Genomic DNA, 288,358 nt, shown 5'->3' with positions numbered 1-288,358 from the left:
TAGCTTCTGCACTCAGGGGTACATCTGAGTGCACAGTCTTTAAGGGGACTGGAACCTAACTGTTCCTTTTATGGGATGATGATGATTTAAAGATCTTAGATCTCCTAAATAGATTCCCATTTAAGTATTTAGAATTCATGTAACCAAGAAATAATTATGTTTCTCCAAAAGATCATAATATCAAAGATAACTATAATTATAATATAATAATTATAAAATATAATATATAAATAAACCTCCAAATTTAAATTAGATTTCATTAGAGCAAATCTGTGAAAATTGTCCAAATCAAAATGAGGTCCACTGTGTCAAGACCTAACAAAAGAAATAGGGTCAGGAGGTTAGCAAGGGCGGGTCCTTCTGCCTGTGGTAAAAATGATTACAAAGACTCCCTGAAGGGCTCTTCAGAACGTGTGTCTGTAACAGGAACTTTCCCCAAGCACATTCCAAACTGTAGCTTGCCCAAGAGTCCCAACGGCAGTGAGCCTGTGTACCATACACATACCTGAGACTCTGTTCTCACTAGGAAACTGACCTGAACTCCGACAAAAAACCCAGGAACCACATTGTTGTAGAACAAATTATCACGCTTCTCTCTTTTGCCTCTAAAAGTTTCCCCTTGCCTCAACCTCCCCAGATGCCCCAGATACCACTTCAGCTCACATATTGCAGTCCTTTTGCTATTTGTGAATAGATTCATTACCCTTGAAGAATTTCTCTTTGTTGTTATTTAGGTTCACAAGTCAGAGGGAAAACCCCTAATTTGAATGGATGCTAACCAAGTTGGAGAAAGAACTTTGACACAGACAACTGAGAACACTCAGAAATAGTTCGACCCCAAACTGAGTTTAGCTGACTCTGTAATTTTACAGAGAGGTCAGAACCACCTTGGAACATGGGCTTAATCCAACTTAAAAACAAACAACTCTTCCCACAAGACCAATAGGTGATACCAAATATAGAAATGTTTGATCATTGATAGGTTTGGGGACACCTAAAACATACTCATTCAAAAGAAGGAGGTGTAGAAGGACATGAGCCACCATCCCAGCTGATATGCAGTTGTTTTCCTTAACCTGTAACATACACAGCAGGTGCACATATCCTGATTGTCCAGCTTGTGTAACTTTGAAACTGAAGATACCCTTGCAGCCAGACCCAAGGTCAAGAAGCATCACCTTGACAGCTCCTCTTAATCCTTTCTCATCCCTCTTTAAAATCTCTCACCTCCCCTAAGGAATCTCTTGCCTGTTTTATTCAGATGAAAATGGAATCATACACAGACACTATTTTCTTTCTGGCTTCTTTTGTTCAACATATGTTTGTGAGGCTCCTCCATATTGCGTGTAGCTGGCGTTTATTTGTTCTCATTGTTGGTGTAGTACTCCATCTCCTGTTTATAGGCGTTTGGGTCGTTTCCAGTTTGGAGCCATCGTAACTAAACGGTGAACAGTTTTGCACTAGGCATTTTGTGGGCAAATGTTTTCTATTCTCTTGGACAAACACCTATGAGTTGAATTGCTGAGGCATAAGGTATGCAGATGCTGTCAAACTGTTTGTGAAAATGGTGATACCAATTTACATTCCCAGGGCAATGTGGACGAGTTCGCCACTCCTCTAGGGATATGCAACTTTAAGCAACAGCAAATAACGTAATCAAACGTAAAGTACTTATGCTGCACTTAGATTGCACTTAGACCCTAACTGTTCAGAAAGGAGAGATGGGAGTGAGGAGGAAGCATCAGTGAAGTTCTCCCTGGAGAGGGTGGTGATGGATGGCTCAAGTGTACCTGCGAGACAGCCTTTGGTTCAAGTCCAGGGTCTACAAGTGACCAGCTGTATGGCCCTGGCAAAGTTCATCAATCTCTTTGAGCTTTATCATCTGAAACAGGGGAAATAACGTTGTTGGGATTAAATGACATGATGCACGGGGGATAGTTAGTACAATGGCTGGCTCATGGAAAGCCCTTATTATTTTATTACTATTATAGATAATAAAGTGGTCGAGCAATTGGGCTTTGAAAGATGGGTGGGGTCGGTTAAGTGGATGGGTGGTGGAGCTCTCTAGAAAGGAGAAAACAGGATGAGGGGGTCAGCTTGGTGTTTTCACAGAACAATGACCAGAGCCCAGTTAGATATGGGCTGAAAGGCCAGGTTATCAAGGAAGAGATGGGCCAGGCTGAGGTTAACCCCAAAGAACGGACTTGGCACGGTGGGAAACGGGGAGCTACTGAGGACTTTGGGGAGGTATTTCAGGACAGTATTGGGCCACAGTCAGAAGGACGGCAGCTCTGTGAGGAAGCCCAGCCCGCCTGCAGGGGCTCTTGCAGTGACTGTGGGATCAGAGAGGAAGCCGACCCACAGCTAGTGACGCACAGGAAACCAGGCATGTCGGGACGGTGATGTGGTTTTCATTTGAATGTCCCCCCAAAGGCTGTGTGTTGAGGGCTTGGTCCCCAGCGAGCAGTGTTCAGAGGTGAGGCCTTGGGAGGTGACGGGACCATGAGGGCTCTGACCTCATGGACGGATGGATTCATCCGTGAATTCACAGCTGAGTGGGCTGTTGGGAGATGGAGGAAGCTCAAGGGGGTGGGGCCTGGTGGGAGGAATTAGGTCCCCGGGAGCTTGCCTTTGAAGAGTGTGTTTTGTTCGCTGACTCTTTACTCTTACTGCCTCTCTTGGCTTCCTGGCCTGTCTTTCTTTGCTTTCTGGCCACCATGTGCTTCTTCCATGACGGTCTGTTCTCACCACAGGCCTAAAATTAACCCAGCCAGGCAACTATGGACTGAAACTTCTGAAACCATAGGCAGAAATAAACCTTTTCTCCTTTAAGGTGATTTCTCTCAGGGATTTTGTCACAGCAATGGAAAGCTGACCAACACAGAAGGGGCGAGTTAGAGTGTGGTCAAGGTTTGGATCATGGGGTATCATTGCCAAGTGCAGGAGGTTAGTCTGAGGGCCCAGCCCAGAGAGGTAGAGCATGAACCAGAGACCCTCAGACTCTGAGCTAGCGAGTGGGGGAAACACAAGGCTTTTGTTCTGAGGACATGGTCTTTTTTATGTTAAAAGATTGAATTCTAAAACAATCAGGATGGTTTTATAAAATAGAAAACAGATAAGTAGAAAGGATTTAAAAATCTAAAATTCACAACCTAGAGGAGCAACTCTTAACATGGCAGGACATTTGTCTCCTGAAGTTTACTCTTATATGTAAATAGCTTTACAAAACGGGACTGTGTGGTGTCTGATCACTTGGCCTCCTACGTTAACAAGACAGCATGGGCACCTGCCTAGGCCAGTAAGAGATCACTACTCATCCCTTTGTATGCATGAAACTTATCTCCTACTTCCTTCCCCCAGGATCCACCTGGCCTCCTTTTTGTCCCTCAGAGATGCCAAGCACCCTCCTACCCCGGGGCCTTTGCACTCTGTTTCCTCACCTGGAGGTGCCTTGCCAGAGCGAAGTGTCGTGTTCTCATTGTTTATCCAGGAGTCTGCGTATTTTGCATGCACAAAAAGGCCTTCTCTGACCACCCCAGCTAAAATGGAAGTCCCTGTCCTCTGTTTCACTCTGATTTATTTTTCTTCATCCCACTGATGATCCCACCATAAACCACTTTAGTCCTCTGCCACAGGGTGGACTCCCTGCAGGCAGCAACTTCTGTTTTGTTCAACATTATACCTTTTTTTCAATTAGAACAGTGGTAGGTGATCAGTAAATGTGTTGGAAAAATGACTAGGTATATTAATTCATGTACCAACCATTATTATTATTATTATTTAAAAAACAGTTCCCTATCAAAGGCCATCTGGGTTGTCCCAAGATTTCGCAATGATGCTGCTGCTGTGAACCACTTCCTGCACGTATTTCCCTGAGAACTGCTTGCTCTCCAGCTCATTACCCAGGTTAATGAGGAAGAGCGAGGAGCAAAGTCATTTGTGTAGCCCCAAATGGCCTCATGACGCTTACTAGAGGCCACGGAGTCAGCAGACAGTCCCTTCCGCCTGTCATTTGTGGTTAGCACCCGGAGGCCCACTCCTGGAGCCCCTCTGAAGTCCCCGACCCTGCTGTAAGCCCTGAGCACCCCACGTCATTTCTCTGATTGTACTCTGTACCTTAAAGGGAACTGTCGCAATATTGGCTTCTCTTTGTCCAGCAAATGACCGACTTCCACAATGATGAAGACTTGCTGAAAACCACGGGCTTAGTGAGCCCTGGAAGAGGGCTGTAGATTAATTCCCACAAACCATTATGAAGACGTTTGCTCTACGCTGGTCACTATGCTAAGTGACCTATGGTGTGGGTGAAGACAACTGTCATGGTTGCTAGAAGTCAACCAGTAGAAGATGGGTGTAGGCGGCCAGTCGGTGGTCGGGAACAGACTTATTTCTTCTATGAAATCATGAGAAGCTATATTAAAAGAACACGGAGAGCTGGCCTGAGAAGTTTTAATGGTACAAATGACAGATGTAAAAAGTGGAAGCTATACTGTTATACCGCCAAGTCCAGGTGGAAGGCCATCAAGATAAGAATTTCTTTTTTTTTTTTTTTAAAGATAAGAAACTCTAAGTAAAATGGAAGGTGACAGGCTTGGGTTGGATTAGAGACTGTGGCATTGTAGTACAATTTGTGCTTCTGTTTAACCAACTTAGGGCAGAACAAATGGGATCCGCCCACCACCACCACTCAGAGGCGGCCATCAGCTTTCCCTTTTCCTTCCCTGACCGTGCCCTGAACATTGCCTGGCTTGAAGGTAGGAGAAAGGTGGGATTTGGCAGGAGACGTGGGGAAAAGGAGCAGACTCATGTGCTGACCACAGTGGAAAATGAAACTTACAGTTACTTGACAAAGTACCGGACACTCAGCTTCCCCAGGGAACCCCCACCTCCCCAAGGAATCTAGCAAGCTCCTGAGATCCTATGGCCACTCGGGAATTAGGACATTTTCCTTTTGAACTTAAAAACAAACCGGGAGTAGGCAAAGTTCAAAAGAAGTCCAGAGAAGGGGAACGTTGCCCAGGCCGGGGTGCACAGCTGCAGTCAGCACAGAGGGCCGGCCGCAGTGGAACCTGGAGCCATCCTCAGCCCGCGGTGGTTCCTGGGAAGACAGGCTGGGGGAGTGGCGTTGGCTGGGGAGAGCTTCTCTTTGATGAGGGCATTGGCCTCTTAACTGATAAAGCATGACATCAAAACTCTCCTTGGCAGAGCTGAGCACCCTCCCTCCGTGTATCTTACTCCGTGTCCCTCTTTGCAGTTGATAATTATGGCAGCCATGACAATGTCCCTCTCAGATCTCCCACTGCCAGGGACAGGCCAGTGGTGGCCTCAGCTGAGGATCAGCCCCCGTTTGCCTCATGCTTCCCCCAAACTCTGCTCCTGGCCAGTGATGGAGCTTGGGACAAATTCTAAGGGAAACCCGTTCCTGGCAAACCCAAGAAGCCTCTGACGGGAGACATTTGGGGACTTCCAGGGGCTTTGCCAGGGCCTCCTCCCTCCCCTGTCTCCTGCTGCCAATCCTGACCCGTGCCTTGGTCTGTAGGCTCTGCCAGCTCCCGCTGCTCCCTCCGCTCCCCACCACACCTCACGCATATGGAGTCCCATCCTCCTGCCTCCGGAGGACCCCAGTGAACCCAAGAGAGGACTTTCTGAAGGCGTTTGACCGTGCATCAGGTTGATATATGGGAGGAGAGTGAGGTGAGGTAGGAAATGTTAATCAGGAGCTTGGCCCCGGGGCTCTGAAGGTGAGCATTCACAGGACCTCCACGCCTCCTCCCAGCTACGCAGTCTTGGTAAGACTCTTGAGCCTTGCTCCCTAGCAAAGCACCAGTGTTTGTATCAGGAAAATGGGGAGAATAACTTACTTACGTCATAGAGTTACTGTCACCATTAAACAGTTAGTGAATGCACCATCTCAGGGCCCAGACCAGGAGCTGCTATTTGCCAGTGGCTTTCTGTGATTTGTATGACTCACCTAGTCATTGAAATTTCCATAGGGGGCCTGTACTTATAATTTCCACTTTACTGATAAGAACACCAAGGCATGAGAGAGCTGAGATGCTGTGGAGATCAGACCCTGCCTCCTCGGAGTTGCTCCATGACGTACAGAAGAGTAGTTTTCTGCTGTGCCTAACCTTGAGTTACTCCACTTTGTAAAACAGTAGTTGGCCATAGTTGCCCCATTTTGATTACGAGGGCCAAGGTAGAACGACTCTCCATTTTGTACAAGTGAACAACCACAAGGCACAAACTGATTAAAAAAAATTGATTTGTACAGCTTGTCAAATTAAACCAGCCACTTGAGCATATCAAATTATATCAGAAACACCATACACAGGACATATGCCCCAATCATAGGACCTATGTCACCAGACATACGTCCCTCACCTAAGCTCCATAAAAGGACTGGCCCAGGACTGACAAGGGGGCACACTGGCCCTGTCACCTGTTCCCTCATTACAAGCCTTGCCCAGGCAAATTGCCCTAATGATAAACCTCTGACTCTCTGTCCCTGGGCTTTAGCTCCGCACGGTTTCTCCTGCCTATGATGACAACACGTGACCCACTTCAAGCTGAACCCTCAAGTGACCCTCTGAAAATGCAGCCAGTCCATCAAGCCGTCTGTCCAGACCCTTGCCTGGTCAACTCCATGGAACCGGTTCTTTGGAACCCGTATCTGACCACCTACGGTGATCCTTTGCCTTTGTATCTGCTCCGTGGCATTCTGAAATTCTCTGGCTGCCGTAACCCTTTTCGCGGCCTTTCTGATGTGTACACACACACACATACACACACACACAAATATGTATGTGTGAAGTGTGACATACGACTTGAGTATTGCTGCTCTTAGTAATGAAGAGTGGGATAAAAGAGCCTCTGATCTCTTGGCTCGTGGCTACCAGGTGACCCATGAGCACTTGGTAAATGACACTGGATGAAAGTGGTGTAGGTCGGGAAGATATCGTTATTCAACAAACTCTGACACCGTGGAAAGACACAAGCGAGTCTGGCCTCTGTTAATGGCCTAGCCCACTCACAAAAGAGGCAGAACCAGGATTTGAACCAAGCTCCAGAGCCCAACCTCTTCACTGCCCTATCTTCTTCCCAATAGTATATGCTCAAAAAATGATTGCTATGACCATCGTTAGATCCAGGGGACATTTTACACTTTCTACTCAATGACCTTGGCAAGGGTTCTCCACTGAAGACAATTTTGTGATTGTGTGAAAATGAAATGAAAAACTGTATGTAAAACTGGTGCTTAGTAGACGCTCACTGAATCTTAGTTATTATTATATTTATCACTATTATTAGCTCTGAATTGTTGATTCCTCTTTCTGTGCCGAACCACGCATTCTATCTGGTAGTGGAGGAGCTGAGTTGTGTGTTTCCAGCTCTCTGTTGCAGTTCTGCTAAGTGGAAACTAAAACGGGAGTAACCAGTACAGTATTTCATTATAGCCACTGTGAGTCTGCATCGCTTTTTAGGAACCTTGTCCTCTCTGGTTCACTCTGCTGCCTGCCCAGGGCAATCAATAATGAGTATCCCTGCAGACAGCTGAAGGACTTTAAAAACAGGTGGCACTACATCAGTGCTCACTGCATCTCGGTGTGGACTGCATTCAAGGCTGGGTCCTGAGGCCACTCTGATCCACCTACGATCTGGCAAGAAATGGGGTCAGCTCCACAGATAGCAGTTGTTGGGGAGCTCAGGGGAGTGCTGGGCTGTCTTGCCTTTATTCACCTGTTAGAGCACAGATGAGTTCACTTCTTCTTAAGATAGCAGGGAGGAAATGGAACATGTGAGTTGAATAAGTCTGTTCTCTCCGAACGTGTCTTACGTTATTAACAAGGTCAAGCCACAGTTATTCAGGGTTCTGGAACATCCCGGGTGAAATTTACAAGCTGTTTGTTCTTGACACCACCATGTGCCTCTCCTCTTCTCAGTGGTTTTCATGAGGGACATTCAGATGCTGTGACAAACAGAGGGACTTGGGGTAGGCAGCCATTTTACCATCCTGACAACAGCCTGTTGACTGTCCCCATGAACTTGGCTGTTTCTTACCAGGACCCAGGGCAGGAAGGAGTGGGGCGTTCATACCAGAAAACACTTAACCCTGTCACATTATGGAAAAAGCCATTTCTTTTCTTTAAGTGAGTGTTTCCGAAACATTCAAGCTGCTGGACAGCCCTCTCAGTAAGCAATGACAAATGCCCAGGTGAAGACACCCATGCCCATTCAACCAGGGCATAGTGATCTGCGCCCAGAGGAGGCGTGGGATCTCAGAGGAGCACAGCCTGGTCCTGCTCTCCCGGGCTCTCAACAGCGTGGAGGACGGCCTCCAGGGAGCCCCAGGATCAGCAGCCCAGGGCGAAACCGAGGCGGGCCACATGCTGTGCCTTGGGTATGTGTCCCTCCAAAGCTCATGTTAAAACTTAACCCCCAAAGGCATGGGTTAGTGGTATTTGGAGACGGGGTCTTTTAGGATTAGAAGAGGTCATGAGGGTCCCTGTGGTGATATTAATGACTTCATAAGAAGAGGAGGAAAGATCCAGGTTAGCTAACTTGTTCTGTTTTTCTGTGTGTTATCTTGGAATTCTGAGGAAAGACCTCACCAACAAGAAGGTTTTCACCAGCTGTGGCCCTTCGACCTTGGATCTCCTGTCCTAGAGAATTGTGAGCTGAGTAAACTTTTATTCTTTGTAAATCACCCCATCTCTGGCATTCAGCAACAGAAAACAGAGTAGATGCACATTTATTCACTTGCACCATAAGCAAATATGCTACTGTTATTTTTCTAAGATCATTATTGGGCACCTATAAAACAGGCTAGGGACATTAAAAAGATATATCTTTCCAATTAATACCCTAATTCAAACTAAACTTCTGGGTAAATCTGGTGGATTTTTAGCATTATCTATTTCCATTCCCTTTTGAAACCACACTAAAATGATAGAAAAAGGATTTTTTTTTTAAAGCATAAACCTCCAGGGACAGGGAGAACAGGGAAGGTAATAATAGCAATAACAACTTAGAATCTTGGAAACACACTGTTAGGAATAAGAAACCCGTCTGAATTGTAAACCTGCAGTGGAAGAATAAAGTCAATTTCCTTTACAGAATCCCCAAAGGTTCTCCAAGTGCTGTACCAGGCATCCCTGTAAATGGAGGTCCAGGGAAAGGACTAAAATAAGGATGGACACAGTGGACCCTGTGTCCCTCCTCCCCCATCTGGAGAGGACAAAACAGAACCCACACTTGGCTGGACATAGGAGGACCATACACCAAATACAGGCATTGGGTCTTAGCCCTGAACACGGAATGCCAAAGCCTCCAGCTGTCTTCCCCCAATTTGGGCCTCACGGTGGTGACATCTAGGGACCCACCTCCTCCCACACACAGCAGAGGATGAAGGGCCTATGTACCCTTTCACCAGAGGTTCTCCCAGCAAAGCCTCCCACACTCCTGATGTCAATGACATTCACAGCCAACCAGCTGTGAGCCTCCGGTCCCTCCCTTCTCCACAGGAGCTGACGACGGGGGCTCACCAGGCGTCCGAGGATGGAGTCAGAACCAACAAAGCAAGACAAAAATCAAACTCGGCAGAATGAGCACTGCAGGGAAAATGGGATTTCAGAAATCTCCATGTCCTTAGAGACACGGAAGGAGACCTGGGAACAAGAAACAAGAATAAGATGCCGGTAGATGACAAGAACTCCGCCGACCATCAAACTTGGTACTAAAAATGAAAGAGAAGCCAAAATGCCCTATAACTTCTGGAAGATAAAGACCCCGGAAGGTAGAATATAAAAAGTCAAGCAAAAACAAGAAAGAAGAGATAGAGTTACAGGTCTAGAGGTGCAACCTCTAAATAACTGGAGGTCTGGAAAGAGACCAGGAAGAAAACAGGCAGAAGCATAGTTTTTATCAAATTATTCAAGAGACTTAGCAGAACTCAAAAGGCCTCGCTGAGTGCTCACGTTTGGTTTCCTGGTTGGCCTCGCCAGGGAGACCCAGAGACGCAGGGACCATGTTAATTCAGCTCTATGTGCCAGCCTCCGAGGTCCCAGGGCCTGGCACACTGTGGTTCTCCACTGGTGCTTATTAAATGCATGAAGGAAGAAGGATTGTCTGACCAGACAGGGACACCAGGGCTGTGAGGCCGTGGAGCAAGAGCTGGGGAGCCCCTAAGGTGACTCACAGGCTTGCCAAGGAGTCTCTGAGGTGGACAGGGGGACAGGGGAGGAGGGGAGGGCCATACCCAGGCAGGCGGACAGCTGCACAAGGCAGAGGGATGCGAGAAGGCACAGTACACTCACAAACGCGTGTGTGCACACCTGTGCTCAGAGACGAGTGGTCCAACACCACTGTCCTGGTGGGCAGAGGTCAGCAGAGGCTCCGGCTCTTTCATGGATATAGGACCACTAGCTTCTTCCCGCACGAAGGTTGGGGGTTCCCAGACTGATTCCGTGTCAGAATCACCAGGTGAGCGTCGTCAACACCCACGTTCCTGGGCCTCACCCAGACAGAGCATAAACCACAGAGATGGGATGAACCCCAGATGCCCCAAGGCTCAGGGCACGAGCCAGACCTGGGGAGAGGGAGAGGGCATTGGGGAGGGCCAGCCCTGGGCTTCAGAGTCACAGTTCACATTGACCTTTCCTTCAAATCCAAAGGGGATGGATTTTAACCTAGTTGAATCAGGAAAAATGAACCCTACCTTAGTGTTGATTTAAGACACAAACACTGCAGAGGAGTTACTCTGTGAGCCCCTCATCATTACGAAACTGGTTGAGTTATTGCTGAAACGAGGTGATTTAAATATGGAAAGTGAAGATTGATTTCCTACTTTCATTACTGAAATTTAATAGGTTCTCTCATTTTCTTTCTTCTGTATGTTAGGAACAGTGAGATAATTCCTAATGTGAGCTAACGCATTTCACATCCAATAAGTGACACTGGTGCCATTCAAAATGTCCAATTTAACGGAGAGAAAATGCTTTAAAATGCCCTAATGAAATGTCATTCCTGAAATCTGCATTGTTTTTGAGTTCTATTGTGCTGTACACTGCAGTCTTATCTTATTTAAAATCAACCAACATCCACTGAGTTCCTATTCTGTGCAAGGCCTGGATTGGGGGAGCAGGGAGCTGACTTACTGTAGGGAATATGAGAAACCTTGAGCCCTGTTCAAACCTGAAGTACCACTCATGTCCCGTGGCGCTGGAGGAATCGGGAAGACTCTGCATGGTGTGGGCTGGTGGTGTGAAGACCACAGGGACAAAGCAGGTGTGTGTGTGCAGGGGGGGCGGCTCTGCGATTCACACTGGAAGGCTAGAGAGCAAGTGCACCTGTAATCGCTTTATTTATAGGGAAAAGAAAGCAAAGCATTTTCTATAGAATATTCCACCCCGATAAGGCAGGGGATAAGGTTTCAAGGGGGGTTGCCCAATCCCTTTGGGTAACGCTCAAGTCCAGAGCTGAAGCAAATTTCTTTGCTGGGCGAAGGTCAGCACCTGGCGTGCAATGCCAGACCGACACCCCCATTCCTCAAGGCTGAGAGGGGGTGCCTAGCGCATGGGCAGGCGGCCTCCCACACTGAAGAGCTGTCTGGGGAGATGAGACTGTCGGGAGCCGCTCTGGACAGGAGCAATGCACACACCTCTGAGTCCTGAGTAAAGAGGTGCTGGCCTGGGCTTGCACCCACCGCGATGCAATTGGACCTCACCTCCACTGGGAAGGTGCGGCTCCAGGAGTGGGCGTCGCCCGATGGGGTTGAATTACACCCACCTGTTTGTTGTAACCCTACCCTTTGCCCTTTTTTGGATAGAATGTTCCATGGGTTAGCTCCCCTCATTAGTAAAACCCCGGTTTGAGGCGTGCTCCTCCTCTCTCGTGCCTGCCTTTCCACCCTAGTGGGAGCCATGGCTGAGGAGCGGTCACTGAACCCCCAGAAAAGGGTATTTCTCTGTGTGTCATTATTCTGCATCAGCTCAAATTCACTTGGAGTGACCTTGATTGATGTAGTCGAGTGTCCCTGCATGAGACTAACATGCACAACATGTTCCTAACGACCCAAGGCTTCCCATGCAAGGTCCACTGGCAAGGTCCAGTAGCGTGGACACCACCACCACAGCGGTCAGGCAAGGGGAGCAAGCCATGGACTGGTGGGTCGGGGAGACTTCCTGGAGGAGGTTACCATCTGGGCTTGTCTTTGTCCTCATTGGACAGAACTGAGGACAAAGACTCCTGGGGCTGGAGGGGGGAGAGTTCATGAGCCCAGATGGGGGGGGGAGATGTAGCCCTGTTCAGGAGACAGTGCAGGTCAAAGGAAGGTCCTGACTTGAGAATCACTGAAGGTGAGGATGGGCAGGATGCTCAGAGCGTGACCACGGAGGACCCTGGATGCCGAAGTTCGGAATGGTGGACAGCAGTGGAGATTCTTGATTAGAGAAGTGGAAGGTGACATAGAACTCTGGAATACTAACTGGAGGAGTGTACAAAGGGTTAGGGAAGCAATGAGACTAGTTAGGAAGCTCTTGTAATAGGGCAGGAGATTCTGAGTTAGGCCTTGGAATCAACTCGACAGGAGTGAGAACTAGTAACACAGAAGGGCCACGGAGTGGGGGTTCACATTGAGGACACTAAAGGTCAGCAGAACAGACAGCACTGGGAGTGACCTAGCCCCCAGCACAGCTCCAGCGGTCTGGTGCAAACTCAGGGATCACCTCTTGAGGGTCTTGTCCTCAGGATGACTGGCCCCAGCTGGCCTCCTACTTGTTGGGTTTTCTCCAGAGTCAGGGCAGAGTTGAAGGCGCGGCTCGCTTCCCTGGGGCCCAGGAAGAAGCCACTGTGGAGGGCAGGGTCCCCAGTCCATGGGAGAGGCTGTCCCGTCAATGGAGAGCTGGGAAGAGGAGGGGTGAGGAGGAGGCTGGGGTCCAGGAACCTGGATACGGAACCCAGATCTGCACAGATTCTTGGGGTTGGAGATGGATGTGTAGCTTTGGGCAAAACGCACTCAGGATCGTAAGTAAAGCAGTTCCAGATTCTTCTCAGAGAAAATGCTTCAGCTGCTGAGAAGATAAATTGTCCCCCAGGATCAGGATGTGACTTGCCCACAAGGAGCCTGGTGTGATGGCTGGCCACTCTCCAGAGGCCCAGCTTCCAGATGTGGCTCTGTACTTCTGCTGAAGACTCCAGACCTGTCACTCCCTGCCCTGGATGACCCCAAATAATGGCTAACATCTCTGTCTCTAAACTGCTTCTCAGGATGCAAGGTTCTTTAAAATCCGCTACGACACCTTGTTCTTCAAGCATAACCCTCAGTCACAATAGAACCTTGATTGAAGTCTCTGCAACCCACCATTTGCCAATGAGAACAGCTGGTGGCTTGCTGTTCCAATGGTCCACGGGCATATGGGTTAGTGTCTTTCTTCTCCACAGACCTGCAGATATCAGAGCTTTATCTCAATCTCTTAGAAAAACAACTGGCAAAAAATAAACCACACACAGAACAGCCCTGGAGAAATGGGTCTGAACTAATTAGCTCTTCATGCACACCTGCATCAGGAAATGAGGCGTGGAGCAAGGCCCTTAACCAACCCCCTGCCCCAAAGCACCAGACTCATTTGTGACAGGGTCGTCTTCTTTCTCCAGGGTGGAGGGTTTGTGGCGCCTAACTTCAAAATTGAACTTACAGAGTAGCTTTGCACCCTCTTAAATCGATTAATTGTACTGCTCGTGAAGGGTTGTGCCAACGTGCCTCAAAGACCATTAATATATAATCCACACAGCTCATGGGATGCCTCACTGGGCAAATCAATCCTTCTTCATGATCCTTGATGCCCGAGTGCTTCATTTGATTCTTTTATACTCACAGATTTTCAGTTTTTCCAATTATTATTGTTTGAAGACATTGCTTACTCTTCCACTTGGGGTCAAAGATTTGGAGTTTGCAAAGGATCTGAGAGACAACCCACTTCCTTATTATTACAAGGACATGGAATTCCTGAGAAGTTCAGGGTATTGCTCTGGGACACAGGGCTGAGGATTCGGGTTCCTGGTACCCACCTAGAGCCCTTCCCACTTCACAGTCTGCTCAGAAGGAAGGCTGCAGGGCCATCTTGTAAAAGAATGGGGAGGGAAGGGTGGGTGCAGGAGGGAGGAGGGCGTTATAAAGTGAGGCCAGGTTATAAACTACCCAAGGGAAGTCAACACCAGGATTCAGGAGGCTGAATTCAGTTCCCCTAGTGATTCCTTAAAAAAGTAAATGTGGTGAACATACGACCTTTGACTTTCTGAGTTTGGCCTATTTCACTTACATAATGTTCTCACGTTCCATGCATTTTCCTGCAAATAACATAATTTAATTCTTCTTGGTGGCTAAATAAAACTCTATTGTGTCTATATACCACATTTTCTTTATCCATTCATCCATTGATGGTCATCTAACCTGGTTTCATAGTTTGGCTGTTGTGAATTGTGCTGCTATGAACATAGGTACGCAGGTGTCACTGGAGTGTGGTGACTCTAGTTCTTCAGGGTAAATACCAGGAGAGGTGCAGCTGGGACCTATGGTGGTCCCATGCCCGGTCTGTTGAGGAGCCTCCGTACTCATACAGTCCCACCCACAGTGTCAAAGTGCTCTTTTTCTCCACGTCCTCTCCAGCATTTATTATTGTTTGTACTCTAGACGTCAGACCCTGCTTTCTGAAATTTCAGCAGTGTATTTTCTATCTGCTCCTAAATCACAGCAAGATGTTTTTAGGCCCATGTGGTGTTTAAAATTAATTAGCAGGCGCAGGGCTGAGCGTTCCTCTCGTAAGCTGCTTTCCTGAGTGTCCTCACGGAGAAATGTGACGTCTCCCCTGGGCCAGCGTGCAGGTGTCACACACCCCATGCAGGGGCAGCTCCCTCAGTCTCTGTTCTTAAAGGAGGGACAAACAGGAGAGGGCAGGAATGTCTCAGGCCTGACTAGGCACCTAGCTCCATGGGAACTCACCTGGGGGAGCAGGGGCAAAGGAGGAGAACCAGGACAAAGCTTCCTTGTTGTGCCCTAGAACCGTGGGGCTTGGCACGGGGAAGGGTCTTGTCTGGAGCGCCCACACCTTTTCTCTGGGAGCAACCTTGCCACATGGGCAAGGTCTGAGCCCATTCTTCCCCCAGAGGTCCAACTCCCTGAAGAGTCGCCTGACCCTGGGCCCTGGAGTCAATCTTGGCAGCTCTGTGCATTCCGTTAGTGCCACCTCTCTCCTGCTCTCTCTCTGGTTTGTCACACAGCAGAGAAAATGGACACAGTGCGGGCTCCAAAGGTTCTGTGCTAAAGCTCATGCCACCAACAGAGACCAGACAGGTTCATCTGGACCACAGAGATGTCATCTGTCAGGTGCCAACCAACCCCTGCACCACTCAGATGCTCTCCAAACACCCGCTCCCCACCTCCCCACTGCAAAACACCCTAAAAAATCAAACTGAAACTACCTCTCATCCCCCATGCCTGAGAGAAGGCCTTCTGAGCCCACCTTAGGTTGAGAGAGGGGGGCTCAGGGAAAACCTATGGTAGTAGGATCTGGGGTCTGTCTCCATGCCCCTGACCTATGTTTGCGGTTCCCCTAATGAGTCCTTATACAAATCTATGTGGTGAGGCCAAGGGAAGGCTGGTGATGAAGAGTGGCCACTCCCCTACAGTGGCCTTCAGTCACCTGGATCTCTCGACTGCCACAGAAGGCTGGAGGAAGGAGAAAGGCGGGACTATGGCAGCCCTGGGTGGTGGGCCCCCTGAGGTGGTGACGGTGTTGGGGAACGGGGGGCGTCATTACCTCTGAGGGCATGGGGCAGCAGGGCCTTCCTGGGACAGGCCCTGGGAGCTGTCCTTTGAGCTCTGTGGCTCTCTGTTTTGGTCCCCTCCAACGTGGTTTCTTTCTATGGTTTCCTTTTACAACTGCAGAGGAGGCCAGGCTTACTTCTATCGGTTGGTTGACTGACTGATTGTGAAATACAAACTTCTACATCCAACACCAATGCGTAAAATCATTCAAGAAATGCAATTAGATTCTTTACTGGATTCCTGCCTGGACCCAGTTGGAGACCTCCCTGTAGATAAAGCAATTTGTTCACGATGACGAAGCCTGCGGACAGGGCGGTGAGCGGCTCACCCCAGAGAGGCCAAACCCTCACCGCGAAGACCTTCCCATTACTGCCAGCCACGAGGCTGCAGGACAGGCAGCATCTACACAGAAGTCACCACTGAAACTGGGAGACTTTTCTTTCCTCCTGACCATGGTCACGGGCTCTGCATGGCCCAACCCAGTGGCAGTTTATGGATTCTACAACCCCCAGATCACGGGTGTGTAGAATCTATTTACTGCCTGTATAAACTTGGGCAAGTCACTGACCCACCCTGAACCTCAGCATCCTCCTCTACAATTTGAGAGCCATTTACATCCCTTGTTGGATTGGAGGGTTAAATTAGATGATGTATGTTATGTCATCCTCGATGATCAGTACCTCTTCTTGAAATTTAATGAGCATGGGTCGGCAAACTTTTGCACAGGGCCAGATAATAACTATTGTAGATTTTGTAGAACATACTGTCTCTGTCGTGACTGCTCCACTCTGCCCTTGCAGGGAAAGCAGAACCACAGACAGCATGTAAGCCAGCCGGTGTGACCATGTACCGACAAAATGTCATTTAGGAAGGCAAGCAACTGCTGGGTTTGGCTGTCCTGGAGGGGGAGATACTATGAGGGGAAGAGGGTCTAGGCTGACCATCCCCACCCCATGCCTGCTCACCTGTAGAACCACAAGCAACCGTGCGGGCATCCGGGCAGCCCTTGTGCACTGTTCCGTTCTGTGTGCTTGTTTTATGCAGCAATAGATACCTGATGCCACTTATCAACGAGGAGATTTTACCAGAAGCCCAGAATTCCAGGTTCTATTGAAAATCAGGTTCTCTGACCAAATGGACCTCTGTTTCCACAGGGCTACAACTTCCTGGACTGTCACAGATCCTCTTTAGATGAGGCATCCCATCTTTGGGCGGCCCAGCCACACCGCTTCTGCAGTCTCCTCAGGGTCCGCTGACAGCTGTTCTCCTGTTTGCAGTTACGCCCTCTCCCTGGGCTGCCTTGCTCATCTGTGACACCTGATGTGTCCCTTCAGGCATTTCTGTTTGCTGCCCCACTTCAGAGGGGTGGCCTTTTGCGGACCCTCTCAGCGTTTTGGTTGCTCAGCTCCTACTGTGTGCTGGGTCCTGGGCCACACACTGCGGCTGAGATGAACTGCCTGTCAGAGCACACACTGTGCCTCCTTTCTGGATGCAGCGTGTTCTCGAGTCGATTCACATCAATGCAGAGTGTGGTGCAAGGTGCCGCTTCAGGACCGGGGTCTGAGCTGGGTGTCCCTTTCCCACTATTTCTTTCTCCTTAGCTCCAGACACACTCCCCTGAGCCCCCTGAGCCCCTAAGGAACGGTGAGGTCATAGCACTGGAGCCTTGGGTGCCAGGTAGAGCAAAGCCACCTGTGGACCACGCACGGCCGCACTGGGCTGGTGTGTAACAGAACTCTTCCGTTGCGTCAAGACATTGAAACACTGGGGCTCACTTGTTGCGGAAGCTCGAGTTAAGTGATTCAGCCCTTCCTGGGTGCCGTGGCACTCCATCCTCATGGTGAGCCCATTATTTCCAGTAGATGTTCCTTCCCATTTTATAGACGAGGTGACCAGGTCCAAAAAGGAACGCCACCCCAGGCCCTAGGAAGAGTCAAGGTGGAAGAGACTTCACCGCGGAGCTAGTGAAGCTCACGCCTCGTGGGCCTGTTCCTGAATCCGCTACTTCAGAATTCTGGAAGATGTTCAGTGGTTAGATATTTTTGCAAAATTTGCAGAAGGAAGGAATTTTGTCTTTAATTGGTTGGGACCACTGTCTCTTTCCACTCCAGCCTCCCATCCCCATGCCTGGTTGGATACTGGAGTGGCTGTGGGCACAGCTGGCCTCTGGCTAAAGCAATGTCGAATTAGGAAACATTTGGTTTTATTTGTCAGATTTTGTGTGTGTGGTTTGCATTCACTGCTGCATAGAATTAAATTATTGTTTTCCTCTGGGTAAAGGAATGAGTGCTGGGAACGCTCTGACCATCAACTGTGACTCACCTCCAATCATGACAGGCTGCGTCTGGTATCTTATGCTAGAAACACAGAAAAAGAGAAGAAATGAGTCTTGAACTTTCTGCGGCTGGTCTGTGGGAAATTCTTCCAAATGCTGCATCACAATTACACAAAGAATGTGATAGAGTCTGCCCGCATTTAACAATCTGAAGATCATCGCATGCTGTCACCGAGAACAAATTGTGACGGTTAACTAAATGTTCCTAGATCAACAAGCGAAAAACAAATTTTGATCAATCAGGCTAGAGCAAAGACGGAATTAGCTTTCTATTTTATTTTATCAAACAAGTTATAAAACCATTGTTATGTGAAGAGATCAGAATATAAACAGCAACATTTTTAAAAAGTAGGAAAAATGGAAGTCAGGCAGTAATTTAATAAAATGTTCGTGCTATCTTTCCAAATATCAGACAGTGGAATTTGTCAATTTTTTTTGTCAGATTTGAAATTTGATGTAATTCCTTTTTGTATTCCAAATAAACTTTATAATTATATTTTTTGTTCTCTCATAAAGAAAGTTTAAAAAAACTTTTATGAGCTATAGGCCTTACAATTCTTACATCTACCCAGACTTGGGGCTGTATTTAGAGAATAGGAGGGCTCAACCCTCCCCAGAAGGTGTGTTCCACCCCCCACCCCAACCCCTGTCACCCCACCCCTATGGCAACAGTTTCTTCTACTTGCTGCCTGTGCTTCAGGACCACCAGGCCCTGGCTTGCCCAGGGGTTTCCCCACAGCCTCCTGGGGTCAGTAGTGGGCACCTTCACATCCCTTGTGAGCCCAATGCAGATGTGACTGTAGAGATTCTGCATCTGGTGCAGCAGCTGAGAGAGCACCTGTGCAAGTCTGCTTTCTGGGAGCCAAACCCCGGGTCCCCCTCCACACACTGTCTCTTGTGCTTGAGCACAAGCCCCACGAAAGCCTTGTGTGGGTGGAATTGCTGCCTGCCTCCTTGGGATGTCTATCTTGTATTGAGCAAAGATGCCCAAGGTTGAGCTGGTAGCACTGAGAGCTGGGAGCTCATAACACCGAAAGAACTACATTTTGCCATTTCATAATTTCTATCCACATTGAGCAAAGCAACCCTCAGCTGATTGCTAACAGGACCATGCCAGAGTGGATCGCCGCTGTGGTGCTGCCCCCGGAAGACACCCTTGCTCACAGTCACCTACCATTGGATTTCTGCTCCTAGGTGAGAGCCTCTGCATCTGAGGCTCATTTAAAATTTCTGGCTGAGGTGTCTGCAAGCTCTGTGCCTGCTTTTCCATCTGCTCCTGCAATCTCATCATGAGATTATTGTTTGGCTTTTATAAGAACATAATTTACTATCTCCATAATGTCTGGGGTGCTAGAGAGAATCCAGTCTTCCTGGAAGAACTTTCTCTGCATTGTGTGGACTTCTTGGGTGATCTCAGGCAGGGACACTAGCTGCAGGGGGCACTGCAGGGGGCCACTGGGAACTTCCTGCCTTCTCTGTTTCCCTGTGTCTCCAGCCCACCCTGGACCCGCCAAGTTTTACCATCTTGGATAACGGCAATGTCATCTGGGAGGCAAGGAGAGGCAGGGGAGGTGTTGGGCATGGGTGCCAACTTCCTTTCCCATAGTTCTCAATGTTGTTTTTTAGTTTACGATTGTTGAAGTAATTTTTGTACCTTTGGTGTTCATTCCGTCATTTCTCATTCTCTGCTCTTGGGATGTTTTAGGACCAGGGAGAGGCTTGGCTGGATGTTCTTTCTTGCGATTGCCTTGGTTTTCTCTACTTTAGCAAAAATGCCCCATGGTTTGTTTACCTTTATTTCCTAGTGTGAATGAAAGTGATACATCCTCTTTTAACTCTCTTGAAGAATATTTACACTACAAGTTCTGTCATTATTAAAGACAGGGGCAAAATCATACTTTCTGACTTAGTCAAACATAAAAAGAAATATTAAATATGCTTTTATGCACTCTGTTCAGCTTTTTGGAATAGAGCTTAGGGATGAGAACTCTTATTCAAAAACAATTTGTGTTTGAATTCCTCACATTCATTCTCTGAGAAAGGTTGTTTTCACAATTACTTGGGCCACTGGGATGTATTTCTCAGTGTTCATCTTTGCTCCTAAATTCCCTGAAATAAAGCCTTCTTTTAATGTGGGTCCCTAGAAATCTAGTCCTCAGTCCCAACAACTCGGTGGCATAATGTCAAGAAGGTTGTTTTCTTTGTCCATCCTATAGCTGTTGTGATCTACCCAAGGGAGACACGCACTCTACTGCTTTTTAAAAAAAAACTTTTAAAAGCGTTGTCCCAACAAATGTGACACTGGAGATTATGAGGTCCAACTTTACAAGGTCTGAAAAGCACAGAGGCAGAGGTGGATGGGACCTCTGGGGAGAGAGCTGTTGTTAGTGGGCTCAGAGTTTCAATTGTGCAAGATGAAAAGAGTTCTGAGGTTGGATGGTGGCCACGGCTACACAGTAATGTACTTAATGCCATGGAGCTGGGTACTTAAAGTGGATGGAGACGGCCAATGCTATATTATTCACATTTTACTGCAATTGAAATTCGTTTTTTTAAAATTATGGGGTAAAATATCTAGGAATAATACTTGTAAAATTTGTGACAGACCTATTTACCCCATTTTTTAAAACTGATTTTATCAGTGACTTTTATCAAAGATTCAGATCCAGGAAGTCTTGATGGAGCCTCGATATCTCTGTATTCTTAAAAGGGATTTGGGTAATTTCGAAAATGCATGGCTGAGAATCTGCCTTTGATTAGATTTGAAGAGGTGAGGAAGTGGGGATTGGGTGCTGCTATTGTCTTTTCCTCCTCTGTTCCCCTCTCAGTGAGCTCCTGGGGATGGGAAGTGTTCTGCTGGCCTCCTGTGTTCCCTGCAGCATCTAAAGAAGGGCCTTGAGAATAAGAGGTGTTCAATAAATGGCATTGGGTTGAGATGGGAGGAAAAGCTAAAGCACAAATATCCTGCTCCCACTGACCTGTAGAAGTTCACCGTCCTCCAAGCTCTGTGAGGGCCAACAGCTTTCCGTTTCCCGTGAGACCTGCCAGCTGTGCTCTGCGGCCAAGATTCCCTGGCCTCGAAGCATGAAGTATGTCCTGGGGGGACGGGGACTCACGAGTTGTTACTGACACCCCCATCACAGAGACTTCCTGGGTGTACAGCCTTTCACGACGGAAGCATTTTTGTTCTGTGAAAGTTTAGAAGCTATAAGACAAAATAAAGCAGTTTCTCTCACCAGATTCTCGAGCACCTTGGTTCTTTCTAGTCTAAACATGACAAAGGTAGGTGCCCCAAATGATGAGGGCAACGAGCAAACGCAGCTCATGCGGAGGAGGCTGCCTGCCACAGAGAAGGGCCAAGGGCCCTGGGTCCCTGGGTGTGGTGATGAATCGGCAGCACAGAGCCCAGGAGTCTCTCTGCAAGAGGATGGACCCTTGTTCATTAGAGAGGAAATATTTTCAACAAAATAGGCCAAGACATATCAGTTCAAAAAACTGCTTTACTATAATTCTGTACTCCCCAATTTTCTGTTAATCGTGATATAATTAGAAACAGAAGTAAGAATTATTTAAAATCAGGATCCCTGATTTCAAATCTTTTTGAATTTTTTTCTTATGAGCTATAAGATTGCTCATCTTTAAATGCCCCAGAGTAACCAACTGGTTCTTTCAAAAGTGTTAGGATTGTAAGTGACTTGGTGGTAGAAGTAGTAACATCAGATATCTGCCTGGGCAGGGACTAGTTTATCTATTAATCCATTCAGCTAGTAGTTGTTGCCTGCCTGCTGTGTGTCAAGAATTAAGTGAGATGCTGTAGCCCAAATGGTGACCAAGAACTTGTCTCTATCACCTACAGAGAGTGCCTGTCTCTGTGATAGACAGGCCCTGAATGTATGCACAGAGTACTCTCTTCAATGAATAGATGTACTGAGATATAATTGACATGCAATGTCCCGCACATTGAAAGTGTTCAATTTGATAACATTTGACATATGTTTACCCTTGTGACACCACCCTCATGCTACAGTCAGTGATGTATCCATCACCTCCAAAGGATTCCTCCTGTCCTCCATAATCCCCTACCTCTCTTCACTTCCCTGTCCCCAAGGAACAGTGAACCTGCTTTGTCACTATAGCTGCATTTTTTAGGATTTTGTATACATAGAATCAGACAAATGTATGTCCTCTTTGTCTTCTTTCGCTCATAGTTATTTTGAGCTTCATTAATGTTGAGTGCTGTGGAGGTCATTCTTCTTTATTCCTAAGTAGCACTCCATTGTATGGATATACCACAAGTTGCTTATTCTTTCACTTTTGATGGACAGTGTGGTTGTTTCCAGTGTCTGGCTCTTCCAAATAAAGTTTCTTTGGACATTCACGTGTAAGTCTTTGGATAGCTGTAAGCTCTCATTTCTCTTGGGCCAGCACCTAGGAGGACAGCGGCTAGATTACACAATATGTGGATGCTCAACTTTTAACATGCAAAGTGGTTGTTCTTTTTATACCCTCAAAAGCAGTGTAGAAGCCAGCCCACTGCACACACCTGTAGCCCCAGCAACTCGGGAGGAAGGAAGATTGCAAGTTTGAGGCCAGCCTCAGCAACTTATCAAGACTTTGTCTCAAAATTTAAAAAAGAGGAGGTGGGGGCTGGGGATGTGGCTCAGTGTTTAAGCACCCATGGGTGGGATCCCCAGTACTCCTCACCGCCCCCACCCCCCGCCAAAAAAATAAAAATATAGGAGAATTCCAGTCTCTTCTTCCAGTCCCTTCACCACTTTGCCAACAGTCAGCATGATCAGTCTATCAATTTTTGCTGTTCTAATAGGTGTGCATTATGACTGCCTCATATGGTTCACTTTGCATTTCCTTAACGCTTAATAAACAACATGATTATTATTTAATCATGGTGGCGAGAGCCTTGACAGAAGCTGATCTAGGCTGTGTAAGCGGGGAATGAACGAGGCTCAGCTCTTGGAGTGCCTTTTCTCCTAAGACTCATTATCACACAGTTTCTGAGCCCCACACTTATCTTTGCAGTGGATTTGGCCTTTGGATGAAGTTGACAGCCAGTCGGGAATGATGTGATATTTGGCTACGCTCAGCTATTTTAATGTGATCTTCGCTGGATGGAGAACCGCCTGAATAGATCTCTGAACTGGGCCATTTCCACTCAGGGAGTTTCTGGGTGTTTAATGGATGAGGAAGCTTTTCCTCTCCGCTGTCCCTGGCCCTTCACATTCCACTCTTGTCCATCTTTCCTAAAGAGTGAGCTTCCTGGACAGGAGGGTCCCTCAGAGTCTTTGTCTTCAGCACTGGACCAGGGCCACATCTTGCCTTTGCGTCCTACTGTGGTTCGAATAACAAGGTCACTGGCCCAGAGTGAGCCATGGGAGTGAGGAAGATTCAAGCTGAGTCACCAGTCAGGGAAAGAAAGGAAGGGCTCAGAGGTGGCTCAAGCTGGCAGGTGCCTTAAGGCCTCTATTGCAGCATTGCAAAGTGGTTTGGCGCTGTGTGTGTGGAACCTGGCCTGGCCTGGTTATTAGGGGACAGAATACAATGAGCTGCTCTGCTTTTGAGCCAGAGAGATGAGGAGCCAGATGCTGCCTCCAGGGCCTTCCTTGCTCTCCAGGGGAGTTTTTGTAGCTCCAGAGAGGAAGGAATGAGGGGAGAGAGGCACCACACAGAGGCTGCCCCAGGCTGCTTTGCACGGCTCCCATTTAATCTCTTCACTTGTTATTCCTCTGCCAAAATTAAAATTCCACTTCTTAGATTTTCAAATATTTAAAAGAATGATCTGCTGTGGCCCAACAGGAAGGAGGGAAAGGGAGAGAAGGAAAGGGGATGGGAGGGAAAAGAAGAAGAGACAGAAGGAAAACCAAGAACAAAAATAAGTCAATGTCCCTCGGGGCTGTTGGAGGAGAAGCAAAGACCCGGGCGTTTCCGAAATCCCTTTCCAGTCCCCTCGTGAAGATAAGCCAAAGGCCCTGGCACCAGGAGATTAAAACACTTCTCTGTGGAGTGTCCGCCCCTCCCCTCACGTTTTCTCTGAACTGGCCGTGGAGCCTGAGGGTGTGACTTTGTACCTTCTCTGCTCCCTCCAGCCAGGCTGTCTTAGTGCTTGTACCTTGAAGGCCCATGACGTCACTGAGTGTGTCTGGATCCAGGACCCTTTCTCACTGTCTTAAAGTTGCAATGTGTTTCTCATCTACCACAAGTTCTTCGTTTTAAAGTTGTGTCTAAATTCATTTTACTTAGTGATTGCTGATGAAGCTTGTGAAAGGTCCTGAGACAGTGTGACCTCCAGGCCTGGGACAAGTTCTCCTGGCAAGAGGATTAGCCTGGCTCAGTTTGAGCTGGGGAATCCATCTTTGGTCTTTCTGAGTGTCCTCTGAGGAGCTTGGGGATGTGGCTCACACAGGGACCACAGGAATCACCTCTGTGTGCAGTTGAAGAAAGGGGAGGGAGAAATAGTGGCCACCCCAAGCCTGTCTTAGCACTTGTACCTTGAATGCCCATGATGTCACTGAGTGCGTCTGCTTTTGAGTCACAGAGATGAGGAGCCGTGAGAGTAGTACTCAGAGACTATGCGGTGGCACCTCTCAGAGTTTTCTGGGAAAGTCACATGCATCCCAGATTTTTAAGGAGACTAATAAAATAGCCTTTCTACTCTCTCCAGAGAGAGAAATTTTCCTTCTGAAAATAATCTTTTTATACACCAGACAATTTCTTTCCCAAATTCATTCCTTCATTTGCAATATTTTAAGGATTTGAAATATTTCTAAAAAAGACTAGGTCACCCACCAAATTACATCCAAGATTTTTTCCCTGATGGCAATTTGTACCGTTGGCATCATCTTGGTTTCATAAATGTTTATTGAGTGACAGGGCAGGTGCCAAGCACCTGTGAAAATTGTTTTTATTTATTTTTTATTCTTATGTAACTGCAAAAGGTGGATGCTTTCACTCTCCCAATAGGGGGGATAAAGTTATGTCACTTGCCCATGGTGACACAACTGGCAAGAAACCAGGCAAAACTTACTCCCCATCCATCTTGTTCCAAGGCTCAGGCTTCAAAGCAATATGCGGTGGCACCTCTCAGAGTTTTCTGGTGGTTCCATTATGGATCTGTCACCTCCTAACAAGCAAATGTGTCTCTCCATCTGGCTGAGACAGCCACTTGCAGCAAACTGATCACATGCGGTGGCTTCGGGTCTTAGCTCTGGCTCCCCTGCTCTACGCACATTTTGTCTCTGGACCATCCTTGTGTTCTTTGAAAGACTTTGCAAATCATGGCTAGATAGTGCTTTCCTAAGGTCCAAAGGGGAAAAAGCAAAAGAGAACCACAGCTGCTTTCCAACAGCCCAACAATACCCTGTGTCTGGCAGGAAGTGTGGATTCAAAGTGAACCCCTTCTCAAGCAATTTCTGGTGTGCTTTCTGGCTACAAAACAACTTGGAATATTAGATTTTCATGTCCTCATTAAGCCCTAGTCTTATTTTTTTTAAATATCAAATACCAAAGCTTTCATTTCCATCTTGATTTGAGTTGTAAATGACTCTATTTAATTATTTGCCATCATCTTTACTGACACAGCTGTAAAAATTTTAGTGTCATTTTAGGGACCCAGCTCCATAATTCCTATAATACGACTTGTTCTCCCTTTAAAGAGAGGACTGCAATTATTTGGGACATGTAAATGTATTGCCCCTCATTTCATATGATGAGGAATATTCATGAGGAGGCTATCAATATCCAAACAGGATACATTAAATTTTGTTCCTGGGGAAAAGCTGTGCAAGGGTCAAGCATGCAATTAAGAGCTTGTCTGCTTTTAAAAGGGATGATGTTTACGTTCCTCCTGCAAGGAAGATTCCAGATGGAAAGCAAGATTTACAAAAGATGAAACTGCTCCCGATTCCTCTCTTTAGGGCTGATGTTCAGCTTTTATTAAGCCCTAAAATGTTCCAAAGATGCTTGTTCTGAAAAATATTGTGAAGATTTATGACAGTACTAATGTCCGCCTTCCTCTCTCCCAAATCTGAGAGGAATAAGTGAATATTTTGTGGCATTTAGAATTGGTAATTGCTTTCATGGTAGACATTTTTTTGTAAAATCAGATAATAAACAGGGTCTTAAATTCTTTGTTTCCCTCAAGTTGCATGAGCTTAAAAGAATTTCTATGGAGAATTTTATTTCTTATGCTACAACTTTAATAACTTCATTAAGGTTCTCTCTTTCTTACCCTGATCCCCAGCTGTGTATATTTGGGTGTAAAATGTAATTTTCCCTGGCCACAGCTAGGAGGAAGCTGCTTAAAATGTTCAATCTCTTCTAAAATGTGAAACACAATCAAGTTTCTCCTGGGAAGATAATGGCATTTATCGACTAGCTCAGGGGTCTGCAAACTTTTTCAGTAAAGGGCTAGTTACTAAATATTTTAGGCTTTGCAAGCCACAAAGTCTCTGCTAGAACTCTCAGCTCCACCCACATAGTGTGAAGCAACATAAACAATACTAGGTGAGGAGGCTGTGTTGCAATAAAACTTTATTTATGCACATTGATGTTTGAATTTCATACATATTTACTTCTCATGAAATATTACTGCTGTTTTCCTCCCCCCACCCAACCATTTAAAAATATAACCACTATTCTTTGCTCAGGGTCCATACTGAAAATAAGCAGCAGGCCACATTTGGCCCACAGATCAAAATTTGTTGACTCATGTACTAATCATTGAGTCAATGAATATTTTTGAGCATCTATTATGTACAGGGAAAAAACAGACATAATACCTATCATCATATTGCTTATTGAGGAGAAAACAATTTGAAAAAATTGAAAGGTAGGAAACATTAAAATTTGGAAGAAAGGATGGCTTATATCTAATTGTGTCCCAAGCAATGCTTCCAAAACTCTTGACATAAGAAGTTCTGTCTTTCACTAACAACTGAGGAGCACAGGGGTGTGGTTAGCCCCATACTTCAGAAATATGAGCTGGTTCTCAGTCTGTGAAATAGAGGGATTTAACATCTCTCCAGATTCCGGCTAAAGAAGGCAAGCTATTTAAAAGCAGGGCATTGGACTTGACCTTATTCCTCTTGTAGGCAGAGGTCATCACAAAAAAAAGTCCATCTTAGTAAAAGCACTAAGAGTTCACTAGAATTGCGCTATTCAATATGATTGCCGTTAGTCACTGATCCTAGTTAAAGTCAAATTTAAATTACCTAAATGCAACTACAAGCTCATTTTCTCTTTTGCACTAGCCACATTCAAGCTCTCAACGGACAGTGTGGACATAGATTCCCATCACCATAGAAAGTTCTCTTGGACAGAGCTGTTTCAGAACACTGGAGTATTTTTCTTCCCTACACTGCCACTTTCATGTAGATTCATCATGAAAGGTGAGTTCTGGGATCTCACTCTTCCTTGGCAAATACTGCAGAGGCCTGTTAGAATGTGAGAAGGAAGGTGGTGGGACTAAAGGGTGATGGCAGCGCGGCGGGATGGACATTGGTCTCCCTGAAATAGAGAAAAGAAACTAGACACAAAACTCATGGTCAATATAATACAAACAGCACACCAGGGGAAAAGGCACGAAGCCCACAGCACAAGACCTGTCTGTGCAGAGAAAAGCAATGGGGCATTTGAAGGTCCAGAACAAGGACACCCCCAAACACCCAACAGATACTCCCTGGAGTTCGAATCTCGCCAATTTGTGAGCAATGGAGAGATGAAAACATGGCGGTGGACAAAGGGACCAGTTCACTGCAGGTTCTGAAAGGCATGAAGCATGTGGTCTTGGGACGAACTGACCAGGGCTCCTTTCCAGGAGCGGAACTCAGACTGCAGAGGAACAGATAGGAGTGGAATAAAAATTGAGCAGGATATTGACAGGAGGGAACACGGAAAGCAAAAGCCTAGGGCAGGAAACAATTCTAGGGCATGTCAGAAAGTAAGCTACCACACTTTTACAAAATACAAAAACCACAAGAAGAAACTCTGAGAAGTCTGAAAAGTTATTTTGCTTCTGGGCTTCTACTAAAGGGTCAGGGTAAAATAAGTTCTCAGAAAAACGAGGGACAGTTTTAGGGAAAGTCCATTTAGAGTTATGGTGAGAAAAAAGAAAAATGAAAAGGAAAAGAATAATACCCTTAAAGACAAAATGAGCCAGAAAGCAAGCGCAGGCAATGAACTTGCTATTTCAAAGTGAGCAGAAATAAATTTGGAAAATGATTACGTGACATGAAGAACCATATAAATTAGAATCAGAAAAACCCACAAAACAACCAACTTAGGGGAAAATAGGAAATCAACATTTTTTGAATGAAGATCATTTAAAATTATTTTAAAAATGAAGATTAAACTACATGAAACGAGACTAAATATTATAAAAAGCTAAAAAGAAACAAGGAAAGAGATAAAAAGGACAAATATCAAAGAAAGCCAAAGTATATCCAATGCAGAGTTTCTTGGAAACATATTTCTTTTTTTGGAAAAGAAAAGAAAGCAAGGAGTGGAACAAACATCAGGTAGAATTCAAGAAAATTTTGCTGAATTAAAAAAAGACAACTTAAAGCTATATATCAAAAGGTCATAGGACACACTTGAGAATATTAACCCAGGATGCCCTGCATTGAGGGGTTTCTAATAAAATAATCAGACTCTACAGGGGAAAAGAAATCCTTTGAGCATCTAGAAAAAGTTATTTAGAAGAGAAAAATTAAATTATCATCAGATTTTTGACAGCCATCATTATGCCCAAAACAAATGGAGTGACAATGTTAATGTTCTCAGGGAAAAGAAAGTGAGCCCAAGTTTTCACATCTGGCAAAACTGACTTCACAGTTCAAGGTGCAGTGTACTGTCAACAGGTAAGGGCTCCGTGGGGATTGTGTCCGTGGTCCTTCCTGGAAAACACCACAGTGTGGGCTTCAGACCACCAGAGAACTAGGTGAGCATGCACGGGCGACACGGGGTGAGCTGTCCTGGCTGTGTGTGCAGCCAGAGCTCAGTGAGGGTGGGAAGGAGAGAGCTGGCATGGCTATGGGTGTGCCACCAGTCACTGAAAGGGAGGGAGTGGAGGGAGCACCTGTGAGAAGTCAGCTGCTTTAGCAGCCACAGTTGGTTGCAGTATTTGTATTGTTATTCTGAGGCCGTTGGGTGTATATGGTAAAATTAAGCAAATAGGTTACCCCTGATCCCGAGGATTTCATCAGGGTTCTTCAATTGGAAGAAAGGAGATACTGACTCCACAGTCTTGCATTTAAGTAAAAAATATCAACTCCTGAGGTATTTTATGTTCTAGGTGCAAGCATCTAAAAAGGAATGTATATGTGTGTGTGTGTATATACATCTAATTATATATGTTTATATACCAAAGTATCTCTATATAATACATTATGCATATATAAGTATAAAGAACTGGAAATACATATGGCAAATATATATTTAAATATATTTAAATATGTAAAAATATATAAATATATAAATATAATATAGATAGATATTTTCCCAGCTTTTTATACTTAAGAGCTGAGAAAAATGACCTACCTACATGTGGGTTTAAAATACTATTTCCTGTTTAAATAAATAACTATTTCCTATTAAAATAAATCAGGGCTGATCCCAGGTGTAGGGCAGAAAAAGGGCAAAATATAAACCTGGACCATATCATTATATCAAATGGTACGAAAAGTTATCAAAGACTACCAGGTGTGTGTCCAAAGGGTTCAACAGCCAACTTGAATTGGCTCCCGCTTGCTGGAGAGAGCACAGTTTTTGCCTCAATAAAGATAATCATTGCAATGAAACCCCATCAAATATGTGCACGTAGGCATATGCGAGCGCACACGCACGCACGCACACACACACACACACACACACACACCTCACTATAAACAAAGGGAAATAATGATGCAATTTATCCTTTTTCCCCACAAGAACTGGACCACTGGGTAACCAAACCATAGAGGAGGGAAAGCGTCTCTGAATAAAAGCATTCCAACTAAAAGAAAAAAAGTAAATTATGGGATTAGAATATCAACACTTTGAAGTTCCCACTCAACAGATCTAGGCATCGTGAACTAATTACCACCAATATCACACACCACAAAAAGACAACTGGGCATTGATTGCCTCTTGATGAAAGGACACAGCGCACCTCTAGTCTTGCCAGTGGGATCAGATTGAGGTGTGATCAAGCCTTTGGATTTACCTGCAATTTGCGGAATTATCTAGGAAAGAGAGACATTCTGAACTGCACAACCGGGATGCAATCGGCAATATCCAGACTATTCAAATCTACAAGATGAATGGCCTGGGTTGTTCTACATGCAAGCCTAAGAGAAAGACAGAAGTAATCCTGGATATTAAAGGAGATTTTTCAGATTGATCAAATAATTTTTTAAAATGGCAAGATGAAGTTACTTCTAAGAATAGACACTAGGGTGAAAGAAAGCCAAGGAGCGACTTCGACCAAAACCAGGAAGAGAGGGAGGGGCTTTGATTGGGAAGGGGCCCAGGGAGGAATTCTGGGGTGGTTTCTTGACCTGGCTGGTGGTTTTTAAAATAATCACCTTGTTAATAATTCATTATGTTATACATTTGCTTCCTATGTTTCTTTAAATATGTCTGTATTTTTTTTTAAAAAAAATGGTCTTGATAGAATTGACTTTGCTGATGTGAGGACAGGGCACTGTCTCCTTAAACCCCTATCAAATCAGACCCTGGGGGGAGCCTAGGTTTGCTGAATGCTACAGCCTCCCCAGGAGCTCCTCATGCACAGCATGGTTGAGAAGCACTAGCCACGTGGTAGTTCTCTAGTATTGAACCAGCAACTTCAGAATCACCTGGTATGATTATAAAAAATGCATGGCCCTCTCCCGAGAACTCGCTAGAAATGCAAAAAATTCTCATACCCACTCCACCTACTGAATCAGAAACCCTGGGAGTGGCACCCAACACTCTGTATTTGAGTAAACCCTCCGTGTAATTTTGAGGCATGCTCCAGTTTGAAAACTCTGAGCTGTACAAAACACAGCCTTTGCCTCCAATTTGTCCCAGAAACAAGCCTGTGCAGGATAAAGGAAGTCTGAAGGAGGTAACTCGTTGTGCTTTGGGGTTGCATTTATCTGCACAGAGACCCCTGAACTGTCTTCTCAGGATAGTAAGTACCAGACAGAATGCAAATACATGTTGGGCTATTTTTCAAATTATGACAATCTAGTAAGGCCTCTCTGCCCTGATAATGTAATATATGGAGATGATGATTATTGCTTTAGAGTAGGCATATTTTCAACTCTAAGCTGGTTCCATTACTGAACCTTAATGAATCTTAATGGCCACATGGCTGAAATCTATATGTAAATTTAATATGCCGAAATCATCCATTCTGAACAACTCAACAATAACAGCAACAAGAAAACACATGAATCTGTTCGTATTTGAGTTCTGAGAGCAAAGCCAGGTCTGAGCCAGTCTGGAGGGAATCATAGTGGAAGCGCATCCTCTCTCCACCCCCCAGGATTAGGGTCTGGGCCAAGAGAGCCATTGCTTTATTTGTAATTGCTGGGGCAGGTTTTTTGCAACCTTCATCTAGTCAGTGTGTTAGTGGAAAAATCTGAAAATTGCTGTTTCTCTCTGAAAGTACCTTCTGGAAGATACGGCTCTAAAACTGGGAAGCTTCAATCCGTTTGATTATTTGCAAAGGGAGATATTTTAAAAGTGATGTCAGGGAAAGAACATAATTAATTGCTCCCTCTGGGTTGCCTTGGCTCACTGTAGTGATTCACTGGCAAGGATTGGCTTTGCTCTGTTGACTGTACACCAGGAAGGCACAGGCTTTGTGCTGCTTCTCCAGGTCAGAGGGATTTGCATTCATCCCATCGGATGGCAAGAACTCTTCTGGGTTACAGCTCTCCTGCTCCAGCTGTGGCCCTACTCAGAGCACCCTTGTGCTGCAGGCTTCTAAGCTCCATTGGTTCCGGCGTTGACATCTAATGGTCCTGGGATGTCCATTCCAGAAAGAATCATAAATCTAGGGAGGGGGATAATTTTTCTCTAGAACCATTCATACCTTTGTTTTCTGATCCCTGACACAGGGCACAAGTGTGCAGAATGCTAAGGCTACACCAGTCTCTATGGAAACAAAGAGCTACTCCCTGGCTACAGGTATCTGACAGCCCATTCTAGACAGAGGCTGAACAAAGACAGTGCAGCATGATCATTTTGCAGAAAATTTGCGGGAATGCAGATGGGTAGCGGGAGGGTGTCTGGTTGGAGGATCAGCTGTGGCAAAGGTTGGGCCGCGTAGGCCACATTCACCTCTGTGGTTCTGCATGTTTCAGTGAAAGGTGGGAGCAATACAGACCATGGGGATCGGGCCCTGCACCGAGTGAGTTTCCATCCAGCACGCAAGGGAGGAGGCTGTGGAGAGTTTTAAGCAGTAATTATAAGAATTATTCTCAGCATTCTTACTATTTGGTCTACAGCTATTATATGCTAAGCACTGCACAAAACAATTCAGATGAATTTTATAGTAACTCTAGGAAATAAATATTAATCTCCTATTCTACATATGAGCAAAATAATCTTAGAAAAAGCAAGCAGCTGACCTCAGAGCACACAGCTAAAAAGCAGCCATGTCCTGACTGAAACCAGGCTGTTCTGACTCCAGTCTGCACTCACAAATGCTTTGGCATTTGGGGATGGACAGAGGTGAGGGGGTGCAGATTACTGAGAGAACTCTCCCACAGATGTAGCTCTCTTCAATAATGAGTATGCCGTATTAAACCATGAAAAAATCACACCTGCAGCACTTGTTCATTCCTCCAACCATGCAATCGGCTGTATGCCAAGCACTGTGGCAGGTGTTGGAAACAAAACAGACATGGTTCCCTCATCCCTCCCAGGGGCTTAGACTTGAGTGGGAGAGGCCATCATTGATCAAGTAATTAGAGAGAGAGAGAGAGAGAGAGAGAGAGAGTATTCATAGCCAGGACCTGTGCTCGATGGCAGGCTTTTCTGAGTTTTAGGGGAAGGTTCGGGTGGAGAGTCAATCTAGGGGAAGAGGACCCAATGCAATAGGATCAGAAGCATGGATATAGACATGGCTGAAAGGTGGCCTGGCTAGGGGGAGAGGGAAGAGTGCCCCCCACAGGCAGCACAAGGTACTGGTGTGATCTGACAAAAGTAACAGAAATGAAAAGCAAGCCAGTTGGCTGGAAGGGAGAGGTGAAGTTGGGGAGGAGGGGTGTGTGTGCAGGTGGAGCCTGCTCCATGAGGTCCTCGTAGTCCTGGTGGGACTGGGGTCGTGGAGTAAAGCATCAGTCTTGGGCTAGCTGCACATGGGTGGCGCCTGGCTAGCTTTACACATACTGAGTGCTGGGCCTTGCCCCCAGAAGTCTGATTTTCATTGGTCTGCGATGCTGCCTGGGTGTAGGGTCTGAAAGGTGTTCTGGGGGTTCCCACGTGAAGACCCCGAAGAGATGCTGGGTTAAAATGGCTTAAGTGCCTATGTGTCATCGGATTCCCATCTTGTAAGACCTGGCCATCATGTGGAGAGCAGAGGGGCCGGTGGGGAGCAGGTGGGGAACAGGTGGGGAGCTGACCAATGAGCAGCCGTGGGGCATCCTTGGCTCTGGCGGACCAGGTTCTGCAGGGACATTTTGCTCTCTATCCTGGCAGCTGGCAATTTGTCTGCAACTGTTAGAAAGTTGGGAAGGGTAATTGTGCTCTTGTTTTTCTTCTTTTTCCCCGTTTATTTTTAAGATACTCAGTTCAATTTGCTTTTTTAAAATTTAAAGACATTAGTCTAATTTCTGCTCCTTACACCAAGGCAGAGGAGGCCTTCTCCCTCACCCACATGATGATTTTTCTGTTAATGGAGCAGGTTTGTCATACCCTGGGGCCTCCTTTTGGCTTTGGATTTCTAAACAATTTCTCATAGCATGGATTCTAGATCCTTCTGCTGAGTATATCTAATTTGTCAATAACCTATCCTCTGAAAATTTACTACTTTCTTTCCCCCAATGGTTTCTCTTTAAATACTTTAGTAATAAGCATTTCAGTTACTAAGGGAAAAAATGCTAAGAGAAAAATACTGTGCCAAGAACACAGCTTTGACTTTAAAAAAAAAAGTCACCCACTTGTTTTCTATAACAAATGATATTTAAATGATATATATAAAAAGGCACTTAAAGGTTTACTCTTGGCCATGGGAAAAGTTGAAGTCAGCGTTTGAAAGTCTCACTCTGCTCTTTGTTCTGAAGGCTTAACTAATGACTTCTTGTTAGCAGTGAACTGTAAGCCTCACGGGACTCTCCCTTTTTCTTCTTCTTCTTCACAAATTTTGAATTCTTCCACTGGGGAACTTAACTCAGCACACAGGCCATCTTCCTGTCTCAGTGTGGAAGAGCACCGTGAATCAGCATCACCACCAGCTAATGAGCGGCCGCCGCGTCTGCCACAGAGCTCTGCAGTGGTCACCTCACTCAGCTCCCATCACAAACCCAGGGGGAAGCATGGCTGCCGCCTCCAGGCCCCAGAGGAGGAAGGGAGAGGAGTGGGTAGCCTGGGCAAGGCCACGGCTCCAGCAACCGCCATGTCTGTCCCCACCACGGCACGGCACCCCCTGACTCCTGTCTTCACCTTGGTTAAGGGGCCAGGGCCAGCGTGGGTCCACATTCCTTCCTGAGCTTTCCTGGATGACCCAGCCTGTGTGTCCACACCCTGCTCTGGATGCCGTGGCGTCTGTCTATACCCGAGGAGGCAGTTAGGAGGGGCCTGTGGTCTTCACCTTCACACTTTCGTGTTGACCATTGGAAGATCCAACTCCTTGTCTCTGTGTGGCTTCTTCTTTGACCTAGGCTGAGCATTTTTTGGAGAATAACTTTTTTTGTGTGTGTGTCTTGCTTTTTCATGTGCTCTCTCCTTTTGTAAGGCAATCAATTGTCTTGAATTAAAGAATGAAGAATAGCTAGTTTTTTCTGGAAAATGTGATACATCAACCTTGAACATCTCCTAAAAAAGTGAAGAGCAGGGAGGAAGAGGGGCCTAGGGCACAAGCAGAGGGGCTGCGCCCTGTGGCCTCGAGGGCCGGCTCTGCACTTGACAGCTCTGTGATCTGGGGCAACATCAGTCCCTCATTTGTGAAATATGGGTAATAACATAGTACCCAGCCCTGAGGATTGTTGTGTCCAACGAGATCGTGTGTACACATCCTTGAGCCTAATTCCCAACCTCTATCACCTTCACATAAAGAGTGAAGGTTGTTATTGGACCAAATATCTAAGTCATGCTTTATCATTCTTTAAGAGCTTTAGGTATATTAGCTCATGTGATTATTGACAGGTGCCTACAGCACACTATGATGTGCCAGACACAGGGTGGTGACACAGGCATGGCCCCGGGCACCGCAGAGCCTTCCCCATGCCACTGCAGGTCTGCGGGAAGGCTTAGTCTCCTCATGACACTGACAAGGACAGAGGGTCAAGGGGCACACCTGAGGCTGGTCCCTGGTGGACAGCACATTGAGCTGTGCTGTCCCTGCCTCTCAGATGCCCTCCCTGTGGCTGCCAGGTGGGCTCTGAGGGGGTGATCCTGAGAGCAGCGGTGTTCATTTCAAGTCTGCTCATGTGCTCGGATGTTAACTTAGCTACGGCCATTAGCTCTGATTTGTTTGATGTTAAATAAACCTGAACAAACATACACGGTATAAAATTAAGTCCTGCCTGGTTCCTCCATGTATTTGCTATTAATGCCAGCTCCCAAGGACTGCAAAGGTATTGTTTGTATTTCCACGTAGATGTCCGGACTAGTAGGAAACGTGAAAGACTGTTAAACTGTTTAGCATGTTCTATTATAAGAAATTTATTTTTAAAATATTTCTAAGATTTAATTAAAACAAATTTAAAAAAGAAAAGAAATACTATTAAAAAATATTTCTAAGATGAATTCCACCAACATCTTCTCTCCACCATTATCTACTCGTGAGCTATGCATGGTATCCAGTTTATTCTCCTCCTTTTAAATTCTTTTTTTTTTTTTTACAAAAAAAATCATATGTGTTTTGTGTTAGACTCACAGTAGCCTCTTGTTTGTATGACTTACACAGTTTTGCAGAGGAAATCTACCCATAATTATGCTGTTAGCAAATGGTCCCCAGAAAGAACTCCAAACTTAAATTCAGTTTTTTTTCTTTTTTTCCAAATTCTGCCAGTTTGGAATTTCCTTTCTTTCTGCCAGGGTTCTGAGGAGCAGGGTTTGTAGCTTCTCCAGAGCCAACTCAGACACCAGGTTGATGTCCTTGAGGGAATGAACACTCATTCTAGGATCTGTATGACCCCTACAAATAAATTCAACCAAGAGACAGCTACAAACTGCCCAAATTATGGTCTAGTAGTGAAAAGTGGTTCAGAAACTTGGAGTCTTGGTTTCCTTATCTAGAGATAGAGATAATGATGCCTCTGGTCCCTATGGTGGTTAGTGGAATCCCGCTGTGTACCCCCAGGGGCTCTCCTGCAGCGGTGGGGAGTGGGCCAGTTCCTGGCTTTGCCTCCTTCCTCATGGGTGGGGAGGTTCCCAGGAGGCAGGACCCGCCCCCCTCCCACACGTTCCCTGAAGCAAACCTCACAGGGTCTACATCACAGACAGGGAGTCTGTCCAAGCCGCTCCTGTTAACAGGCAAAGCAAAACAGAGACTCCACCCCAGCCCAGGCAGCTAAGCCAGCTCAGCTGCAGTCAGGAAGGAGAAGCAGAAGGGAGGAGTTGGAGATTTTCACCTGGCTGTTTCCATCTGGAAAAGACCCCAAGACCTAAAATACCCTCCCCCTCCCCGTCTCTCTTGCAAATATGATGGGATTGATGGATGGATGGACTTAGAAGGCTGTGTAACAGAGCGCTCCTGGTCTGGCCGGCCTTCATGGGCAGGCAGGGGCTTATGTGATGATGGCAGTAGGGATAGCAGTGACTTTCCCTCCAAGCCCGATCATGGTACTGACAAGGGCTACCTCCACAGCACGTCCTCTCCCTGTGTTGGCCACCACAGCAGATTTTGAGGCTCCGAGTGGAATATGGCTGAGCCTGGCAGGCCGGAGTGTGGGCAGGTCCAACCACCCAGGCATCCTGAGACCTCTCTGGAGATCACCCAGAATGAGGCCAGCTCATGTGATGCTGAGCACCCCTTGTAAAGGTCTGAGGGAGAGACCACCCAAGAGACTGACTCCATGCAATTGGCAAAAGGGGATATTTATTGGGGATCCATTCCAGCGCGCCCAGAGCCCAGAGCAGAGTTCAAGCAGAGCTTAAGTACACTTTTTGGAGAGGGTGGGGGGCTTTGCATACATCAGAACAAATCATCATGAGGCGCGGGAAAATTGAACAACAACCCTAAGTCAGGATTAGTGCATACACTGGCGGGAACAATCAGGGCAGGAGTGATTGGTGCTCCTAGGTGGGGTACACATTCAAACTGTTTGGTTTAGGTCCTGCAATGCCTACGTGCCAAGCAACTTGGAACCCTTAGCTATTAAACAACCAGAAAGTCAGTGGAAATATTTACTGGGCAGTTCCAGTATTGTCCTAACAGCTGCAGGGATTACAGGTTTTGGGGGTAGCAGAGGGACTCTAACAATACTAGTCTTTTACTTTTTAACCCAATCCCTGCACTTTGGAAACTTTAGGATGCCTGGTCTTTTACACTTTAACTCAGGCTCTGCGGCTTAGAATCAGCTTGGAAATTTTACCTTTACACCCTGAGCTCTGAAGCTGGCCCTCAGGCCATGACCTCACTTGTTCCACATCTGAAAATAAGTGCCCTGGCCTTGTCCACACATGATGTTTTAATATGGAGGTTCAAAGTTGTTAATATGAATCTATAATTTCTGGAAGAAAATTTGAAAACTATAGAAAATTTAGAAAAATTGTTGGTACTATGTTGCGAACCTTTAGTGCCTTGTTCAATTTTCTTTTTTCTCTGTTTTCTATTTAGACTTTAAAATATGCAGACAGAGATTTTAAAGCAAAGCTGGACTTGGGCTGTATTTTCCCTTTTCCGTCTTGATTTTTTACTGGTGTGTTGCAAACATTCTTCCAAGCCACTGATCGTTCTTCAGGAATGAGATCTTTCCTAGGTCTCAGGGTGTTCCTGTGGCAGCCGCCAGGCCAACGCGGAGTCTGAGGACATTTCTGGGGAGCGCTATTTCCCTGCCCGGGAAGCGGTCCTCATTTCAGTACGACCATGCACAGATGCTAATTCAGCTCAGACCATTAGCTCTGATTTATTTGATGCACAGGAGTCCCTGGTATGAATGTATCTTTGTAAACCATTCCTCTATCTTTGGTCATTTAGATTCCTTCATGTTTTTTTCACCCAAAATAAGCACTGCTCTGATTTACTTAATATCATGAATAGCAATGACACAGATTAGGTCTTGTCTCATAAAAACAGTGTGGCTGTGAGGTAAAAACCCACAGAGCAACGGACTAGAAAAGAGAGTCAAAGAAAAGACCCTAATGCATATAATGTGTAGGATGTTAAAAGAAATCCACCCGAAGCCGGTAAGGGAGGAATATTATTTAACAGTAGTGCCGGAAGGTCCTAGCCTCACACTGTATCAGCAGGGTAAATTCTACAGAGTATCATGAAGAAGATCTTTAAAAACTGAAATCATAAACATACTGGAATACCGTCTTCATGACTAATTGTTCTCAGGGTTTAGAAAAACTAAACAAGAGAGGAACAGAAATCAAGGGAGAAATGATACATTTGTCTATGTAAAAATAAATAACTCAAAACAAACACACATGTATTTTTTGCTCTGTAGGAATCTTGGATGAACCATAAATAAAACAAACCCAGTCTTTTCAAGAAGCTCACATTCTCCTGGAGGAAGGTAGGCAGAAGTGAATGTACTAGAAGAATAAAGCCAAAGGTATGGCCTTGTGTTTCCTCTATTAACTGTAGTCACCCAGAAGGTGTTTTTTTCTGATTTTAATTCTTTGGATAACGGCCACCACATTTTTTTCAAAGACATTCATTAAGTTATGGTCCTTTCATGGTCAAAGACCAGACCTGAGGCTGTCTTTTCCTCCCCACTGGGTAAGATAGAGAATTTCCCTTCCTTTCCCTGTTCCTCTCACTCTCTGACTTACTTCCTGTTCTCTGAATCAGGCTGTGATGGTGTGCCTGGATGACATTATAAAATAACTGTTTCATTTCCTTTTCATAAACATATTTGAAATTTTTTTAATACCTTTATTTTATTTATTTACCTTTATGTGGTGCTGAGGATCAAACTCTGTTCCTCACATGTGCAAGGCAGGCAGGCGCTCTACCACTGAGCTACAACCAAGTTTTCTTTTGGATTTAACCTTTAATTTTAGGACTCACTACAGACGCTTTGATACCATGATGTCCCTGTATTAAGTACAGCTGTTCTCTCTCAGACTTACAATCTTTTGGCCTTGAGGTGATGTGAAAGAGATGGTCATTCAGTAGGAAGTATTTTTAGAACTTTGTATCTGGATATTTTCCTGGGCTAGTGGTATGCGATACAGTCCTCTCTAGTGATTCTGAGTAATGGCCATTGCCATGTGGTCACCAGGGTGAACAACCAGGAGTACCCAGCCTGCTGTGTTGCAGAGGTACGATGCTGGGTAGATTAGGTAATTAAATTAAATTAAATGCATTTTCCACCTAATTATATTTTCAACTTATGATGGGTTTATTGGGATGTTAGTTCATTATAAATTGAGGTGGTTAATTTTTGTTCTTACCTTGCTTAATGTTGACAAAATTGATGTACATCCTCAAGTATTCTTTTGATTGCTCAAAAAAGTAGTTTCCCCCCGCCTGAGTTCTTGCCTTTGTGATAATGCGTTTCTCTTAGTTTTACACATAAACAGCAATCTGGCCATGGAAAATTCTTGGGAACAAATCTTTGTCCTCCAATCTCTTTAGTTGCTACTTCATTCTCTTTTAGACTTTAGCAACATAGAGGAAAAAGTTCATACCAGCATAGTTTTAAATTTTTTATAAATAATCTATTTTTATTATTTTTTGTCTGTTTGCTTGTTTTAAGTGCTTGTGGAATTTTAAATTCATTCCTGCAACTCAAAAAATCACCAGGATATTTCCAGATGTGTGTCTCTTTTCATTAATTTCAATCCTGCAGCATGGTAAGTCTCCTGTATTGAGGATGTGTAGTCTTGCGCCTCTGGAAATCTCATTTCTTTATACATCTTCATTATTTTAGTTTTAGATTGTTTTTCTTCCATAGGAAAACCTACAACTCTTTGGTTCACTCTTTATCTTCTATATCTTGTGTCTTTTCTTTCATTAACTTGGTCTCTCCCTTTTTCTTTGTTTTTTAGAAAAATAACTCATTTTTCCTAAATATCCCCGATCTAGTTAGTTTCTGTGCATGTCATTCTCCTTGCCTCCACTGCAGGTTATTTGGACCCTGAGTTTCCTTCTTAGCCCATTCCGATTCCCTTCCTGTCTCAGCTTATCCTCTCCTGTGCCCGTCTATTTTTGTCTCAAAGGACCAAGTCTTTTTGTAAACTATCAAATATGCCTAATTTCTAAAAGAGTATTTCGACATCTGAAGTGAATCAAAGTGACGTTCTTCTGGGCTTTCAGAATGATTTTCCTTCTTACTCATTTTGTGGTTTAAAGTCATCCTTATGTTTGATGGTGCCTCTATTTTCTTAGAGCAAGGACAGAGATCTGCAGAGCTCTTGTTGCTGTAGACCGGCCTCTCCCTGCCAGCCCTCTCCCTTCGCTGTCCACTGGGGATTAGCAGAATCTGTGTCGGGACTTCAGACAAAGGTCAGACTCTGTGCACAGACTCCTGGCTCAGACCAGGGCTTTCATCTGAAACAGTCCTGCCAAGTTGAACGGAACCGGCAATGGAACCCTACTTCCTTTCTCCCTTTCAAACAGACGGAGTAAAAAAACTGTCCTACTATATATATCCTGCTGCCAGGCTTCTGTCTGAGCCCTGACTAGCACTTTATTCGGGAGTGACAACAGGTACAGGACAATTCCCACTTCCTATTTTTTCCTGTCTCCACAGTAATATTCTGTAGCCTGTTATTTTCCAGAAGTTTCATTGAATTTTTTGGTTCATTAGAAAGGTATCTGGTGGTGAGGGCAGGAAGGGGCCATGCTTGACCACATAAAATGCAATACCTGAGCAGCAGAGGGAGGCTGCCCATCTGACAGGTGTCAGTCTTCATTGCTCATTAACAGACACATATGATACAAATGAATGCTCATGGGTTACATTTAACTCAGATGCCATGTACAGACAGCTCTTGAAAACAAGAATCAGAACTTGGTTCTTAAGATGAATTCTCCACCATGTTCATTAGCTTAGCTCATTCTCCAAAGTGTCTTTCAGAGGTTTCTTAGGGTACATTCTGGCCCTTTTGATGCACTCGCTATCCATGGAGGCCTGGAAATCATGATTCAGAATGATTCATAAAAGACAGGTTCTCTTCAATGTTCTTTCACTGAATTGAACACTATACTACAATGGGAACCTTTGGATTCACTCATTTCCCGAAGTAGGTTGCATAGAGTTCTTAACCAGGTGCATAATGGGCCCTTTGGATGCCCTACACGTGAAAATATGAATCAGAAAATGATTCTTAACACATGCTCTAAATTCTTGAAACTTGAGTTTCTTGGGTTTGCCAAACCCATTTCCAGTGCTCAGTAAGCCACACCTGACTGGGGGTGCTGTGCTGGTCAGTACACTGTAAAACAGCCTCACCCTACAAAGTTCTGTTGGATGCACAGACACAGGGCTTGGTTCCGGTGGGGAGAGAGCTACACCGGCAGTAAAGAAGAAAGGGTCTGTTTTTTTAAAGTTGATAGTTTTCTCTGTTTAATGCGACAAAGCATGCATCGGCTTGGGTGCTGGGCAGCCATTCACCATGTAGATTTCCCAGATGGCCGGATTTCCTCCAGATCTGAACAGCGAATCGGTTGCCATTTTGTTTGTTTTTTCAATGTGTGCTGTGAGTTTTCATATTTCAGCTGTGTTTCTAATAATCTTTCAGGAAGGAGTGGAGAGAGGCTGCATCAGGGATTGCTGGCTAGACAAGGTCCTTTAGCAACCCCCAGACATGTAATACTTTTCTTGAAATTGAATGCTGGTGGTGGAAATTTTGAAAACGAAATTAATGTGAGTGGCTGAATGCTAGCCATTCCTCTACTTTGTTGGTGAATTTCCTATAATTTCTGCCCATTCCATCTCACTGGGGACAAGGTCTTTCCTTCCTGGACCCATTTCTCTCCAACAACTGTAAACTGTTGGATGGACCACATGATATGTGTCAGCAGGGCAGTGGCTCACATTTTTTAAAATCTTGTCACTTGATCCCTTCTAGTCTTCTCCCTGTTGTCACGACACAAGGCTCTCCTCCCTGGCATTGTCTCCCAGGATTCTGATGCCCTAAATCCTCCTCTCTCCCTCCCCGAGCTAATCTTGCTAATCTCTGAGGTCAGAGAAGTGGGCTCTGCAGTTTGGCCCTGCTCTTCTTTTTGTCTCTTACTTATTAAAGGACTTCATGAGGCTTTGCTCCTCTTTGGCAAGGGTTGTGGGGAGGAAAAATGGCCCTGTGGCACAGCTAAGATAAGAGAGAAGGGAAAATGCATAGAAACTGGGAAATTCGTGCTCTGAGCTATAACCATCACGAGCCATCACTCTGCTCCTGTTGCCCAGAGATTATTGTGTCAGCATTTTCATCCATTTCCTCCTATTCTACAGGATATGTATTTTGTATCCTAGATAATCACTTTTTTTCTGCATGGATTAACATCATTCCTATTTTTGGTGAAAATGAGAAAGACTGATAGTATCAAAGATGGGTAAAAATTTAGGAACTTGGCCACACGGGTTGGTGGAGTAAAAATCAACACGACCGCTTTGGAGAACAATTCTAACAAAACATAACTACAGTGGGATGGGTGCCAACTCTTTGCCTCAGCAGCTAGTCTGCAGGTTTTTACCCAGAGAAACCCTGACCCCCAGCCCCAGGAGCCACACAGGAGGCTGTGTTATGGAGCATTATTCAACAGAGTCAGTGAGCACCCACTGTGTTCCAGACACCAGGGATATGGCAATCTGTGAAAAAGACAAAGCCTCTGTCCTCATAAGGTCAAAAGTTAGAGAGATAAAGGACAAGGAAACACATAAATGGTAATGAGTGAGCTGCAGAAACATGAGGCCACAAAAGAGAAAGTGGGAGGTGGACGCTTCATATAGGGCAGTCAGGGGGCCTCCAGGGTAAGGTGACGGGGGTGGGGGGGGTGGGGGGTGGTGGTGGTGGTACCTGGGACCTGGGGTGATGGGAGAGGCTTCCCTGGCACAGAGACCAGTCTGTGAAAAGGCCCTGAGGTGAGAATGTAGCCCGTATGTTTAAGGAACAAGGAGGCGATGATATGCCTGGGGCACCAAGAGAAGGGGAGAGGACAAGATCAGAAAGACGAGGAGGATCTGACCATCGAGGGTCTTGTGGGCAACATGGACGTTGACTGAGAGGAGCAGCCACCAAGCTCTATTAGGACCTGACATAAAATTATACTGACACCAAATTACACCACCTCAAGGCGACAGTCTCCCCCACCTCCTGGCCTTATTTCTCTGCCTGTCACTTAGCCACTTCCCCTCAGGTGTGTTGCTTTGTCTCTTTCCTCTGGCCTGCATGATGTTGCCAGGGCAGGGGCTTTTGCCTCCTCGATACACTTCCATCATCCTAGCGCTCAGCCCATTCCTGTCATCTTTTCGCGGGATCACTCCTGTGCTCAGAACGCAGCATGGGAGAGTCCACAGGCAGGAGTCTCACCTCAAAGACCAATGCAGGAACCAAGATGTGTCAGCCAGCTTTCTGACACTATCACAAATACCTGAGATTGATTCACTGATAAAGAGAAAAAGGTTATTTTGGCTCAGTTTTGGAGGTTTCAGTCCATGGTCAGTTGGCCCCTGACTCTTGGACCTAGTTGGAGGAGCACGTCCCGGTGGAGAGCTCGTGGCCGAGTTCTCCTCTCGTGGCCAGAGGGCATGAATGGGAGGAAGGGGCTGGACTCCACATCCTCATCACAGGTGTGCCCCAGTAACCTGAAGCCCTCCCAGCACGCCCCCTCCTCTTCAAGGTCTTACCACCTCCCCAAACTGCCGTGGGCTGGGAACCAACCTTTACACACGGGTCTTTGGAGGGCGCTGCAGACCCCTGCACAAGGCTGGGGTCTGCAGCGTGTGTGGTGGCTCAGGGCTGCTGGCTGCCAGTGGTGGCGATGTTGGAAAAGCTGTCATTTAATCTTAAATTTGGCCATGATTCCAGCTCAGTGGAGAAGGGTTTATAAGTCCATAATCATATAAAGTAAAAGCCTGGGCTCGACGACGGCTACTCTTTGCACATTCTAAATATCCCTTCCTTTCCTGATCAGTCGAGGCTGTGCTGTGTCTCCCATGACCACGCAGTCGGAAACACAGCCACTGCCCCTGGGTTATTGGTTTGCACCCTACTTTATGCCTGGGGCTGGATTTTGAGTTCTGGCCCATACCTGCTTCTTTTTTTTTTTTAGTAAAACTAAGCCTTCGTTTTAAATTTCAGTCTTGTCTACTCACCGGAAATCCCCAGCACACAGGAAATTGCCTGGCACATAGTAAGTGCCCAATAAGTATCTGTGGAATGAATGATGGACTAGGAAAAGCAATTCCACAAGTCTTTGAGTTGCTCTAAAAACCTGAATTTAAAAAAATAAAGAAAGAAGAGAGTTTCTGAGTTTGGGTTGGAAACTTAATAGCTCTCTACTGGTGGCTCAAAGAGCACAGAAGGTCGTGGGTTTTCCCCTGATTTATTTTCCGACACTTTCCACGGTCAACTTCTGGGAGACACATTAAGGACCTCACAAAAGTCTGGGCCACATGTTTTCATGAGCTTCTGCCCTGCTCGGTCTCCTGGACCCTTGTGTGGCCATGAGAGATGACCTGAGGGAGGCTGCCTCCCACGGGCGGTGGCTATGTTTTGACCTTGTGCAACCTGTGCAAGCAGCTGTTTGATTTAGGCAGGTGCAGGCTGCAAACCAAGCATCACCCAGAGGCTCCGGGAGACAGTTTGTTGAGGAGGACGAAGGCCACTGGAACCCACTCAGGAGCTGTGTGTACCTGGAGGGGCTTGTGCGGTAGCATTGTCACAAGGAGCAGTTTCAAAGACTTGTTTAGGAAAGTAAGATTTGGCAGAATCCTGTTTGCAGCGAGGCCTGCTCTATGCTGGGGCCTGCTCCTCAGTGCCTCCAGGTATCTGAGAAGGTCCCCAGGGTCCCTGAAAAAACAAACACATTCAGCTAGTGGAAGGGCTCAGGTCTGTGGGAGAAGCTTTGAGCAGTAGAGCATCCTGCGTCCCAGCTGCACGGAATGCACACAGCTCCCCCTGCCCCAGGCCCTGGAGCCAGCCTGGCATGTGGTCTCATGAATAACACAGAGTTCTCCGAAATAGCTTTGCCCCAAGGACAGTTTCTTCACGTATCAAAATAGGAAGCCAAGAATAGCTCCCCTCCACCAAAAGGAAGGCATCTCAGGATGCGAGAGGCCCCATGATCCACAAGACCAAAAGAGAGACCCGTGGGTGCCAGCCTCTCCCATTTTTAGCTTCCAGTGTTCTGGCTTTGGTTTGGATGAGGGATCAGGTCTTCAGAGGCTCAGGCTGGCTTTTAACGGGCTCAGATGAGTGACCAACTAGATTTCCCTGCCAATGGCACATCAGGAGGGGGGGTCTCCCAGCAAGGTTTTGATTCTAAGACGTGTGACGTCCAGCAGGGGATCCAGCTCCGCTCAGGGACTGTGTACGTTCAAGTCTGGGACGGAGTAAAAGTGTGTGGGGGCCAGTCTTGCCTCTGGGGCCCTTCCCAGCATGGCCCTACACTGTGTGGCCCTAGCTCCCCACCCCCCTTCTCTCTTATATGAATGTCCATGTCCATTGTCCTTCCTCTCATATCTTATACCCCAACTGGGCAGCTGGGCACCTCCTCACCTTTCAGCTTCCATTTCTGCTTGTTTCCTTAGCCTGGAATATTCTCTGCCCCCTCCCCACTCAGCCATCAAAGCATTTCCCACCACTGTACACCTATTAGAATGACCCAAATCCAGAATTCCAGCAGCACCAAGTGCTGGCACAGAGGTGGAGCAACGGGAATTCTCATTTGAAATGCGAAATGGCACAGCCGGCTTTGGAAGGCAGTTTGGTATTTTCTTAGAACTAACTTCACATACTCTTCCTATACAATCCAGCTATCGAGCTGCGTGGTACTCACCCAAAGGGGTTGAAAATGTATGTTTACACCAAGGGCCCACATGTGGATGCGTACAGCAGCTTTATTCATAATTGCCAAAGCTTGGAAGCAATCAAGGTGTCGTCAATAGGTGAGTACATAAACTGAGATTATTCAGCATGAAAAAGAAATAAGCTATCAAGCCATGAAAGGACATCCTTAAGTGCATATTTCTAAGTGAAAGAAGCTTCACTCTAGCTACAGACTGTAGGGTCCCAATGATACCTGTGGGAAAAAGCAAAGCATAGAGCCAGGAAAATGATCAGAAGGAGGGAGGGCAGGCTGAACAGGCAGAGCACAGTGGATTTTTAGGACAATGAAACTACTCTGTGTGACATGAGAGTGACAGATGTCATCATACATTTGTCCAAAATCACAGAAGGTACAACACCAAGAGTGAACTCCAAAGTGCACTGTGGACCCTGGGGAGGCCCTGCCCTTGCCCAGGAGGTGACTGACATCTGTCTTAGGGGTGGCTTGGCCCACTCCCTCACCCCCCACCAGGTGCCCCTGGCTGCTTCGGTGCAGCTCCCTTTGACCTTTCTTCTTTCCCCTCTCCCGCCACAGACCCTCTGGGTCTGATTTACAGAGGTGGCTTCAACTGCTGGCCTGCCACCATCACACGGCTGCTAGCTCCGCCCCCCTGAGGATGACTTCCCTCTGCCCACATCTGGGTTTCCCCAGGACAGATCCAGGGGAATCAGACAGACCCAGGCTGGTTTCCCTCCCATTGAGCAGAGCGTGGGATTTTGAATTCTGTTCCTCTTGTACTTACGTGCAGGCACGCCCTGTACTGGAGGTCATTTTCTGCCCCTCAACATGAACCTTAGGTATTTAGACTTCCCAGCCAGCTGCATCAAAAAGTAGATCAGAGCTAAAGGTCATTATAGGATTTTAGGAAAGTAAAGGCCCTTTTATTGGCCTTTTGCTGATGTTTTTCCTTCTGAACACCTATCCTTTGAGTTGTGTTTCTAGGCAGGGTTTGGAGCGTGCTGGTGTCTGTCCCTGCAGGGAGTGTGTGCGTGGACCCTCTTCTAGTTGAGAGGACAGCGAGGCTGCCCCACGGCTCCCAATTGTCCTGCTGTTGCCACGCTCCTGCTCTGAGCTGCTGCTGTAAGCACTTCCCAGACCCCTGTCTCCACCCCACGGTTCTTCCAGAAGCTTCCTGAGGCCAAGCCAAGCCATGTCCCTCAGATATCCTGCAGGTTCGGTCTTGCCACCTCCTCCTCACCTCGTGCAGACAGCGTGATCTTCCAACCCAAGGACCTCCTCCTGTCCTGTGGGCATTTGGGCATCTATTCAGGTTCAGTGCCGTGCCCATTGCCGTGAAGGATGTTGGAGACGTTGGGACAGTTTTACTATCAAACACTGGGCAGTCCAGGAGGGAGACAATTAATTCCTTCACCAGAGCTCTATAATAGGAAAAAAAATCTTGAATTATCACTTATTAAATGCTTCATAGGTGCCTGGATCTGGGCAAAGTATTTGGAGGTATAATTTTATTCAACATTCAATAATCCTAGGAGGCAGATAGCTGTCTCCGTCAGTTTTACAAATGGGGAAGCTGGGGTCTTCAGGTTGAAGATCTTGTCCCTGATTTTAGAGAACTCGTTTTTAGTTTTTATCTGTTGAGTGTGATGTTGGCTTTGGGTTTGTCATATGCAGCCTTTAGAGTGTCGAGGTAGTTCCTTCTATCCCTAGTTTCTCTAGCGATTTAAACAGAAGTGGGTGCTGGCGTTAATCAAAGGCCTTTTCTGCATCTATGGAGATTTGTTGTGTGATCCTTGCCCTCGGTTCTATTTAAGTGGTGAGTTACATTTATTGATTCGTGTATTTTGAACCAGGAATGAAACCTGCTTGGTCACTTGATCATGGTGTGTTATCTTCTTGATGAGTCTTTTTGGTGGGTGGGTGGGATTGGACCCAGGGGTGCTTAGCCACTGAGCCACATCTCCAGCCCTCCCCACCCCCGCTTACCATGTATTTATTTATTTTCTTTTTTAATGGCACATTATAATTTTTTTCCCAGCATTCTTATTTTTTATTTTGAGACAGTTGCTCAAAATTAAAAGTTGTTTAAGGCCTTTTAAATTGCTGAGGCTGGCTTTGAACTTGCCTTCCTCCTGCCTTAGCCTCCCAAGCCACTAGGATTACAGGCGTGCACCACCACCCTCGGCCTGGATGAGTTTTTGAATGCAGTTTGCTAATATTTTATTAAGGATTTTTGCATCTGTGTTCATCAGGGATGTTGGTCTATAGTTTTCTTTTTTCGTGTGTCATTGTCTGGTTTTAGTAGCCAGGTTATACAGGTTTCATGGAATGTTTTTGAGCATATTCCTTCCCTTTCAATCTCATGGAATAATTTGAGAACTACTATTATTAGTTCTTCTTTAAAGTTCTAGTAGAACTCAGGAGAGAATCCATCTAGTCCTGGGCTTTTTTTTCCCCCTTGGAAGACTGTTTTAATTGATATTTCAATTGCATGGCTTGACTTTGGTTTGTTTAGCTTTTCTGTTATCTTCCTGGGTCAATTTGGGCGGGACAGATATATCTAGAAATTTGTCAGTGTTTTTCATATTTTCCAGCTTGATGATAAATTTTTAAAATAGTTCCTAATGATCCTCTGGATTTCACAAGTATGTAGTGGTATCTCCTTTTCATTTCTAATTTTGTTAATTTGGGTCTTCTTTCTTTTGGTTGCTTTTGCTAAGGGTTTATCAATCTTGTTTTCTTTTCAAAGAACCAACTCTGTGTTGTATCAATCCTTTGTATTTTTTTTGTTGTTGTTGTTCTCCATTTCATTAATTTGGCTCTGATCTCAATTATTTCCTGTCTTTTCACTGATTTTGGCATTAATTTATTCTCCCTTCTCTAAAGTGTAACATTAGATTATTTAGTTAGGACCTCTTATTTATTTATTTATTAGAGCCTTATAGTTATTCATGGTAGTTGAGTTCATCCCAACAATCTCATACATGCATGGAAACTTATTTCAGTTCACAATCACCACTTTTCCCTCCCCCTTTTCCTTCCCATCCTCTCTCCCCTCCCCCATTCTCCTTCCTCCTCTATTGTTTAAAGTAGGATCTCAGTGCTGTCAACTTTTCTCTTAGAACCGTGTTCATACTGTCCCAGAGCTTTTGATGTCGTGACTCTGGTCTCATTTGTTTCTAAGAAGTTCTTAATTTCTTCTCTATCAATTTCTCATTTTAAAAAGTACAGTTTAGTCTCCACATGTTGGTGGTTTCTCTGATTTTTCTTGCTATTTATTTCTACTTTCATTCCATTGGGATCTGATATCCGGGGGATTATACCCATTTATTTTTATTTGCCAAGATCGACATTGTGACCTATAATAAGGCCTATTTTGGAAAAGGTTCTATGGGCTGCTGAGAATAAAGTAAATTCATCTGTTTAGGAGCGAAACATTCTGTAGATGTCTGTTAGGTTCGTTTGACTTATTGTACTATTTAGGTTGGAAATATCTTCGCTGATTTCAAGACCTGTTTATTGTTGATAGATGGGCTGAGCATTTTTGAGTGGCAGAACCTGAACCAGAACCTGGCTCCACTTGTATGAGTACATGCAACACAGACCCCAGCCTCTTTCTTGGCCTCGAACCACTGAAACTTCCTGTGTCTTTGGTTCACATGCTGGGCCAGGTACCTTGCTCTGCACCATTACTAGTTTCTTCCAAGGACAGACTTCAGGTAGATGAGGGAGTGGGACTCAGTTTGGGCTCTTGTGACTGGTGAAAATTTTCGCCTTTGTATATCCAGAATCTTCACTGGAATCTGAAGGGCTTACAGGATTTTTCCAGATTCACATGAATCAAGGGGATACAAAGACTGTGATGCACACAACCTTCACCTGTACTTGATCCCCTTTTTCTTTAGGGGTTGCAATGGGATTTCAATTCCATTTTAACTTGGAAAGAATGTATGTCCACTTGCAGCCAGATTGGAAAGGAATAATGTCAGACTCAGGCATTGCTTGTCTTCCTTAGAAAACACCACACACTTTGGGGTCTCCTGGATCTGCCTATCTCTATTTGACTCCTATAAAGTGAGCACCTACTGTGTGCAATGCACTGTAAAACATTTGGTGAAAATGATTGACTTGATTTTCTCTCTCTCTCTCTCTCTCTCACACACACACACACACACACACACACACACACACACACAGAACACATGTACCTCTCATATATGTAGCAACGCAACATAATCATTGTTCCTGACTTTTGGAGGATTTTAACCTTTTATATTCTGATGAATCTATGTATCCTCTCCACAAAAAAAAATATATAAACAAAGAAAGCATACAGGAGCACAGGCCAAATTCTTCCTGAAATGCATCCATGGACCATGACCACGTTTCTCAGTCCTGGCTATAGACCAGAATCATCTGAGAAAATTTACCCAAACTTGCCCCAGATTATTGTAGGTCAATAAGCCTAAAGTGGGCTCCCAGGGTCAATGGGAGAATCTTCATAGGTGATTCTGCTAATAAGCCAGTTTTAAGAACCTAAAAACCACTCTAAGTGTTTGTAGGCTCAAGTTAAGACCCATTCCAGGAGGATTTTTTGGAGTTCAGGGGAGCTTTGAGCTGGGGACCAGAACTGAGGACCCCTTTGGGGGCAGCAGGGTAAGAGCCGAGAGACTTCAGGTATTTTTATCATATGGATAGAGGGGAAGAGAGGGAGAGCCATAAACCAAGGCACAGAAGTAGGGAAATGTGGGGCTGGGCCAAGGGATGGATGGATTCACAGGAGCACAGCACAGAATTCTCTGAAGGAGCAATGGGAGAGGTGTTGTGCATGTGGCTTGGCTTTGGGGGTAGGGGACACCTGAGGGCAGGTTAGCCAGTCCCCTCCCACCACTATGGACTTGTGTGAGAGAGCCCTGCCCAAGAACGGAAGGAAAAGGGGCCCAGGTGAGATGGGCTCCACCAGAGGCACCCCAGCAGGACCTGGCGATGGACTGGCTGTGCGGAGCTGAGCCGAGGAAATGGGAACAGCTTGTGTTCCCCGCCAGGGTGAAAGTTCCAGGAGGCCGGGGCTATTGCATTGTTAGTACCTGACGCAAGCCCACCACAGAGGGGACACTCGGTGCATATTTTTTTGTGTGTGTGAAGGAATGATTATTTAGAGATTAGGGCTGGGAGGGATCCCAGAGAGCTCTGAAATTCCCAATGTGAGTCACGGGAAGAATGGTGCTGCTGCTCACTGGGAAATGGAACTGGCTTTGGAGGAGAAATGACAAGTTGCACAGTATACAAGGAATAGATAGAGTCAGTTGATAGCACGTGATCTGGGACTTTGTCAAAGGAGGTGGAAGAATAGAGTAGAGGAATACTTGAACGAGCACCAGGAAATTCAAATATGATTTCTGTTTCAACCTCCAACTTGCTTCTCTTTCCTGGGTATTTTCTCGCCTATACATTACCAAGGCTGTTTCTGACTCCAGAATTGCTTGAGGGCCAGAATTGCACATTGCATGGGATATTCTATGCCAGGTAGCTCAGTTATTGACGCTCAAAACAGCGCTGGGGAGTCAGCAATAATTGGGTTAGACAGGTCTGTCAAAGCGACGTGCAGTGGGCTCATGGACCGCTCTCTCTCTCCTGGCTGTTTGCTTTGAGGCAGCACATAGTAGATGCCTTCAAGGCTGCAGATCATCTAGGCTAGTATTTCTCTACAAGTGTGTTCTGGTGGTGGGTTGTTAACAGATGCTTTATACACATATGCACGAGGTTCTATGTTCAAATAAGTTTGAAAAACACTATCATAAATAAATTAAAAGATTTCTTTTAGCTGGACTTTTTAATAGTCCTTAATAGGCTCATTTTTCTCTCTGGGGTGCTAATGTACTAGATATACTTCCTTAAAAAAAAAAAGAAAATTGTAATCAGGCAAATCTCAGCATGGAGGATGGGGGCAGCTGACTCCCTGCAGGCTTGTTGAGAGCCCTCCATGACGATGACGTCTTTCAGTGACATGGCCCTTGGTGGAGTCATTGAGGACAAAGATGAGTAAAGCAAGACATTGTCTTGTCCCTGCTCCTCAGTAACCTTGCCAACGCTAATGGGAGCTTCTGCCAATCTGGGGTGTGCATCTGCCCTAGGTCCTGAGAAGTGATCTGAACACACAGGTGTCCCGGCTTCCATAGGGGAAAAACTGGCTACTCACCCTGTCACCTCCAATCCTCCTCCCCCTCTCTCCCAGCCTGCCCCTTTGTTCCATTCTTCCACTTGCATTTTTGTAGCACCAAATAATGAGGACTCTGAGGACTTGTAGCTCAAAAAACCTGGGATTGACTCAAAACGTTTGTCTGCTGGCAGCACAGTTCCCTGTGATGGTTGCTGTCCACCCCGTCTAACTGAAGACGGGGTCGGGAAGTGGTCTCTTGTGCCTTTGGCACGTGGGGATGGACAATGCTAACTGTGTCGCTGGTTCCTGGTCAGCCTCACGTGGGATGGAACCCTTAGTCACACCAGACTCCTCCCTGCGAGCTCGCCCTGCGTCCACTCAGCGGGTCTTGGCCAGGCTCTCACTGAAGACAATCCCTGCGACTTTGTCCCTCTCTCATCCTTTCCTGTGGTGACACTGTCCCTCTCCTACTTCATGCAATTCCAAAAGCTACTCTTGATAATTCCTGGGGACTCTGGGAGGAGAGAAGCCCTTTCTGAGGCAGAAGGACAGACAGCATTTAGAGAGAGAGAGAGACAAGCAGCTGTGACATCTGGGTGGGACACGTGGGTGGGCAGAGGCCTGAGGACATCCCGTGGGTGCCCTGAAGTGGGGCCGACGTCGGGTCCCAGGAGAGGACTTGTATCAGACACAGGCCCCACTTGGCACGTGTGGTGTCCCCGGAGGCACAACTGGGTCCAACTCCTCTGTGTGTCCCCTGGCACCATCGCACCCTAGGGGGTCAACAAATATTTAAGACACCAACACCTCATGGCCACCACTCGTGGCATGCTGTATGTCAGGCACAGTGGTGATGATGTCACCCTGTGCACCATCTTCAACTTCATCATCACAGATCAGGAAAGCGGGGCCAAGAGAGCTGGTGTCACCTGCAGATGGCAGAGCCACGAGGGAGGTAACTAAGTCCAGCAAGTGCTCTGGACCGAAGCCCTGGGGCGGGCAGGTCACCACTGAGAACACAGTGACAAGGCAGGGAGAGCCTCCCTCCTGAGGCACATGCCTGAACCCCCGTCCCCACTGGAGATTGTCTCCTCACCCTGGAACCCCTGCACCTGTGCATCCTGGGCACAAGGCACACTGTCCCCAGCTTAGGCCTGGGCCAAGCAACCCCGGAGTATTCTGTGTTTAGGTGCCCGAGTTTGTGGGAATCTGTGGGGGGCCAGCTCCTCCCTTGTTCCCCGCCGGAGGCAGGGTCCCCCTGGAGCTCAGTGGTGAGGCCTGTCCAGAGGAAACCTACCAACGGCACGCCTGCCTGGAATCCCAAGGGATGTCTTTCTTCCCCTTGGATGTAGCACACTGAAAAGTCAACACCTTCGGCAATGACGATCAAAACAAAGTGGAGCTACATCTGGAGATGATTCTTGCAGCTTGCAAAGAGCTCTTGAATTACACAAACACACGTTCAGTAAGCCATTTTATTCAACCGAAGATGAAATAATGCCATTGTCGTGTTAACTTTCACTGAGTTTCCTACATGGGCATTCGAGTTTGGCCAGAAGCTCACTTGCTTTGTCCATGGGCCTAACCTGCCTCTCAGAAACACCCCCTCAGATGTTTTTCTCAGTTATTATTTTCATGAAACTTTTACTTTTTTTTTAGCTTTAGATAAAATAATCCTAAGTTAAATAAAAATAGCTTTATTTTGGTTGTGTTGGAATTTTGTTCAGTTATTAGAACTCCTAGTTAATGAAGTCCCTTCCCATTGGAAAGACGTAATAATAAAATGATAACCTGGAGCAATCCCTTCCCAGGTAAGTCTAAGATATAATGAGGATTTTCCTCTTCTTTTAGAAGGAGCGTCTACAGAATTTCAATGGGCACTGTCCGATTTTTCCATTAGCGCCAGCTTCTGAGGGGGAGGGGTTTCGTGGTATTTTCTGTGCAGCAACTTCCTGTTTTAGAAGGATAGAGGGGAAATGATGTGGAAACAAATATCTCATTGCATTTAATTTCAGAGTTTGCATCCTATCCTCTCCCTACTTCCAGTGCATTTTGTTCAAGAAGATGCCGTCAGAATAACTTCCATTAATCTGTCTTTCTGGATGGGGGTATTTCCAACAGAGCAATTACTTGTTGCCTGGACTAAACATTCATTTCATTTCCATCAGGAGCCTCTTTCACTTTGCTTACCAAGTGGGAGATGTGAAATTGGTTATCTCAGCTCTGAGAACAGAGGATGTGTTTAAATTACATAAAAGATCCTTCAGGCCAAGGCATCGAGACTGACAGCCACAACGGCAAACCAGCCAGGGGAAGGAGCTAGTGTCAGATCATTCACGTCTCAGAGCGAATCGTATGCTATTTCCACTTCCTGACACCACCGTTCTCATGAAAATGAGTCGCTGACGCTTAAGTATCCTCTTTTTGACTGTGTGGTGTTCTTATGACAGAAAAAAAAAATTAACAAAAGAAAAACAGGAGTCAAGTATATATTCTTGTGTTGTAACATAATAAGGGACAGAAAATAACACAGAGTGATTCAATTTTTAAGGCCTTTTAAATTATAATCTGAAGCATAAATAGGGTAAAATAAAATTGGTTTGGGGGAAAATATAAAATCTCCATTTTGTAGTTAATGCCCACTTAGAAAATTGTCCCATAATAGTAGCAAAATTAGATTTAAACACTTCCGCTCAGGAAAACAGTGGCAGTCAATATTTTCTGATCCCTACAAGTGGGGACCACACTATAGTACAATTAGAATTTTTGCAATTAGTGCTTAAAGATATTAAATTCAAACATATCAGCTGTCATTATCAGGTGAAGACACTTCTCAAGTATTTATGCTTACAGTGAATTTAGATAATCTATTATTCATCAAGAATATAACTATCAATTCATATGAAAAAAATAAAGAACATTGTGAAGAAACCAACCACATACCTTGTTTACCTGCTTTCCAAACCTGGGGCAGCATAAACCAGAATTGAGTGAGATTCTGGAATTTTGAAATTGGAAGGAGTTGAACTTTTTATTAACTGACAGTGATCAGAAAAGCTTTTGGTTCTTCCCATCCAAGAAGTGGAGAGGATCTAGTCCTATAACAGTACTCAGGACATCTTAAGAGGATAAAGAACAGTTGCTTTGGTCTTGCCCTTGACCAAGTGCAGATAATTAAATTAATCTGCTACACAGCACTTTATTTTAACAAAGGTTCAGGCATGTATTTAGTGGCTCAATAAAGTTGAGATATTATTAGGAACCCATGTAGGACATATTTCCCTAGCTCCATGAGTGTTTTTGTTTTGTTTTAGTTTGGTTTTCTATAACCAGTGGGTTCTGGGAAAGAAGGTACTACTTTATACCTCTGTTAGTCAGGATAATGCTCAGGTGTGTTGCTGTAACAAATGATGTCCATGGCTTAAGCCAGGTTTCATTTCTTGCTCATGCCTGCTACGTGGAGGTTAGTAGAAAGCTGGGAGCCTCCACTGGGTTACGAAGGAACTTAGTTTAACAGAGGTTCCCCCATCTGGTGATGTCACCAGCTCACAGTGGCTTCTAAGGTCACTGAAAAAGGGCAGTGAGGGAACAGAGACTATTGACTGTCATTGCTTTCCTGAGTTGAAGTGGTTAAATCTAATTTTGCTACTACAAAGCTCACATATAACTTCTCATCATAGCCCACTGGCCAGACCCAATCATGTGACCTGTCTCAGCATACTCTCCCCCACGTCTAGACAGGAGAGGAGAATCAGGCTAAGGTGAGTCCTGGAGAGCTCAGCAGCAGTGTGGGATGATCCCCCAGTTTAATCTTGTGAGATTGTAATACTTTCAAGAGCAAAGATTTCCTCTACTGTCCCTTCAAAGAGAGGTACCTAACCTATGTGAACATTTAGGAAAGGAAGTGTCTATTCCACTCATGCTCTTGACTCAATTATGGGGACCTGGGATGAAGCTTGGTAATTCGACTCCTCAGGAAGGTGCTTCTTGAGTTCCCCACTTAAAGTGGGTCCTCCTCATAGCACCCAACGTTCATCTCCATCTCAGCAACCAAGTTGATTCTTTCACTGCAGCATCACAAGGTGTGAATTGCTTTATTTTGCTTATTATTATTAGAATTTCAAATTTTGACTGTTTTCCTCACTAAATTGGATGTCCCAGGAGATCAAGGATGATGTCGGCCTTGTATATTCTTTTGTTCTTGGATCTGTGAAATACGCTGGCCACACAGAGGGAGTCAAGATGCCATTTGCTCAGTGAACAAATAAATGGATTGTAAAGAAAGTTTCCAGGCGATGCCAATGAGGACCGCCCACTGACCACACTTGGTGAATACGGAAGTGTTCTTGCCTCCCCTTTTTGAAATCAACAATCCCCAATTCAATAGAATTTGATCCATTCAATTCCATCCATATTCACAGCAGTGCCATAGGGCAGGGGCTGCCATTCCATTAACTTTAAAGAGTGCCCTGCCCTTCCCCCCACCCTAGCACACTCATGCATGAAACAGTTGGGGTACCAGCACACGTACCAACCCTGACACCCCAGCATAGCAAGTGTCCAACAGGTGTGAACACTGTCATTCAAAGCCACCTGGCATTGTTCTCCTTTCCTAACAGTGACCTGGAGAGAGACAGAGAGGGGGGGGCTACTTTGGTGAGACCATAAAAGCGTTGTCTGAACCAGAGCAGCTGCTTCATCCAGATGTGGCTCCTGGACTCCTCGCCCCAGACTTCCACGTGTCGACCCAAGCAGCACAAGGACAGGCAGCACCACCAGGGCCTCTACCCCAGCACTGGTGCCCCCTGAGGTGGCTGAGGAGCCCTCCTGCCTGAAACCCAGATTCCCCTGCTGGACATCCCATTGCTGAACTGTCACTCTGCGCGGTTGGCAGTCTCCATCCATCCTGCGTGTCTCCTTTCTAAGCGGGACTTCAAGCTAGCCTCTTGGGGTCCTGCCTGCTCACCTACTGCCTTGGTTTCATGGGGAGTGATGATATACTTCCCCCAGATTACATCTTCCCACTCCCTTGCTCCACTGAGATGAGATACACGCAGAAGGTGCTGGGTAGATTTTTTTTAAGTGTAGTATTTGAAAGAGACCTGCCTCTCCCGAGTATTTACATCCCAGCCATGTTAAGAATAGGTCCCTGGTATGAGCAGGTGTTTCTCCCTTGCAGCAGAGACATGTACCGTGATGAGAAAGCAGATGTGAAGGCACCAACTTATGCAACAGATAATCCAGATCATCATTTTACCCAGGTACTGCGCACTTCGTTTCTCTCAATGTCGTAGATCTATCCCTCCCACGTGTCCCTCAGTGATATCCAAGATCACATTTCAGATGCTTTTTCTTTCAGTACTCCAGAGTAGTGAAGAACTTGACTTCTAGACACAGGCAGAGATGGATTTATAGTCTAGATCTGCCGCTTTACTCAGGCCCCTCATTGGGGAAATGGGAACAAACCTGCCATCACTTCAGAGAGCCCTGGTGAAGATAAAGCTGGAAAATACTCGGAAATCCCTGGCTTTTGGAAACGGCAGGTCCTGTTTGCATGGGTGCGCGCACACACACCCCTCTCCAGGTCACGGTTACAATCCATACTGCTGATTCACAAAATATGAACCACACACTGATGCAGCCCGACACAGCCTGGGCAATCCCATCCAGTCTGCACTGACAGGGCCAGTATTCATGGTGATCCTTCAGTTTCTATGTGCATATTCAGAATCAAGAGTTGGGAAATAGAAACACTTGGTCACTCTTGCCTTCAAGCCCTGGAATTCTGACTGCTCTAAAATACTGCAAACATCTTTTGTCAGTAGAACTACCAATTAATAGCATTTGTGTTCCCGGGAGAGGGACATTAATTTGATTTTAATTTTTACTTTGAGGTCTGTACAATAAAATGTACCAACCATAAAGTATTCCATTCAGTGGGTTTTGACAGTTGTATCAATGTGTGTAGCACAAGCCAAACAAGATCCGGAACGTTTTGACCATCTGGGAAGTTCCCTTGTGCCTCCTGAAGGCAACCCGTCTCTGGTTGGCCCTGGCTGCTCTGGAGCTTCAGTCGGACGGGGTCACACGGCACATGCTCCTCCGTTGTCCAGCCACTTCCTAAAGCCTGTGTGAGACTGGCCTGTGTTGGGGCGGTGTGTGTCAGTGGAGCCCTCCTTCTGTGTTGCCGAGTTGTGTTCAGTGGCAGGGGAGGTGAAACAACCTGTTTAGTCATGTTGATGGACATGGGGGTCATTTCCAGATGGGGGTTCCTATGAGTCTTGTTTTCATTTCTTTTGGACAAACACCCAAAAGCATAATTTCTGAGTCATTTGCTAAACGTATATTTAACCATGATAAGGAAATTCCAAATCATTCTGCCATGTGCAAGACCCATTTAATATTCCCACCAGGAATGGGGGAGCCAGTTGCTCCATGGCCTTGGTGATGGCCATCTCCCACCCCCCACCCCCAAACTGTTCTCGTGGGCTGATCTAATTTTTCCTCCTCCTTTTCTTTTATCCTCTTTTGGGTTAACAAAATATTATTTCACTTTTATCCGTCCCATTGACTTATTCACTATATTGTGTGGGCTTCTTGAAGGCATGTCCAACTGGCCCCAGTCTACTTTCAAATCACGCCTGCATAGACAGTGCACGACCCTCTCAACACTAACTCTTTCGCTTATGCCTTCCTATGTCTGTGTTCTTCTCATGTATTTTATCTGCACATATTCCATCACTGCAAGCATTCATTCTTATTATTTTGCCTTAAACAACCATCCCTTTAAAATATGCTTTTTAATTAAAGTGTATCTTAAGATTAAAAAAAGCCAGGTATTTATCCCCCTCTGGGGTCTTCATCCTGGTTGCTGTCCTGTGATGGTATTTCCCATTAGCTTGAAAAAAATTCCTTGACCATGTCTTACCATTTAGGTCTGCTGGAGACATCTCAACCTTTCTTTGTGGGAAATGTCTTTATTTCATCTTCATTTTTGATGGATAAGAATTGGATAAGATAAGAATTGGATAAGAGTCCTCAGCACAGAGGGTGGCAAAGCCCTGTTCTCACATTGGATAAGAATTCTAGGTTGAAGATACCATTTTCTTTCCCATTGCTTTTTAGAACCAGAACTTCAAAGATGTTATTCAATATTCTGACCATTGTTTCTGATGAAAAGAAGAAATAATACAACTTCATTGGCATTGTTCCCTGTGTGTAAAACATCTTTTTTTTTTCCTAGCTGTTTTTACCTTTGTATCTTGCTTTTTGGCAGTTGGAATGGAATGTGTCTGCGTTGTTGGCTTCATATTTATCCTTCTTATATTTCCTGAGCTGCTTGAATTAATCGATTCATACCATCCATGAATTTTGGAAAATTATCAGTTGTACCTTTAAAAAATTATACATACATACATACATACATACACATAGTACATATGTGTGTGTGTGTGTTTTCATCCTGGCCCATTCTTTCTCCCTCTTCTTCTGATGCCACAGTGATATATCTGTTAGGCATTTAATATTGTCACAGATGGGTAGCATAGATTCCTATTGGGAAGAGGAAACACAGGTTTTACTTCTGCTTTAAAAAGGAAAGGAGTGGGAGGGAGGAAAGAAGAAAGAAAACAAAGGGAGAAGAGATATAAATTAACCTCTCCAAAAATCATCCAGCTTTGTACATTATTTACAGATGACACCAAAGAGCCGTTGAAGTTAATGTCACGGGAAGATACTCAAGATTTATAGACCTGGGCCAAATGACTATGTGCGCTGTGAGAGAATTTCTGAAATATGTAAAAGTGTTCACAGAGAAGACAGGAAGGAAAACCAGCCAAGTTTTTCACAGTTAGTAGGAGAGCAGATTCTTTTTTCCCATCTGGTGTGTGTGTGTGTGTGTGTGTGTGTGTGTGTGTGTGTGTGTGTGTGTGTGTGTATGTGTAACGTTCCCACAGCGAGTCTGCTTTAGTTGTGTAAGCAAACAGAATAAAGAATAGCCAAAGGATGTATGTTAAGGAAAAAAGAGAAAACAGTCCTAGGACAATGAGTCTGTCCTCCCTCACATGCCACCTCAGCCTAGGAGGGCACGCAGGGAGCTGGGCATGGAGTATAGAGTGGCTGTCCCCAGGGGATCCACATCCTGGGCTTTGGGGACTCTACCTGATCGTGAAGAAAGGGCTCTACTGAGGTGCAGGTCCTCAGGGCCCCTGCCTGGGGTTTCATCCCACTTTGAAAGGATTCTACCCACCCCCACCCCCACCCCCATCTGAGGGGAGGCCCCCAGCACCAGGCCAGGTGGGGTGTGGGTGAGAACAGGGCTCTGCCTCCCTCTGTGCTGAGGACTCACGCTGACTCAGCTGGATGTGGATCATTGCAATGCTTTTGGCCGCCTGCAGGTTTAGGATCAGCTTGTGGCACCCTTTGCCTCCTGGGCAGGGGGTGCCTGGGGGCTGAGAGCAAGAAGCCTCTGTGCAGCTAGCTGATCCCGACCTCAGAAAGCCATGCACAGAGGCACTGGCTCCTGCCCTGTGAGCACCCTTTGTTCAGCTAAAAACAAAACCGCTTCCAGGAGAGCGTGATAAAAGTTCTTACCCTGCTCCCAGGAGCAGGGACCACTCATGAGTCTAATCCGTCTACCCTCCAGACGCCTCAGCTGTCTGTGACTCCCCCTCAGAGACACAAAGCCCATGCAATCCCATTGCAAATGTCCATGCACTTACCTGTGGCTCCACCAAGCCAGCTCCTCCATCTACATTTCAAATGCTGGAGTGTTCCAGAATGTTCTGTGCAAACTGAACCCGGCTTTGTAGATGTGACAGGAGATTGTGGTTGGCATCCATCACTCAGAGGGCACATTCCCAAGTCATAAGTTTCTCTGTTTAGGGTGACTTTGTGCTCCTCCGAGACAGCCCGGCCTCTCACTGCAGGAGAGGGACTAGCGGGAAGTTCTGACGAGGAGCGATTTCTTGGAGCAGCACCAGGCCCCTTCCCACTCCATCTTGAACTAAAGTGCAAAGAAGGCTGCCCCTCACTTCGCACCCACTTCTAGTTTAGCATCTTATGGACTTCAGACCTGATTTTCTTCCACCTTAAACCCTGTCCCTTTCCTGGTGAGTCAATTTCAAGAGGAAATTTGTCTGGGCAGCCTGTGGTTACATTAGCATCATTATTATTAATTTTTCAAAAACCATTCTCTGGAAAGTGAATCAGTAAGTTTTAAAAATTTCTGCACTGGATTTATTTTCTGGATAGACACATCAGGGGCAGATACCTATTTTCTTTGGTTACAATCTATGCAAAACATACATAATTTCATGAAAAACTCTAGTAGATTATATTTTGATTATTTTTCATTCCTTCCCCTCTCACATGGAAAAATTAATTCAGTTGCTTCTCATTGGCATGAGAAGCAAACAGGTTGCTCCTGAATGCCTCTTGGTACTCAACATCTCCACAGCAGGGTGCCCCAGCCAGTATTGTTCCCCACACGCCCTTCTCATTCTTCTGGGTATTCTGACCTTCAAGTTCATCACCGAGGTCCCAGGTATGTGCTGATGTGCTCCTCTCCCCACTTCTTCCAGCCTCAGTCAGACCAAGTGATCTGCTGGCTTCCCGCCTACAAGGGAGGCTTACGCAGCCATCTGCGTGCCACAGTGGTCTTCTCTGGGTCTCGGTGGGCTGCTCTGCCACTTACAGCCCATGGCTTGAGAGGATGGCGGAGCCCTTCCCAGGCAGCTGTGGGCCATCGGGTTCTGATTGTAGGAGCTGTGCTTGGGGGAATGGCTTGATCTGCAACACGGGAGGATGCAGGCACAAGCAGAATCAGGGCTCTGCTAAGCTCAAAAATATACTTGAAAAAAGTGGTTTTAATTTGGCATGTGATTTAGATAGGCCTAGGCTGAACACCTGCTGTCTGGGACTTGTGAATCAAATTGGGCTGGCAGGTACAGACACAAGGACAATCAAGGGGAAATGTTAAATTAATGGAAGGGAAATATGAAGGATGTGTGAACCTGGCCCATTTTCCTGATAGGCACCTGCTTTTTTGCCTCTGTAGCCAGAGACAGTGGGACTATAACCCAGTCTGTTGACTCTTCGTTCATCCCTACAGATTTTAGGTGCTTTGGGAAATCCTGGTGACAATCAGTGAGGCCAGAAGGTCACATCCCTACCATTCCACAGAATCAGACACCATGGTCACCCAGGCTGAGCTCAAGGTAGCATGTAAGGTAGAGGTCATGATATAATATAATCCTAACCCTAACCTGTTTAGGAATGTGCAGTTTGTAACACCTAACTTGCCTGCAAGTCTACAGAAATTTCCACCTTAGACACTCCAGAAATAACTTTTAAATCTCCTACCTAACTGAAGACTCTTACTTTGTATACTTCTCTCTTTTTAACAAACTGGATTTGCTGAAGCTGTCCCACTGGGGAGTTGATTTTCATTTCCTTCATTGCATTCTCCATGAAGGGGTTGCCAGGACACTTAGCATCCCAGACAATCCAGACAGTTTCCACAGAGTGGTCCGTCAGCTGTAGACTCCCAGACTCCAAGGCCTGCTAGGGCCACCTTTCTATTTATACTCTGAGTACCAAGAGGCATTCAGGAGCAAAACCTATTTCCTTCTCATGCCAATGAGAAGCAATTGAGTTAATTTTTTCATGTGAGAAGAGAGGGAATGAAAAATAATCAAAATATAACCTGCTAGAGTTTTTTTCATAAAATGATGTATATTTTACATAGTTTATAACCAAAGAAAATATGTATCTACCAGATGTGTCTATCAAGAAAATAAATCCAGTGCAGAAATTTTTAAAACTTACTGATTCACTTTTCAGAGAATGGTTTTGAAAAATTAATAATACTGTTAATGATAATGATAAAAATAATAGCAGTAATAGTAATAATTGTTGCTTTAGTACCTTGAGGATCCAAATCAGAAGGAAAGTTTACTTTGCCACAGAGACATGCCTCCATCTTCATTGTTCTTCTGTATACTAGGAAACTCACAAAAGGTTTTTTTTATGTTTTGCAAGAAAATAAGCTGGCATTTCCACAAAGGCGACTTGTATTTGAGTGTGTTCCCTGAACACAGAGCCTCACTGTAGGTACCCCCTCTCGTGGTTAGCACCCAGTCACTCCGATTCCTGTGACAGTCACAGAGCACTGGCCTCTGCGTTTTAGCTTAATGAACACCTGACAGTGCCCTTGGAGCAGTGGTTTTCAGCGGCAGCACTTTTGTCAACAGGGTTCTTTAGCGACATCTAGAAACATTTTTCATGGTCTCAGTTTAGGGATGGAGTGCTCTTGGCATCTAGTGGGTAGAGCCCAGGGATGTTGCTCAACTTGCTCCAGTGCCCAGAGCACCCACCACTAAGGGTTATGCTGGCCCAAATGCCAAGTGTGTTAGGGAGGGGATCTTTTTCCTAAAGACATGACCCTCACTGCCCCAACAGTCACTGGTCTCACAAAGAAGCAGAGCTCAGGGGAAATCAAACACTCCTCCCCACTTAACCCTACCCCAGTTTTCTGTGGTGTGACAGCAGAAGAGCCATGAGCAGTGTTTGAGGAAAACAAACGCGAAGATCAATACAGGCAGCCTTCTGCTGGCAGCTGTGGCAACATCCAGCAGGAGCCAGGAGACAGGCTGCAGCTTCACAGGAATGGATCTGAGCTGGCAGCTCCTCGTGGCTCAGAAGGCACTTGCCCCAGGTTACATGTGGCCCCCCAAAATGGAAGGAGGTGAGGGGTCAAAAACCAATGGGGATGGAGAGTCGGCCTTCCCTTTGATTGGAATATTTGCTGAATTTAGCAGAAAGTAGAAGAGACTTTCAGGAGAAAAGTCAATGCTTAGCAAGTTCTGTATGTTGGGACTTAAAGCATTTCCAGGAGAAGCGACAATGTCAATCTCAAGGAAGGAGCTGGAGATGTGAGGTAGCAGCACCCTGTAGGATAACTCATATTTAATCACCTAATCTTAGGTGTATATTTGCGGGCTGGGGATGTATGCAGTCCAGTAGAAGAACATTTGCCTAGCATCTGTGAGGCCCTGGGTTCAATGCCCAGCACTGCAAAAAAAAAAAAAAAAAAAGAAAAGTTATGGGCTGGGGAGGTAGCTCAGTGGTAGAGTGCTTGCCTGTGTGCACAAGGCCCTGGCTTCAAATCCCTGGCACAAAAATACACATATACATGTGCAAATTGTTGACAATTCCTATGTGACCCGATAGCATATTGTTTTGGGAAATAGCCTTTCACAAAAATAACACAAATGAGCTATGAACTGCTCTAAGCTCATTCTCTTCTGAATGTGACCCATACGCTATGGAAGTAAAGAGTCAACATGGATGGACTAGTGCTCATTTCAGAAGCCAGTCTTTGGATTAACAATATGCAGAGGAGGGAAAGGGTTCCTCTGCAGTCTAGAGGCACTTAAAAAAGCAGAAAGTTCCAGGAGACAGCATTTCCCCTGCCTACCCCAAATGTGGGAAGTGAGAACCGCAGAATGCCTTCCAGGGAATTGCCCCAAATCCAGTTTTTTTTTGAGCCTAATTGACAAGACTTCTGGGATAGGTAGACTCTTTACTTTTTAGAGGAAGTGAATGAGGTCCTTTAGAACAATAGTGTCAAAACTCAGAATAGCAATGTAGACAGAATGCAGCCTGGGGGCGGATTCTAACAGACTCACAGGAAATTCTGGAAAAGAGCTCACTGCTAGAGGATAAGAGAGAGCGCACCCCAGAGCTAAGAGGAAAGTTCATAGAGTGGGAGGCATTCAAGAGAGAAAGGCTAGTGTTGGTCCCAGTCAGGCAGGGAGCACATGGCAAGTGCCTGTCCACACTCACCGGAGACCTCAACATTTGCTCCAGCTCAGGATTGGTGAGGAAAACGAAGGACTGGTATGACCCCATGGATACTGAGGCATACAGCCAAACCCAGGTATTGGTGGGTATATTGGTTTCCTGTGGCTACTCAGCAATGACCACAAACTGGCTTTCAGACAACAGAAATTCATTCTGTCCCAGCTCTAGAGGCCAGAAATGCAGTCAAGGTATTGGCAGGTTGGTTCCCTGTAGAGGGAGAATCCATTCCACACCTCTCTCCGAGCTTCTGGTGGCTATGGGGAGTCCCCAGCATTCCTTGGCTTGTAGACACATTACTCCAATCTCTGCTTTATTTCCACATAGCCATCTCCCCTAAGCCTCTGTATCCCAAGTCTGCCTCTCCTATCTAATAAGGACATCAGTCATTGGAATTAGGGCCCACCCTAAACATCAAAGATTTCATCTTGAATCTTTAACTTAATTACATCTGCAAAGACCCTTATTCCAAATAAGGTCACATTCCGAGTTTCCAGATGGACATGGATTTGGAGACCAGGAGGAAGGAGGGGAGCAGTATTCAACCTCCATACCAGGAGACTCCAGGGTGAAAGGAGCTGATCCAAACTTCCTTACACTCCACAGCAGCATTTATCGAACTCTAATGGTCATATGATCACCTTGAGGATGTTGCCAACATTCAGATTCTGACCCAGTAGCTGAGAATCTGCACCTCTGTAAGATCCCCAGGAGGCTGATGCTGCTGGTCTGAAAAATACTGAGCATCAAAGCTTTTGTGTATTCAGTATAGAGACAACGCACGTGCAATTATTGGTCTCTGTTTAACCTAACTCCCAGGAAAGCTAGGATGGCCACAGATAGTTTGGAAAATAATTTCAAGTGCTTGGGGGCAAAAGTAAAAAATAAAGAGAAATTTAGGGGTGGGCCCAGCTGTTTTCCCAGAATGGAAAAAACAAGTTTGGAGGTCATTTGCTTCATGTTGTACCCCTCAATATTAACTCAAATACTGGACCAGCACAACATACCTGCAGGTGAGTCTTGTATGGAGACCTGGAAAGCACAAAGCTTTGAATATAGTGTGGTCCAAGGAAGAATAAATGTCTATAAAAGGATTCCCTGAGAATTTGCAGAAATCAAGAGAGGAGAGGTAGCAGGGCGCCCTGATTTAAACCAAGAAAATGGAATACTGGAGAGGCAGGTGGCACCAGCTGATATCTGGGTAATGAGTACCAAGGTCCCAAAGAAATGGCCTTCTGTGGGACAGGATCTAGGAAACACCGCCTTGGGCTTTGTCATAGAACACAGCCTTTTATCCATAGGTCATAAAAAGAGCAGCCTGAAAAATTGGATTTTGAAAGAGGCAGTGGACGGTGTGGCTTAGATCTCACTACTTTGAAATCAATATCCTGTTGCAATTATTTGCAGGGATATTGCAGCCACCTGGCCAACCTTTAGACGTAGAAGGATCATGCAAAATAGATTTCTCTTATAAAGCCCTTTTCCCAGAGAGGACTGTGGGGTGGAGGAAATGAGGGGCTGGTTTTCACCATGATACCATCAAAGTCCTCCTTTGCTCTGAGGACTGCTGGCCTGAGCCTGGGGTCCTGGCATCAGTGATGGTCAATTCCTTTATGTTCTAGAACTGGCTTGCTGCAGGGCATCCCATCCCTGTGTGACTGAGGTGGGACTCCCAAGTGCCCCTTTGTTCACCTATGACAAGGCCCTGTAGAACCCCTCCAAATTTCCATTCTTTAACTTTTACATTATTACCTGAACTATTTGTGATCGATCCAAACAAACTCCTTGTTAACCCAGCTTTGGTTAGGATTCTGTCCTTGCTCACTCTCCTTGAATTTTAACGCACCCTCGGGCTAAGCCAGCAAAGGTTGGGGCAAAGCATCTCTGATCTACTGACCATCACCCCCTTATCACATCCCTTTCTCCCACATCTGGCTCTTTCCAGACTTTCTTGCTTCTCCCTGGAAAAGCCCTTTTCTGGCTGACCTTTGAGATGCTTGTAGATGTCAGAGTTTGCTCCTTGTTTCCCTCCCTCCCCCGCCCTTCCTATTGCAATAGGCCCTTGCTATGATCTTTTTGGATAGCATCTCTCTTTACCAAATCTGGATTTGATGATAATTTGGCAGCAAGAGATATAAAGGGAAACATGTGCCTGTGTCACTCTCTGCCTCATGACTTGGAGCAAGTAAGCCACACAATCCTTCTCCCTGGGTTCCTGAAATGATCCGACTCCATGGGCCTCCTTAAGGTCACACTGGCAGACCATGGAGCTGAAAGTCAGGACCGCTCGTCTCTGTTTCCACATCTGTCACTTACAACAGGAGCTTGTACCGCTGAGAGTCCGTCTCTCTTCCTGGGCCTCAACAGAAATAATACCTTCAAGGAATCTTGAATCTTTGATTTCACTTCTCACAGCTGCGACTTGGGATGGATCAGACTTTTCCAACCCGGAACACCTGGAACTCTAACAGTAGTTTGGGTCTGACCCTCTCACCAAGGCTCATGCCAGCAGGGTCCCTCGCTGTCCAGCTGCCGTGCGGGGTGTGTGCACCTGCGTGTCTGCGAGATCCTGAGGAGGCTGAGGCGTCCATGATGACCGAGACAGAGCATTTGATTTTCTTTCTTCCTGCCAAAGGCTTTGGTTACATTGATTTGCTCTCTTTAGTCTCTGTCCTCCGTGGTCATGAACAGCGTCTGCTGATAAGGCTGTGAAGTGCATACTACTAAAATGGATGATTAGGGGGCCTTCGGTGACTCCCCGGGGCCTCGGCTTGGCCAGAGGTGATTCTAATTTTCCTCTTTAGGTCCCAGAAATGTTCACAAAGTAAAATGTTCAAAACAAAAGCCTCAGAGATAACGTGACCTCGCCAATTACTTCCTAAAATGTCATTTTCCAGTTACTTCCTTTTTTAGCTAAGGAAACTTCGGACCAACATAACCGCGCCTTGAAACCCATCCAGATCATGAAACGGGAATCAGTGGGACTTCTTTGGAGGGATGGGGTTCAGAACCTGCCCTGTCCCCCTACACTCTCCCTACCCTCGATGGCTCTTGAAATGCCACCAAGTGTGCAATCCCCAATCTGGCCCAGTCACTCATTTTTGGACAGGGAAGCTGGGACTCCAACATTGTCCATGACCATGAAGTGGTTAGGACGGAGCTGGGGTGGTTGGCCGCAGGTCTGCTCATGTGGATGACCTCCCTCCCTGCAGGAAACCACCCCTCTTGCTCAGCTCATCTCCTTCTTATGTCCCAAACCCCTCACTGGAAAGCCACTGTGCTTTTTAGATGCACAATTTTATGTGGGGTTTTGATCCCTTTGGCTTTTTGATTGAATTTTTCTGGAGAGAAGGAATCAAGGGAAGGAGGACGTCTCATTGCTTTTTAAATGATACTGAAAGCACTAAAAATTCAGCTCTCTATGGCTCTCAAACATTTTAAAAATGCAATTCACAAAATTGATTGTATTTGCTATCTGCTGACTGACAGCACACATTCTTTATTTTAGGGCCAGATGTCAGTTTTAAGACTGGAATTGGTTTTTAAAAAAAATACATCCTATTTCAAAATTATCAGGATCCCTCTGGAAAATACCAGAGCACAGATATGTAAGAATATGAATAAAAATTTAAGCTCTAAATTGCATCATTAGTAATACACCCCTGCAGGCTACTATTACTTGGTGGCAAGACATACATCACTGCCAGGAGATTATGAACTGAAGAAGAGGCACAAATGTTGCAGACTAGGGGATTAAAGAAATCTATCAGGCTGATGTAGTGCTGTGCCCATGAGGGACCTGAAGACTAAATATTTAAGCATATTGTATTTGCCTTGAATATGCCAGTTTTACAAGACAGTCACACAACATTCCCTTCTTCTGCTTTCAAAATCCAAAGGAGACAGAAGCCGGACTGTTGGCCAGATTCTCCACGAATTCCTTGGAGCTTCTCACTTTCTGCGTAGTTACTTTGGAACCATGTGACCAGTTTTGATTAAAGGGCCCTGAAAGAAAATGGCAGATGTCACAACCGATCTGAGGCACTGAGGAGCGGGGATGCCTCTGCACCCTTTCCATTAGTGTTCTGGAAGTTCTGCTCAGATGAAGACCACGCTTGTTACATGGTAGCTAGGGTGCAAACTGGCAACATGACTCTCCAGCATTGGTGTTGGCTCCGATGACCTGGCCTGGGAGATGTTTGCCAGGTTCCTCCACTGCAGGACTACTCTCCCCCCTCTTTTACGTGTTCGGTGCTTTGTGAGGAAGCCCACACTTACGGATTCAGACCTTGGGTTCCTCAAAGGAAGAGTAGCCACGTACACTATTTGGAATTCTTCTGTATGAATATTCTCTTCCAATTAATCTTTTATTCAATTATTTATTTATATCAGCATGGCCCTGAGGGTATTTATTTTATACATTGGGATAATACCATTTTATTTATTTTGTTGCTAAAATTTTTCCAACTTTGGCCATTGACAGCTCTTCAGCTGGCTCCAAGGCACCCCATCACTGTGCGGTTGACTTGTTTGGGTCTTCCTCACACTTTGACATTGTACGATATTCCAGGCACATTTATTGCTGAGTCCTATAAGCAGCGTTTCTCCAAGGAACCCTCGTTCCTTTTAGTGGAGAATGGTATTGGAAACAAAGACCTGTGAGTTAAGGATGCTTGTTGATATTTAGGTATCATTGGAAACAACCAGAACAACTTAGAGGAGAGAAAGTTTATTTGGGCTCACAGTTTCAGAGGTTCAGTCCATGGTTGGTCCGTCATTGGTCCCAAGGTGAGGCAGCACATCAGGCAGAAGGGCATGGTGAAGGAGCGCTGCTCTGCCCAAGGCAGCCGGGTAGCAGGTGGAGAGTGGGGAGGGGTCAGGGGGAAGATACACCCTTCCATGGAATGCTCCCATTGACCCACCCCCTCCAGCATGCCTCGCCTGCCCCCAGCTACCACCCACTCAGTCCATTCAAACGCCAGTGAGCCAATTAGGTTGCAGCTATCAAAATCTAATCATTTTACCTCTGAATATTTCTGCATTAACACAGGAATTTGGGGGGTACACCTCATATACAACTATAACACCCTCTCAGCTTACAGAACATCAACCTAAATATTGCTATCTGTAATACTTCCTTAGTTTTAAATTTTTTTAATAACTTATTAAGATGGATGTTTAATTTGTTTATTTTTAAACCATATTATTTTTTTAATATCTCTGTTAAGGGCTATGGAAGCCCTTCCTAGAAGCATAGCATTAGCTCTTTCCTATACACTTTATATGCATGTTTAATTATTATGCAGTTCAAAGTATTTTATAACGTTTACTGTGATTCTCCTTTGACTCATGGGCTACTTGGAAGTTCATTTAAAAATGTTCAAACCTGTGCAGATTTGATAGTTATCTATCCTGTAATTGATTTATAGCTTTATAACTTAATTAATTGTCTTATAATCAGAGAACATAGACAAAGTTTGAGGTCATTTGAAATTTTGATGGATAATTGCTTAATGTTACAGCTTACTGTCAATTTTTGGAAGGTTTTACATGTACTAGGAAATAATATGCATTCTGAGGTTCTTTGATGCAGTGTTTTATATGTGCACATTAATCCTGTTTTCTCATGACGTTAGTGAAATCTTCTAAATCTTTACTGAATTTTTGTGTGCTTGTTCTACTGGTAACTGAAAGAGTTATATCCATTTCTCCTTTGTGATTGTGGATTTATTTGTTTCCCTGTGGCTCTGTCAAGTTTTGTATTTATAAAGCTCTATATTTTGGGTCTACGATAGTAGGGAGAAAGCAGGTTGTACCGGATGAAATTACACACAAGGTTACCAGACGTTTCCCTCTATCGCCTATAATGCTTTTTATCTTAAATTAGGCCTGATTTGATGAATGTAGTTTCTTTTTGTGGTTCCAGTGGTGCATCTTTTATTTTCATTCTTTCTGTAAATATGTTTTATTTGTTTCACTTCTTAGACTCTGCTCCAATCCTAAGCTGACAGTCTCTTTTAATGAGGTCGTTCATCCTCTCATATTCAATGTGCTTACCTAAGTGTTTGGGTTTAAGTCTACCATCTTATTCAGTGCTATTTATCTCATCCATTCCCTGGTCTCCTTTTTTCCCCCCTTCTTATCTTCTTTTAGATTAATTGAGAATTTTTTTTATTGTTCCATCTTGCCCCTTTTAGTTTGCAAATAATATACTTTTAAACAATCTTTTTAATGGATACCCTAGAGCAATGACCTTCAAACTGGGGGCCATGGATGAATTCATGGTCTATAAGAAGAATAATGTTCTTGGGCTGGAGTGGTGGCTCTGTGGCAGAGGGCTTACCTTGCATGTGAGGCACCAGGTTCGATCTTCATGCACCACATAAAAATGAATAAACAAAATAAAGATATTGGGTCCATGTATTACTAAAGAAGAAGAAGAAGAGGAGGAGGGAGAGGAGGAGGGGGGGAGGAGGAGGGAGAGGAGGAAGAAGAATCCATGTCAGGTGAAAAACAAATTCAAATATCATTGTTTATATGCAAAGTTGTATAGAAACTTCTGTGACCTTTTGCCACTCCTACATCTGTAGGAAGGACTTTTTAAAGCTACAAAACAAAACAGAGCAAACAAAATCAAACAGAAAGTAAATAGACTGATGAAATTCCTATAGAACTGCACAAATCCTAATTTCAGATATTGCATTAATTAAAGTGTCTTTTTGTTCTCATTGATCCTCTTTATAATGAATAATATTAGTTTAAAACATAAAATAAATATGTGCTAATAAAATTCCACTTCTGCTTTTGAGTTTCTCGAGATTAATTTTGAAAATGGGATTTCCATGCTCACAAGTTGGAAAATAAATGAATGAATGAACCTACAAACAGACTTGCACTAAATAAAAACTGTTGGTTCCTGTGTTAGAATGTCAAATCACCCATGAACACTATGCTGGGAGTCTTCCTGTGTCTTAACCCAAATCAGGCCTGCATAAGAGTGTCCGGATAACTTTCAATTGCCTTGAAGAAGAGAATTTGGGGTCTATCCAGCCATCCTTAAAGTAGGGGTTTGAGTGGTAACTTTTGAGTCACATGGATCTTGCTTTTACATTGTTAGATCTTCTGTATCTGCTGCCAGCATTTAAACATTGTGATATTTTATATGGAATAAAATCCATGTTTCTGACTTCTCTTAGTAAATTGGCAGGAGACCCCAGCATCCTCACAGGCCAATATTAGGTTGGAGCCCAATAGATGCTGTCATCCGTCATTATCTCCTAGAGCTGCCATGATAAAACACCACACAGGGAGAGGCTGGAGTAAGAGAAATTTATTCTCTCGGTTCTGGAGGCCAGAAGGCCAAGATCAGGATGTGGGCTGAGTTGGTCTTTCTGTTGGCTTCATAGGAGCATCGGTTCCAGGCCCCGCTCCTAGACTCTGGAGGATTGCTGGCCGTCTTTGGATTTCCTTGTCTTCTATACACATCACCCCGATATCTCCTCTCACGTTCATTTCATGTTGTTCCTGTATCTGTGTCTGTGTTTCTATCTAAATTCCCCCCTTTTTAAAGGACTCCAGTAACATGGGGTTGGGAGTCCACCCTACTGCAATAGGACATCACCTTCATTAGTGACATCTGTAATGATCCTATTTCCAAAGAAGTTCATAGGTTTTAGTACTGAGAGTTAGAACTTCAACATACGTATTTGGAGGAAGGGATCTAATTCAGCCCATAACACCCCTTTGAACAAGCAGCTAGGGATGCAGCTCAGCTAGGTAAAGAGGGTGTTTGGCATGCATAAGACCCTGAGTTCAATCCCAGCACCAAAATCAGAAAAAAGAAAAGAAGGAACATTCATTTCCTTATTCTGTACAGTTGCTAACTAAGCCGTATTCATTTCTGTTGTTCATCTGATCAATTAAAGCATTTATGACCATTTTCCTAAATTCTATGGGCTTAGAATTCTATACATCTGAATATACATTTAGGTGGACCTAAACATTAGAGAATCATAGCATCATGGAATGTCAGAACTGGGAAGAGCCCCAGAGATGAACTCTTGTTACCCTCTTACCCTACCGCAGGGAGACAAATCTAAGGAATGTTTCCAGCAGGTTTATTCCAAAATGGTTTCCACAGTGATGCCCCAATTTCTTACTGTTGGTCTGGAATTCTTACCATATGCTCAATATTTAAAAAAATTCCATTTCACTGAATTTATCTGAAAAGGGAGATAAGTTTGACTAGGTTCTACTTTCTGATCCACTAGGCAGGATATAATCCCTTTCCTCCCAGCTCTTCCCAAAACTGGTGTGGGGGATTTGATCTTTACTGTGGGGCCTAAATATTATTTTTTGTTTGTTTATTAGAGTATTTGCACTGGATGCTCCGTTCCTTAGAAAATGAAGAATCTTTCTGAAAAAATAGGGCCACTGTGTACAAATTAGAGATCAAGAAAGGATGCTTTTCAGTGGTTCAGCTGTTTCCTAAGCCACTTAACATACAACATGTGTAAAACTGAATTCCCATCTACAAACTTTATTTCTAAATTTATGGCTTCTAAACAGCCATTAATTTTGCTACCATCTGGGTCACGAGAGGCAAGCTGATAAATCTTTCATGTGCAGTGGAGCATGTTTTCCCATATGCCCATTAATTTTCAGAATCCATGTGTATTTCAGCCAGGGAACACTGATCTCCCACAAAAACTATGCCGGGGCACGTGAAAGAATCAATATTGTCCTGTGCCCACCTGCTCTTGGTAAATTGTGACTCCTTAAGTGTCCCGAGGAGACTTCAAGGAGCTCCTGATTCTACATGACATCCCTGATAACAAATCACTGTAAAAGTTGATGCATAATCAAGCTTGACCTTTATGCACACAATAATTTGCATCTAAGTCAGTGAATAGTGATCAGGTCTCAATCAAATGCCATTATGAAACTACTCTCCACCCCAGAACCGCAGTGGGACTGAATGGTTTTTCATGATTATCTAATAGTAGCCCAACTCATTCCCTTCAGGTACTTGCTGACAATTTAGATCTGTTACACAGTTAAAATCTAAATTGCATGCTTCCTGCTCAGCACGTTCAAACACTGGTTGTAATACACATGGCATAATGTGAATGTAATTTCAAATATTTGGGCCAATAAATACAACAAGAATCAGATCACACCTGCCCCAAGGCCAGGAGGATTCATGTTACTGTTAACACTCAGATCGCTCCAGGTGTTTGGACATTTCATATTAGATGACTCTCTTTTTAATTAAGAGTATATTAAAAGTCCTGCAATTTGAATAGAACATTGCCAGGTACTTTCATGTCCTTTGTTTCATATTTTTTAGAATAAGTAGTAGATCTGAGAAATAGTAAAGGCCATCTCCATTTCTAGAAGACACTGGGGCTCAAGAAAGCCGATGACTTGTCAGGGGACACCATCTGTCAGAGCCGAGTGGAACCAGGCTCAGGTTTTCTGCCTTCTCCAAGCCCGGTGTCCTTGTTCTCTGCTGTTGCTTACCCAGTATTGCGCTTGGGTATTTCTTCTCCCATTTGCTTTAACGAGCCCCTCCTCAGGGCACTGTGAAGACCCTGGCGAGCACTGAATGTCCCTGCTGGAGTCTCGGTTCCACTGTTTCAAGCCAACCATCATGAGCTGGGGTGCACCTTACAGTAACTCCTCATCATACAGGTGAACACCTGAGAAGTGAAAGTGCCGCTGGCCACTGTGGATTTGCACACTCTGTCCTGGGTCAAGCTGAGAGGAGGATTTGGCGTTGGGTTCATGGGGAGAAAGAAGCTGTGCTCTCTGTATCAGGGGCTCAGAACACTTTCATGTTGACCCTCTTGTCTCCATTACTTTCTTCTTCAAAAGGACAAATTAAATTATTTTACAAGGAACATCTTTAAATAAACTATACTTGGGTTGGCTTCCTTGCATTTGCATAGAAATTAAAGGAAGACGGTATTTTTGTTACAAAAATAACTTCTTAATAACAGCTTGATATGAACTAATTGCTTTCATGGCTTTGCAAGCGCTGGCAGGAATTATTACATAAATTGTGCACTTTGGCTGCTGGCGTGGATGTGCTGCCATGGGGGCTCAGCCCCTAGCGATCCCCATAGTTTTTATCTTTCCAGGTGGATGAACTTGAGGTCTGCTTTGTGTTGATAAACAGGTAAGATTTGCATTTAGTAGTAATAACAAGACTAGTTGTGTTAATTGAGCAGGGCTCTGTGAAGCCCTGAGTGGGTGCTTCCTGTGCAATTGTGCACACACTCTGAAGCAATCAGAATCTTCTGAAATCCAGTCTTTCCCTCTCCACTGACGAGATGTTTCACTGAGTTTCAGTTACTGTCACCTCGTTAAGCCTCAGTTCCTGCATCTGTGAAGTGGGAATTCTGGCTGTCCCTACTTTACATTGCTTTGGGGGTGAAGTGACAATGTCAGGTGCTGAGAGTGAAGGTGCACAGTCAGAACAGGACACCAGGTAGTCACGATTGCCATTGGGGGTGGGGGTGAACTCTGTAGCCACCTGAGAGATAAGAAGTAGATTTACCCATTACTTTTCTACTCTCAGCTTCAGGAAACTGCAGGACCAGACACAGTGTCCATGGCTTACAAAAAGCCAGGCTGCTCGTTGATGGCTGAGCTGGGAGAGGGGCTGGTTTGTTTTCCTGGAACTGTCCACTGGGACAAGCAAATTCACTGGCCAAGCTATCCAAGCAGCCAGCGAGGCAGTGACGAGGGAAAGAGTGCGGCAGGCTCTAGGAGGGACAGTGCATTGGAATCAGAAGATTGTGTCCTAAGGCACCTTCTTGAGTGCCCGCAGGTGGCTCCCGGGGGTTCTCTTCCTTGTCTAGAGAATGATCCCTGACCCAACCACTAAGGAGGTTTGTCCTGAGGAGTGAAGAAATACTGCAGGTGAGAGCATTTTGAAAATCAAAATGCCATCCGTGGTATTTATTAGTATAATGAATCACTTAAAATCTGTTCATTTTGGAGATTTTACTTAATGGTTTTTGCCTCTTTCACAGTTGATGATTAAAATGACCAAATCACGTGGCTGGTGTCACATTCATGGAATATACATGTATATCTACATACATACCTGCAGGGGCTCCGTTCACTTCTTTCATGTACAAGCACTCAGGCAGCCTTGAAAACAAGGACATGTCCCATCTCAGGCAGAGGCCTGTCCCTGCCCACAGGGAGCGCACCCCATTATGCACGCACTGGCTGATCAGTGCATCCGTCTGTTCATCTGCTTCCTTCTCTGTGCCAGCCACTCTGCCAGGAGGGAGAATGGGCCAGGCACAGTCTTAGCCTGAGGAGCATGGCCTCACCAGCCCTGGGAGCAGATTGTCATGATCCATGGTGTAAGTGCAGCAATAGGTAATTGAACTGGCCTGGGAAGAAGTCACAGAGGACTTCCTGGAAGTGACATCTGAGTCTTAAAAAAAGGAAAAAAAAATGTACATGTAGCTGAATGTACGGGTATTCTTTGTAAACCCCCAGCTCCAGGGGCAGGTGGCAAAACTTGGTTCATGGACCATCCTCACTCTACCCTCCAGGCCTAAAACAGCTGAAGAAAATATTCAATATTCAGCTGAGACAGTCCTTCAATCATCTGTCATAGGCTGGGGGCTTCTCTGTTGGCCGGGTGTGGTTTGCAAACCTAGCTTATTTAATGTGTGAAGTTCCTGCGATGGGCCGCGTTTCCCTCTAGAGGGGAGGAGACACTTGTCCCCTCTGGGGTGACCATAAAGGAGCACTCACATTTATACAGTGCAGCTCAGTGCTCAGGAAGAAGACAGGAGTGACTTCAGATGAACCTCTTCCAGGCACTAAAGCAAAAGGCAGGAAATGAACAGGATCAGACAGAGCTCAGGGAAGTGAGAAAATGTACATCTCTACTTATGTAGACATGGTCTTGCTATTGCTGTAAGTCATTTTTTAGTGGGAACCTCAAAGGAGAATTATTCCATAAATACCCTTTAATATGTGATAAAAATAATTGCGCTCATACCAGTTTGATCGTTTGTTGACTTCCCTAAAAGCAAAGACCTTGGGATGCTAATTTAGAGACGAGGCCAAGAGTGTCAAAGTCTCATCATCTGCTCCACAGCTGGGTGGAACACAGCCAGATCCCTTTCTGGCTTAGGACTGGTTGGAAAAGTGGGTTGAACTTTTTGCATCTTCAGGTTGAGAGCTAGTTGATTATAACACTAGAAAAATAGATCTCCGAGGCCCAAAGGTGATGATGGGTGGTTAGACTGGATGAAAGGACCAACTTCAGGATCAGAACGTTAAGACTGATCCTGAACTGGATCCTTGACATCCAGTTGCATAATTGAATTTGTCTCCTGAGTATTTATTGCCTTGATCAATGTTTGTGTTGTGGTAAGTGGTTGTGGACAGATCCTGTAACCATTATAAAGAACTTGCCACCATACATTTGAGTGAAGGGGGTATGATGTTTGGTGAATTTAAGTGCGCCATCTAGTGGGCAGAGGAGATATTTTTGAATTGCTGTCCCTGCTGAAATGTTGGAGGTTTGACTCCTGGAAGCCAGTGTGCACGGGTAAGCAGTGGGGTGATGGGAGGGGAGCGGAGCTGCAGAAAGATAGCCCTTAGTGTTATGTGAGGAGAGGCCAGAGGCAAGACAGCGGTGTGTGGGGTCTGGTGGTGGCTCTGCCTAGATTCGCACACAGGCCGGGATCAGTGATGCTGATGAGAAGGAGCCAGAGCTCAGCGGGGAAGACTTTTTGAGATGAAATCCAAAGCCCGAGAAGACCTGTGGAAGGTGGATTGGGGCTCCCGAGGCAGTTCCCAGGCCAGTGTTGTCACCCTGTATCCCAGCACCTTGCAAGTGGTGGCCACCTTGATTTGTTGGCCAGGGAGAGAAGCCAATGGGGGAAGCTCCTATAGAAACAGGAGAAGAGGGTCATCTGCTGAGAAGGGCAGGAGTGGTGTGTGTAGTCACGAGGCCCAGGGAGGTGGAGGGCACCTGAGAGGCAAGAGCGTCCCAAAGTGTCCTCACACCCTGCTGGGGCTGGGCAGTGGTGGGGCATGTGGTGGGCAGGGCTTCAGTACATTTCACTTATGTAGGTGGGTGCGGTACTGGGGATTGAAGCCGGGGCCCCACGCATGCAAGCTCAGCAAGCACTCTGCCGTGGAGCCACATCCTCAGCCAGGGCTCCCACACAGAGGAGGAAAAGGGTAAGGGAGGAGAAAAGAGCACGTCACTGCCACCTCCATCAGCGTCTGATAACCAGTCACTAGCTCCGCCAGCTCTTCGACAGCTGTGTGCTTGGGAAGCAGCCCACCTCAGTGTCCTCAGCCTCTCTCAGCCTCAGGGTCTTCAGGTATAAATTGGAGATAAGAATGGAACCCAGGCCACACGCGATAATGCGGCACAAAAATTCATACAAGGGGCTCTGCAGAGAACCTAGCACTTTCCCAGTGCTGATCTGATAGTAGCTGTTGACTTGTTTTCCAGAATGGGTACCCCCTCAGAACATGCCATATGAGGCTTATCAGGAACAAAGAATTTGCTGCATCTTTCCAAAATGTACCATTTCCTTTGCTGCCAGTGTCTCTGGGACTGGGACGGAGCTACTGGGTGATGATTCTGCCACCTTCCCTGTTTCTGTGTGATTTCTCAGAGGATGACTAGAACTCCCTCCTTCTGAATACGTAGGCATGCTACATTTTATCTGATCTACTCCTGTTACTCAGTAGCCAGAAATTTTTGCACTAAGGCAGCCTACAAAACCAAAAAGTAAAATCTAATCCTAGCTAATTTTGTAGTTAATTAACAAACTTCTTCAGGCTCTTTATAAAGGAGAAAAACAACTTCTCCCTTCTTTCTGCAAGTGCCTGCAGAGATGGGCGAGGGCATTACTGTAATTAATGCTGGGTTTTAAAATGCCAGCCTGGGGAGTGAGCTAGCATCTTCCAAACCAGGCATGAGTCAGCCTTGGAGATGATGTTTAGATAAATGTGATTTATTAAGTGAACAGAAGGAAAACATTAGGAAAGGCAATAATTAGGTCAATGAAGATACACACCGGCATGAAAATTGCAAGCCACGCTCCCGAGTGCTCTGCTCTGCAGCATTGAACCAAATTTATATTTCACCAAAGAAAGGACAAGGGCATGCTGTTTACCCCTCATGGCTTTGTGGGTATGGTTTTGATTTCCACTGTTTTGACTGGAGGTGGTTTTCCCGTGGGCCATGCTTTGGGAACAGCTGGTGCTTTTCTAGTCCCTGGATTTCCTCTTGCTGATCCTGCAGCATCCTGGAGAAATGAGAGTTGAAGAATCTCCTGAACCTCAAGAGCTCTGGGGAGGGCTCCCCCAATACAGGAATAAATCTTTGTTTTGCTTTGTTTTAAAGAGCAGTGAACACAAGGTTCTGGGGTGGGGGTGGGGGGACCACTGGGAAGGCGCTGCTGGAAGATTGAATCCAAGATAAAGTGAGGGAGTCGGGAGGCCTGGAAAGAAATCCTAGGAAACCTCCAATCCATCACGTTTGAAGTAAGTGCTTTTTCTACTCGTTCATGCATGGGTCATTGGTTCATGGAACAAGAAACAAAGAGAGATATGAAACCCGGAGCCCAACCCAGAGAACTCATTACCCCAGGAGCTGCCCGCAGCCTCGCCTGCAGGAGGAGCAGCCATGGGATGCAGGCTCTGAATCCAAGACACAGAAATGGAGCGACGTGTGATCCAGAAGCGCCCATCCAGCTGCTCAGCCCCTTCCCATTATGGCCCCCATCAGCCTTCTTTTAAGGCACTATTTCCCAACCTCCCCTCCTCATAATACCATAAAGCTGTCTGTCATCCATGCGCAGGGCACACACCATTGTAACTTCTAAGACTTTTGCCTCCCACCAAGAACCAATTTTACCCCTTGACCCTTGCTATGTACTTAAGTGCATCCATCACCCTGGGTACCTACTGGGCACCTGGCCCTGGCATATCTAATTTCATGTCATGCACTATTCCCACTGGCCACAGGAAGCCTCAGAGGGTTGAGTAAGTTGTTTCAGGGAGAAAGGAAGGTCTGGAACCCCGGCTTCCATCCCCACCTGCTCTGGAACTGCTTCCCTGCTGGGGTCCTGATCCGCACCTGCCTGCCTGGTGGACACCATGCCTCCCGCCCTTTTTCTGAGAGGTCAGCCCATCTCAGCAGGGATGCAGAAGTTATGCCCCTGTGGGCTTGGGACCATCTGGTGCTCAGAGGCTGTCCTGAACACCTTCTGTTGGAATGGGAGCAGGTTGTGACGACATCCAAAATCGAGTGCTTGGTCACTGAGCACTTGCCCATAGAGAAGCTGTGTTCTGCAGGAGATGAAGGCAAATGAGGCCAGACACCTGCTTCCTGGGAGACAGTAGCCTCACAGCAGGGGAACGGACCTGTGCAACCCAGGGGAAGCACCAGGGAGGTAACCACTGAGAAGGAGAGCCCCACTGGATCCCCAGACCTGGCCTGCTGAGGTCGGGGACACAGGAAACGGGCCGCAGCCTGTCGCAAGAACTGTGCCTCACTCCATTTGCACTGCACATGTACATCTGGACACAAGGGTACAGCTAAGAGACACTGGATGTAGTCAAAATGGAATCTCACCCACTGGCCCTGAATTAATTTGTCTGTGGTGGAGCCTGGGCACAGAATGATGATAATAATATTATTATTTATATTTATTATTATTATTTTGCAATGCTTAGGATCAAATCCAGGGCCTCGCACATGGTAGGCAAGTACTATGCCACTGAGCTACATCTGCAGCCTTAATGTATTTATTTTAATTTCCCAGGAGATTCTGGTTATAGCTAAGGTTAGGACTCTCCCAACTCCACCAAACTTTTCTCCTTTTCTGAGGCATAGGACACATTCCCATCTGTAATTTGGCTCACGGCACTGATTCTTCTGGTGAAGAGGTTAAGGCATAGGAGACACTTGGAGGAAATTTCATCAACCACAAATGTTTTTAAATACAAATAGCAAAACGGCTAGCCAGAGAGAAACAAGCATGAGCTTATTTACTAACTTGTCTGCAGATGGGCAGTGGCTGCCACTGATTCTAATCACATCACAGTATGAGCTCCAACATATCTAAAAGTATCTCAGCTTTGACTTCATGGTGGCAGGATGGTCACCAGAGCTCCAGCCAGAGAAAAAGGAAACAATTGCTGTGGACCGACTTCTCTTTACATCTAATTGCCTTGCAGGTTGCTTGCAGCAACGAGAAGGGGACTGAGAATGGTTGACTCATCTTGGGGTGTTTTGTATTTAAAGGCCCTCTTGGTGATTCTGGCATCTTCTCCAGTAACTAATATTCTAGATCAGTGGTTCTCAACCAAAGACTATTTTACACCCCACCCTTAAGCTGGGGTTCATTTAGCTATGTCTGTAGACATTTTGTTTGTCACTCCTGGAGGGTTGGTACTGGATCTGGTGGACAGAAGCCAGGGATATTGACAAACATCCAAAATGTCCAGACCTCCCCACACAACAGAATGTTCTGATCTTGCCGGGTTTCAGTTCTCGCAACTAAAAGGCTCAGAGGTCACTCCAGATAAACTGGGCTAACTGGGCTGTGCCAAATAACCACACAAGAGAGACAATACCTTTTTATTTGGAGTCGCTGTGACGGCTCCTCTGACCTTAAGGGTCCGCAGAAAGAGAGAGTGAGACCATGCGCTGACCCCTTTTGTTGAGGAGAAGCTATTCAAATGAGGCAAGGGGTCAGGTTTCAGGGGGCTGAGTCTATCTTCATGATGTCCACTGTCAGCAGGTTGACTGACACCTGGGTAGGCCACACCCAAGGGCACAGTAAGAGAAGGGGACACACACAAGGCAGTTCCATGGAAGATTCTATCCTAAACAGGGCAAGGGTGATATTACAAAGGAACAGGTGAGTGTAGCTCCACCCATGGGGCTGTAGGAAGCCACGCCCAGGCACGAGACCCTCGCACCCAGTGGGGAAAGCTCTGCCACATTTCTGCCACTGAGCACCTCAGCACCCAGCCGGGGAGTGTACTCAGTCATGTGTAAGGTTGGTCTCCCACATGATCCAAAAAAGCAATGTGCTAAGGTTAAGAAATCCTGTTCTCTGCCATTATTGAAACCTCCAACGCAGTGTTCCTCTCTCTGGAGTTCTGCATTGCAAACATCCATCATGATTCTGCTCTTCCTGAAGCTTTGCTCTGACCCAAATGACTTCTCTGTATGAAGTGTGAAGCCCAATGTGCATCTTTCTTTCTTCCTTCTCCTTCTCCTTTTTTTTTTTTTTTTAACCAGGAATTGAACCCAGTGGCTAAGTTTCCCTGGTCTCATCCCCAGGCCTTTTTACTTTTTATTTTGAGGCAGGGTCTCACCAAGTTGCTTAGGGCCTCACTGAGTTGCTGAGCCTGGCTTTGAACTGGCCATCCTTCTGCGTCAGCCTCCTGAGCCACTGAGGTTACAGTGCCACACCACACCTGGCCCCAGTGTGCATCTTTTAATCCTAATGTTGTAATGCAAATGAATCTTTCTACCCTTCCTGATAGTCACCTGTGTTCGCCAGTCATGTCCTCCGAGAGGATTTCCAATTTGGGGCAAATATGAGTATTTTGTGTGGGGTGGTTTTTTTTTTGTTTTTTTTTTTTTTAGTTGTTTTTAGTTTATCACCTGCATTCACTTCTCTTAGGCACATACATAAGAGTGGAATAGCTGGGTAATAACATAGGCCATATTTGGCTTTAGTACAAAACATCAATTTTCCAAAGTGGTTGGACCAAACTGCTCTCCCAACAATGTGTGTGCCCGGGTTCCAGTGGCTCCACACCCTTGTCAACACTTGGTGGTATCTTTTTCTTTGTAATCATTCTGGGGGATGTGCAGTTCTGTCCTGTTGAGATTTTCATTTCTTTTTCCTACTAATGATATTGAGTAGCTTTCTCTATGTTTACTAGCCATCTGAGAGCCTTGGCTGTGAGACACTTGAAGTCTTTGCTCATTGTTTAGTTGGGTTGCTTGTTGCATTCTGGGATTCTTATGGATTACAGATGCTTAGTTGGGATGCTTATGAATTTCTGGAAATTGTGTAGGTATTCTGTAAAAATTCCCATTTAATTGAAACTTCTTGCTCTTTTATGCCAATTTAGAAATCACAGCATGTTTACAAATGCAAACTGTCATGTGCGGAAGTCACAAGTGGCCTCTTGCTGCCAGTGCTAACTTCTTCCATGGCTTGTGAAGGAGAAGTTTGCCCTTTTGTAGGAAAACAAGAGCACAGGGTTTGTATTAAGATTTTGTTGTAGTAAAAGACACTCGGGGTACCTCATGATCACTAACTCTTTGTGATGCCATGGTCTACATTTTGACAGACAGAAAAAGAAAACCTAATGAGAAAAAAATGATCAATTTTCTAGTTAGCTCTTTTGGACCAAGAAATCGTTCAAGTCACCCATTTTAATACAGCTGATTTGAAATGGCCCATAATAGTAATAACTGCTGATCCCCCTCTCTGCACCAAAAGCTTGGCTAGGCACATGGCATTCTTTCTCCTTCTTAATTTTCCCAAAAGTTCTGCAAGGTAAAGATGAGGAAGCAGAGCCACAGGGAAGTTAGAAATGAGCCCGAGCTCACAAACTAACAAGGAGAGGGCCAGAATCTGAACCCCAGTCTAACTTCAAAGCCCATGCCCCTAGAGACAAGATTACAATTTATAAGGAAGAAGTTTACAAACTATCTGAAGCTCAGAAGAAGCTTGAGAGAATGTCCTCATCCTGCTGGACCTCGTCCTCTCAACTTCCCTTTCCAACAGAGTGACTGGGCGGTGTGCGCTGTGATTGGCAGGTAGCACTCTCCTGAATTCCAAGTGAGTTCTGAGGGTGAGAACCCCACGCAAAGGTGTGCTGACACTTATTTAGAGACTCCTGCGTGGTGGCTGCACAGAGCCTGCTCAGGCAGCATGGTGAGGCAGCCGCGAGGCCACATTCACACTGGGGAGCCGCCTCCGGGTGAATCTACATGCCGTCCCCGCTCCAGGGCCTGTGCAGACAGGCAGTTGTCTCCAGCAGACTCACGCACTTCATCCTGTCCCATCACGAGCCATTATGAGCTAGAGTCTCCTTGCCAGTTTACCATGATCAGGAAGCAAATTCTGTGATTCCGAATTCTTTCCTCCGCAGAAAGGAAATTGAAATTCAGGTCATAGACAGCACAGTTTTTAGCTTCTGGAAAGCCATGGTTCTGTGTGTCTTCTGCTGTGAAGGAGGGAACTGGTGCAGAGCATCAGCCTGCGGGGTAGGAGGCTGAAGGTCTCAGGGGTAGAGCTCAGTGGTCGAGTGCCTGCTTCGCCTGCGAGGTCCTGGGTTCATCCCAGCACAGTAAATAGAAAGAAAAGAAAGAAAGCGGAAGGTCCCAGGAACACTATTCTAATGACTGATGGGGAAACTTCAAAATAGTTCTACTTTCCCCTTAAGATTTAAACTGTTTTCTCACTATAGGGGAAATCACATGCCAACTCTCACTCAGGCCCATTAAAAGTTGCCCAGAAGTGATTGCAGCTTTACCCACAGATCACTTTAACTTGGGGGATGTGGGAATGATTCAATCCTAAACAGCACCATGGCCTGCTTATGTTGTGAAGAGATGGTGCAAAGACATACCTTGGACTTGGTTTTCATATTGAGCTCTGGGATCCATGGTAAAAACCTCCTGGACCCGGAGTCAGAAGACCCAGGTCAGAAGTCCTATGTCTTTCCCTCTAGAATAAGATCTATAAAATCTCTTGCCAAATGAATTATGCCTACATAATTCTTAGCCTATAAATTCTAATATTTTAATACAAGAACTTTTCTTCTCAACAATATTATACAGTCTTTGTTTAGTTTGCATCCCAATTGCCCACGGGAGGCCTCTGTATACAGAGTGGATCCACTGAACAAAGGGATTCTCATGTCCTGGTTAAAACCCAGTAGGATGGCTTGAGATTCTATTGTGCTTCTCAGAAGAGCATGTAATTCAAAACTTCTGGAGCTGTTTAGTTCTGGAATTTTCCATTTAATATTTCCTGACCACAGTTGACCATGGGTGACTAAAACCATAGAGGACAAAAGTATGGAAAGGTGTTGGGCAGGGTAGGAGGTACTGCCATGATGCATTTAATCAGAGATCTCCTAGAGGTCAACGTGTTAGGGACGTTTTGTGCTTTATGATTCATGGTAAGACATAAAACAAAAATACAGCATTTAGCATGGCATTGGGAGACACCCATGTCATCCTGATAAAGAGTAGGAATGGGTAAGGGATGAACACAGGAAAAAGGAAAGCAACCTGTGTGCAGGGGTCCCTGCCAGCACTGGACTTCCCAGATATCACTCCTGGTTCCCCCGATTCAGGGCCTCCTTCTAAGGTTAACAGGTACCTGGGAGACAGAAACAAATAAAGGTGAAGATGAAGCATATCAAGATCAGAGTCCGAGCACCCCATAGCTGTGGGATGCACGTTGAGGAAAAGGGTTGAAAATTGGGGGAGGGGGTTAGGTAGAGGTCAGTGGGTGGGATGGCATGGAGAGGGTGCTGCGGTTAATAAAAGGACCACCCTGACACCACACTGGGAGGGTGTCTTGGGCAGGGTCTCATCCCCTCCTATCATGTCCCATCCTGGGTAGACAACACAAACTCTCTCCAAGACACCTCGCCCCAGTCCTGCTGGCTGCCATCATTGCCTGGAAGGAGCTCTGGTGGGAATGGAAGAGCTCAGCTGGTGGCCCTGGCCGCATGCTTAGGGTTCAGGGTCAAGGTCAAGATTGCCCAGAAGGAACGTGTAAGGGAGTAAACGGAAAGGCTTTGTAAGCCATGACACAGGCACAGATGTCAGCTGTTATTTCTTTCCCATTAACTCCATTCCTTTTACTGTGATGTAATACGGATGCATTAGAGTACAGAATTTCACAACACGAATGACTCCTGGAGAAGATCTGATCGTCTGCTTGTTGGACACACATTTTCTGCACATCGGTTCTGTGTCAGACTCAGAGCTCGGTGCAGGTTAAATAAGACATGTGTTACTGCCCTCGAGGAATCCAGCCTCAGGAAAGAGAAGAGCAAGAAAAAATGGGACGTCTCCTCTGATGGGGGTATGTACAGGTGCCTTGGAAACAGGATCATGGATTCATGGACAGGTGCTGGGTGACAGCCTGTAGGACTGGCGCTGTTCTAAGGAAGTGTCACCAGGGCAGAGAAAGGAGAGGGCGGCACTCTAGGCAGAGGGACAGGGGACAAGGCACAGAGGAGCACGGTCTGAGGAACTGCCAATAATCTAGATGGGCTGGAATGAAGGGCATCTACAGGCAGGAGGGCCAAAGAATGAACCTGGGCAGGATGGCAGCATGCAGTCAGGGTAAGATGCTGTGTTTTAAGCAAGTGACACTGAGCTTGAGCGTGTAAACAGAGGTGAGCCAAGAAAGTATATTGATGTGGGAGAAATGAGTGTGCATTGGTTTTTATGAAGATATCTCAGCCTGCAACATGGGGTCTGGGAACCAACTTGTGCAGGAAGGAGCAAACTGGGGAGGTAACAGGAGAAGCACGCTCAAGGTGCCGTTATGGCCACAGGTCTGGAGAAGAGCAAAGTCATGAGCTACTCACTAATAGAGGGACTTGGCTGCTCTACAGTCTGGGCTTCCCTAACCCTCCCCTGGATGCATGTTTTTTACATCTTCCTCCTCTAGGGAGGTAGAATAGATTTAATTAGTGATTTGGAAATAATAATTGGCATGCTCACTTCAATCAGCTTAGCCCTTTTCCCTCAAGAGAGAGCGTGTTCTTGAGAACATCAGTCCTCCTCTACTTCTCCATGTCCTAGATCTTCCCTGAGCAGGAAATCCTTGAGGGACATCCTGCCCTGCTACTCTGATTGAGTGGGTGACGCTAACAAAGTCTGAGGCGCAGTATGTGCAAGTCTAGTTGGTCCATAGACATAAGGGCATGTCGTTGGCTGAGCCTCTCCCGGGGAAAAGTAACACATGATGCCATCTGCTATTCTCTGTATTCTTTCTCAATTCAGTCAGCTTAGCCCTTTTCCCTCCAGAGAGAGCCTGTTAAGACCCCTGGTCCAGAAGAGCACAATTAAATGGCAGTGAATGAAGGAGGTGGTGAGAGACAGGCCAGACCTGAATATGTGTGTTAGCTAGCTTTTCATCACTGTAACAAAACACCTGAGATACAGCAGCTTTAAAAAGGAAAAGGTTAGTCAGGCATGGTAGTGCATGCCTGTAACCCCAGCTAGTGGGTGAGAAAGAAGGATCACAAGTTTGAGGTTAGGCTGGGCAATTTAGTAAAACCATGTCTCAAATTTAGAAAAAATAGAAGACTGGGGATGTTGGGAATGCAGCTCAGTGGTACAGCGGAGGGAAATGTTTATTTCGGCTCACGGTTCTGAGGTTTCGGTCCATGGTTGGTTGGCCCTGTTGCTTACACGGCCTGTGGCGGGGCAGCACATTATGCTAGGAGCACATGGTAGAGGAGGCTGCTCAGCCATGGTGCCTGGGAAGGGAAAGGGAGAGGAAAGGACTGGGTCCCATATCCCCTTCAAGGGCACAGTCCCAGTGACCCAACTTCCGCCCACTGGGCCTCACCTCCTGAAGGCTCCACCACCTCCCAGGAGTGCCACCGGCAACCTTCGACGCACGCGCTCTGGGGGAGGCTTATCCAAACCACAGCAGTCGGACTCCCAGCTTCTGCTTGAATATTTCTCATGAGGAAAAATGGGGAGTCATCACCCTGGACGGGGAACTCAGGAGGAAGGAAGGGTCTGGGAAGGTGAGGATTTGACGATGGGCCACAGCGAGTTCAGAGTGACCATGGGCCACCAAGTAGCTTCTACTGCCTCCTCCTCCGCCTCTGTGCACCACAGCCCCCTGCTTGTGTCCCCGCAGTTATCCTGTCTACATATCCCTTTGAGCTCCCAAGGGTATGATCTGCGTGTTTCTAAGCCCCTTCACCTTGAGTCTAGGTCTGTTCTGAGCACCAGAAGTCAGTCCATCATGCCTGTTGAATGAATGAGTGGATTCAGTTAACCTAACCCCAAGGAGTTCTTTCTCGGTGTTCCTTCACCCTGGACTGTCTGGCAATGTGAGGGTCAGACAGATAATTGGAGGGGCCGAGTCTTCTACATCAGCTGCCTCCCCACCACCCCGAGGCTCTTCTCTTTCAGTCAAAGCCCATGGCACCCCATGCAGTGTCTCTGTGCTCTGAAGTCCTGAAATCAAGAGTGGACAGCTCACTGTGAAGGTTACCCCCATTTGCAACTCACGTTGACCCGGGGACGCAGCTCTGAGACTTGTCCAGCCTCGTCCGCAGCCCCCAGAACCCGTCAGTGGGCTGTAGCCGGTGCTTACAGCGTGACTGCCCAGAGAGGCCCATCATTTTAGCAGAACTGACAAGGGCTGACACCGGTAAAGCATGGGCTCTGCTGTGGCAGGCAGGTCACCATCAGCTAATTGTTTCTATTTTCTGGGGCACAGATAAACACAGGCCCAGAGCCTGAATGATGTGCAAGGAACCGACATCTGGGTTACAGAGAAGCCTGACCAGAGAGGCCCTGACAGACTTGGGTCAAAAGTACTGAAGACGTCTCAAAGAAACGGAGATTGTTTTTCTTTCTTTGAAATATAACAGACATACAGAAAAATGCATGAAAGCCTTTGAACAACCTAACAACATGTGAAATGCTTTTGCTACTAATGCCCAGGCGAGCATCGCCTGGTACGTTCCCTTTTCTAGTGATAGCCAATATGTCAGTTTTCACGGTAAGCACGTTCACGGCCTCTTTACAGCTTCAGCACCTTGCTTCACATCTCTAAATTATTTGACTCAGTTTGCTTGTCTTAAAACTTGATATGGATCCAGTCTGGCCAGGCGTGTTCTTTTTTTGATGTGTATCTTTCACTCAAAATCATATTTGTGGAACTCATTCACATAGATGCGTGTACTTGTGGACTCTTCCGGTTGCCACTATGTTACTGGGATAATTCATCCCTTCTGCCATCCATGGTTTGAAGGTTATTGAGGAGGTTTGCATTTTGCCATTAGCACCATTCTCGTTCCTGGAGGCTGCTATACTTGTGCAGAATTTCTCTAGGGGATTTGGTGATGGATTTCTGGATCATTAGGTATGTATATATCTCAAATTTAATAGAAATGCTAAACTCTTCCAAAATGGATGTCCCACCACTAATGGGACGTAAAGTCACCTCTCAGTTCTAACTGCAGGATCCAAGATAAATCCTATTGGTTGCAATCAAGAGGATTCAGCTAGTCTTTGGAGAATGCCTCACACCTAAAAATGTGGCATTTTATCTTGTTTTCATCATTTAACTTCTTTCCCCTCTGAAGATGAAAGAGCATCAGACATTGTTAGTCAAAGTATCTCTCGTCTAATTTGGACAGACAGAAGGGCAATTGAACAGCTATCACGCAGATACATTTCCTTCCAAAGTTGTATATCCAGGAGTAAATTTGTCACTAGAAAAGAAATAGAAAATAGAATGCCTGGACTAATACTATGGTTTCTTTTTGGACTCGGCCAATTCGCTCCCTCTACCTCTGCTAAGAAACAGAGGGTTCAAATTATATATTCTACTCGGGGTCTGAATTGAACACCTGTTGGTCCTCTCTTGTTGTAATAGGGCAAAATAAGCAAGAAGCACATCCTGAGAAATTTCAGCATTATGTCTGTCTAGGGACTCTTCCCAGGAGAAGGTATAGCCTTGTTTTGACCTTTTTTCCCCCTTTTCTTTTCTTTCTTTTCTTTTCTTTTTTTTTTTTTTTTAACCAAACATGATCAGAACCAAAGATCTTACATGCTCCAGGAGTTTCAGAGGATTCTGACACTATCATTTGCTCAGGTAAATAAAGCAAGTAGTACTTATCTCTAATCGTCTCTCCTTCACCCTGTATCCCCAAAACCTAACAGGTATGTATATCTCAAATTTAATAGAAATGCCAAACTTGCATATAATAAGTGCTCAATAGAAGTTGAATGGATAGATGAAAAAAAAAGCGTTTTGTTAAAAATTCTGTCCTGTAAGATTTGCCATCCAATGACTTTCCCTGAAAAAAAAAAAAAATGCCGTGGCTCTCGAGAAATGTGACCAATTCCTCTTTGTAATGAAACATTAATTCTAGCCCTAATAACGATCCTTCTAAACAGTTCATTAAATCTGGTTGAACAAAAACGTAAAGGAGATTCAAAGCCTCTGTTCCTACCCCCGGTGTATTCTGGGGAGCCCTTTCCTGTGTGATTCCCGATGTTCATGTTTGAAGGTAGTGATACCACTGAGCCCAGCTGGAGCACAGACACCTTTCCAAATGGAAGTGCAGACGGCAGGAGGCATCTGAGTGCAGCTTCAGCCAGCTGTAATGAGCCACTCATAACAATGAAGGAAGCATCCACTGAGAGGGTAATATATCCTCTCTCCTTAATAAATCTCTGACAAGAAAGGACCCCGGGATGTCTCAGTGTCCTGAGCCTGCAAACTGAACCCGAGGCAATGTCTTGTTGATTGATAGATACTGCAGGTAATCAGATAATTGACCAGGCCTGGGCTGCTAATGAGATACTTTGGGCTAATTAGAGGAGGACCCATGAATTGAATTCAGATGCAAAGCCACATATTTAAGCCATTGTGCGACAAGCGCAGGTGCTGGAGAGCCGGAAGGATCTGGTTGTGGAGGGTGGAAGTTGCAGCCCTCTAGGTCATGAATCATTTGCTTATGCTCAACTATCAAAGGCATGGATGCTTCCCTGGGGTGGTTTAGGGTCCAAAATCTAATGCCTGGGAGAGGAAAAGACCTGGGAGCCAAATCCCAAGAATGTCTTTGTATTTTGAATTCATCGACTTCTGAAGTTTGATTTGAGTATAAAATAGATTTTTTTTTTGGGGGGGGGCTATTGGCAATCAGTTTAAATTGCACATAGATTTCAGAAATTAGGGTCTACCCAGAGGTGGCTCATGGAATCCAAAAGAACATAACCTATTGTTCCATGTTATAGATGTATTTGAGAATATGGTTTTTATCTCAAACATTCATAAGGCAACCTCTCCACTTCTCCTTGCTCTTACATCCCTTCTCTGTCAAGATGCAAACTGTCCTGCTCGGTCTCCTCTCCTTGTGCATCAGTGGGACCAAAGTAGAAGAGGTCACTCTCAAGGGCATTGGGAGTGGGTGATGAAACCCACTGGCCAGATGTTTCTCTTCCTTCCACTGACCCTTTACCTCTTCCTCTCCCTCCCCTGCCTACTCCCTTCCTCTCTCTCCCTGTCTCTCTCAACTATAGATCCACATAAAATAATTCATCATGCTTCTTAGACACCACCCATGGTCATGAGCAGATGCTTCAAGGCCCTTATGGCAAGACACGGTGTATAGGGAACCCTGTTCCACGGCAGGCCCCCTTTTCTTTCCGGGCACAAGTACTCCCTCCATTGGATCTAACTCCTGTTCTTTAATCCATTTTCTCTTTGTTTATTTATATATTTGTATCATCGAAAATTGTAGGGTCTAGGTCTTTGTGTTACAATTTACATACATATATGGCTGCTATCATTCTCCTGGTTTCTTATTTTTTCTAGGAACACTGCTTTTGAGATTTAGTCCTGCAGTTATGTAAGCCTGGTTCGCTTTTTTTTTTTTTTTTTCCTGAGTGCTACATCATTTTCTGTTCTATGGCCTTTAATTCTCCATGTTGCAGGGACATACAGTATGTGCTCTTAAGAATCTGGGGCATGGACAGCACCCTCCCCTGGCCTACCACCACCTGGAGCTTTGCAGCAGTGCCCATGGGTGAGAAGTCTTTAATTTTGATGTACAGCCCATTGTTGTTTTTATGATAGTTTTTGTTTCGTGATTTTAAGAAGAGGATCACAAAGATATTCTCTTCCCTTTTCTTCCATTACCTTGATACTCCTGCCTTCTACACTGATGTTTTCAATCCATTTGAAATTTATTTTTCCATAGCAAAAGGTAAAGATACAGCTTTATTTTCTCTATACTGAGAACCAGTTCTCCCCACATCATTGGTTAAATAATTCACTCAGTCTGTGTGGATTCCTGGATTCCCCTCTAGGCATTTCTGTTGCTCTCACTTCACTGTTAGTCCTCAGTCTTTATGACCCTGGCACTGCAGTATATCTTGATAGTTGGCAAGGTAATTCTTCCCACTTCTGTGTTCTTCTGTTTCAGAAAGGCCTTATCCATTTGTAAAGTTTTATTTCTCATTTCAAATTTTGGCATCAGCTTATCAAGTTCCAGCCAATGACTGCTAGGATTTTGCTTAAAATTGTACTGAATTTGCAGATTAACTTGGAGAGAGGTGATTTTTTAATGATAGATGACCCCATTCATGATGGTGGCACAGCCACCAATTTATTCCTCTCTCCTTTGATATCCCTTAATATTATGATTTTTTTTCATGAAAGACCTTGCAGATTCTTTGTTGATTACTAGATACTTTAATGTCAGCACGATGATGACATTTTATTTTCTGTTCTATTTTCTAACTGCTGACTATTGATGTAGATGGATGTTATGGATTCACATGTTTATATTTTTATTTGGAAACTTTACTAAACTCTTATTAGTTGTCAACGTTAATTCTGTTAGGATAGGATTGCTATGTAGATGAGAGAGTACTATAAAAATAATACTTAAGTTTTCCTTCTTCTTCCTGACCTCCTTCCACACCCTATTTACTCCTCATTTTGGAAAGGTGATTAAACTGACTTATGAGTTAAGAATAAATTCGATACACATATCCCCGTTTGGAGCCAGTGACCCACAGGAAGCAAAACCTCTGCTCCTTCCTGTTCAGCTATAGACAGAGACCAGCCCCATTGTCTATGCTGCGTGCAGTTCACAGGAAGTTGTCAGCAGACCCGCCTGCCTGGCTGGTGCAAGCCCATCTCCAATACCATCTTTGCCAGTGAGGAGGTCTTGTTTTTATTTCTGTCTACCTCCTGTGTCTTTTTCCTCTAGTTTCTCTGACTTCATATGGCATACAGATGGTGCTATTTACTGTCCCCTTAACACCTACACACCTTCTCGACTTTATAAACCTGCTGTGGTTTGCATGATTATCTCCCTTGAAAATTCCTATTGAAATGTGATTTCCAAGGCAGTAGTGTTAAGAGGCGGGCCCTTTAGGGGGCCAGTCGTCATGAGGACCCTCCTTGAGATTGGCTCAGGGACCATACAGAAGAGGCTCCACACTGTGTCAGGTCCCTTTCTCTCTTCATCCAGGAGCTGGGCTTCTCTAGTCACCGGCTGTCATTGTCCTCTCACCTGGGAGTCGGACCACCTTCTCTGTCTGGGAAGACTGTAGGCCCATGGTCCTCAGCCTGTGGGGAGCTGGGGAGGGACTGCGTGCCAGGGAAGAAATGGCTGGGGCTCACTGCTCTGGGTGGGGCTGCTCACCAGACACCCCTCTTGTAGGACTGTCCTGCACCTCGCGTCTGATGAGTCCCTTCTCTGAGTTTGGGCAGGTAAATGTGTTTCTTACCAGAAGAAAAAGGGAGGGAAAGGCAGAGGGCGGGGAGCCCTCCTCGCCCCCTCTCTGCGCCCTCCCTGGGCTCCTGCACCGCCACCTGCTCTCTGCCCTGGAGCCTGGCTCTGGACTTGCTTTTTACTTCCAGTGGGTTCCGCCAACTGCTCTGTCATCTCCATGAAGTCTTAGCAAGTGTTTCCAGCCGAGTTCCTGCACCCGCTCTCCCTTCTAATCACCCACTCCCAGCTGTTGTCCCAGGGAGAACCGAGTTCTGGTTGAAGACCCGGGAAATATCCACAGGAGCTTGCTCCTTCCCTGCTCTTCCCGGGGCAGCTCTGTCTGCACATCCGTCTGTCCCATCTTCCTTTCGAGCTTCTTCAGCGTCACCTCCTCAGCCTCTCTTTCCGCGTCCTTCTTCTCTCTGGGTCAGTATTCTTTTTGTTAACCCAGTATTTATTTGTACCAAGCATGACGTGAAGCTAAGTATTTCATGAATTAGCTCATTTAGCAGCCACAATGTTTCAATATAGAATAGCATTACCCACTTTTACAGAAGGTGCTTTTAAGGCTCAGAAAAGTCAAGTAGCTTGTCCAAGTTTACACAGTTCATATGCAGTGGGTCTCACTAGTTCCTTCCCCTTGGCCTTGAGACGTGGCATGTTTGATGACATAACTAAGGAAGCAAAGCATCACTTCCCATGGGGAACTGTTCTCCTCCTCTTTTATCTTTTATAGCTCACATAGCTGTCAAGCAGATGGGAACCTGTGCTTCTATTTCCTCAGCATCCAAACCTGCTTTGAAGCCTTGCAGCCCACCTTCTGCCCTCTTCCATTCTGCCTTGGTTAGAACTGTCTCTCCGAAGCCACCAATGGCTACCTTCCTCATCTCAACAGCTGGCCTTTGTGATCCTTCTCCTTGGACCCTCTGTAGCTACTGTTAGAAATACCGAGGTACCAAAAGACATCAAACGCGTGCTTGGAAGTGAGTGGGCGAGGCAGACTTCTGCTAGCAGGGCGTGGGGCTGAACCTGGCTGGCCACTTTGCCTGCTGTTAACCCTAAGGTAGCACTGCCCCTGGCCCTGATAGGAGGAGATTGGGGCTATAATCTAGGCCATTAACTAACCCTAAAATTGGCACAAAGGGAAGAGGCTATGTTTAAAATAGTTACAATTAGATCTTACTTCCCTATTAAAGCTAAATACTGTATTCTGAAAATGAACCATTGAATTTTCTATTTTTCACACTGTTGATGTTTTGATGCTCTTCTCTTTGACAATTCGGTTCCCAGGCAGCAGGGCCTGTTAAACAGACGTGGGTGGTCACTCAGACGTCCAGTCTTGATTGAGTGAGCCCCTGCGAATGTACCTCAAGCCCGTGGCCACAAATCCTCATTTCCTTTGAGGACCAAGATGCATGGATTATATTCAAGGTGGGAAGAATCTTTTATAAAAATGAAGCTAATTTTTGCAGTAAGAGATCATTTACCTTTTCTGAATGATACCTGATCATTTGTGATGACCCTGTAACTCTCAGATCTTAAGGGCCTAGATAACTAGATAATATTGATATTTGCAATAAAATATATACAACCCTGATAATAACACAAGGATGTTGGGTCTTGAAGGGATGATGTGGGGGCTGGGAGTGAGGAGGAGTGGTTCTCAACGTTATCTAATAGTTCAGTGGAAAAATGAATCTCCTGGGGATATTTTGTATATAATTGTGTCTATGAGATTCTTCTAATTACTCTCAGAGGAGTATGTGTGAATATCACAGACTATTTATTTTCTCTGAAGATGTTGTAGTTTCTAAAGTGAAAGAAGCCGTTCAAACAAAATAATTACAGATTTTGTTCCTCTACCACACAGCTTAGAGGAAGTAGAGTCTCTGATTGATTGGAAGCATGAGGCAAGTGGTTAGGACACCCAGGAGAAGGGCACAGATTATAGTCAGCGTTTCCATCGAAGTGCATAGTACCACAGAGTGATCACACCGTCACCCTGTCTGCCTCCTCCCAAAGAGGAGGGTCTGATCCCAGCTTGGGAAAAAAAAGCCGCAGCACCAGTGACTCCCAGAGCTGTAAAGGCAGGGTTAACACGCAGCCCACTCCAGCCAACGGCTGAGCCCCATCCTCCTCCAGACCCTCCTGATTAGCAAACGGAGGGAGCAGGGCTTAGCAAAGCCGGTGTGGCACAGAACTGCCAGCCACCCTGCGGTTCATCCACAAATTTTAATGAAGCTGCATGGAGAGAGAAATCATACTTTCTAAAGAAAAACCCTGCTCAGTTGATGTCAGGGGTAGCATGATTCTATGATCTAATCATTTGTAATGACCCTATCACTCTCAGATCTTAAGGGCCTACATAACTAGATGATATTGAATTTACAACAAAATATATATAACCCTGATTTTAATTGATTATAATTTGGAACTCGTTCTCCGTAACCCCATCACCAAGAGCAGTTGGTATTTCCAGGTGGGCCCCGACACCCCACCTAGCCACTGAATTTTCTACTGGGACAAACTTGGGATGGAGCTTTATTGTGCTCTTTGGAAACTCAATGGGCACTTGGGACTCACTGCTGCAACTCCAGAATCCAGCCAGCACGTGTTCAGGAGCATGTCATAAAAAGGCATGAAGAATGGATCTTTCTATCCCTCTGAAGCTGAAGTGCTCATGGGGAGCCCTGAGAATCAGCCCCCTCCACCACCATCTCCGCCCCGGCCACACCTGGAAAGCACACATGTGACACACACACCCCTAAGCGTGACATGACCTGCTTTCCCAGCCACCGGTGATTGGAATAGCTGTGACCCAAGATGAACCCCTCGGCTCCTCTGACTTTCTCTGGGAATGACGTCAAGGGACAAAGCAAGTAGGAAAGATTGCTGAGTAGGTGGGAGTCCAGGATCTGTGAGGAGGTCCCCAAGCTCAGCTCAGCACAGAGGCTTCCTCTTTGTCATTCCTCTCCTGAACACTGGTCACTGGCTTTCTCTTGGACTTCAAGAGCTACGTACAGCCTCAGGATCCTCCAGTAAATGTCACCTTAAGCTAATTTGAAGTGGGTTTCTGATATTTGCAATCAAAGAATTTCAACAAAACTGTGAGGGAACCCTAGCCAAATGATACATACCCTCTCCTGATACTGCTTATAATGCTCCTAGTGCTAGGGTTGATTGATTAAATGACCAAGCCATTTATACAGGTAGTTTTCATAAGTTGAAATAGTTATAAAGTGATTTCTTCTCTCCGTAAGTTTGGTAGCTCTTAAACAGAAGCCATTAGAAAATATATGAGCTCTGTTCTTAAACTACACATGCGTACATGCGTCTGGTTTTGATACACAGGCATTAACGTCTGGAAAATTAGTGGAACTTTCAATTGTGGAATAAATTTTTAAATTTAATGTTTGTTTTTATTTTCATCAGTTACAAGATACTGTTGGCTCATGACAGTAAACTTGGCATTGCCAAACAGTTATGTGTGAGGAATTATGTTAGAGGGCTTTAGTTATATTTTAGCTGATCCTAACCACAATTTGTGAATTATTGTTCCTGTTGAAAGATGAGAAAAAGAGTGTGTGTGTGTGTGTGTGTGTGTGTGTGTGTGTGTGTGTGTGTGTAAGAGAGAGATCACTTGCACACGTGCATTCATTCAAACTGTTAAACCAAACAAAAGTTTGTAGTGGGGACTAACAATAAAAAATATATTTATATGGAAGAGAATAATGGTTGCTACAAAGCAATTCCTAATATTTTCAGTCATCTGGAGCAAAGGCACACAGAAAAAGAAAGCTTACTTTGGATGATCTATTCAGATTTATTGGTGTAACCAAGATAAGTATGAAGAAGACTCTGAAGACTTCTGCGGTATTTACCAAAATGAGTAGGAAAGAGAGGGGTGCCAGGGAGGAGGGAGCCAGCACGGTGCAGAGAAAGCAAGTTGCGGGACACTCTCTTGCAGACTGGAGCTCAGTGATTTGTCTTCTGTAGCTCTATTTGGGTTTGGGAGGAGATAGCAGAAAGCTTGTACCTCATCATCACCCTGGAGACCTGAGACCCTGATTCACGACAGCCCCCAGAGGAGGGAGAGGTCGGGGGGGGGGGGATGCCCCATAGTGGCTGTTTAATAACACAGCAGCCCAGGAGGCCAGCAGGGTGGGGGATTGTTAGAGTCTGTAAACAAGTCAGGATGGCGCCTGGCATTTTGCCAGAGGGAGTGGTTTGTGAAGTAACGCCAGCGAGCCATTAAGTGTAGAGATTCCTGATTGGTTGACTGCTGTATCTATTTTATATTCATTAAGATAAGCTGTGTGGAATGTATAAATACCTCTGTTGTCCTGTCCTACAATAAACGGCTCCCACTCCTGCTGTATCGATCTACACAAGTTGTTCGTCACCCCCCCCCCCCGCCCCGTTATTTTGCCCAGCCAGCCGGGCTGCGGCAGGGGATACTTTAGGAGTTTTCTGCTTATGATGGGTTGCATCCTGATAAGCCCATTGATGGATCAAAAATGCATCTGATGCACCGAACCCGCTGGACCTCCTTGCCAACTAGCACAGCGCACCATAGAGTGCCCCTTGCTTCTCTCTTGGTTGCAGGGCCAACCATAAGTTAGGGTCACTTTCCAGCACAAGAGGGAGGATTCAACTGCATATCACTAGCTGGGGGAAAAAAATGCAAATTCAAAATTTGACGTACAGTTTTTATTGAGTGTGTGTGGCTTGCACCTTCCAAAGTTGAAAAATATCAAGTCAAACCATTTTTAGTCAGGGAGGATGTGTCTCCACTTTGCAGAAAAGGAGGGGGATAGGCAGGGGTCTTGCCCAGACTTCTTGGCCGGTAAGAAGCAGATCAGGTCCACCCTCTGGTCCTCCACAGGACATGGCAAAGCCTCACCCCTAGCAAGCCATCGTGGAAGTTCATATAAATGAAGCACAGCAAGCAAGCATCAAGACCAACGGGGCGCATGGCCCGCAGGGTCTGATGGACGGCAGACGCTGGAGCAACCGTTGCCAAAAGAAATGAGGGAGGGGGCCACTCAGCCCAAATCCTGGGCACCCTGGGGAGCTGGAACCAGCTGTATCAGGGGGAGCTCATGTTGAGAAGGGAGGATTGGGCTACAAGGAGTGTCCGTGGGTTGGGGGTTCGTCCTTCTCTCTGGAGACCCCTCTCCAGGGGTGTCTTCAGTTTAGCCCATTTAATGCTGCATCTTTTGTCCTTTCAGCCTGGCCAGACCTCTCACTGGTCTCATTCCAGGACTTAGGTCTATTCAAAGCTTCCAGAATTCCATGAGGAGAACGGGAAGCTGTGTGGGTTGCAGGGTCCTTGTCTATCTGAGTCCTGACGTACTTTGAAAACAAATGCATTCAGTCTTTTACAACAGTGAAACGGTGTCTGCCGTGGGATTTGAAGCAATCCTTGTCACTGTGTTTGGTTCCTCTTGACAAACGGCGGCAAGACTTGTCTTTCTGTGTTGGGGTGACAGTGTGCCTGTGACTTCTCCTAGCACCACATTGGGTTGGTGGGGATAGGGGAGGAGAGTGCTCTGGAAATTAACTTCCCAGGTTTGCTGCTCTGGGGAGGCTTCCTGCTGCCTGCCAGGCCCCCTCCGCAGCCGCTGTGCTGTAAGCCACCACACCCAGGCTCCTCCTCTGGGTGCGAAGACAACGCAGCACAGAGCCTGAACCTGCAGGGGCCTCAGCGTCGGGCACACATGGCCAGGAGCCTGATCTCCATGCTCTGCAGCATCCTTTGCTGGTTTGTGGCTATGTCTCTCCTAGATCCCCTAAATCTTGGCCTCCAGTGTTTCGTGACAATGGGGACAATATGGGGAACTGCCTCAGGTTTGGTAAAGCACTGAATGTCAAGAGCGTGTTAGCAGGTGGCACGGGGCAGAATTCCTCACGGGCTGCACTTCAGGCCTTAGAGCTGTGGCCCACACAGGCACTATCCCCAGGTGACAGGAGGCGGGCTGTGAGGACGAGCAGGGCGCCGTGGGTCTATCTTCTGCCTGGGCAGCCCAGCTTTCCACCAGCTCTAGGAAGGGAGAGGCCGTGCCAGAGGGCAGGGTGGCTGTGACCCTCATGTTTCATGCCAGTTGTCACATTTAGGAATATGCAAGAGCTCTTTATCTCTGACAATAAACTCTAAAGACAAGTGAGCTTAAAGCTGTGGGCTAGGGAATGAGAAACCTTGCCAAGGATAATGCTGTGACCCCTAGGTCAAGCCAAAAGCCTGCATACATGGGGACTGCCACCAGGGAGTGGTCCTGGAGGTCTGAAAGATACCACAGAGGCACCCCAAGATCCTGGGCTAAGGATCTCAGGGTTCCTAGCCCAGCCTACTTGGCTGCCGGTTTGCTCTGATCTTCAGGAGGCCTGTGCTGCTTCAGTTTCAGAGACGCGCCCCAGGCATCAAATCCATCTTGCTCCCCCGCCCACTCTGATACTCTGTAAGATTAATTGAACCACTAAGATGAATGGCGTTATACACACCAGCTCATTTTCCAGTGGTCAGCATGACCTTTGGGGAGAGCGTCTGCTCAGCATTTGATTCCCGATATCCACAAGGAAATCCACACCACACAGCAAAGTTTCACGTGATTTTCTCTTTAACATGTTTTCATTGATGCTTCTAGTTGTACATCACAGTGGGGCTCCTACTGACATCCATAAGGACGCGGACCATCATGGGGTGCAGTGCAGTCCCCCGTGCCTCCTCCTCTCGCCCTCCCCTCCTCCCTCCCCTGATCTCTTCCCTTTACCCTGCTGGCCTTCCTTGTTCAGTCATCTTTACTTGCACTTTGGTCATCTATAAAAGTGGAGTACAATGTGGTGGCTTCACACAGACACACACACAGCACAGTGTGGTCAACTTCACCCCCAGTTCTTTCCCTTTCAGCAGACTGAGAAGGCTGAGATGTTCTTTTGCCCCAGAGTCAGAAACCACACCACCAGTTAAGAGGTCTGAGAACAAGACGATTGTCTTATAACAGCAAATAGTCCTGCCTGGGTAATTCCGTTGAGCGGGTCGCTCAGCCCTTTTTGAAAGGCATTATTAAACTTGTTAGATATTCTCAAAGGGAATTGGTTTCATTCTTGGAGTACTTAGAAAGATGATGGACAGAGGAACGGTGCTGCAAAGGGGTCCTCCAAATGCACCTGAGGACTCGGTAGATGGACATAAAGATTTGTAAAAGTAGTTTTTCAGATTTTTTTCTAATTATCGTTAATTGGTTGTTTTGCAATATAAGGCATTCATTGTAGAGATACATTATGTTTGCATATTATTTTTAAGTATTTACATTATAAATAATCTGAAAGAAGAAAATGGAAGAAATTCCATAGTGACAAGAAATAGCCACAGTCACTATTTTGCCTTAGAATCAGGGTAACTGGATTTATAACCAGTTCTAAAACTTATTGACTCCAGTATCAGAGGAATTCACTAAAACTTTTTTTTTTATTCAATTTTCTTATCTGTATAATTGGAATTTAACATATGATCTTCCTTACCAGTATTTTGGGAGAATCAAATTAGGTAATAAGTGAAATTCTTAATTCAGTTTCTGTATTTGGTAAGCCTTCAGTAAATGTTAGCTATTGTATGTATCTTATATTGACAGTAAACAATTAAAATGAGATTTCATTATATTATTGTTTTATAGTCAACTTTTGATTTAACAGCAGATTGTGAAGATATTTTGGTATAAATAGACACACATGGCTTTGTTATTTTTGATGACTAAACAATACTCCATCCCATGGATGTTTGATAAATTATCAAGTAGGAGATCAAGCAAAGCCATATTTCAGACTCTGTCCTTCCCTGCTAGGGCAAAGGGTGGGCCCTTTCCCAGGCCACTCTGTTTTGCTATTAGTACCTTTATTTTGCTGAAACTCTGTGACTCAGGTCACAGGATGTGGGAGGTGGGCTGGCCTCCTTCCTAAGGAGCTGGGGGTGGGGGTGGGGCACTACACAGGTCACAGGAAGAGGAAGAACCCAGATGTTCAGGCCTAGGCTTCTTTCTACTCCTTTCCACCCTTGGCCTTCTGTCCCACCCAAGGAGAGGGAAAGTGACCATGCAGGCAGATTTCTGTTCCTGTGCCATCGTCCTCTCTGTTCCGTCTGGGTCAGGACGTCTTGGGGAGGGCAGAGCACCATGGGTGGGAGCCGAAGCAGAGGACTAGGCCACGTCAACGAGAAGGGGTTGGGAAAGGGAAAGGACGCGGCCACCGAGGCACTACTGCTGTAGAAGTGTCTCACTCAGTAGTGGGCATGTGAGTGTGCCCGTTCTGGGGTGCCACCTGAACACTGTGGGGTGCAGAGATGAAGCCCAGCCTGAGGCAGGACGTGAGGACACTGGGTTCCGGTCTAGCAGGGAGTTTGTCCACCCCAGCATCTTGCCCGAGGGTGGATGTACAGCCCTTCTCCAATGATCCTTTGAAAGTGCAAACCCAGCCTCATTCCTTTGGAGACCTGAAAGTGGTTCCCCTGAGTGACATTGAGACTCCTAGAGCAAGGGAGCTCAGCAGCAAGGCGGGGCCTGGTGGCAGGAGTTTCTTATTCACACCTTTCTTGAGGGCTGGAGGCCCCAGCCACAGCTCTGGCCCAGCTCAGCCTCTCTAGCAGAGCTGGCTGAGAAATAGCTCAGGCCCAGGCCCGGGGGGCCTAACGCTAGGCCTAGCTGCCCCAGCCACTAAGTCTCATGAATGTTTGCAACATCATCCCGGAAAGCACAGGTGCATCGAACAGGACAAAGTGGAGGCTCACCTTGCCCCCGAGCTCCTATCTGTCCACCACTCATCCCATCTAATAGACTTGGAGCTTGGAGGCTGCTGTTGACCATGGGCCGTCCAGTCTGTCAGCTCATTATCAGCACGTGCGGTCCTCACTTGGGACTCTCGGAGGTCAGCCGGCAAGGAAGCCTGCTGGGTAGCTGACTGGTGACACTGCCTGCCGGCCATGGTGGATTCTGGGGCTGCCTTTCTGCATCACTGGGCACTTACGCATTTTAATATCATTCCATGAAGATTAAGGGAAGTAAGAAACTCGAGGTCTGATAGCAACACTCAGGCTCACTGGTCTCATCCGTGTATTGCAGCTGAGCCAAGGATGGAAATCGGAGCCTGGGGACAGGGTCTTTGACTTTGCAGAAGAAGTACAGGACAGAAGATAAGATATCTCAATATTTTTCTTTGCCTAAAAGACAAGTCTACATAGAATTTTTATAATTTATATTTCAGAGAACAGAATGCTTCTATTATTTTTTCTTTTTTGGAGGGAGTGGTAGTACCGGGGCACTCAACCACCGAGTCACATCCCCAGCCCTGTTTTGTATTTTATTTAGAGACAGGGTCTCACTGAGTTGCTTAGTGCCTCTCTGTTGGTGAGGCTGGCTTTGAACTCGCCATCCTCCTATCTCAGCCTCCTGAGCCACTGGGATTACAGGTGTGAGCCACCGCTCCTGTCTAGAATGCTTCTTCTCAAACACACTTATTTTCAGATTTCACACATTTGACTGATGCAGAAAGAAAGGTCCTGACCTCAGGCACCACTGGATGAAGGGAGGCCCGGGCAGGGACTGGACTGCTGGGCGTGGGGGGGCAGTTAGGCAGTGCCCTGTCCTTCCGGCTGCGTGATGCTGAGATTCCATTGCCGGAAGACCACAGTGACCCTTCAATCTCCGTCACCACCAAACACCAACGGCCTGTCCCCTGAGCTCTGATCGACCAGGTGTACCGCTGGGGGCTTAGACTGTTCTTGGAGAAGAGATGCCTCAAAGTCAGCACAGTGCTCCTGGACGGAGACAGCTATCTGCTTTCACACAGGGTGAGGACAATAGATCCACAGGCCAAAAGGTCTGAGCTCTGCAGAAACGAGAATTGTGGGTCTAACCTGCCTCGCACATGTAAGGTTCTTTGAGTGTTGAGTGGATTAGCAAACAGGCCTGGTTCTCGCTGACAGAGGGACAGGAGAGCACCACTTATTGTTTCAGTGCATCTGTGCTGGCTATATAGTTACAAGGTTTCCTTGGCAGTTATCTATAATCTTTTCACTTTATCTTTTAGCTACTTTCATAAATGGAAAGGAGGTGAAGGGAAATGGGAATGGCAGTGCACTGCGGCTGCTGCGTTAGTTATGCAGAGGCTACGTGATTGACACTCTGGGCTCCACACGGTGAGCAACCTGTGCAGCTGGACAATACAATCCCGGCTGTTGGAGCCCTCCTATGTTTGCAGTCCTGTTCTAGATCACCCTATTATCATAGTAAACTTCATTCCTTAGAGACCTGGGGGCAGGGGGAGTTGTACCATTTTTCAACTAAATTATATTTTTCAATTTAAAACAAAAAGACATTGACTCAGAAAAGTTAAAGGCTATCTCAAAATTGCACAACTAGAAAGGAAGCGATGGGAACCCTCAGCTGGCTCTGCCGAGCTTCCCAGAGAACTTGTGACTGTCCTTTCCCTCATAAGACAGCAAACACGCGCCGCCCACAGGAGTCCCAGATTTCCTCGGGGTTCTTCAAGCCAGAACTTGTGAGTCCAGGGTTTCTGAATCTTAAACTCTCCTTTGGATTTTATCTCCTGGGTCAGCTGCAGCATAGTTTCCGCCCCCCTTTGTCTGGCTGGTTCTTTTCATCTGTGGGAGGAACGGAGTCCTCTATTACTCCATGCCTAGCATCCTTTGCAGCTGGGGCTGCAGCTCTCAGTTGAGCTAGCAAAGCTTCTGAAGGAAGAAGGAAAGCTCAGCCCTGATCAAAGAGGAAGAGCCTGCTGAGTGTGCCTGCAGGACAGAGGCAGGGGACTGAAGGGGCGCTGCCAGGAGCCACCAGCACCTCCCTCACTCCCCCCTGCAGGAAGATGTGCTCAGGATCCAGAAGGAGGCTTGTGAGTATCAATGGGGGAGGAGGTGGTGCTATGCAGCCCAAGGAGATGGAGAAAACAAAGCCATCCCAAGGCCAAGGCCAGGAATGCCATGCAGGTGCACAAGGGAAGCAGCCGGTGGGACCCCCAGCAGAACGGAAGCCACTAAAGGGTGTCTCTGTGCACAGCACGGCAAGGCTCGGCATCAGTGGGTCCTGTGCACCAGAGTTGATATTTCAAGAAAAGCTAAGAGCTCTTGATTTGTAGAGACAAACCACAGCTAACCCTGCTTAAGCCCAGGGCTGGGGGCAGAGCCTTGAGGTCTGCATATTGGGGGATGCTTAAGACGGGGAGCTGTGAGGACTGTCCCTGGAGATGCCACTGGCAGAGCCAGGCAGCATCTTCAGGGCACCACACAGACAGCTGCAGACACAGGGTTGAATTTCGTGTGCAGGATGGGACTGCTGACCCCAGAGGGGGATTCCAGCCAAGGAGCAGAAGTCGGAGCTGAGCACCCGCAAGTGGGGAACAGCAGGTGGGATGGTACCTGCTGCTGGTTTCCAAACTTTCTTCCCTGAGAGCTCTAAGATACATATTTCATCCCCCTCAGCTCAGAGGATGCTTTCAATTAGTTCCACACTCAGACGTCCACAGCCTCTTCCTTCCCACTGTCAGGGCCATTATCACCATGAAACGAGGAAGCTGCTCGGTTGGGGTCTGCATTTTAACTGTTCATCAAGGAGAGAAAAATCAGCAAAAGTGCTGAGTTTGTTCCACGCGCAGCTGCACAGACTGCAACCACAGAGGGGAGCCCCGCCAGAACCCCCGGCAGGGGAGGAGGAGGTGAGACGTTTGCCGTCACTGGGAAATCTGCTGATTTATAGGCGGCTGGGGAAACCGAGACCTCCCTCATAACTGCATCAGCTGGTGACAACCTTTCTCCTAAGACTCAGGACTCCTCTGATGCATGACTGGCTTGAGGCTCCTCCCAGGGGCTCCCTGACACTTGCTTTGGGCTGCAGAGGTTAGGCCTGTGTGGCCATCTGACTGCTTTTGCAGCTGCCTCCCCTTCCATGTGCCCCCCCAGTAACCCCCTTGCACAGCTAAACCCGTTTGGGCAGGTGCTTTTGGAGGAACTGAACTAACACCTACGGTAGAGTGGAGGCAGAGGATTCCTCCTGGCTGGTGTCTAGGGGGACAGTGACAGATTTGGAATCACAAACCTTAGATTAAGTCATTAATTGGCTTTCGTCGGACAAATAAACTGGTTGAAATAATACTAGTAGGCACTAAGAATACAACGTCACGGTACTGTAGGCACGGAGTGAAAGTGCGAGTTTAGATGTACTTTGCAAACTACAGACAACTTTCCATATGCTCCTAATTAATACATAGCAATGGTGACAGCACTTGGTGCAAGCAAAATATACTCTGCTGTCAGAAACCAGGTTGGAATAACATGGCAGCCATCCGAACAAATTCTGTGCCTGGATTCTCTGCCTACTGTTGTCACATAAAAGGGAATGGCTCCTCCTATCAATGTAAGAGTGGAAAGAGAAGGGCTCAGAGCAATGGCAGGCATGGAGCTGGATCAAATAGACATGGTCTTTTGAATCTCATTCCAATCGCCCTCTCTCCCCTCATCCTGTGTAGACAGCAGTGTAGCCTGTTCAAGGTGGAACCTCCTTCCAGTTTCTCAGACCTTTGGATTTGATCCAAGACCTTGCCCAGACCCTTCTGCCCCTCTCATAGCATTCTGCCCCTCTCATAGCATTCTGCATTCTTCCAAGCATAGGTTTTGGCCAGTCTACTGGGTCACACGTTGGGGAAGGTTTACTTTTGGGGTGAAGGTCCTCTCATTGGGGGCACTTCCTAAGACCCCGGAGTGAGTCAGTGAACAGGTGGTCTGGGGAAGTAGGTAGTTTTGTCAAGAAGACTGAGTAACTGTGGCTCCGTGGAGTTAGGACCCGTGTGACCGGCTGGTGTCTCATGGTTCCTGAGTGTGTCCTGTGGACATTCTCTGTCAACATCTACAGCCCTTAGGCCAGCCCTGTTTGCCTCCCAACACCCACCACTGCTCTCCTGCTCCTCTGTGCCCAGCCTCCTCAGGGCCAAGAGAGGGCCCAGGGCCTAGTTTATCCTTACTTACCCAGTTACCAGCCAGGCCTGGTCTGCGGCCATCATGACTTCACGTTCTTTATCACTAACAATTATTCACCCTGAAATTGTCACAGCCACAGGGATGCAGGTGTGACTGTGATCGGAACACTAGCCCCCATTTCACAGAACTCTGGGCTGGTTCTGGGAACAGCACCAGGAGGTCCATGCCAGGAGTTCACGCAGGGAGCTGTTGGGAGATGCCGCTGGGAGAGCCAGCCTGCGACAGGCCTGAGAGGTGGGACCCGGAGGGCTCAAGCAGTTTGCCCAGGTCACGTGTTGGTTTCCCAGGGCTGCCACAGCACAGCACCACAAATCAGGCGGCTTACACAGCGACGTTGATCCTCTCACCGCTAGTCAAGGCTTCAGCAGGACCATGCTCTCTGAGGCCTGGGGAAGAATCCTGCACTGACTCTTCCTAGCTTCGTGGGGTTGTGGGCAGTCCTTGGATCGCAGGGGTCCGATCCCTTCCTGTGTCATCACATGGTCTTCTTCCCTGTAGGTGTCTCTGTTCAAATTCCCCTCTCCTTACAAGGACACTAGTCATACGAGATTTAGAGCCCATGCCAATCCAGTGTGACCTCAGGTTGACATGATCACATCTGCAGAGACCTCATTTCCCAAGATGTCCACCTTCACAGTGACCTGAGATTGGGACATAATGCATCTCTTGATGGAAATAACTTAACCCACATCAGGCCACACAGCCAGCTAATGAAGGGCCAGGGCTCCTATCAAAGAATCACAATCCGATCCACAAAAGCAAAAATGCACCATGGACAACAATCTAACTTGAAAGTATGACTTCAATTGTCCCCTGGTCCTTTGAAGGGAAACCATGACACTTATAGTGTAGTGAAAGCATGTGCAACTGAGCCCTTGTCAATTGGGCACATCCAGGACACCAGTGGGGTGCACAGCCTGAAAAGAATCCCCACATTGACTCGCTACCCACTCAGAGGGCAAAGGGTCAAACACGGGGCAGTTTCCTGTGCTTCTGGAGAGACTGTCCCCGGGCCACGCCTGCTGCCCCTCTCTCAGCAGTCTCCTGAGTGCCTGGCCACTGTGATCGCCCAGCTCCTTCCTCTTCCTGGGCTCATGGCTGCTTCCCAGAAGCATCTGTGGGGTCTTCAGCCTCCCCCAGGCTCCCTTCTCAAGAGAAGTGGTCGGCGCTGGGATGAAGGAAGCCATGGTCCCTTTGGATTTTTCAGACTTGGGCTCTTAGAGGACAGGTCAGCCCTTCCTTAGGTAAACCTGCTGGCTTTCACTCCAGTGTGTTCTTCGTTACCCTCCCCCACTCCCCGATTTTTCTTTTTTTTTCATCTTCTCGTTAATCTTGCCAAAGATTCCCAGAAGCTCCTCTGGAGGGTTGGAGGAAGAAAGAGGGGAGGAAAAAAGGAAAACAGACCCATCTCGCCACACGTCTAGCTTTCTGAGCTTTGGGAGATGATGAACTAAAGTTACGGCATTTATTTAAACTTTCCCATCTGAGAGAGCTGAAAACCCCTAAGAGTCTTCTCTGAACTACACAGAGGGGGGCCGGAGAAAAACGACGTTCTGATTTAATGCCTACATTATAATGAAAGCAATTGTCCTGTGTGTGTCATTATTTTTCCATTATCTTAATATACCAGTTAATGAAGATTTTCGGGGCCAATTCGCGCAGCCACAGAAGCTGAGCAGTGAGACTCCATCCTCCTCCCTGCAGATGCCCAGGCGGCTTCTCTGCAGACCCCCATCTCCTCCTGTCCAAGCCTGGTCAGTGCTAGCCTTCAACTGAGCTCCATAGACCACCCGGTGGGGGCAGAGCACTTGCATCTCATCCAGGTGGGTTTCTCGCCCCCATCCCTTTCCACTTGTAATATTGCTGCATAAGGCTACCCATTCCAGAGGGACACACTGTGCTGAGGATGGCAGATCGACAGCTCTTGGGCACTCGGGTACTTGACAGTTGGTGCCTGACACAGAGCCCTGGGGCACTGCTGCCTCAGAGCGAGAGGACGCACCCTTCTCCGTGTGCAGGGACTTTCAAGCTCTATCCTCTGCCTGAAGGTGATGAGCTCAGAATTGACAGCTTTGCTTTTCCTGTCCCCACCCTCTCTCCCTGATTCCTCAGTGCAGCAAAGAGCAGAAGCCTCCTGAGAAAAGAGACCCCACAGAACCTCCTCCCAGCTAGCTTCACAAGCAGTGAGAGGTGGGACGGGGCACGTGGATCATGACGGGGGCAGGATATGCAGGCATCTGGGATAAGACCTTAGGGATGAGGGAATGGGGGCCTGGGATGCAGGGCAGGGAGGAAAACCCAAGACTGGGTGGTGGCAGAGAAAAGAAGTTATAGAGCCATTGCAGACCTTGCCCCAGGAGCCTCACGAGTGGTTGAAAGATACCCAAGTAAAATTAAATCTTTGGCATGGGTTCCACTCTTCAAATGTGTCAGTCCTCTGACGTGGGCCACTTGGATCCTGGATTTGTGAGCAGAGTACCTTGCTTGCTGGCCACCCTGTGCCCACCTACCAGCGTAGCACCAGGACCATTGAAAGCAAGTGAAAAGGCAGAACTTAGACTTTCAGCGGGTGGGCACACATCCAGAATTTCCAGTCTAAACTTTTACTTGCTCCTGCCCCTTCACAAGTGCAGTGCAGGTTCTACCTGAGGGGCAGATGGCCTTGGGGCTCAGAGCCCACCACTGGGTCTGCAAACCAGGTCAGGGGAGTCCAGTGTGGAAATGTGCACAAAACAAGCAACCTGATAGAGTTTGCGCTTAAAGTAAATTCCTCATCAATGGTTAATAGATATTGGAAAGGTAAGAAGTCAAAAGACTGTGTGCTGAGGCGGGATGGTGGGCAGAACAGAGGACCCTGGAAATTGAATGCTATTCCAATCATAATCATTCACCTGCAGTGTTCTGAAGTACTGTTTTAGATATCTTTTTTCTCTCTTAAGTATGGCATTTAAGTAAGAATATACTTAAAAACTGGGATCTTAGAAAATCTGACAGTAAAAATAGAAAAAAAAGGTTACAAGAAAAACATTTCAAAATAATGACTTAAGTGTAGAGGAACTAGAGATGAGTTTATTTTTCCTTCTGCGTATCACAGTTTTCTACCATAATGTTATATTACCTTAAACAGCTGGGCGGAGGTGGCGTCAGGCACAATCTGGTTGGCAGCTTCTTGTGTGCCCTCTGACGATCATCTCACCTCCGCTGCCTCAGTTTCTGCATCTTGAAGGGAATTCAGACAGTGCTGTGTGGGAGCCTTTCTTACAGAGACTTTAATCTTGTATGCGAAAATGTCACTTATAAGCAAATGGTTGCTGCCGTTGAGAAATGCTTTTAGCTTGAGTCAGATGATTTTCCATTGAAAAATCACACATTTTAACAACTAGATGCATCTTGCCTGAGACATAACAAATAAAAGAATGACAGAGAGATGTGTGGAGTCTTGGAAATTTTTGATTAATAGAAGAGTTGTCAGATTGTGACTTTGGCCACGAGAGGATGGGTGTTATTATACAGCATGTTTACGCCCCGTTCTCCCAGTGGAAATTATCCCCGTTCGGATGAACCAACGTGCTCAGAGTCTCCCCTGTCCGCAGCGCCAGCCTCGTTGACATTCACCAGACACACAGCCCCAGAACTGATTTCTACCAAGATGACTGGACATGCTGGAGCTGACTGAACGCCCCACAAGCCACCATGTAGATTGAAATGTCACCAGCATCACGGCAAGTCACATCCTCCTTAAATTCAAACTATATCTCCTAAGCAAAAAAAAAAAAAAAATCAAGAGAAACTCATGAATAGCAGGTGCTAAGGGGCCTAATTATAAAGCATAATATTCATAAAACATAGTGCTCACTATGTACAGAAAAGGAAGAATTGCAAGAAAATCTCTATTAATCTTTAAAATGTTGGACTTTTGTTGGGTGACAGAGTGCCAAAAAGACTATTTGGAGTCATACGGACCAACTTGCTAACTTAATGCTCATCAGGGTAGTAAGTACCCCTGATTTTCAGTCACTTATCTGCAAAAAATGGGCGTGTGTGGTAGGTTCCTGTATCCCTCTTTGGACAATCTTAGTTATTCTTTAGTTCTGTATAGGTTATAAAATCTGGGAAATGTTTTCTATGCTGTAGACTTGTCTATACTCTTTCTTTTATAACATCTTATGGTAGCCACAATAGAAATTCATCTCCATTTTTAGCTGGGCTTCTTTTCTATTGATGAAAGGAGTCTGTAAGAGGGGCTGGAGTTTCTTACTGCTCTACTCAATAATTTGCTAAAGCATTTAGATTAATAGCACATTCTGGGGTCTAGTCTTCCCACTCCATGCAAACATAAAAGCATTAATATTCTACAAGATAACAGCTGATGATGCTGTTATCTTTTTGCTTCCTTGAAAATGAAGCTCATTCTTGCAGGCATGGGTAACCCACTTTAGACACTGAGTTTTCATGCACACATGTGCAGTACTATACTGCATAATATAATATGTAGTGTTCTAAATATGTATTGTGAGGATAGGAAGAAGAAAGTTTGTTTATTTGCAAAACACCTTTTAAAGTGTGTGGGAGGAGGAAAAGGAGGGGCAAATATATATATATATATATAAAACTGCACTCTTATCCTCATCAATGATTTTGTCCTTTGCCAACACAGGGTGTCACCTCTACTTTTCCACTGGTAGAACCTGTATTAATGATAAATAGAAACCCAAAGCCCAGAGAAACCCATTTTCCAGATGCCCTTGGTCCCTTGGCAGTCACTAGGCCTAGTTCTGTCCAGAGACATTATTGGAAATGCCCTGGGGACGTCTTGTAGGACTCCTTTGGAGTGATACAGGGTAGAGTCCTGCTCCACCTTGCTTTTGGACTTTAGGAAAACTCAGACAACAGCAGAGGCACTAATTCAGTATCTAGACACAACAGAACTACTTAACCAACCCCAAAAGTCAGCTCGTTGTGAACTTCTTATTAACCGAAAAAAAAAATAGCCCTGATTGTCTAAACTGCTTGGCTTCTGCCTTTGTGCACCTGCTCCTGCTCCTTGCAGCTGAAAGCCGCCCGGCAGCGCCTCTCCTACCCCCGCCCCCCGCCCTGACCCTGCTCTGAGCCTTCTGCTTCCCACCCTTTGCCTGGTGAGATCTCCACTGCACACAAGTCTACTACCAGAAAAATGATCAAGAGCTGATCTTTTCTCTGTGCCCCTGATGACCTCTCCCATGTGTTCTGTCAAGACTCAGGAGGGTGCAGACCCCTCAATTCCTGAGCACCCCTGGGGGAGGGTGTTCAGCTCCTCATGGGGCCTCAGGGCAGAGCAGTCACGGGTGGGTTGGTGACTCTGAAAATCTGCCCAGGAAGCTGTACCTGTGTTCCTTGTGGGACACAAAGGCTGCCCTTTGACCCAAAGAAGGAAACGAACAGGGAGCTGCAGCCCCTCCAAGCCCAGGGGTAACCCACAGGACTAAAGCTGAGTTGCTTAATTGTCGGAGCCCTGAGAGAGAATCGCCATCAGCAATTGCTGTCCTCTGTGGCCGGGGAGCAATGGGAAGAGGAGACTTGGAGGGGTGCAGCCGCTCTGCTGAGGTTGCCCTGAGGATCGTGCACCATGGGACCCCTGGACTAAACCACAAGGAACTGCTGAATTGCCCCCTGAGGGACCCTGTTCAAATGGCCCCCAAAAGTCTCCACTCTCCCGAGATCCACCCTTGACACCTGTGCAGGGAAGAGGGATTTGTTTCTCAGTTCACCTCACCCCTCGCTGTGGAAGGAAGATAGATTTCTCCCACCAGGAGACCCAGAGAGCGTAAAGTTGATCCAACTGCAAAGACCTTAATTCCAATCCAGCATGCAGACGCTGACTGGGCAGTGGTGGATATTCAGCCTGCTCAGATCAGCAAGTTGTCACTGTCAGGTAAGTCATTGATTGGCTACTTTTGCCAAGATTTGAAGTTCTTAAACTATAGGCCTCAGAGCCTATAGTCTTGATTTATGAACACTGGCAATCCCAAGTTTTCTGAAAGGCCTGAGATAGCTTGTAGGCCTTTAATAAATAGCAGCTGCTCCAATTCTTAATGCTTAAGTATATCTACCCAGCACAGAGTAAAGTGGAAATACAGCAGGAGCAAAGTTGATCACAAACCAGATTTCACTAACTTATCTAATGTTGTCATTTAGCATCAAACTTGGGCTAAGCGTCCATTGAGCTATCCCTACGTAAGCACCATAGGCGGTAACCATAGTAACAGCTGATGGTATGGAATGTGCCAGACACCATGCCAGTGCATGATGTCATTTAATCCTTAATACCCTGTGCAGGATTTACAAAGTTTTTAAATCTCTCCAAGCTGGCAAGTGACAGAGCCAGGACTCAAACCTAGATCAGCCAGACACAAAGACTTTCAGACCAGGATGCAACCATGGCCTCTGATGTATCCTTGGGAAGCTCCACCTTTCCCTGCCATGGCCAAACCCTCTGACAAGTTAACATCATGAAGGTGGCTGATTAGCAGACACCACTAGTTTTCAGGTGACTAGTGAGGACAATCCCACACCCATTAAAAGTCCCAAGTTCACATAGGCTGGAGCCCCTGAAAGGTTACCAGCACTTGTGCAGCAACAAAGCATCTGCCCTCAATGGATGTTGACACTCCACATGGCTGCCACCTCTGCCCTCTCTGCTCCTGCTGCAGTGCAAGGCAGACTGAGATGGCATTTGCCACAAAAGTGGGAATGTTCCTTATGAAATCTCCCGACATGTTAGCACGTGAGGGTGTATGCAGCAGTGTTGGCCTACGATGATTTACGTAGTGTAAAGTGGGAGAGAGGCAGGGTCGCTGTCCTCTGAACACAGGCTTCTGCATGGTCATCCCTCGGCTCAGGAAAATTATGCTTCAAAGTCTAATCTATAATTTAGCAGTCAATAAAGTCAGGTAAATTAAGCCTCAATCTGATCCCACGCCTCATGGCTGGCTGTAAATTACAGAACTGGATTCCAGTTATCAGGACACTTAAAACCCATGTCAGAGAACTTCCCAGAAAGGAAAATTGAATACAAGAATAAAAAAAAAATCAATTGAGAATACTTTTCATAAGTAAGATAAGGCACCCAAAGGCCTAGTGTGCATGGCTTAAGTCTTTGTTGGAGCAGGCAGGGTAACAGAAGAACACAAGATACTTTCCTAAGTAGACCCAGAATCAAACTTCAGTTTCTAGGCTTGAACTACTTTTAGGAGAAGTGTGTGTGTGTGTGTGTGTGTGTGTGTGTGTATGCGCGCGTGCGTGCACATTGGTAAAGCTGAAGTGGATACTTCAGGGTGTTAATGTTGAGAAAATTTTTAAATAAATTTAATCTTATTTTGTGTTCTGGATCAAAGAAAAGAGCCAGGTAAATTCAACATTTTGAAGCTCCAAGTACTTAAAAACAATAACAAAAACTTTAAAAGAACATACAAAACCAAAGTTTAATAACTTGATAACTAGACTAGAAATCTCTATCCCTTCTGCATTTGAACACCATAGTAAATAACTTGGCATAAAACTTTGTAGGTTGTCAGCAATATAAAAGTTGAGAAAGCATCTAATAACACACTTACTTAAAAGAAAAAAGAAGACCTTGTTTGCCTTTTCTTTTGTTTGCATCTCACTGACATGATTTCATTTTGTTTAAGATGAAAGATGTGAATACTCCATTTTCTAACCAAGGGAAGGATCCCCCCAAAATCATAAGTGGGAGATGGGTGGTAAATTCATTTCCAAACCCATCCATCAGTGAGAAGTATGGGCTGCACCCATTAGTGGTTGTGTTCAACAAATGATTCATATTTTCAAACTTGTTTTCACTTCTCAGAAGCACTTTGGAAGTGATTTTTTTTAATGCCGAGAACTGTTGAATATTTGCATTTCTCGTGACAGACAGATTCACGAGGCAGAGTTGGCATTTGAACCATGAGTGGCCTGTGCTTGGAGAACTCCAGGTTTTCTCCCTGTGGAGACAACAAGGCCATGGGCACCCCCCTGCCCTGCACTAACAGGAATGGAGTGGAAAGCAGGAATGGGCCATTGTGAGCTGAACTCTACCCCCCCCAAGCTCATATGTCGAAGCCCTTACCCCCAGGACCCCAGATGTTCCGCATATCCGGGCTTAGGATCTTCAAAGGGTGATTAAGTTAAAGTGAGACCGTTCGGGTGGGCTCTGACCCATTTTGACAGATGAGAAGAGAAACAGGTACATAAAAGGAGATGCCAGGGTGTGCCTGTCCAGAGGAATAAGCACGAGAGGACACGGTGAGCAGGTGGCCATCTGTAGGCCCAGGAGAGAGGCCTGAGAAGAAACCCCTGCTGACACCTTCATTGTGGACTTTCAGCCTCCAGTGAGAGCCGGGGACACTTCACGGCCAAGTGTGGGAAGACATCAGCTTATTATGCTCTGGATGCAGACAGATTTAGAGTTAAGCTCCAAGCTCCTGATCCTTGGAGGTGAACATCAGCTCTGCCAAACCGAGTAAATAAGTGGCATTTCTGGGAGTGGTGATGTCACTAGAACTTCCCTTCGTATTTGGAGAGGTGATGTCTGACCCACGCGATGATCGTAATGAACCAAGCCTTTGGTTAGTGATGAGAGCAGTTGTCAACACCAGCATCATGGGAAGCTTATTATGCGCCCAGCTCCGTCCTGCACACAGCCATGGCCATGATATTCAGCAGATCATAAGGTTCATCCAGCTTTATGGAAAGGGTCCCGCTTGCCCGTGGTTACCCAGCCAGAAAGCCCACCGTGGACAGGTAGCCCCTCTCTAGAGCGTGTGCTCTTACACTCACCGGTGGTGTCAGTGGACCGGGAACATAAGCACCTGGAATCACAGCGATGCCCCTACTTTCCCCTCTAAATGAGTAGCTGTGAGGTGTGGGGGTCCATTCTCTTCTGAGCAGAACCCACCTTCTTTCACTCTTGTATTTGGCCCCTCCTTCATGGTCCACCCCCCTCCTCTATGAAACCCCCAGGCTCACTCCATCTCAAAGGCTGCGCTTCTTCATTCCCACTTTGGTTGATGGAGACCTTCATTTGGCACTTAGCATAAACCAATTTCATGTTCTCCTATTTATATTTACCAACTTTTATGTGCAGCATGGGTGGTGGTATGGCGTGGTGAGCACCCCGGAGTGCACATTCTGTGGCTTTCTTTTATTTTAAAGAGGTTGCCTCATACGGGTCAGTTTGAGGAAGCAAGGTGGGGTGGGAATAGGGCCCCAGGAGCCCACCTGGAGCGGCCGGGATGAGGATCCAGTGGACCAAGGGTTCCCTCCTCCCCCAGGAGAAGAGAAGCGGAGGGCGTCCTGCATCCCACACTGCAGGTCCCGCGGGCACATGAGTCTTCTCTTGCAGGCCAAGTGGGCGGCTGCCTAGAGTTTTACATGGAGAAACTTACAGACTGGGGTCCATGGAAAAGGGCTCAAAACTCAGAACACTCAGGCGTCACCCAAACTGTTTGAGTCAGAAAGTCCTGGAGGCTCAGATGTTAGAATCTAATGTTTAGAAAGCTGCCTAAGAGGGATGGCAGGCTGGAGATCAGGAGAGACAAGCCTCCCTCCCCAGCCTGTGGTCATCAACGTCAGTTCCCATCCTCCTCCTTCCTAGAGCCCCCGCCACTCTGCTAAGCAAACAGTAGGAGCTCAGTAGGTACTATAGGTTGGCAGGCATGACAACTCAAGCAAGAGGGAAGCGCTTTACCAGGATGGGTGGTAGAGGACCCTGTGGGAGCAGAGTGACATCTCATTCTGGTTTTAAAACTGAAAGTCCCAGACACTCAAGGCCACCCCACTGCTCAGACAGGTGAGTCTCCTACAGCAGCTGTATCTCTCACCTGGAGAACTTTATCCAAGAAATGTTGAAATGGTAAAGTTTTTGCCATCTTTCAAAGCCTAAAGATTTGTAGGGCCTGGATTACGAAACAGAGTACCTTTGCGTGAGCACAAGCCTTGGACTAGAGGGGAGGTGGACCCCCAACACCATCACTGTCTCCTTGCAGGCATTCCAGAACTGGAGCAGGCTGACGACTCTCCTACCTGACCCTTCACTGGGACCTTGAGCATCCACCCAAGGGGAAGATGAGCTGTGTTTACAACAATAAGAGCCGATAGGTGTATTAGTGCCAGTTTCGATACCTAACATGCTGGGGGACAGCCCGCCATCTGGGCTGAAGTTTAAATATGACTGGTTTGGCATTCAACCTACAAAAGCCACAGTCTGATTACAGTTGTATCGTATACACAGTGAGGTGTGGTCCTGTTGTGTTTGGGCCATGAGCTTACGGTGGGGTTACTCAGGCCTCCTCTAACCACCTGCCTGGGGATGTGTCCTTCAGCAGTTTTCAGACATAATCCGGCATTTTCCCTCCATAGGCAAGAATTTCAAAACAGGACTTGAGCAGTTATAAAGGACAGTTCTGGAACAACTGGAGAAATTTGAACACAGGTGGATTGCGAGATGATGCTCCTTTTGTCAGGTGTGATTATGGTGGCATGGTTAGACAGGAAAATGTCCTTATTTATATACTGAAATTTTTAGGGGTGATATATTGTCTGTAGTTTGTCTCATAATTCAGCAAAAAAAAATCAGTGAATGTGAAGGGAAAAATATTCATTGTCATAGCCATCAGGACAGTGTTTGTAGAAGAGGCTCCCCTTCCTCTGTTTGGTAAAGTACCAAAGTACAGTGATGGGATTTCTGAACAGTGATCCCGAATGCTGGAGAAGTGGCCAATATTTGGCCTACTACAAGAAGAAAGCATGTGGTTTTTAATTTTCTAAGTTGTTTACCTAAGAAATAGTTTAAATAGTAAAGTTCTGCAATCTTTCAAAGCCTAAAGATTTACAAGGCCTGGAGCACTAAATGCAGTACACTAGACTGAGTCCAGATTTTGGAACTAAAGAGGAGATGTGGCCCCAACACTGTCACTTCCAGGTGTGGGACCCTGAGCAGGTGGCAGAACCTCATGGAGATCTGGGTGCCTACTTTGTGAAATGGGCTTAATAAACCCTTCAGAGCTGTAGGAGGGGCACACGAAATACTGCAGACACAGAGCTGCCCGGACACCATAGATGATCAATAAACGGAGAGGTCTGTCTTGGGGAATGAGGAAGTTCATTTGATTCTTTTTCAATGTAAAACAACAGCCCCCAAATGACCTACTGAGTTCATCGGCAACCTTCCAAGGTTATGGGATAGATATATTGACACATTGGATTAATAGAAATTGGAACCCAAAGCTGTCTCAGAACTACATGTCATAGAAAATAGGCCTGTGATGTTTTCTTTACGAAAATTACTTTTAAAGGAAAAATCAATGCAAACAGATTTCTACTTTTAATTAGTCCAACCTGTATTTATATACAAACTGAGTTTTCTCCAATATAAGTTTGATTCATATATTCCCCCATTTCCAACCTTAAGTCTAATTATAATGACTCCATTTATCAAACAGATACTACAGGCCAAGCATCACTAGATGCTATTAATTTTCATCTCAGCACAACAGAATGAAGGAGATATTATTGTCTAATTATGTTCCATTTAACGGAAGTAACGCGTTTCAGAGAGCTGCAGCCTCCTGCCCGAAGGCCATGCTGGAAAGGCAACAGAGCCAGTGCATGACAAGAATCACTAGGACCTTGTCGTCACCGGAGCTGGTATCCTTCCGACCTGCTACCCACCAGCCATAGAGCTCTGCATCTGGTGACACAAGAATGATGATAGGACTCAGCCTGCTGGGTCCCAAGGACCAAATGAGCTAATACCCTAACTAACCCAGGCAGAAAATTCAGAAGGGCTGCGGGCATGTTCAGTGTTCTGTGACATCAGGTGGCTTATGGTTAAACAAGTAAAACCTGGCCAGCTGCCTCACTCGTAAATAAACCAAGCCAGCAGAGCGCCTCATGGTTCAGGTGTCATTACCAAGACAGGACGGGAGAAATTACCTCCCTCTGCTGTGCCGCTATTTAGCAAGGCTGCAGCTGGCCTGTCCCGGGCTTGTGGCCCTACAGGACACCTTTCAGCCCCAGCCCACATCTGCTTGGCTTCCTCTCAGGCTGCTCTCTGCTGCACCCTTCTGGTGGCACCTGAGAAATGCAGTCTCTGCCCTGACCCTGAGGGGATCAGGATCATGTCCATGCAGCTGTGAGGGCAGGAGTTCAAAGCTTGCGCTTAACAGTGTTTTGTGATCCTGAGAGCAACCATCATCAGAGTGAGGCAGGAATTTCTGTGGCTGAGGACATCCTGAAAGACAGAGTTTAGCCAGAAACTCTGGAGCATAAACAAGCTTTGAAATGGTACCATGTAAGTGCATAAGGGTCAGTCCCCCCCACACCCATCCCTGCCTTGCCATGGTGGTGGGTGGTGGTGGGCCAGGGTTGGTGCATTGTTAACGCTGTTCCGTATTTGTGTACAACACAAGGATTTGGGGCTGTGTTGGAACATAGGGTGGAAGAGTGGTTGTGCCTTACACTGTGACAAACCACAGAGGAAATTGCTCAAAGAAACAGAAAGAATGATTCCTAAAGTAAAAGGCAAAATTCCTCCCAACCACAGGTGTGAACTGCACAGACAGCTCATTCACGCACGTGCTCATCTAGTAGTCATTTAGCAAATGCTCAGGGGCTTCTTGTGTTGTGCCAGGATCTGAGCAAGGTGGTGGGCCAGGCTGGTTCCTACGAGCAGGACTCCCACACAGTGAGCCAGGGCCTCCATCAGTGACCATGCGCCAAGACCTCCATTCTGCCCAGCCTGGATGGGCTTGGGGTCCGGCATTATCGCACTCACGGGGCTGATAGTATGTCACGCCTGGAACCGGTGAGATGGTTGGAGACCATCATGAGAGTAGAGATGAGACCATCCCCCACTTCCTCCTGATGCTCTGTAGTGCCCCCATCCAGGCCCTCCTTCCTGGGAAGCCTTTTGGGGGAATTACGAGACAGGTCAGTCCTAGGTATTTGCTCTACTCCTCATATACATTCTTTTCTCTTCCTCCTCTCCTCCTTCTCTCTAAAGAAATGAATTACACATCCCATTGCTACATAATTAAAGAAAGGAAATTAAATCTAATATATCCCCAGCTTATCACGTCCTTGTTTATTTCCTCTCTCTGCTCATTGCTGACTATTAATACTCTTATTGATCTTAGCTTAAGAAAGAGGATAGAAATAATAGCTGTGGTTGATCATGGGAATTGCTCTTTTTACCTGCCCTGAAATCCAATGAAGTGATAAGCATTCACAGCGCACCTGCTGCATGCCCTGCGCTCAATCCTGTGGAGGATGTAGATCAAACACAAGCGTGTTGTCCTGTCCCATGGTCAAGTGCAGTAGGCAAAGCTAGACTCAATCAGAACCAGCCTCTGTGCTCTCCTGGGCCACCCTTTCTGTCCCGGCCCAATTCCCTGTGCCCATCTCAGTCTCTACTTTCTGATGAATTCCCTGATCCAAAGCAGGACACTGGGACACAGCTGTGTTGACATGGTTGTTTTTCTTTGGGGAGTGTTTTATGACATTTGCATCGGTGATCTGTCAAAATGTAAAATGACTGCTGTCTATTACCAAGGATCGTGCATAGCAAACACTTCTCATCTTTCTCTCCCCCCAATTCCCCTGCCCCTTCATCGGTGGCACGTTTTATTTACTTATTTTGGTATTATCTAAATTGTTTCTGAACCATCATCTTTTATTTAATGGTGTTTCCTAGAAAATCTATCAGAATGGAATCAGTCTCTATGGGTAGATTCCCTGCTAACAGAAAGTCGTTATTAAGTAGGTTAATGATATTAAATATGATGTATGTATACTGCTGGGTACTAATAAAACAATTAGAAGTTGACCTGAGGCTTCTCTCTGTGATTTGCAGAAGAGACAAAGTGCCCAGTACAAGACGGAAGGACGATGAACAGCTTTGCAGAGGCGGCGGGGGCGGCCCCGGCTGCTCTTGCCCGATTACAGGTGCAGGCTGTGAAGGTTTAGTTTTGGGGCCTTTAAATTTGTAGGCGTGAAAGAAACTTCCCGCACTTGCTGAGGCATGGCCTTGCCCAAATCCCTCACCTGCTCAGAGCCTCAGTTTTCTCAACTGTAAAATGGGCCTGATGATTCTTCCTGAAACAAGGGGACTCGGGAGGGAATGAACAACCAGACCCTGAAAGCGTAATGGGAGGAGCTGGAGAGGAGTAGGACTGGTCCTGCTCAGTCTCGCCTCACCCGGGTTGTCAGTCTCCCTGTTGACGTCATGTGGGCCCACGAGGCGTCCTGCATGGCCCTCTCCTGGTGGCTGTAGGAGCAGTTCACAGCCCTGGGGTGGGGCTGAGGTTCCCACCGCCTGTCATCAAGGATAGATCAGTCTGGGAACTGAAGACTCAGGGGGCAGCCTCGGACTCAGATGAAGAGGGGGACGTGAAGACCAGCACCTACATCATCTCCATGGACCCAGGGTCTCTTGGGGTCACCCGGGAATCTCTTTTTTTTTTTTTATTGGTTGTTCAGGACATTACAAAGCTCTTGACATATCATCTTTCATACCTTAGATTGAAGTGGGTCATGAACTCCCATTTTTACCCCAAATACAGATTGCAGAATCACATCGGTTACACATCCACGTTTTTACATAATGCCCTATTAGTAACTGTTGTATTCTGCTACCTTTCCTATCCTCTACTATCCCCCCTCCCCTCCCCTCCCATCTTCTCTCTCTACCCCATCTACTGTAATTCAATTCTCTCCCTTGGTTTATTTTCCCCTTTCCCCTCACAACCTCTTATATGTAATTTTGTATGATATTGAGGGTCTCCTTCCATTTCCATGCAATTTCCCTTCTCTCTCCCTTTCCCTCCCACCACTCGTCTCTGTTTAATGTTAATCTTTTCCTCATGCTCTTCCTCCCTGCTCTGTTCTTAGTTGCTCTCATTATATCAAAGAAGACATTTGGCATTTGTTTTTTAGGGATTGGCTAGCTTCACTTAGCATCATCTGCTCTAATGCCAACCATTTCCCTGCAAATTTCATGATTTTGTCATTTTTTAGTGCTGCGTAACACTCCATTGTGTATAAATGCCACATTTTTTTATCCATTCATCTATTGAAGGGCATCTAGGTTGGTTCCACAGTCTAGCTATTGTGAATTGTGCTGCTATGAACATCGATGTGGCAGTGTCCCTGTAGTACGCTCTTTTAAGGTCTTAGGGAATAGTCCGAGAAGGGCAATAGCTGGGTCAAATGGTGGTTCCATTCCCAGCTTTCCCAGGAATCTCCATACTGCTTTCCAAATTGGCCGCACCAGTTTGCAGTCCCACCAGCAATGTACAAGAGTACCCTTTTCCCCACATCCTCGCCAGCACTTGTTGTTGTTGGACTTCATGACTGCCAATCTTACTGGAGTGAGATGGTATCTTAGGGTGGTTTTGATTTGCATTTCTCTGACTGCTAGAGATTCACCCGGGAATTTCTAGGTGGTGCAGGAGCAACAGTTTCCAGAGGGGGAGGCTGTGCGAAAAGCTCCTCTCTGTCCTCCTTTGCCTCTCCTGACACCTTCAGCGAGGAGTCTGATTGTGAGGAAAACAGGACTCGGCTTTCCATGCCGCTCTTCCTCCATGCCTCGAGGTGCACTCCTCCCCTGCTGTGTAGACACCCCTCAATCCCACCAAGGCAGCTTGGCCTGGGTAATAGACTTAGTCCTGCCATTTCTGAAGGTCAGCCTCATCCGTAGGTGGAAACTCTCAAGCTGCCAGAGCCGCAGGTCCATCGGGGCCTGTGGAGCGACAGTGAGTGTTGGGTGGGTGGGGAAGGGGCTGGGGCTGGGATCACACAGCTCCCTCGGGGACTGCCCAGGGGGCTCATCACCCTGGCTGCTTGTCATCTGTCCTTGTGCAGTGTATTCCCTGGGCCCCCTGAAGACCTCAGTTCCCGGCTGGTCTCCCAGGCTCTGGTGGCCCCTTACGTGACTTGGCCTTGTGTGCTGACGGGCAGCTGGAGGTCTCACACCACTCTCCTCTGATGTGGGGGTGTGGCTCCTGCCAGTCTGCAGGGGCCAGTCATATCCATCCCACAGGAACCGGGACTTCAAGGGGGTGACACCCTCTCCACTGGGCGGTATGTCACGTCATCCCCACACCTACCCACTCCTCTGGTGATGCTGGAGGTGGTCAGCAGCCCAGGGGGTCGCTGGGAGTGGGGCTCAGTTCCCCTTTGGCAGCCAGCCACAGTCTTGTCCAGGGGAAGGCACCCTCTGGCTCCTCTCCCTGAAGTGAGAGCAACCAGGGGCCTTTGGAAAGAGAGGGCCCCCTGCTGAAAAGCCATCTTCTAGTACACCGTGCAGGGACGCAAACTGCCCACCGCTGGCCGGTTTGCTCATTTCATTTTTGTTTTCGTTGTTGTTGTTCATTTTTTTTTTTTTAGTTCTAATTCACATTCAATAAGATTCATGATTTTAAAGTGTACAATTCAGAGGGTTCCAGTGTATTCACAAGGCTGTGCGACCATCAGCACTGTCCAATCCCAGAACATGTTCATCCCTCCCACCCCACCTAAAAACCCCTAGATCCATTAGCTGTCATTCCCATCTCCTGCTTCTTCCAGACCTTGGCAATCACAGATCCACTTTCCGTCTCTGTGGATTTGCCTTTCTGGGTGTTTCTTATCAAGAGAATCAAAATACGTGGACGTGGGTGGCCCTTTCTCTCAACGAGACGTTTCCAAAGTTCCTCACCCTGTAGTGCCGACTGGTACTTCATTCCTCTTCCAGGCGGAAAGGTGCTTTGTCGCGGACATGTGGGTCGTGAGGCCGATTTTCAAACTTAGATTGCGGGTCACTTTGAGACCTCTTTTGAGAAGACAAAACTCCGCTGGATGTTCACACCACCCTATTATTGGCTAAAGTTACAACGGAGGTTCTTCTGCAGTAGGCAAAGGAGCGGGAGAGGCAGGCGAGGGGAGAGCAGGTCCACGCTCCCCCACTGAGCCCGTGTCGTGTCAGCAGGCCTGCTTCAGCTCAGACCTGAACTAGGCCTGGGGAAGCCGCCAGATCAAGATGGAGTCACCGCGGACTACAGCGGCACGTGTGCTATCCCAGCTAATCGGGAGGATGAGGCAGGAAGATTGCCAAGTTAAGGCCAACCTGGGCAACTTAGTAAGACCCTGACTCAGAATTAAAAAAAAAAATCATTTTTGAAAGGTTGGGGATGAAGCTCAGTAGTGTAACACTTGTTCAGCATGAGATCCTGGATCAATCCCCAGAACTGCCAAAAAAAAAAAAAAAATGGAGTCACTCTTGTCAACCCTAACAAAAAGAAAAGCTGGGGAGTTATGAAAAAGGGTTCTTCATGTGCTTGTGCGATAGCAACCATCACAACAGACTCCATCAGAAACACTGCAACCTCATACAGACAGTACTTCAACCAGGACATGTACCCAACAACTGTCTGTTCAACCTTGGACTGATGTCATCTTGTTATTAAACACTGAAGGATCGTTACGTAACTCTCCTCATTTCTACCTTAAAAACGGCCCCTTGCCAGAGCCTCTTTGAATGCCCCATCGTGACCTCTGATAGGCATGTTTCCATGGGTCTGCTCTATCCAAGCAAAACTTGATTTTGCTTTGACTTTAACTTCTTTGAGTCTCTGTTGGTCAACAGGCCCCGGAGAGGTTATGGGCAGCAGAAAGTGTTTTGTGTAACAGAAAAATTGAGGTTGCAAGGAGCAGTGTGCGGATGACCCAGTCCTCAAAGAAAAACAGCCCCCAAAAAGCCCTGCTTTGCAGGATGTGCTAGCACCGTGGTGTCTACATCCCACGGGGACCACCTTCTAGCTACTTATAGGAAGATGCTGCGATTAGGAAGAGATGTCCATACCTGCTCCGGGAGTGGACACAAGTTCCTCTGGGTCATCGCTGACCGGAACCCAGGTTTCGGAACTGCCTAAGGTCACAGCTCCCTGGGACCTCTGGGAAACATCTAGGGGCACCCTGAGGGGCATCTCCAGCCACAAGGCACCAGGTGCTTGTTCCGCTTCCCCGGTCCCAGCCCCTAAATACGGACACATTCTTCAATTAGCTACAGATCCTCCGGCACCTCACTGCAGCTACTCCAGAGCTTCCCTCTCACGTGGGGTCACAGGCAAAGCCCCTCTGTTCCTGGCTCCCCTCTGAGCGCCCTCACAAAAGAGCCATGCAGACTGGTGACGTGTCTGGTCAGCGGAAACAGGACTCCATGGGAATTCCTTCTGAGAGGACCGTGACAGACCCGGGTTAAGAATATCTGCATAGTAGTTCACAGTCCATCAGTAAGGTGCATAGGGAAATGAGATGGCAAGTGTGAAATTTGAAAAAAGCGTCTGATTCTTCACGTTTATACCTAGGCTGTCCAGTTTGTCCGTCACTCATCACAGGCAGCTGCTCAATGTCTGAAATGTAACTAGAACAAATCGAGAGGTGCTGGAAGGAAGACACACTTTGATTTGAAGGTTAAGTAAGGAAAAAGAGAATGTCTTATTAACCATTTTTTTTATAATGGCTACATCTTAAAATATAATTTTTTCAGGAGGCTGAGGCAGGAGGATAGCAAGTTCAAAGCCAGCTTCAGCAACATAAAGAGGCCCTAAGAAACTCAGCCTGACCCTGTTTCTGAACTACATATTAAAAAGGGGGCTGGGGATGTAGCTCAGTGGTTAAGTGCCCCTGGGCTCAATCCCCGGTACAAATAATAATAATAGTAATAATATTATCATTTTTGATATGTTAGATTAAATGAAAATGTCTTGTTAATTTTAGTTGCTTTTTTTTCCTTTATAAATTTCATTGATTTTAAATCACACATTAACTTATATTCAATTTCTGCTGCACGGGATTGGTCTATGGAGTGCTCTTGGACCCCCCGGCTCACAATAAGAGCTCCTGTTTATTAGGGTTCACCAACACCATATGAAGCTATTCGTAGACAGAATTTCATCTGTTTCTTTTATAACGTTTTTCCCTTTTTATTTCGTTAACTTTTTCCCACATATTTTATGAGTGCATTTTAATGCACCTCCGGGATTTTTGTTGCCTCTTCACGTATGCACACAAGACACCATGTCACAGCACAGCTGGCCACGGTCACTCCCAGCACTTCCCCCTTCCTGGCCTGCCGCCCCTGGGTCCCTTTCGTCTCTGATCTCCCCCTTGATTTTCAGGGCTCTGCCACCGTCTTTCTCTTCCTTTTTCCTCTCTGGCTTCCACATGAGAGAAAATATGACCTTGACCTTCTGAGTTGGGCTTTCTCCACTCAACAGGATGGTCTCTAGATTCAGCCACTTTCCTGCAGATGACATGATCTCATTTTTCTTTGTGGCTGAGTAAAACTCCGTTGTGTATATATTCCACCTTTTCTTCACCCATTCATCCACTGACGGACACCCAGGCTGGTTCCAGAGTTTGGCTGTTGTGAATTGTGCTGCTGTGAACAGGTCTGCAGGATCACTGTCGTGTGGTGACTTTAATTCCTCAGGACAAACACCAAGGAATGGTACAGCTGGGCCACGTGGTGGTTCCATGCCCGGTCAGTTGAGGACCCTCCATACTGAATTCCCCAGTGGTTGTGCCAATGTACAACCCCCACCCCCCAACAGTATAAAAGTGCTCCTTTTTCTCCACATCCTCTCCAGCATTTATTATTATTTGTATTCTTGATGACTGCTGTTCATTTTTAAGTTCAATTTGCATTTAATTTTAATGTAACAACAATGATAATCATCATTTGTATTTATTTTTTTGTTCTTTTTAGTTGTACATGACAGTAAAGTATATTTTGCCATATTTATACACACATAGAATACATTTTATTCTAATTAGGATCCCAGTCTTGTGCTTCTATGTGACATGGAGATTCACTGTGGTATATTTATGTATGTACATAGGAAAGTTAAGTCAGACTCATTCCACTGTCTTTTCTATTCCTGTCCCTCCTCCCTTCCCTTTATTTCTGTTTGTTTAATTTACTGAACTTCTGTTCTTTCCCTCCCCCCCCCTTGTTGTGTTTTAGCATCCACATATCAGAGAGAACAATTGACCTTTGGTTTTTTGGTGATTGGCTTATTTCCACTTAGCATAATAGTCTCCAGATCCATCCATTTCCTGGCAAATGTCATAATTTCTTTCTTCTTTAATGGCTGAGTAATATTCCATTCCATAAGTCATAAGCTCACTTAAATGCTAAAGATTGCTCAATTTTCTTTATTCATTCATCTTTGAAGATTTGGCTCTATAGCTTAACTATTGTGAACTGTACTGCTATAAATATTGATGTGGCTATGTCACTATACTATGCTGATTTTAAGTCCTTTTGGTATATGACAAGGAGTGGGATAACTGGGTCCAATGCTTATTCCATTCCAAGTTTTCTGGGGAGTCTCCAAGTATGGAGACTTTCCAAAGTGGTTGCACCAATTTGCAGTCCCACCAGTGATGTATACAAATACACTTTTCCCTCTCATCCTCACTTAATGTCACTTGTATTCTTGATAATTGCCATTCTGACTGCAGTGAGATGAAATCTCAGTGTAGTTTTAATTTGCACTTCTCTAATTGTTAGAGCTTTTGAATATTTTTTTGTATATTTGTTGACTGTTCATATTTCTCCTTCTATGAAGTGTCTGTTTAGTTCCTTTGCCCATTTATTGACTGGGTTATTGTGTGTGTGTGTGTGTGTGTGTGTGTGTGTGTATGTGTGTGTTAAGTTTCTTGAGTTCTTTGTATATCCTAGAGATTAATGCTCTATCTGAGGTGCAATTAGCAAAGATTTTCTTCCATTCTGTTGGCTCTCTTTTCACATTCTTGATTTTTTTTTCCTTTGCTGTGAAGAAGCTTTTTAGTTTGATACCATCCCATTTATTGATTTTTGATTTTACTTCTTGTGTTTTAAGAATCTTGTTGCAGAAGCCGGTTCCTAAGCTGACATGATGGATATTTGGGCTTACTTTTTCTTCTATTAGGCAGTGTCTCTGGTCTAATGCCTCGCTCCTTGATTCACTTAGTTGAGTTTTGTGCAGGTAAGAGATAGGGGTTTAATTTCATTCTGCTGCCTATGGATTTCCAGTTTTCCCAGCACCATTTGTTGAAGAGGCTATCTTTTCTGCAATGTATGTTCATGGAGCATTTGTCTAGTATGAGATAACTGTATTTATGTGGGTTTGGATGACTGCTGACTGGTGTGAGATGAAATCTCAGTGTAGTTTTGATTTGCATTTCCCTAACTGAAATGTTGAACATTTTTTTCAGAGATTTGTTGGCCATTTGTAGTTCTTCGTTAAAGAAGTGTCTATTTGATTCATTTGCCCATTTATTAATTGGGTAATTTAATTTTTTGGTGTAAAGTTTTTTGAGTTCTTTATATATTATAAATATCAACCCTCTGTAAAAGAGTAGGTAGCAAAGAGTTCCTCCCATTCTGTAGGTTCTCTGCTCACATTCCTAATTGTTTACTTTGCTGTGCAGAAGCTTTTTAACTTGATGCCATTTCATTTATTAACTCTTGGAATCATTTCCTGAGGTTTAGGAGTCCTATTGATAAAGTATCACAACAATTTTTGATAGGATTTATTATGTCTGTGTTATAAAGGAGGAAAACAAAGGTCAAAGGAGTAATTTACTCAAGATCCCAATTCAAATCAATATTTTGGCCCAGGTCTGTGCTATGATCTTTTCTGCCAGAGAATATTAAGAATTTTTTTAATCTCTAATAGACATGTAGGTTAATGGGGGAAGTTGATTTGGTAGTGATCTGGGTAACTTTTGACTTTGATATAATTTCAAATTTAGAGAAAAATTATAATAGTTCAAGGAATTCCCATGTCCTTTACCCAGAGTCACCAAGTATCTATGGCTAAGGGTAGCAAAGGGGAGAAAGAGAGGTTTTTATCCAAATAATTTGGGAATAAATTGAAGACATCTGATCCATCTGTCCCTAAAAACTAATGTGCGTATGTTTTCTAAAAGCAAAGACATTCATTGAAGCATGATGCAAAGATCAAAGTCAGGAAACTTAGCAGAATACAAGGTCATTATCTGCTGAAGGTTCATACTCAGATTTCATTCGTTGTCCAGTCACAACCTTTTAAGGTACATTCCCCTTGGGGGAGTGTAGTCCACAACCACCTGGTGCATGGTGGCCATGTCCCCTAATCTTTCATCTCCAACAGTCCCTCCGCTGTATGTGCTGCTTGACTCTGACATCGTTAAAGAATACGGTCGAGTTATCTTGCAGAATGTTTCTCAGTGTAGTTTGTCTGAAATTCCCTCCTGATCGGGCTCAGGTTTTACATTTTCCACAGGGGACCTATTTGCTGGCTCTCGGTGCTGCCTCGAGGACTCTGGCAGAGATCGTTCACAGGTTATAAAAGCAAAAAGTAAGCCTTTCGCAAATGTTTCTAGACTTCACCCAAATAGTCACTGTGCAAATCAAGAGTAACCGTTGGTTGCAGTTAGGAGAAGCGCAGATTGAAATAAACAGAGATCATCCTCATCCTCATCTTATTATTTGATTTGCACATTTTTCTGACCCTGTAGGAAATAAAATCGCCTTAGCCTAGCAACAATTCAAAAGGTTAGAATATATAAATTGGTGCAGGGTAGGAAAACAGTAGGTGCAGAAGCTCACTTAAATGCTAAAGATTGCTCAATGTGAAGACACCGTTTGTGTAGAGTGGAATAATGGCTTTGTTCTTCTTTCTCTTCCTTTTTACCTCAAGTCACATAAGTGCTTCAGTTACAGTCACCAAATGGCTGTTGGCAGATCCTCTGAGATACTGCGGGAGGATGGTATTTGTTCAGTTCTCAGTAAACTCCTATAATCTCATTTCCTTCAGATGATGCTATTATTACAAGATGTGAAAGCCTCATATTTCTCATGTTTAAGAAACAGCTGTCAAAAGGATCTGTGTGAGCTGAGCAGCTGACAAATTAAGAAAATTATATTTTCAATCAATAACTTGCCTAAAATCATAAAAGTGCATATTTGGGTTATAGTTACCCCAATAAAATACCATTTAGAAACTTTTTTTTTTTCATCACAAGGCATCTGGTCGTTCTTACGGCTTTTCTTCTTATGCTGTGGAAAGTAAGCTGAAAGATGCAAAAGAAAAAGATGTCTGAAAAGATGTGCTTTAAATGTGAACATGCAGATAGGCTGGGGAAAAGATGGAAAATACGTATCATGCAAAGTATGAGCATAGGAAAGATGATGTGGAGGTACTAACACCAGTAAAATAAGTTTAAGGCAAGAATTATTGATAGATATGAGGCTCATTTTTATATAATAATAGAAGGGCTAACTCATCCATACAAAATGTGCATGACCTTAAAAATCAATAAAAAATATGTATACAAATTCAAAATCACAAAGAAAAATGACAGTTTTTTAAGTGAAAAAATAGATATAGATGGAGATTTTAACACCTCTTGCTCAATAATTACAGGAAAAGTAGACTAGATAGGTCAGTAAGGATGTGGAAGATCTGACCAGTAACACACTGATTGGCACTGACCATTGGTAGTGAGCGTGCACTTCTTAAGAATATGTGGAGCATTCACTACCAGAGACTCTATGCTTGGCTATAAAAAGTCTCAATAAACTTTGAAACATTGAAAGCTTTAAAAGCATGGTTTTGAATCCCAACAAAATTAAGTTAGAAATCAGAAAACAATAAGATACCTAGAGTTTTAAATACTTGGAAATTGAACAAAACACTTCTGAATAATGCAGATGTCAGAGATAAAATCCTAAGCAGTAAGAAAATATTTTGCACTAAAAAATTATTTTTAAAACTACACATGCCAAAATATTCAGAATTTTGCATTGATTTAAGAGAAATATATAGGTTTAATTCTCAGACTATTGATTTGAAATCTTTCCACTTTTTTAATATTAAGTTTCCTCGTTATGAAACTAGAAAAATAGGAACAAATTAAACCAAAAATACAAAGAAAGAAGGAAAAAAGATAAATTAAGGAATTAAAGAAATAGACTATAGAGAAAACTAACAACAACAAAAAATAGTTCTTTGAATGAAATGATAACATTGATAATCTTTCAGATAGAAATATCCCTTGAAAGTTAATCAGAGAACCAGCTTGAGCCAGTAAGAGTGACTCGGAATGTAGGATTTATTAAAGGAACTTGACCTCATGCAATGTGGGGAGCTGGTCAAATAGTCTTGCGAAGCAATTAGCTTAGTGTCTGAAGTGTCCTGTCATCAGACTGGTCCAAAAGCAGGACCTGGAGTGGGAGAAGCCAAGGACAAACTGGCACTCAGGAGGACCCTCTGGAATGCGGGGATACAGACCAGAAGCCTCAGGCATCTTTCACCACCTCTGAGCACCCACTTCACTGCACAGTGACCTGCTGGTGTGCGTGCTGCAGAGCGGCAGAGCACCTGGACCAGGCCAGGAGGTGTGCAGAGCCAGCACTCAGCGGAAGCTCCTGGGGCTGCAGGCTGGCCGCTGCCCCTGCACACAAGATGGACCAGTAGAGTCCGCACTTATCCTCACAGGAGCTCAGCAGATCTTGCGCCTCCAAGGACTGACACTGCATTGGGCCTCACAGAGATCATGTAAATCGTTCTTGGGTCAACCCAGACCCAGAATCAAACAGAAGGAAGTTCTGGAAAATATAGGTTTGTTTCAGCAGTAGACATGATGTCTATCCATCCTGGTTGGGGTGAGAAAGAGAGGAGACACAAATCAACAACACCTGGATGGATAGAGGGGACATCACTATAGACTTTTATAGACATTTGTTAAAAAGGAAAAAGAAAAATCACAGGCTTGTCTGTGGCTTACCTTCAAGACTTCCTAGCTATGTGTGCTCCCAGGAGAAAGCAGGTTCACATTAAAAAAGAAAAAAGGTCATTTTTCATCTTCTCATTTCCTTTCTGAGTTAAATGTATCAAGGTGTTAAAGCAAAATCTTATCCAATAGATCAGTGAGCATATTGGGATTTACTTTGCTAAAGGATTCTCCAAGCAGCAGAACATGGACATGTTTCATGGCAGATCATTATTTCATTGATAAGTTCAAGGACAAGAACAATGAATGTTAAAATCATTAGCCATTAAGAAATGAGGTGTAACTTTTCTGAAATGAAACTTGATCTGCCCACAGTGCTTTTAGTCAGATTGAATACAACCTTAAGACTCACTTATTGCCCAGAGTGAGCATCCTTTGTGCACGTATCAGCTCCTTCGATTCCTTATAACGCAGCTTCTTTGCCCAGTGGTCAGGAATGTAGGACATAGCATTTTTCACTGGGCAGAGCTTTTTGCATATAGTGATCATGAGAAAGGGGCCCACTATTTGGGTGTCTGCTCCTTCACCTGTCCAGAGAGAACAAAGCCTGCAGGGAGGGGTGTCCCCTGTGACATTGTCTGTCATATGGCTCACTTGAACCAAAGGCTATGGCGAGATGAGTCAAAGCTTGATCGAGGTCCTGTACTCAAAATTCCCATTTTCCCCTCTCTCCCCAGCCAGTGAGGATCGATTGATTCACAGTGGGATATGGAGATGTCTTCTTGGGGTCTTTGCCTTTTCCAAAAGGTCCCTAGGGGAGTCAGCCACCATAGGATTTATAATGGTAGGATTTCAGGAAGTGGCAGGGTTGGATTGAAAGAGACCTGGGTCCTGTGGGGAGAATTTTCAGACCCTGCTGAACGCCCACTTCTCTCCCTCCAGAATCCTAACATCTGCTTCCTTCACTGCTCAGCGAGAGCCTGTCGAGGGCCAGCTACCTCAGGAGCAGTGGGTTCCCGTCTGCCCTGCCTGGATCTTGCTATCTTTAGCTCCCCAGCGGCTGTTTCTTACTCCCTCGTTCCCGACAGAGCCATTGTTTCTGACTCTCGGTAGATCTGGGACACAAGTTACCAGCCTGATGGCATCCGCTGTCACATGGCATGTCTTCTCGCAGGATTTATGATGTGGCATTGTTAAACCAATAGTGCTGAACACATCTCCCAAGGAAAGAGCTGCTCTGAGGCTGGAATCATAAAGCTACTGCCGGGAGGAGAGGCTTTGCCATGGATCAGAAGAGTCTGGGGAGCCACAGGAAGAAGGGGAGGCTCCTGGGAGTCGGGCCGTTGTGCCAACACGCTATAGAGGAAGCCATGAGCCTGGTTTGATGAGCTCCTAGAAATAATTACCACTTTAAAGCCTGGCAGCTTGACTTTATATTACTGCTCTTTTCAATTAGATCTACATTTTTTCCATCTTATTTCATGTCATCCCACTAATTGGTTTCAGCATCTACTTTTGCCAATTGCCACCACTCTACTGGTTTTTAAAAAGTCCATTCAACAAAAAAGAAAATTAAAAAATGTAAATGTGTCTTATCTCCTATTGTTGCCTCTTTGTTTTCTGGGGTGATGGGCATCAGAAAGAGGACGAAATTGATCAGCTAAATCCAAAGATGCCCGCACTGGAATTAGATTTTCTCCGTGTGCTGGAGAGCGAGCGTATCAGGCTGGCGTGCATCTGGTACTCCACAATCGTTCTTATTCCACCAATGCGTACTGAGCACTGTCCTTGTGCTAGGAACTATTCCAGATGCTTCCAGACCACTCATGTGTCCAAGAGAGCACTCCCTAACTTCCCAAAGATGGCAGAACCACTGCTCACATGAAAAACTCGTGCTTCTGGACCTTTCCCCAGAGGGCTGAATTCATGGCAACCTCACAGGAACCATCATTTCCGGGTTTTCTTTCAATAAATGCTTCAAGCTACCATACGACCACCTCCTCCACCTTCTTCTATTTTGAAAATGGTGAGAACTCAGGGAAAACCAGAGGAAGAAAAATAAATCAGAATTGTTCCTCCTTATTAAACAACATTAAAAGACTCTTAGGATCAGAAAAGGGGCTGTGTTGTATTCAGGTGACTCTGAAGACCTAGTCAACAGGGAGGTCATCCAATCTCTTGTCTTGGCCATTACTAGAAGGGCTTTCGAGGTCAGATGTGCAAAGGAGGATAGTCAACACAGGACGGTAAATCAAGAAAGGGATTTGAAATGTTGTGTCCACTGTTGCCGAACTGGATCCCGGAGTGACAGCTCCATGCCACTAAGTTGCTGCTCAGGTGTCCACAGGAAGATGGATGGCAGTGCTCCAGTTCCCCCACCCAGCATCAAGGAGTGGGGCTTCCTTGTCATTTGTCCTTCATGGCAGTGTAACCTGGGCCATTGTGTGGAAAGAAAGGTCCCTATGGCCTTAAAAATAATTGAAAACCCTCGCCTATGACTCATTCCTGCATGCCGAAGAGCAACGTCTGTGCCATGTTCGCTGAGGGACCAAAGAGATTGAAATAGGGAACATGTTGATGAGTGTTGAAGACATACCTTGGTTATGGTCAACTCTATGCTGTCTATTCTTTTCTTCTCCTGTCTGATGCCCCTTCTCAGCTCTCCAGGGCTGTGCAGAGGGCATGTGCTTGGTGACTGGAGGACATTCCTCCCCTGGCCTGTGGTTCCTACACGCTCCCCTTCAGCCTCACCTGCTCAGGGAGGCTGAGCCAACATTCCACAGCCCACATACTTGCAGATATTCAAGTCTGCATTTCCTCTCAGATCTGTGTAATCCAAGTTTGAGCTCAACTTACTGAAAAATAGACACTCCCAAGGTTGAGGACCACACTGCTTTTATTGCTGCCATAAACCAGGACTCAGTGGATGGAGCCCTTAACCATCATTCTTCTTGCTCATTCTTTTTCTCACTCCATATAACAGTAAAGGATAGTTTCAGGGAAAAGATAATAAGAATATGCATCTAATGGGTTTTGCAAACTGTTTGCTTTATGGTGCTGGAGAAAGCCATTTTGGAGAAATACTACAGAGCCACTGCTGCTGGGTGTCTGACAGGATGGAGTGATGCCTGGAACCCTGAGGTCAAGCAGTCCAACCTCCAGCAGAAACACAGGTCTCGGCAGAAACTGGAAGCAATGCTGCCCTCGGTGGGGTACTTAGCATGAACCAGGGCCTCTGTAAACAGCATCACTAGTTCTCAAGAAAACTTTTCAAGTTAAGTATTCCCATTTGACACAGAGGAAACAGGTTCGGAGATGTTTAGTTCCATGTCCAAGCCTTTGGACCAGTGAGTGACAAGATCAGGTTGCAGGTGCAGACCTGCCAGGCCATTCTCTTCCTGTTGTGTTCCCTCACTACAGCACAGTGACAGAGAACTCACGTCTCCCATGCCACAGAGCTGTGTGCTAGACAACACTGACAAATAGAAATTTGTGTTGAAATGAAATTCATTGCCTGTTACTGCTGCCCCTAGAGCCTGCCCCTACCTTTGACCCACAGAGCCAATCAAGTTAACCCAAACCAGCCCTTCATGTCCATCCATGGAGAAAGACAGTGGAGCCTGGCTCCTCTTCCCTAGGCCAAGCATCCTGGGCTGTGAGTAGAGGCTCAGGTGGGGGGTTCTAGAGCCAGGCTGCTGGGGTTCAAGACTTTGCTCTGTGACCTGCTACTGTGAGATGAATTTCTCAAATTTTCTTATCCTTAGAGGTATCATCTGTGAAATGAGATGAAAATAATAGCACTCACTTATTTGAGTTTGTGAGAATCACATTCAATTATCTATAGAATGCACTTGGCACATAGTGTCTTGTGCACAGCAGGAATTTAATAAGTGACAATTGTAGTGATTATTCATGACTTCCAGCTGCTTAACTACCCAGGGCCATTTCTCCCCCAGACCATTTCTTGTGGACAGAGGGCTTCTTGAAGTGTGACAGTCTAGTGAACAGCATGGAAGACCCCAGGATAGGCCTGGGCAGCTTGTGAGAGAACAATATCAGCACCTTTGTTCCAAGTGTGATGCGTGCATTATTAAAGTAGACTAGAGAGGTGTCAGTTTGCAACGCAGCCACGTCTTGCTGGTAACTCATAGTGAACTTGGAGTTAATGGAGACCCCTGGGTCTTTTTCATTCCACCCTCCATGAGCTCTTGACTGGGGAGCTCAAGTTTAAAGCTGAAAGGCAGTTTACATGAGTTGGTGATTGTTAGAATGGAGTGGTGGGTAAGTGGAGCTTGTTTTTAAGGCATGGTCTACTTTGTCTACATTTACAAATCTCCATGATGTTAAGGAAATAAGGAATTTGAGATTTTCAGGACTGAATCTGGGTCAACTTACTGGGGATCAATTAAAATTTATTAAATGAAGAGATGGAAAGATAATGCTACAGATGTGAAACTGGATCTGAGATACTAAGGAAGCTTCATGGATCTCATAATCAGGATTAGGACAGCAGTCTTGAAACCTGGGAAAGGAAACTGACATTCGTCATTTATTGAATTGCACTCATGCCAGAGGCTTGAACCTATCTTTTCTCATTTAATCATCACAATCATCTCATGCTGACAAAACCAAGGTCCAGACATCACAAACTGCTGGATGGTGGGGCTCAGTTCCAAACCCAGGTGGGATAGATCACCCCCTCTCCTGCTTGTGTCACAGAGAGTTATAAATGTAAAACTCTCTCGGTTATCTTAATAAAAATTAGCACTCAACAAAAATGGAGCATGAGCTGGATCTTCATCTCAGTGGTTTTCATCTCTCAGTTTACCTAATGCTGGCAGCTACACCAAAAGATGAAGAAACCGAGGCAGAGAAGAGTCAGATGTCCTGCTCAAGTTCACATGGCTAATAAGTACCACTGAAATTTGAACCAGATGGTCTAACTCCAGAGACTGTGCATTTAACAACCACATCCTGTTGATCTTTGTATATAAAGCCAGTGTCCATGGATACCTATTTCAGGTAGGCACGTTCTGAAATATTTGTCTTCCCTTCTGCATCTATGCCTCTTTCCCCAGAGCCTTACCTCCTTTTATTTTCTATCATGTTTGTTTCATTTCAAATTACACAATGGAAAATTAGTGGAATGATCATCCAATTTGCAGAATAATCAGGCTGATGTGTGCCAAACATTTATTATGCCACCAAAGATGCCAACTCTGGGTGGTGCTGGTTCTTTTTTTTCTCAATTCCAGCTCTAAGACCTCTAAAAGGAACACTGCTAGAAGAAAATGGGCTCTGTAGTCAGGATGGATGAACTGTAGTTTGTATTGATTTCGGTAAGACAGCCAGTTAAAAACATCTTTAATTATCTGATCCCAGGGGTTATGTTTGAGTTAACCAGATGTTGATACCTTTCTGTGCTAGGACACCGTCTCAAGTCATTTCTATTGACAATAGGAGGATCAATAAGTCAATGTGCTTCTGAGTAATAAATAATGCTTGTTTAGAGGATTCAATCACTTAAGAAATAAAATACTTGATTGTCCATATTATCAATAGCAACAAAAGGTACTTTGTCCTCCAGGGGACGTTGTCTCGACTGGGTGAAGGTTGCTACTCGTACCTACAGGGAAGAGACCAAGATTGCTGCTAAGCATCTGGCCATGCCCAGGATCATGCCCCACCAAAAGAATTAGCTGGCTCCCCACGTCAGCAGGCCCAGGCTGAGAGACCCTGATTTAAACAATGCCGAAAGAACACAAACAGCAATATGGAAAGCATTACTGATTTCACAGTATGGGAAGGAGTTCACAATAATAGACTGACTTTGGTGCCCACCACATCAAATCCTTTGGGATAAATTATAACAGGTCATCATTTATAGATCACACTGAACAAGCGCTATCAGGCTCCACTGGGAACATTCCCAGCCCTCCCTTTCACCCAAAGGGTAATTGGTGCCGTGTGTCTGGTGTTCACAAATTCAGGGATACCGTGTAACACGTAGTCTAGACACAGAAAGAGATTTCACTCTTAAACTGAAGACAAGTGAAGACTCAGATGAAATCATCACCCACTGTTACCAAACTTGTGGCTTTGGGCAGTTAGGTCCTTTAAGTCTCATGCCTTGTCACGAAAATAATAGGAAAAAAACATTTGAGAGATTAAGATGATTAGATCAAATAAAGCATGCCAGCACCCTGTTAAGTAGGAAATGCTGACCTAAATACAGTTTTAATAGGAGATCCATTATTATAAGTGAAAATAGACACCTCACACAGCCACGGGAAATTGCCCGATAGCATTTAAATGCTTAATAACAAGCCCTGAAATAGTTATGCCCTAGTCAATTCCATCTGAGACTTAGTCATTCTTTCTTAATCAAACACAATTACGTGGATTAGATGCTCTCAATAAAATCCTAGAATTAGATAATGATGCTGCACCTGGAGTTTTTCCTATTACCCACGAACAGCATCTCTTTGAGAAGCAGAAATGGCTCAGTGAGTTCTGAAATGAGATCAGAAAGAACAGAAATAGATACAGGGAGAAAGAAAAGAGTATGAAACAATCTTTCCATTAAGTAAGACCAAATAGAAGGGAAGAAGAACTTAGGTCAAAATCCGAGGTAGAGAATACTCTTTCTTCATGGTTTTGTGACTTTGGACAACTTTATCACGTTTCAAAAGGGACAGGAACATGACTTAACAAAAGCAAAGCCTGTATTGAATAATTAAAGGCACCGAGATAGAAGAAAAAACCATTTTAAAAATAAAAGTTAAGCACATTCCCCCAAAGAATATCTTTCATTACATAATTTGATTTTTTTTTTTTTAGATACACAAAAGCAAGATGAGCTCTAGCTGCGCCCCTCTGCAAAGCCAAGTAGAACTATCAGTATACGTAAGGGCTTCAGGAGCAGAGGAATCCTTTTAATTTATAAAGGAATTCGTGTTAAGAATTGCATACCGTGAGGATAATTTTCCATACCTAAAACAATGAAATTCAGAAGGAAATTATACCAAATTCATCTTCTCCAAGCACACCTCGGATTTACTCACTTCCTCCCCACACATAAACTCCAAAGCTACAGAGGTTCCCGGAGAGCTAATGTCCGGATCCCCCTGCTGCTCTCTCCTGTCCTCCCTTCTGTTGGCCATTACAACTGCTCTGCTACAAAATTCCGTCTCCCAGTAGTGGCCATGCCATCTCCTGGTGGCTGCTCTTGCTTTTTGTTTTCTCTAGAAAGATCCTTGCCATGCTCTTTACACCTGGACCTTGGCCAGCCCCGTAGCCACCCACCCACAAGCCTCCCTGACTCTCAGGTGGAAGGCTTGCCCTCCCTCCTCTTGGATTCTTGCAGCCCATCTTGACTCCTCTCCCTTCTCAATCTGATCATCTTCTAGATGATTTTGTCCATAGCATCCTTCCACTTGACATCCCACTCAGGTGGGAGGGGAGGACGAAGGGCCCAGGCAACCTCTGAGAGGCACATTGTGTTCTGTGCCCACATTTCACCAGCACTGCTCACACTTCCAATGGTTGCACAATCCTGAGAAATTGGCAATCCCCTTGACAGCAGAGGAAACTGAAGCTCAGGGAGGACCCCTGATCTACTCTGTATGACCGCTGTCACTGCAATCTGCCCAGGCTCCCCAACAATCCTTAGTAGGTGTGGGAAGACATCTTGCTGACCACAGCCTTCCCCGATGCTGCTAATACTAGAAAAATGAATTCCACTGACTGACTTTACTATCAGCACAAGGCAAACTGGCCAACTGCTTTAAACCTCCCTGGAACATTTCCTCAGGCCACTGGATGAATGCAGACTGGCCAAGGACACTGTGCCAGCCCAACCCAAATAGGCCCCCTCTCAGAAATGGATTCACTCAGCCCATGTGCTGAGCCACCCAATCCCATGCAGATTACAGACAGAGGCTCTAGCACTACAGAGAGAAGGCTCTAACGTTCGTGGCTGCACTTGTTTAAATACTCCCAGGTAGAAAACTGGTGTAGACTCCTGCTGCTTTTTTATGCACACAGGCTTGCTCTCTCTGAGGTAATTTCTGTAACCCTGTCCTCAGCTTGCTCCACACCAGTTCCGCTGTCCTCTTGGCCATTCATAAATGCTCTGAGCATCCTCGCACCTGGGGCTTTGCAGGGACTGTTTCCTTCCACAGCCTCATGGCCGGATTCTCCTCACCCTTTCAAGAATTAGCTCACCTGTCCCCTCCTTGGCAAGGATTTCTGGGGCATCCTTCTAAAACCCACAGTCACTTCTCATACCTGCACACCCTGCATACTCCCAAGCCCTTGTGCCTGCTCTTGTCCCCATTGTGAAGCAACACTTGACTTTGAGATCATGTGACTTCACGTGTCCCATAAGAACCTTACAGGCAGCAGCTCCCAGCCCTCCTGCAGTTGTAATCGTGCATCATACTTCTATCGTCGTTATCAGTCACACAACATGGTGTGAGCATTTGGGCTTTAAACAATTTTTTTTTCATTTTAAAAATAACAATTTTGAAAATTCTTTCAAATGTAGCCAAATACATCTGATAATATCATCCTGTAAGACCTCTGTAATCCAACTGCAAGCTTCAATTTCTGAAAGCAACTTTTTTTTTCTTTATGGTGCTAGGGATTGAACCCATGAAGCAACTTTTTAGCTTATTTAGACATTCATTTATGCATTTGCTGTGGTTTCTACGTCCTGGGGAACTTATGTGAAAGATAAGTGCAAAATTATGAAAGGCTAGAGGTGGCCTTTTCTGTTGTACCGTGTGCAGTCTTCCCAGGTCAGATATCCTTACTTTGGTGACTGCAGAGGAAGCAGAGAAGAAAGTATTACATTTATTCTCTTCCATTTGTTTCTTTTCTTGCTCTTCCAAATGTAGTTGAAAGGATGTTATGGTTCAGATGTATGGTGTCTCCTAATGGCTGGTGTGTGAGACAATGCAAGAAGGTTCAGAGGAGAAATGATTGGGTTATGAGTCTTAACCCAATTAATGAATTAGTCCCCTGATAGGGTTAACTGAGTAGTAGTTGCAATGGTAGGATGTGGCTGGAGGAGGTGGGAATTGGGGGGTGGCTTTGGGTATATATTTGTAACTGGCAAGTGGGGACTCTCTCTCTGTTTCCTGATCCACCCTGTGAGCTGCTTCCCTCTGCCGCACTCTCCAACCATGACGTTCAGCCTCACCTAGAGCCCCAAGGAATGGAGCCCGCCTTCTGTGGACTAAGACCTCTGAAACCATGAGCTCCTTAAATAAACCTTTTCTTTCCTAAATTGTTCTAGTCAGATCCTTTAGTCACACACACACACACACACACACACACACACACACACAGCTGGCTAAAAAAAGGGAAAGAACAGAGTTGCTCTGGTGGGTTAGTGGCTCTCAGCCACCATGTTCTTGAGGTCCCAGCTCTGGCATCCTCTCCCTGCCCTGTTATACACCCTAAGTCTGGCCAGAGATAAATAGGGTCATGAGGCAGTCAAAAACCACAGATATGCCCCCCCTGACCTCCCCAATCTCTCTATTCAGAGGACTGAGGACTCTTCACAATGGCTTGCATGTCCCATTGTCCCCTCCTCTACTCATCAGAAAAAAATCAGCACATTGAAGACCCTGGGAGGTTAACAGTATGCTATTTTTTAATTTTTTCCTCCTTTGCCTCTCCTCTTTCCCTCTCTCTTTTTTCTCTCTTTCCTCCTTCCCTCCCTCCTTCCCTCCCTCCTTCCTTTCTCAACGAGTACACATTGAACATTATGTGGTGGGCTGAAAATTGGACCACAGACACCTTGTTTATTTCCTGGAAAGCTTTAATGTGTTACCTTATGGCAAAGGGGACTTGTTCTGCACATGTGATTAAGAAGGATGCAGGAGAAATCAGGTAAGATCACACACCCACAGCAGAGTGAGATGTCAAAGTGTTAGTGATGAGCTTTGAAAGGGGCCATGAGCCAAAGAATGCAAGCAACACAGCTCTAGAAGCTGAAAGAAGCAAGGGAAGGATTCTCCTCTGGATCCTCCAATGGACTGTGGTTCTATCAGCACCTTGTTTGTAGCCCAAATCCCCTATTTCAGGTTCCTGACCTCCAGAACTATGAGATTTGGGCCACTGTAAACCACTAAGCTATCTGCCACAGCTGCAGGAGGAAACCAATTGAGCACCAAGCGCTGTATCTGGTATGACCCGAGCTCAGGAGAGGTTTGGTCCCTGCTGGAAGGGAGAGTTGAAGCCACAGAATTGGGGAAGGGAGCACCAGCAGCCAGGGACAGATGACCCAATCAGGGCTCCACTTGGGGTACAGAAAAGAGTGCAGAGCACTAGAACTCTTCAGAAGCCAACAATGAGTGCCCAGGGATTGGTTTCCTTCCTTTTCACCTGGGGCTTTCATGTCTCCCTCTCTTTTGTTAGTGAACAGGTGGCAATGGAGTCTATCAGCAGAGCTTCAGAAAGAAAATGCCCAAAGCCACAGAGGCAGGAAGTAGATTAGCAATTGAGAGGGGTGGGAGGGAGCGTGGGGTTGGTTGCTAATGCGGCAGGTGTTTTGGGGACTCCATGAACATATCTGGAATTAAATGCAATGGTTGTACAACTCTGAGAATGCACTAAAATCCACTGAAGTGTGAATTTTATGATATGTAAATTATATCTCAATGAAAATAAGATAAAGAAAAGCCCAGTGCTAGGCTGGCTTTCATTCAATTCAGCAGAACCAAAAAGTAACCGGGGACCTCCAGGCCCCAAGTGCTCCTTCCTACAGATAGCTGTTAGCCATCTGAGCTCCCTGGTTCTCTCAAAATCCTCCCTGTGTCTCTTGCAGCATTGAGGAGAGGCAAATGACAATGAAGGGTAGGATGAAGGAGCACTCTTAGCAGGATGAATGAGTTTCTGCTTCATCTTATGAAACAGAACATAGTGTGGAGACAGAACATCAGCCAGACCCTCTGGGTCGATTTCCAGAGGCAGGTGGTGATTGCTAATTAGGAAGAAAAGCATGCTGCTGTGATCTCAAAACTAAAAAAAAAAAAAAAAAAAAAAGCCAAATGTTCATTAATAGTCATTCACCAAGAAGGAGCAGATGGCACAGGTTGAATACCCTAGAAGCCTATGCCATTGGCTGCAGGGCTGACTCAAAGTCCAAGACCCTTAGAAGATGTGAAATTAGATATACACTTAAACATCAGGGGGCAGATGTGGCTGGAGTCCCTGGTACTTGGGGGCTGAGTTGGAGATGACTCTGATTCTCTGTAGGTCCATAATCATACTTCTGAGTATGTTGGGTTTTTTTCCATATATAAAATAGGAAATCTGGATGCCATGCACCAATTCTGATGATGTCTTAGAGAGAATTAGGAATACTTTTATGGCTGGACTGCTAGCAACATGGTCAGGACACAAATTTCTGATAATGGAGGAAAACCCTATTCTAGGTAAAATAGGTGGAGTTTCTGTAAATCTTGCTCTTATACCTAATTGCTGCTTGAAAAAGAGTGTTAGCAACCCACTAAAAACAAACAGAAAAAAATATGCTTATTTAACCACCTCGTCTCATCTGAGTTATGATACCTCTCTGGTTTTATGAAAGAAGAATGTTTGTGTAATAAGGACAACTGCTATAATTTGTCAACATCGTTCCTTTTTCTGAAATTATTTCTCTGCTCACAACATTTTTACTTAGTCATAGTAATCGACTTTTGTGAAAGAGAGTGTATTTTGATGACTCTGTGGACTAGATCAGTAATTTTTAAAAAACTAGGTTGGAAGGAATTATTTCAAGATTATAAGAGATAATGTGGGGACCCGTTGGGAGGTGCTGGAATAAGTTCCTAAACCCAGCTTCTCAACAGCAGCAGCTGATCACAGCGGCAGGGACTCTTCTCTGATCAGGAGGCTCTGCTTTGCCCAGGCAGCTTGCCTCCTCAAAGTTCAAATCTGTCTTCACCTCCATCTGTCCCTGATGGAGACTTGTGCCCAAAGTGCAAAGCACGCAAGCTTTCAGAAGGCTTTAAACGTCATTTTCTCCACACACTCTATTCATCATCTTCGATTGATAAGAGATAAAATGAAGGAGTTGAAACAGTGCTTCCCCCTTCTGAAGTAGCAGAAAACAGGGCACAGAGGTCAGAACTGCTGCTTGCTGGCTCCTGGCCACGCTGGCTTGCCTTCAGGGAGAGAGCCTTCCTACCAGAAGAGGGCTCACCCAGGTTCCTGCCTGGGGGGACCGGCAGGTCCTGTGCACAGAGACTCTTCCTCCAATGAACCCCAGACAGAATCTCAAAATTAGGAAACTCCTCAAGGGCTACAGCTGCGCTCTGAGAGGCGGGGAGGGAGGTGAGGAAGAGACAGGAGAGGTCCCAAGAAAGGCAGACAAGACACAGGAAGACGGCTGACCTCCCGCCTGCCCTGCACAGTCCTCCTGGGGGGGGGGGCCTCTAGCACTCCAGGACGCCACGCACCCCATGGCCTGCAGTGCTGGCCCTTTCCCACTCATAGCTGAGGGAGCCTGTCGGCCTGGATTACGGCCCACAGCCCACTGCACCGTCAAATTTGCCATCTGTAAACAGAAAGGAGTGTGCTTCAGCCGGGGAGAGGGGGAACTCGGGAACTGTGGCAAGGAAAAATGGAAGGCAGTGGAGGAGAAAACCCCATTCCAAACTCCAGGAGGAGCCAGGGCCGTCCATCTTCCTGATGACGGTTGTCAGTGAGCCGCTCTCTGCCTGCAGCTGCCACCTTCTCTCCAAAGGAAAGAGACACGCAGCACTCTTACTTCCCACTTTTAATCCCAGGGTCAGCAGAACGGGCGGCCACGCCCCACCTCGCAAGCTCACATGTCACCAGGTCAGCATGCTGTCCTCCAGGGTGGGAGAGGGGAGTCCATTCATTTTAAAGGACGTCGCCCCTTGCTGTTGTTGAAGCCTCTTCATTACTCAGGCCTTCTCTCTATGATCAGTCTACCCTTGGACAGACTTAGACGGCTCTCAGGCCCAAATTTCCTACCATTATCTTCCTAAAACCCAGGAGCTTTAAGCAGGGGATTTGATCTTGAATTCAAAAGAGAAACTAAAACAAACAAACAAACAAAAACTCCCACAGTTATCAGACTGGGCCGTGTTCTGTTGTGTTGCTTGCTGTTTGTTGGTGTGTATCTCCCTGGAGACAGCCCCATGGAAGGGAGTTCTGTTCTCCAGCATGGTGCCCGTCACCTGCCTGGTGGGTTATGGTGGTTCGAGAGGTGGGTCACAGACAATCACTGTTACTAATTAAAGTCTGTGAATCTCTCTCTTTCTAATAAAGCATAGTGTATCTAAGGGAGATTTTCACCATAAAATTTCTTTCGCTCATTTACTTTCAGGTCTGTTGTGGGAGAAAAGGGGGGTGGGATACAGATAATACACCCACCTAGGCCACCTAACTGAAAATTGTAGTAGTTAGAAGAGGTGGTAGTAGAAATATTTTTTAGGTTGCCCTCAAAATACAGCTATGTCCACAGGGTTGTGTTTAGCACATGATGCTGCATGTGTGCAAGGAAGATAAATTGGGATTGGTATAGCTAGAAACCCAGGCTCCACGTCTGCCCACTTGCTTTGCTCCTCAGAGGCCCCAGCCTTATTGTGCCTCAGTTTACACTTCTGAAAAATGACCATAACACATGACCTCCTTCACAGGTGTTTGTCAGGCTAAAATGAACAGTAGAAGAGCCTCGGTTTGCCAGAATTCAAATGACGAGTTTTCAAAAACAGCAACAAAACTGGCTGCAGAACAGAATGTCCAGCTCTGTCTCTCCCCAGTGGATGGCAGTGCTTTGGGTCACTGTGCAGAGCGGAGGCACCTAAGTGCCTAGAATCCATTGGCAAGCTCTGGAGGAAGATGCACCTGTAAGTTGGGAGGGCTTAAAACACGGCCAAGCACTGGCTGTGGCACTGGATTTCTGCCATCCTGGCCCTGCTGTTAGCACATTTTCACCAGTGAGCTCCCTGGAGAGAGCGGGCAGTATCCACATTAATGCCTGTCGTCAAGGAGGAATTGTAAATAACATCTCCTCCTTCCACAGTGTCCTGGTTTGCAAGATCGCTGGTCCCCCCACTCAGTGGGACTCATATATTTTATAGTCAGCATCTGGTGGCTGATGCCAAGACATACCTTCCTTCCTTGGTAAGCAAGGAAATGCCACATGTCAAAAAGGGGCAAAAGAGTATAATTGCTCTATTTTGAAGTAAGATCCAAGTGGTTGCTTATGTGATATGGAGGTTCTCAACCTCAGCGTCAGTGACACTTGGGCTGGGTAATTCTCTGCTGTCATGTGCATTGTAAGGTATTGACCTGCATCTCTGGCCTCCACCCTCTAGATGCTGGGAGTACCTCCTCTTTGCCCCCTCCTTTGTGATAACAACAACAAAAATATATCCAGATATTGTCCAATGTGTTTGGGGAAGTAAAACCATCCCCGTGTGAGAATCGCCAGTGTTAATGCTTTTCCCAAGCAGGACTAATGTACTGGGGCAGCCTCCATCCCGGGACTGAATAGCTCCTGACTTTGGCCCTAAGACATTGGAAGAGGATTTGGAAGAGCATGTTGGTGGTCCTGAGCTGGAGGTTTAGTCAGGCAGGAGGGGATCTGAATATGGCTCTGCCGCTCTATAGTCTTGTGCAACCTCATCCTCTGACTCCCAGTTTCCTTGGCTATAAAATGGATATTTAAAAGACTTCTATCTCCCAAGCATTTGTGAGGAGTAAAAGAGCCATGATATATGAGCACACATTTTAAACACATGCTGAGCGCTCAATAGTCATGTAGCAATGATGATGGTTGATGTGGTGTTAGTGGTTGAACGTGCTGCTATGTTCTGCAGGTCATGTGTCTTAGGAACAGGTCCTTTATAGAAAGGATCCTACTCATTGCTTATACATATTTGAAGCTGTCCCATAGTTCCATTGGGAGCTGGCTTCCCTGGTACTTGCTTTACTAAACAAGTAGGTACATGTTTGTTACATAGGGAAGTTTTTAGAACCCACAGTGTGTGGGGTTCCCCAGATACCACATAGCCTGGCCTTTCTGCTATGTTTCCACCTCTCCTAAAATCTAAACAGAGGATAGTTGTTTCATGGTCCATGAACAGGACTAAAGTGTCAACCCTTTGTCACACATGATAGCCCAAGCTCCAATTGACAGTGCCTTTGTGTCAGAGTCTGCTCCTGACTGCAGTATGCCAAGAGAACATGAGTCAGTCATGGTCCTGGGATAGTGGTTGAAACTCAGCTCTGCCAACCAATTCTGAGCTTTGCCTCTTTCCCTGGCCTTGATTAAAACCTTTACTTAATCCTATCCAAATATCAACATCTTCATCTGTAAAGTACAATCAAAATAAGATGACCACGGATATTAAATAAGCCAAGTACAGTGGTCACCTAACACCTGGACATGATAAGGACCTTATGACATTTGATGGCTTATTGCTTCTCAGACAGTATGGGTATAAACTGCCTGGTGCTCAGCATAGCCCAATAAGCTCAGGGGTCCCCTTCCACCCTTTCCCTTTCCTGCCACCATTTGGTCTTTTTTCTTTGAATAACCTCAGTGAGGAGCCCAGGCTGCCTGTGGAAAGGAAGCTTACCTATTGTTTTGCCACTTGGGCATCTGATCTGCCCATGTTTATACGTTAATTTATCTAAATGTTTCCCAGAATTCAGTCAGTTACTATTTCTGCCATATCAATGATAAATCAACGTTGTTCCACATTTTTAGCTTAATTAAATTCATGTAATAAATGATGAGAGGAAAATCAGTACACCTTGCCACGTGCATGAAAGTAACAGGCAGAAAGCTGGGCATGGTGGTGCACGCCTGTGATCCCAGAGGTTCAGGAGGCTGAGGCAGGAAGTTCTAGAGTTCAAACCTAGCCTCAGCAGTATATCGAAGCCCTAAGCAACTCAGTGAGACCATGTCTCTAATATAATATAAAAAAGGGCTAGGGATGTGGCTTGGTGGTTAAGGTGCCCCTGGGTTCAATCCCTGGTACCAAAAAAGAAGAAAAAAAAAAAGTAACAGGCAGGTATTGCAGCCTGCCAATTCCCAGTTTCCAGAACTGTTCCCTTCATATCAGCAAGTACATTGATTGACAGAATCAGAGAAGACTGAAACTTTCTCCTGGCGTGATTCTAAAAGGATACAAAAGAAAGTTGAAAAAATTACCATCTTACTGAAATGCAATGTTGTTACAAATGAGTGTGTACCAATTAGAATAGTCTCAGCTAAATTCACAGGCAGCTTGCATTTTTTTTTTGAACACCACATTACCTAATTCTAGACAAAGTATTAGCATTATTTCAAGTTTGCAACTGAAAAAGCTCAAGTGGTTTTAAGGATTAGCCAGACACTAAGCTAATAGTGGAAGAACAGGGGTTTGAATCCAAGCAGCCCAGGGTCAAGTTCAATGTTTATTACGTAAGGGAGGACACTGACCATCATCCATGGTGTCTGCTGGTCATTGACTTGGCTCAGAGCCCCAGTGTCTCTCAATTCACATCCTCTAGTGGTTGTCTCATCTCTGCAAAAATAAATGAGTTCACCTGTTTTAAAGGAAATTTACTCAGTCAAAAAGGCAGAAAATTTATCTCAAGCTAGATCAGGCAAAAGGCAAATTTGGAGATTCATACAACATTTAGTTTAGAATGCACCATTATTTGATGCACCACTAATAAAAATGCTGCCAATTAAATGATATCAAGCTATTGACTATAAGGCACATTCAATTTCAGAAAGGTTAAAAATGAGAGTCAGCAAAAACAGGTAAAGTCGGGGCCTGTAGGAAACCTGCCCTCATTGACAGCAACAAGATGCAAAATCATCTGGAACCACTTTCCCAGGCCTCTGGACATGGAGTCAAAGGCCTGCAGCAGCCTGGGCATGCTTACTGAAGACAAAGAGCTGAATCATGACAGCTTTGTGGCACACACCTTGCCCTAGTCCTTTCCCCAGCTTCCCAGCTCCACATCAGGCAGCCACCAGACAGAGGGGTCTTTGAGGGTGATGAAACTTTTCAAAAGTTAGGTAGTGTTGATGGTCGTGCAATCTTGCAAAACTTATTTTTTAAAACCCACTGAAGTGTTTTTTTAAAAGGTAGGAGAAGTCCAGCGCAGACCTTGGGACAGAATGAATCCAGAACCTCAGCGGTATCATCAGGCCAAACCTGTCCTCATGTGCAGTCCAGCTTTGCTCTGGGTGGCTCCACTCTCTGGCTGCATCCGCCACTTAAAGTTACCCCTGCAGCCCAGGCTTACCTTCTCCCAGCTTTGAGTAGAACCCCAAAAGAAATTCTCTTTTCTACACATTTCACATAGGTTTTCAGCTTGAGTGTGTCTGTGGCCATCCCAGGACTAGCTGTTTTGGCTGGTGTGGGTGGGATCTGCTGAATGGCCTGGGCCTGAGCCTCCCACCACTCCTGTGGCCCTAGGGGGTGGGAGAAAGAGTTGACAGACACAACAAAACACAGGCAGGGAGAGCCAGGCCAGGAGATGGTTTCCCCAAAGGTAACTGGGTCTTTCTTAACAACAGCAAACTCAGACATGAACCAGGCAAAACCAGCAGAGTTTGCATATCTATGTGATCTTGGGTAAACCCCCGGGCCTCAGTTTCCTCATCTACCAAATGAGAAAAGTAATACCTGCCTCCTCAGGTGGTTAACACTTAAATGATTTAAGTGATATAAACTGCTAGGACATATCAAGCACTATATAGTGTTAACTATCATTAATACCAAGTGCAATATCATCCCTTCCTGGATTTCTATAATTAGGCTTGGTTATCACTTTGGTTATTTACTTCCTCATCCAAATGAGTCTTTCTTTAGTTGTCAGCAATTTTTGACTGCTGTTCAGCACTAGTTAGTCAGCTCTTGTTTTCCTGCATTAACGGACTCTCAGCACTCGACAAATTTCTACAAGAGAAATTAAAGCCATAATAATAACAGCAGCAGCAATTTCCATAAAATTACAAGGACAGAGCTAGAATCCTAGCCAGGTTTTGCTCTTAAAGGGCAAATTTCAAACTTACTCCGTTTTGAAGGATTCCTACAAACAGAATCCAGAACCAAAGACAGGGGAATGTTCTAGATCAGGAAACAAAGGGCCTTGACCTTGAGAATGCACTCTGGCTCCTTCCCGTGTTCCCTGGAGACCCACCATCTCCAGAAGAGAAGAGGCCATCAGGGCTCACAGCCCAGGGTTTGTTTGTTGACTGGGTGCTGTGCCAGAGGAGAAAAGGCAGAACTCAGGTCTGTGTGGGTCACATTCCATTAATGCTTATTTCTAGAGACAAATGGTTCCATTAAATACTGGGAAAGGCCTCTTGCTCTTGTACAAGTGCTGAAAACACATAAATTGAATTTCACACTCATAGCACAAATTCTTCTTTACAACATAGTCCTCAGAAATACTTCAGGTGATTTTGTACGAATAGTTTCAGAGATATGATTGTAAGATATGAGGACTCTGGGGGATGAACAATCCAGAAAAGAAAAAAAGCTATCTATTAGCATTGTCACCTTTGCCACAAGGTGACCTCAAGAAAGAGATTAGCAACTCTGTAGATTGTTAAAGGAATAAATACACTTAGTCCTTATGTGCTGTGCGTGGAGTTGTCCCCCACCCACTTCCTAACAAAGGAGGAAGTTCTCAATTCCTTTTTTTTTTTTTTATTAGAACATTGTAGCTATACATAGTTGGGTAGCAGTTGGGTTCATTTTGAAGAAATCATATATGCATGGAAATTGATTTACTCTGTTTCAGTCCCATTCTGCCCCCTTTTCCTCCTTTACCTCCCCCCATTCTCCTTCCTCGACTCTCTGATCTTCCTTTCACTCATTTGTTTGTTTAGTTTTGGTTGGTGCTTTTTACATATGCATAAAAATTCAGTTCCTCTTTAAACAGCAATAAGAAACTGTCGACAAATCCACATGTTATGGAGATCATAAATGGAGAAACACATTTTTTAAAGACAAAACACTCAGCTCTCCCTGGACTATAAAACTGGATTTTCAGCCTCTGTTCTTGTGGTGCTGCCACAGACCCCAGATGCCTGCCAGGGCTTTCCTTCCAGGTTCCTGTCTTGCAAATTCAAAGAATGAAATTCACAGACCAAGAAGATGGAACCCAAAGGAGTAGAATTTTGTACAAGTGAGAAGAAAAGAGAGTTCCTGCGGGGTGGGAGGGGACCCTTTGGGGCTGCCACTTAGGTGTACTAGTCTAGGGGTTTGTATGGCTACTGAGTGGGGGCATTGGTCGATATCTAAGCTAATCAGGTCTTGGAAAAGTAGCAGGCTATGGGTCAAAGTCTGTGCTAAACAGATATTGGAATAGTACGGATGCTATTGGTTAGCCCTTGAGTCTGTAGCCTTCCTCAGGTCTGTCTCGCCTCTCGACTCTTGTTACCCTGAGACAAAGCAGTTGTCTGGAATTTGAAATGTTTCTACAGGTTAACTTTATGGAGTGATCTTTACATTTAAAAAATCCTTACTGGGGCCCAATACCTATCCTATCTTATCCACTAGTATAAAGATAAAAGCCAAAGCGAACAATGACAGGAGACTACTGTCATCACTACTGTACTACTCTCACTACATCTCATTGCCGTATCATGGGTCGCTCTGATTTCTGGTTGTCTGGACAAGGTGACCTGGTGGCATCAGCGGTGATGTCTATTGACTGATTCTCCTACCTGGCAGAGGCTCTGTTGTAGAAGCCTTTGCTTTCAGGAACCTTTTCCTCCACTAGAAATCATCCATAGGGCCATTTGGGACCCCTGCCTTCCCCTAGCCAGAAAGGATGTTACCTAATTCAGAGAAGGTGAGTCACAGCTCTCCGTGAATTGTTCTAGAACTGGAGAAAAGGGACAGAAGCAATGAGCTCCGGCTCAAAATCTTGCTGGTCATTTGGTGGGAACACAGTCGACAATGAGAGAGAAAAGGCAACACGGAGAGAGAGAAGCAGAGCTGCGGAGAGCTCAGTCAGTGTCGACTCTGGTTCCAGGCTTCCCAGACACCCACCTGCACCCCTCTGCTCCCTGACCTTTGGGTGTTTCCTTCCTTGGATCTTATGAGCTAAAGAATTTCCTTTAGGCCCAAACTAGGGTTTCTAGGGTTTCTAACACTTGCAACTGGAAATGATGGTGGAGAGCACCTTTTTTATGTAAACATCCCTCCGGTCTATGAGACGGCATAGTTTTTAATCTTTTACCAAAACTATGCTGCCCTTCAAATATAGCTGCTGCTGCAACATGCTCTTACCTCAGGGGAAGCTAGGAGTTCCTCAGTGGGGTAGAATCTGACATCTTCAGGCCCAACAGATATCCTCTCTGTGGGTCCAAAAGAGAGGGTACGGAGAGCTGCTCAACACCAGTCTAGCTGGTGGAGAGCTGCCTAGAGCCCTTCACAGTCTGTGGTTCCCCATTGCTGTCTGTCAGCGTGGAGTCTGTGACAGAGGAGGTCTAATTTTCTGAGAAGGGAATGTGAATTTTTCTCCCAGCAAGGTTGAAATCATTCAGGTAGGCTAAAAAGTCAGCACCTCTAGGCTCCAGAGTGATGCACGCTAGTCTGCCAGGGCAGTGGTTCCCTGGTGGCTTGGCTCTTAGGTGGAGTTTAGTGTTTTGTGAAGTATTAAAAAACTCAACACTTTCCAAAAAGTTCCAAGGAGCATCTGAGAAACCAGGCAGCAGCCTTTCACCGGCTTTCCAGCTGGCTCCTCACAAGTTCATCAGGAACATAAAGGAAAGCACTGCTCAGGAAAGTGACCGCAGCTCGGCCCTGCCTGCTGGGACAGCAGTGGAGAAGTCAACAAACGAGGACCCAAGGAAATCAGTGGGGCAGCTCCAGGCTGCAGTCCAGACCACAGCCAGATGTCAGGCTGGGCACACAGGGGCTGCCAATATTGCCTTTGCAGAAAGCCCCATGCTTCCTTGGAGAAGGGAGGGTGTGCCCTCTGCACTTGATGCCATCCCTGACCGGGTGTGGGGGCTGCCCACTGGCTTTGTCAAAGAACACCTTCAGATCCTGCTTACACCAAAACTTTGCATAGTTTGACTTTTGAAGGGAATATTATTTTCAGCATCAAAGGTTGTCAATCTGGGTGCTTTTAGTGGCAGAAAACCAATTCAAAAAGTATTCAGCAATTTGGAAATCTATTGTTTACTTAAGAGGAAGTCCAAAGATAGGGCAGGATTTGGGTTGGCCAATATAAGCATGCTCCTGTTGTATGGACCTGCTTCTTTCCACAACTCTGTTCTGCTGTCCAGAGTCAGCCTCATCTTGATGGCAGCTTTCCTCTTGGTCATGGGGTGGCTTCCAGCAGTAGCCACACTACATTCCCTGGCTCATATCCAAGAGAAAAGGAGAGTTGTTTCTGCAAGATGTTCAAAGGGCAAGGGAGAATGTTCCCAGAAGATTCCAGAAAAATACTTCTTGTATCTCACCAATGGGAACCATATCACCTGATGATTGCTGAACTAACCCTGGGTAACTCTTCCCTTAGGTCAGTCAGGTCCACTCCAAAGCCCAGAGTGGTACAGTCAACTTCTCCTGAGGTATATGGATTATTTGGGGAAGAATAAGTAACTGAATCAAGTCTTTTTTCTATCCTGAAGGAGACAGGGGACAATACATGGCTAGACAAGGGCCCAAACCATTGACTAGCTTCAAGTTTGACTAGGTCTACTTTGCAATTTCAACATAAATGTGCTTTACAGTCAATTCTTCAACTCTCACATCTCTATCCTTCACACCATGAGAAGCAGAAGGAAACTCACCCAGAGAGAGAGAATGGCAAATCACTCATGCGGTGCCAAGTTCTTGCTAGGCTTTCACTCACAGACTTTTACTGTGGCATTATAAAGTTTTCCATCCGGAAAGAGCATTTTCAAGATCTTGGCACCATGACTAGAGCTGTGACTCACTCACTCCTGGGTGCAGAAGAATCTCCTGGAAAGGAGATTGTCCTTGTTCAAAATGCAGATCTCTGAGCCTCACTCCTAGAGATTCTGACTCATTATGTCTGCATAAGACTCAGGAATCTGTACTGAGAAAATCTGTCATGAGAGTTGGAAGCAGGTCTTCTCTGGATCATACTGGGAAACAATGACTGTGGACCATTTGTGATCTTATTTTGGGCCTCCCAGTAGCACATCCAGAGACAAGAATTTTTGTGACCCTGATCAACTAGAAAATGTCCTGTTATGGTCTGGATGTGAATGGTCCCCCAAAAGCTAATATGTGAGATAATGCAAGGAGGTTTAGAGGTGAAATGATTGGGTTATGAGAGCCTTAACCCCGATCAGTTAATTAATCCTCGAAAGGAATTAAGTGAGTGGTAACTGAAGGTAGGTAGGGTGTGGCTGGAGGAGGTGGGTCATTGGGGGCGTGCCTTGGGGATATATATTTTGTATCTGAAGAGTGGAGTCTCTCTCTCTTTCTCTCTGCTCTCTGATCATCATGAGAGCCGCTTCTCTCCACCACACTCTTCCACTATGATGATCTTTCTGCCTCACCTTGAGTCAAAGGATTGAAGCCCATGTACTGAGACCTTTGAACCCATGAGCCTCCATATAAACTTCTCCTCCTCTAAAACTGTTCTTGTCAGTTTGTGTCTGTGATCTTTCGATCACAGCAACAAAAAGGATGACTTAAATCGTCCCTAGGAAAAATAGTTGAGAAATAAGGGAAGGAGACTCAGCATGCAGTGGTTCATAGAAGTTCAACTCTGGTTTCCTATCTGGGGCTCCCACTGTTCTCCATTGAAGGCTATTTCTTGCTAGCTGATGGGGGAAAGTAGTTCCCTCATTTTGTTAACAAGTACTGAGATAGTAACAAAAGAAGGATCAGGAGAGAGATATGTAAGTCCCTCTGTGACTGAACACTGAACGTGAGAATATTTATGCCTCATGAGAATTCACTGTGATAGAGGCTTTCAATGCTGGGATGGAGTGGGGGAGCATTCTCTCTGAGGCAGAGGCTAGCATGGACTTTTCCTCCTAAAGATGACCTCAGCAGGGCCATGTCTGATTGCACAATTGGATAATACAGCAACCAAACCTAAATCCCCAAAGGGGAATAATAATGGGGCAATGGGTTGACTGTACTATCATGCATGGGCAGAGATTTTTCCCTAATTGGAACAGGCCTTTTTTTTTCTAGATTTGCGCTTTCTTTCTCTACCCATCATGCTTTCAACAGCACCATTCTCTGCCACGTACACCATGGCAGCCCACACAACATTACTTCTGTTCCAGAAATTTCCTTCATGCTGAAGTGCCCCTGGGTGGAACTGGTCTTAATTAGGAGCCCACTGTGCCATTCACAATGCTGGGTTTTGCTAGATTAGAGAAGTTGAAGCTGGATGTTGTGTTAGGTTGAACCACAGGAAAATGATATTAAACCATTTTGACCCATAAAAATGGTACTTTCATATGATCAACCCAGCTCATGACCAAGCACAAGCCCAACAGATGCTTCTGCCTCACGTTGAACCTTGGAGGACCAAGGCAGGCAGAAGGTTTTCTCATGGTAGCAGGTGTGGAGTAGGGTCTTGCAGCAGGAAGGGGATGTCTTTGAGGAGCACAGTCAGCACCAGCTAATGTCAAGCCTGGGAGCAGTGGCCCCACAGCTGTCCTGAGAGCAGATTCCTGCTGCAGTCTTAATAACACTGCACATGTGTGTATGTGCACACACACACACACACGCACATCCCACTTTCATTCCCATCTAAACCTAGTGTCTTCCCACTGAGCAGATGAGTTTCAAAGGTTCTTGGGATAAACTCCTCTTTTGGTTAAGCTAACCAGAGTAGGTTCTGTTGTTGATATTTTAAAGCATTAATAAATATCCCATCTTTGGCCACTGATTTCCAATAGTTTTCAAATAGTGTGTGTATCAGTTTCCAAATAGTGTGTGTATCAGTTTCCAGAGAGAACAACAGTTCACCTGTGAAATAACCCAGGCCAGCAGTGGGCGGCAAGGTGAGGAAGGGCAGGTGTCAGATTTTGATTCATTCCACTTAGTTGTTTTTCAGATTTTGAAAAAATTTCTTGTATTTTTTAAAAATTATTTTGTTTTTCAAATTTATAATATGCAGCTAAGTGTAGTACTATAAATACTTATAATGTTTCCATTGCAATAATTCCTTTGTGTCTCTAAATATTATCTGTGGCCTTTCTCATTTTTAAAATATTTGCCAGAGAGTGAAATATTTATAGTTTGTTGTTTTCAAAAGAAGGCTTTGATGTATTAATTACACTCTTATCTGCAACTTCTCTTTTGCCTTCATTATATTCTTCTAGTATTCTTCTACTTGGCAGGAGGGATTGTTTCTTTACTAACACTCTAAATAATTAAACTCTAAATTTGGTGATTGTCTCTCCTTTTTCATAGCATTAAAATCATTAAGTGAATTAATCTGGTCGAGTTCAACAAGCATGTATTAAGGGTCTACTACGTGACAGGTACAGAGCTAGGGAGAGGATGGCCAATATGAATAAGACAGGAACATGTGTCCCAAGAAGTCTAGAAAAGGATCAGGCTCATGAAAACATATTTTTAAATAATATAAACATAAAAGTTGTCATTGGAAATTGTGAAATTGATAGTAATTTTTATCTTTTAATTACTTTTTTGTATTTACCAATATTTTGGTGATAGATTTTTAAAATTATCAATGTTTCATTTATAAGACTTGCTAGTTATATAATCAGAAGAACCCAGAAAATAGAGAAGGAAGTCTGACAATATGAAAAATGGTGGCATTTAACCATGAATATGGAGATTTTAGAAAGCCCTTCCAGAAATTCTTGCTTGGGTTGGAGGAAGAATCAAAGAAAGTTAGAGAATGTTCTAGACTGACCAAGCAGCATCAACAAAGGCCCAGTGATGGGAGAAAAGAGGCACCATCCTGCCTGAGCATGGGCTCCAGAAGCCTGCTTGCCTCCATGTCTGCCTGCTTCACTGCTGTGCCCCGCCCAACACCGATGGGCACCTGGACTGCAGGGGGCGCTACAGTGGTACCTGATCCAACAGGTACTCTGCAAAACTTATGTGACATGGAATGACGGTGGACGAGGTGACAGGGAGGAGAGGCACCGTTCTCAGGAGAAATCACCATTTGATCCGGGAGCCTCTTGAGAGTCCCTGTGTGGTTATCAGAGATAAAAGAAAACTTTAGTGGAACTTCCTGTTTTAGAAGAATAGGTACCATTCAGGGGTGGACAATTTCCCCACAGTTTAAAAATTGATGTGGCATAATTATCACTATTTTGAATCACTAAAGTTCATAGTCCGTTACCTATTACCTCCTGTTGTAGATTAACGAGCCCTGTTGCAGATCCTGTGGTACCAATATACCGCTGATGTGAACATTTTACCATGTAAAGACTAGTCTTATGGGCTAAATAAACCAGAGGACCAGTGGATTCCTCAATCATAGACTCCATAAATGTCTTTAATAATGGCTGCTCTATTGGCTTGGTCTGTTCTGACTCTCAGTAGTAACTCACATCTTCCACTTCCAGAGCCCCCAGAGGGTGCCCAGGGAGGAAAGGCCAGGCTTAAAATGAGAACATTTTAATATCACTGTCATGTTACTGTGTGGCAAGTTATGGTACCAACTAAAATATTTTATATGTACATATATTGTGTTTGTGATTTGTCTTTGTGATTTTAACACACACACACATGCACACACATAAAATATACAATATGAATATATAAAATATATGGTATACATAACCACATATACCATATAAAATTGCAAATATCAATGTGCATTTAATATACTGCTTCTCAATAAATGGCATTGTCATTCAGCTCACTGAGTTTTATAGGACGTCCTTTTCTACAATTATGCAAGAATCCTTGTGGTTTTCCCTTTTAAAAATATAAGTGAAGTGTCATCCTGATTCCCACAGGGAATTAATTTTTATAACCACTACATTCTGCCATGAATGAGAAAGATTAATTACTGTTTTCTTCTCTACTTTCTATTGAAACCCTCCATGCTAATGAAGCCAATGTGAGGAACTTGGCACTTAGCAGAGTCAGGTATAACTTCCCTGATTAACTCAGCTGGGAACCTCTGGGCACTGCACTTGACCCTCAAAAGAGCATCGTTTAAAGGTTGAATCCAAATTCTCAGTAATTGACTTGTTGGACAGCCACCTGGCTAGGTATGTCAAGAGGCAGATACCTGGGTTTGGTGGCTCTGTGGGGCTGCTTGGACCAGTCACTCTGCTGCTGAGCTAAGAGATAGTATCAAGGCACTAGTGAAGGCAAGGTGGGCCTGGGGAGCCCAGGCTTGCTGCAGGGCACACCATGTTGAACATAGATTCTGCAAGTGAGCGCCCCCTGCAGGGGTGCCTGAGAACAGTCCAGACAGGAACAGCAAGAGGAAAGGAAGTAATGACCCCAGGGGAGGGCAACTGCTCTGCTCCTGGACCTTCAGGAAGAGTTCTTTTCTTTACTTCTGTGACTGATCCTTGGTGTAGAGTCAGATGCACTCTCCCAAATATAGAATACTGTGTTGTCAAATTGTTGGGAATTCAAGAAATGGAAGACATGCTGAATCAAATGTCAGTGCATTTTTCCATTAAAAATGTAAAATTCCTGTATTTTGAAAAAATTATAAAAATAAAAGGCAGATGATAAGAGGAAAACTGCAAATAATACATCAGATTACTGAAAGAAGACAGTGAAAATAGTTCTTTATACTATAACCTCAATTTAATAAAATAATACCCACGTACATTCTTAAGGAAGTCACAATTTTTGCGTATTTATGCTTCTCTGAAATGATCATGTTTTCACCATAAGTATTTATTGATTCTTTAATTTAGAACATTTTAATTGCAAAATAGTTATACTCACTTCAGAAAATTAACTTAAGAAAATAAAATAAAATTAAACCAACTATAAGCATAACATTAGCTACATATATAGCTCTATTTTTATTATTTGAAAAATTGAAAAAAAACTTAAATTTTAGTTAATAGCAGAATAGCTAAATAATTTCTTGCATAGCTACATCCACTCTACCAAATATTATCAAATATTCCAAAGATAACTGTGATGACTGCACAAAAATTATAAATATGATTATGAAAGAATGTTGAAACAATTAACAAGATATGTGCATATTATACAGCCATGTAAAAATATCTTATTTTTGATAAGAACTGGGAAAATATATGTAAACTTAACAATAAAACATTAACAAAGGAAGATTATGGATACATTTTTCTCTTTTAAATAAATTATTGGGGACTGGGGCTGGAGCTCAGTGGTAGAGCTCTTGCCCAGTATGTGTGAGGCACTGGGTTCGATCCTCAGCACCATATAAAAATAAATAAGTAAAATAAAGGTATTGTGTCCATCTACAACTAAAAGTTAAAAAAAAAATCATTGGGGTTGGGGATGTAGCTCAGGGGTACAGTACTTGCACACACATACACACACACAAAGTTATGTTATTCTTCGTGTTGGAAGAGTGAGATGAAGCTGTCAGCATAGGTCAGGGTATCCTGAGTCCCAGCAGTGTCCAGTGCTGGCCTTAAGGACCCTTCCTTCAATCTGCCCATACTCAAGACTGATGATGGGGCAGACGTTGAATGATAAAAATTAGTGTCACCTTGAGGAGACACACAAGTGTGCTCATGATTCAAAGAAGCAGAGTAAATTCCCATTTTTTTCTCATCATCACAATTGGAGGAGCCTGTGAAAGACCAGACAACGCTATGAAATCCTTACAGAGTCTCACAGCTTATTTCTACCGAGGCTCAGCTTGGTAAGAAGGAGAAATCAATAGAACTGCGTCTGCCCCAGAAATCATGAGCATACACTAAACACAGCCTTGTTAGTTTAATCTAGGGTATGAAATGTTATTCCATGGGCACAATGTTCAGATATTATTTATTTGGGTTAATAAAATTGTGATTATAAAAATTTATAAAAATTAGAAATTAAGTAAGTTCTCTTATTTTCCTTTAAGAACAGCCAATAGCTGGGAAACACATATACTGAAAGAACGTGAGTGGCCCTAGGGATGAGGCATGCTGGTATCCTCCCGCAGCCTGAAGGAGCCAGGCTCAGTCCTTAGTAGAGGGAGGAGGGCTCAGTGCTTGGAACAGGGAACAGGACTCAGCCCTTATTACAGGGGTCAGGGACCAGTCCTTGCTCCAGGGAGCAGGCCACAGAAGCATAATGACCTAGAGTTCAGGACGGGGCTCTATTCTCATAACTACAGGAAAAACACAGACGGAGCACTTGCCCCTGCCTACTGCATACATGACCTCCTTCGAACCACTCAACAATTTTACCAGGTGGGTTATGATCAGCCTCATTGCTCAGATGAAAAAACTGAGGCTCAGCAAAGCTATGTTACTCTTCCAACGTCACACAGCAAGTGTGTGCCCCTGGACCTGGTACCCGAGTCACCGGGCTCCCATCCTGTGTTCTCTCTGACATATACTGGAGATTGAACCCAGGGCTGTTCTACCACTGAGCTACATCCCTAACCCTTTTTATTTTTGAGACAGGGTGTCACTAAGTTGTACAGGCTGCTCTTAAACTTGGGATCAGCCTCCCGAATTTCTGGGATTACAGGTATGCACCACCATGCATGTGATATTTCTATCCCCTAAACTTGCCCAGAGCCACAGAGTACGAGGTGGCAGGGCCAAGGCAGGCCTGCTGTCTGCCTGCCTGCAGAGCCCCCCTATCTGCAGCACCACTCAGATACCTCTGCTGTCCCAGGGGTGCAGGAGGAGCACACCCCTCAGAAGGCCCACTCAGTTCAAGTCCATTTCAACATGACTGCTTCCTGGAAACACTCTTCAGTCTAATAACCCTCAATTACCATGTCACACAGAGGAGTGACTAATCCATTGTTCTGTAATTATTACCCATAACATGTAAAGACATAAAAAGAGATGGATAACGAGTGTAGCCAAGTAATAAATCAGATTGATGACCGTCTACAATCAAGTGAGGAGTGGGAGGAGGATGTTTAAAGACAAACATGAGGAAAGATAAGTCCGTGCAGCTCTGGCTGTGAGTCAGTGCTCCTGCCCGCTCAGCCTGGCTCCCCTGCCCGGCTCCCCTGCCCGGCTGGCTGGCCTTCCACGTTTACCAGGTGATGTCCCTTTAAAACGTTTTGGCTGTAAATGTGTGTTTTCCACATCCCCGTGTCATCCCCCAGGAGAACTCTTGTTTACTCCTGCAGCTCCCGGGAAAGCAGCTCTGGACAGAGCACTGGCTTTGGCCTGGGGAGGCCTAGCCCGGGGTTGTCTTTGTCTCTCGTGGGCAACGTGTAGCCTGGGCAAGGCGCCTAGACTCCCTCAGGCTCAGTTCCTTCATCTAGACAACAGCGACGGTGACACAGTAGAGTTGTGTTGAAATCCGAATGCTTTTGCTTGAATAATGAGGAATCGACCCGTGGAGAACACAATGTGAGAAGGGAATTAATCTGACAAAGTCTATAAAGGCCCTGGAGCCTGCTGGGGTTGGAGTGGGGGGAGCGGGAGGCGTCCGTCCCACAGCAGGAGAAGGTGCTGGGTGCAGGCAAGGCCAGGAGGGACGCTCAGGGTGCCGGTCGAGCTGTCGCATCTCCTTCATGTGCTCCTTGGCCATTTGGGTATCTTAGGTAAACACTGTCTATGCAGGGCCTTTGCTCGTTTTTTAAATTGGCTTCTCTGTCCTTTCCTGTGGAGGCAGGGGGTTCTTTGTTTTTTCTGAATTTGAGTTCCTCTGCATGTGAGTCAGCATCGGGCTGAAAGGGATACCAGTGGCAACCCCTGATACCAGTGGCAACCCCTCTCTTCTCACGTTGTCCCCTACCACCAGCAGCTGGCAGCCCCCAGCAGCATGAGCTGAAGTCAGCAGCATGTGACTGGCAGGGTAACCGTCCCTGCCCGTGGCTCTTGTGGGGCACTGTGGCTGACGGCTCACAGCCGGGTCCTTGTCTGTGTGAGGGCAGCCTGGCCTTTGGGGAAGGGTGAGGTCATTCCCTCTGGGCCAACATCAGCCATGGACTCCCAAATGTACCCAGTGTATTCACTGTTAGGACCGGAGAGCCCCTGGCTTAAAGCGTCCTGCAGTGGTTTCAGCTTCTTGAAGACTCACCAGCAAATTCAGTTCCATTTATACCCAGATCCTTATTAATTCCACTCTTAGGAGCCACGCCTAACGAGGGAACTTCTTTCTTCAAAGTGGTATAGCTTAGAGGGGCCGGTGCTCTCATTGAAAACAGGAGGCCTAGATTTATGCCCCAGTTCTGTCAGTAAACAATAATAAGATGCAGTAGGAGACTCTGAGCTGTGGTGAGGTCTTTGATTATATTATCTAACTTCATGGTGTGAATTATCCAGGGAGAGTTACTCTCCTGCTATCCCAATATTAGAAGAAGAAAAAGACATAACAAGGTCAAGTAATCTGCCCTAAGTCACAGTGAATGCCTTTCTATTTCAAATGTCATCAACTATGACTCCCCAGAAGATATCTGGACAAGTATGACGTTCACATGGATTTTCACATGTGCAGGCATTGAGCATGGCTGGCAAGGGTGACAGCAATGCAGTCACCCGCCAACCTGTCATTACCAGTAAGACCAATTAAAACAAGAATACAAACAAAAGATACACAAATAGTAAAATGTGATTAAAGAACAAAAATCCACACATTTTCCCTTTGACTTATTTCTGGGAGTGCATATGGTTCTTATATACAGAATTATATTCCTTTTGGCTTCCTTAATCAGGTCAAAACCAGACCAGTGCTTCCTTTCTTACTATTGGAAGTAAGACTTTGACCTCTGACTTCATTGGAAATATCTGCTTAGCCATGTGACTCAAAGTCCATGCTGCCACCTACAGAATGGGAGAACTTTCTTTGTAAATCAGATATCTGAAAAGGAGCTTAAATCTAGACTATGCAAAGAAATTTTATAACCCTGTGGTGAAAAGAAAGATAAACCACTTTAAAAGGAGCAGAGAACCTGACTAGGTATCTTTACAAAAAAGATTTGCAAATGGTCAATAGGCACATTCAACCTCCTCAGACATGGGGAAATGCAAATTGAAGCCACAGAGAGAACCTCTTCACACCCAATAATGTGTTAATCAGCTTTCCCTCACAGTAGCGAATGCTTGACACAGTCAGCACATAAAGGGAAAGGCTTACTTTGGCCTCAGTTTTGGGGTTTCATCCTTGACTGCTTGGTGCCTGGCTGTTGGGTGGTGGTGAGGAGCACTTCATGGCTGCAGAGCATGGCAAAGTCTTTCCCTGATGGCTGGAACCTGAGAGAGAGGAAGAGGCTAAGGGCACAGTCCCTGGGGACCTGAAGCTGCCCACTGGACCCCACCTCCCATAGACAGGGTTCCACCACCTCCCAACAATGCCACTGGATGGGGACCAAGCCTTATCACCTGGGCCTTTGAGAGACATTCACACAAAGCAAGGTGTCACTGGAGATGTCCCTAGAGAAGGGTCTAAGGAGTTCCCAGAGGAGAGGGGGAGCTCAGCTTAGGACTCCCCAGGTTCCTGGCACACACTACGGAAAGACTTCCTGCATGAGCCAGACACAGGCGTCAATAGAGGTTTACTTAGGAGGTAGAAAAACATTCAAGGGAGCATATGGGCTCCCTTGAGGGTGCGAAGCAGCCCTGGCTTGGGCTGGGAGTCCAATCTTTTTTTCCAAGATTTAAAAAATTTGTTCTAATTACTTATACGTGACAGTAGAACACACTTGGATACATCATACAAAGATAGAGCATAACTTCTCATTCTTGTGGTGTACATGATGTAGAATTACACTGGTCGTTAGTCAGATATCCACACAGGGTAATAATGTCTGATTCATTCTACTCTCCTCCCTACCCCCATACCCCCTCCCCTCCCTTTACTCCCCTCTGCCTAATCCAAAGTATCTCTATTTTTCCCTCACCCCACTCCCTATTGTGAATTAGCATCCGGATATCAGAGAAAACATTCAGACTTTAGTTTGGGGGATTGGCTTATTTTGCTTAGCATGATATTCTCTAGCTCCATCCATTTACTGGCAAATGCCATAATTTCATTTTTCTTTAAGGCTGAGTAGTGTTCCACATTTTCTTTATCCATTCATCTGTTGAAGGACTCTTGGGTTGGTTCCATAGCTTGGCTATTGTGAATTGAGTTGCTATAAATATTGATGTGGCTGTGTTACTGTATATGCTGATTTTAAGTCCTTTGGGTGTATGCCAAGAAGTGGGATAACTGGGTCAAATGGTGATTCCAATCTAAGTTTTTTTGCGGAATCTCCATACTGCTTTCCAGAGTAGTTGCACCAATTTGCAGTCCCACCAACAATGTATGAGTGTTCCTTTTCCCCCACATCCTCGCCAACATTTATTGTTGCTTTTATTCTTGATAATTGCCATTCTGACTGGAGTGAGATGAAATCTTAGTTTTGACTTCTCTAATTGCTAGAGATGTTGAACATATTTTTCAAAAATTTGTTTATCAGTTGTATATCTTCTGAGAAGTGTCTGTTCTGTTCCTTAGCCCATTATATGGATTGGGTTATTTTGTTGTTGTTGTTGTTGAGTTTTTTGTATATCCTGGAGATTAATGCTCTGTGTGAGGTGCATATGGTAAAGATTTTCTCCCTTTATGTAGGCTCTCTTTTCACATTACTGATTGTTTCCTTTGCTGAGAAGGAGATTTTTAGTTTGAATCCATGCCATTTACTGATTCTTGATTTTACTTCTTGGGCTTTAGGAGTTTTGTTAAGGAAGTCAGTTCCTAAGCCAACATGAGGAAGATTTGGTACTACTTTTTCTTCTATTAGGTGCAGGGTCTCTGTTCCATAGCCTAAGTCCATTTTGAGTTGAGTTTTGTGCCAGGTGAGAGATAAGGTTTTAATTTCACTTTGTTATATATAAATTTCCAGTTTTCCCAGTGCCATTTTTGAAGAGCCTATCTTTTCTCCAGTGAATGTTTTTGGCACTTTTGTCTACTGTGAGATGACTGTATTTATTTGGGTTTTTCTTTGTGTCTTCTGTTCTGTATCATTGGTCTACAAGTCTGTTTTGGTGCCAGTACTGTGCTGTTTTTGTTACTATAGCTCTGTAGTATAGTTTAAGGCCTGGTATTGTGATGCCTCCTGCTTCACTTTTTTTGCTAAGGATTGCTTTTGATATTATGGGTCTCTTATTTTTCCAAATGACCTTCCTGATTGCTTTTTCTATTTCTATGAAGAATGTCATTGGAATTTTAATAGGAATCTGTATAACGCTTTCCCAATCTTTATAGAAGATCTGTACTGGAGGATGGAGCTGCACAATTTTGAACCAGTTTTCTCTGCACTTGTATTTTTTTTTTCATTTTATAAGGGCATGGGCCAAGGTTGTGTTGCTTAAGATATACAACTGTGCTTTCTGCATCTCAATATCTCAATGAACCTTTCCTTTAAGATTAAATATTTCTCTCTCTGTATCCTAAATCCCTATCTCTATGGCAACTAAGATGGCTATGATAATAAAAACTTTAAAAAGACAAGTTTCAGTGAGTATAGGGAGAAATTGGAATCCTCACACATCACTGATAAAATTGTGAAATGGCAGAGCTTCTTTGGCAAACAGTCTGGCAGTTCCTCAAAAAGTTAAACATAGCATTACTAGACAAACCATCAATATTACTCTGTATATGCTCAAGAGAAATGAAAACATTGGTTTACAAAAAAATGCAAAGAATGTTTGTGGAAATATTACAGTATTCAGAATAGTCAAAAAGGGGAAAACTTTTTCTTGTCGGGGGAGGAAGTTCTGGTTACCTGTTGCTCACTTTCATCTGTGAGCTCCTGCCTACTCCTGATTGTCACCTCATGCCTGTTTGACCTAATACTTAATGGGCACTTGGAGCTCCTGAACCATCTGACATTTATAGAGGGCCAACTGTATGTCAGGAAGGGTACGAGGCATTGCAAAGGAAAGAAGGTTGGAATTTGGTTCCTTTCTAAAAGAAGTTCTAATTTTACTAGGGTATATTTATTTCCTTATATTATGGTTACCTAAAAATGTGTTGGTCTCCCCTATGAAACAGAAATTTCTGCAGTTTAACAATAGCATTGGATATAAATACTGAAATAGCACGGAAGAATAACATATAAAAATGACTTTTCAGAGGTCACTACACACAATTCCACTCACATCACATTGGCCAGAATTGAGTCTCATGGCTTGGTCTAGTTATAAGGGAAGTAGGAAATTATACTCTATGGTTATACACATCTTGGTGGCCCCAAAAGAACCAGTGGAGAAGAATATGGGACAAGGAAAAAAAGGGAAAGCAGCAACAGCAACTAGTTGCAAGAGGGCAACTAAGAGCCAAAACGTTCCTACTGCTTTATTGGAGGTGACCTTCGGGAAAGCTGTTTTTCAAGAGTGATAAGGTGGACATGGAGAAATTACCAATATTTTGTTCAAATTTCTGTTGATGTATTGAGGGGAAAAAGCATCTGAAAATATCATTCCTGATGTTAAAGAAATATGAAAGTTTTCATAATCAAAATGGAGTCCCCTTGAGTAAAATTAACAGAAAAAAGGTAAGAGGGGAGGAGAGAGGAAGAAAGGAAGGAAGGAAACAGAGCTTGATATTTAGGAAGAAAGATGTTTATGTGCAGTTGCCTGATAACAACCACTATAGTGCTCCCCTACTCCACCAAAGAGTCATAAGCTTCTCTAAAGACCCTTAGCAAAATTGGTTTAACAACAGGATATCAGCAGAAATTTCTGCAGAGTGTTCAATATGGTTTGAAGCTTCCTCTTTCTTGTAAATGCCAAGTTTGTAATCAAAACACATAAACCTCTGTCTAGCCTACGAATATGGGTCAAAGAGCAATTGTTATGAACCCACCCACTGACAGGTAACCACTACACTGAGTATAAAATTTAAAGAATTTCCAGACTCTGAGGTCCAGAGATTTTTAGGTATTAGCCCCTCTTGTCTGCTGCAGCTAAATAAATCTGTTTCCCAAAAATTCCTCGGTTGTCCAGTCTCATCTGTCCTACATCATTGCTATCACAAAAGACTCTGCCAGAATTACAAGTTTGCACAGAGGCATTGCAACCTTTTACAAAAGCACTTCTACAAGGACATCCGCCCAGCAACTGCCTGTTCAATCTCAGACTGATGCCACCCTTGTTATTAATCATTGTGGCCAAGGATTGTTATTTGACAATACCTGATGTAATCCTCCTCATTTTTGCCTCAACCTCTTTGAATATGCCTGTAGTTTACTATGGCAAGTATATTAAACTGCTATTCCCAGATAAACACCTTGGAAGACAGAGTCTGTTACTGCTTTAATTTAGGTTTAAAGTGGAAAGAAATCATTTTATTAAGTGTTACTGTAGAGTAAACCAAGTGCTGATTACAAAGAAGGGAAGGATTGGTTATAATTGGAAAAGCAGCAGAGTAGAAATTGCAAGATGAGAGCCAGCCCAGCAAACAGGCAAGGGGGTCCTTGCACCCCATGCATAGCACACCCACTTTTCCTCAAGTGCAAAGGGAGTATTTCCAAAACTCATATGGAGTGTTCTCTGCATTTGGTAATTATCTGCATTGGGGGCACTTATTAATTTCACTCTCTCCATCTCATTCAATTAGTGGCCATTCGTTTGTTCTCTGTAAACTCCAAGAGAGGGAGGCTGCGTCTTCATCCGTACCCCAGACACCTCAAGCGGGGCCAGGCGCTGGTCGTTGTCCTAAACGAACCGACTTAAGGCAGAAAGGCAAATTGGCACATGTGTGTCTTGTTTTTCAGATTTCTAGCAATGTTTCCCCCAAACCTGGAGGAAATAGATGCGACACTTCTTGCAAACACAGCCACAGAAGTTACAAAACCCGGGACCACTGGGGCCGCAGGACTCTGGAGAAGGCGGAACCCAGAGACGGGGAACCTGAGTTCAGCAGAAACTGGAAGCGGCGGAACCTGTAGATGGTGGGACCTTGGGGCCGGCGGAACCTGATGGCGACGCCGACGGGCTCCCGGGACTCTTGAACGGAAGGGCAGCCTCGGCCGCTTCCGGGTTGCGGGCCGGCTGGGGAGCCCGGGCTAGCCGCCGCGATGCTGCCCTACACCGTGAACTTCAAGGTGTCGGCGCGCACCCTCACCGGGGCCCTCAACGCCCACAACAAGGCGGCGGTGGACTGGTGAGGGCGGCGGGCTTCCGGGCCGCCGAGAGCGGCCAGAGTCTGAGGGGAAGGGGAGAGAACAGGGGCTTCCCTCCCTGGTGTCGGCCTCGCGCAGAAGGACGGCCGTCGCACGGCTGCGTTCGATTTTCCTCGAGATGATGAGTTTTGTTGTGCCGATGGTGGCAGGTGCCCCATGTGGGGAACCCCTGCAGATGCATTTGCCCTCCTGCCCCGGGTGTCCCCGGCCCTGCCTGCGCGCTCCGTGCTGGACCCTCCCTTCCCCTTCCTCCCCGGATCCAGGCTTCTCTTCCCCCAGCCCGCCCCCCCCTCCCTTCTTGGCTTCTGTCCACCTCTCCCCCCCTCCCTCTCCTTCCTCTCCCTCTCCCTCTCCCTCTCCTTCCTCCCCCTCTCCCCCTCTCCCCCTCTCCCCCTCTCCCCCTCTCCCCCTCTCCCCCTCTCCCCTTCTCCCCTTCTCCCCTTCTCCTTGCATTCATTCAACGACGTGCCGGACTCTCTGCTAGGCACCTGTGCATTCCCTGCCTTTTCGCACCTTTCTCTTTTCTGGTTCAGTTCGCCCCTGTTACCTTTTGTCTTTTCACTGTGAAGTAACAGCAGCTCCGAAACTAATAATAAAACGGATGTGAAGCAAAATTCTGAAGCTGTGGCGCTGGGCTTGTTGTCAAAAGGACTGAAACTCCTGACTTGTGTCGTTTTTTATGGGGTTGTAAGATCTAGGACTCGTCTTAGATACATATCCCAGGCACATGGTAGATACTCAACATTGAAAATAGATTTAAAAGAATAAGACAAAGCATAGGCCTACAAAGACACACAAGTTGCTTTTTACATGTTCATTGCTGTATAAACGTAGCCTTAGGATCCTTTTTAACCAAATGAAAAATGAATTGCAACCAGCATTTGTAAACTTAGCTAGACCTTTTCTTTCAATGGATACTGTTACATACAAGCCTTTGGGTTTAAGTAATAATTTTATTAATGGTGGTACTTGTGTACCTTTATCATTTATTTAGGATTAGCAACAGAGAAGTTGAATCTTGCCTTGTTGCATACTTGAGTTTTAATGTTGCTCTTTTGCCAGGGGCTGGCAAGGTTTAATTGCTTATGGATGTCATTCGCTGGTGGTAGTGATTGATTCCAGTACTGCCCAAACTCTTCAAGTTTTAGAAAAACATAAAGCTGATGTTGTTAAGGTAAGTCAAATCTCACTTTGACTCCATAACATTCTGTATAGTGTGAAGTTTAATATATCACTAGGTTCTCATTAAATCATAGGTACACATTTTGAATACTCTTAAATATAATAATCTATTTAGGGTAACCCAGCATAATGTCAATCTAGGATGAGTTATTAAAAAATGACTTAAGTCATTTTAAAGCTGTGTGGGAATACCATTTCTGCCATTTACCAGACCACTCATTCCATTGATTAGTTTTGGATGCTTTGTGTGCACTGAGGATACACAGAGAGGTCTTAGGCAATTCATTATCTTGTGAGGAGAATTCAGAGCATGGTAGGACTCGCTTAACATGCTGTGGGAAGAAAAAGAAGGAACCGCTCAGCTAGTTGTAGGGGTTTTGGGGTGAGTCACAGAAGTCTTTCCAGTTAAGGGGCTGGTAAAAAGTATTTAGCCAAGTGAGAAATTTAGGGAGTAGTATTTCAGGGAAAGGGAACACGTGTAGAGCTAACTAATGTGCTGCAAAGATGGCAAAAGAGTGCTCCACTTATAGAAGTGCTGAAAGAGGAGCAGCCCAAGAGATTCAACTGTGTGTCTTGAGAATTTTATAACATTAGGAAGGAGTTTGATTTCTTTTTTAAAATAGGAGATTGATATAACTGCATTTGTATTTTAGAAAAACTCACTTTGGCAGCTGTGGAAGATCTGTTGGAGGAAGGACTGGAGGCAGTGAAATCATTTAGTAGACTTTGAGTAATTTTGGCAAGAAATTCTAAGATGCTAAAATAAGGATGAGACAAAAATAGAGTCATCTTTAGGAGCTGTGTGACAGGCAAATTGGATAACTTGTGTAATGATCAATGTAAGGAATAGTCTCTGACTCCAAGGTTTCTGTTTGAATAACTGAGTAACAGTATGACCGGTAATGATGAGTATGTGTGAAGTCAGTGAGTTTTAAGTTTTCAACATGAAAAGTTTGAGATAGCTATAATGTGTTTTTTTAAAAATGTTTATTTCTTAGTTTTTTGGTGGACACAACATCTTTATTTTTATGTGGTGCTGAGGATCAAACCCAGCGCCGGGCACATGCCAGGCGAGCACACTACTGCTTGAGCCACATCCCCAGCCCTATGATGTGTTTTTTTATAGTGAGGTAAAGTTTAGGAAAGAATTCAGGGTTGGGGATAGAGATTTGAGGTCTTCTTCATAACAGCTTTATTGAGATAGACTATAGAATTCATCCATTTAAAGTATACAGTTTTATGGTTTTTAGTATATTCACCATTATTTAGCCATCACCAGTCAATTTCATCACCTCAAAAAGAAACCCTGTACGCATTTGCCTCATTCCCCTCATTAGGCAACCACTAATCTATTTTCTGTCTCAGGAGGTTTGCCTGCTCTGTATATTTCATATAAATAGAATCATACTGTATGTGGCTTTTTATGCCTGTCTTCTTTTACTTAACATAATGTTTTAAAAGTTCGTCTGCTATAGCATGTATCACTACTCCATTTCTTTTTATTGCTGAACAATATTCCACTTGAAGGATATATCACGTTTATTTTTTGAACATTTGGATATTTCCCAGTTTGGGCTATTATGAATCACGTAATTACAACCATTCCTGGACTAGTTTTTATAATTGATCTGTTTTCATTTCTCTTGGGTATATATCTGGAGTAGCATTACTAACTTATTTGGTAACCCTGTGTTTAATTTTTTGAGGAGCTACTAGACTGTTCCAAATTTTACTTTCTGTTTAGCAGTGTGTGAAGATTTAGATTTCTCCAAATTACCCCAATCCTTATTCTCTGTCCTTTTGATTATAATCATCCAAGTGGGTGTGAAGTGGTTCTCATTATAGTTTGGATTTGCATTTCCCTGGTAGCTAATGATGTTGAGTATCTTTTCATGAACTTGTTGGCCACTTGTGTGTCTTCATAGTAAAACTGTTCCTTCAGATCCTTTGTCCATTTAAAAACTGTATTATCTTTTTATTATTAAGATGTAAGTTTTCTTTATGTATTTTAGATATAAGTCCCTTATCACATATATATTATTTGCAAATATTTTCTCTCATTTTTTTAGGTTTTCTTTACTTTCATTCGGCAGGTCTTCCCTTTCAAGAGCAAAAGTTTTTCATTTTGATATGGTGCAATTTTTCTTTTTTTTTTTTCTTTTTTCTTTTGTTGCTTGTGCTTTTGCTGCCATCTCCAAGAAACCATTGCTTTTTCCAGTGTCAATAAGATTTACAATTTTGTTTTCTTCTAAGAGTTTTACTGTATTAAATCTTACGTGCAGATCCTTGATCCATTTTGAGTTAATTTTCATACATGGTATGAGGTGGGGGAAAATATTATTGATTTTTGTATATTTACCTATGCCTCTGCAATCTTGCAAGACTCACACATTAGAGCTAGTAATTTAGGGGTGGGTTTTTAAAAATAGACAATCGCTTTATCTGAAAATGAAGACAATTTAATTTAATCATTGATAGTCTGTATTTCTTTAGGTTTTTTTTTTTCCTTGCCATATTACGCTGGTCAGAACAGAGAATCCATGTGGTAGGAGGATACTCTTGTGTTGTTTCTGAGCTTGAGAGGAAAGTATTTAGTCTTTCATTATTGAGTCGGATGTAAGGTACAGAAGTTTTTTAAAAGAAAAATATATTTACCTTCATTTTTTTTTATCTATCTTTCTTTTTTTTTTTTTTTGTTTCTGGAGCTTTTATTTTTTATGTAGATTCAGGTTTCAGTCTGGTATTATATTCTCTTTACCTGAAGAATGTACTTTAAGTTCTAGAAGTGCATATCTTTCTTGATTCTCTCAGCCTTTATTTGTCTGAGAAAGTGTTTTACCTTTGTTTTTAAAGGATATAAAATGCTGGGTTGGCAATTTTGTTTTCTAGTAGTATTAAAAATTTCACTCTACTATGCTCTCCTTACTTAATTTCTGATGAGAAATTCTTGCCTTGGTTTCTCTCCTCTCTCTCTCTCTCTCTCTCTTTGTACCTTCAAGGTTTTCTCCTTATCCTTGGTTTTCAGCAGCTTGTCTATAATGTGTCTAGGTGATTTTTAAAGTGGTATATCAGTTGGAGCTTGCATAATAGGATTCAATACCATACACATGTGTATACATGTATATGCATATATATATATACCAACAATCATTTTGTTATTAAAGGTAGTTATAGGTAGTTATATTCTCTAGAGTCACTGCAAACACTGAATTGGTGAATACTGAAACATTGTTTACTCCCAGCAATTGGGTTGTGTGAACTTCTGGTCACAACATTTTCATCAGCTCAATAATATATAACCTTATTTTATATGTGTTTCTATTTAAGGACATTTAATGTATATTGTTGACTCATTAACATTGAATTCATGTCCTATAGCATATCTCTGAGCAAAGCTATCTCACTCATATATTTTTCTGTAAGGCATGTCACAACTTTTTTGCCCTTAAGAACAGAACAGTACTATACTTGGGAGCTGTTTTAAACAATGAAGTCACCAACAAAAAGCCCCAAAATGTGAAAATGTGATATTTAAAGAGATGTGAAATGGACCCTTTTTTTGTGCTTTGAGAGCTGAAGCAAGAATACATTGTTTGCCCTCAATTGGGAACACACGTGTATGTCTGACTAAATTTTTACATTCTGTTCTTATCTGCAAATGCATAGCACATACTACTTTTGAGGTTACAAACAAATATTACTGAGTAGGCAAATTCACATTTGTGGAATCTGCAAATAATTAAGATTGACTATATACACCCATACACACAATGTATAAACATATACACACATACATTTAAATATATACACATATCTAAATGAACACATACAAAAAATACGCATAGCATGCACATTTTATTAGAAAGATTTTTGCCTCAGAAGATTTATAACAGTAAAACTTTAAAGATTATTAAAATATTTGGAAAACTTGATTTCATCTTTTTCATAAATACTTAATTTGTTATCCTACTTTCCTACTTTATCATTATCTGTGGATGTGCCTATATATATATATATATATATATATATATATATATATATATATATACACGTGTATATATGTTTATATGTGTACAATTAGAGATTTTCTGATGCTTCAATTTATCAATTTTGGGGGGTTGGGTACTGGGGATTGAACTTAGGGGTAGTCAACCACTGAGCCATATCCTGAGCCCTAGTTTGTATTATATTTATTATATTTATATTTTGTATTATATTTAGAGACAGGGTCTCACTGAGTTGCTTAGCACCTAGCTTTGGCTGAGGCTGGCTTTGAATTCGGAATCCTCCTGCTTCAGCCTCCTGAGATGCTGGGATTTAAATTCATCTATAAACACACACTGAATATCAACTTTGAGCACTGTACTGGTGCTCTACTGGTCTGGTACTAGAAATATGAACAAGGGCTACAGGATGTACCCCTGAGAGCTGAGAGTCTATGGGTTGGTGATAAATTAAAAAAAAAAATTATAATTACACGTGGTATAATAAAGTGCTTTGAAGAAAACAAACAGGATGCTAAGATAGAAAAAACAAGTGGTAGTAACCACCAGAAGAGTGACCTGGGAGTGGCCAGGGAATGTCTCAGGTCATGGTAAGGATTATAGGACTTGTCTCTTATTCTGTATTCATTATCCAAGAATTTAATCAGATTTGTCCTGGAGTTGTGAATTTTATTTTTAAAATTCTATTCTTACTTGTCCTTTAATGTTGTTGGAAGTATGAAGCATAAATTTCTTTTTATAGAAAAACTTACATTTTTATGAAGGTGATAGAACCAGAGTTTTTTGTTTGCTTTTGGTTTTTCCTTTGCTTCCCTGTGGAGGCTTTGTTTGTCTCTAATTGTCTCCTTTTAATTAGGAGAACAAAATATAGAAAAACATTCTTCTTAGCAATTCATGATTTTATATGTTTTGTTACAACTAGATTTTAGGGGAACTAGATCCAAGGTATTCTGAGGTTTTAAAAGCAAAGTATTCTGGATAATTTTTGTTGTTTTGTTTTATTTTGATTTTAACCTGAGTTCCCAAAATATTAAGGCTATGCATCATTTTTCACATTTTCAAGGCAAGGGCATTTTGATAAAAAATATTTGCAATGCAACATTTGAAAAATGCCATGTATAATAAAAATATCAAATTTCAAAATGCAAACTAGTTTCCTTTTATTCATGCTAAAGATTTTTGTAATACAAATATAGTATGGGTTCTGGTTTATGTGTTGTAAAATGATGTTTAGTTTTATCCAATGCTAGTATTTACTTGATCTGATTTCTTCTTGATACTAGGTTAAATGGGCCAGGGAAAACTACCACCATAACATTGGCTCACCATATTGCTTGCGCTTAGCTTCTGCTGATGTCAATGGGAAGATCATTGTTTGGGATGTGGCAGCAGGAGTAGCTCAGTGTGAGATCCAGGAGCATGCCAGACCTATCCAGGGTGAGGAAAATGTGCTCTCCTCAGAGCTTATATTGATGTACTTACTCAGAATATTTTCTTGCCCCCTCCCCTCCACCTCTCATTTAATGTCATTGTTTGCAGATTAACTCTTGGAGATTTTTAGCCTGCTCTACTGATCTGAATTCTGGGCTTATTTTCTCAAATCTCAATTGATTCATGCTTTGGTAAAACCCTTAATTTCAATTTCAGCCTCATTCAAGCATGATAAGAAAATTAAGCTGCTTTCATCTTGAAATCTATATTATAAGTAAACTTGGTTGAACTGCTCTTATGAATTAGCTATCAATGTTTAATAGAGTTGAACAACATTTTATTCTCATTTTCTTAGATTGTTTAGCTTTTTCTTTGTTATTAATCCAAAACCAATGAAATATTCTTTAGGTATATATCTTTGAGAACCTCTCTGATTTTTAAATTGTCATTTAAAAATTTAAAATTTTTAAATGACAATTTAAAATTTTTTGAGTATTTTCTATGTGCTAGGTACTGAACTACATCTTTAGTCTGTTTATCATCTTGAAAAATCATGAAAAACTTCAGAGTCTTCAGGAAAGCATTTGGAGAGTGTGGCATCTTGATTGTGGCTAAGAGAGTTTCATATGTTGGTTTTATAGTTTTGTTTTTGGTTTGTTCTTTTTGTGATACTGGGGATCAAGCCAAGGGCCTTACATATGCCAGGCAAAGGCTCTATCACTGAGGTATATACCCTAACTCCTAATTTTATGTTTAAAGGATGATTAATTGTGTTGAATTTTCTTGAAAGTGATATTTTAGATTACTTGGAATTTTAACCAAACATCTCATTCTTACATGAAATAAAGTTTTCTTCTGTAGATTTTTCTTATGTTACTCACTTAAAACCAATACAGTATTGGTAAGAATGCATATATCACGTTTGGCATTGTGCTAAGATTTTAGGGATTGTACCTACTAAATTAAATATCAATGGCAAGTTATCCACCTCTTTTGAAATGGAAGTTTTTTGAATTTTGCCTTATTTATCTCGTCTTTACAGACGTTCAGTGGTTGTGGAATCAAGATGCTTCCCGAGATTTGTTGCTTGCTATCCACCCGCCAAATTACATTGTGCTCTGGAATGCAGATACTGGCACGAAACTATGGAAGAAAAGCTATGCAGATAACATTCTCTCTTTTTCTTTTGACCCTTTTGATCCCTCACATTTAACTTGTGAGTATTGGTTTCTTGTGGAAAAAATGAATTAAATGAAGTACTAACAATATAATTAATGCTGTATCCCATGCAATATATATATATATATATATATATATATACACACACACACACACACACACACACACACACACACACACACACACACACACACATATACACATACATCTGTAATGCTAAGATGACTGAGCAAAATGGAGAAGCACATCTCATCCATATATCTGCAGGTCCTGATTCATGTACTAAATCATTACTTCTTATCATTTTCACTTATTTTAATAGTTAAAAATATGAGCCAGCAACCCACACCTACTATGTTGAATTTGTGAATAATATCGGACTAGCCAGGGACAGAGTGTTACTGTGATTCTCTAATTCAGATTTAATTGAATTAAATTTTTTTAGGAATATTTAAAAACCTTGAATCAAAGATTTGATTTACTCTGTGGCCAAATTAAGTTTCTACTTTTTAAAAAGATTATTCTAGGGCTGGGGCTGTAGCTCAGTGGCAGAACACTTGCCTAGCATGTGTGAGGCACTGGGTTCGATCCTCAACACCATGTAAAAATAAACAAATAAAATAAAGTCGTTATGTCCATCTACAACTACAAAAAATTAAAAAAAAAAAAAGATTATCCTAATTCATGCCATGTGTTGTGAGTGCCCTAAACAGATGCATGTAAAAAATGGAATAAGCCCAAAGGAATCTTTTCTTGCAGAGGCATTTTTTGTCACTATTTGATATTTTATAGATCAGATGATGTAAAAATGAGATTTTAGTTATTTTTATGGATAAATTATTTAGAAGATACTCATTGTTCAGTTACTCAACAATATTTCTTGAGCTATTGACACTAATATGAAGGTTCTTGCTTTTGTAGAGTTAGCATTCTAGTTTGAGCCAGATCATAAACTGTGAACATAGTGAGTTAAGTTCTAGTCTGTTAAAAGGTGATAAGTGATATAAAGAATGTGAATAGGATGAAGGGGATGAAGAGGGATGGAATATCTGGTGGTCAAGTTGTGATAGATATAATGGTAAAAGTAGGCTTCATTCTGATAATGATCAGAAACTTGAAACTTGAAAGAGGTAAGGGAATTAGCTGTTTTTCCTGGATTTGAATGACTCAATTCTGATTCTGGTCCGTCTTTATTAAATGTGTATGTGTGATAGTGAAATGAAGGAGTCAGAGAAAGGCAGACAAGTGGAAGTTGAAATGGGACACATGGCTAAAAAGTAACCACAGTATGGGCTGTTCAAGCCTTTGTGTGTATGAATATTTATATGAACTTGTGCATGCATACATTCACTCACTCAGCAGTTTGCTGAGGTAAATGCAGTGCTGCAAGAACACAACAGAAGACTAGTGCAGCACAGGGAGGGAAGGCATCACAAAAGAAGAGAAGCCAGTGAGACCTTCAAAGATGATTCTGGAACCTGGAAAGGAAACAAGGTGTTAGCCCAGATTGGTTGCATCAGCTCTACGTCTCTGTAATTTTTCTGGTGGAAATATTTCAAAATGCCACTTGCCCTAACACTTTTTATTTACTTCACTGTGCTAGGGTTGTCATAACTTGTATGCTTTCTTGATCTCTGTGCCTGCAGTAGCCTTAGATTGCTAAGACTCAGGGTGGATGAGGTTGTCCTGCCCATATATCCCAGTATTGGTCAGCTCCAGTTAGGAAGGAGAGTCTCTTTATAGTCATAAAAAGGCATAGTTTATATTGCCAAATGTTGTGTTAAACTATTTTTGTTTCATGGACATTTAGTAATCCTCTGTTGGGACTTATGTCATTTTTAAATATAAAGGGAAACAGTCTTTATTCATCCTAAGGTACAGTCTGATGTTCAAGAAGACTGAGTAGCTCATGAGAATCCTTCAAAATTTAGTATCATTCATTCAAATATTTGAACTTAGCTAATTGTGATATGCAGAATATCTTACATATGGGGTATTTTTCTTCTTGTGAATCTTATATTCTGGAAAGTGTTTGGATTTTGAAGTTACAGAGTTTTTAATGAAATTCTGTGCACAGAATTTATCAGGAAGAACAAACATTTGTTCTTTCTGCCAACACTCTTCTACTGTCTCTTTAATATATAAACATAATTCAGAATGCTGAGCTTGGAAGACTCTGATGAATTGTAATGGATTACTTGTTTCTTTTCAACTTGGAGAAAATTCTCATCATGTTATGACCATAACATTGCATGTTCTATATTTTTAAAATTATTATTGTCTTTCTCTCATGTTGTATTGGAATAAAATTCTGTGTTCAACTTGACTAAACTTTAATAAGAATTTTGCTTCTTTTAATATAGTACTCACCAGTGAGGGTATTGTATTCATCTCCGACTTCTCTCCATCCAAGCCTCCCTCGGGACCTGGGAAAAAAGTGTACATCTCCAGCCCACACTCTAGCCCAGCTCATAACAAGCTGGCTGCAGCCACAGGAGCCAAGAAGGCTCTTAATAAAGTAAAAATTTTAATCACTCAAGAGAAACCTAGGTAAGTTAAAAGTGTAAGCCTAACAGCATTCATCAGTTTGTCAGATATCAACGCATTCTTTTGGAGTTGTGTTAAGGTAGATATTCTTCTTCATCTCACTTCACTTCCTAGTTTCAAGTTTATTAGAGGAAAAAAAAAATATTCTGCCTTTTCCCATAGGAGGAGATCCAACATTTTAGCATGGTCTCTCTGCATCGTCCAGCCATTCTAAACTCCCCCACTGAATTTTTCAGATTAAAATTTTTCACTCCTGATTTTTACTTCTGAAAAAATGAAATGATTCTGAAGTTGTGCTTATTGAATACATGAAGAATTGGGAAACAAAAGCTGAATTTTATTTTAGTATGTTTTCCTGACTTTGCTGTGCCTCTCATTAGCCAATAAAATATAAGTGTTTTTCTTATGTAGTTGAAGATTTTTCCCATACTGATTAAGAGCTAAGTTCTGGGGGAATCCATAACTGTGACTCAGAACAGATTCCTTAGTCTTACTCAGATTTCAATCTCTAAAATAGGTTTTAAAGTAGTTCTTAGGATTGTTATAGAGATTAAAAGATATGATAATGTTAGTAGAGTACTTCATGTTGTGGTTTCTACTTTGTAAGCTTTCATTTAGAAAATGTGAGTTGTTATGGTTTAAGAAACTATACCTGAGCTGGGTGCAATGGCACCTGTCTGTAATCCCAGCTGCTCTGGAGGCTGAGGCAGGAGGATTGTGAGTTCAAAGCCAGCCTCAGCAACTTAGCAAAACCCTAGCAACTTAGCAAGACCCTGTCTCTAAATAAAATACAAAAAGGGCTGGGAATGTGGCTTAGTGCTTAAATGCTCCTGAGTTCAATCCCTAATACAGGAAACAAATAAACAAAAAACCCAACAACAAAAACTGTACCTATATAAAATTTTAAGTAACTACTTTTATGTATTAGTTTTATTTTTCCTGTTCTGGCAAGATTTTTTGGCATTCATTTTTAAGATACAGCCTTTATTATTTTTTTTATTTTTTTTCAGCCTTTATTTTTAATATGCTAAAGTTATGCTACCTAGATTTTTTGGTTAAAAAAATATAGTAAAAATATAAATTTCACTACAAATACATTCTAAATTTGTGGATAAATGTTTTTATGTTATTAAACCACAGGCTGGTTAAATTGTTTATTTGTGTTCCTTTTTTGTGCCAAAATGAATTGAGTATCCTGTAAGTATCTTACGAGAACTTTCCACTATTCATGGATTCCCTATCATGTGCAAATAACTATTTGGCAGGCAAATGGTTTTATAAGTTGTGATTTAATCTCTTATGTGAATTACAGGTACATTTTGAGCACTTTTTATCCTTCAACTGGAACTGACCTAGTTGTTTTTACATTCATTACTTTATATAATCTTAGTCCCAGGTGGTAGCTCTGTTCCCATCACATAGAGAAAGAAAACTTACTCAGGCCCATCCATGGCAGTTAGGAATTTATTGCACTACAAATCTCTCTCCCTTTCTAGTCCTCTAAAGTAACAATTTGAAATTTCTAAACCTTTCAATAAAATTATCATGTAAATATATTTCTGTTGAAATATAGTTAAAGGTTATGATTAAATATATGCAACAGTCACAAATTACTAGAATGATTTTTAGGACTAACACTTTTTTACAATCCTCATAGTTTCATCTCTTATTTACACAGAAGAAAATGCTGGGATATAATGAATGAAATACCCAAATTTGTTCCAAAAAAGATTTAGGCAGTGTAAAAGTGAGTGAGATGGCCTGGGGATATAGCTCACTTGCCTACCATGCATGGAGCCCTGGGTGTTATCATCAGCACTGCCAAAAAAAAAAAAAAAAAAAAGTTGAGAAAGGCAGAGTAGGGCAGAGATGACCTGCTAATCCCAAGTCTTGCTTTCATCAGTCTCTTGCTTCTAATTGCAAAGTAAAAACAAAACTATTTTATGAATTCCATCATAATATTACCACTTTTCATCTTATTATGGATAAAATGCTGTTCTGTTTTACTTAAGTCATTCAAAAATTTAGAAATACTATGTCCACTTAGCCTTTTGAATTCCAGCACTGAGATCTAAGTTTTGGATGCTAACCACATTGGTAATTTCAAGAAATAATTGTACATTCTTATTGACTATTTTTACATAGTAAGTACAAAATTAAATCTTTCTTAATCTTTTTTGAAATGAATCAAGTCTTGATACTAACATTGATATCAGTTCATCTCTTGATACTTTTTTCAGTGCTGAATTTGTAACTCTCAATGATTGCCTCCAGCTGGCATATCTTCCTTCAAAAAGGAACCACATGTTGCTGCTCTACCCTCGAGAGATTTTAATCCTTGACCTCGAGGTGAATCAAACAGTGGGCGTGATTGCAATAGAACGGACAGGAGTTCCCTTTCTGCAGGTATCCAACGGTTTGTAAATTCCACCCCCAGAAATTTCTAGAGATGGTATTTAGAGAAAGACTATAATCTTCCAAGTCATTAGTACCACTTTCTTTTTTCTGTTTATTAAAAAATAAATGGCAATGTTTTGTGTTCCTTATTTTTCTGCACTTTTAATTGGTTTGATTTATCCTAAAAATTCTTCTGACCTCGCCTGAGATATTTACTGAACTATTTATGTCCCATACACATGGATGAAGACATATTTTTTTTTAGAATTATAAATTGAATTTTTAAAATGTTCATTTGGTGTTAAATTTTAGGTAGGGGCTGGGGATGTGGCTCAAGCGGTAGCGCGCTTGCCTGGCATGCGTGCGGCCCAGGTTCGATCCTCAGCACCACATACAAAGATGTTGTGTCTGCAGAGAACTAAAAAAACTAAATATTAAAAAATCTCTCTCTCTCTCTCTCTCTCTCTCTCTCTCTCTCTCTCTCTCTCTCAGTCACTCTCTCTTTAAAAAAAAAATTTAGGTATTATGTATTTAAAAAAAAATTTTTTAGTTGTAATTGGACACAATACCTTTATTTTATTTATTTTTATGTGATGCTGAGGATTGAACCCAGCGTCTTGCACGTGCTAGGCGAGCGCTCTACTGCTGAGCCACAACCCCAGCCCCTCTGTATGTATTTTTGTTTCTTTTTTTGCCCATATTCTCTAAATGTGATTTTGAGTTTCACAGTATCTATGCTTCACTTAGCTATTGTGTTTTTACAAATAAATATGTCATCTATTTAAAGGTAATACCCTGCTTTCAGCGTGATGGTTTATTTTGCCTTCATGAAAATGGGTGTATAACCTTACGTGTTCGAAGATCTTACAGTAGCGTTTTCACCACTTCAGGTGATGAACCAGGTGAGTTTAAATCTCACAACGAAGTTAATTATATTTTTCTTCAAAATTATAAAGCCTAGCTGGGCACAGTGGCACATGTTGTAATCCCAGAGGCTCAGGAGGCTGAGACAAGAGGATCATAAGTTCAAAGCCAGCTTCAGCTAAAGCGAGGCACTAAGCAACTCAGAGAGGCCCTGGCTCTAAATAAAATACAAAATAGGGCTGGGGATGTGGCTCAGTGGTCGAGTGCCCCTGAGTTTAATCTCCAGTAACCCCCCCGCCAAAAATAATTATAAAGCCTCACCTGGTAATTGCTGGCCAATGCACATAGTGTTGATGATAATACTTGCCTTGACAGTGGTTACAGCATAAGGAAATGCCCAGGATCAGTCTCTCAGTGTTTTAACAGTGTTACTTCTATGAATGGTAAAGAGACTGATATCTTGTAATTCTTTCTTCTTGATGGTATCCATGGACCATGTAGACATTATTTTTAGTGAGTCTTCAGTCCAAGTGCAGCCTCATGCATCTTTAGTATTACATTCTTTGACTTTTCTGCTTTAGGAGCTTCCATAGTAAAGTGACAGGTTAACGTGTTTCCAGGGCACTCTGTTGTCAGGTCAGTCTTATCTTGGAGTGTAGAAGTAATATTTTTGTGAAGTGATGTATGACATGAAGATGAAAGTGCTTATATCTTTCAAAAATTTCTGATATTTTCAGAGTTACAGACACCTGCAAATTATGATGGTCTATAGTGCATTGTTTATTATTTAATCTTATGTTACTGTTGACATATGATTCTGAACATTTCCTTTATTTTAAAATATTTTAAAACAAAGTATCTTGTTAATTTATAGATTAAACTTTTGTGCAGACACTAAGCAAATTATCTTTATATTCTGAGGAAATTAGTAGTAATTGTAAAAAGTGAAGCTGTACTCAACAGTTTGCACTAGTGAAGGAATGACATTCTTTTTTTTAAATATTCATTTCTAGCTTTAGGTGGATTCAATATCTTTATTTACATTTATGTGGTGCTGAGGATTGAACCTGGTGCCTTGTGCATGCTAGGCGAGCACTCTACCACTGAGCCACAACCCCAGCCCCAGGAATGACAGAATTACATTCTTTTAGTTGGAGTTTTATTTAAGTGGAAATAAACAGTAGTGCATTTGGTATGTTTCTGACATTTAAAATAATCAATCTTATGTTTAGATCCAGATCCTGTTCAGGAGCTTACCTATGATTTACGAAGCCAGTGCGATGCAATCAGGGTTACAAAAACTGTCCGTCCCTTCAGTATGGTGTGCTGTCCTGTTAATGAGAATGCAGCTGCCCTCATAGTGAGTGACGGCAGGGTCATGATATGGGAACTCAAGTCTGCTGTGTGCAGTCGAAATTCACGGAGCAGGTAAATGAATCACTGGGATTGTGTTTTGTGTCTTATATTTTCTGTTTCCTTTCTTTAAAAAAAGTTAGTAGGATCATCTAAAAGTAGAAGGGCCAGTTTTCTATTAAAAAATATTTTAAGGAGATAATTAAGACTTTAGATTATTAGGGAAGCATGTATACCTGGTAAAGCTGTTTCACCTATGAATGAGATAATACTACAATAAAAATAAAATATCATGAGCTGGAATTAATACTTTGAGTTCCTAATATGTAATCATGGTTTTATATATGTAAAAATCATCTAATTATTATGTCTTTGCAGTAGTTCTGGTGTGTCGCCTTTGTATTCACCAGTGTCTTTCTGTGGAATTCCTGTAGGAGTGCTACAGAATAAACTCCCTGACCTTTCCCTAGATAACATGATTGGTAAGCTGCTTCTTTTTTTTTTTTTTAACTTTCATGTTAGGTATTATTTTTGAAGGGCAAAATTAATAGTCATAGATTTGCAATTATTATAAAGTCAAAGAAATACTTGAGAAAACTAAAATATAGAATCATTCTTTCCTAAATTAACCAGAAGGGTATAAAATATTAGGATAAAAGTGCCTGAAGTAGCATGGATAGGCATTATAGTTGTGGATACTAGTATTTGTCATTCCTTAGAGACTAATCTAAAATGAAAGAAATCACTGGATTCTGGATTCTGCTCTTAGATGTGGGCCTTTTCTTCCTTCTCTGCCATTCCCTGATTCAAAATTCAGCTGAAGAATTGCTTTTTGGGGGGTGTGGGGGGTATGAGGCATTGAACTTAGGGGCACTTGACTACTGAGCCACAGCCCCAGTCCTATTTTGTATTTTATTTAGAGATAGGGTCTCACTGAGTTGTTTAGCACCTCGCTTTTCTGAGGCTGGCTTTGAATTCATGATCCTCCTGCCTCAGCCTTCCAAGCTGTTGGGATTACAGGCATGTGCCACTTTGCCTAGGTCAAGTATTGCTCTCTATAATCTTCCAACCCTGATATAAATGTCTTTTTTTTTGTGTGGCCCCTAATAGTTAATAACTATTGTAATTGTGGCCTTACTTCTATTTCCTCTAGTAAATTATAAGGGTTTGATTGAATTTTGTGTACTCCAGCACTCCATGCAGGGCCTTGGGTGTTCTAGATGTGCAGTTAGTTAAAGGAATAAAGTAACTCAGCATTGTTAGAAAAAAAAATCACTTTAACTCTTACACATTAATTTTCATATTCTTATGTTAGGAATCCTTACTTTAAACAGGTATTTATAGATAAAATATTCAGTTACTTAATTATTATAGGGCTAGTACATACTAAAGAAGAATGAGGATTTGTGATTTCAAATATATATGTAACCTGAATTTATAAGATTTTGTAAATAGGCCAAGTAATTTTCATATCTATACCTTTTAAAATTGTGGATGTGGTTTACAAAGGCTTTTCTGTCATTATTTGTTCTTCCATAATGCAATTGTGAATGCATATTATTTAGTACTTTTTTTTTGCTTAAATGCTATAGATAGGTGCTATTCTACAATGAGCATTGCTTTATTAATCATGTTAATCAAATGGCATTTATTGAGTGCTTAAATATTACCTTAAATGCTGTGCTACATACTCTACATATTACCTCACCATGACCCTGCAAAGTGGGTGATATTAGCCCCATTTTATGGGTGAGAACTGAGGCCCAGAAATTAAAAAACTTGCCCCATACCAAATACCAATTGGTGGAAGAGCCAGAATGTGAACACAGTCCTCCTGACTTTGGAGCCTGCTCCTTAGCAGTGGCTTCCATTTCTGGCTGCTCTACTATGTAGGGCAAGACCCTGAAGTGTCAGGGCCTTGGTTTCGATGTCTTGCAGTTGTAGAACTCTTTGCTCAATGGCACTTTTATAGTTAAAATTCTTCCTATTCACCATCCAGAAATAAATTCATATGAAGAAGTTTGGACACATTTTGCATGTTTTGCAGAATTCATTTTATCAGTAACATGATATTCTGAGTTAATCGACCTTGTCTGTTTTAAATATAAAATACTAAAGGGGAAAGAATTGTAAACACACATGAACAGAAATAATCAGTAATATGAAGCCCATAGGAGGTTGAAGTTTTATGCTGTTTAGGTATATAAGTGATATAAACAACAGTGTTTAAGAAACAAAAGGATACAGATTGTATAGCAGTTCTTGACAATGTAGTTGATTTAAAAGTATTAAAGCTTTGTCACTTGAAAACATTTTAATTAAAACTTTTAATTAAATTTTTAATTTGAAATTTACTGTGTACTTAGTGATAATTGAAAGCAATTCAGTTAAATACAGAGGCTGATTTATATTCATTGGATAAAGGCTGCTGCTTATTAAGGCTTAATCTGCCCTACCTTGTGAATTGCCTCTTATGAAAAATACTTGAAAAATGTGGCAGTTCCCAGGAGTCAACTCTTAAGCTAATAGTGTTGGTATTTGTAGGACCTACCTGTTGAACTTCCCTTTCCTTAATGTACCATCCATTGTTACCAAATGGATGGTACATTAAGGAAAGGGAAGCAGAGAGATTGTGTTCAATTGTATGACGAATTCTAAGGGATCATTTTAGTTTGATTAAGTTTGTGGTTATTTTTTCTCTATATTTTATAGGTTTAAAAATAGCATTATTACTAACATTATGCCTCAAAGGACTATATTCATGGTTCCATCCCCCACTTGTAGTAATTATTTATATTTTTCTATTATAGCATACATGTTTGTGTGTATGTGTGTATACATATATATTCACTCACACATATTCTTTGTGTGTGTGTGTGTGTGTGTGTGTGTGTGTGTGTGTTTATGTTTATGTTACTCAGGGGCATTGGACCACTGAGCCACATCCCCAGCCCTATTTTGTATTTTGTTAGAGACGGGGTCTCACTGAGTTGCTTAGGGTCTTGCTAAGTTGCTGAGGCTGGCTTTAAACTCTGGATCCTCCTGCCTCAGCCTCCCAAACCACTAGGATTACAGGTGTGCCCCACCATGCCCAGCTTACACATATATCTTTATGTTTTGGGCAAGTTAATTCCAATATTCAATAGTGATTTATAGGAAGGAAATTTGTATGCCTTTTTTAGTGAACAGTTTTAATTTTATTGTAATCTTTATATTTACATTGTGTTAGAGTGGTTTTTATTGGAGTCGTTTTGGTTTGAGACTTGATAACCTAAATACAACATGTGTCTAAAAATAATGCTATTTAACACTTAACTGTTAACAATGACAGTTTATATACTACATATATTATTTATTAATATGTATTTTATGTTTTATGTCTTTACATAGAAATTAATTATAAGGCTTAAATTTTATAAATACATTGATACATTAAAGTTTCTCATTAGAAATCATAAATTATTCTTTGAACATGCTTTTTGTGATCATCAGTTTTATATATACTTTACAAAGCACTGCAGATTGAAAAGTAATCTTTTGGAAAGACAGTAACATAGGAATGTTTTCCAGCACACCATGCTGTGGAAAGTGTTGTCTAACCCAGTTTCTCTTGATTTGTTCTGAAGTCTCTGTTTAGTGCCCTCATGCCAGGAACTGTGGCTGAAATTTGTTTCTTAGAAGACTTTAGTTTCTGAATAATGGGTAGTAGTACTCTAGAGGAAGGTCAGCATGCTTTATAATTAATAATTTTCTATTTTTAATGACAAATAAGGACAAAGTGCAATTGCTGGAGAAGAACAGCCCAAAGGCTCCATTTTACAGGAGGTACATCTCAAATTCCTGCTAACAGGACTGCTTTCAGGACTGCCCTCCCCACAGTTTGCCATTCGTATGTGCCCACCACTGACCACAAAAAACATCAAGATGTATCAACCACTGCTTGCTGTTGGTGAGTATTTGACCTTCTCTTTTTGAAACTTATTTGATAGGATGTTTTGGCTCCTGATTTCTAGAAAATCCTATATCCTGTTTGAGAATGCTTTAAAAAAAAAAAAAAAAGGAATGGGCTTAGTAAATTGTGGAAATACTCATCTTGAAGCATATTTCTTATATATTCTATCCTTTTCCTTTAAGTGTCTTTTTGTTTGTTTGTGGGGTACTGCGGATTGAACTCAGGGACACTTGACCCCTGAGCCACATCCCCAGCCCTTTTTTGTAATTTATTTAGAGACAGGGTCTCACTGAATTGCTTAGCGCCTCACTAAGTTGCTAGGCTGACTTTGAACTCACAATCTTTCTGCCTCAGCCTCCCATATCACTGGAATTACAGGCATACACCACCATGCCTGGCAAAGTGTCTTATTTTTAATCCAGTGAAACTCATCACCTGATGCTGTTGAAGTGTCAGGGGGAGGGCCTGGCATGATGGTGAATAGAAGGCCCTTGTCTTTCTTGGTCTGCCTCCGGCTGTCTGTGCTTAACATTTGTAGAAGGTCTTCGTTAAGCAATAATGTAGTCAGAGTTAATAATTTTGTGGCGGTGTTCATGAGGTGTTAAGAATTATGTGTTCTTTATTGTTTAAAGAGGTTATGGTGCCTATAACTAAGATTTGCTTTTTGATTTGAAATTATATATGCTTATTTTATAGATAAAAAAATTTGCCTGGGCTTCAACTTGCTATTAATTTCATAATAATAAAATGAACCTGATTTCCTCTACAGCAAAAACCAGAAATCAGCTTATTCTTAAGTATGTAAGGTTAAATTACATTTATTCTAAAATTGAAAAAGAGAGTACATTCAAAATAGTGAACATTTCCTCTTAAGATGCTATTGGTTGGCTTCTAGCTTTCTCCTCATGTCTACAAACATGTTATTTGAGACATGTTTGTTATTGTTTTTCTTCTTTCCTAAATGAAAACTTATTTTGTGACCAGCATATCTCAGGTTATTAGGTAAGTAAGTGTTAATAACTTCTTTGGGTATTCTAATTTTTCTCTGGCTATCTTCTGAAAGCAATTTAAATTGGAAGATTGAATAGTCTCTACATGTGTTCAGATTTATAAAAATGCAGATAAGTTTAATTTTTGCTTTATAAACTATTGATTCATATTTAATGTTTTATAGAAATTTTAATTAAGATTTGTCAGTGTATGTTGTAAGTGCCTATATATACAATGTTTGTGTACCTAATGAATGTCACTATCTAATTACAATGACATTGGGATTTTTTGTCAATTTCTTGGGAATAATTACTTCTTGTTATAGCTATATAATAAGAAATATGTCAAGGTCTGAGATTTCCATTGTCAAATAAGCTGACTATACTAGCACATAATGAATATTTTAAAGAAATTTAGGATAATAGCAAAAAATATAAAATAAGTATCTAAAGTATTGCAGTGTCACTAGGAAAAATAAGTGCAGCTGATTCTTCTTTGGTGCCCTTGAAATACTAGATCGTAGTCTTCACAGATCAAGACTTGCAGAATGTAGAAATCATTTGACTGTTATGAAGATTATTCAGCTACTTTCTCAGTACCAGAAGATACCTGAGAGAATAGATGATCAGTGTGTACAACCTTGAAATGTATTTTTCTAGAATAGTTATCTAGAATACTACTGGAGCTTTATTCACAAATAATCTAAAATTGGAATTGGCCTAGCATTTTTACTTATTCTTTTGCTTTGTATAAATCCATTAGTCCTTTTAAACCATTCATAGTGAAAAAGTGGTTGTCCAAACAACTACACAGTTTACTTTCTTTAACTTATAAAAACAATTTAGAGACTAAAACTTTCTCAGGTATATCCATGTCTTTTCTGTTTAAACTTTAGACATATTGCCTGAGGCCACAAAATGTTTCATTACAGTGATAACAGAAATTCTGGTTAACCAAGTTAATATTAGTTACCAGGTAATTAGTTTGTGTAAGTGTGGTGCTAAGTGCTTTACATATTTTCTCATTTATAGCAAATAGATTTTCTATTATTTCTATTTTAAAGAGGCAAAAACAGATTCAGTTTTGTGCAAGTAACTTACTTAGGTATCCAAAGCCAGAGCATGAACCCAAGCTTCCTTCACTATAGAAACCACAGTTTAACTACCATATTTTACTACCTTGTCATGATTTACTTGATATGTCAAATTAGATTAAAAACTATAAAGAAAAATAGGAAAAACTGGATAGTGAGCTCAGCTAGGTTCCAGCTACAATAAACATTCTCAATCTCAAGAAGCATGAACTCCCATGTGTAGAAAAGCTTAGGAAAGTGCTTCTTCAAATCGCTGTGTATATTGATTGAGGTTTTAAAATTTTTCTGTGCAAACCTATCCCTCAAGTAAGTTTTCAGAGCATCTGATATTAGGCCATTTTTGATGAGAAGACAGAGAAATGCATTGTAGTTTAGCATGTAGTTTGGGTCTCTTTCATAAAAGATAAGTGTTGGAAAATGATTAAAATTTTGAGAGAAGACTTTTATTGGAAGTTTGAATTCCCACTAAATTAATACTCTCCTGTTACATCTTTTTAATTTTTTTTTATTTGCTGTTATGTCACTTTGATAGGTACAAGTAACGGTTCCATCCTGGTATATCATCTCACTAGTGGTCTGCTGCACAAGGAGCTAAGCATCCACTCATGTGAAGTCAAGTGAGTAAGTCACTGTGACATTGCGATCTAAAACATGTTCTGTTGAGATCAGAAAATGTTCTGATTCAATGAATCTGCAGTGGTGATTATTTCACTGAAAAGTCTAAATAGTAAGTATTAATGTTCAGCTAATGGCTGTGCTAATCAAGGATGAGTACTAATTGCTTTCTTTGTAAAGGACATAAGCAGTAGAACCTATTTTTCTTTTATTGCTGCATCTTATTTATTTCTCCTAAGTCCAGGTTATTTTCTCAATAGAAATCACCATGTTGCCTTATTTAGGCTTATTTAGTTTATTTTTCAGTTTGGTGACCATCTGTCAGTAGGACTACTCATGACACATTTGAATAAAGGCATTTTAGCTGTTGATTAACCTTATTTCTTTGTTTAAATATCATCAGAAAAGTTCCCAAATGTCTTGGATTTACTCTTTGATTTTTGAGATGTGATCTGTGGGAGTGTTGTGTGTACAAAGATATCTAGAAAAGGCTAAGTTGACAGAAGTCTACCTTTTGCTTTCTGCTGTAAAGTGCACACCTACCTGCTTGATAGCATTATTCCGCTGAGTGCAAGAGTACTTTCCTTTTTTGCTCTAACAGTGATAGATTGCAAGTTGCACACATATATAATATAAATTTCCAGCATATTTTTGATCTTTAATGAAGGCATAAGAAAGGTCATCTTGTATCTTCTGTATATTACATAATTGTAAGCCTCATGTACATTCATATTTTTAACCTTTAGTGAATTCTCTGTTCTGAGTAAATGCAATTTCTGGATGGAGAAAGGTTAACCCTTTGAGTATCACAGCTTCTGATTATAATGAAAAAGGTTACTGCTTTGTTTTGTTGTGTAGACCAAATCACTGTATATTGCCATCTTAAGCTGTGTCCTTCCTGATACACTTACCTGGAGTAGTGGTGTCTTCAAAAGCATTGAACTTCAGTGCTACAGCAACATGGGCACGTTTGGACTCTTTCAGGCTGTTGATCTTCTGTTTTAAGGACTGCAGTATGCGATTGTGATACTTCTTTCGGTAGTCTCTGCTGCCATTGCTTTTCTCTTTTCTCTTTCTCCTTGTCAATGTTTCTGCTCTTCACATATTTTTTTACCCTCGTCTTTTATCTATAGTAATTTTTTTTTTTTATGGCTAACACCAACGAATCTGAATTTTCTGTTTAACCAGTGCTCTTTCTAAGGGTTATGTTAATTATTAATACTTTTGCGTGCATCATTTCACTGAATACCCACTATAGCCCTAGTGGGTAGGCACTATTGTATTTCCACTTGAGAAGGAAAAAACCGCAAATCACAGAGTAATCTGTGAAAGAGATAAATAGAATTCATTCTAGGCTTTTTGAACTTCAGAGCCTGGGCTCTTTATATATACTTAACAGTACATGAGCTAAATCTCCTGTTCAGAAATGCCATACTAAAAGGAACCATGTTGGCAGTAAAATAAAAATGGGCCAAGATTCATGCCAAGCATTTTCCACTTGCTTCTGGAAAATCATACTCGCTGTCATTTTGTTTCTGAATACCAAAACCTTTGGCAGCTCTCAGTGAAGTGTTGGTGTTAAGTGATCTGTGAACCTGGATTGATCAGGTTATAGATGTCACTATGTATATTACTTATACACATGCTGTGATAACATTTCTGATTGAGTAATACTGCATTTGTTTATAGTGTTAGATGGATACTGAACAACTCTAAGGGATATGGTGCTTATACAGACTAGTGTTGTGGATGATGATATTCAGATGCTCAAATTTTTATATGAATTTTCCATCTTAATTGTCATTTCAAAGTTAATCTATTTTATATTTAGAGATGCTGCCCAAGAGGATGCTAAAATCCTTCTGTCTTTGTGTTTCAATTAATGCAATTTTAATGTTACAAGTAAAAGCTATTATGAAGACTTCACAGATGTGTTATAAAAAATTCTGAACTGATTAGCAATAAACCCAATAAATGCTAGGTTTTTATGTGCAAATTAAAGCTAACTTTTAGAAAGTTGTTTTTCTACCTTGTAAATGAATCTTGGGTATACATGTGGCCAGGGACTGTCTAACTGCAGATGGTTGTGTGTGTGTGCTTTAAAACTGTGATCTTTTAACCAGAATGCTTTATAAACATCTATTGAGCCAAAGGCTTTGATGCTTATAATTCATTGGAGAAAACCTAAAAGTGAACAAGGTGAAGTGGTACATGTTAATTTTCTTAGATTATTAGTTTGTGTTTGTGTATACTAGGCTATTTAAAATAATATTGCCCAGTACTATTTTGGGTGTCAAAAATTATTAACAGTAGTTTTTATAGATATCAGAACACTGATTGACTTTAATTAAATTGATTGATTTGTAGAAAGTAAGGTGATCTCCATTCTTGTCTATAAATTTGCAGAAGAATCTTAGTACTTTTAGGCATTTCAAAAATGTGCTTCCAGGCTGGGGATGTGGCTCAAGCGGTAGCGCGCTCTCGCCTAGCATGAGTGCGACCCGGGTTCGATCCTCAGCACCACATACCAACAAAGATGTTGTGTCCGCCGAGAACTAAAAAATAAATATTAAAAATTCTCTCTCTCTCTCTCCTCTCTCACTCTCTCTTTAAAAAAAAAAAATGTGCTTCCACCACCATGTTGAGCAGTAGTCTATGTAGCAGCCCCAGTAAATGGTCAGTGTGCTTGGCTTAGCTTAGAGACCTATAGGAGTCAGATCCACAGATACCTGCTGATAAGTTCAAAGGTTACACTTGTTCAGTGGTTAGGAGTTCTTAAAGTCCTAGATTGGTGAGTGAGCTACTGTTCTTGGTCTTTTACAGACCTTAGTGTGTATTTAAACCAAGATAGCAGTGTTCTGATCCCAAGGGCAGTGTGAGCTCAGCTTCGTTTGACAAAATTATTCATTCCTTTGAGAAATAATCCCCTCCTTATCCACTTTGAAGTCCATCTTGATTTTTTTTATTCTCTTCTGTGGTTATTGGATATATCAGCTTCCACCATAATCTGTTCAAAGGCAACATGCTTCTGCTAGATTACAGATGGCCCATTTTGGATCTGTACATCCTGTACACACTGGGATGTAACTTGATGCTTTGACTATATCCCTTGTGTCTTTCAAACTTACGTGTGGTTTTTTTTTTTTTTTGCTTTTTCCCAACCTTCTTCTCCCTGATCATCTTTTCTCTGATCTTCTTTTCCCTAACCTCCTCCTCCCTAATCTCATTTTCTCTGAATCATCTCTATAAAAAGCCCCCTGTTCCTGCTGATGGGCAGAATCACAGCCTTTGGAACAGGAGTCCCCTGTGTTTCTCCTTTGCTAGCAAAGCAATAAGCCTCCTTTTTCCTTTTTCTCAAAACTCTGTCCTCGTTATTGGATTGGCATCAGGGACAAGGACCAAGCTTTGGGCAACAAGAACTCACAGCACTAATAAACACAAGAAAGAGTGCTAAGCTTTTCTTGGACATCATTCATTAAGTCTAACAGAATCCCCAAGTGCCTGTCACATGCCTGGAGAGTCATAATACCTCCCTTCACAGAATGCAGTCTAGCACACTGTTCCTCAGCCACTCACACTTGTTTCCTCAGTGGCTCAGGCTTAGGTCAAAACCTATTTGCCCTTTGGGTGTCAGCTTTAATGGTCTTCCAGGAAGCCCTGCCTGCCCTGAGACCAAGTCATGGGTGACTCTTAAAACAGCCCCTGTTGAGCTCCACAGCAGTGTCTCTCACAACAGGTAATGCAGAACGTACATGTATGGGGTCTCTTTGTTGTTAGAATGTAAGCTCCAGAAGGACAGCACAGTCACTAACTTGGTACTTAACAGATAAATTTTTAAAAATCATGAATGAGGAATGGGAGGATAGAGTTATTAGTGTCTAGAGATAGTGGCATCACTGTACTGGAGGTAGTTCACACTGTTAGGGACAAGGCTTGGAGGGTGGGTCTTAGGGTTTTTGTGGTCAAATAGATCTGATTAAAGCTACTAGACTTAAAGAGAGTGGAGTAACTCCAAATTGACTCCTTTTCTTTTGTTCATGCTATGCAGAAAAATTAATGAGTGTTGTTACCTGTGGGAGAAAAGAAAAAAGAAACAAGAGACAAAGGAACTTTTCTAGTGAATAATTAATGAAATTATATGGTGTTCATTGTGGGTGTGATTTGAGTTCAGTACATGGAAAGACCTGATGAAGAAAATGGGGCTTGAGTTAGCTCTTGAAATAAGAGTAGTAATTATGAAGGTGGTGATTACCAATGCATGGAGCATGGGTTATGTGCCAGTCCTTCTATTTTCACTTAATATTGCTATTTCTACTTTATAAGTGGGGGAACAGAGATGCAGAGAAATCACAGTGAATAAATGTTATAGCCGGTTCTTAACTATAGCAGCATCTGTAGAGGGAAGGAGAGTGGTCATTTTAGGTACAAAAATTCAATCAATGGGCTGGGGATATAGTTCAGTTGGTAGAGTGCTTGCCTCACACGCAAAAGATTCTGGATTCAGTTAAGAACTCAGTTTTAAGTTCTGTTTTAACACAATTTTACATTTAAGAAAACCTAGATAACAAAAACTGTCTTCTCCTATTGGAAATATTTGTTTTAGTTCTCTTTGGATTATGTTTGTTCCTCTGCTAAAAGACAAGAATGCAGGTACATTCATAGGGATGAGTGAGTCAGATTACTCTAGTAAAGTAGCAGATAAGATGCATATGATTGGAGTTTAGTTAGGGAGGATGAGGTAGATGGCCTTGAAAGCCACAGAGAGGAGTTTGGACCTGATGCAGGAAGCCATTATACCTCCTTGGGAAAATGAGCAAGAAATGTAAAGCAATATTCATACTAGCAATTGCATTCAAATCAGTTTAGAAATGGATAGACTAGATCAGGGTTTGTTAAATGTGTTCTGTTAAGGGACAGATAATAAATATTTTAGGCTTATGATGTTTAGGTCATAAAACCTCTATCACAACTACTCAACTCTGTCTTTGTATTTTGAGAGCAGCCATTGACAATACTTTGTTTTTGAAAACACTATCCCTAAGTACCAATGAGCAGTTGCATATAGAACCAAATTTAGATTTCACTCCCAGCCAGCTTTCACTGCATAGAAGCAACATAGAGCCTTTTTCTCGGGACTCTGAGGAATCCTCTTGTTCCATGGCACCTTTTCTTTTCCCCCTCTGTGTTGTGTTGGTTTACACTGTCTAGTTTTGTTAGCAGGAAGAAATGTGTTGTCACTTATTGTCAAGTCCCACATTCACAAGACCCCCAGGGCTTTGGATTTTTCAGTTGCTGTTGTGTCAGCCATGTCTTTCTTTTTGAGACTTTGCTTTATGCTTTTCTCTAATTGATATACTATTTGAAACTTTCATCTACTTCCATATGAAATGGCTCAGTTCATAGTCTTTGCTTTAAGAATTTCTGTTTAACTAAGATTTTGATAAAATTTATAAAATTCCTAAATGTACTCAACTTTAACCGTTGTACTCAGAATATTCCTGTAGCACTTTTTTTTTAAGCAATTGAAATTCTTGGAAATTACTGTGATATGACTCCCTAGACAAATATTAATAATCCTCTTAATGATAGCATGACTTCTGATGATTATCATGTTACTATATCCATAGATAAAGTTTAAATTAGAAATAATTTTGTGTCAGAAATATATGATAATAAGTTCTGAATTAAAGTATTTTTAATATTAAAACACTAGTAGTTTTTAATTGAAATTTATAGTAAAATTAGATATTAGGAAAACCTTATTTTTCAAATAAACTTTCCAAACAAAAAAATGTATTAATCTTTGTTATTTCTAGGGGTATTGAATGGACAAGTTTGACAGGTTTTCTTTCTTTTGCTACCTCAACACCAAACAATATGGGATTAGTGAGAAATGAACTTCAACTGGTTGACCTTCCAACAGGTTTGTATGTTTAGACTGTTAAAAGATTCACCATTGTTTGTCACATTTGTCAAAGATGCTGCTATTTATAGAACATGTTCCAGAATATTTTCTTTCACTTAGGAGTTTTTTCTTACATTCTGTGATTATATATTCATTCTTTTGTTTTGTAATAATTGCCCCAGAAAAATATCATCATTGTTTTTAGGGAAACATTGTTAACACAAATACATGATAAAATGGAATAACATTAGCCTAAACAGACAGATTCATTAAAAAAATATGATACTCAGTCCAGTTGAAGTATTTTGTTATATATAACTAAATATTAATTTTAAAATAATTGTTTATAGTTAGACTTTTAGCTTCTCTGCTTTGAGTTTGGGCCTTTAGTTGACTCAGAAGGCTGAAGCAGGAGGATCGCTAGTTGGAGGCCAGCCTTAGCATCATAGCCAGACCCTCAGCAACTTACCAAAAACCTGTCTCAAAATAAAAAATAAAAAGGACTGGGGATGTAGCTCAGTGGTAAAGTGCCCCTGACTTCAAGTCCCTGTCTCCCTCCCCCTGCAAAAAAAAGTTTGAGCCTTTGTAGGAAACTCCTTTAAAAACTTATAGATTAAGAATAGTTTTCATTTTTAAAAATTATTTGTTCTTTTTAGATATACATGATAGTAGAGTGTATTTAGACATACATACATGAAGTATAAATTATTCTAATTAGGATCCCATTCTTGTGGTTGTACATGATGTGTAGTTTCACTGGTTGTGTATTTGTATATGAACATAGGAGAATTATGTCTGATTCATTCTACTGTCTTTCCTATTCTCATCCCCCCTCCCTTCCCTTCATTCTCCTTTGTCTAATCCAGTGAACTTCTCTTCTTCCCAACCCCCCAAAATAATTTTTAAATGTTAAAATATAGTCTTGATAGTCTCTGGCTGACTGAAAGGAAAACTCAATGGGTAGTTTGAAGATGTCATAATAGAAAACATTCCAGTAAAATAACTTATTCAAAATTATTTAAAACAATCCAATGAGTTTCAAAATAAAGCAGTTGAAAATTGCTTTGAGTTTCATCATGTTATAACATGGGCTGTGATTTTGAATAGGTATTTTTAAACAAAAGTTTCTTTAAAATGATGTAATAAAATTAATATAGATGATTTTAAGTAATAAGGACACATGTATGTAATAAGTCACATGCATGATTTCTTTTGTATAGTCTCAATATATATTTCCAAGTTCTCAAAGATATAGTTGTTCTTAACTCAAAGAATTAGCCCCACCTTTTCCAGTGTAGTCTCAAAAGGTTGTTACCTGTGGGAGTGACCTTCAGCCCCAGCTTCCTGATTGCCAATGCCCTGGCCCTCTCTCCAGTAATGTAGTGTCCCACAATGTCATTTTCTAGTAGCATTCACTGAAAACAAACAAACAACAACAAAAAAAACCAAAAACTCCTTGCTTGTTTTTTTCCAATGGGATTAAGTCAGGATTGTTAAGTAACTAAAAATTTACCTTTTGAGGAATGAATGCCAAGAGTAATAGTTACTGACTTCCTCCAGTAGGCATTGGAGTTTCCAGCCTGTAGTTTCCTCTGAGGAAGACAGCAGACCAGGTTTGTGGGGTACAAAAATAGCATAGTAAGATTCTATGAGATTGACTGCCTTTAGCAGAGAGGCATTCAGCATCTTTTAATTCATTATATTCTCTTTTATTTAAGGTAAACAAAATCTAAAAAATGAATTAAAATGTTTATTAAGACATGAATTAAAATTTGTGTACTTTTTATTCATAGAGAAACAAGAAACATTTTCTTTCTTCTAGCAGTTAACTAATTATACAGCATACATAAGCACTGTAGTTATAGTTCCCTAAATTCCATGTATAGAGGTGTTTTGGTGGCAACATGTTCAAAATACTTTATTTTGCATGTGGGACAAGAAATATTCAATACTTGTTCCAAGAGACTTTTTTCTGCTACTTAGTATTTGGAAACCTAGAAGATTTTATAGGACTTTAAATATATGTGTAGTTTTTGTAGTAGACAATTGCTTTGTTATAGATGCTTTAAAATTTTAGAAAATGGTATTTAATAAACTTTAAAACAAATGAAAATGTCTTTTTATAAAATAGATATTTAAATATAAGTGATAGGTCATTGTATATTGAACTATTTTTTGAATTTAATTATTAGAAACATCTTAGAAGTAAATGGAAGAATGAACAGGAGAAGACAGGATAGCACTGATCAGATGATATCAGTATAGCTTCTTATTTCTTACATGTTTTTGGTGCTTTTTCACATTTTCTTTAATGTTTGCAATTAAAGGAAGGAGCATTGCTTTTCGTGGTGAACGAGGGAGTGATGAATCGCCCATTGAAATGATTAAAGTATCTCATTTGAAGTAAGTGTCAACCTGAAGAAATCTATGGTGTTATCTAATGAAATCTTATAGATTTGTTAAAAGATTTTTAAGAAAGAGGGAATATACTAAACTACATATGAAATATCTTGGTGATTACAAATGGTAATGTGCACCCACATCAAAGAAAATATTTTGGCCATCAAATTAAATTGCTATCACTTTAAATTCCCCACTTCTGAAAGAGAGAAGTAATTTGGGGAAATCTTAACATGTCATTAGATTAATAAAACCAGTGGCCTACTTTTTGATCTGTGGTAGCTGGGTTGATATAAATGTGCTTTACCCTTTAAAAAAACTATTTTTTTAATCTTGTGAAATTCTTGTGTACTTCCACTAAGCATGGGGTTATTGAGTGAAAGAACTCATTTTCTTTATAATTTAGACCCATTTATTTTTAGAAATTTTTTGTTCCAAGAGAAAATACATGTAAAAAGAATTATTAAAAATAGAAACTGAATGAAAGTCAGTCAAAAAAACAAAGAAAGAGTAAGCGTCCTAATAGTTTTCTAAGTTATTTTAGCTTTTTCAGGATCTGTGTATTTCCATATAAATTTTAGGGTCAGTTTATCAGTTTTACCAAAAAAGCTTTCTATGATTTTGATTGAGATTGAATTGAATCCGTATATCAGAATAGGAAGAATGGACATCTTGACATGTTTTGCAATTCATGAACCTGATATCTCTCTCCACATATTTGAGTTGACTTTAATTTTAGTAATATTTTGAAGTTTTTAGTGTGTAAGTCTTCATGTAATATTTTTTATTTCTCTTTGATGCTATTATAAATGGAATTTTTTACTTCTTTTAATTTCAATTTTCAATTACTCATTATTTGTATACTGAAATAATTTCAGATATTGTCCTAGTATCTGTGACCATGCTGACCTTATTTATTAGTTCTGCTAGCATTTTTGTTTGTCCTTTAGGGTTTTCTACATAAATAATTTTGTTATTTGCTAATAATGACACTTTAGTAGGGGGATGGTACTGGGATTGAATCCAGGAATGCTTAACCACTGAGCCACATCCTCAGCCCTTTTTGTATTTTATTTAGAGACTAGGTCTGGCTAAGTTGCTTAGAGCCTCACTAAGTTGCTGAGACTGGCTTTGAATTTGCAGTCTTCCTGCCTCAGCCTCCCAAGCCTTTGGAATTATAGGCTTGCAGTGATTCACCTGGCAAAACACTTTTACATATTTCTTTCCAGTCTGTAAGCCTTTTATTTCTTGCTTCATCACACTGATGATGGCTTCCAGTAAATGTTGAATAGAAGTGGTGAGAGAGCTGACATATTTGCTCTGTTCCAGGATCTTAAATCCTGGAAATTTTGATATAAGCATTTAATGCTATGTAAGCAATATTTTTTTCTATAACCTATAATTTTTTGAATTGTTGTATAATATTTTAACATTTCCATGGAGTATTCATAGGTGTATTTTTAAACTTTGAACTATTGGGGTGCTTTTCCTAGGTACATCTTTTTGTTGTTTTCTAGTTTCCATTGTGGCCATAGAACATGTTTCATTTTATCCCAGTTTTTTAAATTTAATGTGATTTGTTTAATGACCCAAAATGTTAGTTAGTACATGTTCCATATGCAAACTTGGAAAGGTATATTCTGCTGTTGATTAGAGTATTCCATGTCATGTCTAGTTGGTTGATACTGTTATTCAAGTCTCCTATATTCTTACTCATTTCTACCTGCTTATTCTATGAAGGACTGAGATTGTTGAAATTTCTAACTTTAGTAATGGATTTATTTTTCTTTTGAAGAATTCCTTGCGTTGGCTATTTTGAAGCTATTATTAGGTACATACATGTTTATATCCTTTTGTCTTGTTGATTTCTTTATTATTGTGAATATCTTATCCTCAGTACTAGTATTTGTTTGGAAATAAGTCTGATTTGTCTGCTGTTAGTATCACCACTCCAGCTTTCTCTTGGTTAGTGTTTTGTAGTTTTCCATCTTTACACTTGTAATCTACCCTTGTCTTTATATTTGAAGTTTGTTTCTTATAGATAGCATGTAATTGGGGCTTGTTTTTCTATTTGGCCTGACAGTCTCAGCCTTCTCATTTCAGTATTTAAATAATTTATACATAGTGTAATTGTCAATATGGCTTGTGTTTAAATCTACCATATTGCTAGTTATTTTATATTTTCTATTTTTTCATTTTAAATGAATTAGTAAAGTTATTTTTTTAGTTTATTTAGTTTAATCTTTAATACATAAAACATCATTTGGTCTAATGTGCATAAACAAAAATCCTTTAAAGGTGCCCAATAATATTTAAGAGTGCAAAGGAGCTCCAAGACTAAAATTGTTGAGAGTTGCTTATACTGATAGGATTCCAGTCTCTTCTGTTTTCACTCTCATTCTAAACATTTGGCTAAATTCGTACTGAATTTCATGTCTAAAACATTAATCACAGTTCCCCTGCTTCAAAACATTCAGGTTTTGAAGTTCCCTGCTTCAGAACACACAGATTAACTGTGTCAAGAATAGGGGGGCATCCTTTTTTAACCTAGCTGGCATTTAAGGTCTCTAATAATGTGAACCAAAATTCACATTTCAATCTTCTTTTTTTAAATTTTTTTCCCACATACTCTGCATTTAAGGTGCATGTTTCCCAGTACACACTGTCCTTTTCTGTTGTCATTTGTCACATCTGTAACTCTATCTAGAAGACCATTTCCCTGTTGTCAGAATTAATCTCCTCTTTTGCAGTGGATCTTCTTAGCGGGTATCTCATTGTTTAACATTAGTATTTTATAGACATGCTGTTATGTTAGACATAATAAGCAGTGTACTGTAGTACATTACATAGTCCATTATGATGTCTAATGTTCTTATCTCTTTAGTCCCTCTAGCATTTTGTGAGGTAGGTATGGTTAGTATTATTAACACAATTTTAAAGATAGAGTAAAATTCAAAAAGGTTATGTGGCTTGCCTGAAGCCCTATAATTATCAAGTTGCAGGCATGATACCGAGTGGAAGATTCTGAGTCCTTTGATGTGCTGGGTACAGGGATCTTCCTACTCTGTCCCATTTCCTTGATGTTAGCCATCATTTATGTATAATGGTTCAGTTTCTTGCAGTGGTTACTGAGATATCAGTTCACCTTTGTGGAATTGCTTTCACCGACTTCCTTCTGTACTTCCAGGCTTGAAAGACTGAACAAAGTGGCTTTATTTGTTGCATACTTACTGTGGTGGGATGATAGAAACTTTATATACTTTTAATTGTTATCGTAACCTGCGTACTAATTCATTGACGTAGGTAGTAGTATTCCCATGGCAAACGTGAGAAATAGAGCTTTAGAAGAGTTATTGAGAACCTAGGCCACGCCTTCTTCTGAGGTAATCTACCTCCCTAATGTGAGGAGGGTGTATGTAACTCCCAAAGGTCGTTTCAGAGCTTCACCTCCTTACAGCTGTTAATCATGGGGGCTGACTTGGTTTAAATTGATATGCTTCAAATGTGTCATCTGAGCTTTCTGATTTATTTAACTTTTAATTTGTACTAATTCATGAAGAAATTTTTGCAAAAGGAGCTTATTTAGTAATTTTGTTCATTTTATATTTGGTTCATTTTAGGCAGTATTTGGCAGTTGTATTCAAAGATAAACCACTGGAATTATGGGATGTTAGGACTTGTACCCTTCTTAGGGAAATGTCCAAAAATTTTCCTGCAATAACTGCTTTGGTAAGTTATAGTTTAAACACTAGTTAATTTAGGTATCTAAATATGTGGTATATTTTGTTTTCTTTAGCTTAAATTGCCATCATTACTGCCAAGTATTTTTCTTGTTAAAATTTTTTGAGGGAAGATGATCTCATTAATTAGAGATAACTGTTTATTTTCTAGGATGGGTTAATTTAATATTAGATTAGTGCAATTCCAGTTGGATATTTTGAGCAACCTGATAAGCAGAAGAAATGGCAATTATCCTTGAAAAACGAGGAGTAAATGTGGGAGTTGTGGGGTCCACACTCCCTGATATTAAAAAACATGATAAAACTTATAGAAGTAAAATCAGTGTTGTACTGACACAAGAACAGGAAATGGACCAACCTAACAAAGAGCCCAGAAACAGACCTGTGTGAATACTCAATTGCTGAATGTTCAGTGAAACAGCACCAAAGCAGAGGATGGGCAGACTGTGGGAAATTGTTGAGGAAAGTGGCTTACCTGAGGAAGAAAACCAAAGCTATGTACAAGAGAGGTCTCCACAAGATTAAAGACCTGTGTGTGAAAAAGGAAGGCTATAAAATTAATAAAACTAAGTACAAAAGAATATTTTTGTGAACAGGGGCAAGAGAGTACATTATAAGTCCAGACTAAAAAAAAGAACCAATGAATTTGACTTCATCCCAATCAATGCTGTTTGATTAAGGGTATCGTTGTCAAATAAGAAATGTTCCTGTGTCTAAAGTTAACTAGGAACTCCTACAAATCAACAATGAAGAAACGGGAATCCCACTGGAAAAATGGACAGAGTGTGACAGAGAAACCCAAAAGGCCAACAAGCATGTAAAAATGTTCAAGCTCCTTGGACATGGCACTGCACACCTGTAAACCCAGTGACTTGAGAATCTGAGACAGGAAGATTGCAAGTTTGAGGCTTTCCTCAGCAACTTATCGACCTATTTTAAAATATAAAAGACTGGGGGTGTGCTCAGTGGTATGGGCCCTGTGGGCTCATTCCTTAGTGCTGTCGAAAAGAAAAGAAAAATCAAAAAAAAGAAAAGAAAAATAAAACTCATTGTTTTTCAGAGATGCACAAAGGGAAATAACCACGATATACCTTTTAGAATAACAAAAATTGGAAAACCAGATAGTGTGAACTGTGGGTGGGATGCAACGGTAGGAATCCTTGAGCACTGAGCATCTGAGTCAGTAATGAACTTTTATAAGTATTTTGACTGCAGTGTCATTTGTCATGATGGGAATTTGGAGGCAATCTGGTGTCCTTTGCTGAGAGAACAGACAGATTAAATGTTGGTGAATGCCTGTGGAGTGTTATCTACTATGCAGAACCAATAGGGAGATGACTTAAAATATGTTAAGAATAATGAAAAGAGGAAGAAATAATGCTGTATAGCAGTACTACTTATGTAAACTAGAAATGCAATTATGTAAAATAACTACTCTTTAGGAACTTTTACAAATGAGAAGATATTGGATTAAAAGCGTTGGAATTGGTGGGTATATAAAAGAATCAACAAGAGGAACAGTGCCAGGCCTAATAATGGGCCCTGACTCCAGGAGCATGATTCTTACCCTGTGCAGGCGAAGGGTAGGCCTGGGAGTTGAGGAGTAGGAGATGCCACAATTGAATTCATTTTTTTCATTTTGTAAAAGAGAAAGCATCAAAATGGTCATTAAGTTTTCTACTTATGCTCTGATTAAAATACATTCATTCGGCCTTCCTATAAATAGGTACAATCTGAAGAACAATTCACATGCAGCAATAGTAAGTGGTACTGGCCAGTGGGGAGTGTGCCATATTCTGGAAGGATGCTTTGGCAGAGGAGACCTGGCACTTCTGTGTTTGTCTGTGTTTGCTTCACAGGAGTGGTCACCATCTCACAACCTGAAGAGCCTGAAGAAGAAACAGCTTGCTACCCGAGAGGCCATGGCCCGCCAGACTGTAGTCTCAGACACAGAGCTGAGTATCGTGGAGTCCTCAGTGATTAGGTACAGTTTGCCATTTCCTTCCAATATCATTTATACTGTCAGTATTGTGACTGTGAAGTTGACAAGTATCATCTAAAGGCATCTGCTGTAGTAGGTTAGACTTTGTTTTTTTAACATACTTGGTTTCATATTTCAGTGTATAACCAAAATCTGAAAAGTTAATTTTATTTTTGTATTACTTAGTGCATTCAGTAACATGCAATACTATTCACCCATCTATCTTTTAGTGAATATGTTCATTTTGTGCCCTTCTGCTCCCTTCACTTCAGTTTCCAAAATTCAGATGAATGTAGTGTAAACATAGAGATAGCTCATGTTATTCTGTACACCACAGAAAATGCTTTGGAAATTCCAAATTTTTATATCATCCCTATCCACACCATTTTAAAAATAAAAAGCTTCAGAGACTGTGAGAGGTCAGTGGAACACCACTCTTCTGTTGATTGAGTTGAGTAGCAAAAAAAAAAAAAGTTTCTGTTACATTTATAATACTGTTTTCCCCCATAATGGATAAACTTTCTCCCATGATGTAACTATTTAGAAGTGATTTTATATTTTTACTTTATTAGCTGGGCAAGATTTATTTTAGACTTTTAAAATGGTTTTGGACCTCTTGTTAATGCATCTGGACTGTGGGCAGGTTAGTTAATGATGAGTGTCACTATAAGGGAAAAAGATCTTATTTTTCTCTATCACAAAGCTTGTTGCAGGAGGCAGAAAGTAAATCTGAACTCAGCCAGAACATCTCTGCTCGGGAGCATTTTGTATTTACCGATAATGATGGCCAAGTTTATCATCTCACTGTTGAAGGAAACTCTGTGAAAGATAGTGCTCGGATTCCACCAGATGTGAGTCTAACCCTTGATTAAATCTCCATCACAGTTCTTATCAAAGATTTTGTGATCCATAGTCAGTGAAGGCATAGTTAAATTGGAAGGCTTCTTCAAGAAAACTTCATATAAATAAATTTTACTGTTTAAGAAGACATTATAACTGATTAAAATTGTGCCATACTGCTAGAGAATAACATTGTAACTGTTTGATGAAATATTTGCCATGTACTACTCATTATTATCCCCATAATAATTGGTGTATAATTATCTCCATTTTATCTATAATGAAACTGAAAGAGAGTAAGTAACTTTTCTCAAGGTTACCTGGCTTATTTATATGGCAGAACTGTGTTTGAAACTGAGGTCTAACTTAATCATCTGTTTATTTCCATTTCAAGAATTTCTCTCAGATTTGACTTATAGAATCTAGCATTATTTTCAGAGAATAGTAATCAGATTCTAAGTGTGATAGTATTAGTATTTACATCTATATCGATAGATATACATCCCCCCACACCTTTTTTTGGCCTTATGGAATTCTCTAACTAAGGTTTATTCTCAACATTCATCTAACAGGTTGTTTTTAACAGATGAATTAAAAAAATGCTTTTGTTAACTAATACAAACTACTAGAATGGTTAAATGGAGGAATGAGAAGATTTTTTAAATCTCCATTTACTTAAAGTTTTTTTAAAAAGTAAAAAATTCATTTACTTAAAGTTGCCATCTAAAATTGGGATGTTCTGGTGAAAGGCCAACCCCCTCACCAGGCTCACAGTCTTCTGAAATTACAGTCAAGATGTTGGCCAGGGCTGCAGTTATTTCAAATACAGCGGGGGCAGACAAATCCACTTCCAGGATGGCTCATTTAATGGCTATTACAAAATGCTGGCTGTTGGTGAGAGGCCTTCATTGTTCCTCCTAGGACCCTCTCTGTCAGGCTCCTTGAGTCTCTTCATGGTATGACAGCTGGCTTCTGCTGGAGTGATCCAGCAGAAAGCAAGAGGGAAGTCACACTGTCATTTCTATTGTAGTATGCTGTATATTCTCAAATCAACCCTTTTCCTGTAGAAGTGACGACCAAGGGCCATGTGTACCAAAAGGCAGAGTCAGTGGGGACCTCCTAGGAGATGGCTACCAATCTTCCATATTAACAATTGTAGAATAATTGATTATTTTTTCTAAAACAAACAAACAAACAAAATACCCTTTATGACTTCTAAATTGAAGCTAACATTCAAGAGTGCTTTTCAAAATGTAATTTGATCTTTATTATTGTATAGAACAAATCACACCTGAAACCTAGTGGTACCTAATATTGCCAAACATATTCAGGATTTTGGAAGGATAAAATAATACAAAAGTGGAAGCTTGTTTGGTAATTATAATAGTAAAGAACTTTAAATGAAAAACTATTATTAGAATTGAGCCATAGAGTTTCAGCATAATGGAGTCATCCTTTGGAAAGTCCCAGTTTGCTCTCTTAGCATTCTATATGGCTGCTCCTCTGGAACCCCAGAGAAAGCACCATCTGAGCTCTTCCAGTGCCATGCAATAACAGCCCAGTCTCTCTGTTTTCTAATTATTGCACATTGAGAGTAAAATGTAGAAACTCTTGAGTAATTTTTGAAATGCCATTCCCCTAGCCCATGCCCTAGAGAAATTTTAAACATTTCGATATTAGACATGTGAGTGTTCCATTTTATAAGTGCTTTTTTCAGAATTGTCATTGCACCTCAGAGTTTTTAGAATCCCATCTCTTCGTAGAGGCCTGAGTAAGGATATAGCAAGTCTCTGTTCTGCCAGCAAGATAAAACTCCCTGAAGGAATGACCAGCTTCATGAGAATGTAGCCTTCAATGAAATTAGTAAATATTTTAGAGCAGATTGCTTTTAGGGAAAGGAAATTGACATCTATATAGTATGTGAGAAATTTATCAATAACAAATTTTTATTTGTTATTTTTACATTCTGAAATTGTTTTCCAGTGACTGATATAGAATGTAGGCTGAGATTTGGTTTGTTTTAATCCAATATTTATTTTAATATGCTCTCAAATGTAAAGTATTTGACATTCATTTTGAGTTGAAACTCTTCCTCTGGATTTTGACCCTAGAACTGTGGAGTATATAAAATGGCAAAAGGAAGGAGAAAGCTTGACATATTTTAAACAATGTATCTGTGGAGAATTCTGTAATTGCGCTTATTTAGAAAGTTGGAATAGACAGTGAATGTCTCTGTCTTATACCAGTCTTACCTGTGATCACCGAATGTCCCATTTCACACATAGGCAGCATTGCAGTATCAAGTAGTGTGCTCTCCTTAGGTTTGGGATTATTTAGCACCACAATGCAGGTATTCAGCCCTTCTTCTCCAAGCTCCTCTGTACCTCCATGTGCTTGCGTCCCATCTGCTCTCAGATGGAAAGGTCTAGACAGTCCCTGCAGTTGTATTAGTACATCACCATGAACTCAAAGCTGATGACAATGATTTCTTGTGTGTGTGTGTGTGTTGCTGGGGATAGAACCCAGGGCTTTGATTTTGCAAAGCAAGCACTGTATCAACAGAGCTATATCCCCAGCCCGAGTGACAATGATTTCTAGACTAATTTGAATTGTAATGTTCTATTTTTTTAAAGTTAAAGGCAAATTCTTAAATGTTATGTTAGTTTGGTCAAGAAAATAAAAATAAGGTTTGAGAGCATTGTATTTATATACAAAATTTCATTTAATTAATATAAATAAATTTCTTATTGAGTTCATTATAATATTAATTTTAAGCCATCTTCTCCTTTATTTCTTGACTGCCACAAGGATTTATGCAATATTTGGTGTAGGTGGCAGTGTCGGTTAATAGTCAATTTGTCAACATCATTTCCTATTCCTAACCATTGGACATCATGTGAATTCTTATATTTTACTATAAACGCAAAACCAAGACTTAATTTAATAAATACAGAAGCAGTTGAATAGTAATAGTATTTAATAGCTAGCGTATATCAAGTCTTTATAGTGTGGCAGACATGGTTTAAGGCCTTTACCTTTATAAATTTATTAACACTGAGGAACATCTTCTAAAGTTTCATGAGCTTACTCTACTCTGTTAGTGATAAATCCTAGACACAGAAAGGTTAAATAAATGTGCCCCAAGTCCATGCCAGTTTCAGTGGGTAAAGCTGAGATTCTAGTCCAGGCTGGCTGAGTCCAGCACTCAGGCTGCTAAGCTGTCTGCAGTACCACCTCTGTACATCTGTGGGAACTGAGTCCTCTTCTTCCCAGTTGAATTTATTACAGTTGTGTCTCATTCTTATAATTAAATTGCTGTTTGTAACTTCTTTGCAGAAATTCGAGATAATATCAGTAAAGTTCTGGGTCTTCTTTTTCAATAGAAAAATCAATGTATAGTTAGTATGAAATTAATGATGTTTTCCTTGGGATGAATTTATTTGTCCTTTTGCAGTGAGAAATAAGTTAAAATCAGTTCTCTGGAAAGATTTTCCTTTACTTTCTTCATATAGCTTGCTTTCTCCCAAGGTATTTCTCCCTCAAAAGGCATCCCTTCTCTATTGATCTACCCAGAAAACTTATTTATGTGTGTTTTCATTGCTGTTGTTTTCTAGGGAAGTATGGGTAGTATTACCTGCATTGCTTGGAAAGGAGATACATTAGTGCTTGGAGACATGGATGGAAATTTAAATTTTTGGGATTTGAAAGGCAGAGTATCCAGGTATGAGCCAAGAATGAAATCTTTGTTTAAAAAAAAAGAAAGAAAAAAAGAAATGGTAATAAGCAACCTCTTGGTATGGTCTCATTGAAGGCCTGTGACTTACAAACAGGACCAATAAACATGGCCAAGTGAAGCTTCAAGCCTTGGGTCCCTTGTCACCTGAACTTGGGAAGAAGGGCTTTGAGCCAAGCTCTGGATCATTCACAGTAAACACTTACCTGCAAATGGTCTAGGCAAAAGCAGCTGTTGATGGGCAGGCCTTCCTGTCAAATGCAGACCCCATCCCAGAACGTAAAGTTGTTCTCCTGTTATAAAAAACAGAGCTAGAAAGATACATTGGACAGTTCCTGGGGACTAGATTTACTCTTCATTGTATTGTTGTTGTTGTTTTTTTTTTTTTTTTTTTTTTGGGCTTGTCTTTAGGGGAATACCTACACATCGGAGTTGGGTGAGGAAGATTCGTTTTGCTCCTGGCAAAGGAAACCAAAAATTAATAGCAATGTACAATGATGGTGCTGAAGTGTGGGATACTAAAGAGGTAGGCAGCCCCATGAGGGTAAAACATAAATGAGGCTACCAGTCACAGGGGCTAGTTTTGTTTTTCCTCTTCTCCTGATTTAGAGAGGAAAAACTGTCTAATAGGTGTGTCAAGCTTCTCCTAACTGATTAGTTTCTTCTTTTAATATTTTACTTGTGCAGTGTTTGTTTTAAAGGTGACAGCTTCACAGGTCTTTCATTGCATTTGAGACCTTTAAAAGATAAGCTGCATGTGGAAGATAGGCCAGGAGAGGCTGCTGAGTTCTGCCCTTGCTTGGGGCCTAGCCACACTGCACTGTCTTCCTTGATAGTTTAATCCAGAATAATAAAGGTTTTTTTTTCTGTCTGATAGTGATGACAACATTCACTCTTGCAGGTTCAGATGGTGAGCAGTTTAAGAAGTGGAAGAAATGTGACCTTTAGGATATTGGACGTAGACTGGTGCACATCAGATAAAGTGATCTTGGCGTCTGATGATGGCTGCATCCGAGTCCTAGAGATGTCTATGAAGTCTACATGTTTTAGAATGGATGAACAGGAGTTAACTGGTATGGAATTCTCATGAAAGGATGCTCTGAAACCAGTAGTTTTGCCACAAGCTATTTTCATCTAGAGAGAGAGCTGCTATTTTTTCATTTCAGTCTCATTTTCCAGAAGTCTTGAGTATGAGAAAATAAATGAACTTTAATCTTGAGAGTTTATGACTGCTGAGATGTGTGCTCATGATAACTGCAGGTGCCAGTCATTCCCAACTTGGGTTTCCTAAGTGTGCCTTTCTGACCCATTTCTGTGCGGTTTTTTAACAAACTACATTCATCATGGCTTACTCAGAATTTAAAAGGACTCATCAGAGGAGATGAATCTAGTGATAAGACTGCTGGCTTCTTAATTGAGAGATTAAAAAAGTCAGCTTTTGGGCTGGGGATGTGGCTCAAGCGGTAGCGCGATCGCCTGGCATGCGTGCGGCGCGGGTTCAATCCTCAGCACCACATACAAACAAAGATGTTGTGTCTGCTGAGAACTAAAAAAATAAATATTAAAAAAAAAAAGTCAGCTTTTGTCTTAGGAAGTGCAATGTTCATCTTTGGAAGATACTTGTGGAAGGAAATAGTTCCTGTGATCCTACCTGGAGCAGAGCAGGAACTTTCTGCATTGGGTATTCTCTTAGCATACCTTTGGTACATACTCCAGACTCTATTTTTGTAGAAAAGTGCTTGAGAAACTCATTTAGTCTTTAGTAAGTCAACTCTGAGAAATGTCTGTGCCTTTGCAGAGTCTATTTTTGGTACTTTTGGATTAGTAAGGTTTTAAAAACCTGCCCTTTCTCATTATGTTCAAACTGGAGGCACTGCCAAGTTACTGCTGATATTGGTTGGGCTGCCTTTAACTTACCTTATTACTAATGAGGTATTTGTATCTCTTAGCACTTGGTGTTCATAATTCAGTAAGTATTTTGCATTTATTGCAAAATAAATTATTATCTTAATTCAGAGGACAAATTTCAGTGGAGATACTTGAGCTCTATTTGGATTTTATAAAATTTTCCACTAAAAAAAAAATTATGGATCCAAACATGGCTAAAAGTTATCTAATAACTAAATCAGTTTTAATTTAGGTGAGATAAAGTATATTCATTTCCTTCATAATGCTAGCCATTTTTTAAATGCTCAGTAGCCATACATGACTATTGGCTGTTGAATTGGGTAGCACAGTCTGAAGTCTATTGGCAACATAATTGATAGATTTGGATAATGTAAAGTAATTATGTCTACTCAACATGGAGGGGTCAGTCATGAGGCTGAGTTGTAAAAAGCCAGTGGCCATTCCCAGTTTTCCAAGGAATCTCTGTACTACTTTCCATATTGACTACACCAATTTGCAGTCCCACCAGCAGTTTATGAATGTACTTTTTACCCCACATCCTTGCCAACACTTATTGTTGTTTGTTTTCATAATAGCTACCATTCTGACAGGAGTGAGATGAAATCTTAGAATAGTTTTGATTTGTGTCTCTAATTGCTAAAGATGATGAAGTTTTTTTTCATATATTTGTTGATTGATTCTTTATCCTCTTCTGAGAAGTGTCTGTTCAGGTCCTTGGCCCTTTTATTGATTGGGTTATTTTTTTTTTTTTTGGTGTTTAGTTTTTTGAGTTCTTTATATACCCTAGAGATTAGTGCTCTATCTGATGTGTGAGGAGTAAAAATTTGCTCCCAAGATGTAGGCTCCCTATTTACCTCACAGACTGTTTCTTTTGCTGAGAAGAAACTTTTTAGTTTGAATCCATCCCATTTATTGATTCTTGATTTTAATTCTTGCTCTATAGGAGTCCTATTAAGGAAGTTGGGGCATAATCCAACATGATGAAGATTGGGCCTACTTTTTCTTTTATTAGACGCAGGATCTCTGGTTTAATTCCTAGGTCCTTGATCCACTTTGAGTTTTGCACGTGTTAAAGAAAGGGGTTTAATATCATTTTGTTGCATATGGATTTCCAGTTTTCCCAGCACCATTTGTTGAAGACTCCTTGGAAAACTGGGAATGGAACCACCATTTGACCCAGCTATTCCTCTCCTCAGTCTATACCCAAAGGACTTAAAAACAGCATACTACAGGACACAGCCACATCAATGTTTATAACAGCACAATTCACAATAGCTAAACTGGAACCAATCTAGATGCCCTTCAGTAGATAAATGGATAAAAAAAATATGGCATACATACACAATGGACTATTACTCAACAATAAAGGAGAATAAAATCATGGCATTTGCAGATAAATAGGTGGAGTTGGAGAAGATAATGCTAAATGAAGTTAGCCAATCCCAAAAGAACAAATGCTGAATGTTTTCTCTGATATAAGGAGACTGATTCATAGTGGGGTAGGGAGGGGGACCATGGGAGCCGAACTCTAGACAGGGCAGAGGGGTAGGAAGGTAATGGAGAGGGCAGGGGGTTAGCAATCATAGTGGAATGTGATGGACAGCATTATGCAAAGTACATGTATGAATACAAGAATTGGTGTGAATATACTATATATACAACCAGAGATATGAAAAATTGTGCTCTATATGTGTAGTATGAATTATAATGCATTTTGTTGTCATTTATTAAAAAAAGAAATTAAAGGAAAAAATAAAAAACAAAAAGCCAGTGGCCAAGTAAATATAATTTTTTAATATTTTAAAATCACGACCATTGTTGGTATCTGTTTGGTCATTATACTGAGTCTATGATTCAAGTAGTACCAAAGTTTAATACCTTATTTTACTTAAAAAAATTTTTTCTTTCTTTCTTTCTTTTTTTTTTTTTTTTTTTTTGGTCTAGAGCCTGTGTGGTGCCCGTATCTCCTTATTCCAAGGGCCTCCCTTGCCCTGAAAGCCTTCTTACTACACCAGCCTTGGAATGGATGGTATTCTTTGGACATTTCTCATGTGTAAGTTTTTTCATTTTTATTTTTCTTTCATAATATACTTGGAGGTTGAAGGACACCCATGAAAATCAGCCATGGTATACACTCCAGATCTCAGAAGGAATGGAGTCTTAAAGTCAATCAAAAAGAAGGCAGAGACACTAAACATCTCCAGTCTGCCTTTTATGTCTGTCTCTGTGGGTCCTTGTGAAAGTGTGGGTCAGTGTGAAGCCGGGAATACATAGGTTGCTTTCAGGTGGCTGGATGGTCACCCTGCGGTCTGAATGTGGGCTTGCCATGATGATGAAAAAGTGAGTGTGGAGACGACCAATGGAGGATGGGGGATTTGAGGCCAAGCCTAATTCTTTTAAAAGTAGCATCAGTGGGCCTGCTTCAGAGGTATGTTTAGTCTAACATCTATCTATCTAATAGTTTAAAAAAAAAAAGTCACAGGAACTATTATTAATTAAATCTACAAATGTGACTGAACTTCTGTCATATGAAGCAGATAGATTGGCATTGGGTGAGGGGTTTTTTAAAAATATAATGGAATGTGTGTTCTCAAGAACTGTCTACTTAGGGAATCAAATGGCCACTCTGTAAGGCAGAAAGAGCAAATTTATTTATTTATTATAGTTCTTCATTAAAATGAATTTTTTTAACCTGAAAGTTTTTAGTGCCAGCTGATAAATTTTCCAAGAGTCTCTCTTTATGCATTTCTATAACTCAGTAAGATAAAAACAGATATTAAAGATGATTTATGGGTCCTGTATACATTGTTGCTATGTTAATTTATAGCTGGATTTTTAACTAGGCTCTACAAAGAGGTTTTTTTCCTATATTAAAACAATGTTTTGTCTGGTAAAGAAAAAGGTGGTTGTAAATGGAGAGAAAATGAACTTACTCAAAATCTTTTCTGTACAGTGATTATCCAGAAAATGAAGAAATAAAGACTCTCCTTCAAGAACAGTTGAATTCATTGTCTAAGTAAGTTCTGTGAGTTTTATTAGAAGAAAAAGAATATGCGAAAGCAAAACAAATTAGTTGGGGCTTTTTAAAATTTAAATAATTTGTGGTTTTAAAAATGGCCCAAGAAGAGATCATTCTTATATTGTAAGAGAAGGACCTGTTTAATAATTACAGGGACAGAGCATTTGTTTTCACTAAGTTCTCAACTACCAGACTGCTCTGGCCTCAGCTCAGGGCAGGTCTAGGATCTGTGTTTAACATCCTTATGTTTCGCCACCCTCTACCACAAACCCCTGTGAAGCCCTGTGTTAGAAGATGCACACAGGTGACTCTTAAGACTACTTCCCTCATTTAAACTGAGTCCCGTATCTGGTACTATGTGTGCATAGGTCTGGCTGAGAAATTAATATGTTCCCAGAGCCAAGAGTATGTACTGGGAATAATAGTGCAAAGGAAATAAAAAACCGTGGGTCCACATGGAGTTCTTGGTAAAGTGTAAAATATTTTTACAAACTACATTGCCACATGTAATTATAATATTTAACAAATTAAGGATCCTAGAATGTTCTGTTGGTAGAAAATTCGAAAGAATTATTTTATTGTTTTCTGTATCCAAAAATTAAATAAGTGGGAAACTGTAAAGAATACCTTCCCTCTGATTTATGAATATTCCAAATTTATCTATTTTAGAAACGTAAATTCATAGAAATACTAGCTGTTTTTTTCTTAAATATTTTACTTTTAGAATAGTTTCAAAATAAATTTTGAATGCTGTCTTCTCTAAAGTATGTACTCTTCCTCATGATTAGTAAAATAATTTAATCAATGAAAATCTGATTCCAGTTGCTGGCAACTGTTCATAGTTTCTAAAACTCCCATGGAATTGTTGCATGCCTTCAGGGCTGAGCTGGAGCACCATCTCCTGCTGGGGGATAGATGCTGGTGCTCCAGGCCCAGGTCCTCTCAACTCCCTCACCTTTTGTCATCTCGGTATTGAGGCAAAGTGACTTTGTTTTCATAAGTTCTAAATACATCCATTGGGTGGAATTTTTACATCTCAAGAACATATTGCCTGTAATCCTAGCGGCTTGGGAGGCAGAGGCAGGAGGATCACGAATTCAAAGCCAGCCTCAGCAAAAGGTGCTAAGCAACTCAGTGAGACCCTATCTCTAAATAAAATATAATATAGGGCTGGGGATGTAGCTCAGTGGCCGAGTGTCCCTGAGTTCAATCCCTGGTACCCACCCCCCAACCCCAAAAAACTGTATTGATTTATCTGGTTTCATTTTTTTTTAATTCAAAATTTTTGCTTTACCTCTCTGGATTCCTACCTACAGTGACATAAAGAAACTCTTGCTTGATCCAGAATTCACTCTCCTACAGAGGTGCCTCCTTGTTTCAAGGTAATACTCTGAAGTATTCTGTATAAGAGACAGAGAATTTCAAGTTAACTCATTTAACTTTATCTTGGCTTATGTAAAAGCTACAGCCAAATTCTCATATTTTAAAAAAATATGTGAGTTCTGCCTCTGGATTTGACTGTTAATTTTAAGAACAGTAGTAGTACAAGTATGGGGAAAATCGAATTACATTTAAACATGAGATCTAGGCCCTTCTAAATAGAAATGACTTTTTCCTACACAGCTTTAAAATGTGTTTTAAAATATCAGATTCAGGCTGGATGAGATGGCTCAAGCCTACAGTCCCAGCCATTTGGGAGGCTGTGAAGCAGGAGGAATGCAAGTTTAAGACCAGCCTCAGCAACTTAGTAAGATCTCAAAAAATAAAAAGCACTGGGAATGTAGCTCTGTGGTAAAGCACTCCTAGATTCAGTCCCCAGTACCAAAATAATAATAAAATATCAGGTACAAACAGAATGTGTTTAAATATACCAATAAATTGTGTTCAGAAGCACTAGCTTGTACTTTATCACTGTAGAGTTGTCACTTACAAAAAGAAAAAAAAAAGACTTTTCCCTCCATGCTCCACAGAGTAAATATATAGCCAGCTGTCCCAGAGAAACAACTTCCCACTGTAGTCCACGTTGTCTGCTAATGGCAAACCAGATGGACAGTTGGTCTGCACATAGAACAGAGAGATGTTGGGGTCCACAGGAGCCCTATGCAATCAGGCCCCTGTATTTTGTTGGAAACCCAGTAGCAGAGCTGGAGAACTTGATACATCATCCCTGTCCCCTTCCTAGGCTCTACTGCAGTGTCCTGATGGACTTGGAAATGATAGCGTTCTCAGGCCCAGGCTTGCTGTGTGAGCCGTAACTAACCTTGGTTTCACTCCTCAGGCTTTATGGTGACGAATCAGAGCTGCACTTTTGGACAGTGGCGGCCCACTACCTGCACAGCCTGTCCCAGGCCAAGTCAGGGAGTACAGTGGTGACCAAGGAAGCCATTCCTCGGGACAAATTGAGCAACCCACTGGATATATGCTATGATATCCTTTGTGAAAATGCCTATTTTCAGGTATTATACTTTTTAAAAAAGTATTTAACCTTTTTATTTAAATATTTAAAGCTTTTATCTTGATTATTTGTTTCTTTCTAAATATCTCAGAAAACTTTAAAACTAAGTTAAATCTCTCTCCTATAGAGAGATGGCCTTAATTTTTCAGCTCTGACAAACTCTCATATGTGTCTCTGAAAAAAAAAAAAAAAAGACAAAAAAACTAAGTTAAAGTCCATATCATAGAAATAAGTCCTTTGGCATAATCAGGACTTGCAAAGCTTACAAACACTGAGTTTTAAAATTTTACTATCAATGTTAATTTTTTTATTTGTCTGAAATATTTCAGCTTAGAAGATTCATTTCCCTACAAGTAACAAGTCGTTTATTCATAGTTTAACTTTACTATTCAAAATGTGTAAAGATAGCTTCATAATTTTGTTGCTTTCCATCAGAATACTTCAGTACATGCAGGGTTTTTTCATCCAGTTCTATTCAAGTGCCAGTGGCTATAAGCAGCAGACATGCATACAAAGGATAGTACATTTCGACATTTTTGCTTTCCAAATTTTTACTAAATTGTTGAATTTTGGTAAAGTTAATTATCTAGCAATCTCACCAGTTAAACTGACTTTTCTTAAAATAATCTTTTCAAGTACAGTAAAATTGAAATAATTCTAAAGTTTTTTATAATCCATCTCAACTTTTTTGTTTTTCTCGTACTTTAGAAATTTCAACTAGAAAGGGTTAATCTACAGGAAGTAAAGCGGTCAACTTATGATCACACCAGGAAATGTACAGACCAGCTACTGCTCCTGGGTCAAGTATGTCAGTTTTTATAACTCTTTTCATACTTCATGAATTTTCTAATTGATTAGTATTTCAGACTGTCGTGTGTGTGTGTGTGTGTGTGTGTGTGTGTGTGTGTGTCCCCTTCCCAATAAAATTTTGGCTTTCTTTAAAAATAAAACAAGTAGCATTGTGAGAAGGCACAAATGTGGTTAGGCAGCTTGTGCTTTTGGCTTCCTTGATTGAGGGTGAAGCCCAGCTCCTGTGCATTATTTGTCGTTTCTGCATCAACCAGCAAGGAGATGAAAGCACCCAATATCCCACTGTTTTTATATTTACTTTAGAGAAGCAGTGTTTCTCTTCTGTTTAAGTTTCGCTTATGTAAACAAAACATTCAGGAGCATTTTTTGAAAATAATGTATTCCTTAAGCTATAGACTTTAGTGTTCCGCATTCTGAATTTTAAAAGGCTATACTAGAGGAAGATATTCTTAATTATAATTAGAAAACTGTTTCTCTTATTAGACAGATAGAGCGGTACAGTTGCTTTTGGAAACAAGTGCAGATAACCAGCATTATTATTGTGACTCGCTGAAAGCCTGTTTGGTCACCACTGTCACCTCATCAGGTCCCTCTCAGAGCACCATTAAGCTGGTGGCAACCAACATGATTGCCAATGGCAAGTTGGCAGGTAAGGTACACTTTGTGGTGGCATCTGTCAGTGCTCACGAAGGTCAGACCCATGCTCAGCTAAGTGCTTTGTTACTGAGGACATGTCTTTCCTGTGTATGCTGAAGGAAAGAAGTTATTGCTAGCTATTTGTGAAGTGGCTGTAATTTATTCATCTAAGCCAGAACTTGTTTTCAGAGTGAAAGGGGCACTATTAATAATTGTAAAAACAAGAGAGATAAGCCAGACAATCCCAGACACACTAAATCTAGTGTGTGTGATCAAGCTTGTTAGTGAGATGGGCTTTACCTGTTTATTCTCTGGGCAGTATTTGTGTTTATTACTCTGGTTACTTGAGTGGTAACCTTGTAGAACTCTATTAAAATTTAAGTCAAGAATGTCTCCATTAGTTCCAGGTAGAGTACCCCTTTTCCAAAATGCTTGAGACCAGAAATATTTCAGATTTTCTATTTTTTTTTTTCAAATTTGCAATTTTTGTGTAGAAATAATGAGATGTCTTAGGAATGGGACTCAAGTCTAAATAGAAAATTAATTTATGTTTCCTATATAGTTATACACATAGCCTGAAGGCCAGTTTATATAATTTTTTTGATAATTTTATGCATTAAACAAAGTTTCATGGTATGGAATTTTCCATGTGTGACATTCAGTGTGCAAAATGGTTCCTATTTTGGAGCATTTTGGATTTCAGATTTTCAGATTTGTATCCTCAGCCTGTGTAAGATGCTCAAGACTAGATGGAAGCAGATGGCAGCTGATTTTACTCTTTAATGATGTGTCCAGAAGGTTGCTATTGTGTCTCCTGAGAGGGCTGCTCTTCTGTCTTCTAGAGGGCGTTCAGTTGCTCTGCCTGATAGACAAAGCTGCGGACGCCTGCCGCTACCTGCAGACATATGGCGAATGGAATAGGGCAGCGTGGCTTGCAAAGGTAGGTGATTCCAGAGGAGCATTTGAAGTAGAAAGCTCTGTCTTCACCTCTCACTCATGATTTGGAAGTGTTTTATGCCTGCAAACTTTCTTTATAAATATTTTTCTTAAAATTCTTATCTTCCCTCTGTTTTTTGTAAGTTGCATCTCTTCTTATTAATAGAGCTTGTATTGGTAACAAATAAGTGAAAGAAGCTGACTCTTCTCTCTGCTAGAGTCTGACCCAGCCTGCAGTCCAGGGGTACTGTCAGGCCCCTTGGTCCCACAGGTGCAGGTCACTGTCACTGGCTGCCATTTGTGGTAAGCAGCCACTCAGGGCATTGTTTTGGTAAAGCAAAGGCTAGCGTTTACTTCATAGGAACAGATCTCACTTTGATGTAATTATTTTAATGCAGGATGTTTCTGTTTCTAATGTGGGCATCTTTCCAGGTCCGTTTGAATTCTGAAGAATGTGCTGATGTTCTGAAGCGGTGGGTGGACCACCTTTGCTCCCCACAAGTCAATCAGAAGTCAAAGGCCCTCCTGGTCCTGCTCTCTCTGGGCTGCTTTTTCAGTGTGGCGGAGACACTTCACAGGTACATCTCGAGTGCCCCTGGCTCTCTGGACTGCCCTGATTGATCAGTCACACTTCCTTGAGGCTCTGGTGGATGGATATAGTAGTGAAAGAAGTATCCAGTTTAGGTTTATTTTTTAAAAAACCTGAAAGGAATTGAACCATCTGTATTCATAATTCATTTGGTCTAGAAACTATGATATTTTACTACCAATATATTAGCCAACCCTAACAGGCACTTATTTAAAATGAATATATTCTTCTGCCAGGTGGGCGCAGTGGCACAAGCCTGTAATCCCAGCCATTCGGTAGGATGAGACAAGAGGATCACAAGTTCAGGGTCAGCCTGTTAACTTACAAGACCTTGTGTCAAATAAATTAAAAAGACCTGGGAATATAGCTCAGTGGTAGAGTACTTGTTTAGTATGTTTAAAAAAAAAGAAGAAGAAGAATATAAAGAAATCTTGAGAGAATCAGGAAGGATTCCTCTTTAAGCAGAACAGCTGAAGGAAAGCCCAGAGAGTGGTAAAAAGGGGGTACAGCAAGGTGTCCCTTCTGACCTTTTCAAGGAAGGGAACCCATTGCTTCTGATGGAACATTTACTTATTGAAAACTAAAGGAGGCGAACATGACAAAAGATTATTTGTTCAGTCCATACAGTGAGGACGTAGTCTTTTGTCATGCCTTGGTAGATTTCTGTGATTTAAAGTGTTTGACAAAGTTCATAAGCATTTGAAGCAAAGCTTGGGTTGAGGACTTATGTATTCTCTCTTCCCTTTTTGAACTGGGCCTGGGTGCTGGGAACGTGTGTACAAACCTTCATATAGAAACATACCCCTAGGTGGTTCTGCCTCTAGGCCGCAGAGGCTCACGACTGTTCTGTTATATTGGACAGCATGCGGTACTTCGACAGAGCCGCGTTGTTCGTGGAAGCGTGTCTCGAGTATGGTGCGTTGGAAATCAATGAGGACACAGATATCCTTTATGAGGGTGTTGATGCTGAGGGGGAAGAAGTGACATGAGTGGGGCTTGGAATTTCTCTAGTCAAACTGCCTGGGCAGAAATGATATTATATTGAAAAAGATCCATGTTTTGACTCACCAAAGCCAGGTGAGAGAGATGGGAGGAGGAAGAATTGGAGCGAGGGTCACTGTACCACTCACCGGCTTCGGCCCTGGCTCGATGGAGGGGACACTGAGAGGACTGCACAGGAGGAACCCAATTCCATAATGCTTGTTTGTATTTCAAAGGAAGCTGAAGAAATAATTTAAGAAAGGCATAAGGACCTGGTACTATAAAATAGTATTCTTAAATAAATTTTGTGTGTTTATCTGGAAAGTATATACTGAAAAATAAAAAAGAAAGATTCCCACTGCACCCATGATGACAGTCTGATATGGAACAAGACAGAACACTTCAGAGAAATGTGTCTCAAAGGCAGGCCATGTGGGCCACCCACAATCAAGAACATAATATTTCTTCTAGATGTCTCTTGAGTCACATATTTTTCTTTGAACAGATAGGTTTAAGGATACAGCTTCCAATCCCTTGTGTTTGCATAGCCCTACTTTTCTCATTGCACTTTTACTTGAGTTTTTACATTTGGCCTTATTTCCATATGTCAGATATTTAGTTCTGTACACATATATATTTTTTTAAACTAAAACTAAACCAAAATTTTTGAAAACTAAAAACTAAAGCAAAAGCTTACTCAAGGACATGTAGCTTGTTACTGGTGAAATTGACTTTGGTTCAAAGTACTACTTTGAGATATCAAAACTCAGCATACCAGTGCTGTCTAAAAGTCCAGCACCATGATCTGTAGAGGCTGGGGAAGTGAATATCTGCCCCACGCCCTATTCTCCCCCCCCCCCTAAGCTGTCAGCCTCTCAGACTTTAACACAGAGCAGAGGTGTCTGGGAGGTTCTCTTCTCTCATCTTTCTTTTTCTAGTTTTCACTTGGGTGTAGGTGGTGGGAGACTCTGGAAAGATGTTGCTTGATCCTCAGGAAGGAGAAGCGTCCACTCAGCTGGCACAGAGTGCAGTGATGTTACAGATTGAGACATCACCTCTCTCTGCACAGAGCTGCCTGCACTTATGCTGTGCTGCCCACCCACCGTGGGTGTCAGGTCCCCCTAGGGTAGGGCTGGCATTTCTCCTGCCCCTGGGATCCTGTGTGGAGCATCAGTCCCACTCTTTCTGCTCTTCTTTCCTTAACTGTGGTTTACAGAAACTTACTACTGCTATATATGCAGATTATGCTCGAAGCTTGAAGAACCTTGGATTTAAACAGGGTGCACTTCTTTTTGCTTCAAAAGCTGGAGCAGCTGGCAAAGATTTATTGAGTGAGCTTGAATCCCCCAAGGAGGAACTAATCGAGGAGTGACAGGTTATGTGCCAGGGAAGCTGAGAGTGGAAGTAGGCTGGAAGGAGCGCTGACCAGGCTATGGTCACGGTCATGGCTGAAGCCCAGGCCAGTGAGGAAGGCAGGCCCCTGTGAGCTCTCCCACCATGTAAGGTCGTGTATGCGCAGAAGTCTGTGGGCTGTCATATTAAGAACAAGTTCTCTATCCTATACTGAGCTTCAAAAAATGTGAACACTTCAGAGTTTGAAGGTGTGTATCATTTTCTACTTCTGGATAGAGAGCTGTAAGATTCCTGGAAATACTTTTAATTTTTTTTTAAACTTAAAATTCAAAAGACTGAATCACTTTTCTCATTTACTGAACTATGAAGATGTTTGAAAAATTAGTAAAGAAGTTTGTGAGACTGAGTCTCAAATATGTGCTGTGCCTGTGTTTATACACAATCATTCCAGATGAAAACAGGGCAGAGGTATTTAAAGATAGCTTACCAAAGCATTTTTTTTTCTTACCTTGAAAATACAGTTGATTCTTTGGTTTAGGCAGTTGCTGACATTTGTAATTTTAGGCTCATATTCTCCTGGGGAGGTTTTAAACTTTATGTTTAGTTTCAGTATGTGAGGTCTTTGATATTTTGAATTTTAACCTCTTCTATGATACATTACAGTAACCTTATTTTTTACATCTCTCTTTGTACTTTAATTTTCTGTGTATGTGTTCTTCTAATGGCTGAAATATATAAGTTGTAACAATTATAAATTATTGCTGAGAATTTAAATGTCTGTAACTTACAATAATGATAAATAACAAGGACATTCCACTCAGGGCTTGTTTTTCGAGTTTTTTTTTGTTTGTTTTTATTTTGAGAGGGAGTCTCACTAAGTTGCCCAGGCAAGCTGGTCTTGAACTCAATGATTCTCCTGCCTCAGTTTCACCAGTAGCTGGGATTATGGACGTGCGCCAGGCCCTTATGTTCTCTGAATGGTGTGTGAAGCTTGGTGCTATGCTGGCTGCTCAGGAGTTGTCCAGATGCCCAGCCTCCAGGGTCAGCATTGAGAGGACTGATACCCATACCTGGGCACGTCTGCCTCTGAGTTCCTGGTGGGAACCCACTGGCATTTCCATCTTTCCCCTCCTGGACCTTCCGGGTGGCACATGGCCTCACCCACCAGGATGTATGATTTTTAGATAGGGTCATAGCTTCTCTCTACCCTTGGGAATCAACCACTCTGACCCTCAGTGGTAGGAGACAGCTGCATGGAGAAGAAGGCCTGCCCAGGAGTCCTTGCTCCCAGACTAGTGCTTCAGCTGAAGCACTCGGGACTCACTCCTTGGTCCTGTACCTGGCTTCCTCCACTGTTCTTTCTTTGCCTAGGCAGGTTACATTAGAATTTCTAAAGGTTGTGGGCAAGCACAGCTCTCTTCATATTGTGTATTATTTAAGATGATTGTTCGGATATATTTTATTATTCAACCATTGTCTCAGCTCATGCTGCTGAAGCCAGACCACAGACTGGGTGGCTTAAACAACAGACCTTTATTTCTCACAATTTTGGAGACTGGAAGTTCAAGATCAAGGAAGGTGCCAGCAAACTCAGTTGTCCTCACTTGGCCTTCCCTTTTTGCATGCACATGAAGAGAGCAAGATCTCTCCACCTTCCCTTTCTTGTAAGAGCACTAATCCCAGCTGCCCAGTGAACTTCAGCCCCTAATCCAAACCAGATCACTTCTCATACCTTCACTTTGAAGAGTGGATCCAGGCATTCAGCCCATAACCACCAACCAACTGAAGAATCAGAATGTGAACTTAGTAAGCAGAGAGGAAAAGGAAGGTGTTTTGTTCCTGAGCAGTATATTTTGAAAATTAAATAGTCTTCAGATTGAGGCCAACAATAAGCAGCAAAGTGTTACCTGACTATAGAAACAAAGAAGTGGGAGGGACAAAGCCCTGCTAGCAGCTGGTTCCCAGTGGGGAGACAAGGCCAGGATCCTGCATCTGTGCTACAGTGCCAGTTAGTGTAGCTGTCAGCGCTCTTGACAAGATAGACCAAGTGTGTGTTCAGATGCAATTGAAAGTCCCCTTCCAGCTGGAACTCAGAGGTGCTCCCTGGTGAGCTTGTGGTCACTGAGCTGAAACTGCTATACCTATCTCTGAAGCTTCTCGAGTCAAGAGCTGAACAAATCTGAGTCATTTTTCACATGCAGCCTTTCTGAGTATTGGTTTATCTTCATGAACCATCTTTAAGAACACTGTCTTACAGAGGATGCGTCAGCAGATGGCCTCAGAGTGAGACAGCAGCTGGAGAGGGGAATGAGAGCAAGAATGGCTTCAGGGAGCCCCCCACATTCCATGCCAGTCTTGCCTGGTGGGGCCTGGGCAACAGTCGGCAACTTCTGTGACAGGAAGGCCCCGTGCTAGGCGCTCCTCCCTCCTATCTGATCTCGAGCCATTTCCTTCCCTTCTCTGCTGCCTTTTCCCTGCTCTGTTGCTCAAGGGCTGTTCTACCAAAGGCAGCTTACCTTTTCAGTCTTGGAAGCCTTCTCCTGGCTTTGGAAGTGGTTGCAGGACATTTTGTTCTTTTTAAAGTGGTCAGCAAAGTGTCATCCATGTAAACCTTGTGTCCTTTTCACACTACCTAATTAGAAAGTCTCTCCATGACAGACACTGATCAGAAAACTCTCTGCTACTTATTTCCTGGAGAATTCATTTTGCATGAGGACACGGCTACATTTCAGTGAATCCTGATATCTTCATTTTCAGCAACAGTACATGACTGAAGAACAGCATTAAGGTACAAACTTGTGGAGAATTCTGCCAGGCAGGAAAGGCAGACAGTTGAGAATGTTTTAGCCAATGGGGCTATTTCTCAGACTTGACTCAAAACACCTGGTGAATGAAAACTTTTCAATTAAAATGTAAAGGCATTTTTAATGGATTCTACTTTACACAAAGGAGAGAGAGCCCACCTCTCTTCTGCTCAGATTTTGAGTGACTCAGCCTATCAGGCAAGACCCTGCAGACTGTTTCAGGCATTTCTATTCACTATTGGGCTTGCCTGCCTAAAAATCCAAAGAATACCACCCTTACTTTGTATTTTTCAAGGTCACTGAGAAACATGCATAAAATACAAGTGACCATCCTAAATACAAGAGAAAAAAGGATTCTTTTCCATGGGCCACGTGGCTCCCAGTTTTCCCGTCCTCTGTATTTAAAGTTAGCAAAGCCAAAGGTTGTTAAGGAAGAAGGCTGGTTTCTGCTTTAGAAAGACTGGATTTGATGAAGTTGAGAATTTGAGATGAGATAAAAAGACATTTCTCAGTCATTTCCCTAAAAATGTAGCCCTTGGGATTGACCTTCTCCCTCCAGTGACAGCATTTTATAAAATGAAGCAAGGCTGCTGGCTTGGGGCCAGGAAGAGGGCTGCAGGGGGCATCTGCTGCTGTGGGTGCCCCAGCACATGATGTGCACTCACAGCCCCACTCCCACTCCTGCCTGTTTATGTAAATAAAATTTTCCTGGAACACACCCAGGCCCACCTGTTCATTGTCTCTGGCTATTTTCAACAAGAATTGAGTACTTGGCGACAGAGATCAGGTGGCCTAAAAAGTTTATAGAGTGTTGCCGTCTAGCCCTCTACAGAAGTTTTCTAACTCCTGCCTGAGGAGTTAGAAATTGCTTCCTTATGATGTAATCTCCGATGTCCAGCTACCCGACTGGCCACTGATCAGCATGAGGTCCCTTGTGATTTCTCCAGACTGGCTCACTTGGACCTACCTGCTGAGAAGGGTGGTGGCATGCACCCATCCCTCTGGCTCCTTCAGGGTCCAATCTCATGGGAGTGGCTTCAGGAAAGGACCATGCATATACATGGGCAGGTGTCTGTCTCTCAACTGCTGAGGGAGTCAGTATTATCACCATCTATAAATGAAGCTCAGTTAACAGTTGCCTACAGTCAAGCAGCTGGAGTGCCTGGAGGCGTTCCCAAGCTCCACTCCTTTCCCCCTTGCTCCCCATCCCTGACAAGGGTGTTTAGAATCCTCCAAGTGGATTTGCTAGAGGCAAAAAGCAAAAACCAAGGTGTAGTGACAGTGTTAGCTAGAGTGGCTCCAATAGGTGCTGAGAGATGAGCCACTGCCATTCCCAAAGCTCAGACCCCAAGCAGCAAGCAGAGCAGCGCAGCAGCATTTGAATGAGCTAACATGGGAGTTCTGTGGGATCCTGTCCTCCAAGCAGCTTTCTCGCTGCCTAATAGGGAAGGTGTATTTTCCTTGGTCTACACTCGGCAAAAATCAGAGAAGCAAGGGGCTGACACTCAATTTTTATATTTCGAATTGACAGACATTCCTGTAAAACACTGGGAAGCAAATATCTGTAGGAAGGAATTATGTTGTTGGACAGGTAGCTTTTAGGAAAACAGTCCAAGTTATTACCCCCAATCATTCTTAAGAAATAATTTCTTAGGCTTCCCTCCCACAACATTTCTCTGCAAACAATTTCCTTCTTGAACTTCTTCCATTTTCGTATATTGCAAACTTTCCATTCTTCACTTCTGATTATTTTGTTCCATTTCCTGGTTCAGCTCTGTGAGATTGTTTGAGGTCTTAGTCACCAGGAGTAGAGGATTCCCTGACCCAGGATTCTTTTCCCAAGTAAGACATCTATTAGATTCTCTTCTGCAATAGTAATGCATGCCACTGGTTGAGAGCATGATGACTTTTCATATTCTAGCTTGCCTGAAGTGTTTTGGCTACAAATGATGGCAGAATAAGATTGGAATTAAGTGAAGGTCTCATAGCAGAACAGGTTTGGGGGTGTTGGAATAAAACTGAAATTTGCTTAAACGAGTTTTGATAATGAAACAGCTCTAGGAGTTGAATTTACCTGCCATTCACTGATGGCTTTTACCTTAGAATTGTCCAAAGGGAAAAGATTCATAAACAGGCAGGAGGACAGGATCCCACAGCTCATTCAAATGCTGCTGCGCTGCTCTGCTTGCTGCTTGGGGTCTGAGCTTTGGGAATGGCAGTGGCTCATCTCTCAGCACCTATTGGAACCACTCTAGCTAACACTGTCACTACACCTTGGTTTTTGCTTTTTGCCTCTAGCAAATCCACTTGGAGGATTCTAAACACCCTTGTCAGGGATGGGGAGCAAGGGGGAAAGGGGTGGAGCTTGGGAACGCCTCCAGGCACTCCAGCTGCTTGACTGTGGGCAACTGTTAACTGAGCTTCATTTATAGATAGTGATAATACTGACTCCCTCAGCAGTTGAGAGACAGATACCTGCAAGATCTTCTCTCATCCTTGGCAGTTTTTCAGGGACATGTGCAGTCTGTCAACTGGGCTTCTCTTAGGAAGGGGGATGAGATCTTATGGTTCCCTTTCATTCAGGACAGGGGTTCTTGCTGAAGTGTCCAGAGATGAGCAGGAGCAGGGAATGGAATGAGTGGAAGTGGGAAGGAAAGAGAATAAAGAAGCAAGATTGATTCCTGCAGCCTCTGAAACGCTCCCTCTGGGACTGATTTCTGAAAGCGTGTCTTTGGACAGAAAGAAATCTGTATGCAGGTGGGTCACCATCTCACCCCCACTCCCTGTCCTGGGATGAACGCAGGCCTGCCCTACCGCTGAGCTACATCCACGGCCCTTTTAAATTTTTAGTTCAAGACAGGTTCTCCCTAAGTTGCTTAGCTTCTTGCAAAGTTGATGAGGTCACCTTGAACTTAATGATCCTCCTGCCTCAGCCTCCTGAGTCACTGGGGTTTACAGGTGTGTGTCATAATGCCTGGCAAGGGCAGCACTGTCTGTGTCCTTGAGGCATCTCCAGAAACTGGCTCTGTCCACTTTCAGCACTTCTTTTCCTGAAAATCCCACTGTCCAACCCCTATTCCCATTCTTAGGGACCACCAAACTCAGAGTATTTATTGAGCTCCCCACACATTCTTCAAAGGACCCCTCACCCTATGGGTGGTACTCAGAGGCAGAGATGAGCAAGATGGTCAGGGATGTGCAGTGCACCTGACTTGGAGGAGTTCGGAAAAGAGCACCAAAAGTAGCAAATAGGTGGTAGGAGAAGACTCGGCCACAGGTAAGAGGGAGGCGGGAGGAGAAGGCTGGGGTGGCAGAGGAGAAGCTTCCAGGCAGAATGGACTAAATGGCAAGTGGAGCAAGTGAGAGTGCTGCTTTGGGGCCAGTGTGATCTCAGCAGGCTCTGGCCAAGAAGAGCTTGGAGATGCTGCAAGGAGGCTGGGGATGGGGCCTTCCACCCCATGTGCTATTGCGAGGGTCCCTCTGTGATTGCTTGGGACTTCTCCAGGGTAGGCAGGTTCTGAAGGACAGCAAGAGCCATGTGCTCAGCCTTGGTGTCTTGAGGACACGGCACCAGCTAACTGCACAGGCCACATCTGTCCCCAGAGTGATCAAAGGTAAACAGCTCCCTTAGCCTAAGGCTGGCATGGAAGAGTCACATGCTGTCACAATGGGAGGCAAGGCTTCCTGAAGGAGTTGTAACTAAATCCTAAAGCCTGGAATTTATTGGATGGAAGAGAAGGGAAGGGCTCTCCAGCTGAGGCCTGCCAGGCAGGGCACAGGCAGGAGCATGCATGAGTTGCTGGGACCCCGTCTTCTCCTCCTGTCTCCTCCTGATCTGTGTACTTCCTGGAGACAGGAGCAGCAGGGTTCAGCCTCAACTTTCCCAGGCCTCAGAGGGAGAGTAATAGGTTAATCTCCAAGGTCCAAGCCAGGCATGTCCTGGGCTTCTCTCCCCCTCTGCCTTCCCACTGATCCCCAAGGGCTACTGGGGTTGGGAGGAAACAGAGGAGAAGGGAAATTCACCTCTGATCAAGGATGCACAAAGCTCAGTCTCTCAGCAGTGGATACAGGCATCGATCGATGGTTCAAGACAGCAAAACCAGGACGATCTCCATCATAGAGTCACTACGCAGCAAGAGGAGGAAGGAGCAGGTTGACTCACTGCAGGCTTTGAGGGGAGACTTGGAACAAGCATGGCCATGAAAGGTGAGCAGAATTAGGACCCTCAGGGCTGAGTGTGAGACAGTCAGATAGACACTCCACAGCAAGAGGCACGCCATGGACATGTGAAAATGACCCCAGAGCCTACAGCCAGTAGCTGGCTCCCTTTCTCAGCACTGTTGGAACCAGTCCTCTGGGTAGGCGGGCCTGTTGCTTGGAAGCCCACAGAGCCCTGCAGGGCCCAGGCCTGCATGCATTGCACTGTGCAGGCCAGGGGACTGGGCAAGGTCTAGTTAGCTGTTCCAGGTAACAAAAAGTTGTCCTCAGAGCAGTATGACTGGACAAGGTGGCAGAGACAGATGAGACCCCAAGGAAAGGAAAGGAGCTGCCAGCCCTGCTTATGCTGAGCTGCAGACCACCACTGACCCCTCTCCAGCCCTGGAGAGGGAAGCACAGGCCCGGGAGGCAAGGTCTTGGCCCACGCTGCTCACCCTGCGCAGCTAGCTGTGCTGTCTGGTCCTAACACCAGGGGTGCCTTTCTCCCTGATCTCCTGTCATATGTTGCCCTAGACACACCTCTGATGTGACTCTCACTATGCTTGGAATAAAATCCCTTTCCATGGTTTGTTGGCAGCGGGGCCGTTCAGGATCTTGCTCCTTGCTTCCTGTGTCTGTCCACATCTCCTGGGCTTCCTCCTGTCCTCAGATCCAAGAAGGTTGTAGCACATAGAAGGCACTCGATAAATATGTCATACATGTATATTAGATAAATGATGCAAGTTAAGGGAGGTTGGGCCTGGTGGGAGGGCAAGGACAGGGGCCTGCTAGAGAGGTGTACCTGCTGGGGCTGGCAGCCAGCATAGGCCTGCCTGCTCACACGTGGCTCTGTCAGCCCATGATCTGTTTCCTCTGGTCTTTCTTCTGGGGCGGGAGATGGAGAGGAGCTGATACTGCTCCAGGGATAAGTAGGATTTGGAGACAGACAAAGCTTTCAAGAGGCTCCAGCACATTCTAGAAGACTGTTCACCCCACCTGCCCTCTCCAGTGATGATGTGGAGGCCTCTTAGGAGAAGACGCACACATAATGGTGGTTTCTCTCAGGAATGCCTCTGGCTGCAATATGTCTTCCCCTTTGGACCCCACAAACTGTCCATACAACAATGACAGCCCCCACATGCTTGATGTGATTGGCTGTTTTGGAAAAGCCAGAGAGGAGGCTGAATTTTGAGTCAAAATGGAGACAGCCTCAGCCCACATGATGAGGGATCAGCTATATGCATTTTGGCCCCAAGAAAGGGACTGCTAATGGGCCATAAGAGTGGCTCAGGGAGGGCCCAGCTTACAGAGGCTTAGAGGAGGGGCCTCAGGAGGGACACAGCCCAAGGACTCACCCTGGGCCTTCTCCCTGACTGCTCTGAGAGTTGCCTTCTGTCTGCAGAAGCTTCTAGAAAATTTATCAACAGGTGTTCCAATCTTCCTTTTTTTTTTCTTGGCACAGAACTACCCTGCTCGTTCTCATCATATTTATTTCCTTTAACAAATGTATGTGTTATTTATTTAAGAAAACCTAATACCTGGAGTGTTTAGTGTAATAACATCTTCTGTTGTAGCTGATGAATACAGGCCAAAGTATATGTACTTAGAAAAATGATGTGTCATGGTTTGGTGTTTTCATTTCTGAAATCTATAATCAGATATGAAACCAAGAGGCAGCTTCTGTCCTGAAAAGCCAGGATTTCTGCTCCTGTGTGTGCATGTTTGGGGGCAGCAACATAGGGGTGAACTCTGTTCCCATCACACACACGGTGGTCTGCTGACTCTGCCATTCAGCGTCCTTTCCACAGCTCTGCAAGTGCCTGAGAGGCTGTTCCCTGGAGCAGTAGAGCTGGGGCCCCAGGCCTGAGTTCCAGCTCTGCATCTGGCACTTGATTCCTGACATCCCCAGGCCTCCGTTTCCTGATCTGTAAAATGGATTTAATGACAGCTTAAGGACCTGCCTTGTTGATCAAGCTGTAAAACCCTTAGAACAGAGCTTGGCACAAAGAATTTTGCCCCTGGTTATGGTGATACCAAAGCCCTACCACCTGTATAAGTTGAACTCAGTAAACCACAGGGAGAAATGAGTCTTTTCTGAGATGTCCCCAGAAGACTAGCCAGGCTCATAGTAGTCAGTAAGTATTTTCAGAAATAAGTAATTGGGAAGAGCAAAGGTTGTAATTCAGAGATGACAATTTAAAGTTAGAATATTATTTCCAAGAGGAAATTCCAACAAAATATCCCTCAGGAAAAAAAAATAAAAGAAGGGGAAACCAAATGGTCTGAGAAGAGAAGGCATTCTCAAGATTCCTGGTGACTGACCATGTATATGAGCTCACTAAAGGCTCTGAGAAGTCCTGCAGTAAAGCACTGAACCCTGTATATCTCAGCCAACACAGCTACCTCATTGTTTTCTTTCCTCCTTCCTCCTTCCTTTTTTTTTTTCCTTATGCTGGAGTACTTTGAAGTGGGCAGTCACCCAGGGAATCCTAGGTATAGGATGCCATTCTAAGCAGGGGACAGAGCAATAATGCCACTCACCAGGATTTCTGTAATGCTCAGCATGTGGCCCAGGGTCTCAGCCCTGTCAGAGGCTGCCACCCGAACTACAGGGACAGAGGTCTTCTTTCTAGAGCATAGTATCGGTGTTCTCTTTGAATTGACCTGATCTTGGTCAACACAAAAGGATCTCATGTGTTTTCTCATAGAGAAACTTCTATATATGAAGCTAGGATTTATATCATCAAATAATTTTTTCCAAGCCTAGGTGCTTCATGGAGAAAGAAAGACCCAAAACACTTCAGACAAACCAAAGCCACCCCAACTCAAAAACCCTGAGAAGGGAGCACGCTGAAGAGTTTCTTAGCCTTTTTGGGTTTCTGACTAGTTCATGTCACCACAGCTTTTCTTCTATTGCAGCTGCAAGGACAGCCTTGATACGGTCCCTTCAAAGTGGCACCCTGCCTCTGTATACACTCCTCCTGTAATGGGGTGCTCACTGCCTCCCAGGCTGCCCTTGGTAGTATTCCTAGCTCCCACCACCAGAAGGCGCTGTTGATAACCTTGAGATGTCTCCAGGGACACCCACATGGAGTGGCTGTCCAGTGTAGTGGATAAAACCTGGACTCAGGTGGCATTTCCTAGGATAGAATCCCACCCCATTGCTTACAGGCTATGCACAAATGGCTAACAGCTGCCCCTCTCTCTGCCCCAGTTTGCTCATGTGCAAAATGAAGGACCATACACTGTGCTTATAAGGTGGTTGAGGGATGCGAGCCCTTACAGCTGTGTCTGGCCCGTGGCACTGTGCAAGTATGTGACATTATTCTGTTCTTAACTGGGACTTCTTGGGGCACCTTTCAGTTCAGTCTTTTCCTGGATTTGCCACCAGTATGAACAAGTCTGGAGCTTGTTCTCCCCAGGCAGCTGTCAGAGCCCACTGCTGCTTCCACAGAACCCCCAAGACGGGGAACTTTGTAGAGTGGAGATTTATTTTGGTGTACGCTTCTGGAGGCTGGAAGGTCCAAGGCCAGGTGGCAGCATCTGGACACAAATGGAAGAGACAAGACACAAGGGAAGCCTCGCTTAAAACAACTGGCGCCTGGGATACCAATCCAGTTCCTCCCAGTGCCACGAGGAAAGCAGCGGGGGCCAGAATTAGAGGACCATTCTCATAGGTGTGGACGCAGCCTTCAAAACATTCATCAGGCTTTTGTGGGGGGGAGTTTGGGTGTTCTGAGATTAGTCTGCAAAACTGGAGCACATTAGGCTGCTCAGGTTTGGGGTGCTCCCCTTTCATGCAGAAGCTGTTGGAAAATGCCAGCACTTTATCTTTTGTCCTTATTTTTCTTTGAATGAATAGTAGATGTTTGTGTGCGGGGGTTCTGAAACAGTAGCTGTTGGCTGAAAAATCAAATTCTGGTCTTCAGCACCTGCTCTGTTCCTTGGTCAAGTGCTCTGGAGCCTAGGTCCTTGTCTTCCTGCCTCAGTGGTGGCTCTGTTTTCAATGATGAGGCCAGCAAAGGATGGCATTGGCTCCTGACAGTGGCAGAAGGACATTCATCACACAGACAGGCTGCAGTGGCCGTCACTCATTCAAGCCATGGTCTCAGAGATTCTCAGGATCAGCTCCACATACCACTGGTTGGTCTGTGATCTATTGAGAAATCCTGGCTGGCTTCAATTCAATAAATAAGCTGCTGAGACCTCCAATAGCACTGCAGGCTGAAGCATTGTGAGCAAAGCTAAAGAGAAGATGGGCCCTGAGGTTTTCTAGGCAGTCAGGACTCTGCCTGCACTTGCAGGTGGGAGGACACTCCCTTTACTTGGCTTTGCCTCCAGACCCACCACGCCCCTCTGCATCTCCTCCTTTCCTTCCAGCCCTGAGCAACCTGGCAGCTGGCCACTCCCCGGTGAGATTCATTGGGAGACTTGCTGGGTGAGAACTGGCCATGTGGAAGCCACTGGAGGCCATTAGACCATTAATGGTAAAGCAAGTCCAGACTAGCAGAGTGGCCTGACCTCACTGCCTGCTTCCCAGAGGGGTGAAGGTGGGTCTGAGTCAGCAGCCTCAGCAGTGAGCCATGAATGCTGCTGCCCTTGGAGACCTGGTGACATGCAGCCAAGTCCTGGGAAAACCTCCCTTTGTTCCCTGGGCCTGTCAAGCAATTGCCACTGTCTCCCTAGGCTCAACAGACTGTCCCGTCTTAAGCTATAGGCTGTCCAGGCAGCTGGACATACTTTAGCAGGAATACAAATGGAAACACTGCCTGGCATTGTGCCGTCACTTCCCAGAAGCATCAAGGATGGCCAGTGACCGTCAAGAAGTTGTGGGGACAGGGCAGAACCTGCAGAGCCTCTGGAGAGACTCATCCCTGCTGACACCCACTTCAAATTGTGACCTCCAGAAGTGGGAGGGAGCATATTTTTGTTGTTTGAAGTCCCCAAGTTGTGTGGCAACTTGTCATGTTGCCCTAGGAAGCTAAACTGTTGACCAAACATGAGGACCCAGAATTCCTCAGGGATGTGGAGTTGTAGGATAATGTGACAGAATTCCGACACCTCGCTGCTGTGCTCTTGCTCTTGTTTTATTTAGACTCTGTTGTCTCAGGCAAGGATCCATGTGTGTGTTGGGAGGCGGGGAGCTGGGGTGGGGCCCAGGATCCTGTGCACGTGAGGTAAGTGCTCTACCACTGAGCAAACCCCAGCCCACACTTTGGCTTCCACTCGTGCCTCTGGACCCAGACCAGACTTACCCCATGAGGCACTGGGCCTTCTGCTCTCATTGCCATTCTCAACCCTCCCAGAACTTTGTTGGTGTTTCTTTTTGCTGGCTGCTGCTGACCAGAGAGAATTATAGGCATCAAGGATCCCTAGACTCTACTGTCTAAACTGTGCTATCCTAGGAGAGTATAGTTTGTCAGACTGTCTAGAGCCATGCGAGTGGTTGGGGGAGATTCAAGAGTCAGGGATTCTCCATAGTTTTGGTTTTCTGTGCTTCTAGAGCCAAGAATGCCTTTTCGATACTATATACCTCTACCTGTGTTCCTTGGGACCACTGTGTCCTGTGAAATATTACCAAACATTTGTTGAAACACCATGAGCAGGTAAGACTAAAAACTACTCAAATAAATGGAGTTCAACCAGCTTATTCTCTGCAGAACTTGATGGGGCCTTTAGTGCACATACAAGTTGTGCCCCCAGTATTCAGGGACCCTGAAACCAACTGATCACAGAGTTTCCTGTTATTTTGTCCACTTCTGTCTGCCTCTGCCTTGATGAGCTTCAGCAATAAAGATATCCCTCCCTTCTTTCTCATCCAGCCTTTAAGAAAACCACCCTGGCCCTCCCATCATTCTTGTACATCAGTGGAACAACACAGCTTCCAGCCCAGGACCCTTCACCAGGTCTCTGCCTCGGGCACGAGTTCACTTGTGAGTGGTATAAATGACTACATAATCCAGGGCCAGGCCATGACTCCCTCTCAACAAGCTGTCATTTCCATCCCACAGTGCAGAGGTCCTGAAATCCTTGTGTGTGGACTTGCAGAGCCACCCCGTGACACTCTTATTGTCTGACACTCCTTTACTCTTGCTGTCTGATGCTCCTTTCCTGCTGCAGGAGCCTGGGGAACATGGCACCCACCCCATCTCACACCCCAACCCTCAGGAGCTCCCAGCTTAATGCAAGACTTTCCTCTACAAAATAATGGACCGTTCACTGGCCTAGCCTCCACTGGACTCAAGGCCCAGTGGGCCTCCCCATGGTGGCATCTCCAGCATTTTCCACAGTGCTGGGTGTTTCCAGGTTTTCACACACCTGCTTCTTGATTTGATGATTCAAGGCCCAGGACACTCAGGCCAGGTGGTGACTAGAGGGTGAGGTGCCTCTAGGATGAGACCACTGGGTCCAGGCCTCCCTGATTCTTGTGCTCTTGGCTTCTTTCCTTAGTATCCATTGTGTTTGGTATTAGCCCAGTTACAATATTTTTCTTTTCCCATGGGCATATATTGTTTTATATTTAGCCTTCTCTAACCCTAATATAACTTATATGTCTTCTAATTACCATCATTTTTTTAAAAATCTGTCTTTCAATCAGAGCATTAGTACATTTATATATAACAATATTTACTATATGAATTAAATCTACTATCTTATCATTTGCTGTCCATTTACCCCACCTGTTTTATGTCTCTTTCCCTCCCCTCTTATCTTCTTTAATTAGTATTTTATTACTCCATTTCCCCCCATTATGTCGTTGCTAATAAATTCTTTACTACCCATTTAGTGGTTATCTGAACAATTACATCATTTGGCTCTGAATTGTTATTGATGTATAATATAAATTAGTACTCCTACCAGCTTCCAGACTGTAAAAAGGAGCTAGACCATTTTAATTCTGCCTAACCCGCTTCTGACTTACAACTGTTATCACCTATTAGTAATATGACAAGGCATATTACTAATATCCCATGTGGCTAATATCCATTTAAACTTGTTTATGTCAACTCACATTTCCATTGCCCCTTGGTTCTTCCTGCCAACTGGGATAATTTTCTCTCAGTTGGAAAAACAGTGTTCAGTATTTTCTTTGGTACAAGTCTACTGGTAAAGAATTCTCTCAGTTTTTCTTGTCTTTACTGTCTTTGTTTTGCTTTCATTTTTTTTTAACTAGAAATTTTCAAGCATCCAGAAGCAGGGGAAATAATGTAATTGACCTCTAAGTACTTGTCACCAGTAAGCAATCATCTCACCTCCATGTAATAAAGATATTTTCAGTGGGTAATCGAGGTTGACAATTATTTTCTTTCAACACTTTGAAGACATTCCATTGTCCTCCAGCTTCTGCTATTTATATAGAGAAGTCAGCTGTCAGTTTAATGGATTCCCCTGTAAGTAGACCTAATTAATCATTTTGGATCATTTGATCAATCATGTCTGGTGTTTTATACACTGTGAGGCTCTGAATCCTCCAGAGAGGACTGACTTATGTCTATTGCAGGCAGCTAAACAAACCAGATGCATTAGCAACCCCAGGTTACCCTGATGCAATTGGGAACAGAGATGATTCAAAACTAAGCTTCCTTCCTTGCAAGGTTTGGTCTTTTTCTGATGCACTATTATTTTTCAAGTATAGCCCTTTGGGGTGCCCTAGCCCTATTGTCCACAGAAGGCTCCACTTAGGTTCTCAGCCTCTCCTTCAGTGGTTTTAAACCCAATAAAACACATCTGGGCGCTTCTTGAAGAAGAAGCTAAGACTGAGGAAGCCCTGGTGCCCTCCTTCCCCGGGCTAGACTGCTCCGTGCTCTGCTGGAGCTGCCATGTGAGTGCTCTCCTCTGGTTCGTGGCAGAGAGCAAGACCTCGACAGATCTTCCACAGATCTCATGGCGCTTCTCCACTGATGAGCAAAGTAACAATCACAATGTATAACTGAGAACTGGTGACAACCCATGACACTGAGGTCTACAGCTTTTTATCCCTACACATGTTTGCTCTTAGAACATTTTAAAAAAGAAGAACATGAAGTATTGCTGTATTTTTGGCTGATTGGCTAGTGCAGTTTGGTGGGCTCCTGGGATGGAATGAATGTACCATCACCTTCCATATCTGTGGGTTCTGAAGCTGAGGGTTCAACCAGCCCCAGATGGAAAGTATTTAAAAAGCATGTTCTGCTGTTTCTTGAAGTGTACTATATAGTTAGGCCCATGATGGCTGAATCTGTACCAAATACATACAGATTTTCTTTTTCAAGTCACTGTTCTCTAAACAATAGAGTATGATGACTATTTGCATAGCACTTACATTGCGTTAGGTATTGCAGGCATTGTAGAGATGGCTCAAAGGGCACAGGAGGAGGCACATAGATGACATGCAAATAACACACCATTTTATGTAAGGACCTGAGCATGCACAATTTTGGTATTGAAACCAATCCCCTGTGGATTTTCAGGTTTGAGTCACAAACAGCCCATGAGCTACGTGACCTATGTCAACAGCTCAATTATAGTCTAGATCAGGTTCAAATGGACCCTCAAATTTCCTTTTATGGATGACTATGATCCAAAGGCTCCAGAGGAAGTAGAAAGTCAGTTTCTGGGTTGGGGGGCAGCTCTAGGGGAGTAAAGGGACAGTCCCAGGGGTGTGGGCTCCAGAGGAAAGTCAGTAGCAGCTACTCAGCTCCACTGTTAGCACAGAACAATGGGGACTCCAGGTGTCAGATCTTTTAAACTTTCTAAAGGAGCTGAAAGTTCAAAAACTATCTTATACCCACATTTTAAAATGTTGGTGTAACTAAAACGAATCCAGGGCAAGTGTAACAAAATACATCTCTGGGCCAAAATCGGCCCTCACATCACAGTTTGTGACTTCCATAATAATAAAAGTAAGAAAACATCAGCTTTGCTTCCTTTTTCATTCCCTGTGTTGATACACTGAGAAAGCTGAGATGAGTCAACCCTTGGGGAGCATCTTGGTCTCCCTGTGCTACAGGCCACACCAACACACAAGGGCTTCTATTCCTGCTCACCTGAATTGTACACGCACATTATAAAGACAGTCACCAGAGCGTAGCACCATGTCTGGCGGGAGCCATCACAGGGATAAAGGAAAGGGCGCGGGCAGTGGCATCAAGGCCTGGGGGCACCACCTTCTATCCTTCGCTAGCTGGACGGGGCACGTTCCTATTCCATCTCCATCCCCTCTTAAGAACATGGTGACATCTGCGCTGAAGAGAAGCAAATTTCTGCAAGCAGCCAGTCGGCCATGAAGTGCTGGTGGGCAGAAGGCTGTCAGATCAGTGTCTTGGGTATCTGGTGGCCCCAGACCTCTGTGTCTAGCTCCCCATCCGTCCTCTGCTCCTCCAGCAAACACCCCCAGCTGCTTTAAGCAGCCCTGGTCCTGGAGTCCTTGTCCCCAGGGCAGGCTCTGTCCCTCCCTTCTTGCCTCCCTTCTCGGTGTCACTGGAGAAAGTTTCGTCACCCCTCCCCATCACATGGAGCTCTGGGGTCATATCCAGTCCAGGACACAGGGCTGGCACTCGGCTCTGCATGCTTATCAACATAATGGTCCTTGTCATTGATGTCAGCCCGTAAAACACGTGTCAGTGAGGGCCACACCCTGCCCCTCTGCTTCCCTCCAGGATCCAGAACACTCCGGCTCACTGGGCTCACCGTGCTCACGGTGCTCTTTCCTCGGGCTCCATCCACTCAGGACTCATGTTCCCCTTGCTCCTGCCCTGAGCACCCAGGTCTCCCTTCCCTGTCCTCCTGGTCTGTGGGACCTTGCCATCTCTGTAGGTACAGAATGAATCTCCACACGTAGGACCTAGAACACTGCTACTGTCTATGGTGGTCATATTTTATTAAGAAGAATCCTGCCAGTGATCTGCTACGGTGCAGGGTTGGCTTGGAGGTGTGGGAGAGGCCCAGAGCATTAGGACGAAATGGGCATTAGGTGCACCTGGCGTCTCCACCTTCCCTCCCATTCCTTGCCCTTTCTTTTCACTGATTGATTGAGGGCTCCACCAATCAACTGCCTAATTCACATCCAGAGGGAGAGTTCCCTCCACTCTGAAGGGAAGGGAGGGAAAGTCCTCCTGTCTGACCACTTTGGGCTGGAACTCAGCATCTAAGTGTGGCAATCCCTCCCACCAGGCTCTTCCTAGGGCCTCCTTTCCAGCCACCACATCCGGAGCTGGCTCTCACCCACTCACTGTAGCTTCTGCTATTCAGACAGGGCCCTCATTCTCCAGAGGCTGAGCAAAGGGAGCCCTTGGGCCCACCTGAGTGCAATTTGATACCCCTTACCTACAGCATCATTGAGTGCTGCCTAGGAAGTCTTCAAAGTGGCTGAGAAATTCCACTTCTAGGTGTTTTTCTAGAAAACAAGGATGAGCACAAAAACTTAGCTGCAGAGATATAATTGTTGCAATTTTAAATACCCAAGAGGTGCTTTAAAACAATTCTAGTGCATGCCTGCAGTGGAATCCTGTGCTAAGGAAGATATCCATGCAAATGATGTTGATTTGGAAGGGTCACCTCCAACCTAGATGTCCTCAAAGTCTCCTGCCAGGTTGCCAGACATCCCTCTGTTCCTCCCAGGTCACATATATCTTTTGGTGAGTAAGCAGAGCCTAAATCATACCACCAGCATCTGAAAATCCCATAACACATTCCCTCGATGTTTAGATAAAAGCATGAGTTCCATCCCTGGATCACCAGCCTACACCAGGTCAAGGCTCTGGACTCCCCACAACTGGAAGCTTCTCCTTCCAGAGGTCCCACAGGAGCACCGAAGCCTCGACCAGGTGCCCTGAGCTTATCACAGCCCCACCAGTGCCCCTTCCCACCCACCCTTTCTCAGGTCCTGGGACTAGTCCAGTGGTCCCACTGGATGGGGGCACCTTCTCTCTGGTAACTTCTAGTGGCCTCCATTCCTCAGAGAGGCTTCCCTTGACCTTCCTGTTTAAATGTAGCCGCTCTCATCATTCCACATTGTGCCTTCTTCTTTCTTTTCCTTCCTTTTCTATTTTAGTCCAGTAAATCTGTAAAGGCAGCACCCTTGTGGGCTTTGTTCACAGGTCCCTATGTCCAGTACTAAACATTCTACATGTTTCTCTCACATGTAGTTGGTGCTCAATAAAACGTTAGAAGAAAGAATGTCCATGCAGCCTGCTTGGTTAAAAGATAAAATTACAAAACAATATGTGGAATTGTGACATATAGAACAGTAAGATGCAACAGAATATTATATCACATTCACTGACATTAAAAATCCAGATGGCTTCACGATCAACTCTCAGTGGTTATGGTAGGACTGCAGATGATTTAAAATGTTCACCTTATCTGTATGTCCTATATTTTGCAAATGTTAAATATGTTTTATGATGTTCCATAATAAAAAATTGAAAGTCATGCTTGTTCTAGTTGTAAAAAGACTCAGCCACACATCCCCTGAGCACTATGAAGTCTTTTCTCCAAGTTCTGCCTGCAATTCCCCTGGAAAGTTGGGGCTGGAGGCCTCCTCCCCACCCCCGCCCCCCAGCCACAGGACCACCTGTCTCATAAGGTGTATATAAAACCTCCTAGAACCTGAGTGATGCCTTGGACTATGCTTTGTGCCCAGGTGTTTCCGCCAGCACTGGACAGCAGAGGGCAGCAGAGAACAGAAAATGGATCTTGACGGGGTCCCCTTTCACCCTGTGGCAGATCTCAGGTTCACTGAGCTGTTTGAACAACACCTGTTTGACACCTCAGCCCTCCAAAGCCATTAGCCCACGCAACAAGAAATTTCCTAATCCATTTTCATTCTCTTTGTGACCAGGAAGGTGAATTGATGCTTTACATTGACGTTTATTTCATAGAGTCAGATAATTTAAGTCACCTTTATTGCCCCTGTGCCTCAATGGAAGAAGCCCATAATCACAGGCTGGTGGCAGGCTCAGGCTCCCTTCCATGGTGCCCTGGGGGCTTCAGAGAATTGCAGGACGCATGAAGAATGTGAGTGGTTTCTAGAATTGGGCCCAATAAGTGTAGATGTGCTGTTGGGAAAGGGAGTTCCCTACAGATATGGGACCTGGTGTTCCCAAACCTACATTTGGGGAAGCAGGAAACTTCCGGTCTGTGCTCTCCAGCAATGTTCAAACACAGAGCCCCGTCTTCTTTTCCACGGTCAGCACCCACGCCTCTCCCAGAGCTGTGGTTGGCACGCTTCTGAGTCACCAGTCTGGCAAAACCCGCAGCTCCCCAGGCCCACCTCCAGCCCCGTCATCTGGTCTCTGGGTGGCCCTGGAATCTGCACCTTAAACAGGCTCCCTGAGATGCTGTGGCTGGAGTCCCCCAACCTCACCTCCCACAGCTGGTGGACGGTTAAGTCAGGGAGCTGGAGGTAAGAAGGACCACGGCGATGGAAATTCAGTCTCTGCTCAGAACCACGGGGAGGGTCCTGGGATTCTGGTACCTTCTGTCTCCTTAGGAGTCAACGTGAGAACTATTAGAGAAAACATGTCAGTTTTCTACCTTGATGACAGCTTCCTTGTCTCTGGGAGGCCAGGAGTGAACTCAGGACTTTCCGGAGTTGCCATCAGAACAGGGCAGTGCAGACAGCCAGGCTGCAGCCCAGCCCTTCCAAGTTCACTGCAGCTCTTTATTGCACTGGAGAGGCCTTGCACACGTGTGTGCCCCATGTGTGCAGATCCACCAGCCCCAAGTGTCTAAGTTCCGTTGGTGTCCCGGCTCCAGCACACTCACATTCAGCTGAGCAGGAGAACGACTGGACCAGGGACAGGCCCAACAGACCTGGGGGTGGGCTCAGGGGTCCAGGTGCCCCACAGTGAACTCTACAAAGACAGGGGGCAGGATCCAGGTGGGCACATCCCCCACCCCAGGGACCCTGAGAGACAGGGCACAGTCCTGCGAGGCAGTGCCAGCCCCACTCCTGGGTGCGGGACAGGGAAGGGTGCTCAGCACAGCAGAGCTGGCTCCTCCAGTCCTCCGAAGCCCTGGAAGCTGACCTTGTGCCCCTTGCAGGGCCAGCAACACTGTCCCATCCCAGCACACCCAGGGACCCTCTCTAGGCAGAGGTGTGTGATCACCCAACTGTGTCCCACCTGCAGAAGCAGGCTGGAGCCACAGCTGCCTCCCGCAGGTGGGGTCTCAGAAACAGATGCAGTGTCTGGAAGGCCACTGGGAAGTCCTAGGAGGTGCAGGACTGGGTAGGGTAATTGAGTGGTCACCGTTCCCTGACCCCACCCTGGTGACGGGTTCAGAAGCTCCTTGGTGGGAAGGCCAGAGCCACCTCCCATTTCCACAGAGCAAACCAGCAGAGGAGCCTCCACTGCAGAGCCTGCGCCTGGCTTCGCCTCCCTGCAGGCCAGGCCTGGGCTGCCCGGCCCCTGCAGGAGGTATAGCCCCTGGGATGTGAAGGCCCTCAAGGGCCAGAGCCTGGCTGTGGGGCTTCCTCCTGTCAGGGCCTGCGGAGCCAGCAGACATCCAGGGTGAGCACCTGCGGGCAGGTGAGGCTGCGGGCGGGGTGCAGCTCCGTCTAAGGGGGAAGGCTGTGTGGGAGAGGAGAGCGGCTCCAAGGCCACTTTCTGGCTCCACATGTTAGCAAGAACTCCTCCCCTACCTTCCAGGGCACTCTAGCACACACTGAAGCTATGTGCGAGAAGCAAGTTTGGAAACCTTTGTCTTTTTTCACTTGTGCAGTCAACAGATATCTGGCATCGTAGGAGGCAGGTTCCCCTCCAGCCCAAGGCTCAACCCCACTCTCACTTCCTCAGGGCACCTTTTCCAAAATGGCTGTATGTGCATGCCCTCTCCACCGCATCCTCACTTAGCTTGTTCTTGAGCTTTAGCATTGGAACAAATGAGTTTCTTTGTGTATTTATGTTATATATTTATTTTACTCTCTGGGGTGTCTCCTCCTTTAGAATAGAAGCCCCTCCCCGAGACTCACGTGTTGAGGTCACCCCTTTATCCCAGCCTTGCTGCTCTATAATGTGCTTCATGAATATTTGTTGAATAATAAATGAGGCTACTCCCACGAGGAATTCACTGCCTCTTCCATAAGGGGACACCAGGCAGGCTCCTGGTGGAGAAAGAGGGCCTTTGAAATTCAGGGAGGTGTAGGGGGCAGGCTGGCCGCCCACCCCTCTTGGTCTCTCCTGTGAAAGGCAGAAAAGCAGCAGAAGACGGAGGGCTCACAGCCAGGGCGTCCTCCTCACCCGGGAGGCTGCGGGGCTCCACATACTTCCTGGAGCCCGGTCTGGACAGGTAGAAGGAAGGGGCCCTGCCGGCTGGCTCCCAGGCTGGGCCAGCCTGAGCCCCGCGGTCTGGCGGTTTGCAGGCACCTCTCGGCTTGTTGGTGCTTGCTTTTCTGGCACACCATGAATTGGTTTTTGCCTGTCTTGTTAGGAGATTAAGCTTTCTTTTAAAAAGATGAAATGAGTCTCTAGCAAAGGCTCCACGAGAGCTGACCCCCGAGGGGGCGGTGGCCATAACTGATGGGCACTCCATTTGTCTAATTAATCTTCTTGTCAACAAAGTTGTTCTCCTTTGGTGCCAGCTCTGACATCACCCGACAGGCTCGCCACACTGCTTCGTACCCAAATACAAAGGCCGCCTCGAAACTCACCAGCCACCCCCAAACGCCGCCTGTGGTGTGCCGCAGGCCTGGAAATGCCTGGACCAGAAAAGAGATGTCACAGAGGCGCTGGCTCAGAAGGGGCCCTGGGGAATCCTGGCTCCAAGGAAGGGTGGGCCAGGGCCTGGAGTTTCTGGGGCTCCTCACACTGAAGACAGCCTGGTTCCCGCAGAGAACTCAGAGACTCTTACTGACCTTTGTTTTAATCAGGTTAAACACTGGGGCTTCAGTGTTGCAAGAACATGGCTCTTGCCCAGGCTGGGTGGCAAGGTTGCAAAATCAGTTGCCTTCAGGGCCTGGGGCAGAGATGACCATGAGGCTGGCCAGGCCGTAGGGACTGGGGACACTGTGATCAAAGGGTGAGTTCAGGTCCTGTAAGGCGGAATTCAAATTTTAAAATGACTGTGAAGACTGTTGGGGGGAGTTGGCGCCCCCTGGTGGCCATGTCAAGTTCCGCATGGGCTCCTTAAGGTTCAAGGTGGGTGACTGGCCTCCCAGACTGCTCTCACACAAGCCCTTCCTTCTGACCTTGTTAGTGAGTCACCCTGTGACTCCCTCACTGTCCTTCACCACCCACACCCCTCCTATTTATTCTGCTCACCTGAGGCTTCTTGACCAAGGGTGTCTGTGGGTAAAGTCCCTCTTCTTTTTCCTTAGGGAAGAGAGTCTGTGAACTTGAATAGGGAAATACTGACATCATTTTCATTAACCTGTAAATGAAATCTAACATTTTATTCATTTATGAATCTAGGCAACATGCCCCAGTGCAATAACAGCACCTGTAATTTTGCCCGACAGAAATCAGTTATTTTCTTATCACGTTACAGTTGATGCACTTATCTCAAAATATCATTTGGGCTCATTGATATTTTGAAGTGATTGTAGATGGGTCTATTAAAGACCAGTCTGCAGATCTTGTTGCATCAAATATTAAAAATAATATGAATGACTATTTTACAATAAAGCAATATTTTGATAGCTGTATTTCAGCATAGGGGGCTTGCTCTGTAGTCCTTGCTTTTTTCAAACATTCTGAGAAGGGGCCCAGGAGCTTCACGGGGCTGGCAAAGAGAGTCACCCAACCGCTCGACTTCTGTTGTCCTCTTTCCTATCATCAGCACCCACCTTGAGACCTAGCACATAGTAGGTGCTCAGTACACCTTTGTTGACTGAGTGAGCCACTGAACAAATGGAGTCTTCACTCTTCATTTTGACCTTGCTCGGGTTTGGGGAATCCAAGCTCTTTGCCATCTGCGCTCTTTTCAGGAACAGCCCTGTGGCCCCCTAAAAAGCCTGGGGAATCTCCCCACCAAGAATTCAGGCCTGACAAAAGCGTCCCTGCTAAGCAGCACTCCACTGGCCCTTTGCTGTAGTCACACGAGCCATCAGCGCCCTGCGCTAGAGACAAGGGGTGTCCCTAAAGGGACTAAGCGGTCCTTTTGTTTCCCACCCCCCAGCGATCACAGGCGGCCCTGGTCTTGGCCCAGGTAAGAGCCGCGGCCCCGCCTGCCCTGCCCGCTCTGGCCACACGATGGCGCCGTGTGCCCGGCTGCACAGCCGGGGCGCGTCCTTCCCCAGGCCGCTCACTTGACTCCCGGCCCGACCACAGGCTGGGAGTTAGATTCCGGGTTCGGTGCCCGGCTCCGCGGCCGCCGGGCTCCGGGCCTGGAAAGGGCGGTCGTGGGCCGCCTCGGCCTCGCCGCAGCCCTCTGTGGCTAATCAGCGGCGGCCAGTTACTCATCAGCTAGCCATCGGTCACCCATCAGTTCCGTGGGGCTGGAAGCCATCCCAGGGCGAGGCGTGGGAACGCCGGCCACCGGGGACCCCGCTCGGCCCCGGCAGCTGGGGCGTAAGGGAGCAGGTTTCCGATGGTCTGGGGTGAAGCCTCGGGAGCTGGCTTGCAGACCCTCCAATCCCCCATCCGCGCCCCTCCCCAGAGCCACCCTTAGCGCGGGGACCATGTGCGCCATCTGGAGTCAGAGGACCTGAGTTCTAATCGCGTCCCGTCTTTCTGCCAGTGTTTTGTCTTTTGCAGATTTGGGTCAACAGGGGTCCTCAGCTGGCAGGGTGGAAGGACAGCTGTGCGCCAGGGTGGTTCAGCACCAGGCCTGGCGCTCACCAAACACCGCGGGGAGGGTCGTCCTTCTCTGCCCTGTGACTACGGTGAGGCGAACCTTGCAGTCCCTGCACTAAAGGACGACGTTGGCCCCACACTTAGTCCGTGGGATCGTCGCGGAACGGAATGGACACCCGCAGGCCGCGCGCACGACCAGTTCACCTTTGTACTCTCCGTCGTGGACTGCGGTGGGCAGGTGCACCCCCGGACTTCCACTGCCTCTTTAGTAATGTCACAACCCCAGGTCGCAGAGGTAGATGCTGGTGACCCCTATTTTCTGAAATGTAGCTTGGACAGTTTAGAATGCGGCTCTTGGAAGGGCACTCAAGGTGGCAAACACGCAGCAGAAGACCTTGGAACACGGGGAGATTGACTCTTCCCCGGAGGAAGCTGCTTAGCAGAGCCCAGAGGCTCAGCTGAAACCCAGCCGTGCTGCTTGGAAGAACTTGAGGCTCAGCCTTGCTCCTGGGCTGTCGGGTGCGCGTCCAAAAGCCGGACCCCTGCGCAGTGAGCGCCCGCACCTCCCGCCTGTTCCTGTGCGCTGGGGCATGCAGGGCCCAGCCCGCCCTCTCTGAGCCACCCAGGGACCAGGGTGTCCATAATTAAGAGACACATGTCAAGAATGTAAATTCCTGTAGTTCCCAGCTAGGAAGGGTTCGCTGGGTGCCTGAGGACAATGGTAGGCTGAGGGAATTGGAGAGAGCCAGTGTTACCAAGTGTTATCAGTTTAATGAACTGCTGATGAAGTGCTAAATGAGTGCAAGTGTGAAAGCAGCATCTGGGCCTGTGTTTTATTTGTAGACTCCAAACTGGGTGCTTAGTGTTTGGAAAATGCCAATTAATGGTGTAAAATCAGAATTTTTAATGGGCCGCAAGAAGATTCTTCTGTGATGGCTCCCTATTTAAAAATGTATCTAAAACACACACAGAAGCACACACACACAAGCAATGCAAGCCACAAAGACTCAAAGGGTTATTACTATTTAATTAAAGAAGCCAGATTTGCTGCTCTGTGCCGTGTGGTTGCATGACTTGGTATATTTCTTGCTGGAGGGAAGAATGAAAGCTTGAAATCAGAAGCAACCATCAACACAAATTTCCCAGAAGTTGTTCTAGGAAATTTGTCATTTCTACCCATTAATTCCAAGCCCAGAAAATAAACTGTCTTCGGGAATATTTACTGCGCTTTCATGAGAAAAATTTCCAAGCTAACCCTTGAAGCAATGGAAGCAAGTTGGATTTGAAACAAGTGGAAACATTGTGAAATTGCTTATTTTCTTCCAAAATTTGTTATTTTTCTTCCTTATGTCCTGTTAAATCAGTGCCACTCATTAGCGACCATATTTTGCATCGTAGAAGCCACAGATTTTTTACTCCATGACTGCTTTCCAAATTAAACTTTTAATTTTCCAGGGAAAGTGTAACAAATGCTTAAATCGGTCAGAAGTTAAACTAATGAGAGGAAGGGAAGGAAAAGAAGCCCAACTTCCTTCTACCGTACAGACGCTGCTTTTTATCTGCTTCATGCACTGGGGACACTTTTATCCCTGGTATCTTGAAAGGACTGTTCACACAGCAAGAAGGCTCAGGAGAACACAGAGCTTTCTGAACCTGGTGCCACTGAAGAGTTCTGACAAATTCTGGTTGAAGGGAAACGAAAGCAGAACCAGAAGATTTCACTGCAGGATTTGGAAGGGGCTGCCGGCCACCAGGGGTACTGTGGTAGGGCTGGGAGGGTGTCCAGTCTGGAAGCCTTGTTTTGCAGATGGTGCGGCAGAGTTCCAGGGTGGTACAGCAGCACACCCTGGGTAATTCAGTGATGAAGTTACAAGTAGGGCTTGTACCAGTGCTGAGGGCTCTTTAATGAGCAGCTACTAGTCTCCTTAATGGAAATTCCCCTGCCTCCATGCAATGAAGGCGACTGGTTGAAACTTATTGATTTCTGGCCACTAGCAAATAATTCCCTTCCTAAAAAGAGGGTGACAATGCAAATTAATTTATTGAGACCAGCATGAGCAGGGTGAGAGCAGGGGGACGGGTATCTAAAGAACAGTTTCCAGAAGAAAGTTGTAAACCTGGCTATCACCATGGTAAGGTAAGTCAGCTGCTCAGGTCAACAAGAATTATATACGGACCATGCCAGTAGTAGCCCGGATTGTTCCTTTTGAGAAAATTTTGGTAGCTTGATCCAGTCCAGAATATTTTGAGAAAGTATGTTAAAAGTATTATATCACTGGGGAGAAAGAAGAAAAATAAAACGTATTATAAAACTTCAATGCCAAATTAAACCATGAACAGATGGGTCCATACAACCAAATGTCTGAAACACAGGCCCTAATAGAGATAATATAGATAAAAAATTAGTACATGGTAAAGATCCGTGAGGAAAGGGAGATTAGTCAATAAATGATGTTAGGACCAACCATGTGGAAAAAATTAGAGCTAATCCTTAGCTTTCCCCGTGTACCAAAATAAATTCCACATGTATTTAGCTGTTCTATGCAAAAAGTAGCATAAAAGTGGAAGACACAGGTAAACTTCAGATCCTGAGAGGGGGACTTTAGAAACAGACTTAAAAGTAAACGATTATTGAGTTTGACCACAGAAATATTCATGTGTCTAGATATCAGCCACACTAAGATGATGTGTATGACAAATTTCACAAAGAATTAATCTTATGTTTACGTAAAGGTGACTGCAAAGTGAAGAAAGAGATAACAATGTTAAGATAGGCAAAAGTGATCAATGATAAAAACATAAATGATCAAGAAATATGTAAAAATAATCTTTAAATGTATTAGTAAAAATATAAATCAAAATCAACCATGGAAATTCATTCTGCCCATCAACTCCCTGTAAGATATGTTCCCTTGCCCATTGCTGGTGGGATTCACACAGACAGACTCTGGGAAACCAAAATGTTCACCCAGAGCCTTAAAAATGCCCCATCCCAATATCATGTCTTCCCCTTTCTACAAATGCTCTACAATAAGACAAGAACACAGGGCTATCCATTTGGGGGGTCACTTTAAAATGTCAGGAAACAGTCTACCCATCTAGTCTTCAGCAGTAATACCAAATGATAGAATATTATGCAGTCGTTATTTTTGTTGTAAGATCTAAGGATATGCGGGCATGAGACAACGGGATACTAATGAAAGATGTGGGATGTACAAGGTATTTATGTTGTCTATTGCAAAAGACTGAACAAAATATCCAAAAATTTTCAGTGGGTTTAGTGGGGATGGGATGTAATTTTAGTTTTCTCTTCTGATGAGTTCATTTGTCCCATAATAAAATTTATTAATTTGGAAAATGACAGAGCTGTCCACCTGATCTTTCCCATTGGGTGGGTCCCGTTGGTGCGGGCCAGACAGATATCTCTCCTAGTTGGTGGGTGGTGAGTCTTGTCTCCTTGGACACAGGACCTCCTTCTCCCAGCAGGCCCCACACTCCCCAGGCTTCTTGGGGAAGGGCTCTGGCCAGATCCCTCAGGGCAGGCTTCCCAGCCTAGACCTAGAGGGTCTCCATCACCCCAAGGGGCTATGGCTTAATTGCCCACAGCTGTCTGCATATCCACCTGTCAGAAGTGATGAGAAGACACTATCAAATTAGGGCCTCAGGGTGGACAGAGGTGCCACGCTCTGGGTGTCCACCAGGAAGCCAGAGGGCCTCGGTCTCAACCTTGGCATGGGGTGCTCCAGCAGTCTCAGCCCATGCTGGCTCTGGCCCCATCCTGTAAACTAGGAAGGAGCTCCAGAACCTCCTCAGGGGATCCGTTAGCTCAGGACTGTTCTCTTTCAGGGTTTGCTCTAGAGCTCCCCCAGGGATGTGAGAGCCATGGTGTGCCTCTCGTTCGTTTTCTGTTCACCTTATTGGTAGCTGGAGATTGGCCTTTGTGGAAGTATTGATATCACAGAAATGGGCAAACACTACAAATCAGGGTTGCTTTTTATTTTTTTCCTGGACATCCTTACATTAAATAAAAATTGACCGGCACACCACCGGCTATGCTTCAAGCAAGTATCATTTTATTATCTCTCACAGTTTCCGTAAGACAGGAAATTGCAGAGGGCTTGCATGGATGGTTCTAGGTCTCTCATGCAGTTGCAGTTCAGACAATGGCTAGTACTGGGAGAAGGGAGGGCTGCCACCTCTGGGGCTGGCTGGGAATCTCTTGTTCCTGGTGTTCACGTGGCTTCTCCGCAGGGGATGTGGGCTTCCCCACAACATGGCTGCTTCGGAGCAGCCAGAGTACTTGTGTGGGACTTCAGGGCTCCAGTGAGAGTGCTCAAGTCCCACAGCAGGGTGACATCACTCTGACCTTGCCATGAAGTCATGGCATCACTTCTTCTGCTTATCAATTAGGACAAGTCAGAAGCCCATCCAGCCTCAAGGAAAGGAATCAGTCTTCACCCCTGGATGGCTGCATGGGAAGTTTCTCCAAGACCATGCAGGATGAGAGGTTCTGTGTTTGGAAGGAATCATCTGTCGCAGAGTTTAAAACACACTTTGAGATTGACCTCCAAAAGTTATGGCACCTTTTTCTAGATATTGGGTGTGTGTGGCTACTTTTCCTCTGTTGGGTGTCTGCTTGATTTCCAAGAACAGACAAAAGGCGTGGAAAGCCAGCTCCCGTAGACAGGCAGGTAGTTCTACTGGATAATAACCCTTCCAAAAAGGAGGTGGCTCAGTGATCACGGTCAGCTCTCACCGGAGACCTAATATGGGGCTTAGAAACATTTTCAAACAGGGTGGCCCAGTCCGGCCTAGCTACATCTCAGAAGCAAGTACACAACTTACAATTTAAGGGGCTAAACTGGCAAGATTTTTTGGGCTAAAATTACAAAAGTGGCATGTTTTACTACAAAATCTGTCCCACTGCTGTGTAGCCACACTATAACCTTCTTTGATAACCCACAGAGGGTTAGCTTTGTCCCGGGAACATGAGAGGGACAATGTAAGTGTCTGAGGGACTGGTCGATAGAGTGTCCAGCCTCGCTTCAAGAAGGCCCTAAGGTCGTGACTTGACCAGCCACGAAAAAGGACAGTCCATGTCTTCTCTTCAAATTTACTGAAAGATATTGGGTGTGTATCTTTTCCTCTGTTGGGTGTCTGCTTGATTTCCAAGAACAGACAAAAGGTGTGGAAAGCCAGAATTCCAATATATTTAAATCGGAGGACTCAGAGTATTTAAAAAATGTACCCTTCTCTCCTTACGTACTCCTCGTTCACCTCTTGGCGGACTACATGCGTCTGGGCACCTGTTTCCTCCCCTTCCTGTTGGTGGGGCTGGTAGAGGACAGCAGGGCGTGGGAGGTGCTGCTCCAGGGGTCTTCACAGCTTTACAGCAGCACACTGGACCACCGGCTCCGTTCTCCTCAGGCTGCGGATGGCCCCCCAGTTCTCCAGCCCTGCTTGGCCCCTGCTCCTCATCCATCAACCATTTATCAAGACCTTAGCCTTTTTTTATTGGGACAGAGATGCACCTGGAAGTCCTTAGGCATCTGTGCTTAATGGAAGCTTAGGATTTCCCACTCGTCCCCACCAAGTACTAGGAAGGTTGTTGTAGCTCTCATGGTCTAGAAGTTTCTGCTGACCTGCAATGGCAGAAGCACTTCCTGATCCCCAAATATATTACCTACCACCACTTCTTTTCTGTCCCTGGTAGATAGATGAGGTCAAATGATGAGGTCTGACCAAAGAGCCATGAGAGGAAGTGATGTGCTCTACTTCCAGGTCAAGTGTCATTCCAGGTTGGGGGGCAGATATGCAAGTGCCATCTTTGTCTTCCACACTAATGGTGGAGGTGAGATATTCCAGAGTAGATAGCTGGAAGACTCAGGGGCTGCCGTCAGCTCCTGAATGACCACAGAGCACTGCTCCCTTGACCGTCCTGCAGACCCTGACCCACCCCCACTGGTCACAGAGTGCACACACACTGTCACATTCAGGCTCTGAAGTTTGAGGGTGAGTTGGTCATTGCAGGGTACCCCTGTCCAGCCTGACTAGTGCCGTGGTCTACAGCATGTGCTGGCCATGTCCTCACTCAGGGATGGATGGGTGTCCTGTCCAAGAAGGACACCACTTGGTGGCCCAGATGTGAGAAGCTACTTCACTGAGGACAAGAAATCCCACCTCATTTTTGCTTTGGGGAAAATAAATATGGGACTCCCAATGGCCAATGAATGATGTTTCCCCTGGACGCAAGACAAGCTCTGTAAATAGTTGATTCTTGACACGATTTCTGTTACAGCGAATACCAGAGGGTCAGGACCATGATCGTGTGTAGATGGAGTAAAAGCCAATTTCTGGCAAGCGAGATAGGCACTTGACCTCTCATCTTGAGTGAGTTGAATGCATAACCATCAGTGTGTGTGTGTGTGTGTGCGTGTGTGTGTGTGTCTGTACATCTATAAGTTCAGAGGAGCTGAGAATAAAAGGGCTTAATATCCGTCCCATTTTGTAGTTGACTACCTAGTGGCTCTCTCTTGGGAGCTGATATCAAACAGCAACAGGATTTTATAAATAGTAAACGAAGCCAGCAAATCAGCAAAGTCAAACAGCTCCTTCTGTACCCCAAGTTCTGGCCAGAACTTGGTCTCATGGCTGCACCTAAGTGCAAGGGAGGCTTGTAGACATGGGGTTAGTCCTGGGAGGCCAGGGACCAGCATAAACCCATGGGCTCTGTAATTAAAGAAGAGGAGGAAGGCAGACACCAGGGTATGCAGCTAGCACTCTGTGTTCCAGGTGCTTGAAATGGTGCTGGGTGCTGAGTGATGGTCAGTGATTGTGGGCTGATGCTCTTACCTGCCTGACTGATGGAGGTGGGGGTACCGCAAGCTCATCGCAGACCTGGCTGTGTGCTCAGAGAAGTCTGGGCTTCCTGCTTTTAACAAAAGCAGGAATGGGAGGAGGACTACCTGGTCATTCCCAGGCCCACAGGTGGCATGTCACAGTAGCTCCTCGTCCCCTAGCTCAGGGTACTCTCATGGTCTCGTGGGTACATGGTGGACTTCCCCAGAGGCTGCGCGTCGGGCAGGGTGTCAGCAGAGCGAACATGAGAGCCATCAGAGAATCCACCACAGACTGTAAAGAGGGTTGAAAAACGTCAGTCAATTTCGCTCTTCTCAGCTGCTATAGATTTAAAAAAATAGGTTTTTTTTTTTTTTACAAAAATGCATTCCTTATTATCATGTAATGGGTTCATTATGTTATTTTCAACTAATTACTAAATAAATATTTTACACACTCACAGTTTAGTTTCTGATATGACAAATAGCAAGGGATCTGACTTGAAGTCCACACAAGCGCTTTATAATTTCCAGGATTATAAAGGTCTTGGAGACCAAAGACTGGGAGAGCTTCTGCTGGAACCCAGTCTCACGCATGACGTGCACCACGAAGTTTTGTGACCAAGTGGCCTTACCCGACCAGGCGAAGGCTGGCAACAGAGGGCCTGCCTCAGGGGTGCCTGGTCTCTACTGGTCTTAGTGTCCCTCCATCAGACAGACAGGTGGGCTTTCTGGGCACCTGGGAACACTGAAATCCCAACTTTGTGTGATTTTCATGTCACAAAATATTCTTCTTCTGCCACATCAACACATTCTCATCAGACGCCGACCTTGTTTCCTGCTATCTAGATTGGGAAATACGGTCATGGGCACCAGGCCACCCCTTTCCCTCAGTGCCAACAATGGCCTTCCGACTCAGCGGGCAGTAAAGGTCAAGGGTGCCACCTGGAGGGACATGTGGGCTGGTGCTGGTGCCTCTGAGAACCAGCAGTGAGGATCCCAGGCAGGGCTCGCTCAGCAGGAAGAAGGGACAGGCAGCATCTGGGCTGGAGTGACAGCGAGCACCGGCCCCTGACTGTGGGGCGCACTGTCTTAACCGAGTGCTTCTTATGAGCAGGGTGCGGGCAGCATTGAAAGTTTAAAATTTAAAATTGGGCAACATCTTTACCATAGATCACTTTCGGGAGAGGATTTTGGAAAGGAAAGGGCGGTTGGTAATGCGGAGGCAAGACGTCTGGAGGCAGGCGGAGACCCAGGCCTCAGACACGGCTGTCAACCTCGGGCGTTTCTGGAAGTTGCGATCTATCAGGTCACTGTGAGTCCAGAATTAGGGAACCCTGGGCCCCGCTCTAGGGGAACACCGGGAGCCTTTGGCTGCTGTGTGCCTGTCAACACATCAGGGCTGAACCCAGGAGCACGCGCCTTTCTGTTAGAGACCCCTGAATGGACACTCATGGCCGATTCTGGGCATTGAGCTGGGGCCTGGAGGAGGCCAATCTGACTCGCACACTTTGTCCAGGAGGCACATCACAGCCCTCCTGCGCCCGGGAGCACTGGAAGGCACGTCAGCGCTGTGCTTGGTGGCCGTTTTCAACAGTGAAATAGGCAATGGAAAGCACACAAATGCAAAAAGGGTGGCCCTAAACAGCCCAGAAAAGACCCCTGTCAACAAAGTGACCAAGGCCTTAGAAGGCACAGCGCCACCTTGCTCAGCCTGGCTGGCTCCTGAGCCCTGGGAATTTGGGCCAGAGACTTTCCCTGCTCCATAATTGCCAGACAGACTGCCAAATTCAAATTTGATTTTACAAATGAATTTCACCAAGGAGATGAATTCACAAACCCAGAATCCACGACGGGATCAACTGTGTATGTGTTGTCGGTATCAGCAAAGAGCTCAGGATGAAAACGGGTATCTGCATTCTGAAGGGAAGCTGAGTCCCACACCCAGAATCATTCTACTTCTGAGACTTATCCAGAAAGAATCATCAGGCAAATGAATGAATAATTATGCCCCAGGAGGCGGTTTGAAAAACTCTTTATAACAGTGGAATACCATGCAAACATGAAAAAAGAATGAATTGATGAATATTTATTAATATGAAGTTTATAAGACGTTGTAAAGTGAGAATACAGTCTGCCTTCTATATCCATGGCTTCTGCATCTGTGGATTCAACTAGCTGCAATTCAAAAATATTTGAAAAAAAATGCCTAGGTATTGGCTACACACAGATTTCAATTTCTTGACATCATTTCCCGAACAATACATTATATAACAACTATTTATCCAGCATTTATTGCATTCATTTTTATAAGTATCCTAAAGATAATTTGTAGTATAGAGGAGGATATGAACAGGTTACATACAAGTGCTACGCTGTTTTATATAGGGACTTAAACATTCTTGGAGTTTGGTGTCTGTGGGAGGTTCTAGATCGAATCCTCAGTGGGTACCGAGCCAACTCTACAAATGATACCCACACAGTTCTAGTTTCATGAATAAATATCTTTCATTTATGAGTTATGCTACAGACAAACTCAGCTTATGATCTAAATATACTTTGTTTATGGGTACAAAAGATCTGGAAGGATTATACATCAATAAGTTACCATGTCTAAGAATTAAGATGACAGATAAATTTAGTTTTGCTCTTTGTGTTTTTTTGTTGCTTTCTAAATGTGTTCACAATGACAGAGCCACCGTTTTAACTAGAAAAGGATTGTTCTTATAACAAGGATTTAGGGGTGACTTACTCTCTACCAGGCTCTGGGGTAAGTTCCCTAACTCTTGAATTTCTGTTTAAAATCTAACAAACAATAGTTGCTTATATTTCACAATTTATCATAAATCTAGAGACCAAGGTCCCCCAGCCTCCTCCCACAGATCTGGAAGGCCCTGGAGGGCCAGCGCCCTGTGACACGTCTTGCTGACATTCTGGGAACGGGAATCCGAGGTGGAGTCTCTGGCCCAAATTCCCAGGGCTCAGAAAAGTGCTGAGGACCGAGGCTTTCCAGCCAGGACGGAATTCCTGGGGCTTGGCCACGGGGACCGGGCTAGCAGATTCAGGCAGGAATTTGTCTGCCTCCTCTGTTTTTAAAAGAAACAGCCCCCGCCTAACTGGGTTGCGCCTCACATTATCTGGGCTTCCCCAAGGTCAACGGGGCAACGGGGAGCAGGAGCGGGCTTCTGGGAGAGCCTGAGCTCCCGCCCAGGCCCCTCAGGTGTCAGCAGGGCCCGCCCCGCGGTGGGCTGCTCAGCTGTGAGCTCCTCAGCTTGACGGTTTCCACTTGGAATGTGCCCCCAGCATTGCTTGGTGCCCAACCTGCCTTTTCCCAACAGTCCCCAAATCAACTCGTGTCCAAGGTGGCAAGGGGACCCCTTTCTGCACAGCACTGAGTCTGTGGGATGGTGCTGGGCAGGTCCCCGGCTTCCCCACTTTCTTCTCCTTCTACTCCACGATTTAAAAACGGCAGCAGTTGCTGCTGTTTGAGACCAGAGGACTTGGACGCGGGACTCCCTGTGCCACATCTGCCCCTGTGACCTTCCTGAGCCACTGATGCTTCCTAGCCCTTGTTGGAAAAAAAAATAGGTATCGAAATAAGGTCACGTTTTAATCCATTGATTTATAAAACACAAGTTGGGGACATCACGATTCAGTCCCAGCCTAGATCTTGGAACATGGTCCTTCCCACTGAGGTCTCCCACAGTGAAGCCGAGGGCTCGGAATTCAATGCCAAAGCAGAGAGGGCGCCCAAGCTCTCCTCGATTGACTTCAGGTGGGTGAGCTTCGAAGCAGAGGCAGTTCTGCAGGCCAGAGGAAGGGACCTTTCCAAATCACACCAGGCAGGGGGCCCTGACCTAGAGAGAACAAGTCAGTCCCCCTGGGGCCAGCCGATGGGAGCTTCTGGGATCGTGTTGCAGAACCAGGCATGGCTTGTGGTTCTCTTCTGGGAGCTGGATCTTGCAAGAATGGTGTAAATGTCAGTTTCATGGAAATCCATTCTCAAAGCCCCCATCAGCTTCTCAATCAGCGGCTCCCCTTTTCCCTCCCAGCTCTCCCAGAGCACCCAAGACAGCTCCAAGTCCAGAGAGCATGATGACAAATGAGCTGGGGCTCTGGGAGGGCCTACAGCTTAATTAGTGCCCTCCCTGCACTGTGTCTGTGGCTGGCCTCAGAAGAGAGTCTTGGCTGCAAAAGGATCCAGAGCAGGAGCCGCTGGGCTTGTCAACATGCTGGGCCTGGCCCCTCCTGACACCGCACCTAGGTACCTGTCAGCCGAGGACAGGCAGAGCCCAGCAGAACCTCTCCCTGTCTCTGCTTGTGCCGCCAGAGCTGGCTGGGGAGCTGCTGCTGGGTCAGCCCAGAGGTCAGTGGGGGAGGAATGTGGAGGGGCAGCAGCTGCAGGAGCCTGCACCTGCTGGGCCAGCCCAGGTCAGAGGCTCCGGCTGCAGGTGTCATTTCCAGGGCCATCTGTTAGGAGGGGGCCAGGCATGGAGAAGGCACCGGGGGCTAGAGGGACCTGTCCCTGACACTGCCAGTTCCAGCAAAGGGGAGGGATGTCTTGAGAGGTAGGGGCTGGGATGGCCCCTGGGCAGGAGTCCCCTTGAGCAGCACACAAGCTGGTGTCCCTAGACAGGGCTCTGGGCTTGTGCCACAGCCAAAAGACAGAACTGTACGATCGCACCCGGAGGGCCCTCTCCAGAAGTGCAGGCCCTGACACAGGACTCCCAGTGCCTTTAGACCTGGGCCGTCAGCTTCTGGCTTGAGGTGAGATACTCCAGAGTGGACTCACGCCTCTCTCTCCTGGAGAGGCGAGAGGTTGGAGGAAGAACCTTGAAGGCAGAAAAGAGGCCATCAGCTGGGCACTGGTGCCTGTGGAAGAAGAAAGGCCAAGGCCCCTCGCTCCTGACCCCACCTCCCTCTGCAGCCAGACAGGGCTGCCCAGGCCGACCTAGGAGCCCAGACCCTACAGAGGGCACAGGCCACTCCCTCCTCCCTAGAGACGGGTGGACATCTCCAAAACAGTCTGTCTACAGGCCCACCCTCACTCCGCTTTGATGGCTCTATGGAAGCATGTTCCAGGGGTCATGGGATGGACTTTAGTCCAGTTGATAGACTAGGGAGCAGGTTCCTCAAGAACAAGTGCCCGAGGCCTAAGGAGCCTGTCACATGGCCTGTCCCACACAGGGAAACACACCAGGAGAGGAAGAAACACAGATCCCCAGGAGCTCTGAGGCCTCCCGAAGACTGCAGCCTGTGGCGGTCAGGGATGCCTGCCCAGAGCCCGCCCAGGGCTTTGTGGGGATAAGAAGAGGTCCTCAGGGCTCACATCCTGACACTCCCCCCACCTGCCAAGTGTTCAGCCAGGACGTGGCGGGGAGGCGGCCTCGGCCACGGTGGTCAGTGCAGCCCACACTTTATTCTTTGGTTAGAGGACTGAGGGGGAGCATTAGCGTGAGAGAGAGAACTCTGCTGGGTCCCCTCCTGTCCTGCTTTCCCCCCTTCACTGAGAAGTGCCCCCTGTGCTTCCTGCGGCTCTGAAACCCTTGTGTTATTGTTCTATTGTCAGGGAAGGCTTGCCTCCAGTCCACGCACAGCGAGAGGCCAGATGGCCCAACACTTGCTGCATTTATATTTTAAATAAGCATCTGACCCCATGCCACGTGCCAGGCAGGTGCTATTTTTGAGGTGTTGAGAGGCCAGCAGGGGAGATAATTATCATAAAACCAGGAAAGCCTCAGAGGGGAGAAAGGGCAGGGTGCAGAGGCTGGGGGGGGGGCGGGGGGGGGGCGGCGGTCCATTAATTCTAGCTGAAGGTAGTGGGACCACAGAGGTGACTGCTGGGCTGAGCCTCTGAAGTGGCAGGGGTGTTCCTGGGTCCTGGCTTAGGAGAGGAGGCCTAGCCTGGGATGCTGGGAGGGACTGGGATTAAGAGAGGCCCAGCCTCTGCCCTCAGCAGCTGGCTGGTGTCCCCTGGGCTACAGGAGCTACCAAGGATCCAGCAAATGGTCAGTTGGGAAGGGAAGGGAAGAGGGAAAGGAGGCCTCTCCACCAGCTGCTTTTTAGCAACATCATCCCTATTGGTCAGTAAGGGCCTGGCGGGAGATGCCCTGGTACTGCCCTTCGGGTACACCTGGCGTCTCTCTAGCTTCTGTCTATAAACCAAGGGTGTTGTCATGAAGGCCCCCACCAGCTTTGGACCTAGATCTGGGGCCCGTTGAAACCCCAGGACTCGTTATTTGAAGTGAGGTCCAGGGCCCAGCAGCCTCCCCATGACCCAGGAGCTGCTCAGGCCCAATGGATCAGGTTTCTCCAGCTCATCAGGCCCCGAGTGCTGTTCTGAGATTCCCTGGGCTGGGGGCCACTGACTGGGGCAACTCTACCTGAGGGGGGACCCTCCGGGGGACCCTCCCACCCCCAGGCTCAGGCCACAGAGGAGGGGGCGAGTAGCGAAACCAGGAATTGTTCCCAGTTCCAAGTTGCCTTCAGCTGAGATTTCTGGATATTCCAGGGACATCAGGCACACAGTCAAGAAAGGAAACCACCTAGGAAGGCAGGTGAGCTCAGGTGGCCGGGCAGCAGGGACTCCTGCCGTGACAAGCTCCTGCACAGGTGGAGCCGTGCGCCTGAGGCCTGTCAGCAGCTACCTTATCCACGATGATCTGGATTTTCTTTCCATTTGGCCCCAGAGAAGGAGCTGCCACACAGAGTCCAGCCGAGTCCCTGGCCTCGCGCTGGGGTAGAACTGTATCCACGGAGGCAAAGAACAGCAGCTTCCCAGGGCAGGCGCGTGGGGGAGGAGCAGGCGCGGCCTCTGCTGAAATCCGAGGTACCTGGAAGAGGGACGTGCAGGAAAGCTCTCCACCTTGGCTGAGCCACCTGTCACCGCGTGAGAAAGGTGTCTCAGCACATCCAGGGCCTTGAGCAATGGAAAATCGTAAAAAGGAAAAGTTTTGGATTAAAATTGAGGGTTGAGCCTGCCTGTCTGGGAGGGGCTGGCTGACGCCAGGCTGCAGGGGCTGGGAGCAAGCAGACACCAGCGGGGCTGTCAGCGGGAGCCATGCTCTCCTGTGCCAGCACCGTGGCCCTCTTGGCCAGCTGCTCCCTACTCTGGCTGCACACTGGATGCACCTGGGAGACCGTTTAAAAATAGTGACGCCCAGGCTACACCGCAGACCAAGCCGGCCTGGGCTCCAGGGGGTGGGGCCCGTCACTGGGAGATGTTCACGGTGCTCCAGGTGATTCTAACTGACGCCAGGGTGGAGAGTCACCAGCCAAGGCCAGAGGCTAGAGGTGGAGGAAAGGGGATGGACCCCTCGTGTCTGCCCACCTTCCCAATTCTTCCCCCGGGCTGTCTTCAGGCCTCGGTGGGGGCAGGGGGGTTATCTTCACGTAGGGATGTGTGGTAGCAGCCCCGTCCGGGCTTGCTCCTGAGCAGCATGGACACTTCCGGTTTCCCCCAGAGGCTCTCCTACAAAGAACGTGCACAGCTGGGACCTCATTAAACCCTCTGTGCTCACTTTCTATTGCTGATGTAACAAAGTACCTTGAATGCCACGGCTTGAGCAGGCACACACTTAACATCTTGAGTTCTGGAGGTCAGGATCTTGAGGTCAAGATGCCACCAGGGCTGTGTCCCTTGGAGGTGTGGGGCAGGACCTGTTTCCTGGTCTTCCAGCTCCTAGAGGCTGCCTAAATTCCCTGGCTTGTGATCCCTTCCTCCAGTCACGCTGACCTCTGCATCCATCTCACAGCTCTTTCTCTGACACTGACCCTCCTGTGTCCTCTTCTGAGGAGGCTGTGATTACATCCTGCCCACCAGGAGAACCTTCCCGTTAAGGATCTTCATGTGGATCCTTAACTTAGTCACATCTCTCAAAATGGGTCATAAAGACATTTTGCTGGTGGTGGGAGGGGGAGGATTTACTCCATCTCCCACACCCTGACCACACTGCAAGATGAGAGGGTCACTGGACGGCTAGCCAGAGACAGGCATCTCCTGGATGAGAAAGGTGAAGGTCTATGCTCATAATCCTCCACCTGCTGCGGCCACTGCACCCAGGAGCCCCCACCTGGGGTCATCGACTGTCTCCACCTCCCAGCTGCAGATCACTCCCTCTCCCCTCCATAAAGCCAGGTGACTCCTGCCCTCCCGAGGGGTGTTGCTCCTGCTCGCTGACGTGGGACAGCGTCACCAGCACTGGCTACTCATATGGCTTTGCCCCAGACCAGGCATGCCTCTCAGTGGGCGCAGGAAGCCAGGCCCCCTCTGGGTTGCTGGCCGTGACCCAGGACTTCTCTTATCTCCTTGACCAGGTCCTGTGCCCCACACCCCTGAATGATCAACCCATTCTGCCCCTTTGACATTTGAAGAATTCTGTCTTCATTTCGGTTCTCAGTTATTAACTTTGGCCTTTTCCCCCTTAGATGTCAACTCCAGGAGGGCAGAAAGCACACTTGCTTTTCCTCACCAGTGCCTCGTGGGGCGTGGGTGGCATGCTGCAAATTCTGACCAATGCAGAAGTCCTTGCCGGACATCTCAGGGCGCATTCAGCTTCTCTTCCTGTGAAAGGGAGACTGAGGGTCCGGGCTGGTCCTGCCCCCTGCAAGGAGCGTGATCTTGGGAAAGTCACATCTTTTGACCTTGATTTTCTGTTCTTGTAGGTGAACGATTCCTCCAGCTTCGTGATGAGTGATTCTGAAGAGCTCGGGGATGTGGGCACGTCTGAGGCCCCCGAAGGCCATGGGTTGAAATCTTGGTCCCCAGCCCGGGTGCAACTGGGAGATGGTGGGGCCTTGACGAGATGGGGCCAGGTGACAAGATGGGGCCTGTAGAAGGAAGCCAGGCCGTTGTGCCCTAGAAGGGGCCTTTGGGACCCCAGCCCCTTCCTGTCTTTCTTTGCTTTCCAGCCACCAGGAGATGAGTGGCTGCACTGCCTCCATGACAGGCTATGTCACCACAGGCCCGGTGGCAGCAGAGCCAGGTGACCATGGACTGAAACCTCTGGAACCATGAGCTCACATAAACCCTTCTTTCTAATAAGCTGTTTACCTCTGGATTTTGTCACAGTGACAGAAAGCTGACTAACAAACTCGTCTATCATTTGACACCTGACCTTTGTCCCCTAGCCATTATGAACTGCATATGTGCAAGGGAAGTTGTCCCCAATTTTGAATTCAACTGTGATGTGTTCTTGGGAAATCTGTTTTACTTCTCTTTTCATTGACAAAGTTTTCTTATCTGTGAATGGAAAATCCACTGCCCAGTGTTGGGGTACGTCATCTAGCTCACAGTAAGGGCTCAATAAATCTCTGTGTTCCTCCCCTTCTCTCTTCCTTCTGACCAGAGTAAACCCTGCAGGGTGTTCTCTCGGCATCTCCTGCTCTAAACGTGGGTGCTTTGAGGAAGGGAGAATCACATAGAGCTGGATCCAGATGTGAACAGCAGCGTTACCCATGACTGCCCCAGAGTGGAAACCACACTGTGCTATCAACAGACCGATGAGTGACCAGAACGTGTTGGAATGTTACTCAGCCATGCACAGCAGTGAACATAACAAGCCGCCCTGGGATGACCTTGGGAATCTTAGGCCACATGGAGGAGGACAGTCACAAACAGTCTGGGCAATTCCACTTGCAATAAGTAGCCAAATAGGCCAGTCCAGGGAGACGGCAGTGATCAGTAGTAATCTCCTGGGAGGCTGGAGAGGATGGAGGGGCCTGGGAGTGATTGCCAATGGGCAGGCGCTCCCTTTCTGGGGGGGGGGGGTGAGAATGTTTGGGGGTGAGTTAGTGGTGGTGGCTGCACAACTTTTAAAAATATATGAAAAACCACTGAACTTTGAGTTGTACACTTGAAAAGTGTGGCTTGCATAGCGTGTGAGCGGGATTTTAATTCTGCACCTCCCAGGGCTGCAGCATGAGCAGGCAGGGGCGGGCAGCTCTGGAGGGGCGCTGCCCCAGCTGCCCCTGTTCTCAGCCCTCGCAGTCTTCTCTGGCTTTGGTCTCCTGATAAATCCTCTTCCTTTCTGCAGATGCCATCCATACACTCAAGGAAGGGGGAAATTCTCTTATTGCTTGACTCCATGGAAATGGTTGGGATTTTTCAAAGATAATTTTAGTAAAAAAATTTGAAAGAGCTGGAGAGAGGATGGAGGGAGGTGGGGAATAAAAATGTAAATGCACTAAGAGGTGGAAGTGCCCTGGAGTCCAAGGTTCACACTCTAAAGCATCCAGGAGCGCCGGCCCACTCCTGTGTCCCCGTCTAGAGAGACCTGTGCTGAAATCCCCCTGTGGAAATGTGGGACAATGTCCCCCACCATGCTTGTCTTTCATGCTGGGCCTGACCTGCCGCTGGACCCAGTCTGGTGGGCATGTCTGGCAGCAGGGTGGATGGGCCTCTCAGTACAGAATGCCACCTTTTTCCTTGCAGCTCAGGGTCAAGGCCCAGGGGGTGAAGCATCCAGGAAGACGCTTGGCTCTGACTATTGCTCCCCACCTTACCCCATCAGAGGAGGGCAAGGCTGTTTTTGTTTTGATTTTTCCTACAGTGACCCACAAATGCCTGTTGATGGTCCGTTACCCAAGACCCCCCAGAGCTCCTAACACTCCCTGGCTTCCCAGGAGGGGGTAGGACCCTGGCCTCCTGTTTAGTCTATAGTTCAAAGGTCACCCATTCAATTTCTAGAGTATCCTAGCAAAACAGAGAGAAAGAAGTAGTGACTCTTGCCTGGTTTTGCTTGGGTGGTTTTAGATCAAAAGGTATGTGCCACGCCAAATCTTGGGGTGTGTTTGGGTCGGTCTGAGTCCTGGCAGCCACCGTTCCATGGGCCCCTGAGCTGACTGATGGGGAAAAGCCCACACATTCAGGACGGTGGGTGGGTAGCAGCTTGGGGCCCTCCGGGGACCACCACCATCATCACGAGTCCCCCCTTACCTCTGAGGGGGCAGCTGGCCTATCTAGAGTTTGGGGTATGAGAAGGTGACCCACTTCTTTCCTGAGCTTTAGAAGCTTATTTACCAAGCTCTCCATTCCCGGACTGAAAGGCTCACATAAGATGTAAGGTATTTCTTAAAACAATCCAGGGCTCAGTCAATATTTGTAACCAGGGTCTTCAGCTCAGGTGGCTTCGCGAGAGTGTTTGAGCTGCACTTAACCGCTGTGCATTGATCATCCGCGGGAGACCTTTCACCTGCCGGCTCCTCCATCTTTATTGTACCGCACAATTGGGAATACACTTGACTTTCAAAGGCTTGACCCATGCCATTCAAAGGGAAAATTCCCACCTTATTCTTAAGCCCTCTCTGGTTCTCCTGCAGTCTGAATAAACATTACTCAACGGCTGGAGTTGCTTAAGCATCAATCATTTCCACTTCAAGGAGAAGGTAAAGGGAACAAGGATGGACCCGCACGGAAGAGATTGAAATTTAACCTCCACTGCTGGGTGCGTTCCTCACTCGTTCAAATTAGTTCTTCAAAAAAGAAGCCCCAGAGAACGGATGTCTCCTCCAGTTCACTGCAGTTCACTTGACGATGAAGCAAGGCACCCAGGAAGCCGGGGCTCGTGTGGGAGGGTGAGCTCTCTCCCTCTCTCAAGTGGTTTCCGAAGACCCTTGCCTTTCTCCCTCCTCAGTGCGCCCTCCCTCTCCTCTTGCCCAGTCCTGCACCACAGCTCCCGCCAGCACCACTCCCAGCATCTGACTTCCTCCATCTTGATCTTAAATCCTTCCCTTCTTTCCCGCTACCATTATCCATGTGAGAAAAAAATTTAATGCTCTCTATAAAACAAACAAACAAAACCCCCAAATACGGGCTCCCTAAATCTCTCATTTCTCTAATTTCATTGACTCCCCAGATGCCATTTTTGGCTCCGAGATGCAGAACCCCCAGGCAGAGTGGGACAGGGTTTTTCCAGGGTGTCTCCGACCACCTGTGTGCGATTCACTGGGGGAGCTCATTAACTACATAGATTCCCGAACCCCAGCCACCTCTGCTGAAGGGTCTCCGGGAAGAGAATCCATATGTTTAACAAGCTCCCTGGGCACGTCTCCTGCCCAGGGACATTGAAGGTCACTGAGGGGCAGCATGGCTTTGTAGTTGGGGGGGGGGGGAAACCCTTGCTGGATCCTGTGCTTTGCTCTGTATACGTAGCACAATATTTAAAGCAGCTTCACTGAAGTTTAAGACTGTGAACCCGTGCAAGTCAGAGGTTCCCATTCATTCACATAGGTGTGTGACCATCACTATGATCCACTAGTGTGAGTTGGTGAACATTGTGACCACCCCCCAAAGAAACTCTGTATCCATTAGTACCATTCCACATTGGCCCTTTCCTCCCATCCCCAGCTCTAAGCCACTGCTGATCTTCTTTCTGTTTCTATGGAGTTGCCTGCTCTAGACATTTCACGTCAATGGAATCATAGGATATGTGGCTTTTGGTGTCTGGCTTCTTTCACTTAACAGAATGTTTTTCAAGGTTCATCCATGTTGTACCATGTGTGGTACTTCATTTCTTTTTATGGCTGAGATCACCTTTTATTTATCCATTCGTCTGTTGATGGGCACTTGAGTCATTTCCAATCTAATAAGGCTGCTGTGAACATTTGTGCATGGATGCTGGCTTTCATTTGCCCTGAGCATATATATTCCTGTGTGTGGATTGCTAGGTGATATGGCAACTCTATGCATAACATTTTGAGGAACTACCAAGTTGTTTTCCAAAGTGATCTGCACCATTTCGCCTTCCCACCAGCAGTGCACGAAGGCTGTAATTTCTCCACATCCTTAACAACACTATCACTTTCTGTCTTTTCTATCATAACCATCCTAGTGATGTGAAAAGGTCTTTCATGTGAGTTTGATATGCATTTCCCTAATAAAGAATCTTGCTGAGAATCCCCTGCACTCACGGGCTGTTTGTGTGTTCTTTGGAGTAGCCACATGGTTTAGGAAAGCATTTGACCCCTCTGAGCTTCAGTTTCTTTGCTGAGAAAATGGAGGTAACTGGCCATGTGATTAGATTAGGGAAGGCAGCGAAGCTGGAGTCCAGTCCGACACAGACCAGTCACTTAACGGAGATCAGCCTCCACCGCTGACTTCAACCCAGATAGGCTGAATCCATGGTTCCCAGAATTCCTCTTCCTGTAGGGTTCTAGATTAGGATGGCCCCCGAGCCGTCAGAGGACCTGAGTGACTCGGTTGCCACTTGACGCTGTGCAGGCTGGGCTGGGGCACAGGGCACGACTGATCCTGCTCTGCTGGGTCCTTGTGCAGGTGTGTGGCCAAGGGCACAGGGTCTTCAGCCGATCACCCAGCTGTCAAAGCCGGGAGACCTGCGTGGCTCCCAGTGCGCCCTCGTGGATTCCCGCCCGTCGGTTCTCTCCTATTCTCATCCGACGTTTGCTCCCTCACTGCTGATTTGCCTGAATTAAATGAACTCCAGGCTCAACCAGAGCCAACCCCCTTGCACAGAATTTCCTACCAGCTTCTGGTATTTTCTGACACAGTTTCTAAAAGAAATTCTTGATTTCTCTGTCACCCAGAGGGATCCGCCCTTCTGACGGAACCCGTGACATTCCGTCACCAAAGGCAGTTATGGCAGGTTCTCTCCCTCTCGGGAAACGAACTGGGGACTGGGACTCACGAGGTGTGGTCTCCCCAGAGACAGTCACGTGGGGACCTGGAGTTCCTTCCCACGGGTCCCAGGTCCAAGGCAGCGGAGCCCCCAGCCCTTCCTGTGTGATGTCCCTATTGCTACTGTGACAAATGACCATGACCTAGTGGTTGCACAACATAAATTCATGATCTTGCATTTCTAGAGGCCATAAGCCCAAAATGGGTCTCACTAAGCCCAAATCGGGGTGTCATCAGGGCCTCGCTCCTTCTGGAGGCTTCCGGGGGAACCTACTTCCTTGTCTTTCCAGCTCCTCGAGGTCCCTGATTCTTTCCTATGTGGCCTCCTGGTCCATCTTCAAAACCTGTAGGTAGGCATCTTGAGATCTTTCACCCTCTCACAATGACCCTCTCACAAGATCTCTTCTGAGTGTACTGGCTCCTCCTGGGTGAGACAGGACAATCCCCCATTTCGAGATCTGAGAAGACCCATCTACCAAGTCCCTTTTGCCATAAGGGAGCACATTAATAGGTCCTCAGAGTTAGGACTGACACATTTGGGGGTGTTCTGCTGACCACACCTCCAGATCCTCTCTCTCCTCTTATCCCCCTGTTGAGCACCAAGAGACTGACCAGTCCTCTCGCCCTCTTCCTGCTGCCAGGATTCAGCCAATGGTCGGGGGTGGGCACCAGCAAAGATCAGGGAGGCCCTGTGGGTTGGGTGTCTCTCTGCCACAGGACAGTGGCCGCCAGCCCCTCGGGCACAGCTCCAGCTGTGCCCCGGCCCCAGGGATGGCAACAGCGTCCCTGCCTGGTGGCTCTGAGGCACCAGGCCATTCCTCATTGGTCCCCTGTAGCCACGCATCTGTGACAGTTCCTGCTAGACGTAGATAGGACATCCACAGCTATAAAACTCTTAGGACAGAACATAGAGACAGGATTCATGGTGCTGGATTTATTGACGGCTGTGACACAGAAAGCACAATCAACAAAAGAAAAATTGATAAATTGGATTTTGTCAAAATTAAAAACTTTTCTATCAAGAGACACTAGCATAAAAGTGAAAACCCACAGAACAGGGGAAAATATTTGAAAGTCACACATCTGCTAAGTCTCGTTTCTAGACTACACAAGGAACTCTTAAGAAGCAACAACAAAAAGACAAACAGAAGTCAAAAGGAGCAAGGGTCTTGACTAGACTTTTCTTCAAACCAGAAAGACAGACAGTCAACTAGCCCATTAAGAGGGGTTCAATGTCACGGGTCAACACCAGTTCTGGTTAGGGCAGCACGTGGTGGCACATCCTACCCGCAGCCCATGGAAGAGCAGAAGGTTCTTGAACTGGAGCAGAGAGAGAGAAAGAAGAGAGAGACTGGGGTCCCTCAATAACCTAAAGACCTCCCACTAGACCTGACCTCCCAAGAACACCTCTCTGTCAACCAAGCTTTCAATCACAGTGGTCCTTGGGGACTCTCAAGTTCACCACCATCAACAACAACCAGAGCCAAAGCACTGCTCTGTTTCGATGTCTTTAAATTTGTCAGATAAATTCTGCCAGGACCAAGACCCCAGACCCTGATGAGTCCCTGCAGACACCATCATTGTCAAGGCCGATGGCTGAACTTGGGTGGGCCTGCCCACCGTGGGACCCAGGCTACTCCCAGCCACTGCTCTCCCGCTGGGAGGGCCCTTCCTGCACACGCATGGCTCCTTCTAGAAATGTAACAGAAGGTCAGTTCGTCTCAGTGGTCAGTGCTGACCAGAGCAGGGAATGAAGACCAGAGCAAGAAGTCTTGTGCAGATTCCTGAAGTTCCTTACGCACTAGAGACACACCTGAGGCTGCCTGGGAACTCCTTTCTTCTTCCCCTTCTTCCTTTCTGAGTAAGGTTCTCCCTGTGATGCTCAGACGGTCCTCGAACAATCTTTCTGCCTCGGTCTTTGTGTAGGAGGATGACACCGTGTGCCATCACCATGCCCTGACCCCTGCCCTGGGGAAATGAGGACAGTCTGTCCTGCATTCTCCTGTGGGGCTGGAGGTGATTGACCCAGGACTCTCGCGCCCATTCTTCTGGAGATGAGGTCTGGGCAGGTTTGGTCCAGAGTTGGGCTTAACCGGAACCTCTGCCTCGTCTTCTAAGTTACCCAGGACTTGTCAGCTGGACCCTTCACCCCCTCTCTGTCCATCCCAAAGGACACCAGGCTCTTGGGCTGTTCTTCAGGTGTAAGCCCTGGAAATGCCTCCTCACTCACCTCATTTTCTCTCTCAGTAGAAGCCCCTGCTGCCCCCCCCCCACCAGACTTAGCCTCAGGCCAGTGTCCCCAGTTTACCACTCCCGCTACCTTCACTCCCCTTGCTCTCCCTCAGTGCACCTCTGACCCTCCTTGCATTTCGATTTTCTTGCCCCCGGGCTATGAGGACCAAACCTTCTGCTCCATTCCCCATAAATGCCCCAGTGGGTGGAGAGCACCTGCTGAGACCCTCTTGCAGCCGACAGTGGGCGTTCTTGCAAAAGAGCTAACACAGGAGCTTGCGGAGGGAGGGGAAGGAGGCTGTTCATTGTCCAAGAGCATTTTTCACAATGTGACACAAAGTTCAAGGCTCCAGCCAGCCAAGCTATTTCTCAATGTGCTGCTGGAGCTGGGTTACCCTTCACATGCCGAGAGAGGACCCCAATTTATGGGGCTGTAAGATCAAAACAAGGTCAGAGGACAGTGAGCTGACCCCACTGGGAGTCCAAGCGATCTCAACTAAAATCGTTAGAGAAGGCGGAGACCCTGGCAAAGGGCACTTCACATCCTGTGCCTGATGCTCCACCTCCCCACAACAGGTGGCCTCTCAGCTCGGACCTTGGCTTTCTCTTGTTGTCCGTGTGGAATTTCTACCTGCCTGGTACAGACTGTGCTGGGAGGCAGGGCACCCTAGACCACAGCACATCCCACCTGGACCTCCCTCCCTTTCTTCTCTGGGATCCTCTGGTCACCATCATCTCCAAAGCACTCTGCCCGCTGGAGTCCCTATCTGTGGTGCTATTACTGCTACCCCAGGCTCTGTGATCCTGGTCTTTAGAAGCCCCTTCTCTTTCCCACAGGCCACAGCCCCCCACTGCTGGCCAATGCCCATGGATCTCTGCTTCCTGGCTCCCCGACTCTGGTGTACCCTCAGACCCAAGGTCCAAGCTCTCCACCGCCCAGCTCCAAGCTCTCTGTTACCTGCTACAAGTCTTCAATTGATTATAATGAAATTATGAAAAACTCCATTGGCTCTGCACCCAGTATTTCTTGCATAGCTATTATGCTCTGGGCATGGTGTCGGGGCTGGGATTATAACAGTGAGCAAGATCCTCAGGAGCTCACGGTGCCCTAGGGAGAACACACACGACATTGTGCACAAAGTGAAAAGTACTGTGATGGGGAGGGAGGGGAGTGAACTCTGGGGCCACAGATAAGGGCACCCACCCGACGCCGCAGTGGGTCACAGAAGGCCCCAGGACTGGCAGAATCAAGTCAAGAATAAAAGCTCATGGGTCTCTGCCGTGGCCTCTGGTCCCCACACTTCCCATGAGGAACCCATTAAGGCCTTCTGCCTCTTCTAAACAGGCCATTTTCACCATTCTTCTCCCTCCCTAGATCATCCTGTCCCTCTCCTCTCTACCTGCCACACTCCTACTGAGCCTTCAAGAACCATGGGGACACCTCCCCTCCCCAAGGCTTCCTGGTTTCCAGGGTCACACCTCATCTCCCTCCATATTGCTCTTGCCATTCCTAAAGGCGGTACTGTAGTAGACCCTATGCGTGCCGTGTGCCCACTGAACTCGTGGAGGCAGGACCACAGTTTGTTCCTCATGGGGAGTTTCCTACAATACTCTGTACTGAGGTGGAGGTGAAGGGGACATTTTGTCCCAGCTATAGGGAAACCCGAAGGAGCCACGTGCAGATTGGTGCTGTTGTGCGTGCCCTGTTTCTGTGTACTAAAACCCTCTGTCAACTCCCCGGCTCCCTCCCCTGTCAAGGGCAAGCCTCGGTCACCTGACCAACACTCTGTGGCACTGCAGTCAACCTTCCCAACTCTGACCAAGAGCAGATTCCTCAGAACAACAACCTCTGAGTCTTTCCCTTTACCCACAATGAGGCGGAATGAAGTTCTTGAAAATCTCACCACATGGTTCTCTCACACCGTGGGACGCACTGGCTCCATTCTGGGACCAAGGATCTCTGCTGTCTTGCTCCATCGTCCCTCTCCATTTCCCAACCCGTTGGCGAGCCTCCACCTCCTAACCCAGCTCCACGGGAACTGGCCGACCGCCCAATCCACACGACCTTCCTTCCTTCCCCTCCTCCTGCACTGGGGCCCCTCACCTTGGCTTGGCTTTGGAGAAAGTTTAAAAGGCTAGTTTCCTGCATCCCCTTTAATCATCCTGTTATCTTGATCAGCATTTTAATTTTATATGTGATTCTGTCTTGAATTCTGACTCCGTTGGGGGGAGGGGCGGAGTTGGAGAGGGGATTGTTGACGATGGCTATATTTTATTAAGTGTCACGGTCACGGGTTGGACATGGGTTCCTTAAGATGGAGGCTGGGGGTGGGGGGTGGGAAGGACACAAGTACCGTGAAGTCACAGCGCAAAATATTTTTCAAGGAAACATCAAAGACCTTTTCCATGGTGTCTTGCCTTGACCCCATTTCACACTGGCAAAACACAAACTCAGATTAAAATAAAAATACCAGGTCGGCTCCATTTCGTCAGTTGGGCTGCTGGGCTAAGTGACCGATTTTTATTAAAGTCACTAAATGCAAACATTCCAAGATTTATTTTCCTTGCTTATAATTTTTTTCTGCCTTTCCACTGGTGGGCTGTTTATTTCTAATAATTTGGTAGGAAAAAACATTTGCTCATAGCAGTGGAGGTCTTATATGCCGAGCTCAAACCAGAGCACATTTTATTGCAGAATAAAACCCCTGGAAAACAGGCTCCAGGGGGGCCCGGTTAAGGCAAGTTTACAAGCACAGTACAATTGACGCCATTATAATTAGTTCCCCCCCAAAGTCTTATTTTTCAAGGCAGAGATCTGAATCTTTCTCTTTGCACATGAATATCTCCGGACTAGAGCAAAAACATTATGGAGAGTGAGTCATAGACGGGCTTTAGGCTTTAAAGACTAATGCAGATCCTATAAATTTAACCCACATTCTTTTACTGGGAATGACTGACTTTTATGAAAACCGAGGACTGTAAATCAGAAACTTAAATAGCTTACTTTGCAGCAGATAAACACAGATTTATGTAGTGACTGAGCCCTAAATTAACCCTTTCATGGTGCCATGGAACACTTGGGGTGGGTGTATGCAGAGGGGCTTGGGTTCATCCAACCCGGCTGTGTCTTCCTGAGGCTGGATCTGGGGAAGAGGCCTGCAGGGTGTCACCTCCAGGAGGTGGCAGGCAATCTGGCCAAGACTGCTTCCTACTGATCCACCTCAACTGGATTAAGCCTCCAGGATTTGGCCTCTGTTTTTTCCAAAGGACAATCCCCAACTTGAAATGACACACACAGGAGAGTTCCCTATGAGGTTTTTGCGTGGGGGCTGCATGTGTCCCTGTTGCAGCCTGAGCTTCTAATCCCTAGACATGTGACTTCTGAAAAAAAAAAAAAAAAAAAAACTCTGGGAACTTCACCTTCTCATCAGGAAAGTGATTCCATAGGATTCAATAGGGCAATTGCACGAGGTGCTTAAAGCAGTCTGGGCCCCTAAGCTCTCAATGCCTATTAGCCAGCATATTGCTGTTAGGCCGAGAACCTCTGGCTATGCCAACCAGCCTTCTCAATCTAAGGAGCACTGGCCACCTGGAGATCTGGTCATAGGCAGATTCCGTCCAGCACACCAGAGATTCTGATTTCTAACAGGCTTCCGAGGGATGCCAGGCTACGGATTCGTGGATCCTGCAGCCCTGAGCAGTGCTGGGTGCGAGCAGCTGGAATTGCCAACCGCACCCACCCGCTTTCTCCTTCAGTCCTCAACCAGACGCGCTTTGCTGCCTCCAGCCTGGTCCTGCCTGGTGGGGCATCGACCACATCCTTGACCAAGAGAATGGCGCTCGGCCCGCTCGCTGGGACCGCGGGCGCCTTCCCGCCGGCCGGTGGCTCCGAGGACCCGCGGCCTCCGCCGCCTGCAGCTGCGGGCACTTATCTCCGCGGCTGCTCCCGCGCAGCCCAGGGCGGCCTCGAGCTTTTGTGTTTAAACAAGGCGCGCCCTGTGCTGCCCACTGGGACTTTAAAGGGAGACAGGACCTGGCGACCCCGGGAGGGAGGAAAAGGGCATCTATCATTTTTATGTGGCATTTCAAAGGAGGAGGCTCCTAGGCGGCCCAGAGACAAAGGCCCGCGCCGGGTTAATGGAGAACCCCCCATTTAATTATTAACGCTCAATACTAAACCGGCCCCGGGTCGGAGGGCCCCAGGAAGCTCGGGCTCCCAAGCTCCCCCACCGGGTCAGGCGGACTGGGGGCTTTCGTGTGGCCGTGGTGTTTGGGCCCAGCCCTTCCTTGCAGATGGGACTCTCGGCTGGAGTTCCGCCGGGTGAGGGGGGGGGGAGCCTTAGATCTGGGGCAGGTCACTTGGGCGGCACTGCACTGGGGACCCGCTCCTTCCATCAGCTCCCTTGGTCCAGGAAAGGTGGCGCCACTAATCCACTTTCTCGACCAGACCCGAAGTCAGGAAGTAAACAGTGCGCAGCCTGCACACCTGGCAGGTGGCGCCCTGCGAATTCAGGGTGGTGGACAAAGTCCCCGGAGCCGGCTCCTCACTGTGCAGCTGCGGTGACCAGGCCATGGCTCCAGCCTGAGCCCAGGCACGGAGGCTTCAGTTCCGACTCCCCGCCCCCGCACCGCACTGCAGTCTGTCCACTTGCTTCCCATCCTGCAGGAGGTGTCCCCAGCCTGCCACTGGGTCTCATCTTAATAATTTACCTGGAGCTGGACGTAAGGCTCCTACCTCCTTCAATGTTTTCCCAAGTTCTAGGTCGCAGGGAGAAGTGGCTTCTTTCCCAGCTCTCTGCCATGCCATCCTGTGAGGAGGGGTGGAGAACAGGTCAGCTCCATCTCCAGCCCCTGTTGACACCTGGTTTCCAGGGTAGTAGTCACTTCAGCTTCAGGCCCTCAACTGACCATGGTTTCTGGCTCGAGTTGAATACGCCCCAGCACTTCTGCATTTCTACCTATTTTAAATTTTTTTTTATATTGAAGTTTAGCATCACAATCAATGTGAGCTGGATGTTAAACTGGATGAATTTATCACAAACAGAGCAACCTGGGAAGCCAGCACCTGATGGAGAGCAGCATTTGATCATTTTGAATCTTAGAAAACAGAATCTTCTGGGCTGTTCATTCTCATTGCTGAAGAGTAGTCAGTAATTTTGATTGTGACTTTCTATGTATAATACTTTACCTCTGCCAATACTTTCTCAAATTATTAAAGAATAAAACAAATGGTTTAATTTAAAAATTGCAGAATGGTACTGGGGGGGGAACATGGATGTAGCAAAAAACATGGAGATGAATCATGAAGACGTGGCATTTCAGACCACGAGTGTAGGATGAGGGTTACTAACCTTGTCCCCACCCCCCACCACCAAGGCTGGCCACTTTTAAACTCCATCATGTAGGAGCTTAATGACAGCACCAGGTATAGCTGCTTTTCAGCCATCTTGCCGGCCAGGCACCCTGGTGGTACCCCCCCACTCAGAGTCCCTGGTATGTTTTAGGACACAAGAGCCCAGCAGCACCTAGGTGTCTGTGGGCTCAGGGGCCCCTTCCAAAGCCCCCCTTCAGCGGAAGGAGGTGGGCCTGCTCCAGGGCTCCCAGGACATGCTGCTGACCTTTTCTGCTTCTTTGTGGGAAAATTCTCCAGGAGGAGATAAGATCAGGGTGGTTAGAGCCTTGCAGGGGGCCTTGCTCCTGGGGGCAGGATAGAGGGAAACTGCTCAGCTGTGGCCGGGTGCCCCTACCCCCACCCCCTCTCTGGAGTCCTCCTAGAAAGAGCACTTGCCAGGACAGAAGGAGGCTGAAAGCAATGGATGACCCAGAGAAACTTGAGCCGTCGCCTTGGGCTCAGTTAGGTGGAGATCCCCGTTTCTCACCCAGGGGAGGAAAAGTAATTCTCAGACCTCAGGAGAAGTGACTGTGACTTGTTTACCTTTAAGAGTGATTTGAAAGTCTTGTTGACTCATTAATCCTGGTGATCTGATCACCGGGCAGGGCAGTAGTGGATGACCACTCTCAGGAGCCAGGGGGAGAGACCTCTGTTCTTTCCTGACAACCCCACGTCCCAGCTGCTCTGTGCCTTCAGAGCTGCGTGACCTTTTGAAAGCCCCTTCCTGCCACCCCTACACCTTAATTTCCTGGTCTCCATGTGGCTGTGAACATGTGTCCTTGCAGGGCAGTAGTGAAAACCACGGGGACCAGTGCTGTCCAAGCCCCAGCACAGGTCTCCTTAACAGAGGAGCCAGCCTTAGTGTAGGCACAGAGGCAAGGGGGGCAGTACCTCTAACTTGGTTTTAACCCAAATTTTGAGTGTGTCTGCATTCAAGTTCAGTTTTTCCTCTGAACAGAAAACCGAAGGAAGCAGAGCTCTAGAGCAGGGTTCTAGAAAACACTAGCTGAGACACAGAGCTCTGCCACTAAGGAACCTACTCTCCATGATCCAAGCAACACCCTCTCTGCTCTGGGACATACATTTTTCAACATTTCTGATTCTTAAAAGAAAAAAAAAATCTAATTAAATTCCCATCTATGTGCAAGTTGGGTTTCCTGTCTTGAACTGAGTGGCCAGCAAGACCTGACTTGCCTGGTTTTAGCAGTGAAAAATTCCATAGCCTGCGACCGTTCTGGTTTTAAAATTGGAAGTTCCCCATTTTGGAAACACCCCTACTCCCAAACTAGAATGATTGGTAGCCCTACTTAAATTGCTCTATCACATTCTGTCTTGGTTATTTTCTGCATCATTCTAATTGATAGCAACGTTCATAAGAGACTGTGCTAAGCACATTTCCTCCATAATTTCACTTAGCTTTCCTAAAACTCCTTTGAGATAAAATATCCTCATCCTTATTGAGCCAACATAACTTCCTGTTTCTGTGGGAAGAAGTCCTGGGACATAGCATGCTTTCCATTTTTTTGGTGCTAAAAAAACCAGGACGAGGTAAAATCATTGAGCTGATGACCGTAGAGGATTTTGGATAGCAACAACTTGGCCTGCGAAGCTTGGTCAATGGCCTGTCCTCCCAGCCCACAGGTCCCATGTCCTAGATTCTGCCTACCAACCAGTCCCTCAAGAGCTGACTTGAAATCACACACCTGAGAACTTAAGACCTGTCAGCCTCCTCCCCCAACTTCTACCTTCTGAGATTAAGACGTGGGTAGGGGTCCCCTGTCTTGGCCAGTTGAATAAATTCGCATGGTTGTTTTTTAAAGTTTTTTCTCCCAAATTTTAGTGATGAGGTATCTGATGCTCAGGAGATTAGGTACCCTTTCCAAGGAGCAGTGAGGATTTGCTGCCGAGTGCCTGGTGTATGCTGAACATGGCGTTGAATGCCTTACGTGGTTATTTAACCCTTTTTTTTTTTAAATCAAAAAAATTTGTGTGTGTGTATATGTGTTGTGGGAGAGGGAACCCAGGCCTCGTGCATGCCGGGCAATGCCAGGCTCTTCCACCCAGCTATACCCACCCCCCACCCCCCCCGCCCCGCTTTCCTTTAATCATGGCAATAATTCTGGGGATATTAATTCCCCGTGGTAAGCCTTGTTTTGTAAACGAGACTACTGAGGTTTAGAGAGGTTAAGTAACTTGCTGAGGGCAAAACAACTAGTAACTGATAAAATGGGGGGATTAAAACCCCACTCCATCTGGCCTGGGAGCCTGTTCAAGTATCTCCTGAGACCTCCTAATACGGCGGGAGCAGAAGACAGCTCTCTGTCTTCATTGGGCGTCTCAAGTCCTCTGGGGCCTGACCTCTTGGAGACAGCATCTGCCCAGCTCCTTCCCATCACATCCGCCCTCCTGCAGTGCTCCCCAGGCCACCGGCTCAGGCCCACTGGGCCCTTCCACCCTCCTGAGCCTTCCTGTTTTCCAGCTTGGGCTCTCTCCTGTGCTCGGAATTTGAAGTCATCCTCCTGGTTTTTCACACTCTTTCAACTGGTCTCCTCAAGAAGACTGTGAGCTTCTGGAGGCTTCTATGCCTCTGACCTCTTTAGCTGCCCCTCCCCCTGCCTCTCCCAAGGGGAGCTTTGATTTTGGGTAGCAACAAACCTTCTGTGTCCCTGAGCCCAGTTTCCCCATCAGTGAGGTAGGGACAGCAGCCCCAGCTCCAGAAGCTGAATGTGAGGCTCGGCCAGGTGATGACTGTGAACGCACTCACCATGTGGGGGACAGTTTGATGGGTTTCTTTCTTGTAGCAAAACCCAACAAGGGAGGGTCAGGAGAACCTTACAAGGAATCTGCATTCACAAACTCTTCTGGAACATTCCGTTCCCCCTGGCTTTCCACACAAGGCCAGCTGGGGTGTGAGGCCGAGGCACTGAAGATCCAGTCTGGAAGGGTTCGCCCCGGAGAGGCACAGAGTGTGAGCCCCTGCTGTGCAGCCCGGGCTGTTGCACTAATCACATCTTTTTATTCTGTACTTTTGAAGTTTTGGCATCTTCGGGCCTTGCTGCCTGCCCCTGTGGACAGCCCCTCTCACAGCTAACCAATCCTCAAAGACAGCAAGAAATCTTTCATAAACCAGCCAGTGGAGCCAAGCCCACACCCCAGGCCCTGCCTCTGCCGCGCTTCTCTACCCCGGGTACTAGATGTAGGAACAGGTACCAGGGACAGCCGACAGCATACTCACCAGCCACTCTGGCACCTGCTTAGCTGGCCTTGCCTCTCTGTTCCCTCGGAAACTGCAATAAAGGCCTTTTCCATGTCTCCTCCCCTCTGCCTCCGGCCTGACCTGGTGCTTCCCCGTGGCTCCCACACCGTGGCCGCCTCCTTCCCTACAGATTCGTGCATTTAACAGATTCTTTTCCCAGTGGCAGGCATCTCCCCATCTGTTGGCCTTGCTCTATTGGAAAGACGTAAAACCCACATTTTGGAACGCTGATGTCCAAGGGAAAGAGGGCAGCTCTGGGCATGTGGATCCCAGCTAATGACACCCAAGAGTGAGCATGGGGCCAGTTCTAGTGAGCCCTGCCCTGTGGCCCCAGCAATTGGAGCAGCCAGCCCGCTTTGTGACATGGGCAGGCTGGCAGGCTGGGGGCTGCCGGCAAGTGCCCCTCATACAGACCCCTCCATTCCAGGGAATCTGGGAGCTTGGTTCCTGCCTAAGTCCACAAAGGCCCCAACCAAGCACCTGGCTCAGCTCTGCACCCAGCTGGTGACCGCTGAGTACTGCTGAGGGCCCAGCAGGCGTGATGTCCTCTCTGGAAGCAGAGAGGCTCCCCAGGGGGTCCCCTCTCCATTTTCCATGTTGCTGTCAGGGGCAGTCCCGCTCAGTGCCCTCCCGAGAGGACGAGAGGACAGAAAGAGAAGGCCTGGGACAGGGCTGGCAAGGACAAGTGCCTCACAGAGGAAAGCACTGGTGTCCACTCTCCTCCAGGAGCTCAGACCTGTCTCTGTAGGGCATTTTGTTTTGTTTTTAACTGCAGCCTCATTATTTTTTTTTTCACTTAAAATTCTTTAAATGGAAAAAAAATGCAATTAAGTTGGCTCTTTGGGGTCTATTTCTATGTGTGCAGGCGTGCAGCCACCCACACACTGCGGACCCAGGGCAGCTGCACTGCCTGGCGCTGCCACCCTGCCCCTCAACTGACCAGTGTCCTAGACCTGTGATTTTTGTCATCCCTTGAGTGTTATATAAGCAGAATTGTGCAGATAATGGCCTTTTGAGAAATCTTCCATTTAGCACTTTGCATTTGAAATCCATCCTGTTTGCCGCTCCTATTATTGAGATGCTATTGTCTGAGAGACCAGTTTGCTACACAGGACTTTCACCAGTTGAAGGACATTTGGGCTGTTTTCAATTTGAAGTTATTTTGCGTAAAGCTACTCTAAGTATTTATGCTTAGGGTTTTGAGTGAACATAAGTTTCACTTAGCTTGGGTAAACACCTAGGAGTGGAATTGATCGATCATATGGTAGGTGCACATTTAACCATACAAGACAATTCCAATCTGTTTTTCCAAAGTGGCTCTGTCATTGTGACTTACCTCCAGTAATGAAGGCAGATTCCACTTGCTCTGCATCCTGCCTAACTCTGGCTACTGTCAATTTCCTTCTTTCCTCCCCGCCGGCCCTTCTTAACTATTCTAGTAGGTATGGATGGATTTGAAATGTTCATTTTCTAGGGCTGCCAGGATAAAATCTCACAGATTGAGTGGCTCACACAACAGATTTATTTGCTCACAGTTTTAAGGGCTGGGAATCTGAAATCAAGGTGCCATCCTCTTCCCTGGGCTTGCGGATGGCCGCCTTCTTGCTGTGTCTTCACGCGGGTGTCCCTCTGTCTGCGCCCACTGCTGTTGTGTCTCCACATGTCTGAATCTCCTCTTCTTATAAGACCACTAGTTTCCTTGGATTAGGAACTGCCTGAAAGACCTCATTTTAACTTCGTGACCTCTTTGAAGACTTCATGGTCAAACATGGTTAGGTTGTGAGGTGCTGAGAGTCAGGACTTCAACATGGGAATTCCAGTGTGTGGAGCACCACGGCCCATAATGAGCAGTGTCGATACATCTCAGCCCAACCACACAGAGGTGAGCTGCCTCAACGTGGGAAAATCAGAGACGGTTTCTTAGTCCGTGCAGCTCAAGTTGGAATCGGCCACCTTGGGAAAGAACACTGGTCTCCCTGCTGGCTGTGTGGAGGGAGCGCGGGCTGTAGTGCCAGACACCAGTCTGGGGGTCACCTCTTTTCGAAGCCACACTTGGGTCAATCTGTGACGTGCTTGCCTCAGAGGCAGGTGGTCGGGAGGATAAGTCACACGCACTGATTGAGATGCCTGAGAACTACAGCTTCCGTGATTTTTCTCACTCATTTTTGCTTCTCGAGCTGGCCTTTTCTCTACCTCCTGGGATTTGTGTTAAGGTCTAAGTGCTTAGTAAATGTCAGCAGCTGGATTTAAAGATTCTTGCTAAAATTAGCTACTGGAGACACAAATGTGCTCTTAGATTTGTATGTGATTAGGAAACTGTCAAGTGCTGTAAAATGTGGCCTTTAGGATTACTTGTTAAAGGTCTCAGCTGTCCCTACTGCCCTGACTCTTCCTACGGGCAGCCTAAGCTCACCCTCTGGACTGAATGCTTCCCCCGGAATTCCTAGGTTGAAATCTCAACCCCCCAGTGTGATGGTATTAAGGGGTGGGGGCGTTGGAAGGTGATCAGGCCATGAATGGGATTCACACTTTCATCAGAAGACACGAGAGCTTTCTCATTCTCTGCATCCTCTGTGGGAGGAAGCATAAGAAGATGGCTATCTTCGAACCAAGAGGAGGGCCCTCACCAGCACCCGACCATGCTGGTACCTAGATCTCAGACTTCCCAACCCCTAAAGTTGTGAGTGATCGTCAATTTCTGTTGCTTAAGCCACCCAGGCTGTGATAATTTGTGATAGGGAGCACACATTCAGACACTTTCTCCTCCTGCATGTCACATGCTCAGTGAAGATGAGTGAGCTACAAGCCTGTCCTGGGTTAATTAGCTTGGACCACAGTGGGGCAAGCTGGGCAGAGCAGGAGGCAAAGACAAGACAGAACGAGATCTTTGCACCACAGTAAACGCCAAGTCAGGCAGTGAGTGACCTTGGAGAAGAGGAATATTAGACCTTGGTACCCTGCACAGCGGCCTGAAAGCAGAGGTGCTCCCTGAGCATCTGGAGACTGGCCATGGAGGAGCTAAGTCAGGGGACATGGAAAAGAAGGGCAGTCACAGAGAGAAAGGCAGCAAGGAGACAGGTTTGGTTTGTGTGCTGGGTAGAGGTAGTAGACATTCTTCTTTTCACAGTAGGAAGTCAGGACCAGTTAGAAGTTGGAATTCTCCTCATCTAAGCTGGGTTTTTGGAAGAGAGTAAAGAGGGGCCAGCTTTTAACAGGGAATCCGGCTGGAGGGGAGGCTGATGGTTCAGAGAAGCAGGGAGGAAGAGCTGTCTGAGTGGAGGTGATGGGGATAGTGCAGGAGAGGAGCACAGAGATGCTGGCGAGGTGGATCCGGGAGCTGGCGGTGGCAGGAGGGTGGTGGAGAGAAGGGGGTGAAGCTCAAGAGTGGCCTTTACTGTGTAGCTTTCTGTTGCTCCAGCCGCACATGACTATGAACATGGTGGCGCCACTGGGCTGAGAGCAGGTGGTGCAGGCTGGGCCTCTTTCTGGATCCTCTGGGAAGGAATCCATCCCCTGTTGCTTCCCGCTTCCAGAGGCTGCCCATCCCATGCCCAGGGCCCTTTCTCTGTCCTCAGAGTCAGCTGCTCCTTGGCCCTCCTTCCCCAGTCACGTGTTCCTCTGACCACAGCTGGGAGAGCGTCTCAGACTTAAGGACTCCTGGGGTTGGGTGGGGCCTGCCCTGACAGTCTGGGATCATCTCCTCATCTCAAGATCCTTCACTTAGTCCCATCTTCAGAGTGACCTTTGCACTCAGCTTGCACACTCACGGGTTACAGGGTTGGGATAGGGACATCTTTGGGGACCCACGTGAAGAATTCACATTCAGCCACACGCCCTAAATACTGGTAAGAATTCCCTCCCCCAGTGATGCTGCTGCCTCCATGCTGGACCTTTGTCCTCTCCAGTTATTAGATTTTGAATTTCCTGAGTGGTCCTAAGCCATTGGTTCCAAACTCGTCTCTCCAGTCCCCGCTTCTAAATAAAAGATGTTTTTGTTGTTTTCCCCCCTCTTCTAAGATCCTTCTCTTGGACCCCTGCTCTTAATACACCTCTCGCTGTTAACATGTGATTGGCCGCTGTCTACAAGTCTCTGAGTCCTAGTGATGAGCCTCCAGATTTCTAGGATGCAGAATGGACCTGGACAGTCAGCTTCCCGGCATCCCTCACTGGTCCTACAGACACAGGCTGGCGTCTCTGGGCCTTGCCTGGGTGGGGGCATCACTCCGATCGGCACTCAGAGACCCGCCACCTGCAGAAGGGAGGCTCCTTCTCCATGCCCACATGGTGGCTGCCACCATCCAGGCTTGGAGGACTTGGCGTCAGCTCCTGAATCCACCCCACTTGAAGAGCTCATAGCCAAGGAAACTCTGATTCCTTAGAACAAGATTAGGGTTCCTTTCTGTCCTCCAAGCAAGTAGAGTATGTTTTAACTTTCGAAGACTCAGGAGCAAGAAATGTGGACCTGAAGCCAACAGCTCAGTCCCTACCACAGTATTGGGTTGTGCTGTCCCCTGACTGCACAGATGCTCCTTTACCTGTGCACCCAGGGCCATCCAGGGCTGCATTCTGAGCCCTTGCAGTCAGCTCCACTCAAGACGGCAAAGCAAACATACTCAGAGGTTCAGCACAGAAGAGCTGCCTGGGGCCTTGGGCCCATATTCTATTTGAAGAAAAGTGGGAGAAGCCAAAGTTCCTGCCAACACAACCTTCATGGCTGTGAGGACAATCATGGGGACAAGCCACCTCTACAGAGATGCTTGCCAACGTGCTCCTGCAGGCACCCCCGTCTCCAAGAAAACCCAGCACCTTTCAGCAGCCACAGACCTGGGTGCTTTCCTTTTCCACAGCTCTGCTCGCCCCCTGTCCCTTCTGGTTCTGTGTTGGGCAGCAGGGATCCAGAGATGGGGAAGATGCCATGTCAGCACCATGGAGCTCAGTCTCAGGAGAATGCAGGGGCTTAGAAAGACCATCAGATGCAAGGTGCTAACGGCCAAGATGGTGGGGCACAGGCACAATCAGAGATGAGAGCCCAATCCAGTTTGGAAGACAGGAGGGAATCAAGGGAGCTTCCAGAAGATGTCTTCACAGAGCTGGGGCAGCCAAGCAGAGGGAGTTGAAGGGCACTGCAGGCGGAGGGCTGGGTGGAGCTCCATCCTGGGGGGACCATTCTTCCCTGTCTCTCCCTGCAGCCCTCCCCGAGGCCAAGAACATCTCTATTTCAGTTTCTGCTCTCGGGTCTTGGCCACCAGGCTGCTGAGGCTGGCTTGTGGGCCCTCGGAGCCTACCTGCTTCCCTCCATACACCCAGCTGGGCAGCGGGCAGCTGTAGGATTTACACACAGTCAGCCTCTGCCCTGGGAGTGGGGACAAGCCTGGCTGTGCTGTTGGCCAGCCCAGCTCCTCGGGCAGTTCTTGGCCACCCCCTGTTGCTGCTGAGCATCTTCCTAAAATGGCTCAGGCTGGGGAACCAGAGTCCCCAGGAAAGGCTGTGGCAGGTGGGACCCCAGCAGGCGGCGTGGTGTGTGTGCCTACAGGGGCTTTGGAATCAGCACACAGCCGTCCAGATCCAGCACTGCCCTTCCCAGGCCCAGAAGCTCAGCCAGGTCACTCCACCTCTCAGCGCCCCCGTCTCCCAACTGTAAAGCTGGGGAAATAATAGTGCTTACCTCCGCAGGGTGGGTGACTGTGAGCATTTCATGATGCTTCTCCTCAGCCCAGTGTCTGGTCTATGTCAAGGCAGGATAAATGTTTTCTTAAAAAAGACCATGCAGTTAGGCCAAAGCCATAATCAAGGGCTAGAAGCAAAAGAGTCATCTTATGCTCATAGCAAGTGGCTGTCTTGGCTGCTTGGTTTGGGGACCCAGGAAAGTGGGAGACATGCGATAGACGAGAGGAAATGCTAGCTCAGCCTACAGGAGGAATGAAGGGAGCAGACCCTGAGGGGTCCAACAAGGGGACACACCCTCCTGGGGCCAGCGCTGGAGAGGGGGTAGCACAGGGCAGGGACCTAGCTATGGGTGTCCCTTGGGTGGGGGATCCCTATACTTGACCCAATAGCAGAATTTAGCAGAGGGGTGCTGGGGGAGGTCAGAGGATACTGCCTATCTGCATGAGGGAGTCAGGTGCCAAGCTGGTCCATGGAAAGCTTAGAAACCACTTGCTGGTAGCCAGATTGACATTGGAGGCACTGTGGCTTGCACAGCCCTTCAGTTTGACATTTTTATGAGTCAACTGTGTTCTTATTTGTGGTTGTGCCAGGTGCTGGGGTAGGCCTGGGGTCCGTCATGTGAATGGGGAGACCATGGCATGTGTGCTGGGGAATATGGGGACCAAGGACAGCATCAGCCACACCCACTGGAATCCAGGAAGCTGGGGGCTAGGGCCCGAGGACAGAGCTGGCAGAAATGAGCTGGAGTTTGTTGCCGCTGCAGGAGGGTTGGGCTGTTCATCTTCCCAGGGGGACCTCTCCACACGGCTTCTGGTTTGGGGGAGCTGCTCTTTCCCTTTTTCCTGTGATTTTAATGGGAAGGTAGAGGGTGGTCTTCTCAGCTGGACCCTGCAGGCCGAGGAGGAACAAGAGCGGGTCCAGCATCAGGCTGAGGAAAGGATTGTGCAAGGGTTAGGGCTGAACTCCTGCCTCTGGGCAGCTGACTGAGGAGGGGTGACAGATGGTCAAAGCTGCAGGTGTCACAGCCCAGGCCACGCCAGTTTGCCTCCACCACAGACACAATTCTGAGAGGGGAAGGTGTGATGGTGACAGAGGGGCAGAGGTGAGGGTCGGGGAGTTGGGTCACTGTTGAAGGCCACCTCTGGGAGCCGTCCTGCTTCCCCTGACCACTAGTGGCCAGAGGACAAAGGACTTGAGAGAAAGACCAGGGCCTGATGTTGGAGGAGGGCATGGATAGAGTACTCTGGGCAGAGGAGATGTGTGGACGGCTGGGCTCTGTGGGGTTTGGCCTGCAGCAGAGAGCGGGGGTTGGAGGCAGGAGACTGGCTCGGGGGCTGCGGAACAAAGTAGGGGCCTTGGAGAGTAGGGCACGGTCCATCATGAGGGACCAGAGACTCTTCCAGGCCACAGGCTCAACATGGAGAGGCCAGTGAGCCACAGCGTGTTCCCATTCATTAGCTGGGCAGTGCCATTCCCCAGGAGGGAGGGGGCCGGGTGGACTGGGACAAGGAGGACCACAGTCACTGTAAGGACACATGCTTGATGCTGCCTTGGTGTCTGCAGGTTCTGAATCCATGGGTTCAACAGATTGTGGATAGAAAATATTAAAAAAATAATTGTAACAAATATATAGGGACTTCTTTTTCTTGTCAGTAGTCCATAAACAATACAGCATGACAGAGCATTTACATTATAAGAAGCATTACAAGTCTCTAGAGACGATTTAAAGTATATGGGAAGATGTATGTAGTAGGTTCTATGCAAGGGACTGGGGCATCCTCAGAGTTTGGTATCTGTAGAGGGTCCTGGAACCAAATCCCCATGACACTGGTGGATAACTATAATGATAATCCTAGAAAACACCAGCAAAGTTACACCATGAAATCACACCCTGCAGCTCTGGGACTTGAGACTTGCTTCCAAATCCAGGGCTCTCTCAGGGCCTTCTGAGCCCCTGGGTCAAGTGCCCTGGTGGCCTGTCGGGTGGGGCAGCTGGGGTCAGTTGTCTGCCCTCCAGTGGTTTTACATTGGCTGCCGGCAGAGCACACATTTTCCTGCTACTAGGAAGCCCCAGCAAGTCCCCACGAGAGCCCCCCAGGCTGAGAGTTGTTAGTGCTGTTTCCACAGCATCTTCCAAGACAGGCTGCAGAGACGTGGGCAGGAGCTGCCCCCTACTGCTGTGGATGTCCACGTGGGTCCTAGCCCTGCTCCACAAGGTCCCAAGGGTGACGATCCAGGGAAAAGGGCCAAAAGTAGAGTGGGGACAGAGATGAGGGGCAAGCAGGAGACTGGCCACGGAGCCACAGAATTGACTTAGACAGGGCGCCTGGTCCCAGGCTGGCCTCTCCTGGCATCCATAACGCGACTCTCCTCCAAATGCGAGCCGCAGCTCTGAGCAGGGCATGGCGGACTCGCACATCTCTGCTCAGCAGCCTGGGCTACTTCCCAGGCCTGGGCCTCACAGCCCTTTTCGGCAGAGATGCCAAGGCCCTGGGTCTTAAACAAGGTCCCCTTGTCCTTCATTGGCCACTTGTGTATCCACCTCGGGTTTCTGGCACCTTCTGGGCTCGCCTGCTGGCCACAGGCTCTGGATCTTAGCCTCCCAGCACCTCCCCACTTCCTGTCCCGCCTGCCCACCCCACGGAAAATGGGAACCTTCTGTGCTCAGTGCAGGCTGTCCATCAAAGTCCAGCTCGCAGACAAAAACATCATCGCTGTGGGTGGCTTCGGGACCGGACTGCCAGAACTGCCGAGTGAGCGGGACGTGGACTTCCTTCCGCTGGGCCAGGGGCAGGCTGCCGCCTGGGCTCGGGTTCTGGAACCCTGGGTGGGAGGGAGAGAGCACACTGTGTGCCTGTCTCCAGGCTGGGCTTTGGAGCCCTTATTTCCTCACCAGCATCCTGAGAGGTGGACTTGGTGATCCTCATTTTACAGACTAGCAAAGGGAGAGTCCACTGAGTCACATGACTTTCCCGGCTCCACCCCTGGCCAGGACCAGAGTCAGGATGGAATGGGAGATGGACCCTAGCACCTGGACTCTTCTCCAAGTGTTGGACCGTGGTGCCCCCTGACAGGAACGGCTAGGAATGTCAGTGGGCCACAATCTAATAAGGGAAAAAATACTTGAAGCCAGAACTGACCTGGGGAATTCCCCTGTCAGGATGCCACCTGTGGGGCTTGGTGGGGTCCTGCCTCCTGGGGGAGTGGGCACCTGGAACCCTCCGCCTCCTCCAGGCAGATCCCATGGTTGGGCTTAGGTGGCACCTCGGTGTCTGTCCAGCCAGGACAATGCCAGCTGGCACCTCTTCACCCCCTCTCACCCCAGCGTCCGTGCCAACGTCAGTCACACCTCCTGCTCCTTCCCCAGCCCCCTTGCCAGGCTCACGGGTTTCTGGACCCTCTCTCCATCCTGGTTCTTTGCAAGCCAAGTCTAGACCTCTGGCACCAACGGTTGCTGCCAAGGGGCTTCTCAGAGCCCGGGAGTGCCAAGTGCCGCTGCCTCTGCCTCTGGAATGCGTCTGCAATGCCATCTGCTGAGCTGCCCCCAGAGATCCCGATGCTATAAAACTCAGTCCCATGGACTGGCATCCTAACAGGCTCCCTGGGTGACTCTGATGCCGGTGGTCTGGGCGCTGCACCTCAAGAACCTGCTAAAGGCACCAGTGCAGAACAAACAGCTCTCAAGAGGCTTGAACACTGAACACGCAGGGGGAAGAACCACTCGGCCATGCAGCAGGGGTGGTGGAGATGCAGGTGTGGGAGGGGGCCGGGAGGACAAGGTATGGAGTCCCGCCAGCTGCTGGTTATTTTAGATATTTCATCCCTGTAGCGCCCATCTGGCCTCCTACGACAGACCTTATTAGCTCTTTTCACAAAGGACGGAAATGAGGCTCAGAGAGGTTAGAAAACATACCCCAAATGTCATGGGCTGCCAGTAATGACTCAGAATTTGAGGCTACATCTGCCTGGTTCCAGAAGCCTGTGCAACCCACCTTGCTCTGCCAAAGCCTGCACAGGTACCAGGTGCCCGATGCCTTTCTGCAGGGCTGGGCACAGTCAGCGTATCTGTTAATGAATGAGTGAATCAATGAATGGGTGAGTAAATAAGAGAACAAAACTGCTTTGAAATCATGGAAACTAGCCCCCCACCCCCCGGGCTCCCTCTATGACCTCATGCTCTGCCTTCCCCTCCCACCGTTTCCTTAATCTGAAAGGTGACCCTGCAAAACTCGCCCAGTTGATAAGGCCGCCAGCGCACCTGCACTTGTTACCCGAACCTGGCTTCAAACAGGAAGCCGGGGCTTCCATAAGGCCGAGGGCAGTGATGGCTGGATGCATGTCCAGGCTGGAGCCAGCCCTCAGGCTGATGCACAAGAACAGGTGAAGGGCCAGGCTCTGTGCTGGTCCCCAGGAGGATGGGGCAGGAACCTCACAGTCCCACCCTTGGTGGTTTAGACGCCACTGGGGAGGGCGGCCGGTGCTTGGGAAGTCCTTATGAAGGGGATGAGGGATGTGGAAAGGGAGAAGTGTGAAGCCGGGGGTCACAGCTGACCTCCCTGGGGACAGGGTCTTTAGGATGGGCCTGAGGTGAGGAGGAGGGAGATGCCCACCAGGGCAGCTGCCCAGCAAGAGGTGCGTGTGGGTTCTGTTTCTCCTGCTCCTGTCCCCGGCTCCTGTCCCCCAGCCTTACCAGGGATTTGCCTCCAGGAACGGTGGCCCAGCCCAACCCCCTCTCCCTCCCTCAGCCGGTGGCTGGTGAGGCCTCCTCAGCTGACCAGGCAGTTGATTCCTAAGCTCACAAGGATTTTGTGAGCTGATTACACAAAGCCATATTAACAATTAAGTTACATAGATAATTAAATCATATTTTATTAAACTCAAAGGTGACAAACACTCAAAACTCATTTCTCCCTAGCTACTTTACATTTTGTATATTTATGATCTGGAGAATATTTTTATCTATTGTATCATAGGGTGGATATAACCATACAGGTGTGATACTGTTCATCTCTACCAGCTTTTTTTTTTTTTTTTTGCAATTAAAGAAACTTTTACTTGTGTACTTTTTAAAATTTCATTTTCAAATTGCCATTGAATTCTAAATACGTATCATAGAATTAATGGCTAATGTTAAGAATATGCAATGGAGAACTTCAGAGGGAGGTGATGTACTTGCTAAGGTTATGCAATTCCTTTTTGTAAAGTCTACATAGTTCCTAAATTCTTTTTTATTTTGGACACTGTTATTTATTTTTATTTCATATTTTTTATTTGTGTTTATAAGTTATACATGATAGTAGGGCTCTATTTTGACATACTATACATATGTGGAGTATAACTTCTCATTCTTCTGGTTGCACATGATGTAGAATTACATTGGTTCTGTAATCATACATGAACATAAGATAGTAATGTCTGATTCATTCTACTATTTTTCCTATCCCTATTCCCCCTCCCTTCTCTTCATTCCCCTTTGTCTAATCCAAAGAACTTGTATTCCTCCCTAACCGTTAGCTTATTTCACTTGGCATGATATTCTCCAACTTGGTCCTTTTACAAGAAAATGCCGTAATTGCATTCTTCTTTATGGCTGAGTATTATTCTACTGTGTGTATGTACTATATTTTCTTTATCCATTGTCTGTTGAAGGCACCTAGGTTGGTTCTATAGTTTAGCTATTGTGAATTGAGCTGCTATAATCAATGATGAGACTGCATCACTCTAGGATGCTGATTTTAAGTCCCTTGGGTATACACTGTGAAGTGGATAGCTGGGTGAAATGGTGGTTCCATTCCCAGTTTTCTGAGGAATCTCCATACTGCTTTCCAGAGTGATTGCACCAATTTGCAGTCCTACCAGCAATGTATGAGTGAGCCTTTCCCCCCACATCCTCGCCAAGATTTATTGTTGCTTGTATTCTTGATGATTGCCATTCTGACTGGAGTGAGATGAAATCTCAGCGTGGTTTTGATTTGCATTTCTCTAATTGTTAGAGATGTTGAACACTTTTTCCATATATTTGTCAATTGATTATATTTCTTCTTCTGTGAAGTATCTGTTCAGTTCCTTTGCCCATTTATTGCCCGAGCTATTTATTAATTTATTTGGCATCAAGTGTTTTGAGGTCTTTATATACCCCAGAGATTAGTGCTCTGTCTGGCATTTCCCCCAGTTCTATGTCCAGCGTCATCACCTTCATAGCTGTCTTAGTTCATTTTGTGTTGTTGTAACAAAATACTTGAGGCCAGATACTTTTTAAAGAAAAGGGCTTTAGTTAGCTCACATTTTTGGAAAACCAAGAGCATTATGCCAGCATCTGCTCAGTTCTGGTGAGGCTTTCTGATGACATCACAACATGGCAGATGACATCACACAGGAGTGTGTGTGAGAGGGAGAAAATGAGTGGTGAGACAGGCAGCAGGAGAGATTCAGGGGACTGTCTTGTTCTTGGTAAAACAACTTACTCTGATGGGAACTAACTGGGGTCCTGAGAGAATGACATCATTCCCTTCTGAGGGTGGCATCCACAATGACCTGATCATCTTCCACAAAGCCTGCTGTCCTAACAGTTCTACAACCTCACCACATCACGCTGGGACCAA

The 288,358-nt window shown here is 44.9% G+C and overlaps 2 protein-coding genes and 1 long non-coding RNA gene across 12 annotated transcripts; 1 reads left to right on the top strand and 2 right to left on the bottom strand.

Annotated features, from left to right (window-relative positions):
* The first annotated feature begins 167,907 nt into the window (after positions 1-167,907).
* On the top strand, positions 167,908-221,844 carry Wdr11 (WD repeat domain 11). Of its 4 annotated transcripts, none has more exons than XM_005320730.5 (29): positions 167,910-168,112; positions 169,194-169,305; positions 174,601-174,754; positions 175,791-175,964; positions 178,291-178,477; positions 180,715-180,880; positions 181,659-181,773; positions 182,968-183,163; positions 183,467-183,570; positions 186,861-187,037; positions 189,656-189,740; positions 195,555-195,661; positions 197,971-198,046; positions 201,664-201,772; positions 203,643-203,767; positions 204,468-204,615; positions 208,219-208,325; positions 208,749-208,863; positions 209,239-209,410; positions 212,190-212,298; positions 213,199-213,261; positions 214,581-214,646; positions 215,543-215,720; positions 216,428-216,523; positions 217,013-217,178; positions 218,008-218,105; positions 218,534-218,679; positions 219,553-219,632; positions 220,886-221,844. In XM_005320730.5, the coding sequence occupies exons 1-29, from the start codon at positions 168,027-168,029 to the stop codon at positions 221,041-221,043; spliced, it is 3,675 nt and encodes a 1,224-aa protein (XP_005320787.1). In that variant the 5' UTR covers positions 167,910-168,026; the 3' UTR covers positions 221,044-221,844. The 4 variants fall into 4 exon arrangements, with proteins under 4 accessions (XP_077894587.1, XP_005320787.1, XP_077894478.1 ...); XM_078038352.1 differs by lacking the exon at positions 220,886-221,844 and adding an exon at positions 199,839-199,874 and having other exon boundaries at positions 219,553-219,995; XM_078038409.1 differs by lacking the exon at positions 220,886-221,844 and adding an exon at positions 199,839-199,874 and having other exon boundaries at positions 219,499-219,631.
* A 24,320-nt stretch (positions 221,845-246,164) lies between these two features.
* LOC144375054 (uncharacterized) lies at positions 246,165-252,454 on the bottom strand. 2 transcript variants are annotated; one of them, XR_013434410.1, is made up of 2 exons: positions 252,212-252,454; positions 246,165-251,871 (listed from the first exon to the last, which is right to left on the bottom strand). It is a non-coding gene; the product is annotated as an uncharacterized LOC144375054 (long non-coding RNA). The 2 variants fall into 2 exon arrangements; XR_013434416.1 differs by lacking the exon at positions 252,212-252,454 and adding an exon at positions 252,039-252,177.
* A 1,196-nt stretch (positions 252,455-253,650) lies between these two features.
* Positions 253,651-269,607, bottom strand: LOC144375036 (uncharacterized). 6 transcript variants are annotated; one of them, XR_013434376.1, is made up of 4 exons: positions 269,546-269,607; positions 260,048-260,405; positions 258,224-258,409; positions 253,651-256,408 (listed from the first exon to the last, which is right to left on the bottom strand). XR_013434376.1 is itself a non-coding variant. In XM_078038112.1 (4 exons), exons 1-4 carry the CDS (start codon positions 269,588-269,590, stop codon positions 256,313-256,315), a joined length of 885 nt encoding a protein of 294 aa, XP_077894238.1. In that variant the 5' UTR covers positions 269,591-269,600; the 3' UTR covers positions 253,651-256,312. The 6 variants fall into 6 exon arrangements, 1 of the variants encoding a protein (XP_077894238.1); XM_078038112.1 differs by having other exon boundaries at positions 269,346-269,600; XR_013434365.1 differs by lacking the exon at positions 260,048-260,405 and having other exon boundaries at positions 258,224-258,495; positions 269,346-269,600.
* Between the last annotated feature and the right edge of the window lie 18,751 nt (positions 269,608-288,358).

The sequence above is a fragment of the Ictidomys tridecemlineatus genome, chromosome 1, assembly GCF_052094955.1.
Source record: "Ictidomys tridecemlineatus isolate mIctTri1 chromosome 1, mIctTri1.hap1, whole genome shotgun sequence".
In the NCBI taxonomy this organism is placed as follows: Eukaryota; Metazoa; Chordata; class Mammalia; order Rodentia; family Sciuridae; genus Ictidomys; species Ictidomys tridecemlineatus.
This window is presented reverse-complemented; position numbering and strand designations above follow the sequence as displayed.

Bases quoted from the DNA above. Each gene is read 5' to 3' on its own strand.
- Wdr11 (XM_005320730.5), top strand. From the start codon at position 168,027: ATGCTGCCCTACACCGTGAACTTCAAGGTGTCGGCGCGCACCCTCACC. The intron at 174,755-175,790 runs GTGAGGAAAATG...TCGTCTTTACAG, and splicing joins GCATGCCAGACCTATCCAGG to ACGTTCAGTGGTTGTGGAAT. The intron at 183,571-186,860 runs GTAAGCTGCTTC...ATGACAAATAAG, and splicing joins TTCCCTAGATAACATGATTG to GACAAAGTGCAATTGCTGGA.
- LOC144375036 (XM_078038112.1), bottom strand. From the start codon at position 269,590: ATGCAGGAAACTAGCCTTTTAAACTTTCTCCAAAGCCAAGCCAAGGTG. The intron at 260,406-269,345 runs GTGAGATTTTCA...TTCCTTCTACAG, and splicing joins CGGTGTGAGAGAACCATGTG to GCCCCATCTTGTCACCTGGC. The intron at 258,410-260,047 runs GTGAGGAAAAGC...TCCCTCTTCCAG, and splicing joins CCACGCCCCACGAGGCACTG to GTACCTCGGATTTCAGCAGA.